The sequence below is a fragment of the Cervus elaphus genome, chromosome 9 (assembly GCF_910594005.1).
Source record: "Cervus elaphus chromosome 9, mCerEla1.1, whole genome shotgun sequence".
Classification (NCBI taxonomy): Eukaryota; Metazoa; Chordata; class Mammalia; order Artiodactyla; family Cervidae; genus Cervus; species Cervus elaphus.
This window is the reverse complement of record NC_057823.1, coordinates 21074123-21354196: the sequence shown is the minus strand read 5'-3', so window position 1 is coordinate 21354196 and position 280074 is coordinate 21074123. Positions and strand designations below refer to the sequence as shown.

The 280074-nt window shown below is 50.5% G+C and overlaps 12 protein-coding genes, 1 long non-coding RNA gene, 2 other non-coding genes and 2 pseudogenes across 36 annotated transcripts; 7 read left to right on the top strand and 10 right to left on the bottom strand.

Annotated features, from left to right (window-relative positions):
- Window positions 1-45943: 45943 nt before the first annotated feature.
- Window positions 45944-51109, bottom strand: LOC122699656 (ubiquitin domain-containing protein TINCR). The gene is made up of 3 exons (XM_043911869.1): window positions 50772-51109; window positions 47640-47750; window positions 45944-47113 (listed from the first exon to the last, which is right to left on the bottom strand). Exons 1-2 carry the CDS (start codon window positions 51029-51031, stop codon window positions 47747-47749), a joined length of 264 nt encoding a protein of 87 aa, XP_043767804.1. The 5' UTR covers window positions 51032-51109; the 3' UTR covers window positions 45944-47113; window positions 47640-47746.
- Window positions 51110-59703: 8594 nt separating this feature from the next.
- Window positions 59704-68510, top strand: LOC122700725 (annotated as a pseudogene).
- Window positions 68511-70589: 2079 nt separating this feature from the next.
- SAFB2 (scaffold attachment factor B2) lies at window positions 70590-100430 on the bottom strand. The gene is made up of 21 exons (XM_043911851.1): window positions 100149-100430; window positions 98957-99041; window positions 94938-95002; window positions 94646-94849; window positions 92322-92384; window positions 91587-91614; window positions 90148-90658; window positions 89673-89722; window positions 89079-89179; window positions 86318-86467; window positions 86117-86229; window positions 82481-82611; window positions 81101-81192; window positions 78304-78440; window positions 76999-77289; window positions 75114-75254; window positions 73965-74007; window positions 72955-73085; window positions 71426-71538; window positions 71222-71288; window positions 70590-70966 (listed from the first exon to the last, which is right to left on the bottom strand). Exons 1-21 carry the CDS (start codon window positions 100332-100334, stop codon window positions 70834-70836), a joined length of 2835 nt encoding a protein of 944 aa, XP_043767786.1. The 5' UTR covers window positions 100335-100430; the 3' UTR covers window positions 70590-70833.
- LOC122699653 lies at window positions 75266-76979 on the bottom strand (annotated as a pseudogene).
- A 270-nt stretch (window positions 100431-100700) lies between the features above and the next one.
- On the top strand, window positions 100701-160995 carry SAFB (scaffold attachment factor B). Of its 6 annotated transcripts, none has more exons than XM_043911845.1 (37): window positions 100701-101007; window positions 104149-104233; window positions 113532-113596; window positions 113677-113877; window positions 117518-117580; window positions 120366-120393; window positions 121341-121851; window positions 122276-122325; window positions 123102-123196; window positions 124932-125081; window positions 125160-125242; window positions 125546-125685; window positions 125842-125930; window positions 127750-127856; window positions 129550-129780; window positions 130864-131001; window positions 131437-131479; window positions 135853-135937; window positions 145042-145106; window positions 145187-145393; window positions 146222-146284; window positions 148739-148766; window positions 149713-150223; window positions 150648-150697; window positions 151474-151568; window positions 153206-153355; window positions 153434-153516; window positions 153820-153959; window positions 154116-154204; window positions 155771-155877; window positions 156414-156701; window positions 157477-157614; window positions 158150-158192; window positions 159603-159721; window positions 160025-160125; window positions 160472-160523; window positions 160705-160995. In XM_043911845.1, the coding sequence occupies exons 1-37, from the start codon at window positions 100819-100821 to the stop codon at window positions 160805-160807; spliced, it is 4785 nt and encodes a 1594-aa protein (XP_043767780.1). In that variant the 5' UTR covers window positions 100701-100818; the 3' UTR covers window positions 160808-160995. The 6 variants fall into 6 exon arrangements, with proteins under 6 accessions (XP_043767780.1, XP_043767777.1, XP_043767779.1 ...); XM_043911842.1 differs by having other exon boundaries at window positions 159956-160125; XM_043911843.1 differs by having other exon boundaries at window positions 100702-101007; window positions 160019-160125.
- Window positions 106636-106708, bottom strand: TRNAK-UUU. Its single transcript has one exon. It is a non-coding gene; the product is annotated as a tRNA-Lys (tRNA).
- On the bottom strand, window positions 131077-131985 carry LOC122699655. Its single transcript, XR_006342656.1, has 2 exons — window positions 131792-131985; window positions 131077-131428 (listed from the first exon to the last, which is right to left on the bottom strand). It is a non-coding gene; the product is annotated as an uncharacterized LOC122699655 (long non-coding RNA).
- Window positions 160996-164045: 3050 nt separating the features above from the next.
- MICOS13 (mitochondrial contact site and cristae organizing system subunit 13) lies at window positions 164046-165735 on the bottom strand. The gene is made up of 4 exons (XM_043911868.1): window positions 165601-165735; window positions 164772-164949; window positions 164531-164582; window positions 164046-164270 (listed from the first exon to the last, which is right to left on the bottom strand). The coding sequence occupies exons 1-4, from the start codon at window positions 165627-165629 to the stop codon at window positions 164173-164175; spliced, it is 357 nt and encodes a 118-aa protein (XP_043767803.1). The 5' UTR covers window positions 165630-165735; the 3' UTR covers window positions 164046-164172.
- A 397-nt stretch (window positions 165736-166132) lies between these two features.
- HSD11B1L (hydroxysteroid 11-beta dehydrogenase 1 like) lies at window positions 166133-171094 on the top strand. Of its 11 annotated transcripts, none has more exons than XM_043911853.1 (8): window positions 166133-166399; window positions 168025-168143; window positions 168227-168357; window positions 168963-169074; window positions 169475-169566; window positions 169848-169941; window positions 170052-170217; window positions 170320-171094. In XM_043911853.1, the coding sequence occupies exons 2-8, from the start codon at window positions 168071-168073 to the stop codon at window positions 170513-170515; spliced, it is 864 nt and encodes a 287-aa protein (XP_043767788.1). In that variant the 5' UTR covers window positions 166133-166399; window positions 168025-168070; the 3' UTR covers window positions 170516-171094. The 11 variants fall into 11 exon arrangements, with proteins under 11 accessions (XP_043767788.1, XP_043767796.1, XP_043767795.1 ...); XM_043911855.1 differs by having other exon boundaries at window positions 166164-166399; window positions 168057-168143; XM_043911854.1 differs by having other exon boundaries at window positions 166164-166583.
- Window positions 171095-172372: 1278 nt separating this feature from the next.
- Window positions 172373-173900, top strand: RPL36 (ribosomal protein L36). Of its 2 annotated transcripts, XM_043911867.1 has the most exons (4): window positions 172387-172528; window positions 172706-172800; window positions 173397-173531; window positions 173605-173736. In XM_043911867.1, the coding sequence occupies exons 2-4, from the start codon at window positions 172708-172710 to the stop codon at window positions 173692-173694; spliced, it is 318 nt and encodes a 105-aa protein (XP_043767802.1). In that variant the 5' UTR covers window positions 172387-172528; window positions 172706-172707; the 3' UTR covers window positions 173695-173736. The 2 variants fall into 2 exon arrangements, with proteins under 2 accessions (XP_043767800.1, XP_043767802.1); XM_043911865.1 differs by having other exon boundaries at window positions 172373-172528; window positions 173397-173900.
- On the bottom strand, window positions 173857-192978 carry LONP1 (lon peptidase 1, mitochondrial). 2 transcript variants are annotated; one of them, XM_043911850.1, is made up of 18 exons: window positions 192853-192978; window positions 188144-188232; window positions 187477-187596; window positions 185394-185625; window positions 185138-185199; window positions 184841-184970; window positions 184366-184449; window positions 183388-183608; window positions 181769-181907; window positions 181048-181226; window positions 179806-179893; window positions 179296-179418; window positions 179100-179216; window positions 176928-177068; window positions 176381-176546; window positions 175478-175704; window positions 175239-175403; window positions 173857-174203 (listed from the first exon to the last, which is right to left on the bottom strand). In XM_043911850.1, exons 3-18 carry the CDS (start codon window positions 187524-187526, stop codon window positions 174027-174029), a joined length of 2301 nt encoding a protein of 766 aa, XP_043767785.1. In that variant the 5' UTR covers window positions 187527-187596; window positions 188144-188232; window positions 192853-192978; the 3' UTR covers window positions 173857-174026. The 2 variants fall into 2 exon arrangements, with proteins under 2 accessions (XP_043767785.1, XP_043767784.1); XM_043911849.1 differs by lacking the exon at window positions 192853-192978 and adding an exon at window positions 191828-192282.
- CATSPERD (cation channel sperm associated auxiliary subunit delta) lies at window positions 192814-231844 on the top strand. Its single transcript, XM_043911852.1, has 22 exons — window positions 192814-193315; window positions 195354-195408; window positions 197320-197396; window positions 198211-198283; window positions 200212-200326; window positions 203269-203336; window positions 204872-204985; window positions 207572-207655; window positions 210042-210192; window positions 210917-211012; window positions 212929-213011; window positions 213414-213590; window positions 215886-215999; window positions 216830-216919; window positions 217598-217656; window positions 218364-218442; window positions 218916-218968; window positions 222004-222078; window positions 223820-223948; window positions 225227-225410; window positions 230066-230223; window positions 231532-231844. Exons 1-22 carry the CDS (start codon window positions 193242-193244, stop codon window positions 231767-231769), a joined length of 2346 nt encoding a protein of 781 aa, XP_043767787.1. The 5' UTR covers window positions 192814-193241; the 3' UTR covers window positions 231770-231844.
- On the top strand, window positions 205061-205167 carry LOC122701103. The gene has a single exon (XR_006342951.1). It is a non-coding gene; the product is annotated as a U6 spliceosomal RNA (small nuclear RNA).
- A 3401-nt stretch (window positions 231845-235245) lies between the features above and the next one.
- Window positions 235246-237407, bottom strand: PRR22 (proline rich 22). 3 transcript variants are annotated; one of them, XM_043911834.1, is made up of 3 exons: window positions 236918-237407; window positions 236754-236816; window positions 235246-236366 (listed from the first exon to the last, which is right to left on the bottom strand). In XM_043911834.1, the coding sequence occupies exons 1-3, from the start codon at window positions 237045-237047 to the stop codon at window positions 235264-235266; spliced, it is 1296 nt and encodes a 431-aa protein (XP_043767769.1). In that variant the 5' UTR covers window positions 237048-237407; the 3' UTR covers window positions 235246-235263. The 3 variants fall into 3 exon arrangements, with proteins under 3 accessions (XP_043767769.1, XP_043767771.1, XP_043767770.1); XM_043911836.1 differs by having other exon boundaries at window positions 236922-237012; XM_043911835.1 differs by having other exon boundaries at window positions 235246-236816; window positions 236922-237052.
- Window positions 237408-237557: 150 nt separating this feature from the next.
- On the bottom strand, window positions 237558-242544 carry DUS3L (dihydrouridine synthase 3 like). The gene is made up of 13 exons (XM_043911833.1): window positions 242358-242544; window positions 241382-241652; window positions 240613-241125; window positions 240212-240253; window positions 239917-240069; window positions 239588-239704; window positions 239356-239421; window positions 239169-239279; window positions 238826-238922; window positions 238601-238676; window positions 238056-238244; window positions 237836-237964; window positions 237558-237714 (listed from the first exon to the last, which is right to left on the bottom strand). Exons 1-13 carry the CDS (start codon window positions 242453-242455, stop codon window positions 237642-237644), a joined length of 1935 nt encoding a protein of 644 aa, XP_043767768.1. The 5' UTR covers window positions 242456-242544; the 3' UTR covers window positions 237558-237641.
- Window positions 242545-251290: 8746 nt separating this feature from the next.
- On the top strand, window positions 251291-265096 carry NRTN (neurturin). 2 transcript variants are annotated; one of them, XM_043911840.1, is made up of 3 exons: window positions 251291-251429; window positions 261391-261609; window positions 264507-265096. In XM_043911840.1, the coding sequence occupies exons 2-3, from the start codon at window positions 261441-261443 to the stop codon at window positions 264929-264931; spliced, it is 594 nt and encodes a 197-aa protein (XP_043767775.1). In that variant the 5' UTR covers window positions 251291-251429; window positions 261391-261440; the 3' UTR covers window positions 264932-265096. The 2 variants fall into 2 exon arrangements, with proteins under 2 accessions (XP_043767775.1, XP_043767776.1); XM_043911841.1 differs by lacking the exon at window positions 251291-251429 and adding an exon at window positions 260017-260762.
- A 2155-nt stretch (window positions 265097-267251) lies between these two features.
- LOC122699645 (3-galactosyl-N-acetylglucosaminide 4-alpha-L-fucosyltransferase FUT3) lies at window positions 267252-278817 on the bottom strand. Of its 2 annotated transcripts, XM_043911838.1 has the most exons (4): window positions 278799-278817; window positions 276653-276766; window positions 269833-269998; window positions 267252-268678 (listed from the first exon to the last, which is right to left on the bottom strand). In XM_043911838.1, exons 3-4 carry the CDS (start codon window positions 269854-269856, stop codon window positions 267575-267577), a joined length of 1128 nt encoding a protein of 375 aa, XP_043767773.1. In that variant the 5' UTR covers window positions 269857-269998; window positions 276653-276766; window positions 278799-278817; the 3' UTR covers window positions 267252-267574. The 2 variants fall into 2 exon arrangements, with proteins under 2 accessions (XP_043767773.1, XP_043767774.1); XM_043911839.1 differs by lacking the exons at window positions 269833-269998; window positions 278799-278817.
- Between the last annotated feature and the right edge of the window lie 1257 nt (window positions 278818-280074).

Genomic DNA, 280074 nt, shown 5'->3' with positions numbered 1-280074 from the left:
ATGAAAATTCAGAAGGCAAATTGCTTTTGTTGCTGCCACGATGCTATTTTAAACCCACGCGGCTCACGAGCTAATAACGGCCCGTCACTCGTCACTCGGGCTGTCGGCCTGCGCTGGACCCATTTGCATGGTTCTTGACGGCTGTTTACAGTCATCACCCACCCCACACCCTCACCAATCCTGGCACCCGAGCCTGGAGGGACTGTGTCTGAGCATCAGACCTAGTGGGATCTGGGCTACCCTTGATGTCACCCCCAAACCTGCCCCCCACTCAGGGGCACCCCTAGGTTTGCTGGTACCCCACCCCGCCCCCATCCACACTGGCCATCACAAGCCTAACCCTTTCCTTCCTGGACCCCAGCTTCTGCTCCTCCCTGGCCTCCCCACCTCCCATCCCAAGTCTTCCCACCCACACCCCCCACAAAGGGCTCCTAAAATCTGACCCAGCTCCTCACTCTCCATCTTCACCCCACTAGCCTCCCCAGACTCTTCCAGTCTCAGCTCAGAAGTCACCTTGAACTTCCGGCTGCCAGCTCAGGGAGGCTCTCTGGCTCTTTCAGATGCCTGCACACCCCCCATCAGGGCGCTCATCACCCAGGTGGTAACTGTCCGATCATACGTCCATCGCCTTGTCTGGACTGTGAGCTCTGGGAGGACAGACTGAGGTCCGTGTTGGTCACCACTGTGTCCCCAGCACTCAGGTCAGCCACTGAGGTTGTTGTTGTTCAGTCACTAGGTTGTGTCCAGCTCTTTGCGACCCCATGGACTGCCGCATTGAAGGCTTCCCTGTCCTTCACTATCTCCTGGAGTTTGCTCAAATTCATATCCACTGAGTCAGTGATGCTATCTAACCATCTCATGCTCTGTTGCCCCTCCTTCTTCTGCCCTCAATCTTTCCCAGCATCAGTGTTTTTTCCAGTGAGTCGGCTCTTCACATCAGGTGGCCAAAGTATTGGAGCTTCAGTTTCAGCATCAGTCTTTTCAATGAATATTCAGGGTTGATTTCTTTTAGGATTGACTGGTTTGATCTCCTTGCGGTCCAAGGGACTCTCAAGAGTCTTCTCCAGCACCACAGTTTGAAAGTACAATTCAAACGGCACTAAGGAGGGGGAGGTAAATACTGAAGGAATGAATGGGGCAAGAAGTGCTAGGTACCCCAAGGATCTCAAGACATCAGGCCCTCAAACAGCCCCCATCTCTGCTCTGAAGCTCACCATCTAGCAGCCTGGAGCCTTCACTCCTGTTGCTTTGACCCCTTCTTCCCCAACCAGGGATGTGAGCCCACAATCAGAGCCTAGGTAGAAGTCGACTCCTTCCCAGTTATTTCTCCGTCAAAGAAAGGGCCAGCCCCATAGTCTGACTCCCTTCCCAGGGGACAAAGGGTCTAGGTCACAGCAGATAGGAATTCCATCAACCCCCAGGGTAAGGGAGGGGTGTAAGCTCCCCCTCTTCAGAGGCTGATGTCAGAGGTGGGGGGAGGGAGGGTGCAGTTCCAACCAAGGAGGGGTGAGCGCTCCAATGGGAAGGCCCTCTTGCAGTCTCACCCTCGGTCAGGGGGCAAGCAGTCTCCTGAGTCACTTTGTGGCCAGCTACGGGGAGCGTCACAATTACAACTTGACAATACTGCCATAAGATTCAGAGGACCAGCAGACAACATCTGTCAATGTTTGAAACCATGGGCATGCGCTCTGGGAAAGTCACTTCTAAGAATGAATAAGGGAAAGAAAACAGGGACTTCCCTGGCGGTCCAGTGGTTAGGACTCGGCGCTTCCATCACAGGGGGCATTGGTTTGAGCTCTGGTCAGGGAACTAAGATCCTACAAGCCATACGTGTCCAGAAAAAAATAGTGGTAGAAAGCAGAGGTTTTCATCTGGGGGCAATCCTGTCCCCCAGGGGCATTTATCTGGCGACATCTGGGGATGTCACAAGTAAGGGTGCTCTTGGCATTGAGTGGGTGGGAGCCGGGGACCAGCCCAGAGACCCCTCTGCTGTCCCCCAGGTGTTCCTGCAGCTCCTGGGACAGCTGAGTCCCATGGGTTGGGTCCCTTGGGGATGCAGGAGGCTGTGGCTGAAGCTTAACTTCCCTATTGTGGCTGCTGAAAGGCGAGCAGGTGTTGGCAGCTTTGCTGAGGAGCCCCTCTCTGCCACCTTTGTGCCTCAAGCTGGTCGAATCCTCGCTCGAACTGGCCTCCATTCAACTCGCTGAATTCCACAATCCGCCTTCGCCCGGCCACGTTCTTCGCCTGAAAATCCCTCATTCTGCCCTCCCGGCCGGCCCAGAATGCAGCCGTCTTTGTTCATCTCTTCTCGGCCTCCTCTGCCGTTAATCGCTTCCTCCCGGAGCTGCTGCGACAGGGGGGAGAAGGGAGGGTGAGAATAAATAAATATAAAGGGAAAAAAATAAAAGAGATTCGCCGGGTGTTCGGCGGAGGTTTGCACTGAAGGAGATTCTCTCGCCTGGCACTTTGAGATACTGACAAAGACGGGCGGGGCCCTGGGCGGTGCGCGCTGGGTCCAGGCGGCTGCATTGAGATATTCACAAAAACAAATTCATCGGGACTGTCTTTGTGATGGTCTGGCTGCCAGACATTCATTAACTCGTGCCAGGGTGACCGCCTTCAAGGCTCCCTCATCAGGCCCAAAGAAGGAAGGAAGGCTGGGGGGCGGGGGGCTGGTATGAGCCCAAAGTTGAAGCAAAGGAGTGGGATGCAGAGACCACCTGGGAGCAGACCACCTCTCTCTCTCTGACTTGCTGTGTGACCTCAAGGAATCCGCTTGCTGTCTCTGGGCCTTGTCAGTAATTGGACTTTTATGGTCGCTCTGGGGAGGGATGTAGGATCTCAGGGTTACTCAGAGGATACAAGAAGCTCGCCAAAGATGATGCTAGCTATTCAGAAGTGAGCTCCTGATACAAGGCTCCTCATCAGAAGAAGGAAGAGATGAAAGGTCCCAGAGACTGGTCAGGGTGTCTAGATGGAGGATGAAAGCCATCATTCCAACATCAGCCTGGGGCTGAGCCCCAGAGGGCCTCGGGAGACTTGCCTCCCCTGGGCCTTTTCGATAACAATAATCCATCTTAGGTATGTTGACTAATTCAGTTATTCAGACTAAAATGTTGGCTGAGCTCCTTCTATATGCTGGTCTGTTCACGGAGTGCTGGGTATACTGCAGTGACCAAGGCAGATGCGTCCAGCCCTCCTGGGGCTCACAGATGGTCACATGACCAGGCAGTTGCAGTCCCAGGGTGATGAGGGCTTTGACTGAGGACACAGAAGTGCTGTCAGATATACACCCTGAGTAACCTGAGTAATCGGAGACCACTTCCTGGAGTGGGAGATGTCTGTCCTGTGGGGTCTTCTGAAGGCTAGCGGTGGTGGCCAGCCTTAAAGCCCGCGCAAGCTTCACTGCAGGATGTGTGGCCAAGCCTGGCCAAGGTTGTTTCTGCCTCTGAGGCTCTCCACTGCCCAGTGTGATGGGCGATCATTTCTCAGATGAGAAAACGCAGGCTGCTCAGTGGCAATGGCAGGGTCAAGGTCACACGGTGAGTGGGACGGGGCTGGGATCAGAGATCAGAAGACCGACACCACTGCCCTTCTATACACACACCTTTTACACTGAGACTTTTCGGAATAAAGAGAGCTTTCAGCGATGTTTCCAGGGGAAAGGGCTTGTATCTGTGGAAAGGCTGTTTGGAGTTGCCTGATGTATGAGTCTCCTTGACTGCTGTAACCAATGACCACCAACTTCGTGTGACACCTAGTAAAGCCCCACAGATTTATTATCTGATAGTCCTGAAAGTCCAGAGTCCTACGTGGATCTTGCTGGGCTAAAATCAAGGCGTAGGCAGGGCCAATTCCTTCTGGAGGCCCCATGGGAGAATCCGTTTCCTGCCTTTTTCATTTTCTGGAAGCACCCGCAGTTTTTGGCTCGTGGCCCCTTCCTCCATCTTCAAAGTGCTTCACTCCAGCCTCTGCTTCCATTGTCTCGTCTCCTGGCTCTGACCCTGACCCTCTGCCTCCCTCCTCTAAGGACCTTTAGGATGGCATGGGATCACTCAGATAATTCAGACTCATCCTCCACATCAGGGTCCTTACCTTAATCCCCTCTGCAGAGTCCCTTTTGCCACACAAGGTGTCAGTGCCACAGGTTTTGGAAATTAGAAGGTTGGCTTCCCTGGTGGTCCAGTGGCTAAGACTGAGGTCCCAATGCCAGGGCCCCAGGTTCAATCTGTGGTCAGCAAACTAGATCCCACATGTTGCAACTAAGAATGTGCATGCTGCAGCTAAAGATCCCACAGGCCACAATGAAGACCCAAGATCTCGAGTGCCGCAACTAAGACCCAGCACAGCCCAATGTATATTTTAAAAATAGAAATTAGGATGGGGATGTGTCTGGGGGACTGTGATTCTGCCTGTCATGCCCACCCTCCAGGGGGTCATAGCCCAGAGGGTTCAGAATGGAGGATCTGAGCAAAGTCTTGGCGTTGGGGGCCTTAGTTTACCCATCTGTCAACTGGGGATCATTCGCAGACCTTGACTCTGAGGGTGGTTGGAAAGTTTGGTTCAAGCATTTCACACTAAATATGGGCTTCCCTGGTGGCTCAGTGGTAAAGAATCTGCCTGCCAATGCAGAAGACATGGGTTCAATCCCTGCATCAGGAAAATCCCCTGGAGAAGGAAATGGCAACCCACTCCAGCATTCTTGCCTGGAGAACCCCATGGACAAAGGAGCCTTGTGGGCCACAGTCCATGGGGTCACAAAGAGTCGGACACAAGTGAGCAACTAAACAACAACAATTCAGCAGCAGCCAAGACTGAGCATGACCATTGGACCCATGGGCATGACACTGGATGTCAGACATGGAGGAAAAGTAGCAAAATGCTGATGGGATGGAGCACAGTGGAGCAAGGGGAAGCTTCTCTGAGGAGGGGCCCTGTGAGCAAAGAGCCATATAGAAACATAGGGAAAGAATATTTCAGGATGTAAAAACAGCAAGTGCAAAGGCCCTGAGGCAGGTGGGTACCTCGAGTCGTTGAGAATCAAAGAGGAGACAGGAGAGACTGGAGTGGGTTTCCTGGAAGATGTGGGGCTACAAAGTGGGTACAGACCAGGAGTCCAGGGCTTCCCTGGTGGCTCAGTGCTAAAGCATCCGCCTGCCGATGCAAGAGACACGGGTTCAATCCCTGATCCTGAAACATCCCACATGCCTCAGAGAAACTAAGCCCGTGTGTCACAACTACTGAGCCTGTGCCCTAGAGCCCGGGAACCACAGCTACTGAAGCCCACACACCCTAGAGCCTGTGCTCCACAACAAGAGAAGCCACCACAACAAGAAGCCCGCGGAACACAACCAAGAGCAGCCTCCTGCTCACTGCAATTAGAGAAAAGTCTGCACAGCAAACGAAGACCCAGTACCGCCAAAAATCAATATATAAAATTATTTTTTAAAAAAGATCAGGAGTCTGACCAGCCTAAAGGGAGGGAATGGAGCAGGTCAAGGGCAACTGATGGATAGAATGCCACCCAGCCTGACTGTGTTCAACTCCCAGCTCTGCCAGTCTCGTGCTGTGTGACCTTGGGCAAGTCACCTTCCCCTTCTGGGCCTCGTCTCCCCATCTGTCAAACAGGGATAATGGTAGTGGCAACAGCACAGACATGTCTGAGGATGAAGTAAATGTATCAGTGACATGCTCTGGGCTTGCAGCACGCAGAGGTCAAAGGCTCATTGACTTTGAGGAAAAACTCACCCCTTGAAGATCCCACAGCCACTTTTGTCCCAGCCTCAGGTTTTATGTTCTTCAATGACACATGTCCACGTCCCTAGGCAGAGTCTTGCTCTTGTCAGGAAATGACCATCACCAGAGCTTGACTGCACTCCCCTCCCATCCCCTCCCCAGGATCCACTCACATGGGGGTTTTGGGGGAGGGGGTGCGGAAGCCCCAGCGAGGGGGCAGAATTCATCACAGTGCCATTTGTGGGCGGCACCTTGGTTGTTGCAAGTGATGTAATAACAGGAAAAATTGTACTGCTTCCAAGAGAACAAGAGGGAGGCAATTCGCATCAAGATTTTGTTTCTTATTTTAAGAAAAAATACAGAGAGACTTCCCTGGTGGTCCAGTGGTTAAGACTCAGTGCTCCCAATGCAGGGGACCTGGGTTCCATCCCTGGTCAGGCAATTAGATAGTGGCTGCCCACTCCAGTATTCTTGGGGCTTCCCTGGTGATTCAGACAATGAAGAATCCACCTGCAATGCAGGAGACCTGGGTTTGATCCCTGGGTTGGGAAGATTCCCTGCAGAAGGAAATGGCAACCTACTCCGGTATTCTTGCCTGGGAAATCGCATGGATAGAGGAGCCTGGAGGGCTACAGTCCATGGGGTCGCAAAGAGTCGGTCAGGACTGAGCAACTAACACACACACAGCTGCAACAAAGACTAGGTGCCGCCAAATAAGAACATACACACATGATACTTTTTAAAACAAGGAAGAGTGCACAGTACAATCCCACTGTTCCTGGACCTTGGTCCCAGGTTTGAGCCAGAAACTTCATTTTAAGGAATGACGTCTCTTTGGGCAGGGTCTTCAACCCCCCACCCTCAACCCGCCAAGTCTCATAGGTTTTCTCTCTTTAAGGCACTTCCCACATCTTGTGTTCTGCCCTCACGCATGGGTCATCCTTCTGGTTTCACCTCTGGGTCTGCCTTGTACACAGAAGGGCCACAGAAATGCTGGTTCAATGGAACTGAGTTGCTGTGAGGGGGCATGCAGAGGTGGCAGGTGGGGAATCTGACTCCATGTTGTTCTTCGGGTATTTCTTCCTTCAGGAAATATTTAGTGAACTAGCCTGTGCTGGGTGCTGGGAACACGGAGGAGAGCAAAACATTTTTTTTAAGTTTGTCCTTGTGGAAGTATTTAGGCAAGCTGAAAAATAGGAACAGAGTGATGGGAGTTATTTGGGAGGTGCACAGGGCAATGGGACGTGACCCAGTGTGGGGAGGCATCATGGAAGACTTCCTGGAGGAGGTGACTCTGACCAAAGACCTGAAGGATGAGATGGGAGGAGTGAACAGAAGGGATGTGGGGTGTAGCAAAAGCCTTGGGGTGGGACAGGAAATGTGACTTCTTCAAGCAGTTGGAGGGTGCATGGGGGATTCGGCGGACCAGGAAGGAGGTAGAAGTGGGTGGTGGGTGGTGGGGGCTACAATCAAAGCACAGTTATGGGGCAGAAAGGAAAGGACAGAATGGAGAGAGGCTTTGGGGGGAGAAGAGGCAAGACCTAGGGACTCATGGGCTGTGGTAGGAGGGAAGGTGAGGCAACACAAGGCTGACACCTGGGTCTCCACCTTGGGGATGCAGGCACCGTGGGATGAGCTCAGAGATGAGGAAGCAAGAGGAAGGGCGGGTTTGCAGGGAAGATGCTGAAGCTAGACTGGCCCGAGGATGGAGGCACTGGGAGAGGTCCAGGGAAGCTCAGAGTAGAAGGCAGTCCTGCAGGGAGGGGTCTAGACCGGAGTCTGAACGGCTGGCATCAGTGGTGTGCTGCTGTTCCCCCTGCCAAGAAAGGGCCTGCTATGTCAGAAGAATATTCTATCCCTCCTGAGTTATCTGTTACCGTCACACGCACAGCCTCATATGAAAAGAAGACCCGTGAGGCTCTCTGGGAAAACAAGATCATTTTTGGCTCCTACATGGCCCTGGCCAGACCCTGGCAACTCCTTCTTGACAAGACCTCCATGCTGAGCCCCAGGATGGCACCCCCCCCCATCTTCTAAGGATCTGCACCCCCACGCTGTTCCACCCTTGTCCTGGCTTCCACCCCACACATTGAGAGCTCCAGCCAGAGCTACCCCACTTCCCTCCCAGCCCCACAGCTGTCTCCACCACCTGGGAGAGAAGCCACGTATCTGTTGTGCCCCCACTGAGTTTCTGGACACCCAGAGGGAGAACGGTCATGATCACAGCCAGTAAATATGCAAGGAGAACAACGGTGATTGTCACTGTGTCTGGACCCCAGCCCCCGCGAGCCTTGTAGATGTCCCCGGGCCTTCCTTTATTCATTCAACAGACACTGGCCTGGTGCCCCCTTTCACACAGGCTGTGCCCTGACTCACGACGAGACGCTAGATCCTGCCCCACTCCATCCCCAGAGGAGGCTGGGCTCCCCCCAGTCCTGATGCTAAATCCTAAACCCAACCGTAAAGTCCCAGAGCCTGGTTTTGCCGACCCTCACTGGTTGGGTCAGATCCATAGAGCGGGGTTTCTGCCCCACCTTCACTCCTCAGAGCCTGCAGGACTAGAAGTGTCCCGGGGCCCAGGGCAGCGAGTGAGCGGGCTACAGTTAAGGCCCTGGCAGTGGATGGGCCTCAAACCTCTCTGCTCTTGGAGGCCCTGCCGGGCGCTCCATCTTCTGCCCAGCGGGGGCCGCATTAGCCGCTCAAAACCCATTCGGAGAAATTAGAGCAGAGGCCTCTGTGACAATCACGGGTCATTCTCGTCTCCGGCTCCCAGGCTCTCCTGCAGTGATGATAGCCCAGCAGCGGGTCTGGGCGGGGGGACACAGAGGGATTGGGGGGTCCCAGCCGGCCGGCTCCAGCACAAGGCCTTTTCCAAGCCAGCCAGGGAAAGAAGAGTGCCAATCCTAGGAGTTATAAGGGAGTCACTTCTCTGCTCCAGCACCTTCGATGGCTCCCAGCTGTCAAAGACTTCAGCCCAAATAGTCCAACCCAATAAATAACAGCAAGTCTCAGCAGCACCAGGGGAGCAGCCCACTCAACCATTTCACCCTATTTCTGCCACACAGGGTTTGTGGTTCCCTTAAAGTCCTCCAGTCTCAGGGGCTGAAGAGGCAAAGTGAGGTCAGTTTATTCAGAAGGTGAACTTCATCAACTAAGTGGACATGAGTTTGAGCAAACTCTGGGAGATAGTGAAGGAGAGGGAAGCCTAGTGGGCTGCAGTCTATGGGGTTGCAAAGAGTCAGACATGACTGAGGGGGGACTGAATAACAAGAATGGGTGGGCTTCAAGAATGGTTCGATCCAGCACCTGAACTGGTCATCAAGAATCAAAGTTTACTCCGTCTTCTCACATCTGGTCCCAATATCTTCCCCAGACTCCTCAAGCTTTTCCACCCCCAGGTTTTTGCTCACACCTGGTTGGCCTGCTTCCCCCCTCCCCAAACCAATCTTCCACCCATTCCTTGGCCCAAATGTCATGCCCACAGTCAGCACAATAGTTCAGTCCCTGGAAAGGGCAGTCAGGAAGTCAGCTGCTATCCAAGCCAAGACTTCTTTGCCCTTCTCAAGGCCTCAGTTTCCCACCTGGAATATGAGAGCCTTGAATCCAAGAATCCTTAAAATCTCTTTGAGTTCTGAGGTTCATTGAGTCTGCAGCCCCCAAAGGAGATAGGAGTAATCACCAGGGATTAGTCCTCTCAGTGACTATTTGGGTCATGGTCATAACAGTCAAATTAGTACATGCTTCCTGTGAGTAAGGACCATACTAGGTCCTTTGGTCTGGGATGAGGTGAGGTTTTAATCCTCACCTCCTATATGAAGTAGGTGCTAGTGTTAGCTCCACTTTACAGATGAGAAAACTGAGGCCCAGAGAGATCAACCTCTTGCTGAAGGTCACAGAGCTGGCAGGTGATAGAGCCAAGACTTGACACCTACGGATCTCATTCCAGATTCTACAACCTCAGCCCCCATGCTACAGCACCTCTGGATATCCTGGCCAAAATTTCTAAGTTCATATCTTCAATTCAGGCAACCAGGAGGTGGGTAGAAAGTGGCCTTTTCTCTCACGAATCATCTCCAGGTTTGTAACAGAGTCAGGCTGGTCAGTGGAGTCAGTTTACCTCCCAGGAAGCCCCTCTTTCACCTTGGTGGCAGATACACTTCCCTCTCTTTCTGAACCTATGGAAACTCAAGTTCAGAAAACAGAAGTAATTCTTCTAAGGTCTCCCAGCCAGACAGTGCTATGGTGTCTTATATCAGGCGAGATGGGCCGGTAATGTGGTTACAGCAACCCCATGGAGCCAGCCTCCAAGGTGGTCCCCTGGTCCTGCTGGAGTCTCTCACACCCTGAATCAGGGCTGACACATGTGGTTAATGGGACTTCTGAGTCCGAACCATAAAAGACTCTCCAACTTCCTCTTTGCTCTCTCTGGGATCACTCACTATGGGAGAAGCCAGCCACCATGTTGTGAGGAGGCTCAAGTAGGGCCATGCAGAGGAACTGAGTCCTCCCACCACTGGCCACAAGAGGGAGCCAGCTTGGAAGTGGCTCCTCTAGCCTCAGTTGAGCCTTCAGATGATGCAGCCCCAGCTGACAACTAGACTGCAATCTTGTGAAAGATTCTGAAGGAAAAAAAAAAAAAAAATTGGCTAAGCTGTCCCCAGATTCCTGATCCACAAAACCACAAGCAGTAATTATTAGTTTTGAGGCACTAAATTTTCAAGGAATATACACAACCATAGCAACCAGAGCAAATCCCAAAATTGTAGTGGCTGTAAAACAACTAGGACTTATTTATCATTCACGCTATATGCCCAACACAGGTTGGCAAGGAGCCCCTGTGTCTACTGTATGCAGGCATCAAGGCAGGTGGGTGGAAGAAGGTGGTCTTGAAGGGAGAGGATATGCAGAACCGCACACTTGTTTTGTTTCTTTTTTGGCCATGCCATGCAGCATTAGTTCCCTGACTAGAGAACGAACCCATGCTTCCTGCATTGGGAGCTTGGAGTCTTAACCACTGAGCCACCAGGAAAGTCTTCTGCACACTTGCTTTTAAAAGGATCCCACCTGAACTTCCACAGTGGTCCAGCGGTTAAGACTCCTACTTCCAATGTAGGAGACATTCAGGGAACTAAGATGCTACATGCCACTCAGCAAAAAAATAAATTTAAAAAAAAAAGGGATTTCACCTGGAAGTTATGCACAACAATTCTGTTCACATTTTCTTAGCCAAAGCAATTCATGGTGCCACGCCTCACTTCAAAAGTCATGCATGTTAGGTTGCTAGGGCTACCATAATGAAGTACTACCAAATGAGTGACTCAAACAAGAGAAATTTATTATCTCATGGTTCTGAAGGCCAGAAGTTTGGGATCAAGGTCCTGGCAGGCCATGCTCCCTCTGAAGGCTATACGGAAAAGTCTGTTCCAGGCCCCCCTCCTAGCTTTCGGCAGTTTCTTTGCTTGTGGCAGCTGAACCCCAATCTTCACGTGGCATTTTCCCTGCGTGCATGTGTCTATGGGTCTAAATGACTCCTTTTTAGAAGTACATCATTTATATTAGATTAAGGACCCACCCTACTCCAGGATGACCTCATGTTAATTAATTACATCTGCAATGACCTTATTTCCAAATAAAATCACCTTTTGTGGTACCCTGGGGTTAGGACTTCAACATATGAATTTGAGGGCATGGAATCCAATCAGTAACAGCAGAGAAGAGCAGTCGCATCATGTCCCAAGCAGGAAGAGAACTGAAGTCCTGCAAACAGCCTTAGTAACCACAACACATCCATTTACTGAGCACCAACTATGTGCTAAATCCTTCGCCAGTCTCCCTACATATGCTTCCTTATCCATCTCTCAAACAACCCTGTCAAATAGAAATTCTCATCTCATTTTATGGTTGTGGGAACTGGGCTCAGAGATCCCAAGACACTTAACCTAATGTCACACAGCAAGGCAGAGGCAACACCAGAGAGAAGTCTGTTCCACCAGCTCATCACCCCTCTTCCCACAGAGTTTGTGGGCTCCCTGAATTTCCTCCAGCCTCACCAGTCTGCCAGGTAAAGTGGGGCCATGCATGGATTTAATGTGAAAGTAGAGTGGACTTCAGGGAGGGTTTAATCCAGTATTATAACAGGTAAGCAAGAATCCAGGTTTATTCCCTTTCTTCTGCCATATCCATCCTAAATCGTTTCTCTTGGGGTTAAAGGGAAGATGCCGACAGTGACACCTGTGATGGGGTAAGGGGAAATGAAGAGAGAATAGATTCATGAACCAGGTTGCATTTGAAGCCACCCTGCTCTACTATTTTCAACATCCTAATCATCTATGCCCAATAGTAATTTACTGGGCTCATTGTTTTACGTCTCTTTCTTCCCTCACTGGACAGTCAGCTCATAAGGAGAGTTTGACTATGTGGCTCTGTATTAAATCCTAAGTGCCCAAAACAGTACCCAGCACTTAACAGGTACTCAGTAAATTTCCAGTGAATGAATTAAAAATGCAGCATCATCACACATCCCTCCTGGGACTGAAAGCTGTTAGCCTCCCTGGAGGCATGGAGCACATGACCAAACAAAACTGGGGTTCTGCTAAGTAGCATTCAAAGGGCTAGGTGTGTATTTCCCTGACTTCTTTTCTGCAGGGCTGCTGGGTCCCTTTCCTAAAGACCCAGATCTTGACGGATGGCCCTCTCTACACAGCTCTCTGCAAGGTCATCCCCTTACTCCCTCAGATCTCAGGGTCGTGGAGGTTCCCCACTGTTACCAACCTGGATGTTGCACCAGGTTAAGGTTAGGAATTTCCCTTAAATTCACTGTATCTCCAAAAATAGTGCCTTTATTCAACTTACCAGACATTACCCAAATTTGGGATGGCCAGCTATGTCCTGCTGGGACCCTATATCTCTCCATTTTTCTCCTTGCTGTCAGTAAGGAGGTTCCTCCAAAAACTAAACATAGAGTTCCCATACGATCCACAATCCCACTCCTCGACATATATCTGGACAAAACTCTAATTAGAAATTGTACTTGCACCTCAGTGTTCATAGCAGCACAATAGCCAAGACATGGAAGCAACCTAAATGTCCATTGACAGATATATGGATAAAGAAGATGTGAGATATATGTATAAGGGGCTTCCCAGGTGACGCTAATAGTAAAGAACCCAGCTACCAGTGCAGGAGACATAGAGACGCAGTTTAATCCCTGGGTCAGGAAGATCCTCTGGAAGAAGGTATGGCAACCCACTCTAGTATTCTTGCCTGGAAAACCCCATGACAGAGGAGCCTGGTAGGCTACAGTCCATGCAGTTGCAGAGTTGGACATGACTGAAGCAACTTAGTGTGTTCACGTGCACACACACACACACACACACATGCGTGCGCACACAATGGAATACTACTCAGCCATTAAAAAGGAAAGAAATAATACTATTTGCAGCAACACAGATGGACCTACAGATTACCATACTAAATAAAGTGAGTCAGAAAGAGAAAAGACAGTCAGAAAGGAAGTCAGAAAGAGAAAGACAAAGATCGTATGGTATCACTTATATATGGAATCTAAAATATGACCTGAATGAACTTATGAATGGAACAGAGACTCACAGATATAGAGAACAGACTTGTGATTGCCAAGGAGGAGGGGGTGGAGGAGGATGGAGGAGGAGTTGGGGGTTAGCAGATGCAAACTATTATATAAAGAATGGATAAACAACAAGGTCCTACTGTATCCTGTGATAAACCACAACGGAAAAGGATTTTTAAATTAAAAAAAAAATTTTTGTGATGGGTGATGTCAGCCCCATTTTATAAATTCGAAGTTTGAGGACCTGAGGGGGGACTTGTCACAGGGCCCGTGGCTCTCATATGTGGTCTCATCCTTTTTTTGTCTGTCTGACTTCTAGTCTTTTCAGTAAATCCTGTCCCCTCTGCCTTCAAAACCCTTCAGAATATCTCTTCCTCTCTCCTCTGTCTTCACCTGGAGGATATCATCATCACCTGCCTCGACCACCTGATCACTTCCCCCTCAGCACCCCAGCCTGTCCTTCCTGAAGCAGCCATTAGAGGGCACCTGCTCCAATGTCCCCTCCTTGCTGAAGCCCCCTGCGGATAATCTTAAGTGTCAATTACACTGGGCCACAGGGGGTGCCCAGATCTTTGGTTAAACGTTATTTATTTTCAGGTGTGTCTGTGAGGATGTTTTTGGAAGAGAGAAGCATCTGAATCAGCAGACTGAGCATAGCACATGGCCCTCCCCATGGACGGCCTGAACAGAACAAAAAGACAGAAGCAGGGAGAACTCACTCTCTGCCTGACCACCGCAGGAGCTGGATTTCTGTCTTCTCCTGCCCTCAGACTGGGTCTCCAGCTTGTGGATGGCCCGTTACAGGACTTCTTGTTTCTATAATCACAGGAGCCAAATCCTTATAGTAATAAATCTCTTCCTAGATGTGTGATGTGTGTGTGCGCCTGTATATATATACATATATATATATGTATGTGTGTGTGTGTGTGTGTGTGTATATATATATATATATATATATCTCCTATTGGTTCTGTTTCTCTGGAGAAAGCAGCCTCTGAAACTGCCTTCTTCTTCCTTTTTTTAATTTACTCACCAAATCTTCCCCTTCCCCAGCTAGAAATGTTTTTTTCCGCACATGGGATCTTAGTTCCCTGACCAGGGATTGAATTTGCTCCCCCTTGCATTGGAAGTGCAAAGTCTTAACCTACTGGACTGCCAGGGGAAGCCCCCCCACCCCCAACTAGAATTTAAATCTCCGTCTTGGTGGCTGGATCCTCAATACCTACAACAGTGCTTGGCATACAGTAAGTACTCAATATATGCTGGCTGGGTTGAGTCACTGCCTCCAGGATCTCTACAGCCCTGCAGGGAGACAGGTGAGGAACCCAGAGACCCATGTGATGGTGGAAGAAACCAAACAGAACCACTTTTCCCTGGACTATTGTGCCATCAGCCACAGACCCGGAACTTGAACCAGGGCCTCTCTCTTACCACAGCAAGCCTGATCCCTCCGAGCTTTGGAACAACCGGGACACAGGGCTCAGAAGTGAAGACGGGGGAGAGGGAGGGGTCCTCCGTGCTGCCCTCCATGTGTTAACCCAAAGCAGGGTTTCTCTGCCTTGGCACTGCTGACTTTTGAGTCTGGGTTGTTCTCTGTGCGGGGGCCATCCTGGACACTGTGGGGGTGTGAAGCAGCCTCCCCAGGCCCCCACCCACTCAATGCCAGGAGCATCCCCCAATGTGACAAGTCCCGATGTCCCCAGACAACACCCAGTGTTCCCTGGAGGTGGGGCAGGATCATCCCTGGCTGGAACCACTGCCTTACAGAACTGGCTCCTTGCCCACCTGCCTGCCTCCCCCAGTGCTGTATATATGTTCCCGCAGTGCTCATAGGCTGGGTGGGAGACCACGCAGCCCAGGATGAGCTCTGCCTAGCAGGCGGGAGGCATCACCCAGCCCGCCCAGTCTCATCCAGACCCAGAGAAATTGGATTAACTTGCAGAAGCTCGCCAAGACGATCCGTCATGCCATCTGAAGGACAGCGTATTGATCTCCAGGTTGCAAAAAAATTAAATGATATCCCTTTTTGTTATTTAAAACGCTGCTTAAGCAATTCCGTAATGGAACAGCCCGGCCCAGGTCCAGGAACTCCCTGGCCGGCCGACCGCCTCTCCTGATTGGGTGGAGGACAGGAGAATGTGAACACCGTCCCGTCTTCCCCTGGGTAATTGATGACCCTTGGAGAACAGCTCCATTTTGCCGGCGACTTGCACGGCTTTGATTTATTAAAGACATAACAATTATGAAAATAGCTGATTTATAATCAACTCGCCCAGGGTCCTAATTGATTTCTGGGGCAAAATTAAGAATTGGAGGGATTGACACCTCAAGTTGAGGGCCACCAGCCTTGGGGATGGGCTGTGATGGGGGACTGGCGGGCCAAAAGGAAGATAGGACAGGAAGACAGTGGCCTGAGTTGGACTGCACTGTCATCTCATGAAGTTTGGGGCTTCTGCTCAGCTTTGCCCGAGATATTCAAGCCCCGATGGACACCACCATTTTCAAATGGCCGAAGCGGTCCCTGGCCCCAGCACAGGATGTGTGCCTTATTGCCCATTAATCTCTCAACCTGTCCTGTGTTTGAAGAGCCTGGCACTGTGTCTGTAAATGAATCTGCCCCAGAGTGTCCAGAACCTTCTCTTCCTCTAGACCCCTGTGCTAAGACTACCAAATTTGGCCAGGAAAACAACGGAGACCCAGTGAAATCTGAGTTTCAAAAGAGCAGCAGGTGAATTTTAGCATAAGCATACCCCATTCCATATTTAGGACATACTTATACTAGAGAGTTGTTCCTGATTCATCTGAAATTCAAACTTAACTGGGTGTTTTGTGTTTTATCTGACAAGCCTGCTGTGACATTCAAGACCCCAGTTCTCAAGATCCCTACAGGGTCAAAAAGATACATGCACCCCAATCAATGTTCATCGCAGCACTATTCACAACAGTCAAGGCATGGAAGCAACCTAAATGTCAATCAACAGATGAAAGGATAAAGATGATGTGGTACAGATATAAAATGGAATATTATTCAGCCATAAAATGAAATAACACCATTTGTGGTAGCATGGATGGACCTAGAGATTACCATACCAAGTGAAGTAAACCAGACAAATACCATAGCATATCACTTATATGTGGAATCTAAAAAAAAAAATGATAAAAGACTTCCCTGGTGACCCAGTGGTTAAGGATCTGCCTGCCAATACAGGCAACATGGGTTCAGTCCCTGATCTGGGAAGATTCCACATGCCGCAGGGCAACTAAGCCTGTGTTTCAAAACTACTGACCCTTCACTCCAGAGCCTGTGCTCTGCAACAAGAGAAGCTACTGCAGTGAGAAGGCCTCGCACCCCAACAGTGAGTAGAGCCTGCTCACCACAGTGAAGACCAAAAATAAATAAATAAATACATAATTTTAAAAAATGAGATAAATGAACTTCTACAAACTTATGGTTACCAAAGGGAAGGGGTGGGGGAGGGATAAATTAGGAGTATGAGATTAGCTGATATACACACACCACTGTACCTAAAATAGGTAAACAACAAGGTCTTCCTGTATAGCACCACAAACTATATTCAATATCAATATATATCAATGTATTTATTATCAATATAATAAATTATAATGAAAAAGAATATATATGTGTAACTGAATCACTTTGCCGTACACCAAAAACTAATACAACATTGTAAATCAACTAAACTTCAATTGAAAAACAAAGAATGTCTCCCCCAGGGGCCCATTCACCTAATGGGGAGATTGAGGCAAGAGGATATTTAATATCTGCCCAAGATCACATGATGTCTGACTCAAGATTCAAACCAAACCCTGAGGTCTGAGTCGTCCAAGGCCTCCAAGATCCCAACTTGCTTTTGGAGGGAAGGAAGAGCAGATATTCTTTCTATTCAGAGACAGGTTATCCTGGTAGCCAGTCTGCCTTGGTATTGCTGTGTGACCCTGAAAAAAGAGCTTGGCCTCTCTGGGCCTCAGTCTCCAGCACTGGAAAATGGGCATAATCATGGGGTCTCCACCACAGGGTGCTGGGGAGATGAAAATGATTTGTAGGTGACCACAGTGGGTGAGCACCTGATACGCAGGAGGGGTCACTTGGGTCTCCCCACGTACTAATAAAGACAGAAAGAGACAGAGACAGCAATAGACGGAGTCAGAGACAGAAAGGCAGAGAGACAGAGAGAGACAGTGAGAGAGAGAGGGACACACTCCACTTGGAGACGGGGTGGGCCCGGAGGGTGGGGACTAGGTCTGCAAATCAGAAGGCTCTAACAGTGTCTGCAGGGGGAGGAGAGCGCAGAGCAGGAGCCTGAGGGATGCACCATCCAGAGCCCAGGGGCCGGCAGCTGCCTGTGGCCAGTCTCCGTGACGGCCCTGCTGAGTAGTTTTAAGTGTCGTTAAAGATAAAATAATTTTTCCCTCTCTGAGCCATGTGATTGACATGGCGATGGGCCCCGCCGACAGGAAGAAGGTCAGGCTTGAATGTAATCAGTTTTTTCCAGAGTGATGCATAAACATGACAGCACGGCAGCTAGGAAAGAGGAAGGAACCTGAGGCTGTCCCCAGACCCTCTGGGCTCTAGCCACAGGGCACGATGGGGCCACAGGGAAGTGAGGGCCAGGGAGACTTCCTGGAGGAGGCACGGCTGCCGCTGGGATTAGAAAGGAAGGCATCCCAGGCAGGGAAGACTACAGAAACAGAGGTGTGGAGTTTGGACATGTCTCATCATGCATCTTCCTGCCCCCACCTGATCTCAATGCATTAATCCTAACTTCAAACTCCATGGCTCCCAGACACCCACTCCACCTCAGGGTTTAAATCCTGGCTCTTCACCTTATTTGCCGTGCGATCTCGGGCATGTCACCTCCTCCTCCCAGCCTCAATTTCCTAATCTGTAAAACAGAATCACTGTAGGGCTGCCTCACACAGTGGATATGACAAGAGCTCAAAGAAAGGAACAGCAGTATCAATGCTTTTGGCTGAAAGCAACAGGAAAACCCAACTTAACTTGGTCCAACATTAGGAAACATTTTTCATCTTATACCACAAATCATTAAGGTCTTTCCTCAAAAGGCACCTCTTCCAAGAGCCTTCACTCAACAATCCCTGTGCTGACTTTTAATATCTTCCTTTATTTTTCTCTCTAGTACTAATAATCTCCTGAAAGTAAGTATTTGTTCATTATCTGATCCTCCCTTCTCCAAATGTCAACTACCCAAGGACAAGAATTTTCATCTGTTTTGTTCACAGGTTCCCCACAGCACACAGAAGGTGCTCATTAAATGCTTGCTAAATAAATGAAGGGCCTCTTCATCCAAGGAGGATTTAGTTAAAGAACAGAGTCCTGTCTCTTCCTAAGGACATCTACCATGTTGTTCCTCATGGTCCAAACTCATTGCAAAGCACCAACCCTCACAACCTTGTTCTAGCAGCAGGAAGGAAGAAAGGTGGAAGGACAAAGGAGTCCTTCTCCAGTGGACTGTCTCCTATATGGAGCCTTCCATGAAGACCTTCCCCAAATCTCCTTGGCCAGGACTCATTCACATGACCACACCTAGCTAGCTAGCTGGGGGTGGGGGTGGGGGGGGGAAGAGGTTGGGAAATGGAGTCATTAACAGAGTGCTAGATGCTTTCAAATTGTGGTGTTGGAGAAGACTCTTGAGAGTCCCTGGGACTACAAGGAAATCAAACCAGTCAATGCTAAAGGAAATCAACCCTGAAGATTCATTGAAAGGACTGATATTGAAGCTCCAAAACTTTGGCTACCTGATGCCAAGGCCTGACTCATTGGAAAAGATCCTGATGCTGGGAAAGACTGAAGGCAAAAGGAGAAGAGGGCAGCAGAGAATGAAATGGTTAAATAACATCACCAACTCAACAGACATGAAACTGAGCAAACTCCGGGACACAGTGAAATAGAGGGGAGCCTGGCGTCCTGCAGTCCGTGGGGGTCACAAAGAGTTGGACATGACTTATCGACTTAACAACAAAAACAACATTCCTCTTCTACGGCAATCCAGGTGTGGAGGATGGACGTTAGGAGACAGGCAACGATGAACACACTCCTGACCCTCACGTCTGCTCATGCCAGTGAATACCTATGTTAGTTTTCTCTGGTTCCTGTATTTTAACCAATTACCACAAACTCAGGGAAACACAGTAAAACAAATGTATTATCTTACCGTGCTGAAGGTCAGAAGTCCCACTTGGGTCTCACCAAGCTAAAATCAAGATGTGGGCAGGGCTCATTCCCAAGAGCGGCTCTAGGGATCCATTTCTTGCCTCTTCCAGCTTCAGGACGCCTCTGGCATCCTCTGGACCCTGGTCCCTTCTGCCATCTTCACAGCCAGCAATGGCGGCTCAAGTCCTTCACACGCTGCTATCCCCCTACTTCTCCATGTCCCGTGCTGCCTCTTCCACGCTTAAGAACTGCACTGGCTCCACCTGGACTTGACTTCCTTGGTGGCTGAGATGCTAAGGAACCCACCTGCCTGTGCCGGAGACGCAGGTTCCATCCATGGGTGGGGAAGTTCCCCTGGAGGAGCGCATGGCAACCCACTCCAGTATCCTTGCCTGAAGAATCCCATGGACAGAGGCGCCTGGGGGGCTACAGTCCATGGCGTTGCAAAGACTCTGACGTGACTGAGCACGCACAGCACGCACGCATGGACGTACGCACGCACGCACACACAGATGCTCTCTCGTCCATGTGTGTTCATTTGCTCAGTCAAGCCCAACTGTTTGCGACCCCATGGACTGTAGCCCACCAGACTCCACTGTCCATGGAATCTTCCAGGCAAGAATACTGGAGTGGGGTGCCATTTCCTCCTCCACGCTCTCTCTCTTAAAGTCTCTTAAAGAAAGACTGGCAACCTTCATGCCATGGACAACCTTAATTCCCCTTTGTATGTATGTATGGAGGAGTCCCCTTGTGGCTCAGATGGTAAAGAATTCGCCTGCAGTGAGGGAGACCTGGGTTGGGAAGAGCCCCTGGAGAAGGGAAAGGCTACCCACTCCAGTATTCTGGCCTGGAGAGTTCCATGGACTGTATAGTCCATGGGGTCACAGAGTCGGACACAACTTGAGCGACTTTCACTTTCACTTTCTTTTCATGTACTACGGATTTGCCATGTTATGGAGATTACAACCTTCACCCTCCTGGACCTCCACCCTCCTAGTCCTCCCCAGCTTCTCCTCACAGCCTCCATGAAAGAGAAAATATCATTGTACTCACTGCCCAAATCAGAACATTCAGACCCCGGAAGACTGAACAGCTTGCTCAGGGTGCCTGTAAGTCTTGTAAATTCCAAAAGCTGGAATTCGGACCCAGGTGTGTGTGATTGCAAAGCCCGTGCTTCCTTCAGCCACGATATTGTTTGTAACCACAGCTGTGGCTTGTATTATTACTATCATTGTGGTTATCCTTAGGTGAGCTCGCCCAACACCAGCTCCAGCCTGCCGGGTCCATGCTGACCCTCTAGAGACGAGAGTTACAAACAGAGGCACAGGGAGGTTGAAGGGCATCCCAAGGTCACCCAGAGGGTGATAAAGCCAAAACTTAAGCTTAAGTCTACCTGGCTAAGAACTACTGTCCTCCTCACCTCTGGGTAGAAAGTTCCTGCTTAACCGAGGCCACAGAAACCGCAGCTCGGGTTTGGGGGCAGCACAAGGGGCTCATAAGCCCTTTTCTCTTTCTAATGGGAGGCTGGGGTGGCAGCAGTCATGGGGGATGCGGGCCAAGTGCTGAGTCTGCAACATGACATATCTCTGCGAAAGCCACCAGCCACGTGGCCATGGAGGCCCAGCATTCTGAGGACGATCAATCTCCCCCTGCCCCATCCCTCTCACTGGCTGCCACCCTCCCACCTCCATCCTGGCGCCCTCTGTCTCTCCCTCTCCCTGTCTCTGCCCAGCTTCCTTCATCCCGGAGGAGGCAAGGTTCCAAGGCCATCCAGGCGAGCAAAGTCAGCCCCCCATTATGGAAACACTCAGAGGCAGGAATCACCAGCCAAAGAACAGAGTGTAGGAGCCCAAATTGCGGGGTCCGTGGATCAGGTCCCCACCTCAGCTCCTCCTCTAAAGCTGGACCAGCTAATTCATCTTGCATGTGTGCTGTCGTATACTTCTCTTTGCAACCCCATGAACTGTAGCCCACCAGGCTCCTCTGTCCATGGAATTTCCCAGGCAAGATTACTGGAGCACTTTGCCACTTCCTCCTCCAAGTGATCTTCCTGACCCAGAGATCGAACCCACGTCTCCTGCACTGGCAAGCAGATTATTCACCACTAGTGCCACCTGGGAATCCCCAATTCATCTTGCTGTGCCTCAGTTTCTTTGTCTGCAAAATGGATTTGAGATAAAGACCGCATCGTAGAACTGACCTGAGGGTTATGTGAACTATGACAAGTATTTTGGTTATTGACAGTAGATAAATCCTATGAGGAGCTAGATGAAATTTCAAGGGAGTCTGGAAAGGCTTCCTGGAAGAGGCAACATTTGATCTGGGCCTTAAAATATGAGGAGATTTTGAAGGGACTGGTGGAAGGGAGAGGGAAGGCCTGGTGAGTGGGGGAAAGAGTTGAGACTTGCTACAGGTAATAGGGAGCCATAGAAAGTTCTCCAGCAGAAAGAGAGCAGCAATGCAGCTATGATTTTAGAAAGATGAACCCAGCAGCAGATCAGCGTGGATCTAAAGACCTAACCGTCAAGGCAGAGCCCATCAGTCACCACCCCCGCCACCACCACAGCCTCCCTGGTCAGGGTGCCTGGGGCTGAGTAGTGACTCAATGAGGCACCTGAGGTGGGGGGAAGAAGATAAAGATGAGGACGCTCACAGAGGCACAGAGAGGGTTACTGAAGTGCCCACAGGACAGGCAAGTTCCAGGGCTGTAATTTGAACCCAGGCAGTTTAGATCCAAGGCCCCCATCATTAAACCCTCTGCAGAAAGGGCTTCTACCTGCGGTACCAAGGCCCAGCCCTAAAGCAGCTTACTTGGCCGCTCTTGTCCCCATCACCTCCCAGATGCTAGAAGCGGATTCCCTCCTCTGGACCCCCAGCCTCCAGGCCTAACTAAAGCATTTCTGCAGTTGGAGAGGTTCTGCTGATCTCTCTCTCTCTCTCTCCCTCTCTCTGACACCACTTGCTCCATGCCCATTATGCACTGAATCGCATCTCCCCAAAATTCATATGTTGAAATCCTAACCCCTAGCACCTCAGAATGTGACTGTATTTGGAGATGGATCTTTAAAGAGGTAATTAAGTTAAAATGAGGTCATTAAGGTGGGTCCTAATCCAATAGGACTGGTGTCCTTATAAGAAGAGGAGATTAGGACACAGACATGTACAGAGGGAGGGCATGTGAGGACACTGGGAGAAGACAGCCGTCTGCCAGCCAAGGAGAAGAAACCAGTCCTGCTGACACCTTGTCTCAGACTTGTCTCCAGCATCCAGAACTGTGAGAAAATAAATTTCTGTTGTTTAAGCCACCCCCTCTGTAATGCTTTGTGATGGCAGCCCCAGCAAACTCATACAATGCACATGACACCAACTTCTCCAGCTCCAGGTCTTCAATAGTCAGGGCTCCTTGGTCTGCAAATGGCAAAACAAACACTTTGGTTTAAGCAAAAAGAGAGCTATTGTAACAAAATATATGGCTTCAGGCACAGTTTGATCCAGGTGCTCAAATTGTGATAAGATCATCTGCTTTCCTCTCTATTAGTTCCATTCACCTGGAGATGCTTCCTACATGGTGACTAGATAGCTTCCAAGAAGACCACCTTTCTACTAGCACAGCAATCCCTGAGGAAAAGAGCATCATTTCCCCCTTGAATTCCAGCACATGTTCAGGAGTTCACTCTGATTGGCTAACTTGGGTCATGGTGGGAGGCCTGAGCTGATCACTGAAGCCAGAGGTTCAGAAACCTGACTGGCCAGCCCTGAGTGCTGTTGTTGTTTGGATTTGGGCTTTCTGTTTGTTTTGGGGGGTGGGTGGGTGGGGTATTTGTTTTTCAGCTGTGCTGGATCTTAACTGTGGCATGTGGACGCCAATCCTCATTGAGGCTTGAAGCATCTTTAGTTTCATCATGCAAACGCTTAGCTGCAGCGTGAAAACTCTTAGTCATGGCATGCAGGATCTAGTTCCCTGACCGGGACTGGGCCCCCTGAATTGGGAGCCCAGAGTCTTAGTCACTGGACCACCAGGGAAGTCCCCAGTCCTGAGTGTTCTTGACTGGGCTCCCCCAGAAAGAGACCCTGAGGCAAGGGTAGGGGGTTATTGTGTGGGCAACTGGGAACCCCTGGGGGTCTTTAGGATACTGTGCAGAGGACCCCTTGGAGTTATCTCACCAGAAAGACAGGGAAGCTGCAGTATTTATCCACCAACTTCCTATCCATAAAGGCAGAGGGCTGCAATAACTCTCCTGTCTTCTGGCTTGACCTGCCTGTGACTAGGTGAGCTCCAACAGTCACAAAATACCTTCAGAGTAATGGTTTCAGGTGTTCACCGGAAGCAGGCTTTGCGTGAGCTCAAGAGGATACGGGTGGGCCTGCTGCACCGGCACCGCCTCCCTCCCTGGAGCCCTGCCTGAAACTCATGAGCCAAAAGCAAGAGAGGAGACGTCCCCCCAGGACAATCCAAGACACTGTTCCACAAGAAGGAAGGATGCAGAAGAGGCTGAAAAGACAAAAATGGTCTAAATGGGGCCAGTTTCCCTTCATTCTTCCCATGAATCTCCTATGTTCCCACTGCCTGCTTCTTGACATTTCCCTCAAATTTTCCAAGACCCTTGAGCTACTTATCAGTCCAAAGAGGATTCTCTCTCTCTCTCTCTCTCTGTCTCTGTCTGTCTCTCTGTGTCAAACATTAGAGAAAGGATCAGGGGATGGATGGCCATTCCTGCTGTTAGTCCTCTGACTGCCACAAGGGGGCGCTGCTGAACAATGGTCTTGCGCCGTCTTGTCCGCTTTTCCAGATCCCTGCTAAGCCATGTCCTTGCACTGGACCCAGCGGAACCCCAACTTGGTTCCCCAAGGTTAGAGCCAAGTAGCTTACACTCATGAATGAGTTCAGGCCTCCATCACCAAGCTAGACACTAGGACACCAGGACGGGGGGAATGAATGAAGCAGGACTTCCAGCCCTCATCACACTCTTTATTAGAACCAACCAGCTTCTTCCCCCAACTCCCTTCCCACTTCCTTTATAACAAAACCCCTACTGGGACACCACTGAGTGTTCCTTTCCTGCCTTTATATCTCCCTTGGGGCCACCTCAACCCATTAGAGAGAACCTCAGAAGGAAAGGAAAAGAAATATCAATTCGTTTCCTCCCATGAGTCCACCTCATCCCCACTGGCCCACTCTGCACATCAAAGAGTTTTGGAAGAGGTGTATTAGGCAGCTACTGCTGTGTAACAGGTTGCCACAAATGCAGCAGCTTAAACCAACAATTATTTATTACCTTACAGTTTCTGGGGGTCAAGAGCCCTGACATTGTTTAGCTGGTCCTGCACCCCAGGGTTTCCTGCAAGGCTACAATGGAGGTGCCGGCTGAGGCCATAGTCATCTCTAGATTTGACTGGAACAGGGTCTGTTTCCAAGTTCAACAGGACTTGCACGGTGCTGTTCACTCTCTTGAAGCCCAACTGCCATGCTCATAACCCCAGTTTGGTTTGCCAGAAGAGCATCCCTGGAAGAAAGCCCACTTGTCCCAGCCAACAGCCAGCTGATCCCCAAACGAAAAAGCCCAGCCAAGATCTGCAGAGCTGCCTGCAAGCCCGAGATGAGTGCAGAGGCAGGAATGAGCCTGGTTGCGATTAGAAGAATCACCGGGCTAATCTGCAGACTCGTGAACCAAAATAAACGCTTAGTGCTCTCAGCTGTCGGATTAGGGGCTGGTTTGACAGATCCTATCTGCTACAGCATCATCATCACCATTCCCCCACGACTGTGAGCATCCACTTAAATACGAACAAAACGAGGAGAAATCAGTCAACTGACTCTCTCTAAATAAAGAAGTTCTACTTCACGGAGTTTAGCTGTCTCGACTCTACAAAGGAAATGTGGCTGGCAGCTTTTCCTGATGGAAAAAAATGTGAAGTTCCACCTCATCAGGCATCCGGTACCCTCCTCTTCCATCCACCTTCCCAGGAAGGCTCAAGAGGGAGGGGAGGCTCTTCCAGGCTTGCAGGCTGGACCAGGGACTGGCCAGGGGCTCTCAGGACCCTTTGGCTGCCCTAATGGGACCCCTCCCAGCCATCCTACTCCTGGCTGCTTGCTACAGAGGTTTCCTAAGGATCTGTTAGCCTTTTCTTTCCAAAACCCAAGATCCTGTCAAGAAGAAGGAAGAATCTCTGCTGGATGAGGGTGGCAGAATTGGCTTTGGGAAGCCTCAGACCTCAGCAGCAGCAGTTAAGGAGAAACACTGTGTTCCAAACTTGGCCTTGACCTTGAGTTTGTCATTGTCCAGGAACACTTAGTAAATGGATAATATCTCCTGCCTACCCCCCTGACCTATCCCTAAGTCCTCTGGACCTCCTCCAAGATCCAGCCACTGACAGCACTGCTAAGACTGGCTCCAACACATCCATTCTCATTGGTCAATGCCGCAGACATACCTGGAGCTAAAATATGGTTGATATCATCCCAGAAAGAAAGGGTTCTCAGCTGAATAGCTCAGTGACCAGGAGCAAAAACTCTAGAATTAGGATTTCCCATGTGGTGCAGTGAATAAGAATCCACCTGCCAATACAGGGGATGTGGGTTCAATCCCAGTTCCAAGAAGATTCCACATGTCGTGGAGCAACAAAGAGTGGTTCTCTGCACCTAGAGAAAGCCTGTGTGCAGCAACAAAGACACAGTGCAACCAAAAATAAATAGAAAAAATTTAATAAAAAAAAACAACCTTAAGAATTAGAGCCATGTAGAAAGCTTAGAAAAAAGGATGGAGTGATGAACATTCCACATGGGAGTCCTATGCAACTGTATAAAAGACTGAGGTCTCCCATGACAGGATCACCAAAATACTTTGTGATGATAAAAAAAAAAACAAGAGTCATGGATACAGAGTTTCTGTTTAGGGTGATAAAAAAAAAAAAAACATTCTGTGGATGGATGGAAGGTGATGTTGGCTGCCCAGCAATGTGAATTACATAAAGCCACTCAGTGGCGCCCTTAACCATGATTCAGATGGTAAATTTTATGTCATGGATGTTTTGCCACAATTGAAAAGCGGGGTAGGGGAAGGAAAGGTTTTGTCTCTCAAGAGGTGATCCCCACTCTGTGCTTCCCACACTGCAGCCCTTCACAGTCAGCTTAGAAGCAGTGGCAGGAGCCAGTTTAGAGAAACCAAGACACAGAGAGGATGGGGAATTGCCCATAGCCACACAGCAATAAGGATGCTCAGACAGAACATAAGAGACTCCAACAGAGCCCGAATGAATGAAACAGTCCCCCAAGATCCCTCTCTAGGGAACAGCTGATTTTGCTTAAGCTTCTGGGGGGTGGCGGGGAAGCCAAATGAGAAGGAAGTTTTTTTTTTTTTTTTTTTCCTGGCGAGAGCCATGGGAATCCCTCCCTGGAGAGAAGTGCCGGCTGGTAAGTCTCCGATCACAAGATTAGGTGATTTCATTATTGTCTGCAAAGCTCTCGGGAGGGTTGGCGCTTACAGATAATCGCCCCTGATACAGGGCCCTGGAGTCGTCAAGGATCGCTGGCCAAGGTGTCAAGGCCAGGAGGGTGCTTGAAAATGGCCCCATCCATTACCTTCATACAGAGGAGGGGGCTCAGGAGTCAAAGGAGGGGGAACCTACCCTTCTTTCAGGAACTGAGCCCTGAAAGAGCTAGAGGTCTGCGTCCAGCCACCTCCCCTTATCTGCCCCCCACAACAAACAGAGTCTGCTCAATCCTCAGAGCCACTTGGCAGGGTTGGAATGGGGGGTTTTCACCAAGGTTCTGTGCCAGGGGCAGCCCACACCATTAATGTGACACAACCAGACGAGGTCAAGATACTCCCCCATAGCCACCCGTGGCAAAACCCGAGTCAAATCCTCTCTGCCCCCATCCCTGCAGGCCTCCCAGGTCCCTAGGGGTAAAAGCCCAAGTCCCCCCCACAACCCACACAGTCCTGCTCACCTACCCTCACCTCTTGCCTCTGTTACCTTCGCTCCCTCCAGCCCAGCCCCCTAGCATTTGGCAAATATTCAGAAAACACACACACAGACACACACACATACACAATGAAAGAACCCAATGCAGAATAAATGGGCACCTTGAATGCCTCTAGACTCTGAAAGGAACTTCTAGTCCAGAGCCTCCATTTGCATTCCTCTCTGAATAACAAGTTCACTACCTCCCAATGCTTCCTTTTCATTTCTGGTCATTAGCAAGGTCCTCTGCAAAACCCAGGCTGAGTTTTGTGCCCTGAAGTGTGTGTGTGTGCCTCTGTGTGTGTTGAGGGATGGAGGAGTGAAATGAGGTCGTGAGTGGGAAATCTGGAATTTTTACAGGATGATCACTGCTTTGAATACTTGGAAAGCCTCCCTGAGGCCCTGGGGGCGAGGTTGGTCCAGACCGACTTCTCTCTCTCGCTCTCTCTCACACACACAGTCTGTCTGTTTCTCTCTATTTCTTTCCCTCTCTCTCTCCTTTTCTCTTTGTGTCTCTGTTTCTGGGTCTCCGTGCTTTTCAAAGTCACACAGATACTGACGCAGCTTCTCAGTCCCGAAAGAAAATTGCCGGCCACCCCAGCAGCAGAATAATTGAATCAGTGGGCGGCCAGGATTGAATCAAGTGTGAGGGGGTGAAACGGGGAGGCTGGGGAAGGGGGATGCACTTAGCATTGAGCAGCAGGAGCACAGCCCTGGCGGGGAGAGGGGCCAGGAAATCTCAAGAGCAGTTTCCCCTACAACTACCTCCACACCCACTGCGTTCCACCCAAGACAATCTGAGCCCTGCAAGAGCTAGAGACCTGTGCCTAGCCACCTTCTGGCCCCCCAACACACAGAGTCTGCTGAATCCTCACAGCCACTTGGCAGGTTGGGATGGGGGTGGTGTCACCAAGGTTCAGTGCCAGGGGCAGCCCACACCATCAACATGGGATTCAATACCATTCATTCCTTCCTCCACATAATCCTTCATCCCCCACCCACCCACCCATAGCTCCACGCATCCTTCCATCCATCTCTTACCCTACCCAACCGCCCAGCCACCCTCCATCCCCCACCCTGCATGCCCCACTCACTCACCCACCCATTCATCCATCCATTCCCCCACCCACCCACTCATGGTCAACCATTCAACCAACACTTACTAAGCTTCTGCAGAGCCCTGCCTTTCTGTTCTGGGTCCTTTCTGTGCTGGATAAAAACGGCAGCTGAGGACTTCCCTGGAGATCCAGTGGTTAAGAATCCACTTGCCAGTTCAGGGGACACAGGTTCGATCCCTGGTTCGGGAGGATTGCACATGCCTCGGGGCAACTAAGCCCCTGAGCCACAACTACTGAGTCCGTAAGCCGCAACTACTGAAGCCCACATCCTCTACTGCCCGCACACAGCAATGAAGACCCAGCGCAGCCAAAGATAAATAAATGCTTTTTAAAAATGACAGCTGAGGCCCCTGCTCAATTGAGGAGCTTAGTGTCTAGCTGGGAAGATGGATGGTGAACAAACAATTGAACCACTCCATCATGGAAATTTTGACAGTTCCTGGAGACACCCTCAGGCTGCGATATAAGATAGAGGAGGTGGGGCTACTTAGGTTGGGGCTGTGGAAAGGCTCCCAGGGGGAAGAGTGTGACAGGCAGAGGGAACAGCATAAGCAAAGGAGAAGCCAGTGTCCAATGTCTCGTTCAAGGGCAGGGCACGTGAAGCCAGCCCAGGACAGAAAGTAAGGACCATGGATGAGATGTGGGTTGGAGGGGAAGTTACTGACCCCAGATTGAGTGCTGTTGGCACATGTCCTGGGCAGATGGACAGGAATCAAAAGCAGGGGACAGGAAGGCAGAGGAGATGAGCAGGTATAGCCAGAGAAGTGAGAGAGAAACCAGGGGTGGCGAGTGTCAAAGCTACTTTGCCCAGGGATGGTGGGGCCCTGCCCCCAGCCCAATCTCCACCAATGACCACTGTGTCCCTTCTTCACATGGGACAGTTGCAGAGGCTCTGAGGACCACTGACAGAGAACTTCAATAGCTGGTTTCTTATTTATTTATTTATCTGGCTGTGCCAGGTCTTTTATAGCACTCAGGATCTTTGATCTTCATTGCAACATGCAAACACTTAGTTGCAGCATGTGGGATCTAGTTCCCTGATCAGGGATTGAACCCAGGTCCCCTGAGTTGGGAGCATGGAGTCTTAGCCACTGGACCACCAGGGAATTTCTCAGTAGCTGGTTTCTGATCTCAGACCTGCCAGCCCTCACTGGTCAAGCCACACACCTAATCTAGCAGCCTCCACATTCTCAGCTGTAAAATGGGAACCTTTCAACCATTCCATGAGGCCTTGGAAAAACACTGAGGCCAAGGTGACCACAGCAAGAAGCTATTGTGTCCTCTCCAGGGGTCCCCAACCTCCAGGATCTAATACCTGATATTTGAGGTGGAGCTGATGTAATAATAATAGAAATAAACTGCACAATAAATGTAATACACCTGAAACATCCAGAACCATCCCCCCAACCCCATTCCCTGGTCCATGGAAAAACTGTCTTCCACGAAACCGGTCCCTGGTGCCAAAAAGTTGGGGACCACTGCTCTCCACCATAACTAGCATGGCCTCTTGGCCCCTGCATCAGTCATTCATTCATTCAACAAATGTTTATTGAGTACCCAGACACTGTTCTGGGTGCTGGGGATACAGCTGTGAACATAACAGACTCAGTTCCTCTCTCCTCAAGGAGCTGATGTCAAAGTAAAGTAAGACTTGGACTTCCCTGGTGGGTTAGTGGTTAGGACTCTCCACTTTCACTTCAGGGAGTAAGAATCCAATCCCTAGTTGGGGAACTAAGATCCCACATGCCATGAAGCTTGGTTAAAAAAAAAAAAAAAAAAAAAGTCATGTAAGACAGAGAATGAGATATCAATGCCAAATTCCAGGAGACAGTGAGCATTCTAAAGCAGAGAAAGAATGGGACAGAAATGGTCAGGGGGAATGCCTTATGTCTGGAGTAGTTAGGGAAGGCTTCCCGGAGGAGGTGACATGTTAGTTGAGACTGTGGGAGAAAGTGTCAGTCTGGCCAAGAGTTACCTTTTTCATACGTATTTATTTATTTGGCTGTGCCGGGTCTTAATTGCAGCATGTAGGATCTTCACTGTGGCAGTGGGATCTCGTGTCTTGCCCAGAATTGAACCCCAGGCCCCCTGCATTGGAAGCTCAGAGATTTAACCACTGGACCACCAGGGAAGTCCCTGGCCAAGGGTTTTTAGAAAAATGTTCCAGACAGCAGGAATAGCAAGTGCAAAGGCCCTGAGGCAGGACCAAGCATGACATTTTGAGAATCAGCTCCATTTTGTGCCTCGAGTGGAGGGAGAGAGAGAAAGGAGACATAAGCCCTGACCACCCACCCCTGGCTTGACTTGTTTCTCCTCTGTTGCAGTCCGTACCACGTGCCACGCTATATGTTTTTTTAAAAATCTTGCTTATTTTCTTTGTCTCCAATTGTCAGCTTTACAAGGATGGGGACTTCTTTCCTCTGGGCTTCCTGTTCCCTGCTCTGCTTCCAGAGGCTAAAACGGTGCCAGACACACAGTAGACAGTCAATGTGAGATGCTGAATGGTTGAGTGAATGAATGAACAAGCATCATTCCCATCAGAAGGGCCAGATGGGAAGACAATCAGAGCCTCCGTCCACTTCAAGAGGCCCCTTCAGGAGGTCGGAGCTGAGAGATGTGGGGTCAGGGCCTCCCTTGATTACTGAGATTCTAATTAACTCCAGGGCCGAGAGGGCTGCCCTGCTCAGAGGAATTAGAGATAAGTTAGCATCCAAGTGTTTGAGCAGCGGCTCTAACGGGTGCGGACAGGCAGCTCTTCCTCTCCCCCCACCAGCCAGCTGGCCGGGGAGGCGGGTGCTGAAAGAGGTCATTTGCATAGACAGGTAATTGGTTTTGCAAATAAATCTGGTTCTTGAAATTTGTAGATTAGCAATAATACGTCTCCAGATGAGAGAGAAAGGTCATGGATGAATAAAACAACAATTAAACTTTCGGGAGATTATTAAACTAAACAGAAGCCTGGCACGGGGCGGCCAAGGGAATAGGGAGTGAGGCTGGGAAGGTGGAAAGGGTCTGGAGTTGTGGGTCAGGGTGGGGTGGGGGCGTCTGCAGCCCCCAGGCAGCTAACGGATGCTCTTGACTTCCTGCCTCCTGGGAGCACATTCTATATGTCCGGCTCTGGGCACAGTGGAATATACCCAGGACAGTTATTAGGATCCCATTTCTCAGGAGAGAAAACTGAGGTCTGGGGAGGGAGAGGAGATGCCCAAGGCTGCACAAGGCAGGATTCGAACCCAAGACCAGCTTTGTAGTGTCGTGGGTGACAGTGAGCCTCATCTCACAGGGGAAAGGAAGAGAGAGGGTGGACCACCTCTCTCTGCTGCCTTTTGGCTGTATAACCAGTATCATCCCTTCCTCCTGTTGGGGCCTCAGTCTTTCCACACCTCTAAAACTGGGACTGAGAGCATTTTACATGATTTCAAATTTGCAAATGTTTTTGTACTTGCGTGGCAATTAAATGTGGCACAGCAGCTAATGGACTGGGCGCTGTGCCCGGTGTGATGGGGGTGTCCCTCTGGTCATCCTGGGTTCCTGGCTGCAAGCAACAGAGATGTGCTCCAGGAAACAGAAGCAGAACCAAAATTTACAGATAACTCTCAGTGTGGAGGGGAAAGCTGGAGAAAGAGGCTCAGCCAGAGAGAGAAGAAATGGGAGCTCAGCAGGTAATGCCACCGTATTTGGCCACCCACTAGTTTGTGACCTTGGGTGAATCCTTTCCTCCTCGAGACCTCAGTTTCCGTAGCTTTAAAAGAGGGAATCATTGTACCTGCTTTATTCATGCAATGTAGTCATTCAAAATGTTTCCCGAGCCCTGACTGAGCAACAAGCTCTGTCCTGGGCATCAGGAATGTAGCTGTGAGGACAAGAGGTAGAAATATCTGCTCTTAGAGTTCAAAGCCTAATGAAGGAGACAGACAATGAGCAAAGAAATGTGGAAAGGCTTTACAGAGTGCTAAGTGTTAGAGAGGAAACTAGGGCAGGAGAGGCATCCAGAAGGAACGAGAATTTGGGAGGGAGGGCAGGGTGCAATTTGGAACAGGATGTGCAAGGAAAGCCTCTGAGAAGGTGAGACTTGAGCAGAGAGCTGAATAGGGGAGAGGACAGGAGAAGTCTGAGGGAAGAGCATTCCAAGCAGGGGGAACAGTATGTGCAAAGGCCCTGTGGCAGGACTGTGCATGGTGTGCTGGAGGAACAGCAAGAGACCTGTGTATCTGGAGCAGAATGAGCCAGGGGGACAGAGGGAGGAAGTGAAGCAGAGAAGGGATGGGGGCAAGTCCCGACAGTCAAGGGCATCTCCCTGCTACGGTTGCCGCAACAATAACAGATGTTCACTCCTCCTTCTCAATCCATTTGGTCATGGGCTGGTCCCCACATTTCATGCTCTACTTTCTCCTTTAGAAATAGAACCCACCCAGGTTTAAAACTGCATTTCCCAGCCGCCCTTGAAACTCAAAGTGACCATTTGACTATGTGGTAGACAATAGGATGTGAGCATAAATGATGTGTGTACCTTCCAGATTGTAACTTCAAAAGATAAGGACAGACCTTCCTCTACCCCTATCCTCCTTCCTTGTCTGCCCTCATCTGGAAGGGGGCTGTGATGGCAGGGGCTAGAGCAGCCATTATGATCCACAAGATGGAAGTTTGGTTGAGGAGGTAGAACAATGGTAGAAGCCTGGATCCCCGATGATTGTAGAGACAGCACCGCAACCTAGGCTGATGCCCAAACTGTCAGGCTTCATTTAAACCATGGCTTTCTCTTTTAAGTCATGGTCATGGTTCCATAGATCTCAAATAATCAAGAGTTTTGAGCACTGTCACTACCCACATTGCATTCCCCAGACTTTCTCTCTTCTTGCTGACACTTCTTATTATGTTGCTCAGTCATGACCAACTATTTGCAACCCCATGGACTGTAGCCCTGCCAGGCTCCTCTATCCATGGGATTTTGCAAACAAGAATACTGGAGTGGATTGCCATTTTCTTCTTCAGGGGATCTTCCTGACCCAGGGATGAAACCCATGTCTTCTGCACTGGCAGATTCTTTACTGCTGAGGCACCAGGGAAGACATAAATTACCTATGCCAGGCACTGTGCTTAGAGATTTACAGACATTATTTCCAAACTTAATGTGTGCTCAGTCATGTCCAACTCTTCGTGGCCCCAAGAACTGTAGCCCACCAGGCTCCTCTGTCCATGGGATTCTCCACAGCAGGTATACTAAAGCCGGAAGCCATGCCCTCCTCCAGGGGATCTTCCAGACTCAGGGATCAAACCCACCTCTCTTATGTCTCCTGCATTGGCAGGCAGGTTCTTTACCACTAGCGCCACCTGGGAAGCCAGAAGCTGACACTGCTCTGCTGCAAACCACCCTTCACTCACGCTCCTCCTCCCAGTTTCCCTTTGACTCCAGCCTCCCACAACCAAGCTGTGCCATGACAAATGTGCCACCTTGTGGCCAGCCTGAGAACTGCCCTTCTTGGCTTCTCCGGAAATCCTGAGCACCTGACTGCCCGCTGGTTTTCCAACAGACTTAGTTTTATTCGAAGATATATTCGTGAATGTCCACCTTTCCCTACACCCTCTTCACCTTCATATTTTCACCTCTCTTCCAAATTATCACAGCTCCACCAAAACTTTTGGCCTCTAAGTCCTATGTCCATGGCATTTCTGTAGGGCAAAAGGAGACCAGAGGGTGATTAACATGGACAGGTCACACAGCTCAGATATCCTGTCCAAAGGGAGCAGAAGAAGAAACCTAGTTGAGAGAGGATGGACACTGACCTTCTGGCCTGGGGACACAGGACAATGGGAACCCACTGAGTGCCCACCTAGGAAAAGCCTCTATCAGAACTGGCTAATTTCATTCTTTCATTCATTCCACAAACATTTATCAGGCAACTGTTGTGTACCAGGTTCTATTTCAGATATCGGGACCAAAACCCATTCATTCTCTCCCTCTCAGCGCTCACGGGTTAGTGTCCGAGCTGTAAGGAAGGAGCCCAGAAGAGGCTCCAGAGCTGGGCTGGAGCCTCAGGCTTCCTGGAGGAGGTGACATGTAAGCTGAGATGGGGGAAAATGAGGAGGGAAAGGCAGGGGGATCTACATGAAGGGAACAGCAGGAGCAAAGGTTCAGAGGCCTGAGAACATCCAGACCAGGGGGAGATGAAGCCAGAGAGGCAATGAGGGTGAAATATCCGGGAAGTGGGAGCAAGGGCAAGGGGGAGCCATGGAGGATTTAGAGCAGGGGAGGAGTGTGACCAAATTTGCCTTTAATGAAGGTCCCGGAGAGGAGGGCCAGGAGGGGCCAAGCCTGGAGGCCCGTCCAGGCCCGAGGGGGTGCAGGACCGGGCTGCGCCTCCCTGTCACATTCCCCTGCAGCCTCGCGCTGCGAGCAGGAAGGAGGGCCGGGAGGGGGTACCTGGCAGTCAAAAGCCCAGCGGCTAATGAGCCCGGTGCGGTGAGACTATTTTTAGCAGCCGCTCCTCAGGACGCCTAATCGCTCCGGCCTGCTCCCGCCAGGCTGCCATGGAAACGCTCAGCGCCGCCGCCGGGAGCTGGGTCCCCGGCCCCGGCCTGCGCTGCCCGCCCCACCAGCCCCGGGCCAGGACGCGGGCGCCGCTGCGGCCACCGCGGCCGCCGCCGCCAGGAGGGAGCCGCCCTGCCCTCTCGCGCCGCCGCTGTGTGACCCAGGCAGACTTGGTGCCATCTCTAGGCCTTAGAGGGTGATGGGGGTCAGCGTTGGGACTGGAGGCTGAGCCCCAGGTTCGATCCCTGCTGAGCTCGCAGCTGCTGGTTGGGTCATGACCTCAGGCTTGTATTGGAGCCTCATCTTTAAAACGGGTACCCCCTCACATGACTGCAAGACCTGGAGGCCTGGATCTTGAAGCTCAGTACCTGGCCCCAGGGCCTTCGGCAAGGCCTGAGCACCTAGTGTATGCCAAGCATTGCCCTAAGCTTTCCAAGCATTGATTTTCTTTCTTTAATCCAGAGGCATTTCCCCAGATTGTGATTTTTACTGATGGAGCCGTTGCTACAGAAAGGTTAAGTGGTCAGACTCATGTCAAACAACAGGCACGTGGTGGAGTCAGGATTTGAACCTAGGCCAGCTGGCTCTGGAATTGCAGCACTAAACCTCTCATCAAACTACACATATATTCAAACTGGAATGTGGTGGGGGGTGTGCATATCCCTCAAGGAAGGCTTCATGCTTGGTGGCCTCTCAAGCAGGGGGAACCTGGTTTTCACCACCTACCTTGCCGGACGGGAAGCCAGAGATGAGAGGCTTCACTCCCTCGGGGGACAAATGGAGACACTGAGGCATGGGCAGAGGCAGCAGGTTGTCTGCTGCTGAGCCCTGGAGCACGGGTCTCTCCCACCCACTGGGAAGAGCGTTTATGGAGGACTGTGGGCATGTGGCCCAGGGCAGCCTGCCAGCGACTGACACCCAAAGCTATTCTGGGCCGTGTCACTCATTCCAGTTGATGGGGACAGGCTGGGTGTCAGGAAGGAGGGGTCCCCCTGACTTGGGCCAGGACATGGAGGTGGGGCAGAGCGGGGGAGGAGGAGAGTGGACAAGAGCATGCCGCCTGATCTTCCGTGCCTCAGTTTCCCCATCTGTAAAATGGGATGTTGACCATGACAGTCCCCACCTCCTAGGGGCTGTCAAGATGAAAAGAATATCCAGTGTAGGGTCCAATATCTGGATGTCTTGTTCTGTGTTTTTTTTTTTACACGGGCTTGGATTCTTTAAAATATGTTTAAAATGGTATTTACCTTGCTGGCTATGTCTGTGGTTGCCTCCTTCAGTTTTGCATCGGAGGTGAGCGAGATGCTCATCTCCATCTGGTAACAATCATGTAAGTTGCTCAGAACTGTTCTGCGTGCATGGTGAGCACCCAAGGACACCGCCAAAGAGTGTGGCTAACACTTACGGAGGGCTGAACGCTACAGTGAGGAATACCACGTGATCCCAGTGTCAGGTGCTGGCTGGCTCTGCCCTGGGACCTTAGGCTTTGATGGGCCCACCTGGAAGATGATGTAAGCACTTGTATCAACCCCAATACTATTGTCAAATCTGATCCAAGGGAGTGAGGGAGGAGGGAAGGAAAGAACCATCCTGAGGCATGCACACAATGGCCCTGAGCTAGAATCCCCATGCCTCCTTCCTGTCATCCTGCAGGGCCCGGTGCCTGCCATGGGCACTGCCTCCATCTTCCTCCGAGGATGCACACTAGGAGGAGGTGGCCCAGCAGCCCAGAGCTGGGGCCAACAGGAGGTCACAAGCCCCCATCCCCTCGTCCTTCCCCAGTCATTCTGGCTGGCTGGAAGGGCTGAAGAGGGGAGGCCAAGGTTACCACGCCCCTCTCCCAGCCTGGCTATAATTAGCCCCGAGATGAATTAAACATGAGGCCGGCCCATCTTGGGCGACATCACTGCTCTGACACTATAATTGTTCCTGGGCAAGAGGCAGAGGATAAGGCTGCTGTGTGAAGTGAGGGGAGGCGGGGAGACACATACCAGCCACAGGCACTGGCGTGGTCCACAGCGTGTGCCGTGTGCCCGCCTGTGTGTCCCGCATTCAACAGTCAGGGCAGCAGTGGCCCTTGGGCTTGAGAAGGCTGGTGACTCGGGGACCCAGCTGAAGGGGTGAAGCTGTCAGGTCTGACACCTGCCACCCGCCATCGCATCTTCCTGGGGACCCATCACTCCAGTTTCCTGTTACCATGCCTGAGTTTCCACCATGAAAATTTCTATCAGCCGCTCACACCTGCGTGAGCATGAACACCTCCCCAGGGCAGGGCTCTGGAAGGGGGGCAAGGAGAGGCACCCAGATGCGGGGGCTTATGGGGTTCAGAGTCTTCACGCCTGCTCCTTCCGCTCTGGACCTCAGTCTTCCCATCTGTTGTAATGGACCTCTGCTGGCCAGAGGAGGCCTTGGGGTAGGGGAATGGGCAGCAGGCTCTCACTCTGGGGGTCACCTCTCCTGGTCCCAGCCCTGTACCTGCCAAATTAATTCCCTAGACCCTGGACCCCAGGAAATGATGAAATGTCCACCAGATGAAGCCAGCCAGAAAGGGATGGGCTCCTTTAAATATCTCTTCAGCAGGAGAGGGAGGTGGGAGACGGGGGGTGAGACAAAGGAGGGTTTGGGAGCTGCAGTGTCCCCAGTCTGAGGGCACACCCTCCCTGTACCCCACTGGGCCCCCTCTCTCTGGCCCCCACCCCTCAACCACTCATTCTGGCCTCCCCACCTTTGCCCAGGCCAGTTCCCCACACCAGCCCTGCTGTGATCTTGCCTTTCTCACCTTCCATCCAGACTCATTTTCCTTAATATATATATAATTTCATCTATTTATTTATGGCTGTGCTGGGTCTTCATTGCTGGGCGGGCTTTTCTCTAGTTGCAGCAAGCAGGGGGCTACTCTCTAGTTGCAGTGTGAGAGCTTTTCGTTGTGATGGCTTCTCTTGTTGCAGAGCACCAGCCCTGGGGCTCATGGGCTTCAGCGGTTTCGTCACATGGGCTCAGTAGTTGCAGCTCCTGAGTTCCAGACTGCAGGCTCAATAGTTGTGGGCCCCCCGCCCCCGGGCTCAGTCGCTCCACAGCCTGTGGGATCTTCCCAGATGAGGGATGGAACCCATGTCTCCTGCACTGGCAGATGGAGTCTTTACCACTGAGCCACCAGGGAAGCCCTCATCTTCCATTCTGAGGAGGAACCCATCCCCGACTCCATTGCCAGGACCAACCATGTGACCTGGGGAAGGCCAGTTTGCCTGTTGGGGATGGTTTCCCTTCTGGCCAGTTCGGAACAGTGGACGTAGGAGGCAGTTCGTGACACAGTGTCAGAGTTTGTCCCTCCCTGGTATATGAGTCAGGTCACTGGCTCTCTCTCAGCCTCAGTTTCCTTCCCTCTAAAACGGAAGGATAAATGCTAGTGCTTAGGGGTGAGAGGAGGAACCAAAGAGCCCAGTGTCCCCCCATGACTGATATCTGACCTGAGCTCAGCTATGTGGGGTTCAAAGGAGGACAAAGAGAATTCCCAGATGGGCAGGGGATTGCAGAGGGCCATGGTAGAGTGGGTGAAGTCTTAGTTTGGGGGTTCACAAAGAAAGCCTCCTGCAGACAAGTGCCCTGTGGTTTTGTGGGTGGGGGTTGTTTTGGTTTGTTTGGTTTTTATTATTTTTATCTTTTGACTGCACAGGGTCTTTGTTGTAGGCACACAGCCTTCTCTAGCTGTGGCATGAGGGCTCTAGAGCTCACAGGCTCAGTAGTTGCTGCATGAAGCCTTAGTTGGGGTATGTGGGATCTAGTTCCCTGACCAGGGATTAAACCTGGGCCCCCTGTGTTGGGAGCTCAGAGTTTTAGCCACTGGACCTTCAAGGAAGTCCCCTGCCCTGAGTTTTGAAGATAAGGCAGATTCACACAAAGGAAGAAGGGGGCATTCCTGGTGTGGGGAGCAACTGAGGTGACTACTTAGAGGCAGAAAGCAAAAAGTAGCAAGAACTGGGCTCAAGTGGAACCCTGAAGTGGCTCACAGAACAGCCTGTCAGGGCTTTGCAGGACAAGATCTCAAGTCCCTCTCCGGGGTATTCCATGGAGCCCAGAGCACAGATCACAGAGTCAGAAAGCTCCAGCAAAATGAACTTCCGAGGTGGCTCAGTGGTAAAGAATCCACCTACAATGCAGGTAGATGCAGGTTCAATTCCTGGGTTGGGAAGAACCCCTGGAGAAGGAAATAGCAAATCCTGCACCATCTCCTCTCTGCCCTCCCCTCTCCTTCTAGCAACCCCCATACCAGAGCTATTGTGAGGAGAAGGTGAGCTAAGAAGAGTGTATAAGCTCTCAGCACAGCCTCAATGCTCACAGTGGTTGCCATGGTTCCAAACAGAACCATGTAGATCACTTTTTAACAGTTATATATTCACTTCAATGAATGTCCCCCCAAATTTATATACTATCTACTCTGCTCAAAAAATATATTATCTGTGTTTTCACGGTAAGATATAAAGGTGCATTTTTTAAACAAATATATTTTGTTGGAAAAGAATGAGAAGGAGGTGTAGAGAAAAAATGATGGAGCGAATGAGGGAAGCCTGGAGCCGGGAGCTGCTCGAGTAATAGATTTCTCGGCCTGTTCCTAGACCTAGTAATTAATCCTGAGGGGCTAATTAAGTTCCGGCTTCCACTCCAGCCACTCAGAGGCCTCCTTCCTGGCCTTCCCTCTCCCCTGGGGAGGCCCAGCCTGGCCCACCCCTGCCAGGGCCTCCCTCCTGCAGAACTGCCAGGCCCCCAGATCCCTAGGCTTAATCATCTGGAATTAAGGTTTAATCAGAGGCCTTTACTGCAGGGAGGGGAGGCTGGGTGGGAGGGAGGCCTCCTAGGTGCAGTAGCGCCTGGAATAGGGCGAGGTGAGTGTGAAGGCTGGACCCACTGCGGGCAGTCAGAGCCTGTCAATATTTAACACTTAGATACTTTGTTCATGGTAGATGTTTTTGCATTCATTTTGAGTTTTCTTCCCAATGTTACATTAAAATCATATTTATCTGAGTTTGACAGGGCCTCTGAAGTTTTTTTTCTCCACTTTTATTGAGAAATAATTGACATACATCAATGCATAAGTTTAAGGCCATGATGGTTCGATTTACACATATTGCAAAATGATCATCACAATAGGTTCAACTCACATCTGTCTTCTCATATAGATACAATAAAAAGAAAAGAAAGAGGAAAAGGATAAAGGGAAACATTTTTTTTCTCCTTGTGATGAGAACTCTTAGGATTTATTCTCTCTCTCTTTTTCTGTTTTCATGGCTTGTGGGATCTTAGTTTCCTGACCAGGGATCAAACCTGAACCCCCTGCAGTGGAAACATGGAGTCCCTATCACCAGACATCCAGGAAAGACCCTAGATTTACTTGCTCTCTTAACAAGTTTCTTATATATCATACAGCAGTGTTAGCTACAGTCATCAAGTACATTACATCATTGGTACTTGTTTCTCTTATAACCTGAAGTTCGTACCTTTTGTCTACCTTCCTCCAAGCCTCCTAAGTTTTCGCGTGGAGGCCAGTGCTTGCTGTCTTAACCCTAATCCCTGTCACAGCTGCTTCATGGCACCAGTAGCTCCTCCCTACCCCAAGCTCATTTCAGCCTCACCACTGTGAGAGGGTGTCCTACTACTGGACTGATTTTATGGATGAGAAACTGAGGCCCAGTAGGCAAGTCATTAGGCTCGTTGTTGTTGCTGTTTAGTCACTAAGTCGTGTCTGACTCTCTGCGACCCCGTGGACTGTAGCCCCCAGGCTCCTCTGTCCATGGGATTCTCCAGGCAAGAATACTAGAATGGGTTACCATTTCCTTCTCCAGGGGATCTTCCCCACCCAGGGATTGAACCTGCATCTCCTCCATTGGCAGGCGGATTCTTTACCTCTGAGCCACCTGGGAAGTCCATTAGCCTCAGGCACTCAGCTAAGGGGAGCCAGAAGAGGGATTCAAACCCTTGACTCCTGGATCAACCAGTCTTCCCCAGCCCCTTAGAGCTTTTGCTCTTGCTAAACCCACCACATCCCATCCATCTAGGAGGAAAAACCCACACCCTCCCCACCAGGTCCTGCCCTGTCTCCTCCCAGCCTGCCCCCCTCCTTCTCCCCTCCCCCTCACTCTGCTCCCGCCACATGGGCCTCATTACTGTTCCTCCAACACACCAGGCATGGCCCTGCCTCAGGGCCTTTGCACTGCATGTTCCCTCTGCCTGGAACGCTCTTCCCCGCCATCATCACTCCCCTGGACCAGCGCAGTTGCCTCCACCCTGGTGTCCTGGCTCCCAAACTCAGCCCCCACAGTCGGCCCTCCCAGCAGCAGCCACTGGAGGGCGCCTGTGAGCACCTGAGCCAGGCCCCGCCCCTCCTCTGCGCACAGCCCTCCAGGGTCCCGCCTCCCTCAGTGTAAAAGCCCAAGTTCTCCCCTCCGCCCCCGCAAGGTCCTATACGACCTGCCCCAAGGGCAATGAGATCCGCGGACCGCTGTGGCCTTCCGAAGTGGCCTGGCAAAGCCAGGCTTTGCAAACCAGCTCCATCTGGCTCCGGTGCCTTCTGGGCTTCTCCCCCTCGGCCAGCCGCCTCCCAACCTCTAATAAACTCCCGAGAAGTGCTGGGCAGCCGCGACAGTGAGGACACTCTTTATCTGTCCAGATCAGGCCGGCTCGGTGCAGCAGTCAATAATTAATTCTGAATTTCTCCCATTTATCAAAGTGGCAGGAGCCAGAGTGCCTGGAATCCCAATCCCCAGGCTCTGCCCTGCAGCCACCTGGAGCTAGACCCAGTGGTGGCAGAAACCAGGGTGGGGGGACCCTTACGGAGCCTGAGAAGGGAGGGTGTCCTTGGCTCCCACTCCCTTACTCTGGGTTATTAAATGCTGCACGATCCAGCAGTGACCAGACCAGACCTCATCCCAGCCTTCTTGGTGCCCAGAGGCTAGTGGGGAAAATAACACATTGAATGAATAATAATATAAATAATTAATGCTACAAAGGAAGAGAACAGGATACTTTTTGAATGCAAAACCAAGGGGACTTGGTTGTTCAGAGCCTACCCAAGGAAGTGACATTGAACCTTCAAAGCAGAGAGTAAAAGGTGAGAGGTGGGGAGAGGGTCTTCCAAATGCAGAAACAGCACATGCAAAGGTCCTGTGGCCAGAAAGAGTTTCTCCCCCTCAGAGGTCAGCAAGGTGGTTAAGTGGGAGTGGAGCTCACAGCACAAGCGTGAGGTCAGTGCCAGGTCAGAGCCATCATGATGAGGCCAACAGCCTTCAGTGGATAGCCAGGGGCCATCAGGGGAAGGGGCGGGAAGTTTCTCTGATGTTCCAGGGGATGGCAGTGAAGCTGCTTCCACCCCAGGTGAGTCAGAGAGCAGCCTGGGCAGGTGACTGTGACTTTTTTCTTTTTTCTTAGAACTGTTTTTCTATTAGAGGATTCTTTCAAACCCATTTTGGCTTAGGGATGAGTCAGGATCTCTCTGCCTACAGACAGCCCAGGCCGTGCAAGCAACTTCCGGTCAAGCCACCTTAAACACCTCCCTCCTTGGGCAGGTTTGGAAACAGGCCCACAGAGGAACAAGGACCACCCGAGGTCATTCAGAAGAGGACTGGGGGGAAGCTCAGAGAAGGGGTTTCCAGGATCCCAGGAGCACCGCCCCCACCCCTACCCCGCACCGCCCTGTGGCTTCTGTCTCCTCTGCCGGATCTATAACTCCAAGAGGGCCAACAGCTGGGTGTCCTGGTCACCATGCTGTCCTCAGTGCCCTGCAAATTGGAGGTGCTTCATCCATGATTACAGAATGGGCAGTCCCAGCAGCTTTTGGAAACACCCCAGAGGTTGTGCTCAGAGGATCGGCAGGAAAGGGTATCCTTTCTGAGAGTGGATACGAGAGACAGATACAGGAATATGGAGAGAGACAGAGACAGAGAAACTGCAAGAGACATGGAGAGAGGGAGAGACAGCAATGGAGACAGATAGACTCGGAATGAGACAGTGGAGAGGCAGAGATCAAGAGACACAGAGAGAAAGAAGTGATCAATGGGAGGCAGATACATGCAGAAGAGACTGAATGGATGAAGACACAGGTGGGGGGCAGGCAGGGAGCCAGCAGGGTCAGGACCACCACTCAGAGGTATGGGACACTTTGTGTGAATTTCAAACAGATTTGCTTTCTTGAGGCCCTCTCACCCCAGCTGGCTGTTTTTGTGCAGTGAACAACCTGTCCCACCATCTAAGGCAGCCAAAGCAAGGTCTGTCTTGGTATCTCCAGCAGACAGCACAAGGCCAGGCACACAGAGCATGCTCAACATGTGCCCACTGAACTAATGGGCAAAGTTAGATAATGCCAGGATCCAGCCTGGGGTCCCAGAGAGAGGGAGGGAGGAAGGAGGAAAGGAGGAAGGCAGAGCAAAACCGAAGTGGGAAGTCCGGGCACCTGCAGTTTCTGACTGAGCCACAGATGCCTCCTCTGGGAACCACCTGGGTTTACCTGCCACCCAGGAAAATTCCCCTCCAGCTTCTGGGAGCTCAAAGCGAGTGGGCAGCCAAGGCAGGAGGCGGCCCCTCCCCCGGACGCCGTGGGCCCCAGAGAGAGATGGTGACTGCCAAGTCTCACCCGAAACTCCTCACGGCCCAGACTTGCTCGTGGGGCGGAGCCAGGAACCTGAGAGGCCCTGAGGGGGGGCCGGGCTTCCCCTGTTTTCATAGCCCAGAGATGGGAGGGGGCTGGCGTGGGGTCACCCAGAATAGGAGTCAAGGGCAAAGCATTCCTGGAGATGAGTAAAGAGGGAAGAGAAAAGGACGTGCTTAGGGCTGAACTGTCTATGGAAGGTGAAACTCAAGGCCAAGTTAGGGAGGCTGAACTTGGCTGTGTGTCCAAACACTTAATCTTTTATTCTATACACACTCAATTCGGTCCCTCTGTACCTAGTCCCAACCTGAGTGATCCTGGGGCCTCAGAGGTGACTCCTAAGACTGGGAGGACACACAGACCTCCCCGTTTGTGGGTCAGGAAGGAGTGAGCCAGGCAGACTGGAGGCTATAGGACCCAGAGGCCAACTGGGAGAGGGCTGTTGAACCCAATGGAGGTTGGGCATTAGTGCCAGGACCTTGAAAATGTAGGAATACGTCAGGTGAAAAAGACCCAAAAGCACATCCTGGGCGGAAAATACAAAAGTCTGGAGGTGTGTATAAATCAGACAAGTCTTTGACTTCCCTGGTGGTACAGTGGATAAGAATCCACTTGCCAATGCAGGGGATATGGGTTCGATCCCTGGGCCAGGATGATTCCACATGCTGCAGAGCAACTAAGCCAATGTGCCACAGCTACTGAAACCTGTGTGCCTAGAGCCTGTGCTCCATGACAAGAGAAGCCACTGCAGTAAGAAGCCTGTGAACCACAACAAAGAGTAGTGTCCATTCACCACAACTGGAGAAAGCTTGAGCACAGCCATTAAGACCCAGTGCAACCAAATACAAAAAATAATAATCAGAAAAGTGCTGGGAACGATCCAGAGTGTACAATAATGCTTCTGTGCACAAAAGGGTCAGGGCTGGACCAGAGAGAAAGATCAGACCTCAGACGGATCAGAAATGGCTGCATAAAGAAGGGGGCATGGGAGCTGGGACTTTGAAGGATGAAGAGGAGTTTGCAAACAGAAACAGTAAGGCATGCAAACTGAGCAGAGAGGCTGTAGCCCGAATTCAAAGAACATGATGATGGCATAGCAAGAGAAATGACTTGAGGAGTAAGATCAGTAGATGTCCGATTTCTCCAGATCCAAGCAGACTGCCGTTCAAGCCCAAGAAACCCAAGGAGAATTCCTCCTGGCTCCTCCAAGCTTTATTAGGCCTGCTCCAACCACTGTTATCTCTCCTCTGTGGGTCACGGGTACTGTCCACTCTGGGCCATGACAGCACTTGGTGGGGATGCTTTCCACAAGTGGTGCTGGGATCTCAGGCCAGGCTTGGCCCTCTCTGTGCCTCAGTTTTCCCATCTGGAAAATGGGAATGTCGGAAGCCACTTTTGCAGTTTATGTTCATCTCAGGACTGGGAGGACTCCAACTAACACAGTGAAGGGAGTAAAGAGATAATAGGAAGAAAGGAAGAGAGAGAGCAATGGAAGAGAAAAGACTTGCACCCCTCCTCCAGGCCAATACCAAGTGACAGGTCCAACATTATTATATCAGAACACGGTGGAGCTGTCGAGGATTAAGAAATGAGTGATGATTTGCATGTGATTTGCATGTGATTTGCATACTGTTTGTTAAAATGTCAAAAAAGGCCTGAAAATGCTTTCTCCCACCCCCACCTCAGCCAAGAAGCAGGAAACTCTCCCCCTTCCTCTATCAGGGACCTGTGCATGGGCTGGGGACCCTTCAGTTCAAGGATGGCCAGGGCAGCAGACCCGAGGGGTATGGGGTGACCTTGGATGCTCCATCTGTAAAATGGGTCATAATCCTCACCACCACTGATGATCCTTTCAGTTGGCAGACTAGAATAAGTGGAGGCCAGGCACAGACCTAGGGACATAGTGAGAACCAAGGAACGGAGCTGGGGTGACTATTAAAAGCCCCACTTTCCTGCTGGGCCCTGGGGGTGGGGGGTGGGGGATGGGGAGTGGGCAGGTCCCTCAGCGTTTGCGTGACCCACCAAGGCCAAAACCAGGCAGAAGCAGGGGCCTGGGCTGCCTGGCCCCAGGAGGAGGAACGCCAACCCCAGACAGGCTTGTCTGAGGGGAGGCTAGCGGAGCCCCGCAGGCCTGGTGCTGTCCCCACCCAGTGGAAGACAAAGTCCAATCTGAGCGGTGTTCTCCCTGTGGCCACGATTTATTATCCATCTGTCCCTACTCTGGGCCCTGCAGCCAACAAAACTCTTAATTAAAACATTATTTCTTCCCAGACTCCTGAGTCTCTACCCTGTGATGCCAGCACCCAGGGCGTGAATGCAGCCCTCGAGAGTGCATGCGAATGGGCTACCCCGGGTGGTGGGTGGACTGCACAGAGGACCCGATGCCTTGCGGCCAAAGATCAGAAATACAACTGAGTACCCGCGTTCTACTTGGAGGGCCTTTTTTCTTTTTTCTGTCCCCACATCGCAGCTTGTGCGCTCTTAATTCCCCAACCAGGGATTGAACCCTGGCTGGAAGCACAGCGGAAGCAGAGTCCTAACCACTGGACCACAGGGAATTCCCCACCCAGAGGGTCTTATACCCAGAATTCCTACAACACACTGCCTGGAATAGTCCGGATCACCCCCATGATTATCATCAATGTCTCAGCGCTCTGCCAGGCACAGACCCCCACCCATTCAACCAGAAGACCCTGTGCTGCAAGTGAAGGACGCCGACAAGGAAGCAGGCATGGGTGCAACTTGTGGAGAGGTTTGGGGGAGGCGGAAAGTGCAACACTGGAGTGCTGAGAGAGGGCTGGCGTCCCCCAGTCTTCACCTTCAGTCATTTGAGAGTTCATGAGTAACCGGCCACACCCACCAGTTGAGGCTCTTCACAGTAGAGGGGGACTGTGGGGGCCCCAAAGAGGACAAGGTGCTCACTGGCTGGGAAGAAGGAAATCCAAGACTTCCTGGAGGAGGCTGCAATCCCCGGTGGACTGGAGCTGAAGACAGGGGTGTGAGAAGTGCTTCCAGCATGGGGCACAGCTTGGGCAGAGGAATGCCCGAGAGAACGTTCAAGGCAGGAGCTGGTGATGCCCACAAGCTCCCCTCGTCTCCGCTCTATGCTTCTCCACATGTGACATCCTCCAGCTGCCTCCCAAGATGACACTGTGGCTCCCCCTGGGCACTTGAAGCTCCAAGGTGGGAGCCATGGCCTCAGGATCACACAGCACAACTGGAAGGCTGGCTGGCCTGGAGCAGCAATGTCCTCAGTCAGTGTCAAGGACTAGGGCTCCATCAGAAAGGTCCCAGGCGGTGGGCAGCAGCTGGGCAGACCAGTGTTTCACCATCTATCCTGGGAGCCCAGAACCTTGGAACAGCAGGAGGGAGGGGATAAGACAATTTCAATCCAGGCCCCAATAAGAGGATGAAAGACCAGCTCTCTGACCAGTCTTCCTTCTTACCTTCCCCCTAATACCTGCCACCAGCTCCTCCCCTTCCATCACCCTGGTAGCCAGGGGAGCTTGGCACTTGGAGCCGCCTGGTGGCAGTAACAAGAATTGCAGGCAAAGAGTGCAATTACACCAAACATGCCAACCAAAGTCCACTCTTTCAATGGCAGGAGGGGGAGTAACAGAACCCAGAGCACATGAGCAATTTCCCCAAGGACACACAGCAAGTCAGGGCAGCATTACTCAGGGCCACGTATTAGTTCAAAGGGAAGGGAGAACATGAGGCCTGTGACCCTACCCCAGGGTCTAGAAGTGCAGGAATATGGAGAGGGGTGATGGTCATCAGAGATGAGTTCATTCTCATCTCTGCGTCTCAGTTTACCCGTCTGTGGTCTCCATAATCTCTAAGGTCCCTTCCATGTCCCAAGTACTAGAGAGACTTACCCTGAGTGAGGTCAAGGCTCCCAGGAGATTCGCCTCCCCATCCCAGCCGCTGCTTCAGCCAGCACCTTTGGTCCCCTCGGCCACGGCTCTGCATCCTCCAACCCAGGTTACCTGCAGGAGGGAGACAGAAAGACACGGGTTACAGGCCAACGCAGCCCTCACCTTGGCACTTACGGCCTCCTGGTTTGCCTGGTATCCAGCCAATGCATCTTTCTGTATCTGCCACGACTCGCTTCCACCCTAGAGATCCTCTCTCTTGCTTCCAGGAGCCATTAGGACTCCAGGAAGATGTTCTGAGCATCCTCCTCCTCACCTCCAGAGAGCATACAGTCAATGAACATTTGTTGAGCACCTACTGTGTGGCAGGCACTGAACTGGGGAGACAGCAGTGAATAGGATGGACAACAATGCCCTCATAGAGTTTACAGTCTAGTGGGGGAGATGGGGTGAAAAGAATTAGTAAAGTAGTAGCAAAAATAATCAGTGAAATATAGACAAGTCAGTTCCAGGGAGAAAGATAAAGCAGGTGTTGGTGGGATGCAGTTTTAAACAGGTGGTCAGGGAAAATTACACTGAGGAAAAGTGTATAGGATAAGATTACACTGAGGATAATCTACACTGAACTAAGGCCTGAAGGAGCTGAGGGAGGGAATTGGAAAGCATTCCAGGTAGAGGGAACAGCAGTGCAAAGGCCCTGAGGTAGGACCACGCCTAGAGAGTTGGAGGAACAGCAAGCTGACTCTGTCTTAGTTCAGCTGCCACCATCACTCACCATCACCAGACCGCCCCTCCACCACCAGTTTATCCTTCCTGCAGAGGGCGCCTGTGAGCACCTGAGTCAGGCCACACCCCTCCTCTGCCCATAGCCCTCCAGGGCTCCCATCTCCCTTGGGGATCAAAGCTCAAGTCCTCCTCATGGCCCACAAGGTCCTGCATGACCTGCCCCAGCCCCTCCTTGCCCTCCCCTCCTCCCTTTCTCCACCTCGCTTACTCTGCCCCAGACACAGGGGCCTCCTCACTGTTCCTCCAACACACCAGGTCGTGCCCCAGGGCCTTTGCATATGCTGTGCCCTCTGCCTGGAACACCCTCCTGCCTACTCTTGTTCTCTGTTTAATCAGCTCCTTCACATGGTACTCTGAAATGTCAGCTTCTCTGAGACACCTCTCCTGGCCACTGTTGATAAGGCAGCAACACCTCCATCACTCTTGACCTTTCTGCAACTTTCCACAGCACTTATTACAACCTGATGTTTTATCACATATTTATTTGGTTCCTTGTCTGTCTCTCCCACTAGACTGACTGTGGGCTCCATGAGGGCAAGCCTAGTCTGGGTCTCTGCTGAATGCCAGTGCCCAGCACATGACCTGGCATACACTAGGCGATTAATGAATGCTTATTGTATATTGAACACTAATTGTGTGGGTATTTGTGCATCATTCAGCTGCTAGGCTTTGTCTGGCCACTGCCAGAAACATCCTCTCCCAGCGCACCCCCATCTCCTCCTACTCCTGAGACCCTCCCTTGAGAGGTCCTGGAGAGACAAGCCCTCCTACTGCATCTTGAGCCTTCAGGAATGTCATCTGAGACTACTGCTCTCAAAATATCCCCCAGGGACTTTCCTGATGGTCCAGTGGCTAAGACTCTGCGCTCTAATACAGAGGGCCTGGGTTCAATCCTTGGTCAGGGAACTAGATCCCACATGCTGCAACTAAGAGTTTGCATGCTGCAACTGAAAGATCACACATGTCACAGTGAAAATCGAAGATCTCAAGTGCTGCAACCAGCATTTGAGACCCAGTGTGGTCAAACAAGTATTTTTAAAAAGCCACCCCGGGCTTGGTGGATCAAGCCTCTAGGGGCCCAGCAAGCATAATCCCCATAAACTCCAAGATTACACAGAAAGTTCCAGTTCCTCCCCCATCCAGCATGTTTATCTTGGGTTCTGGGACCAGCCACTGCCCATCTCATCCATCTCATTGTCCATCTAGCCAAGCATCAGCCTTCACCATTTCCCAAAGCTGCCCCAGGGCTCTGCGTTTGCTGTTCTCATGGCCCTTCTGCCCAACCCCCACCCTCCTTGAACTGGGAGACCCACTCATCTCAGGTCACCTTGGTCAGGGGACCTCTCTAGGTACCCCCAGATGGCCAGATCAGAGCATGGGCAGCAAGGGCAGCAGGAGTTTGTGGGGAAGGCAGGGGTAGTGGGGGAAATGAACAGAGAAGGAAGAGAGACATACATACATATATAGAGAAAAACAGCAGAGGCAGAAATGAATAGAGACACAGAGAAACAGAGAGAGAGATAGATAGACAGAGACAGGAAGAAGGAAAGGAAATGAAATTTAACAGGGACAGCATCCCCCAGAGAGGGACCGACGGAAAACAGAGAGATCAAGAGAAATGCAGGGGAGGCTTCAGAGAGGCAGACAGAGTGATAAAAGAAGAAAACCTGCAGGGGGAATCGAGCAGCCCTCCTGACCTTTCTTGGCACCTGGCTCCCTCCATCCTTCCTTCACAGCGGGTTCCCACAATAGCCAGTGCTTGGAGGGGAGAATGGGGGCGGCAAACACAGGGGCAAGAAGGGCCCCTAGTCCATCCCCGGCAACCATCCCACCCACTCCACCCCATCCCAACCAAGCTCTCTCCTCGCCTCCCCCCAGCCTGACCCACTTCCCAACTTCCCAGCCCACTGGCGATGCCAGCCAGGCCCTGGGGTGCCCTGCTGTCTTCCCCTAGCACCCCCAGCCAGGACCCCAGCCAGGCCCAGCAGTGCCCTCCAGGCCCCATCCATCCTGACCCACCTCCCACCCAGCCCGGGACGCCAGCCAGGCTCTCAGTTCCTTGCCATCTCCCCCATAGGCCTGACTCACCCCTCACCTGGGACCCAGCCAGGCCCCTGTTCTCTCCCCATCCCTGACCCACCACCATCCCCTCTTCCACCCCAACCAGGCCCACCAGTGCCCCCCAGGCCCCGTCAATCCTGACCCACCTCCCAACCCATCACTCCAGTTCCCCGTCGTCTCCCCGGAGCCCTGACTCACCCCTCACCCGGAACTCCAGCCGGGGCCACCTGACCCCCGCCCCCAGGCCCCAGCCCCAGTTCCCAGGTCGCCGGCCCAGCCCCCGGCCACCTGGGGTCGCTGACGAGCAGAAGCACCGAGCCGTCCTGTAGTCGCACGTCGCGCACCGTCTGGTGGTCGTCCAGCCGCCGCGCGTTGTAGTAGAAGGTGCGCTTCCAGGAGCTCACTCCCTGGCCCACGAGCTGGGCGCGCAGGTCGCTGAGCGTGTCCCGCGGCCGCACAGTGAGCGGCAGCAGCAGCGCCTCGTCCGCCAGGTGCACCTTGATGTGGTAGCGCTTCCAGCGAGATAGGCCCCGCCGCAGCCCCTCCATGGCTGGCACCGGGCGCTCGGACCCGGCTCGGGGCCCAGCGCGCGCGAGCCCGCCTTCGGCACCCACCCGACCGGCCCGGCCGCCCGCCCGCCCCCGCCGCGGCCGCGCCGCGCCCCGCCCCGCCCTCCCGGGCACGCCCGGCGCGCAGGCTGGAGGCCCCGCGAGGGCGGGGCGCGGCGGGAGACTCGCCGGCCCCGCGCCCCCACCCGCAGACGCCCCTCGGTTTACGCCGAGATGTATTAAGTGCCTACTGCGCGCCAGGCAGATGGAGGCGCCCAGGGAACCAGGGGATAAAACGTACAGAAAACAGCCGCATCATAAAGATAACTATGTAAATACACACTGCATCCTATCGTGGGAAATGCCAGGCAGGGACCAGAGCCCCAGACTGGCCGGCTATTTCAGAGATCAAGGTCAAGGGAGGCCCCTCTGTGGAGGTGGCATTTGAATGGAGATCTGATGGAGGAGTGAGCCAGCCACGCCAAAGGTCACAATCAAGAGTGCTTACTGCATGCTGAGCTGGGGAACAGCCCGTGCAAAGGCCCTGGGGCAAGACCCTGCCTAGTGTCTTGGAGGAACAGTGAGGAGGCCTATGGGGTTGGAGCAGAGTGAGCTAAGGGGAGGGGGGGGTTGGTGGGAAGGAATGCAGCAGGTAGTGCAGGGCCTTGAGGGTCCACAAGCAGGACTTGGGTTTTTACCCCAAGGGAGATGGGAGCCCTGGAGGGAAGTGACTGAGGTTTGTATTTGTCACTCACATATCTGACTCTCATTTAGCCCCTTATTTCCTTGATGATACATTCAACCAGTACTTATTCTGTGTCCAGGCTGAGTGAGTGATGCTGTGCGCCAGAGAAATCTCAATTTAGTGCTATGCCTTCAACGGTCACCCCACTGAAGGTCGGGGACGCAGAGCCAGACACACAGATTCCCAGTGCTATGTGGTCAGGGTTTGAGTGGTAGAAGAGACCCCAAGCTGGAAAAGGCCAGTAGGGATAGATGGCTTTCCAAATGGGTAAGCATGGAGCACTAGGGCTTTGGCATGTGAGTAGGAGTTCAGCACTCCCACCAAGGAGTTAACCTGTCCATGATCAACAACTGTTCAGCTGTGTGCCTAGCAGGGAGAAGCAAGAGTCAAGGCTTGTGGCCAATGACGGTCAGGGGAGCCTTGTAAGCAGGAAATCACCTACTCCCAGTTCCATACAGTCTTCCCCCAGCCTGGCAACCCCTTTCTCAGGCTCCACCAGCCTCTCCAGTCTTACTTATCCAAGCACCCTCTTCCTGAAAGCCTTCCTTGATTGCTGCTTGCCCCCATCCGTCGCCATACCTGCCAGGACAGGACTGGCCAGTTCTGGGTGTCCAGAATGTTGACTTGACCTCAGAGAGGCTGTCTGTACTTAGAAGCCAGTTACTGTGGAGCCCTCTGGGGGCTCCTCCTCCAGCAGTGACCAAAAGCTGGGGAGGAAGGCTGAAATCAGAACAGGGCAGTGGACAGATCGAGAGTTCTGAGCCCGACCCTGACCCTTGCATGTTTCTTAGGAAGGAACTTAACCTCTCTGGGCCTCAATGTTGCCATCTGTCCAATGGGATTGATACAAGGAATGAATTACCGCACGTAAGCACTTGGAAATACTCCTGAAGCGTAGTCACTGGCTAATTGGCTATGCTGAAAGAATCATCAAGTGCAATTAAACTACTCAAGGAAAGGCAAATAAAAACAAAAATAGCAAACAGGAAAGAGAGAGAGAGAGAAAAAAAAAACAAACCCTGCTCAGTGACAGATGGCCTTCTAAACATTTTAAAAGAGAAAAGAAAGCTTCCCTTAATTCTCACGTGGCACTATTATCTCCCATTGTACAGATTATAAGTAAAGTGAGACTTGGGCTTCCCAGGTGGAGGTAGTGGTAAAGAACCCGTCTGCTAATGCAGGAGATGTGGAAGACACGAGTTCAATCCCTGGGTCGGGAAGATCCCCTGAAGAAGGAAATGGCTACTGACTCCAGTATTCTTGCCTGGAAAACCCCATGGACAGGGGAGCCTGAGGTCTATAGTCCATGGGGTTGTAAAGAGTCAGACATGACTCAGTGACTGAACAACAACAACAAAAATGTGAGACTCAAAGAGAGTAATTTCCTTGAGGATACACAGTGAAAAATGGCAGAGCCAGGATCTGAGCCCTAGCCACCTGGCTTCAGCCATCATGCTATTGTCCACTTTCTATGCAGCTTCTTAGACAACCATCAGATTTCAGATGGAGATTTTAAAGGTGGCTAAGAGCAAACTTTATTGGATGGGGCAAGCAGCAGTGGCCATGGGACTGGAAAAGGTCAATCCTCATCCCAATTCCCAAGAAGAGTAGTACTAAAGAATGTGCTAACCATTGGACAATTGCACTCATCTCCCATGCTAGTAAGGACATGCTTAAAATCTTGCATGCTAGGCTTCAGCATTGTGTGAACCAAGAACTTCCAGATGTCCAAGCTGGGTTTAGAAAAAGAAGAGGAACCAGAGATAAAATTGCCAACATTCGCTGGATCATAGAGAAAGCTAGCAAATTCCAGGAAAACATCTACCTCTGTTTCATGGACTACGCTAAAGCCTTTGACTGTGTGTGTCATAACAAACTGTGGAAAGCTCTTAAAGAGATGGGACTACCAGACCGTCTTACCTGTCTCCTGAGGAACCTGTATGGGGGTCAAGAAGCTACAGTTAGAACCCTGTATGGAACAACTGATTGGTTCAAGATTGAGAAAGGAGTACAGCGGGGCTGCCTGCTGTCACCCTGTTTGTTTAACCTATACGCTGAACACATCATGAGAAATGCTGGGCTGGATGAGTGACAAGCTGGAATCATGATAGGCGGGAGAAACATCAACAACCTCAGATATGTGAATGATACCACTCTAATGGCAGAAGGTGAAAAGGAGCTAAAGAGCCTCTTGATGAGGGTGAAGGAGGAGAGTGAAAGAACTGGCTTAAAACTAAATATTAAAAAAACTAAGATCATGGCATCCAGCCCGTTACTTCATGGCAAATAGAAGGGGAAAAGGTGGAAGTAGTGACAGATTTCCTCTTCTTGGGCTCTAAAATCACTGTGGATGGTGACCACAGCCATGAAATCAGAAGACGATTGCTTCACGGCAGGAAAGCTATGACAAACCTAGACAGTGTGTTGAAAAGCAGAGACATTACTCTGCTGACAAAGGCGCGTATAATCAAGGCTACGGTTTTCCCAGTAGTCATGTATGGTTGTGAGAGCTGGACCGTAAAGAAGGCAGAATGCCAAAGAATTGATGCTTTTGAACTGTGGTGCTGGAGAAGACTCCTGAAAGTCCCTTGGACAGGAAGGAGATCAAACCAGTCAATCTTAAGGGAAATCAACCTTGAATACTCATTGGAAGGGCTGAAGCTGAAGCTCCAGTATTTTGGTCATCTGATGTGAACAGCCGACTCATTGGAAAAGTCCCTGATGCTGGGAAAGATTGAGGACAAGAGAAGAGGGTGTTAGAGGATGAGATGGGTGGATGGCATCACTGGGAGATAGGGAAGGACAGGGAAGCCTAGCGTGCTGCAGTCCATGGGGTCGCAAAGAGTTGGAAACAACTGGGCAACTGAACAACAAGAGGAAATTTAATTCCAGATGGATCATCCCCCACCAAGCAAAAAAATAGAGAGAAAAACAGAGACAGAGAAACTATTAAACTATTAGAAGAAAACATGGAAGTTTAATAATAATCCCAGTGTGTTGAAGCATGACATTACACCTTTAATGATTTAAAAGATTAATAACTGACTATATACAAATATAGAATTCCTATACACACAAATACTAGAAGGGTCAATAGATTAAGTCAGAGAAACTTTTCCAAGACATGGTAGACAATAGAATGATTTCCTTAATATGTAAAGAGCTTTTAGAAGTCAATGAGGACCAAAAATCCAATAGGAAGAGGCAAATGATATGAACAGTTTCTGAAAAGGGAATACAAATGTCTTCTAAGCATATAAAAGGGAGTTCATTCTCACTTGTCATAAGCTAAATATAAAATAAAACTACCACAAAATACTTAAAAAAAAATCTATCAAGTTACTAATGATGAAAAAGTTTGATAATTCACCATGTTGCTGGGGTTTGGGGAAAAGAGCAATCTCATGCACTGGGGGTGCATGTTCTAATCGCTCTGATTATATGTGTGAAATGTTCTAATCTCTCTGATAATAGCTATTAAAACGGAAACTGCTGTATCCCTTCTGGGAATCTATCCAGGTGCCCAAGGACAGATTATAGCACAGCACACAGGCTGAGCAATTTACATGTAATCCACAAGGAACTCTGAGGCTGGTCTCACTGAGCAAAGGAGGGAAACTGAGGCCCAGAGGAGGGAGACAATGAGGGTCCAGAATGCTGGTTGCGCTGTCTCAGGCAGGGGTGGGGTGGGGCTGACTTTGCCTGTGGCACTGGTCACCACAGTCCCAGCCTCCTCCCTTGTCAGGCTAACCTCCAAGTTTCAGGCAACACACCTGTCGGTGTGCAGAACAGGTCAGAGCAGAACCAGAGATGCTCAGTTTTAACATATGGAGGCCGAGCCGGCCACGCCGAGCCCTGCAAGTGCTGGGTGCCAGTTCCAATTAATTCTGACTTTCTCATTAAGCCGTTAGGAAAAGCCAGGTGGCCGCAGGCAGTAGGCCCTCTGCCTCGGCCGCTGGATCAGAGGGATCATGGTTTCTGCCTCGAGACACTGTATTATCTGTCACGGGCAATTATGGGAGACCCGGGCAGGCAGTACCAAACTTAAGAGAATCCCTGAGTTCTAGAACCTCGGAGGATCTGAATTGTGGAATCTCTGAAATCGTGGACACCCAGAATCTGAGAGTGCCTGGCATTCTAGGTCTTCAGGATAATCTCCCTTCTTCCCGAGCATTCTAGAATCCTAGAGGGAATTCTCTGTGGTCCAGTGGTTAGAACTGCACATTTTCACTGCCAGGGCCTGGGTTCTATTCCTGGTCAGGGAACGAAGATCTCCCAAACTGCACCATGTGGACAAAAAAATAGAATCCTAGAGCCAGAATCCTGAGTGGCAATCAACACATCACTCTGGCTGTCTTGGCAGGGAGAGGAATTCGTGGGCAGTCAGAGGCAGAAGGCCCGTGTGTAGGTGGAGGCCTGCACCCCACCAATACTGCAGGTAGATAGGGAGGGAGAATGCTGTGCTAGCTGGCCCCAACCTGTGACATAGTCACTGAACTTGGCATGGCCAACTTATGGGATCACAAATACTTAGCCTCTTGTGACACAGATTTCTTGGCAAAACTTATCCCCTTGGATCAGAGGGTCTCTCAAACTGGAAGCCCAGGGGCTGAATCTATTTTTTCTGTTGTTTCTGTTGTTCTTTGGTTATTTTGGCCCACATAATGTTTACAAGAACTGGTGAATGAATTTTTCCATAGAAGAGCTCCAGTGCATACAGTGGAATACCACTCAGCCATAAAAGGAGTGAAATGATGCCATTTTGCAGCAACAATGGACGGACCTAGAGATGATTATATACTAAGTGGTGATGTAAGTCAGACAAAGACTAATACCACATGGTATCACTTATATGTGGAATCTAAACTATTCCACAAGTGAACCTATCTACAAAATAGAAACAGACTCACAGACATAGAGCACAGATCTATGGCTGCCACGGGGGAGAGGGGATACAGGAGGGATGGAATGGGAGTTTGGGATTAGCAGATGCAAGTTATTATAGAGAATGGATAAATGACAAGGTTCTACTGAATAGCACAGGGAACCGTATTCGACTATATATGAACATGCTCAGTTGCTAAGTCACATCTGACTCTTTGGGACTCCATGGACTGTAACCTCCCAGGCTCCTCTGTCCATGGGACTTTCCAGGCAAGAATACTGGAGTGGATTGCCATTTCCTCCTCTAGGAGATCTTCCCACCCCAGGAAACAAACCCATGTGTCCTGCATCTCCTCGCATTGGGCAGGCAGATTCTTTACCTCTGAGCCACCTGGGAATCCCATATTCAACTATATCCTGGGATAGACCATAATGGAAAAGAATATTAAAAAGAAACATGTATAAACTGAGTCACTTCGCTGTACTGCAGAAATTAACACAACATTGTAAATCAACTATACCTTGATTAAAAAGTTAAAAAAAAAAAAAAAAAAGACACTCTAAGGACTCCCCAGGTGGTCCAGTGGCTGAGACTCCTTTCTCCCAATGCCAAGGGCTGGGGTTTGATCCCTGGTCAGGGAATTAGATCCCACATGCTGCAACGGAAGATTCAACATGATGCAACAAAGATTGAAGATCCCAAAGATCTTAATGTGCTGCAGTAAGAGCCAACGCAGCTTTATTTGAGTCTTTAAGACGACCCTCAGATCCCTAGTGGTGAGTGGAGAATTCTCAGGGGATTCCACTGACCCATGGGTTAATGTATGTACTTGTAGTTATAAGGATCAAAGAGATGGTTTCTGAAACTTCCTGAGTCCTTAGGCTGTGTGCCAGGCAGTGTTCAAAGAGCTTTACAAACCCTAACTCACTTAATCACTGGACAGCAAACCTATGAGGCTGCTAGCATATCAGACCCATTATACAGATGAGGAAACTGAGTCCACAGCATGAAAAGCAGCACCAAGTAAATGCTTGGGTTTAGCAGAACCTAAAATTTGCTCAGTCACCTCTGTGGACACCCGTTCCTGTCTCTCCAGAGAGCATTGCCTCTGGCATCCCAGGAAATTTTCCTGAATGTTTCGGTTCTCCAGTTTCTTGGGTGACTCCATGCAGAACTGCTGGGAAAGGTGAGGAGAGACGAGAGTGTGGCAAGTTTCTGGGTCCATGGAAATATCAGACACACAGAGACACCCCCCAGTCTCTGACACACACACATACACACACACATCACACACCTTGAGACAAAATGAGACCGAGACTGGCTAGATACACACTCCCAAGATAAAACCAGACACGCCCATTTCAAAACACTTGTGCGCACACACACCCAGACCAATGAAAACACACCCCAAGACAAGTAGTGCTGTGCACAGGAGATAGGCACAGGGCCATGGCTTGGGGGTGGCAAGTTACAGGGACTCTGGACATCCTTGATTCCTGCGAAACCCTACTCCAGCTTTCATCTTCATCTCCACCCTGGGGTCAGGCCTCCCTCTAACGCGGCATTGGACCAGTAAGGGAACCGCAAGTGGAGAGAAAGGCACTGGGGCTGGCCAAGAGGCCAGGTAGGAACAATCGCGGGGCAGAGTATGGCTCTCTGGCACCATCCAGTGGCCATGGGGTTGGGGTCAGGGGTCACAGCAGCCCCTGAATTTCAATATCTTTGCGTCTCCAGGTCCCTCTGCATCTGCTTTTGTCTCTATCTGGGTCCGTGTGTCTCTCTCTATGCGTCTCAGTCTGTCTTCTCTGTGCATTGCTGTCTCTTTTTCCTTCTGAGTCTATCTCTGTTTCTCTGTTCCTTCTTCATCTCTCCATCTTTTTTTCTCTCTCTCCCACTCTTCCTGCTCCCTACCCCCACCCTGACAACTCGTCTTCCATGAATTAGCCACCTCCCTCATTAGCCTGCAACTGTGACTCAGTCCAGATTGGGCATGAGGTACCAACCTTATCAGCTTTGCTAGCCAGCGTGCTCCTACGGCCTATATTCAGCTCTTTGGAGTGGGGGTGGGGGGACCTCATGCCTGGAGTCTGCAGGGGTTCCCCCTGCTGTTATCTTTGTCTAGATAACTTGGCCATGAGCCCACCTTGGCTTGCCCCTTCCCCAGGACTGGCTGCTGCTGGTTCCCTGGAGACAGAAAGTGCTGGTTGCCTTTCTGGGATAACAGACACCTTTATCCCTACTAGGAGCCTGAGGATCCCTTCAACTGCTGAAGCCTGCCATCCCCACCCCCAGGGCCCCCAAATCACCTGTGTCTGGTGGCCTGATCCCTGACCCCTCTGGGATCTCACAGGTCACTCTGAACCCAAGCCACCCACATTCCTGCTTGCTGGGTTCCTCCCAGATGGCTGCACCCATTCCTTCCCAGGGGCTCCTGCACATTCTGTTCCCTCTCTTGGGATGCCCTTCCAGTCAGCCCCTTCAGGAAGCCAGGCTCACTCCACCTCCTGCTTGAAACACCCGCCATGGGCTCCACAGAGCAGATCATGGTGTCCCGAGCACAGAGCCTGGCACACAGGAAATGTCCTGGAAGCTGCTGCTAAACAGAGGAACTCTCTCCGGCTTCCCTGGTGGCTCGGTGGTAAAGAATCCGCCTGCCAATGCCAGGAGACCTAGGTTCCATCCCTATGTCCAGAAGATCCCCTGGAGAAGGAAATGGCAAGCCACTCCAATATTTTTGCCTGGGAAATCCCACGGACAGAGGAGCCTGGCAGGCTGCAGTCCATGGGGTTGCAGAGAGTCGGACACAACTGAGCAGCTATGTCGAGCCCAGGTCACTCATCTTGTCTTGCTGGGCGTGTGGGCCTTGACCTAACAGACTGCATTTCACCCTGTGCCCTGTTTTCCCAGGGACAGGCGGCGAGGAGCCTTTTTCTGGACTGCCTGTGAAATTTGCCCTGCTGGGTCTCATCTCAGCCGAGTCTGTAAATATTCGGTCCGCTGGGGCCAGCAGGGGAAGATTCAGTGTGTTTTACGAGCCTCCCCATGGGGGCCCAGCGCGAAGTTTCTGTGGCTGGCTATGTGGGGCGCCCGGCAGTTTCACGGCTGGCTGGCTCGAGGTGGGTCTGACTGTGGGATTGGAGGCAGCCTCGAGGTATCATCAGCGGCTGCCGGCACTTAACCCCTCAGTGTGCGGCTTTCAGACACCCGAACAGGGCCCCTTGTTTGAAAAACTGCTAACGCAGGGTTATAGATCACAGCTGTGGTGGGCACGGGGGCAGATCCAACCCCCTCCCCAAGACTGCAAGGAGGCGGAAGGCCCCAATTTAGACCTGGCTCTTCTAGAAGAATGGACTGCAACCAATCACTGGCTAAGCACCCACAGATGCTGGGTCCTGTACAAAGCACTTGATTTTTGACTGTTTAAAAAAAATACTTTTATTTTAGAGACTTCCCTAGTGGTTCAGTCACTAAGACTCTGTGCTCCCAATGCAGGTGGCCCAGGTTCAATCCCTGGTCAGGGAATCAGATCCCACATGTCGCAGCTAAGAGTTTGCATATACCTACTAAGACCTGGTACAACCTAATAAAAGAAAATAATAATAATAACTTTATTTATTTTTTTACTGTGCTGGGCCTTTGTTGATGCACAGGCTTTTCGCTAGTTGCGGCGAGTGGGGGCTACTCTTTAGTTGAGGTGCACGGGCTTCTCGTTGCGGTGGCTTCTCTTGTGGAGCACAGGCTCTAGAGTGCTGGCTTCTGTAGTTTCTTCTCCTGGGCTCTCGAGCAGAGGCTCAATAGTTGTGGCACAAGGGCTTAATTGCTGCTTAGCATGTGGGATCTTTCCCAGGTCAAGGATCAAACCCATGTCTCCTATACCAGCAGGCAGATTCTTTATCACTGAGCCCCCAGGGAAGCCTTGCAAAGCACTTTAAATGCATCAGCTCTTTGCATCCTCAGAAATCCCCCAGCCCATTTTACAATGAGAAAACTCAGGGACTTCCCTGGAGATCCAGTAGTTAAGACTCTGTACTCCCAATGCAGGGGGCACAGGTTCAATCTCTGGTTGGGGAGGATCTTACATGCTGTGTGACATGGCCAAAAAAAAAAAAAAGACAGCGAGAAAAACTCAGGCGTTCTAGGTAACTGGTTCCAGGTCATCCAGGTGGCAAAGGGTAGAGCTGGGATAACATTCTGCAGCCTGGCTTGGTCTCGCATAAGCCACCCAGCCCTCACGGGGGCCTCCCTGACAGGACCATGGTGAGGAGCCCCTGGAAGCCACTTCTCAACAGTCAGCCTCCCAAGGGTGAATGGAGGGAGGGCTTGAATCAGATCAATGGGTCAGTTGGGCCTGGGAACCTGAATTTTAAATAAGCCCCTCCCTGGGAATTCCCCCAGAGGTCCAGTGGTTAGAACTCAGTGCTTTCGCTGCCGTGGCCCAGGTTCTCCCTAGTCAGGGAACTAAGATCCCACAAGCCACCATGGTGGTGTGACTACAAAATAAGTAAGCCCATCCCTCCACCCCCAGGTAACTCTTGCTAGAGGTGTTCCTTGGACCTTCCTCGGGAATAGCAGCAGCCTTACTACTGCATATGTCCAAACATTCGTGTTCCCGCTCAATCTCAGTGGAGACTGGAGATGGTCTGCCACCTGGTGTTCACTGAAGACACTACAAGGTTTGGCATCCCCATCAGACATTCTAAACTAGGGGAATTCTGCCAGGCCCCGGAAGACCGAAAAGGCCAGACCAGGAATGAAAACATGAAGATAGACGATTTAAAAATTTTTTTATGTGGACCATTTTTAAAGTCTTTATTGAATTTGTTACAATATTGCTTTATGTTTTGGTTTCTTGCCTGTGAGGCATATGGGAACTCAGCTCCCTAACCAGGGATCAAACCCACACACCCTTCATTGGAAGGCAGAGTCTTAACCACTGGACCACCAGGGAAGTCCATAAGATACAGGATTATTGTGTCCCTTCTCCTCTCCATAGATTCGATAAGGATTTACTCTGTGTCTACCATGCTGGCTCCTTGGAAGAAAAGCTATGACAAACCTAGACAACATATTAAAAAAGAGAGATATCACTCTGATGACAAAGGTCTATATAGTCAAAGTTATGGTTTTCCCAGTAGTCACATATGGATGTGAGAGTTCGACCATGAAGAAGGCTAAGGACCGAAGAACGAATACTTTCAAACTGTGGTGCTGGAGAAGACTCTTGAGAGTCCCTTAGACAGTAAGGAGATCAAACTAGTCAATCCTAAAGAAAATCAACCCTGATTATTCATTGGAAGGACCGATGCTGAAGCTGAAGCTCCAATACTTTGACCACCTGATGTGAAGAGCTGACTCATTTGAAAGGACCCTGAAGCTGGGGAAGATTGAAGGCAGGAGGAAAAGGGGATGACAGACAATGAGTTGGTTGGATGGCATCATCGACTCAATGAACATGAGTTCGAGCAAACTCTGGGAGACAGTGATGGACAGGGAAGCCTGGTATGCTGCAGTCCATGGGGTCACAGAGAGTTGGACACGACTTAGTGACTGAACAACCACGTTCTGGGTGTATTAGTTAGACATGGATGTATTAACCATGTCTTTATTTTCTTGTTTCTGATGCTTTGACATCTGGGGCTTCAGCCCCTCCCAGGGCCAGCTAATTCCCAGAGACAGCAAACAAGTAGCCCTAGGGTGCCTTTCACATGCAAACCAGCTGACTCAGAGCTCTCATCCCAACTCGCTCCTCACACTATCCCCCTGCGATTATCACCCCAGGGTCAGTGCCAGGCAGCTTTTCCTCACGTTCTGTCATGTCTCATGGCCATAGCCCACCAGGCTCTTCTCTCCACGGGGTCCTCCAGGCAAGAATACTGGAATGGGTTGCCGTTTCCTCTGCCAGGGGATCTTCCCGAAACAGGAATCAAACCTGGGTCTTCCACATCACCGGCAGATTCTTTACCATCTGAGCCATCAGGCCACAAGCCTGTGGCCACAGGTAGCCACTGTCTCCCTTCCTTGGTCAGTACTCATGCCTGTGAACCCCTGCTCCCAACACAGATTCGGTCACATCCCAGGGGCACAGGCAAAATAACACCCCCCTCCCCCGCAAAGAGGTCCACATCAGAGATCCCTTCCTGACTGTGATCATGTACCAGGGAGGGAGACCCTACCAGGGCCTGAGAGTGAGCTCTTGTCTAACATTCAGAAATGAATTGTCTGAGGAGACACATGGGCTGACAAAGCAGGAGACTTTGTTGGGAAGGGGGCGTCCGGGTGGAAAGCAGCAAACAAAGGGACCCAGGAGAACTGCTCTGCCACGTGGCTCAAAGGCTCAGGGTTTATGGTAATGAGGTTGGTTTCTGAGTTGCCTCTGGCCAGTCATCTTGCTTGGCCCACATTTAGTCTGAGTCACCAGGCTTAGGGCTTCTCTGATAGCTCGGTGGTAAAGAATCCACCTGCCAATGCAGGAGACGAAAGAGACTCAGGTTCGATCCCTGAATCAGGAAGATCTCCTGGAGGAGGAATTGGCAACTCACACCAGTATTCTTGCCTGGAAAATTCTCGTAACAGAGGGGCCTGGCGGGCTACAATCCAGGGGGTCAAAAGAGTTGGACACGACTGAGCGCACACACACACACACACACACACACACCCCTGGGTCAAAAGAGTTGGACACGACTGAGCACATACACACACACACACACACACACACACACACACACACACACACACACACACACACACACACACACACACACACACACCCCTGGGTCAAAAGAGTTGGACACGACTGAGCACATACACACACACACACACACACACACACACACACACACACACACACACACACACACACACACACACACACACACACACACACACACACACACACACACACACACACCCCTGGTTCTTTCAGGTGGTGTGTGCATCTCTTGTTCAAGATGGATTCAAGCATGAAGGATTCTGGGAGGTTGGTAGGACATATTATGGGCTGGCATCTCCTCCCTGCTTTTGGCCCCTCTCGAATTCTTCTGGTTAGTTTTCAGAGGCAGCACCACTTTGCTTTTCAGGACCTATTGTTGCAAGGCAATTTGGACAAGCAGGCCTAGCCAAGGCTCGTGATTTCGGAAACTGTCCCCTAATAGTCAGAGGGAGATGTGACTGTGGAAAAAGGATGAGAAATATGCTGCATTCCTGGCTCTGAAGCTGGAGGAAGGGGCCAGGAGGCAAGGAATGTGGGCAGCTTGGAGAAGTTGGAAAAGGCAGGGAATCAGATCGCTCTCCTAGTGCCTTGGAAAGAAACAGCTCTGCAGGCACCTTGAATTGGAGGACTTCAGGCCTCCAGACTTTGAGGTGAGAGGTTTGTGTGAATTTGTTATGACAGCCAGAGGAAACACACACCTAATTCTCTTGCAGGTATTGTGTGAAACTCTCAAACCATAAAATCAGTGCAATACTGGGAATTCCCTGGTAGAGTGTTTAGAACTCAGCACACTCATTGCTGAGGCCCCAGATTTGATCCCTGATCAGGGAACTAAGATTCCCACAAAGCTGCATGGCAAGCCCCCCTCCCCAAAAATCAACGCAGTACTCTGGGGAGAGGAGATGCTGAGAAACTCACATCCTGCTGAGCCAATGAGGCCTCTGGCTCATAAGGCTGGACCTGACAGTCACCCACCAGAATCTGCCCAGGGACCTGGCGTGGAGGCATCACGCCCATTTGAGAAATGACAACTCTGAGAGCTCCAGAGAGGGTAAGTCACTTTCCCAAGGGCACACAGTTGACAAAAGAAGAAGAGTCTGGGATGTGAACCCACTGGCCTCACCATCCTGTGATCTTGTGACCAACGAGGGAGGGATGGGCTAACCTCTGGAGGGTGGGGGAGGGGCAGCACTGGGAGGTCTCAGTGGAGACCCCGCCCCTTGATCTGCAAACCAGTGAAAAAGCACCATATCCCCAGGAACCCACATCTCTGTGCCTGTGTTTTTAAAAACTTCAAAAGTCCTTTTTAGAGCACTGCATGTGAAAATATTTAACTAAGAGGAATGCGTGCAATTTGAGACTGGCAATCATTGTGCAGGCTGGGGAATTCCTGCAAAGTGAGAAAATTTAACCTAGGAGCTGTTTTGAAATGTAATGAAATCTTTATGAATACAGAATTTAGCGGTTGATGGAGTTGACACATTTTTGTAAATGTGGAGACATGTGATAAGGTATTCATTCTGATTTTGCAGTTTTCTCTTTGCATTTCTGGAGCTGATCATTTCTGCCCTCTTTCTCTCTGGGCCTCAGAAAACATTTTATGGGTCTCCTGGAGAGCATGAGTACCTTAGGCCCTATTCCTGTAGGCCTCCCAGTGCCTGTTAACATTTATTGAGCACTTAACATTTTCCAGGAGCTTTTTACGTCTATTAACTAATTTAATCTTGGCAAAGACCCTCTATGGCAAATACTGTCCTATTCTCAGTTAATAAAGCCAAAACAGAGAGGAACTATTAACTTCTATGGGCAGACAGGTAGGATGGATTCCAAGTCTGTCTCCCAAGCCTACTGCAGTGGTTCTCATTCCTATGACACCCAACAGCCCCCACCCTGACCTTTAAAACATTTTTTAAAAATCATGGCAAAATACATGTAACACAAAAGTTTGCCTTCCATGGACAGGTGCACACTGCTATATTTAAAGTGGATAACCAACAAAGATACTGTATAGCACAGGGAACTCTGCTCAATGTTATATGGCAGCCTGAATAGGAGGGGAGTTTGGGGGAGAATGGAGCAGGGCATGGAAACCCACTCCAGTATTCTTGCCTGGAAAATCCCATGGACAGAGGGGCCCGGTGGGCAACGGTCCATAGGGTCGCAGAGTGGAACCCAATGAAGTGACTTAGCATGCATACATGGTTACCTTTATATATGTGGCTGAGTCCTTTTGGTGTTCACCTGGAACTATCAAAACGTTGTTAATCAGCTATACCCCAATAAAAAAATAGAAAGTTTAATTAAAAAATCTTGCCATCCTATACATGTACCTGTGTTCATAGCAACACCATCGTATATATGACATAGAATCAACCTAAATGTCCATCGACAGAGGAATGGATAAAGATGTGGTACAATGGAATGTTCTCATACAATGGAATATTACTCAGCCATAAAAAGAATGAAGTGAAAGAATGAAATAATGTCATTTGCAGCAATATAGGTGGACCTAGAGATTATTATACTAAGTCAGACAAAAACAAAAATATCATATGATATCACTTATATATGGATAAACTATGATACGAATGTATCTATATAACATAGATTCACGGACATGGAGAACAGACTTATGTTTGCCAAGGGGGAAGGGGATGAGGGAGGGAAGGATTGGGAATCTGGGATTAGCAGATGCAAATTGGTATATATAAGATGGATAAACTACAAGGTTCACTGTATAGCACAGGGAACTATACTCAATATCCAGTGACAAACCATAATGAAAAAGAATATAACTGAGTGATTAAACAACAACCAGCAACAACATTCCAACATTCCACTCTATGGCTGGACCACAGTTTGCTTATCCACACTACTAACTCACTCATTGGTGGTGGTGGTCAGTCACTTCAATTGTGTCCAACTCTTTGCTACCCACTCGACTGTAGCCCACCAGGGTCCTCTGTCCATGGAATTCTCCAGGCAATACTGGAGTGGGTTCCCATTTCCTTCTCCAGGGGATTTTCCCCACCCAGGGATTCAATTCCCGTCTTCTGTGGCTCCTGCATTGGCAGGCAGATACTTTACCACTAAGCCACCAAGGAAGCCCTAACACACCCATTAGAATGGCTATTATTTAAAACAAGAAACACACTCAGAAAACAAGTGGTGAAGATGGAGACACACTTGGAACTCTTATGCAGGGCTGGTGAGAACGTTAAGATGGGGCAGCCGCGATGGAAAACAGCCTGGCAGTTCCTCAAAAGTTAAATGTCCAGAATGACCATAGGAGCCAGGAATTCCACCCCCATGTATATTCAAGAGAGTAGAACACAGGTGTGCAGAGACATCCAGGCGCACACATCCTCACAGCAGCATGACTGACAGAAGCCAAGAGGTGGAAACCTAAGTGTCCCAGATTCTTTTTTTTTTTTTTTGCCACACTGCGCAGCAAGCTGGATCTTAGTTCCCCACCCAGGGTTAGAATGCGTACCCCCTGCATTTGAAGCATGGGATCTTAGCCACTGGACTGCCAGGGAAGTCCCTGCAGATTCTTTTTACAAGAAGACTTTTCTTCCACCTCCCTTTTGTCTCCAGAAATAAAAATCAGTGCTAATATGACTTGTGTGCTCTGTCGCTTCAGTGGTGGTTGACTCTTTGCGACCCCAGGGACTGTAGCCTGCCAGGCTTCTCTGTCCAAGGGATTTTCCAGGCAAGAACACCATGGGTTGCCATTTCCTTCTCCAGGGGCTCTTCCTGACCAGGAAATCGAACCCGTGTCTCTTGCGTCTCCTGCATTGGCAGGCAGGTTCTTTATCACTAGTGCCACCTGGGAAGCCCATTATGACTTAACCACATACAGTTAAAAAAACAACAAAACAGCAGCCCAATCATATGATGGTCTATCAGATACAAACAGAAGAAATAAAAAGGCCATAATGTCTGATAAATACTAATTCAGCCTGTGAACGCTGGGGCACCAGTCCTGGTTACACTGAGCACAGAATGAAGTGCTCAGATGCGTGTGCCTATTGAGACAGCTCATCTGAGGCAGAAGCAGCAGGGGGGATGTTTAGACCCTGCAGATCTGTTCACAGAAATGGTGAACAACTCTTTGTAAGGTTCTGGACTAAATGACAAGCCATTTTCCTCAATTTTCCCAGAAGTTGCATTCCTGAAAAATCTATATCTTGTGACCTCTTTTCCCCGCCAAATTCACATGTTGATGTCCTGGCCCCTAGGACCTCAGGATGTGACTGTACTTGAAGACAAGACCTGCAGAGAGGTGGTTGTTGTTGAGTTGCTCAGTCGTGTCTGACATCATGACTACAGCATGCCAGACTTTCCTGTCCTTCACTATCTCCTGGAGTTTGCTCAAATTCATGTCCACAGAGGTAATCAAGTTAAAATGAGGTCATTAGAGTGGGTGCTAATCCAACATGACTGTGATTTTATAAAAAGGGGAATTGGGACACACATGCACACACACACACAGAGAAGGCTGCGTGAAGGAGGCAGAGAGACATTTATAAGTCAAGAGATGCCAAAGATTAGAAACTTCCCTGGTGGTCCAGTGGTTAAGACTTTGCCTCTCAATGCAGAGGGTGTAGGTTCAATCCCTGGTTGGGGAGCTAAGATCCCGCATTCCTCTTTGGACAAAAAAAAAAAAAACCATTAAAAAAAAAGTATTGTTTTTTTTTTTCCTCCCTGGCTGCTTGAAGATCAGCTGCCATCGTGAATGACACAGTAACTATCTGGACCAGGAAGTTCATGACCAACTGACTACTTCAGCAGAAACAAATGGTCACAGGTGTTCTTCACCCTGGAAAGGCAACAGTACCTGAAACAGAAATTTGGGAAAAACTGGCCAAAATGTACCAGACCACACCAGATGTCATCTTTGGATTTGAACTGAGAACCCATTTTGGTGGTGGCAACTGGCTTTGGAATGATTTATGATTCCTTGGATTACGCAAAGAAAGAGCCCAAACACAGGCTTACAAGACATGGCCTAAATGAGAAGAAAAAAACCTAAAGAAAACAGCCAAAGGAACTCAAGAACAGAATGAAGAAAGTCAGGGGGACTGCAAAGGCCGATGTTGGTGCTGGCACAAAAAAAGGAGTAAAAATTCTGCAGTGACTGTATCTGTGGTGACAGTGCAGATTTTTCATGAAAGAATAAACTAAGACCTTTTACAAAAAAACACACCAAACAGTATTGTAATTAATTCAATAAAGACTTAAAAAAAAAAAGATGCCAAAGACTGCCAGCGACCACCAAAGTCTGGCGACCACCAGAGACGGAGGGCTTCCCAGGTGGCACTAATGGTGAAGAACCTGCCTGCCAATTCAGGAAACATGAGACACAGTTTTGATCCCTTGGTCAGGAAGATCCCGTAGAGAAGGGAATGGTTACCCACTCCAGTATTGCCTGGAGAATTCCAAGAACAGAGGAGCCTGGCGGGCTACAGTCGATGCAGACATGGTGTTGCAAAGACTCAGACATGACTGAGTGACTAAAGCTTTGACTTTGACTGGACTGGACTGGAGTCTGGGAAAGGGCCTTTAACAGAACCCCCTCAACAGCCTTAGAAGAAAACAGCTGTGCTGACACCTTGATTTTGGACTCCTGACCTCTACAACTGGAGGATAATAAATGTTTACAACACCTGTTCTGCAGTGTATCCAAGTAAAATGGAGCCTGGTCTTAGGCCTGGGTAATGAGGAAGGGGCTTGTCTCTCCTCACAGGCTGTGGGGTGATACTGGCCCACACTCTCCACACTTCCTGGGGCCCCCTCGGGAGCACTGAACTTTAGGAATTGCTCCTACCTTGTGACAAGATCTGAAAACAGGTGTCACCTCCAGATCCCAACCCCAATCTGGCTTCTCCTGGCCAACTCAGAACCCCCGGGACCCTAGTTTCCAGACTAGTTTGTGGGGTGAGACGAGGGTCTCTGTGCAGAAGGGAAGATGCCATGCTGGGCCCCAGTGCACCATGGAGATGGCGTCCTGTCAACTTGTCATTGGAAAATGACTCTAAAAGCCCCCGTGGTGAGGGAGGTGTTTATTTGGGCAATTCAGACAGACAGGGACTGCCAGACAGTGGAGGGCCAGAGCTGGCCTGCCTTTCATATGTGGGCTTCAAGGCAAGCTGGGTCGGGTTTTCAGATTGCTCTTTTAAACCCCCCCTTCACCGACCCAGCAGGAACACAGGGGACTCCAGGAGAACTGGCAATTGTTCTGGGGCCAGTGGGTGGCTGTCCTAGTTAGAGAGGAAGGGGAGGGAAAGGGGGGAATCATGTTCCCAGCAGGCCACACACAGGTTAACTCATCACTTGCCAGTCCAGACTACACGGGTCCAGGGCTGGGACTCAGGGAAGCAGCGCTCCCTCCCCCCCAGGGTCAGCCTGACAGCCACCAGGTCATCTCATTTCTGAGCAGGGCGGGGCCAGTGATCCTTCCAGAGACACGCCTCTCTGTGGTGTCACACTGCAGGGGCCTGGATGGAGCTGGGGGCAGCTCGTGAACAACCCCTTTGGCCAGTCAGGGGTTTTCAATGAAGGCTGCTGCTGTGAGTGTACAAAGTCATGTTCAATTCTTTGCGATCCCATGGACTGTAGCCTGCCAGACTCCTCTGTCCATGGGATTTCCCAGGCAAGAATACTGGAGTGGGTTGCCATTTCCCTCTCCAGGGGATCTTCCCGACCCAGAGATTCAACCCGTGTCTCCTGCATTACAGGCAGATGCTCTATCACTACGTTGCCAGGGAAACCCTTAATGAAGATCACTGCTATTTATAATCACAAATGAGATTTCACCTATGAACTTGCATTTCCAGGAAAAGGGGTGGATCTGGTACTGCTGGGCTCGTGCCAAGCAGGGGTTGCCCACCCCCGCCCCTCAGCCAGACCCACAAATTGCACAGAACCGTCAGGTAAAGTGACTGGTCCCAGGGCCCCCGGATGCACACACCCTTCCTGTTGGTGAAGAATTCTTAATTCCTTCTCAGCTCTGTCACTTAAGGGCTCTAGGACTCTTGTGAGCAATGTGACCCCTGAACCTGTTTCCTTCTCTATAAGGTGGGGACAGGGACGCCCCCCCTTTACCAGGAGCTGTGAGAATTCAGGAATGTGAGCCAGCCTCTGCTTTCCAAACAGACAGCAATGCTGCTGAGGGCTGACCCTGTTCTCTGCTCTGTAATCACCGATACACATACACTGGTGAGAACCATAAACTTTTATTAATGGAAAATGGAATGCCTCATTAACAGAAACCTTATCTTAAAAAGGCAGAACAAGAACACATTTATTAAAAAAAAAAAATGAATTCACATTGGATTGAGCTACAACACGGTGGCAGGATTTGCTTTTGCTTCTTAAAAGATTCCACAAGTTCAAGGTAACTCTGCTAAGAGTTCAACAGTACGTCTGTCCGCCTACCAGGACGCGTGGAGGGGTGGGGTCTAGTAGTGGCGGGTGAAGTGGGGGTACGGGTCTCTGTTGCCCCGGTCCTGGCCAGCCAGTCCGTCGCTGTCGAGGCCTCCAGCAGGCACCACGTCACCCTGGGTGTGCCCACCGTGTGCAAAGCCGCCTCGCCTAGGAACAAAGGCACGTGTGTGTTCTCATTGTGTCACTTCGCAGCAGCAGGCTCAGAGTCCCCTGGCTTTTTCCAGAGGAGAAAATTCATAACCACAGGTTGCCTTCTGGGGAGCACTGTTAGTTGCGTAAGTTGTCAAGGGTTGCTATGGGAGCATTCTCAAAACACTCAACCAGAAAGCTGATCAAGCATGCAGAAAGTGAGAGGAACTGAGGAGCAAGAAGAAATCAATTTTATGGGCAGACAAAACTTACCCCGATATTCCGCCCCGATCTGCCATGTGCCCAGGGCCTGAGGGTCCAGACAGGCCCCTCTCACCACCTGGAAGAGAAGGAAGAGTCTGCTAACACTCCCTTCTCGGAAGCCCTGGGAAAGCTGGGGGATTCCTGGCCGCCCCTGCCCAGAAGCCCTCCCAGACCTGCAGGCGGAGCGGGGGGAGAGGGGGTGTCAGCCCATACCTTGCCACCGTGAGTGTTCCCGGCCCGCTGTGTCCGCGTCCACTGTTCCCGGCCAGGTGCGCTCCTGATGTTCCTCCAGCCTCTGGCTGTGCTCCGACCAGTCACGGCCACCCCTTTGCCAAAACAAAAGGCAGACACACAAAGGTCCCACTATGCCTCCAGGAAGAGGTTGTGGCTATGGCTGGGGGATCATGCCCCCCTGTCAAGAGTTTCTGAGAAAAGTGGGCAAAGAATGGGAGGAGACATTTCCCCAGAGAAACACATGTGGCCAGTAAGCACATGAGTAGGTCTTCAGCACAGCTAACATCACATCACCCCTGTCAGGATGGCTACTATCAAAAAGACAGATGACAGTGGCAAGTGCAGGTGAGGACATGCAGACACACGGATCCTCAGGCCAGGCTGCTGTGAATGTGAAATGGCACAGCCTTGTTGGAAAATAGCACAGTGGTCCCTTGAAATGTTAAATGTAGAACGGCCATGTGACCCAGCGATTCCACTCCAAGGTGTCTGAGACTGGTAAACCTGCATTTACACAAAACCTTGTACACCAACCACCCCAAAGTGGAGACCACCAAAGTGTCCATCAACTAACTTGAACAGATACAAAAAATGTGGCTCCTCCATACACTGGGAGATTCATCAGCCTGGAAAAGGAGAAAAGCCCTGACATTCTCTCCAACACAGATGCACCTTGAGGACATGATGCTCACTGAGAGAAGCAGACACAGACAGACAGTGTGTGAATCTACTGATGGGAAACATCTGGAGCAGGCCAATCCAGAGAGAGAGAAAGTGGGTTAGTGGTTGCCAGGGAGCTGGGGAGGGTCTGCTGATGGGAGCTTCTTTTGGGGGTGATGTAAATGCTCTGAAATGGGTTCTAAGGATGGGTGCATGGCTCGATGGATCAACTGAAAGCCATCCAACTGTGCACTGTTGACAGCAAACTGCACAGCGATTCCTGAAATGGCTCTTTCAGACAGAAACCCCGGGAGCGGACAATCCAAGCCCAGTTCCCATGTGCAGGCGCAACCACCTGGTCCCAGGCCCTGTGTGACAGCCGCCTGGTCCCACGGTGACGCGGCTCCACACAGCCTGCTGCCAGAGCATGAGCTGGCCCCTTTACACTGAAGACAAAGTGGCTGAACAACCTGAGAGAACTCGGTGTCAAGCAGGTCCCTATCTATCCAACTGGCACCCTAGTCTTTGATCAACATCCGAAACACCCCTAGAGATGCGGCGGAGACTTCTGGTGACTGTGACACCAGCCTGACAAGACACCTAGACAACTCTGGAGCACAGGGCCGGGTGAAGCTTCTCTACTCCTGACAGGGGACAAGCCTTAGACAGCCTCAGGGCTACCTGCTTCAGCAGCTGGGGCCTGCAATATGGACCTTCACACCTAGGGATGACACTGTTCCAGGTGACCTGGCAGGTACATACACCTGGATCACTCTCACAGAAGCCAAGCTGGACCAAGTGAGGGCAATGACGCCCCCAGTGAGGCTTGGCATGGCCTGCCCGCTAACCTGGGTGGAGGTGGCGGCCCCCGGCCCTCGCTCATCCTCTTGTCGGAGCCGTAGCCGCCCCAGCCGTCTCGGGAGTCGCGGGCGTGGCGCTCTGGTGGTCCTCCATGGCTGTGGCGCTCGTCTGAGTAGTGCTGGAAGGCGCAAGAGGGACAGGGCGACTCCAGCCTCACTGTTCCTGGACAGCCCAGTGGCAGGCACACCCTCTAGGTCTGGTCAACCTGCAGACCCTGCCACCCAAGAGGACCTACCCAGGCCCCTTCTGACACTTTTTGATCCCTTCCTCACTTGAGAATCCCGAGCACCCCTAGAGCTCCATCACTGATGCACACGAAGGACCAGCAGAGGGCCCCCTGGCCCTGTGAGCATGGAGAGTCCCAGGCTCTGGGTCCACCAAGACATCACTCAGACCCATCTTCCCTGAAGAGGACAAACACCTGCTCCTTGCTGGTGACAGGACGCTCCCCCTACAGCGTCAGGGCAGGCCAGCGCCCTCAAACCCCCTAGCTCAGTACTGTGGAGGCCTGCAAGCCAGCAATGCTGGTGGGAATGGTTCAGTGCCCCTGGCCAACTAAGTCAGTGCCCTGGAAGCCAGCACATCTTGGGAGCAAGAGAGACTATGTATTCTTTCACCACCCCCGCCACTCCCCCACCCCATTTAAACAGCCATGACTCTGATGCTGCCCCCACCTTTCTTGTAGGGGTGGCATCCGCTCTCCTCTGAGCTGACACCCTAGGGCACCTGCAGGCCCTCAGACAGAGGTACCCACCCCAGTACCTGATAGGGATGCCCTAAAACATAGGCTAAATGACCCCCAGCAGGCTGCTAAGCCCCCGTTTGGGATATCCCACGTGTCTAGACTGGAAGATACTCTACATAAGCAGACAATCAATCCTCTTTATTCACTTCCTATTGAATAAGACGAAGGACAAGCCCTATGTATTTAATGTCCACATCTGCCCACTGCACAGAAGCAGCCACGCTCCCAGCCTGAGGTCTGGCTTTTACTCACCTGCCCATCTCGCTCTCCCATCACTGACCTTGAACCTTCCCTCCTGCAAAACAGAAGTATCTCATTCCAGTAGCAGCTGACGGCTCTCTCTGACACTGCTGCAGACCACACGGAAGAGTCCGACAATTGGGGTACTTATCCTCTTTCACCACATGAGAACAGTTAACTGATTGACAGGCCTGAAAAAAGAGCTGGCTGGCAGCTCCCTGGGGGTAGGAGTGAAGTCGGAGCCTAAGAAAGTGGGGAGGAAGGTTTTACTGAACTAAAATCTCTCACAGGGGTCTCAGAAATAGAGATCTACCTACGAAGCCAATGCCAAATTAATCTGTGGTCTGGTGACAAACTGGGTAATAAGAAAGCCTTGGCGGGTCTTAACCTCTGGTATGATATGACCCATGTGACTAACACATGGGAAACCAAGTCCAGCCACGATTAAATAAATGAGTGGCGTCTCAGCCTGTCTTCACCCCTATCTCCCTTCCCTCATGGAGGAGCTAACGAGCAATGAAATGGCTCAAGGATATGCAGCCTGGGGGAGCACAATGAGAAACCTAGAGAGAGAATGCTTAAACTTGAAAATCAAGGGCTCTCTTTCTAATAAATGAGATAGTCTTCATTAAAGAGGCACTGGCAAAAAAAAAACTACACCCCCAGACCCTTAAAACACAAAGCAAGCCTGACAGGGCGTCTGCCACGTCCTGCAGTCAGCCCCCTTGGTGCAGTCTGGCTCGGGCCCCATGCGGGTCAGTGACCCTGCAGATGGCTCCAGTGGGTCACGGCCTTTCTCTAAACCACTTCCTCATCTGTAAGAACAAGGAGGCTGGGCCATGCCCTCCCCTCCTCAAAGACCTGTGCTCCAGTGCAACTCCTGCCAGGGGAGGGACAAGAAGGAAGAGTGGCAATGGAGACCCCAGGGAGCTATGCAACCCAGAGCCTGGGGCCTGTCCTTCACAAGAGGCACCTTGTGTTTCACATGAAACACACACTGAGGCCTTCCCCATAGTCAAAGCGAAAATGCCCTAAGGGACCATTGATTCCCACATCCCGGTCAAGGTCTGTCTCTAAATCCCATGTGTGGCGGTCACTAGGAGCCTCCCAGCACGAGAAGAGGTGGAGACCCACCCTGCTGGAGAGGGGCGGGGCACTGACCTGTCAGCTACATGCTCCTGGTACCGGCCCCGGTCACGGTGGTCGAAGTGGTGGAAACGGTGATCAGGCCGAGGGAAGTCCGGGCGGTACCTGTCCTCCATGGCCATGCGCTTTCCTTCTGGCCAATAGGCGTCATCTCGCCTGTTTTTCATTTTTAAAAAGATGCAAATTTCACTTATGAGAGAGAATGAGGGGGAAAAAAGCAAGAGGGTGGAGGTGGAATGCTCTCTCCAGACACAGTATCATTTAAAATGTCCTGCAGGGCTAATCTCTAAACATTCAGTCATTATTGCTTTGATTTGATATATTAAAACCCCCAAACTACCAAAAGGCACCCTGGCATTCTCATTTGACAGTCCTGAAAGAAGAACCACTGTGAACTAACTGTATCACAAGGCTGTTAATACCTTGATCCCCACAAGAGCTCAAATGCAAGTGAAATGAAATACTTGATTTTCTGGAAAGAACGTTCCGAGTTATCACATTTTCAACTCATCGTCTATGGTAACCTGAACTTCCCTCTGTGCTTTTCAGAAGCAAAGGGAATTAGATCGGGTGACAGCAAACTACACACAACTTGGGATGGTCTCCAATTATCTTCTTCCTGATTTTCACCAGAAAATTAGGCTCACAGGTGGTGGGGTGATGGGAGACCATCAGTTAAGCAGCTTAGAGAAGGCAGAGAGAGATAAACCTACTTTCTTTTTTTTATTTTTATTTATTTATTTATTTATTTTTTTTGAGACCGCATTGATTTTTTTATTTTTGATTCTGTTTTTTGTTTTTTATAATGAGTTCTTTTTAAACCATGTCATACATTTCCCATACTGATATCGCATGATCCATTATAATATAGGCAGGGGGATTTACTAATGGTGGGGCGTGCCATACCCTCCGTCGCTTCAGCCAGACAGTTCGACCTGCAGCTCCTTGTTCCTGTGCACCTCCGCCGCATGCCTCTCCTTTTCCTGCAGACGTTCAATAATAGCAGCTAGATTCGCCTCACGGTTTTCCTTGATTTGTTCCATCTTCAGGATCAGCTTCTCCTCTGCCATCTTGCTGAAGTTGTTGTTCTCCTCCAAAGCCTTCTGGAGGACCTCTCGCTCATGTTCCCGCTTCTCCGCCAGTTGTTTCAGCACCTGAGCCTCCTGAGACTTTCTTCTTTCCTCTGCAGCCTCCAGTTTTTTCTGGATCTCCTCCAGGGACAGGTCTTTCTTCTTGGGAGAAGCTAAAGTTCGTGGAGCTTCTGAGATGGGAGATGGTGGTTTTAAGATCAGCTCAAAAGCCTGGCCGGAGGCACGCTTGTTGATTTACTTCACTTCCATATCATCGTAAGTATAGATGTTGATGTTGCGAGGTTCCGGGTAGAAGCAAGAGCAGATCAAGGACAGCATGGTTCCTTCATTTTTTCCTTGTAGGCCATTGCTGTTTTAGCCATTGTAGGGATGTGCAGATGCTGAGCGGTGGCGAAGGCGGAGGGTCCGGCTACAGCAGCGCAGAGAGCGAGAGAGAAGACTCTACTTTCTTTTTTTTAAACCTACTTTCTTAGAGGAAGGCAACCTGCTTATCCACAGCACTGACTCTGTGCCTCTCACTCCAGGAGGACATGTGAGCCCGAAGGAGATGACAGGGAACGCGGCCTAATGCATGCCTACCTGTCTCCTCCCCACTAGATAGCGTCAAACTTCCCCAGGAACCACAGCGCCAATGAAAGGACTGCCAAGGCGAGAGCATCACCAAGCCTCCAGCAAGTGGCAGCTCTGGAGATACTCTACTAGCTGCAGAGGCGGCAGCTACGAGCTCTGCCCAGGTGTCCATCTTCAGCACCCCCGACTCCCTACACCAACATGGATGCAGCCAGTCCCCGCTCTGGCTGCGGCCTTACCGCCCAATGTCGTAGGGCCTCCTGACCACCGACCGCCGTTCCTGCTCATAGCGTAGCTGCTCCTGCTGGTGCCGCAGCTCCTCACGCTCCCGCTGGATACGTTCCTGCTCACGCCGGCGCTCCCGCTCCACGCGCTCCCGCTCCCGCTCGAGCCGTTCGCGCTCCAGGCGCTCCCGCTCCAGGCGCTGCCACTGGCGGTCAAGCTGCTCGCGTTCCCGCTCCAGCCGTGCCTTCTCCTTGCCCTCGTGGAAGGCCTCCAGGCGCTGCTCTCGCTCCCGCTGCTCACGCTCTCTGTAGACACAGGAAGGCCACCCTGACTTTCCCACATGGTGGTGCCCAGGCACCAAGGTCCTTGGAGGGAGCCTGGACACATCAAGCTCCTGGATGTGACCTGGCTGCCCCCTCACAGGCTACATCCCGCCCCCTGAACTGCTCTGATCATCCAGAAACCCCAAACTCCATCCTTTCCCCTTCTCCAACTAGCAAAACCGGGGTGAGCTGGGAGGGAGGGATGATGGCAAGTGGACACAGAGTCTCAGGTCCAGACCAGGAGGACCTGCTCGAAGAGCGCCAGAATGAAACCACAGGTAAACAAGGGCAGAAAAGTAAAAAAAGCAAAGGATAACTGCTACTCTGAAGTTCCTGAGCAGATAAAACCCTGGAGACACGGATGACAGCCACTCTCCCTGAGAGACGACTCATGCTCTTTTTTGTCACTCCTTCCCTCTCCGAGGGTGTACATCTAACGTGGCATTTTGAAAGGGACCCAAGACGGTGTGGGGACAGGAGAAAGCCAGGCACCAGTGAAGGGATCACAGGTCTTGCCCCTCAGCCACCGCACACAGAAGCTGGCGAGGGAGTTGGGGATGCCCCCCTGCTCTCCTCACTCGCTCCCAGGGTGCCAGGGAAGGCTCTACACCAAGGGCAAGCCAGCTGGAAGTGGAACATCTTCAAATGGGTCAAGAAACTCTGACTTTCTAAAGCCCACATGCAGAAGCTAAAGTCACACTATTTTAGAAAAGCAAACTGGAGAAGCTGTTGATCCAGTTTGGTGGGGAAGACTGAGGTCTCAACCCCAGAGACCCTCCTGTCAAAGCCACAGGTGGCCTGGGTACGCGTGCTACCTGGGTCAGGGCACAACTTCAGCCAGAGGAGATGATGCTGAGCAGAAACAGGCTTGGATGACTATGCTGGGACGACTACGTCATGGGCTGGGTGGGTGCAGCACAGACACTAGGAGGCCAGCAAGCCCAGGGGACTGGTTTGGGAGGAAGGGCAATCCCCCCGAGAAGAGACCCCACTCACCGCCGCCTCTCTGTCTCTCGGATCTCCCGCTCCCGCTGCCTCTGGCGCTCTCGCTCCCTCTGCTCTTTGATTTTATCAAACGACAGGATGTCTCTCTTCTCCTTGCTTTCTGACTTGCGATCCTGACTCTTTGAGCTCTGTTAACCAAAACTGGCTTATTAATGTCAGGGAAATGATGACAAACATACGATTCAAGTGAAATTAGCAGGTTTGGACTAGACTAAGAACCTTGGGTCCCTTGGGGTTTACAGGGAGGTCCCCAGCACAGTTTGCCTCACACCATGTGAGTTTTGATGCTACAGCCTTGCTTTCGAATCTTGCAAAGGGCATTAATGAAACAGAAGAGGTAGGGTAAAACCTCAGCAAGTAGTTTCTCTGGAATGGCAGAGCCAAGCGCTCTGCATTATCTACAGCAAAACCAGGCTCCCCAGAGGCACAGGGCAGGCACACGCCACCACAGCAATCCCCCTGCTCGGTGGGGTCACCTGACTGCTGGTTCAGGCCTCAGGCAGGAGGCTTCAACACAGAGCAAGCCAAAGGCCCACAGGTGTAAACCAGCACTCTAGATAAAGCAGAGTACTGTGGGCACTTCTGTGCTCTTCCATTTCTGGGAGAAGGAAGGAAACACTGACAAATGACTTCCATTCTGAGGCTCTCCAAGGCTGGGGTTCCCACACTGGCCACAAGCCAGCCTCTCCTGGAGGGTTTCGTGAAACTCAGAACCCAGGGCCTCCTGTGGACCCACTGCCTCACAACTCCCAGGGAAGGAGCCTGGGACACATTTTTTAAAAAGCTCCTCAGCAGTCTTTTCTTAACTGGCTCACAGAGGGGCAAAATATCAATGAAAAACAAAGCAATCCAAAAGAAAGAAAATCAAAGGTCATAACCAAACATTTTACTGGAGGGAAAAAAAGGGAGGGGACACAGAGGAGACCTGTCCACACTCATTACAAGGACAGGTTCACAGCCCCAAACACCACAATGATCTGCAAGGATGGCAGAATTGGGAGTCTGAGCACACACTGCAGGCTGCAGAGGGGAACGACAGACGGCCTGCGTCCTGAGGTACCAGATGTCATCTGCTGGGGACGGTGGCGTGTGGGGCAGTGGAGGGGAAAAGGTGTGTGTCTCGCATCGGGTTCCCGGGTCAACAGCCTGTCCTCGTCACTTCTTAGTGGCCTGGCACATGTCAGTGTCCTCCATAACCTTTCTGAAGGGCACTCAGTGAACATCTACCACAACAAACAATGTGTCTGCAGCTCTGGACCTGCCCTGACAAGTGGCATACCCACAAATGCTGCATCCAGACGGGACGTGGAGACATTCAAGTGTCCGTCAACAGGGGACTTGGTCAGAATGACCGCAGTACATCCACAGCTCAGTAATAAAGCTTTACAAGGAAAAGGACAGCCCCCCACCCCCAAACACACACACCTGGATGGATTTCAGGGATACTATGCTGAGGGCAAAGACCAATCTCAAGGTCACGGTTGTATGATTTCATCTACATACATTCTCAAGACACCATGCTGGTGACAAAAAACCAGTTACAGGTTTCCAGCGTTGGGGATGGACTGGTGGGGTGGGGCAATGTTACAGGGGTGTCCAGGAGGAGATCTTTGTGCTGAGGGACCAGGTATGCACATGGACTGAAGTGGCAGGACTCAAGTCTACACTGGTGACAAAGTGTCCTGGTGCTGCCCCCACCTCCACACAGTTAACTAGGACATAACCACTGGGCAGGTTCCTAGGACCTCTGTACTATCTCTGACAACTTTCTATGAATCTGTAATCACTTCAAAATTTGAACTTTAAAGCCGACCTGTGTATGTCTCATGCATAAAGCTCCACAAGTCAGCACAGACGTGCACAGCAGCAAGTCCCAGGAGGCCCAGGCCCCACGGTGTTGTACGTGTAGACATGCAAGTGGCGGGTGCATCTGCCACTGAGAGGGGCCCATACAGAGTAGAGGCCTCCGCTTTGCTTACCTCATCTCTTTCTGTACTAGTTGTATTTCTCATCAAGTTTACATTTTTATTTAGCATCACAGTTATCTGGCTGGTGAGATTATTGGCCTTCCTTGGTTCTTCTCTGTATTTTATGATTCTCCTCAGGGGAACATAGCACTGGGAACTGCCGCTTTATGGACCCCAAGTGCTCATTTCAAAATTAAGCCTCAGCATCATAAAGTGCTCCTGGGTGAACGCTGCTAGCTCTGTACTCGCTAAGAGGGCACTGCTCTCCTCGCTGATGTTTTAGTTACAACCTTCAGCTGGGAAGCAAAGGGTTCAGTTTGCCAGAGTAGAAAGAGTAAAACAAGAAGCAATAAGCTTGTCCTGTGGTTCAGGCCACATAGGCAACAGGGCTCACTCTCTGATCACAGAAGAGAGGCAGGTGGGCCCAACTTGTCTTTTTGGTTAATTTAATAAAAAACTAGAAAAACAGCTGCAGAAAATGAACAGAACCTGCCTTCCAGCCTGACAAGCCTGAGGCCTTGCCCATTTTATCCAGTTCATGAATCATCTCTCCTGGAAGATGGTATAGAATAATAGGATTGGCAAAGGGTCAACACGTTTATGGGCTGCAAACACAGTTACGGATTGTTTTAGAGTAAGTTTCAGAACCTAATCCGTGTGTGTGCACAGTCTAGTTATTAATAGCAACATGTCTCCTTAGTACTTCAAAGAACCTTAACATTTCAAGGGTGAAACAACGTTCTTCTCGTAACACAAATCAATGTGGTCGTTAAACCATCATTGGAACCGGCCAGACTCGAGAGGGCAGGGGCAATACTCACTCTCTCTTTTGACCTGCTTGTGGTTTTCACACTGATGACAGGCTCCCCTTTGGATTTGTCCATTACAACAGTTCGTTCCATTCCTCTGCTTCCTTCAGGAAAAAACACACCATCTATGGACACATGTCGACACCCTCCCTCCCTGACCACAGGCAGGCCCCAGGCTGACTGGGGGCTCTGGACACGCCTTCCACGGACTGCTGCTAAGCTCTGGAGCCTTGGTGCCCTCACTTGCCTCTCCGATGCGAGAAAAAGCGCTGCTGACATGGCAACATTGGGTGTGAGGTGGCTGGTGTCCCCCGACTGGCCTTTACTCATCTGGGGCGATCTGTTCGAATCTTATGGCGTAAATGAGGATCAAAGTGCATTCTGCAATATGGGTGCAAACATTTGCCACCTGCAGGCTTCCCTCACCCCCACAATAAACCCCAGCAGCTTCAAGGAGAACCCACTTGGATATGTGTTCTGCCCACACATCTTGGGGAGCTCTGCACAACCCAAGGCCCCATATAGATGCTGCCTGCAGGCTCATGCGCCCTGCCAGATGGATGAGCTCCCCTCATTCATCTCCCAAAATGAAGGCTTCCAAACTGATTTTCCCTCAACGACACAATTAGCAGGCTCTAACCACCCCAACAATTACTGATTTAGGGACATTTACAATACTTGAGGAACATTTTAAAAAACATGCCTCTCTTGAAACTGCTGGCAAATTACCCCCAACACTTGAGATGTAACTTGTAATGTGCTGTACCAAATTCCCAGGCTCCAGATGGCTGGGTTTTGTTTGTTTTATTGGGTGGGGGGGAGGGGAGGGAAGGGGGAGGGTGCACATGTTGGTTTTACTTTAACAAAGTGCTCTGTGGACTCATGCAAACCCGGTCAGAGCACAATCAACTTTGATAAAATGACAACAGAGGTGGCGTGCCCCAAGTGTGGCTGCTGCCAATGGGTGTACATCCTCTGAGGTTTCCATTTTCTATTTTTTTCTTTTTTTTAAACTACATCTAGTTTTAACATAAATGCAGAAAAAATTTGGTGACAGAAGAGCAGAATCTCATGGAATCAGTCACAGGAACCCAGGACATCTGGCTCTTGCAAATCCCACACTTTATTCTGCCAGAGACTCAGGAAAAGCAAATACCCAGGTCACTGAGCCACCAATAAACACAGACCTTGACCAGGAAAGCTCTAGATCTCTGATGCTGCAGAGAAACTCCCTTCAGCCACTTCATCACCCAGGCTCTGGTGCTCTCAGCGCTTCCTGTACACAGCTCAGCTCAGCTCAGCAAAGGGCACTTACTGGGCCCTCGCTCCACATGCCTACTCGCCACCCTTGCCATCTCTTCCCGTCTTGTCAACACAAGACAGACTCATCACCTGATTTCGTGACTCTGGACCGATTTTCAGGTCCTAATTTCAGCTCATTTTCATCTTTCTCTTCCTTTTTAATGTCTTCAGGCTCTTTTTCCTCCTTTTTCTCCATCTTCTCTTCCTTCTTAATGATGGTTCTGTGCACACAGAAACAAAGTTACTACACCCGAGCTCCTGAGAGTCCCACAGGAGCAGGTCATACTTCCACACACAGCAAACCTGCCGGCTGGTAGTCAAAGGGGTAGAAATAATTGAAAACCATGGGAAAGATAATACCCTCTTCAGATATAGCCCCTTCCCAGTTAAGTTCCCTGCTACACCTAGAAACCTGTTGGATGACACTGAAGGCTCACAGGGTGTTTTTCCCAAATGCTAAATGCACCAGTACATCAACAGACCCACAAGCAGACATAAGAAACATTCCAACTGTATAGAAAAGCCTGTTAAAGACTAATTTCAAATGCTTCCTTCTGTATTTGTGGAATATTATTTTTAACTTTTGTAGGAAAAAACACTTTTCCCAGTAAGTAGAGTGTAAAACCGAATGGAGGTTCAGTGCAAGGATGGGTGGTGCCTGCCGCATGAAGCAGTGGCTCCCACCCGGACCACCAGCACCCCACTCTCGGGGAGGTACAGTGGCATGTGACGTGCCAGCAAACATGCAAACCATTAGTACTATTTCAACTGAAGGCAATTTCCTGCTAAGCAGTCAAATACATCACGGCTGCCATTCAAACATGTCTCCTATATCCTCTACTGGTGTTCGTCTCAGTCCATGCTTACTGAATGCCCACTGCATGCTAGGGTCCAGGCTGGGAAAACCAGGCCCCATGAGGTCTGCTAACAGGCACCCCCTGCCCTCCCTTCCCACCAACCAGGCAGTGTGGGAGGCCCGAGGAGCCCTCTCCCAGGTGCCCCTCAGTTCACCCTTCCTTCCTCCCAAACTTCACACACAAAGCTGTCATCTTTAATCAGAACCATTCACTGTAAATGCTTGTAACATACTACTTTCCCTTTAAAATACAAAACACTATAGATACAGCTCAAGTCTGCACCCGGAGACAGGCACCATGGATGCCTTTACTGTCAATCACGTGGCTCCGCCTCTCCTGGCTTTATATGCATGTTCCTATAACCATGACGCCCTTCAGTGATGCTCTAGGTTTCTTAAGACTGACACAGCAGGATGGTCCTTGTGCTGCTCTATCACACCTTCCAACCCATGCTCTGCCCGTCAAGCTGTCTAGACACACTGCACAGATGTGGGTCCTTTCGCCTGTTGGACCACAGTCCTCTGTTATTCACTTGGTTCTCCTCTGACAGACTAGAGATTGCTTCCTGGTCACTATGTGACTGCAAGAGAAGTCCCCAGGAAATGCCTTTGACATGCTTCTTCCACTCTTTGTGTGGGAATCCTCTCCCTCCCAGCAGACCTAAAAAACATCTTGAAAGGGAGATCCCTCCTACTTGTTCCAGACTCACATGCCACCTCCTAGACACAAAGGGACTTCTCAGTATCACAAAGTTAAGTGATTTCTTTTCTTCTTCTATTTTTTTTTTTTTTTTTGGTTGCACTGTGTGTCTTGTGGGATCTTAGTTCCCTGGCAAGGGACTGAACCTGGGCCACTGGCAGTAAAAACGTAAGAGTCCTAACCACTGGACCACCAAGGAATTTCCTAAAAAGCAATTTCTAAAACACTAGATGCATATATACACCAAAAGTGTCAGCCCTGGGTAGTGGGATTACACTTGACATCTGAGTGCACTTTCTAAATGGTAATTTCATAAAAACTCATCCAAGACCAGCCCCCTCTTCAGGAAACGCTTCTCTATGTCCCTTAGGATGATTACCAAACCTAGAAATTCTCAAAATGAAAGGTCAACAAGGGTGTCCACTGAAGAAAGAGTAAGATTAAAATCAAATTATAAAATGCTCTAGACCAACTATGTGAAACCAGTCTGGTTTCAAACAACTTAAGCTTGTCACCCAGTTCAGTGCCCCCATACGGGGGAAAGACCCCCTGCTTGCCACAGGCCCATACCACTCCTTTCCCAGCTGTGCCTCCTTCCACTCAGAGCACAGACCTCACAGCATCATTCCAGTGGCTGTGGAATCCGCCAGACAAGGGCTCACTAAGGGGGCTTGCACTCCCTTCCTTGCCCTCATGGCTTCCCCTGTTCTACCAGAATCGGTTTTCAGCACCACTGACAGGAAGTGTCTCTTCAAAGAAGCTGCCAATAAAATTACCATCTCACCCCTAATACAAAAAGGCTCACCTGACATGCATTTCTCCAGGGTTTATGAATTCCAATTTGGCTATTTCATTTCCAATGAAGATCAACAAGAATATCTTTAAAAACTAAGTTTAACTTATGAATATAATTTTGCCCCTAAGCATATTTACTTAACTATAAATTTTCTTACATGAAAAAAAAAGGAGAGAAGAATGAAATTACAGAAGACTGACATTCTCAGCAAAGGATTCAACTTTTATTAGAGTGTGAGTGGACCTAGAAATGAACATAAATTGTGCTGTCAATACAAACTCATGGCAGATACTCTACCTTCTGAGAGGGGCACCCTGTCAGGCACGTCAACAGTCTACCTCCTCAAAAGAGATAAACCTATTATTTTGATAAAAGTATCAACAGGGAACGCCTGCTTTGAAAGATCTGTCCTTGTTTTCATCTTGATTAAAGATGCAGATCACCTCCTTTATAAAAATAGTACCTCAGACCTGCAGTTCCCAAACTAAGGTCCAAGGTACACCAGGATGGGTCAACTCACAAGTGCCCTGGGATATTTTAAATTTTGGAAACAAAGAAAATTTGCTATATGTCAGATGCTAGGTGAACTAGGAGCTTTTGGTTACTCATCTCAGTATGAAATCAGGCTATACTCCTTTGGGTAACACTGGCTTTGCAAAGCTGGGCTTCTGCAGTTACTGTGATAAAATGTAAGAACTGCACAAAAATCAATGTGGATCAGTAAAGATTTCAAGGTTTGCAAGGCCATGCAACAGCTCAGAATGTCAAAAATGAAGTAAAAATACAGCTGATTCTTGAACAACGTGGGGGTTGGGGTGCTGATCCATCACATAGTCAAAAATCAACTTATAATTTCATAATCAGCCCTTCCTATCCACATGGTTCCACATCTGCAGTTTCAATCAACTCTGGTCCCACAGTGCTGTTGTTATTTACTCCTGAAAAAGCTCCCCGTGTAAGTGGACTCACTCAGTTCAAATCTGCCTTGCCAAAAGGCCTTTCAGTCTGTAATTTGTTTCAACAGATAACTAACCTGTTTGAACATAAATCTTTGTGCTGTGCTCAATCGTGTCTGACTCTTTGCAACCCCATGAACTGCACGCAGCCTGCCAGACTCCTCTGTCCATGAGAATTTCCAAGCAAGAATACTGGAGTGGCTTATTTCCTCCTCCAGGGCATCTTCCTGACCCAGTGATCGAACCCACATCTCCTGTATTGGCAGGTGGATTCTTTATAACAGCAAATCGCTGGCTGAGCGATTTGAACATGAATATTAAGATGCAAGAACCACCTGAGATTTAAATGAGGAGCTGGTGACCCTGCGGCTGCCACTTGCCATCCTCCCAAGAGAAACATTTTTTAAAAGCACCTTACTTTTCAACTTTGATCTCCACTGAATGATGTCTGTCAACACTAGACAATTTTTCCTTCTTCACTTCACACTCTTTTCTGTCAGACAGCTTTTTCCCAGAAGGTTCGTTTTTGGCCTAAAACACAGCATAGATAGAAATGGCTCAGGGATCAGGTCTTCTGGCCTGTGAATCCTGCAAGTTCCAGCAGCAAGGATGGCCTTACCTTCTCAACAGAGATCATCCTTCCGTGAAGCTCAGTTCTGTGGAGATGGCTGATACACTTTGTGGCCTCATCAGATGTTGACATGGTGACAAACCCATAGCACCGGGCCCCAGGACTTCGGGCATTGGTCACCACTTTGGCTCCAACAACCTTCATGAGAAAGGGTACTCTTACTTTCTCATAAAAATAACTACACTATGTGTCAAAAATTACCAGCAATTAATTGATTGTCAGAATTATTTCTACTTGTTTGCACTTTTCTGAAATTGTTGTTCCTTGCAAGGATTTATTAAAGTACTTCTAATTAATCCTGACCTATCAAAACACAATTGCTTTTGATACAAGATCAGCTCTCACAATGACAGTATAAATAAAAAAAGCTAAAGACAGACATCAGTAACCACAACTTCAGTAACCTCGAGACAAATGAAACTGGAAATACAAGATGCAGCAAAAGAAGTTCTAAGGGGCAAGTTCACTGTGATGAATGCCCACACCAAGCCACAAGAAAAAATTCTAACAGACAATGAAAGGAATCAGAATACAAACTAGCCACATATACCAGATACAGCTTATTAGCCATATATCATTAAAAATATGTAATGCAAAATCAAGCAGATAAAACAGGTACAAGCCACCCCCGTCCCAAAAAAAAAACAGAGCACAGAGCAAGATGACAGATTTAAAGCCCACCATACCAATGCTTGTGTCAAGTGTAAATATTCCCAAAGGACATTCAAAGCGAGGGTCGGGACACACAAAAAGCCTGAGACACGTGAGCCTGGGCTTCTGGCTCTGACCTCCTCTGACTCGGTTGGTCAACGAGAACAAGTCCACTCCTCTCTTTGGACCTCACTGTATCCAGCTACAAGATGGTGAGGAGACCCATGCTCCCTAGGGTTCCAGCAGACCTGACACTCATGGTTTTCCACATGGGGATAGAAAACCACTGCCCAGGCTGCAGAGGACAGCCCCGATATGTCCAAAGCACCCCATACAGGGCCTAAAGGGAAAGAGCCTCTGCTGAGAGGAACACAGATGTCAGTTCTCACATCAGAGATGAAGTTCTGCCTTCTCCCCTCTCCTCAAGGTGAGGGGCTGGGTCATTTGAGCATTCCATCCAACTAATTAGCCATGCCAAGGTTATCACTTCTGATGGCAGGTAAGCCCAAGTGAGAACAGACACCACAGAAAGCGCCCAGTTCCCTGTCGGCGCCCCTTCCCCAATTCCCTCCCCCAGCCATCAAGCTCCTTGCAGATCAAGCCTCTGTCTGCACACCCAGTTCCACTGCAGGGCCTTCCTGAGTCCTGCTGCCCAGGCCCAACGGCCAGGCATACTCAACGCTTGGGCCTTGGCCTAAACGTCACATCCTCAGTGATAATCACTGAGTCCACCTTCCAAGTCTAAATTAGATATTTCTACCATGCAAGGATGGCAGGCGGTAATCTTCAATATACTTAAAAATACATACATATGACATGTTGCAGTAAGTTATTTTCCACCAGATATAAGACTTACAACAATGCCTTGTTATCTGTTTCAGCTTTACAATCAGTTAAAGTCATTCAGTCATGTCTCCAGTTAAAGTCATTCAGTCATGTCTCTTTGGGACCCCATGGACTATACTGTCCATGCAATTTTCCAGACAGAATACTGGAGTAGGTAGCCTTTCCCTTCTCCAGGGCATCTTCCCAGCACAGGGATTGAACCCAGGTCTCCCTCATTGCAGACGGATTCTTTACCAGCTGAGACACAAAGGAAGCCGAAGAACACTGGAGTGGGTAGCCTATCCCTTCTCCAGCGGATCTTCCCAACCCAGGAATCAAACCAGAGTCTCCTGCATTGTAAGTGGATTCTTTACCAACTGAGTCATCAAGAGAAGCTCAGTGACTGATTGTAAATAAGTGAATAAATAGGTTTTGGCATAGTAGCGTTCTACATCCTTCCAAATGCTTCTTCAGGGTCTTGTCCGCTTCAGTCCCTAACTTCTCATCGAGGAACAAAGCCCTGAGTAAAGGAATGATAACCGGGCAGCCAGGATGGCACAGCGGCCTGGAACCCCTGCCACTTCCTGCCACTGAGTGGTACCCTGCTGACTTCTCCCACCCACCATGGACCCCTGGGAGAACAGGAGACTGCTTCATTAGCTAATTCTAAGACAACAGAATCGTTCTTGAATGTTACTCAGAAGTTTCTAAATTGTAATATTTTCCTCCTGCCCCATGACCAGGAGTTGATTTATTTTTAAGCCACCATCCTGTTCAAATTCTCCAACTATGTATCTAAGATGCTAGAAGATATATGGAGACCAACTCTTCACTTACTGTTAAGGGGAAAAAACTCAGCATGCCGGCTGCCAGTGTTTTTTTTCTAGCTGCTCCACGGCACATGGAATCTTCCCAGATCAGGGATTGAACCTGTGTCCCCTGCATTGGCAGGAAGATTCCTAACTACTAGACTACCAGGGAAGTCGCAGTTTCCAGTTCTGTATTGGCTAAAAGACAGTTTGTTCAAGAGAAGCTGGAAAGCACAGCAGGGACACAGAGACTGCAGTTTACACACCTTCTTTGAGCAGCACCTACAAGCTGTCTGCTCTGCCTGTCGTGCACTCTCAACCAGGAGACAAGGTTTACTACCCCACAACTGGTTAGGTTCCACTCACCTCCAAGTTTTTCTTCTTGTCTATTTCTTTTCCCCCAACCAGAAATGAGAACCAGTATGCCAAGCCCAGGTGAGTGGCAGCACATTAGGGGAGCATACCTTTCCATATTTGCTGAAGAGGTTCTTCAGATCTGTCGCCCGAGTTGTGGAAGACAGTCCACTGACCCATAGATTCCTTCCAGAGCTATTGCTGATTCGACCTGCAGGAGTGAGATGATTATGATTGGCCTCCTGAGACTGCAGCCCTCTCTTAAACCCTAATGCAATCCAACCTTGATTCCCCTGACTCAAGAATTTAATTACTGCCAACACATGGGACAGAAGACGAAAAATCTAGACCACAAAAACTGAGTTTTCTTACTTGAGGAATAATCACACCTATGTCAGTTACCAACTGATTAGCTCACAACCAAGATAGCAGTTCCTAAAATTCTATCATTTTACAGGTAGAAAAACACCTGTCCTATAGAAGGACTTTCACCATTCCATAAATGACAATCTCAACAAAGACATACATTCAGAAGCTCACCAACATTTAAAAACTAGTCTCTCAAGATACAATTAACTAGCTGATTAATTCCCATAATCCATTATAAAATCAAGTACTGGATCCAAATTGTGGATTCCTGCAGACCCCTCCCTCCCAAAATAAGGGATCGTTGGTGACTCCGTGACATGTAAGTTGAATCATACCTTTTTCATCTTTAACGATTGGCTTTATATCTTTTTCTTCCTTAAAAGAGCTAGAGATAAAAGTTAGTATTACTCGTACAGGAAAAAATAAAAGAGAACTAAATCAAAAGTGTGGTATGTGCTGACTGAATACCTACCAGAAAATTAGTCAGAAATAAAATTTTAACAGGCACCTTTGCAAGCTTATATTGGAAATCTCACCCCCCCAATACAATGTCAGATTCTTAAAAATCAATTCTATTTAGCTGAAGATAACACTTAACAATTTAAGAGCACAACCATAGCAGGTTGAGGAAAACAAAAGGAACTGAAATCACCCATTAAAAATACACAAAGAGAAATCAAACATTCTTTAGAAGTAAACTACAACTGCATCAGTCTGGCTGGCCAATTGCAGAAACAACAGCTTATGTGTGTCATTAAACGACCAATGAAAAGGAGATAGCGTCTGGTCTAAAACTGAGAAAAAACAAACCTCATTTTCTGATCAGCGCCCTCACTGGCTGAGGACTCTTTAGGAGCCGGAGGGACTTCATTACAAGCTTCAAAAGCAAACTTCTTCACGTCTTCTTTGCTATCCCCGGGGTCCGGGCTTGAGGCTTCCGGGGGCGCTTCCGCGGCCTCCTCGCTACAGGCTTCCGTGTGCTCTGAGGCTTTACTACTCTGCTCAATTGGCTTCTCTAGCCCTACAGGCTCACAGTCCGTCCTCTCGTCATCGCCTGTCTGCTCCACGGGCTCCCTTTTCACTACCGCTAACAGGGTGTCTGCCTTGCTCGACTGAGCGTGTGCTGTTGACTCGTTGGCCAAATCTAAATCACCCTCCTCCGGATGGGCGCTGTCAAAAAGGTCCTCTTCCTCCGCAAGTTTTCTGTCTGGCCCCACGCTACTTGTTTCCTGTGCAAATGGCTGCTCCAGCTCGGAACCTTCTTCTTTTACTGGCTCAGATTTACAAGTTTCCCCCAAAATGTCGAGTATTTTCTCATTTTCTACGGATTTAACAGGAATAGAATGGCACAAGGTTTAATTACCAGGGAAATAAAGCAATCACAAATGCGGAACTGGCACGGCGGCCACACTAACACGAAGAGAACTGCTAGCTACACAGAGATTGGAAAACCCGCGGGTACACAAACTTAACACTGGTTACACTACCTGCACTCTGACCGACTGCTAGAGTAAGCCTCTATGCTACATGGAAGAGAAAAGGCCCCCACAGATTTAAACACCTACAACCGTGTGGCAGCTTCTCGACAGTCTCGTTCGTGTTTTTGTTCAAGTATGGGTCTTCTCCTTATTTTTCCAGTGTCCAAGGTGCTGAATCGAACGCGATCACCATTCAAGGACAGCTCGACCTTCAAATTTCTTTGAATTTCTTTTAACAGGACAGTCCAATAGGAAAATCAGAAATTTCCGCCGGAGGAGACAAAGGCAGTCCAGAAGGGGAACAAACGCTGGGAATTTTCGTGGAGAAACTCTGGTTCCTCTTCTGGAATTCAGTCACTTCTCAGGCAATCAGTGCCCTGACCACCGCTTTGTCCTACCTTCACTGCATTAATCTAAACGACTGCAGCAAATAATACAAGATCTGCTTTATGTGTAGAAACACATGGAAGAATCACTGGGTGGGGGGGGAGGGAGGGCAGGGGAAGTACTTAAATGCCACTCTACATGGTTAGAGAGATGAAAGTCATCACTACATCTCACTTAACATATCTGACCTCCAGAAAGCAGAACAGCACTTCCATAGATCTGGTGAAACGAATGGGTTTCCAATCTCTGATCCTTGTACGATCTGGATTGTCCACCATTAAAATAATTCATAAGACCATAAAAAAGCTTAAAATATATAAACAGCTTTAAAAGAAAAGTGGGAAAACTTTCAAACCATAACTGTTGTGTTTCTCTTATCAGTACCTGGCTCCAACAGAGGTTCTTCAATATCCTATTGAGAAAAAGAAAAGACAAAACTCACAGAGCACTTTAATGTTAGCCCGTCCAGTCCCCCCTTGCAGTTAGGCCTCTGCAACTGGCAACAACTTTCAGTCCAGGCAGAGATCACACAGATGACTGCTCTAGACATCACACCAGATCTGAGAAAAATCTCTCCCAACATGGAACTTTATGTGTAACTGGAATGTGTCAACAAAACCATTTCTTCACCCTGCTGGACAGCTCTCCCTAACTCCACCCTGGACTGAAGACACTAGCTCCTGGGCTTTGGGAGTCCGCTCCACCTATTTCTGCAGCCCTCCACCTCGCTTCCACCTTGTTTTGTCCATCCCTGCAACAGGCCCCAAAGTCTTCTTTACCCTCTTCAACTGGCTAATTTGACTGGCTCGCCAGACCTCAACTCTGACAGAGAAACTCCTCTGGGAAGCCCTCTAGTGTTTATGTCACCCAATCACCTGCACTTCTCCCTTCTGGTTACATTCTCGTTGGTCATTAACACCATGCCCACTAAACTGCAAACCCTGACCCTGACAATTTAGCTTAACTGCTTATGCTCAGCATCCCACTTAGGACCAAAGTGCAATGGATTGTTTACACACACACACACACTCTCTCTCTCTCTCACTCATTCTTTTTCACTGTGGAAAATTCACCACTCATGTCAGGTTTCCATTCATGCAGAACCAGACAGTAACCTACCGGAGGTACTTTGAAGTCCAATGATGAAGCATCCAAAGTGTTCTCGAAGCCTTCGCCATCAACCTGAAAGAAAAAAACGCCAAGACCACTTTGCGGAGACAGAATTATGAGTGTCAAGGCCCACATCTCACCACTTTCCAGGCCACCTATAGAAGCTTTCTTCACAATGCCAAATGCCACCTGCAAGCCCACTGCTGGATCCCAGTGGCCACCCCTTAGCCACAGGGGATATGTCCCCAAAGTCCAGTGGCTATCTACCATTTCAGACAGCACCAGGCCTTAAACACCATGTTTTCCCACACCAAAGGATAGGGAGTACGTACACCATGGATACACTGGACAAAAGCATGCCTTCTGTCCCGGTGAGGGTGGCGCAAGGTCTCATCATGCTACTCCGAAGGGCGTGTAATTTAGAACACCAGAATTGTTTATTTCATCTAATATTTGTAGACCCCAGTTGACCACGGGTAACTGAAACCTCAGAAAGCAAAACCATAGGTAAGGGGGGGATGATGTTACTCTGTTGATCACCTGCCTCCCTGTTTCTAGGCCCGCTCCAGGATCAGGCAGCCCCAGCATCTCTGATAGTGGCTCACAGCAGCTGGCACTCTGTCAGCACCAACCAACTGAATGAACGAACGACTGAGCAGATTCATTCTCCAGGCAGTTTCCCCACACTGGTGGTCAGCATACACTATCCAGCCTCAGACTTCTGAAGCTGACTCAAAGGGAAAGTGAACTTCACACTCCTCCGATTTCACTTGGTAGCAATTATTTTAAAATAACAATAACCTGGCACTTTCCCCAAATGTACTTTAAAACAAATATTTAACTTGTTCTTTTTTTTATTATCTACTATACTAAACAAAGGGTTTCCCTGGTAGTGTCTATTCCCAGCTGGCATAGAATCCGCCTGCAATGCAGGAGACCCTGGTTCAATTCCCGGGTCAGGAAGATACCGTAGAGAAGAGATAGGCTACTCACTCCAGTATTCTTAGGCTTCTCTGGTGGCTTAGATGGTAAAGAATCTGCCTGCAATGTGGGTAGACCTGGGTTTGATCCCTGAGTTGAGAAGATCCCCTGGAGGAGGGCATGGCAACCTACTCCAGTATTCTTGTCTAGAGAATCCCCATGGACACGGAAGCCTGGCGGGCTGCAGTCCATGGGGTCACAAAGAGTCAGACACGACTGAGTGACTAAGCACAGCACAGCATACTAAAGGAAAACTAGTATCTTAAAGGTTATTAAATTTGAAAGCTTTCTAACTCTTTAAGTGAAATACAAAAATATCCCTAAAGATTTTTTTCTTAGGTTTGAAACTTTTTGGGGGGCGGGGTGGGAAGGGAAGGTCATGCAGCATGTGGGATCTTAGTTCCCCAATCACATACTGAACCCATGCCCCCTGCTCTAGGAGTACAGAGTCCTAACCAATGGACCGCCAGGAAAGTCCCAGGTTTGAAATTTATGACCAGGATGTTTCCATTAACCAAGAAGTCAAGTCTATGCTATGGAAATAATTAACACACAAAAGGATCACACACAGAGAATTAACCAAAGCTCCATGCTAGCCTATGTCAAGCTGTGCCAACGTGTGGAATCTGTGACTTTTGACTTAAAGGTTTAAAGCTCAGTCCTATAAGGGTACTTCTTTTCCAGTTTCAAGCTAGAATGCCTTAAATAAAACCAAACTAAGACAGCTGGGCATGCCAAAGTGGTGAGGTTAAACTGGCAACCAGTTCCAGGACCACCAGGAAATTTTATGCCAAAAAGACAAGTGAAAAGCTGGCACTATGATGTTGCTTAAGAGAATTAAAGTCTTCCCTCATACACAGGAAGTTTAACAGTGGATCCCTTTAATTGGAGGGATTCTTCTAGGAGACAAAGACTTTTCTTCACTGTATTTCACATCCTTTAATTAACAACTGTCAACTTATGCATGGAATACATATTTAAACTATCAAGAGGATTATCTGCATGGTAAGATTATGAACTGTTTCTGTCTTCTTATCTTTCTATAGTTTTTTTAAACCTCTTTTCTTTTCAAACAAAATACTTTTAACAGTGTCAGACTTTTGACTTATGCTAAGAACATGTCCCCTACCCAATTACAGAAATAAGCATTACAGAGAAGTTATCCATTAGTTAACATCTGATCTGTGTTGAGTTTAAATGGATGCAATTTACACCAAGATTTAGACACCAAATGGTGATTTAGCTGCGTGTTATTTAACCAACCATCAGCGTGTTCCGTCTTGGCTGAAGCGCACACAAACAGTGAGGAGCCCCAGGGCTGCAGCATGTTGCACCGCAACTGCGTTACCTACAGCGTGTCCTGTGAACTGAGCCGGGAGCTCCCTCAGCTGCGTGGACACGTAGACTTTGCTCTCACAAAGGGATTCAAGGATGCTGTCAGTGCCATCCTCCCCGAAGTCTGGAGCAGCGCTGTTCTCAACTTCGGTTTCTTCTAACACATTAACGTCCATCATGTCAATACTCGGCAAACCCTCCAAACTTGCTTCCATATCCTCCTGTAATGAGGGACGACGAAAGGCGTCAACAACCAGGTGGACTGGGACGCAGAGCTCCTGCCGCCCCCTCTGTTGTCATGGCATCTACCTGCCCGTCTCTGGAATCTTCTTCCAGGCCATTGTCTTCAGTGCCTTCCTCTTCTGCCTTTTGTTCTAATAACAGAAAAATTGTTCAGTCAGATAGCACTTGGGTTCTGGCCTTGTAATTAGCTTCTGCAGGACGACACAGCTCAAGTCTTGGTGAGAACATGATACAAGGAAGCTGAATGTGACTGTTCGTCTATCACATACAGTTCTGTCTCAACTGGAACATAAGATCTAGGATTTCTGTAATACCATCAAAGTATTTTGATTCAGCACAAAATATCCAAAGCTTCAAAAGGTTTCCAAACCACTTCAAACTAACACAAACATCCTCAAACAAAAATGAGCAAAGGATTAAAAACAGGCATTTACCAACGAGTAAATTTAAGAAGTCATGTCCATATAGCACCCAAAGAACTACACCCTAAGAGTGTGTGCTGGACAACAGACCTGTGAGTTCCCCTTCGCTCCACCCACTGCATCAAGCCTCTGGCTTTCTGTCATTCTTCAGCCCAGAAGCTTTTTTCTACTCAAGGTGAAAGGCAAAGGCTACCATAAAGTCTATTTTCACCCTGGGCTCTGTGAATGCAAAAGGACTATTGAGAGTGATACCAGGTATTCCCAATGGGGCTGGAAGGGAAGGAAAGTGGTAACTCTTTGAAGGAAAGTAAAATCTTTGGGCTCCCTATGTTATCAACAGCCTTAAAAATGTACATACCTTTATTCTAGAATTCCCCTTAGGACGTGCAAAACAAAGGTGACCTATTCTAAAGGGCATATACAGACTAATATCCCAAAGAAAAGCAAACCATGGCATGTATGTTTACATGTGGGAGGCGAGTATTGGGGATCAGTGGGGATGTGGGCTCTAACAGGGTGATGCCTGGAGACATTTTTGGTGTTACAACTGGCAGTGCTACAGACACGTCGTGGGCAGTGGCTGCCCACGTAACACAGAGGACAGCACCCTACCACAAAGTTCTCGGTTCAAACTATCAACACTGCTGAGTCTGCAAAATGCTATGGCATACCACAGTTTTGCAACTTAAGAAGCCTCAGTCTTTATTTTATAGATGTTTAGTTGGTTTACAATGTTTTGTTAATTTCTGCTGTACAATAATTCAGTTATACACACATATATATATATATATATTCTTTTTCACATCCTTTCCATTATGGCTTATTACAGGATACTGAATACAGTTGCCTGCACTATATAGTAGGACCTTGTTGTTGATCCAACTTATACATGGTAGTCTGCATCTGCTAATCCCAAACCACCACTCCATCACTCTCCCTACACACCCCACCCTCCACAACCGTAACTGTATGTTTTTGAGTCTGAAGAAACTTCAATCTTTGATTAAAGATGCCAACTGCAATATCCTAAGTATTTCATTTCTCATTATTATCAATGATTACTCAAGAAATGTAGTTTTATTATACACTGAGCTCTTCACATTATTTAATACCCCCTCACAATGCTAGCAGGTTTATTATCTGCATTTGACAGGAGAATTCGGTTCTGCTCCAAAGCAGGGACTCAAAAACTGAGCTGTCCCACCTCCCATTATATCTGAACTGGGCATATCCTTTTGAAACACACTGTTTAAAATGCTTTTTAATTGCACCCAATTTCTCAAGCCTCAAACAGTAGCTTGAAGTGCCCACGAAGAAGGTACACAGGAGAGAGGCAGACCAAAACACCTCACCAGAAAGCACCCTAAGTGGGAGTGAGAATGAGATAAACTCTGGGCACACAGACTACACCCCAATCTCAAGGGACGGGTCTTGACTAAAAACTGAAGGGTGGGGGAACAGAACAGGGTAATGGCAGAGACAATCCAATTTTAATCCCAAATGTAACCTAATTTAGAATGTTGATCTTTCAAAACACACCCAGTTTTCAGCAATTCTGCCCATTTAGATGAGTTGGGGGAAAGGACTCAAGTTCTGACCTGCAACGAAACTTTCAAAGTTCAGCTTCCTTTCACTTTTGAAAGGCAGTGGTTACTCACGAATTCCCAAAATCAGTCCAGCTTTGAGGCGGACTCTGGAAACCCACTGGCTGATGCCTACTAACCTTGAGGACCTAATTTCAACCAGGACACCATGAGGACCTACCACTTTGCATAACTAACCACATGTCCAGACGCCTCTGGAGAACACACTAGCTCTACAACCTGGAGGAGCTGTTCTCTGCCCCAGGATCTTGGGCTTTGGGGACTTCTGTGAAAAAGAAAGGTACCAGTGCCGTTCTAATCCCAACCTGTACTGATATACTCACTTTACACCATGAGTAATCATTATCAAGGGTTCCCTGACACAATGCTAACACCAAGTAGCTTTGAGCTGACCTATGCTTTAACCCACTCAGACATGTATTGGAAGTACTCAACTAAGTTTTTCTAATGATTCAAAGATTCCTTATAGGAACCAAAATCATTTTGCTAAGTAAACCTAACCTCACAGTTTAAAATGAGCACCTAAACACAAAAAAGTTTAAACTTTCAGCTGTTCAAAACCAAACTTTCAGATATGGGTAACTTAACAGCAAAGTACAAACAGGCTATCTCTATGTTTCCTGCTATAGACCCATCCCTCATGATTGATTTGTTTCAACGGTCCATGTCTACAGCTGAAATACGGACAGTTTCACAAGCAATGAAAAGATAACAGTGTTTTAAACGTAAACCCCTTTAAATATAACCTAACTCAAAAATTTAACCTTTCAAAATACATGCATAAGATTTAAACAGTTCACGGAGTTCTGGAAAAGTCATCCTGCTAGAAAGTCATTTCTTTTTACTTTCTGAGCAGCTGTATCCCACTGCCTGAAATTAGCACTTCTTTAGGTGAATGGGACATGGACAGCTGTAAAAACTTTTGTGCAGCACCCTTCAAGACAACAAGCCCTTCAAGACAAGTATGGGAGTTGCAAATTATACCGTTCTTATCACCAGTAAAGTCTGAAAATGAGAACCACTGTTAGCGAGGTTCCCACGCTTTTGCTGTCAACCATAAAAAGGAAAGGAGCACTGATACATGTTATACTATGGATAAACCTTAAAAACACAATGCTCTGTGAAGGATGCCAGACATGAAAGGACATACGCTGTATGATTCTACTTACATGAAATGTCTAGAATGTGCAAAATCTTTAGAGACAAAACCTCAATTAGATACTGCTGGGGGCAGGGGGATATGTGAACTGACTGCTAATGGGGGATAGGTGATTCTTCTTGAGATGATGAAAATGTTCTAGAACTAAGAGTAGTGATGACCTCATAATCTTGTGAATATACTAAAAAGCACAGCATTATACACTTTAAGCATGTGAATTTTACAGTACATGAATTATATTTAGATTTGAAAAAAAAATCACACTAGAAAAACAGGCAAATGTTCCAACAACCTATTTTGGACCCTAAAGAAGTTGGGTTCTATTGGGTCTCTGCCTGCTGTCATTTTCCTTGGTTTAAGTCCTATTTTTTGAACCAGGAAGACAAGTAGGTGCATGTGGTTGATCAGGTCAGCCGGGGCAGCTTTTAAGACTGTGCCTTACACTAGTTCTTTTTTAATCCTAGAAACAAAAGCTGTAATGTTTTTAACTGTTGCTCAGTCACGAAGTCAAGTTCGACTCTTGAGATCTCATAGAATGCAGCCTGCCAGGCTCCTCTGTCCATGGGATTTTCCAGACAAGAATACTGGAGTGGGTTGCCATTTCCCTCCTCCAAAGGATCTTCCTGAGTCAGGGGTCGAACCCACATCTCCTGCATGGGCAGGTGGGTTCTTTACCGACGAGCCACCAGTATTTTAATTTTACTTGGCACCTACAAATCCTCCCCAGCACCCTGACAGAGTGACACATTAGGTGGTAGAAAAGCAAGCTGTTAGATGGAGGACAGTGAGAGCTAAAGGAGCTCTCCTGACTTGAAGGGCTAGAAGAATGGTAAAAAAAAGTTTGCTATATAAGCTCTCTTGCTGTAGACACCCCAAGCAGCAATAAGTTAAAGTGGATACCTTTCACGCATCTCTTTGTCTTCTTGCTTGTGGCTTCCAAGGCAATACCAATTTCATCAGGATCCTGCCCTTCTTCCTTAACCGCCTGTTAGGAAGAGGCAAAGTTGACAACACTGTTAAGAGCTGTGGGGCACACACTGCTCTTCCTCTGTAACAATTTCCCAGCAACAAAGGCAACTCTTCCCTGCAAGAAGCAACTCTGTTTTTGCCACATGGGCTGCCAGGTCCCCAAGCAGTAGGTGAACCCAGTACCGCTTGGTTCTCTCTGGGCCCTTCACCCAAAAGAGGCTGGGGCTCCACAGTCAGGGATGATGGAGCTCCAAAATGGTCCCTAACCTCCACACTGTCTCAACTTTAAGTCAACAATGTAACAAACAGGCTACACTTGGTCTGGCAGTGGGCAAAGGGCTGAGCACTGCTCAACAGTACACCTTTGACCCAGGGCAGGGAAGAACACAGAACATCCTGGGTAGTGGGGGAGGCTGGTGGTTCAAGGCGACAGTGTGTTCTTACCCGTGCCTGCGGACTCCCCGGTGAATTCACCAGGTTCCTACTCTCAAGAGCCTGATTCCATGAGAGATGACCACCCGCCATACCCAATTTTGTGTTCAAGGCTGCGAAGTGGGACAATGAATGGTGCGATACAGGAAGTCATGGACTCGGAGCAAGTCTTCACTTGGGGTGGGGGGGGGGCGCAGAGACGACATCTCAAGACAGACCCCAAAATGACAACAAAGCACCAGCCAGATGGAGACCTGGGAGAGAAGCCGCCAGGTGCAGGGCACGGTGAACGCATACGTCCTGGGGGCAAAAACGGGCACATCTCCCCTTCCCGGGCAATGGCAAAGGTTCTTCAATCATCCGCTCCGTAGGGGAGGAAACTGAGGCGCTGAGAGGGGACAGCACCTGTCCAAGGTCACACAATCCTGGGAAAAGTCCAGGGGCTACCTTACGACTAAGACGGGCTTTCAGAATACTGAGATGACTGAATGGAAGCAGGCAACAAGGCGCAGAGAGGGGCGGTGTCGGGCCAAGGTCACACAGCCGACCCGTGGTTCCTGACAGTTCGGACCGGAGTTTACAACGAGAGATGCAGGCCGGGGGCGCCTCGCACTAGGGAGTCGCAGTGACAGGCCCGCAGGGGGGCGTTACTTGGTCTCTGGCGGCACCCCAGGGCCCCGGGTCGCCTCACCTTCTTGAGCCGCTCCATCAGGACGCTCTTGTTGCCGCCCGTGTCCAGGTTCCGCTTCTTCAGCTCCGCCCGCAGGTCGATCACCCTCAGGTCGCTGAGTCGCCGCGTCCCGACCTCTGAGACGCCCGAGACGACAGCGGCCGTGCCAGAACCCGAGTCGCTGGACCCTGCCAGAGTCTCCGCCATCCCGGGTGTGCTGTCCCCGCCAACTATTTCCCACACCGCCGGCGGCTGTAGCGGCTCTGAGCACAAAATGGCGCCGCCAGAGAGGAAAACGCACTCGCTTCCTCCCGCCCCCTTTTCCGGCTGCGCACGCGCGCCTCCCGAATAGGCATTCTTAGCCGCAGTCGGTCGCTCGCGCGTCGACCAACCGCAGGCCCTCGGCAACAGCGCGCAGGCGCTATAACTGCTATACGCATGCGTCTCGGCAGTTCGCGGCGGGAGGCCGGCGAGACGTAAAGCGCCCTGTACTTCACTCACAGGGCTCTCACTACGCATGAGCAGAAGCGGCACCGGGCGTTGAACCCCCGCCGGGTACGCCTGCGCAGAAGAGAGTAGCGCCGAAGCAGTCGGAACGGTTCCCTCACAGGCGGCGCAAGTTCGTCCTGGGAGCTGTGGTAAATCCGGCCCAGTTCTGTGCGAAGTGATCGGCAGAGCCAGGGCCCCTAGAATGGCGGAGTCTCTGTCCGGCTTAGGCGATTCTGGTGCGGTGGGCGCAGCGGTTCTGAGCTCCGCCTCGTCGGAGATCGGGACGCGGCGCCTCACCGACCTTAGGGTGATCGATCTGCGGGCGGAGCTGAAGAAACGGAACCTGGACTCGAGCGGCAACAAGAGCGCTTTGATGGAGCGACTTAGAAAGGTAGAGCTGGGACCCTGGGGGTGGGTAGGAGGTGGGCCGGGGAACCCTAGCGGCCGCGACAAGGGGCCTCCTGGCCTCGGGTCCCGCCCCCCCGGTCCCGTTTGCGGCCTGCCCAGGACCTCTTCCCGCTTCTCTCAGGCCCGAGCGGCATCGCCGATCCCCGGCGGGCCCAAGTTCAAAGCCCAGCGCTGCATCAAGGCAAGAACAAGAAAATCTCGACGCGAACGGGGGAAGTTTGAGGTGGCGGGTGACATCGGCCGAGAGCTTGTGTTATTCGCATCAGCCCCTGCTTTTTAGGGCTTCCCTCGGCTGCTTTCATCCCTCGGGTCGTATCCATCCCGAGAGTGGACGCGGAACCTGAAATCCTCGCTCCTCCCGAGTCAGGGGACTCGGCTGGGGAGGGGAGGTCGAGATTTGAACCCAGGCCGGGCGATTTTCTGATCGTGTGCTGGTTGCGGGGGCCTCCTCTGGGGAGAGAGATGCTGCTTGATCCGTTAGGGCCTAGAAGTCTAGAATAGGGGGGTAGTTTACGAAGTAACCTTATCAAGAAGGTATTGGGAGCGGGATTGAGGGGGAATGGCTCGGGGACTCAGCCTGGCAGGAAAAGTGATGGTTGTAATAAAGACCGGAAATGAAACTTACAGTTAGACTTCAGAACCTAAGGGCTCTGCCAGTCTCTTGACCCGATCTTGAGCGTGAAAGACATTTTAACCCTCTCTGGGTCTGTTTCTCCTTGTGACCAAAAGAGGAAAATATTAATTCTTAGTCGTTAAGAGTTAAGGAAGATGGCCCAAAATATGCTTGGCATGCTACCTGTAGCATATAAACATTCAAAGTGCAATTGCTGTCACAATGAACTTTTCTCTCTGTGCGCACTGTGTGGTATTTGCAATCTGGGTGTTCCTGATCCCTGCCTTGGGGGGTTCTGAGGGATGCGTTCCAAAAGCAGAGAGTTAAGTGTGCTTTTCTACTTTCCCTGTTCTGTGTGATTCTGGTGGCTTCTTTCACTGTCTTTGGACTTCTCTGTGATCTCTAACTAAGCCTTGTCACCTATCCTCCGCCCCCCACCCCACCCCCCAAGCAGTGCAGTCTGTGACTCATTCCACCCTCTCCTGCCTCCCAAACAACAGAGGATCGGTTTTTGTTTATTAATTGCTGTTTAGAGGAAGTGGGGATTATTTCCTATTATCCAGATAAGGAAACAGGCTGGAGAGTGGTGAGTTACTTGCTCTGAGTCAGTAGTGCCTTTGTAACTTGAGTGTGTGTGTCTTTCACTATAGACACTAACTCCCTCTAAGCAGACAGGGCAGGCAGTTCACCCACAGAAGTGTTTACATGAGGAAGATGCAAGGAGAGGAGAGTTGGTACCCAGGGACCTGTGATCCATGGTGTTACTAGCCTTAGGGCTTCCTGTCAGTAAAGGGAAATTGGTGGGGGTGGGAGGCTTTAGCCATTATTCCCAGATAGTCCACAAGCCTTTGATGTTGATAGGGTGGCATTGAACCTTCCTGTGAGGCTGTTGGTTGAAGCTGCTGTGATCTTCCACCAGCATCTCTGAGGGGAAAAATCTGTTCCTTCTTACTCTCCTCTTCAGTTTCTTAGGGATGTGCTCAAAATACACAAACACCATTGGCGTATATACCCATCTGCCACCTTACCCGAGCAAGTCTGGAAGTACTGGAGTTCTTCTCTTCTACTTCTGTCACCTATTGTTTTGTCCCTTCTTTGGTTTGTTTGTTAATTTATTCTTTTAGGAAGAACAAAAGAGGGGAAGGTGGAGGTGACAACACACAAAGTGTAATTTGGCAAGGCCTGTAAGGATGACTCATAGCCTATAGTCCCCCCAGGGACAACCCTGTAAACACTACACCTGGACGAGATGACGTGAGGAGCGGACTGGTCCACCTGTCTGGGGTAGTTGTTGTATTCTTCTGCTGGTGGTCCAGAATCTTTTGTCTCCAGAAAGAGGGTAGGGACTTTTTGTTTGAGCCCTCCTCCTGCAGAAGGAAATGACAACACACTCCAGTACCCTTGCCTGGAAAATCCCACGGATGGAGGAGCCTGGTAGGCTACAGTCCACAGGGTTGCAAAGAGTTGGACACGACTGAGCAACTTCACTCACTCAGGCCAGGACATAACTTCAAATCTTTCTGGCTCTAGCTTCAGAGAGAAGGGAGAGATTTTCTTTTTCTTGGTACAGGTTAGATGTGGAGCCCCCAAACCTCATTCTGAACTTAGACTTTACCAAGCTAGAATACTCCTGAGAATCTTTGAGACTTCTGAAACTATTTACAAATAGAACCACATTTGAAATGGATTTAAACAGAACGTGGGCTCCCAGGACTATGCAGTAGAGAAAGGGTTTTCAAAAACCTGATTGTGAAGCCTGGTGTCTGAGGATATCAGCATTGACAGGCTTGGTCCATGTTCTTTTGATTGATTGTTTTGTGGGTTTTTTTTTTTCCCCTCCTCTGAGTGCCTCCTTGGTGGCCTACACAGTGCTGAGCATAAGTGGGAGCTAGTCAAGTGAAGGACAGGCTCTTGGGATGACAGGCAGGACTTGTCAAGAGATCCTTATAATTCTCTGTTCAATGAAGCAGGTTCCCTGGTGGTTGAGAACTAGACCTTAGGAATCCGTCAGAGAGATGAGTGAGGGATGAAGTAGTCTGTGTCCCATCCCATGCCACGTCCTTATTCTGTCCAGATGGTGCTAGTGCAGGTGTTGAAAAGGGATCAGGGAGAGAGTTGAACAGTACAGTGTTGAGTAATGTCATAGGTAATTTGGCCCAGGAATAGGGTCAATCAGATTGTGGTGATAATTCTAAAAATAAGCTGACTGTTCGATGAGTGCTTGCTTTTCTTGGCTAATAGGAATTCTCCTGACAGCTTTCCAGGGTAAGAACTTTAATTAGTCCCTCATGCCAGAGTGAAAAACAAACTCGGAACAATTAAGTAAGCCTGCCTAAGACCAGGCAGCCAAGGTACGGTAGAATCAGTCTACCTCTGGGGCCCTTGCTGCAACAGAAAGAAGGGCTGAATGAGTGGGGAGAGGCCCTTTCCAGATCAGCCCCTGAAGCTTCTGTGAAAGTCAAGTCTGCATGCTGCCTTTTTGGGTGAACTTTTCTTTTGCCTTCCCTTTAGGCAATTGAAGATGAGGGAGGTAATCCTGATGAAATTGAAATTACCTCTGAAGGAAATAAGAAGACATCAAAGAGATCCAGCAAAGGTATGGAGGGTGATGTTAGGAACTTCTTTCAAACTGGCTTCCTCTGCTAATGTGCCTGTGGACTGCCCTGTGAATCTTTGATGGACCTTGAATGAAGGTGTGCATTTTTTTTTTTCAAGATCTCTCCATTGTATTTTTGTTTCCATGGGATTTGGGAAGTCTTGGCACAGAAGAGGTACTGACACCTTTACTTATTTTCTTCTGTAGGTTTCTCGGCAGCTGTTGCTTATCCAGAGTCTTAACCTTCTTGAGGTAGAGAGTGTTTAGGATTACTTGAGTCTCCTATTGCTCTGACTTGTGGAAAATAACTTCCCTTTTAAATACCACCTGGGCAAAAACAGAGTCATCACTTTTACAGATGCTGCTTTCAAAAACTGTCTACCGCATAAAAACCAGGTTCCACATGGCATTAAAGACCCTCACCATTGCCCCAGATGGTCCCTTCACGCTCCCCACCCCCCCCCCCACGTTCCTCTATTACATCCACCTGCAATTAGGTCCCAAACCTGTGGTTTACTCCATCCACTCCTCTTCCCCATCTGTCTGGATTCGAGTCCTAGTTCATCACGAGACAACTTCTGATCTCACCAGTAGCAAGTCTTCTCTCCTTAGGTCCTCTGCACTGCTCCGGCTTGAATTTCAGGTTGTTGAGGACAGAAGCTGCGTCTTCCTTGTTTTCCTACTTAGTATTTGCTCATGAATTACTTCCTAATTGAATTCAGTGACATCCAACTACTGTTTTAGGAAAGAATCAGCTAAAACTGGTCATTTGGGCTATCCTGAAAGTTCTCTTGGTAATTGGAGGTTTTGTTGCTCAGGCCCCAAAACAAAATAAAATACCTTCACCTGGCCAGCGGTGAAGACTGGGTGTGAAATGTCTGAGAGGCAGGCACCAGTGTCGACCAGGCTGTGTGGTGTATTAGCTCTGGTAGAAGAGCAGTCAGTGACCTCACTTTGAAATGAAGTCACTGTGTGGTCCACAGTTCATCATGCATTTTTCATTTTGCCCAAGTCAATGTTTTTTCCAAAGCAGAGTACTTAAAAAATCAATAGAGAACGCAATATTGTAATTATCCTTCAATTAAAAATAAATACATTAAGGGGAAAAATATCAACAGAGATAGACTATTATGGGGCAGGGGAGAAATAGAGCCTGTGGAGCTCCTTTTTTGCTTTCTTTTTCTCTTGAACAGAAAAAGAAATTCTTGTGTTAAAAGTTTTTAGGAACACAGGCATTAAATAAAGGAGGCAATCCATTATTAAGATTATGGGCATATTTTCCCAGACTTCCGTGTGTCTAAAGTCACCTAAAAACAAATACAGAAGGATGTTCACACACCTGTGTACCTTTGTCTTTCCTTAAAAAATTGTTCCTACCGCACACAGTGTTCTGTACTTTTTTTACTTAGCCTGTAAAGGGCATTTTCAATAGTGCTGAAAATAAAAACCTCATTTTTTTTAACAGTGAATAATCATTCTTCGTATGACTGTACCACAGTTGAGCTCCTCAGTCTTACTACTAGACTATTTGTTCCAGTTTTCAGCATGGCCGTGAACCAGAATTAACTCTGCTGAAGGAATATGTTTTTGTTAACTAGAGAAGTAGAATTCTTGGGTCAAAAAATATGTGCATTTTATTTTAAAAATAGTTCTTAACAAATAGTTCAACAGGCTGTACTGGTTAATAACTAGCAACATCAGGGAATTGCAGAGGGTGCCTGTTTCTTTAAATTCTCACTTAATGCTGAATGTTATGTCTTTTTAAAAATGTTGCCTGTATATAGAAGTATCTCATTGTATGAATTTCTCCACAGCTAAAGTTTTTATTTATATTTCTTCACAGGTTAAACAGTTTCTGATAACTGACTGCCTGTATCTTCTGAATTGCTTTTTCATGCCTGCTGCCCATTTTTCTGCTGGGTTGTTAGTCTTACTGACTTTTGATAGTGCTTTCTCTCTATAAAATGTCACAATTGTTTTTTCCCAGTTTGTTATTTGACTCAACTACTTTGTGGTGTTTTGGTCTTTAAAATTTTTATCTTTAATACAGGCAATACAATCAACCTATGTGGGTTCTAGATTTTATGAAAGTTGCTCAGTCGTGTCTGACTCTTTGCGACTCCATACAGTCCATGGAATTCTCTAGGCCAGAATACTGGAGTGGGTAGCCTTTCCCTTCTCCAGGGCATCTTCCCAACCCAGGGATCAAACCCAGGTCTCCCTCACTGCAGGTGATTCTTTACCAGTTGAGCCATAAGGGAAGCCCAAGAATACTGGAGTGTGTAGCCTATCCCTTCTCCAGTGAATCTTCCTGACCCAGGAGTTGAACTGGGGTCTCCTGCATTGCAGGTCAATTCTTTACCAACTGAGCTATCCGGGAAGCCCCAAAATAGAGGACAGCACGCCTGAACAGGAACTTGAACCCTGGACCCTCAGATTAAAAGTCTGATATTCTACCTACTGAGCTATCTAGGCTCCTATTTTAGGAGCTGTCCAGGCTCCTAGATTTTTTCTCGTATATTGAAAGACTGTCCTTTGCTTTAAAATTGCTTTTTAAAAAGTCTGCATTGTGGAGTAGTATTTATCGTTTTATTTTGAGTTCATTTGGAATTTATTTTTGCATATGATGTGAAGTAAGTAGGGATCAAAATGTGGATTTTTAAAAAATATATATTATTTATTTATTTGGCTGTACCGGTCTTAGTTGCAGCATGTAGGATCTAGTTATCTGGCCAACGATTGAACCTGCATTGGGAGCATGGCATGTTAGCCTCTGGACCACCAGAGAAGTTCCAATATGGGATTTCTATTAAATTTCTTGTGCCCTTCCTTGCCCAATCAATCATACTACCTACCTGTCCCTCAGGGGGAAAAAAAAGTGATGATTTTGACCATAGATGATTAGTTTTGCCTGTTTTAAAACTTCATCTAGAACCATTCAATATAAAGTTGGGCAGGTGCATGCCACTTGTGGGAATCTTAGTTCCCTGACCAGGGATTGAACCCAAGCCCTCAGTAGTGAGAACATGGAATTCTAACCACAGGACTGCCAGAGAATTTCCAATACAAACTCTTTTGTGTCTGGTGTCTTAGCTTGGAGTAATTATATTTTGCAGTTAAGATTTTAGCTGAAAATAGAGGTTTTTTTTTTTTCCCTGCCCTGTTTGAACAAATTCAAAATTGTTTGAAATCTGGTTGTTTTAATCAGAGTCCTGGAAAGCATGAAAACTGGAAGTGTTAGTTGATCAGTGCAACCCCATGGACCGTGACTGGCCAGGCTTCTCTGTCCATGGGATTTCCCAGGCAAGAATACTGGAGTGGGTAGTCATTCTCTTCTCCAGGGGATCTTCCCCACCCAGGGATCAAACCCCGGTCTCCTGCACTGGCAGGCAGACTAGAAAGAATACCTCAGGTAATTTCAGCATTTCTCCAAGGTAGTTTTACACCAGTACTTTGTTTAACTCTTTTAGACTCTTAAAATAATTAGTAGCAAAGTAATTTATCTAGAAGAGCAAAGTCAGCATGTTTACTTTTTAAACTATTGCCTGATTCTGTGTTGCAAGCATGCATGCTAAGTCGCTTCACTCGTGTTCGACTCTTTGTGACCTGTGGACTGCAGCCCGCCAAGCTCCTCTGTCCATGGGATTCTCCAGGCAGGATTACTGAAGTGGGTTGCCGTGCCCTCCTCCAGGGTGTATTCCTGACTCAGTGATCAAACCCTTATCTCTTACATCTCCTGCATTGCAGGCGGATTCTTTACCTCTAAGCCACTGGGTTATTGGGTTGTTTTTGTTTCTTTTGACATGATATCTCTTCTTTCTTTTTTAAAAATAACTATCAAATACATTTTAATAATTGGCAAAATTTTGAATAGATTCTTCACAAGAAAATATAAATAAATGGCCAATGACCACATCAAAAATTGCTTATCATTAGCTAACAAAGAAATGAAAATTAAAGTGATTTGAAATACTAGAAAACAAATGTTTAAAAGATATAGAAAAACAAACTTCCATACCTACTTCCACCTACTGCTGTAGAATATGTAAAATGATACAGCTATTTTGGGAGAAAAATTGGCACATACAAAATTAAAAATTCATCTAAAATGTTAATACAACTCATATTATTCAGCTCCTATATTATTAGCTAAAATAAATGAAAGTGTAGATCCATAAAAGAATTTGAACATGAATGTACAGTATATCTTTTTTTAAGAGACATAATTTCATGCTTAGAAATGATGCAAGAATAATACAAGAAATTCTCATAAATCCTCAACCAGATTCCCCAGATGTTGTCATTTTTACATTTGTTTTAACCTTTTCTTTCTCAACGGAGAGAGGGAGGACAGAGAGAGAGATGGAGAGAGAAAGAAAAGGATAAAATAAGTGTAATATATATCGTTTTCCTTTTCTGCTGAACTACTTGAGAATAAGTTACAAGTACGTGTGCCCCTTTGCCCCTACATTCTATAGTATTTTCTAAAGACAAGAACATTGCATAACTATATATGTAGTTATCAAAATCAAGAAATTGATATAATACTGTTTTCTAGTCTTATTTAGATTTGGTCATTTATTCCAATAATGTTCTTCATAACTCAAAAGAGAAAAAAAACTAGGGTCTTGCATTGTCTTCAGTTATCATGTCTTCTTGATGTCCTTTAATCTGCAACACTTCCCAAGACTTTGTGTTTGTGACAGTACCATTTTTTTTTTTTTTTTTGAAAAGTACAGACCATCTATTTTGAAACCTATTTTTCAATTCGGGTTTTATTGGGAGGTTTTGGGGGGGGGGGTTCCTCGCATGATTAGGTTCAAATTATACACTTTTCTCAGAAATACCACTGGAAGTATGATTTTTCTGTTTCCCTCCTAGGGGCACATCCTGACAGTTTGTGCAAGTGACTTAAGGGTATTGGTTGGGTTTCTCCACAGAAAAGTTTGTAATTGTGTCTGTGGGGAGGGTACCATATTCTGTGCAGTGCAGCCAAAATTTTTTTTAAAAGAAACTATGAAGAAAAATAAATTTAGCTACTTGAAAGTTTTAAAGTTTTAAGTGTTTCTTAATAAAACATACCATAAATAGATACAATTGGGAGAAAATACTGCAATACACTAATATCTAGAAAGCATTAAATAGTCCTACAAACTAATAAAGAAAAATAGACAATCCAGTAGAGAAAGGACAGAAATGATGAATAGGCAGGTCACAGATGAAAGGAAAACAAACAAGGCCTATATTCAAAATAAATTTCCTTGAAGGGAAGCAAATAAAAGAAAGAGATAATACTTTTTGCCTATTACACTGGTAAAAATTTACATAATTCTAAATATCCCACATTGGCCAGGGGGTGAGGAAATGGGAAGTCATTGGAAATGGTAAATTAACAAAGCTGCTTTCCGGGGCAGGGGTGACTAAACTAAGGAACGCTATAGCATGAAATAAATGATGGGGCTGAATCAATGTATAGGGCAAGGCTATTTTCCAAGGCCTTTATAGAGTAACAATGTATATACAATATGATTCCATACATAACAAGTTCATTTCCATTTGAATGGTATGTGTGTAAATCCGAAAGAAAGTGGTTTCAAGGACCACCAAACTGCTATCAATGGTTACCTCTTAGAAGTACAACGGAGACAAGGGAGAATAACTTTGTCATGTACTTATGAGGGTAGATCTTTTATTAGTAAACTAAAATTTACCATGAAGTGGTATGAATCTTTTAATGAGTTCAGTTCAGTTCAATTGCTCAGTCGTGTCTGACTCTTTGCGACCCCATGGACTGCAGCACGCCAGGCCTCCCTGTCCATCATCAACTCCTGGAGTTTACTCAAACTCATGTCCATGAGTCAGTGATGCCATCCAACCATCTCATCCTGTCATCCCCTTCTCCTGCCTTCAATCTTTCCCAGCATCAGGATCTTTTCAAATGAGTCAGCTCTTCACATCAGGTGGCCAACGTATTGGAGTTTCAGCTTCAACATCAGTCCTTCCAATGAATATTCAGGACTGATTTCCTTTAAATGGATTGGTTGGATCCCCTTGCAGTCCAAGGGACTCTCAAGAGTCTTCTCCAACACCACAGTTCAAAAGCATCAATTCTTTGGCGCTCAGCTTTCTTTATAGTCCAACTCTAACATCCATACATGACTACTGGAAAAACCATAGCCTTGACTAGATGGACCTTTGTTGGCAAAGTAATGTCTCTGCTTTTTAATATGCTGTCTAGGTTGGTCATAACTTTTTTTCCAAGGAGTAAGCATCTTTTTATTTCATGGCTGCAGTCACCATCTGCAGTGATTTTGGAGCCCAAAAAAATAAAGTCTGCCGCTGTTTCCACTGTTTCTCCATCTATTTGCCATGAAGTGACAGGACCAGATGCCATGATCTTAGCTTTCTGAATGTTGAGCTTTAAGCAAACTTTCTCACTCTCCTCTTTCACTTTGATCAAGATGCTCTTTAGTTCTTCACTTTCTGCCATAAGGGTGGTGTCATCTGCATATCTGAGGTTATTGGTATTTCTCCCAGCAGTCTTGATTCCAGCTTGTGCTTCCTCCAGCCCAGCATTTCTCACGATGTACTCTGCATATAAGTTAAATAAGCAGGGTGACAATATACAGCCTTGACGTACTCCTTTTCCTATTTGGAACCAGTCTGTTGTTCCATGTCCAGTTCTAACTGTTGCTTCCTGACCTGCATACAGATTTCTCAAAAGGCAGGTCAAGTAGTCTGGTATTCCCCATCTCTTGAAGAATTTTCCACAGTTTATTGTGATCCACACAGTCAAAGGCTTTCACATAGTTAATAAAACAGAAATAGATGTTTTCCTGGAATTCTCCTGCTTTTCTATGATCCAGCAGATGTTGGCAATTTGATCTCTGGTTCCTCTGCCTTTTTTAAAACCAGCTTGAACATCTGGAAGTTCACAGTTCACGTATTGTTGAAGCCTGACTTGGAGAATTTTGAACATTACTTTGCTAGTGTGTGAGATTAGTGCAATTGTGTGGTAGTTTGAGCATTCTTTGGCATTGCCTTTCTTAGGGATTGGAATGAAAACTGACCTTTTCCAGTCCTGTGGCCACTGCTGAGTTGTATGTATGAATGTATTTGTGTAATCAAACAAATTTTGAAAAATCACCTGCCCACATCCACCCAGCCACACAGGGTGCTGGTGGGTAATCCCAACAGAAGAGAAGGTTGTGGCTGAGAGAAGGTTATGAAGACAAAAACCATGCAGTCCTTTGGTTTGGAGATTGCAAATGTGGGAGGCCTTTTTACTCTTTGGAGGAAGAATTTGAGGGGTACCTTTTCTCTTAGTAGTACCAAAAACAGTTGCTTTAGTTTTTGCCACAGTGATATTTCTCATTCACATTAATTTCGGATTCATTGAGACACATTGTTTTTCATCTTTGGAAAGTAGGGTATCTTTCCCCAAATAGTGATTGTTTGTAAGCATCCCGATGGGGATGTGTTTTCCATATTGAAGACTGGATGTTCTTAGGACTGCACATTCTCTTGACATTGCTTGTTAGGGCATTTCTTACCTGGGAGAATTCTCCCCTGGAAGGGATTCAGGCTGCAGTGTACCTGTGCGTCCTGCTTATAGTGAGATCTGGATCTGCCTGATGAAAACCTGCTGCCTTCTTGTGAAAGGGAGAAAAACAGTAGAAAGGGTGGCAAGTTTCTGGTAGTCTGCTTAGATTTTTTCCTACTAACTCACTGGAACTGGGCAAAAGCCAATGTGCGTAATCTAGAATGGTACGAGTCTGTGGAAATCTTGGTGTATCTTCCTAGCATATTTATAAAGACCACTGGGTTGAGTTCCAGATATTTTTGAAAGTTTAAGGTGCGTTTTGCCATAGGAATATTATACAGTGGTACTGAGATTCCCAGCCAGCTACCAAGACTATTTGTACATAATGTATTGTATGCTAGTATTAGTGTCACAATTCTCTGTGTTCCTAAATAAAATATTTCTGAAAACATGAGTGAAATATAGAATATGGAAAAATCAAGTACATATAGTATAAGAAAATTCTCAAGTCTAAATTATGGTATAAATGATTAGGGTTGAGCTTTTTCACTCCCCCCCACACACATTTTACACATTCTATGTACATTTATAAGATTAATCATTAAATATAGGTGGATTAATGTCTAGTTCTTTTATATTACTTGAAAAATACTTAATGACCTTAAAAAATTGATCTTCACTTTGGGGGAAAATGATGATATCTCCATATAATGCTATGAAGGAATATATAAACCTGTTCACAAAATACTAAATGCAAAGATTATAAAATGGCAGTACCATTTTCAAAACCAGCGTATATGTCCGTACGTAGCACAATATGGGAGGATATCCATACCCCACTGTATGACAGCTCCATGGCTCACTCTAGATGGTAAATTCTGAAAGGCGTTTACTTTCTTTTTGTTTTTCTGTGTTTTCATTATTTGTAATTGTCTCTGGGAAAACACATTTCACATTCCTTAACTAAAAACAGCACTTTGTTGGTTTTTTTGTTTGTTTGTTTTGATTTTTGTGTGTTTTTTGTTTGTTTTGGTTTTGTTTGTTTTTTGCCATGCAGTTTGTGGGATCTTAGTTCCCTGACCAGGTTTTGAACCTGAGCCATAGGCAGTGAAAGCACAGAATGCTAACCACTGGAGTGCCGGGGAATTCCCCACAGCAGCATGTTTATATGAGATACTATGCTCCCCATAACCAAAGCCATTTAACAAGAAGGGCAGGCCTGGAAAAGGTCTGGTTGCCTCCACCTTATTAAGAATCCATTTCCAGCTCCTCAAACTTCCAGTTGATAAGAGCAGAACCACTTCTGAGCTCCAGAAGTGCCAGCTCCAGTGCCAGCTCTGATATTTTGGCCACCTGATGCACTGAGCTGACTCATTGGAAATGATTGATTTGGGAAAAATTGAGGTCAAGAGGAAAAGAGGATGGCAGAGGATGAGATGGTTAGATAGCATCACTGACTCAGTGGATGTGTTTGAACAAACTCCAGGAGATAGTGAAGGATGGGGGAGATTGGCGTGCTGTAGTCCATGGGGTGCCAAAGAGTCAGATACGACTTAGCAACTGAACAACAACAACAACTTCTACTAGGGGGTAGATTGGCCCTACCATTCCTGGATTACTGTGTTTCTAAATGGAGAAGTGCCATGGGTGTTTTAGGTTGTTATCTTTCTTCAGTGCTTAAGGCGTATAAAAATGAAAGTTGTCACTTCTGGAAAATGCACATCATTGATCTCATGCCATAAATTATTCCTTCAGGCCGCAAGCCAGAAGAAGAGAGTTTGGAAGATAATGGGCTAGAGGAAAATTCTGGGGATGGACAGGTATGTGAACCTCGTCACTGATCAGCTCCATGTATGGACCAGTGACCATCATCTGATGCTTGTATTTTTCTTTGTCACAGGAGGATGTTGAGACCAGTTTGGAGAACTTACAGGTCATCGACATGATGGATATCAGTGTGTTGGATGAAGCAGAGATTGATAATGGGAGCATTGCAGACTGTGTGGAAGATGACGATAACCTCCAGGAGTCCCTGTCTGACAGTAGAGAGCTAGTAGAAGAGGAGATGCAAGAGCTTCCGGAGCAACTTCAAGAACATGCTGTAGGTACCTTGGCAGGGTCTCGAGGATGTATCCTAGATGTAATAATTCCTCAAATAGCCTAACAAATGATAAGCTTTATATTTGGAATTATGTTCTTTTAATGCCATTTCAGTACATGTTTGACTCATCCATTCACATGTAAAAAATTAGATGAGTTTGAAAAGCACACTTTGCTTCATTGAAAATGGTGTCTTGTGAGGAGTAATTGTATCTGCTCTCCATTTGAATAGCATTAAGCATCTTGAGGACACTAGTCTAGCCTTCTTATTATAGGAGATTGCTCTGTGGTGTGACAACTGTGATTCCTTGAAAATACCAAAGCAGCTTGAAAGTTAGTTTTTTGCTGTCATCTCCTGCTAAGTCACCTCAGTCATGTCCGACTCTGTGTGAGCCCACGGACGGCAGCCCACCAGGCTCCCCCGTCCCTGGGATTCTCCAGGCAAGAACACTGAAGTGGGTTGCCATTTCCTCCTCCAATGCATGAAAGTGAAAACTGAAAGTGAAGTTGCTCAGTCGTGTCCGACTCTTAGCGACCCCATGGTCTGCAGCCTACCAGGCCCCTCCGTCCATGGGATTTTCCAGGGTGGAAAATTTCCAGTACTGGAGTGGGGTGCCATTGCCTTCTCTGGTACTCTCCTAGTCAATCTTTAATGCTAACTTTGACCTTGTTTTTATTTTTTATTTTTTTACTTTATTTTTTTTCATTTATTTTTATTAATTGGATGCTAATTACTTTACAATATTGTAGTGGGTTTTGTCATACATTGACATGAATCAGCCATGGATTTACATGTATTCCCCATCCCGATCCCCCCTCCTACCTCCCTCTCTACCCAATCCCTCTGAGTCTTCCCAGTGCACCAGGCCTGAGCACTTGTCTCATGCATCCAACCTGGGCTGGTGATCTGTTTCACTATAGATAATATACATGTTTCGATGCTGTTCTCTTGAAACATCCCACCCTAGCCTTTTCCCACAGAGTCCAAAAGTCTGTTCTGTACATCTGTGTCTCTTTTTCTGTTTTGCATATAGGGTTATCATTACCGTCTTTCTAAATTCCATATATATGTGTTAGTATACTGTAATAGTCTTTATCTTTCTGGCTTACTTCACTCTGTATAATAGGCTTCAGTTTCATCCATCTCATTAGAACTGATTCAAATGAATTCTTTTTAATGGCTGAGTAATATTCCATGGTGTATATGTACCACAGCTTCCTTATCCATTCGTCTGCTGATGGGCATCTAGGTTGCTTCCATGTCCTGGCTATTATAAACAGTGCTGTGATGAACATTGGGGTGCACGTGTAACTTTGACCTTGTTTTTAAATGCTTAGCTTTTTGTGTGTTAGGAAGGAATCCAGGGTATGATGCAATTGTGGTGAATATTATTTATTGAAGTCTGTCTGCCAGGAAACATTAATCATTATTTCCTTTCATCCTTTTAACCACAGTTTGATATATATATATAGATGCTATTATACCCATTTTCCAGTTGGGGAAATCAGCGAGTAAAAGGGTAAAAAAAAAATCTCCAGGCAGCACAAAGCTCATATGAGAATAAGAATGAAGGCCAGGGTAATTCCAGAGTTCATATACAACTCATACACCACATTGTGTCAGTCCTGTTAATTTAGTGGATTATGTTATTTCCGTGAGGATGAATATTTCTCAGATAGACAGAAAAGGCAATGAAAAATAGAAACCAGGAGACTTCTTTGTAGGAATTTCTAGGGGTTGGTCCTAGGTGGCACCTCATTTTCATAGCCTCCAGAGTTCTTTTACGGAACGTCTCCTGAGTGCTATGGGAGGAAGGAGACCATGTGCTCTGCCAGTCCATCCATCCACATATGAGATTCCTTGAAATGTGTTTGCATTTCTTTTGGAACTGATCCTCAGTACCCTTCACAGTAGCAGGTTGTCATCTTTGAATGGCTGTGCCAGGGGTTGGGGGGTGGTGGGGGTGGTGGTGGCGGGGGTTATTTGGACACAGATAGGGTATGCAGTTGTTTATCTTTTGATCAGTCTGTCACTAGCTTCCTAAGAAGGAACACCAAAAACATGAGACTGTGAAACCCTTCCTTAGTGGCTGCTTCTTTAAGGCTGTTTCATTCCCTGTGATTAGAAGATAATATATTCAGTAACAAAAGCCTGAAAACTCCTAAATGTCTGTCAGTAAAGGTTAAATAACTATGGTTTAGTGGAACCAGTTGTTTAAGCAGTAACAGCATTGACTAGAGGTTGGTCACTTAACTTGCTCTGTGACCTTGGATAATTCACTTAACCTCTCTGAGCCTCATTTGCAAAAATAGATTTGAGGAAGTCTAAGTAGATGAATGTTTATTGCTAACTTGAAGCAGAAGTCATCAAGCTGGCCAAAGAGTTTTTGGAACACAGCCACACTTATTTGTGACAATTGTCTGTGGCTGACTTCTGAGAACAATCACAGAGTAGGGTAGTTATGACAGACTGTCTGGCTTACAAAGCCTAAAATATTTACTATCTGGCCCTTGACCTCAGTTTAGAGCAGTGCCTAGTGTATAGCAAACACAGTAGGGTTCTTGCTACTAAGACTTTTATTATGACTTCAGTAATACAGTGACTACTCCTGTATACCATATCAGTGAACTAAGCTTCTTTGTGTGAACTAAAATGATAATCTCCAAGATGGATGCAAAAGTAAGGTAGGAACCAGGATAATGTGCTGTTAATTAGGTAGACAGAAGAAGGGGAGATGGTCTTTGACACGAGTGTGTGCCCATGCTCTTAGGAGCATGCATAGAATGTCCTGAGATGATTGTGTCAGGGGAAGGAAGGAGTGGTGCAAGGTTGTAGTCATGTAAAGGTAATAACAGTACATGCTGATAAAATATTTGAAAAATATCCTTCCCCCAAAAAATAAACTAACATTCTGGACTTGATAGCAAACAGTCTAATTTATTGGGCCACACAACAATGATTTTATGACCCCCCCTTTCTGTGTTGAGGAATCCCTTGCCTCACTGGACAGAGCCCAGCTCTAAGAATAGAAACTCGGCATACCAGTGATTCTTCCCCTGCAGGTAGGGCAGTGATGGGTCACCTGGGCTTTGCCAATCCTGTGCTTCTGTCCCCACATTCAGTTTGAAAGTTGATGATGCTAGGAGGGGGTGTCCCAGAGATGCCATTCCCACGCGGGCCATAGCCGCCCCAGAGGCAGCAGTCCCAGTGGTGGAGGCATCCAGGCTTCAGGAAGTCATGTTGGCCATGAAGTCTAAGAATCCCCTCTGCAACATGATTCTAGACATTGTTCCTGAAAGACAGCCCCAACCCTGGTGTTCTGGTCTACTGGGAGAACGTATATACTACCCAGCTGTACTTTTTTGCTTGACTTACACTATTGTTCTTTGTTTGATTTGTGTTTTGAGAACCCTCACTGATACCATTTAAGTGAGTCTCCTAGACTGTCTGCAGGTATATGTTTATGTACAACATTTCTCCAGTTGAGGTGGAGTCACAATGTAATGCTGTTTTGATTCGTGCTCTGTTTAGAATGTCACCTTATGTGACTTTTCACGGCTGTAACTTTTCATTGTATGGATGTACTGTTACATTACCTTATTATTAATGTCATGAGTTTTGTTCTCCATTTGTTTTACAGGTAGAGGACAAAGAAAGTATAAACAATTTAGACACTTTATCACCTGACTTCACTGTATTACAGGTAAATTGTATGTCTCAATAATTTTAGAATCAAAGGTTAGACTACAGTTTTTGGAGACTACTTCCGATATCATGTGGCAGTCCCAACTAAAAGTCACCGGAAGGTCTGTTTCCTTTTTTGGCCTCCGTAGAGGGGGCTTTGGTTTCATCTTTCCCCGAATAGAATGTGTTAGTGAAAAGGGCTTGTCTCGGCTCCCCCACCAGAACTGTGGATCCCTGCAACTAAGACCCAGGCCATTTGGGAGACTCTTGTTAATATGATGGCTAGGAGGACAGCCTGTGGGATCTGTCCTGGAGGGCCTCCTCTGCAGCAGAAATACTCAGGTGAGAAATGAGATGCAAGGGGGAGCAACCCCTCCCCAGGAGAGATGACTTGGGCTCAGATGAGGGTGCAGGAGGGTGAGGAAGGCCCAACACTGACATCACAGCTGGGAAAGGTGGATTCTCAGGGTTTCTGGTTCTCCATTTGGAAACTTCTCAGAAAGTACATAGATTTCTCTTGATGACTATAGCATCTTGGCTGTTTGACTGCCACCTATGTAAAAGTTAAATGTTAGATGAGAACAAATGAGATGTGCACTGACTTTCAGGTGTAGTTTGCATAAATGTGGATCTTGAGTTTCCTTTTACTTTTCCTGTCATCCTTTGAAGGTATAAACTTGGAATAAACCTGAGTATCTGATTTTCAGGAGAAAGTTTTGTGAGGAAATGAAAATACACTCAGCTTATTCCAGTCCTTGTTTTTTGTTTAAATAACGTCACCTGTGCTGATTAATTGGAAACTATCTTTCAGACAAGATCTTCGTTCACTTCTGCCAGGCAGGGGCTGGGTGTGTTATCAGTGACCCAGAAGCCAGCCTCCAGGAGGGTGTAAATACCAAGGAATCTTGGTGAAACCCAGCTGAGGTCTCTCCAGAGTTTATGTCTCCTCAGCTGAAGAGACACAACCTGTTCCTGACTCAGAAAGGAAAGGAGGAGTGGGGCCTGTCATCTTCTTGAGTGTCTCCTCAGTTCAGAGACTCCTGTGTATATTGTCTGGTCAGGACAGTACACATAGCCCCTCTCAGAGACAATGAGAATGTATACATTTCTGTCTAGGGAAAGTTAAGAGAACCATTCTGCCTAAAATGGTTGGTTCCTTCAGTGCAGAATCTTTAATTCCCAGCATGAAATGAAAAAAAAAATTGATTACAAATGAAACTGTCAATGAAAATGACCTGTTTCCTAGGGCTCCCAAGAATGGCAGGTCAGTGCCCAGTGGACTGTGCAAACCATTCATGTGCATATAACTTACACACTGAGCACTTACACATCTGAGCTGTCTCAGATGCATGAGGAGAGAGGCTGGTTGCCATCCTCCCTGTGTAAACAGAACGATCCGTAGAGACCTAACTGATACAGACACAATTCTCACACTCGTTGCTCAGATCTTGGCTCTGCTGTGTGTCCTTGAGCGAATTTGTCAACCACAGTGTGCCTGTCTCCTAATCTGGGAAAAGAAGGATGATACTAATAGAACCATCCTGCTAGGGCTGTGTCAGATGATTGGTTAATATATGTGTATGTAAGATAGAATTTCTGCCTGAAACCTAGACAGTGCTTAGCAATGTGTGCTAGAGTTCCAGAATATTGTCACTTGTGCAGAGGGAATGTAGGTTCTAGGAACCACATTCCACACTGAGAGAAAATCCCTTCCTATAGTTGGGCAGTCTCTCTGTGAGGAGGTGGTCCATGCACTAAATGCTGAGGCATGTGTAGGACTTGGCCTGCTTTGGAAAGAGGTGCAGATGAGCCTCTTTAGCAGGGAGGTTGGAATAGGGGTAGTAAAACCAAACTGTGTTGTTGGTGAGGAGTAGCGATGGTGTGTGGAGAAGGCAATGACACCCCACTCCAGTACTCTTGCCTGGAAAATCCCATGGATGGCGGAACCTGGTAGGCTGCGGTCCATGGGGTCGCTAAGAGTCAGACACAACTGAGCCACTTCACTTTCACTTTTCACTTTCACACATTGGAGAAGGAAATGGCAACCCACTCCAGTGTTCTTGCCTGGAGAATCCCAGGGATGGGGGAGCCTGGTGGGCTGCCATCTATGGGATCACATGGAGTCAGACATGACTGAAGTGACTTAGCAGCAGCAATGGGGGCTCCTAGGGGTTGTTGAGGAATTGAAGCTGGCCTGGTTGGTGGGTGGGTGGTTGGAAGAGATAAGGAGGCATGTGTTATACTGTAGGGCTTTGATTGACCAAGTGGGCGGGGACAGTAAGACCACTGTGCAAAGTAAGAACAGGGGTCAAGCCACCCGTGCCTTCTTTCCCTCCATCTTTTGAGTTTTTGGAAACTAATGCTATGTTAACTATGTGCAAAACAATTTCCTGATATGTGTTAGGCATTCTTTTAGAAACTCAATGTAGAAAAATGAAAGCACTGTTCTCCAGGCATATAAGACAATTTAGAAGGACAGACAGCAAGTGACAGGTTCATCACCATTAAACATGATACGGTTGCCACGCGCTGGGAGATGCAGAAACAGACGAGTGTAATGATGGACAGCAGTCCCCCTGGGATCAACCTGGGACGTGGGGCTTGGGACTAAGGTGGATTAAGTGGGGTGGCAGCTCTCCAGCAGGCTCTTGCCTGGTAAAATCAGGCTTCTCCACCTGTTGCATTTGTGAGACTCCTTGTCTGTGTTTTTAAAAATTCCCTTCTTAGTTACTACACTTTGGGGTGTGAATAAATTCTAGGTTTCATCCATCTGGCACAATTTTATTTTATGTTTTTTGTTGCAGGAAATCGAAGAGCCATCCATGGAGCCAGGTACTGTTAAATGAAAAACTTGGCATCAGGGTTTGGAGTCATTCTAATTTTCTTCCTTCTCTAATTTGGAATCTTTAATTTTAAAAAGTTACCTTACTCTAGTATACATTGTTTTAAAGGTTTACAATCCAGAACGTACCAGGATCATAGAGATTGGAAACCCAGCCATATCACCAGATCTGTGAAAGTGGCTGATTTCTCATTTTGTAAAGCATATTGGTGAGATGAGACTATCTCATGCCTTTTTAAATGAACATAGCACTTAAACAGATGTAAGAGAGTTTGGTTGCCTCTCAAAAGCCAATACCTCTGTACCCCACAAAGCAGATCTTGTGATATGGGGCAGTGTGTTAATTTTGTGGTTTTTAATTCAGGCAGTGCAGGCAGTGGTAGGGAGACACCTTTTAAAACATTGAGACATAACTGGATTCCAGAAGAAGAAAAGGTTTCTTCATAAGAATTCCAAACAAATACTATTCACTTTCTGGACTACAAATATCTCAGAGCACCGATGGAAGAGATTCTGGTTTTCATGTCGGACTGTTCTGTTAAAAGAAATTCAAAGAAATTTGGAAATTGAGCTCTGTTCAGTGAATGGTGATACACTGAGTTAAGCAACTTGGACTTTGGAAGCTAAATTTGGAAGAGTCATATATACACGCCGACAGAATGAAGACTGTCAAGAATCAGCCAGAAGGTGTTGGGGGTTAAATAAATCTCTGGGATGCTTTTCTCTTCCATGTAGCATAGAGGCTTACTCTAGCAGTCGGTCGGAGTGCAGGTAGTGTAACCAGTGTTAAGTTTGTGTACCCGCGGGTTTTCCAATCTCTGTGTAGCTAGCAGTTCTCTTCGTGTTAGTGTGGCCGCCGTGCCAGTTCCGCATTTGTGATTGCTTTATTTCCCTGGTAATTAAACCTTGTGCCATTCTATTCCTGTTAAATCCGTAGAAAATGAGAAAATACTCGACATTTTGGGGGAAACTTGTAAATCTGAGCCAGTAAAAGAAGAAGGTTCCGAGCTGGAGCAGCCATTTGCACAGGAAACAAGTAGCGTGGGGCCAGACAGAAAACTTGCGGAGGAAGAGGACCTTTTTGACAGCGCCCATCCGGAGGAGGGTGATTTAGATTTGGCCAACGAGTCAACAGCACACGCTCAGTCGAGCAAGGCAGACACCCTGTTAGCGGTAGTGAAAAGGGAGCCCGTGGAGCAGACAGGCGATGACGAGAGGACGGACTGTGAGCCTGTAGGGCTAGAGAAGCCAATTGAGCAGAGTAGTAAAGCCTCAGAGCACACGGAAGCCTGTAGCGAGGAGGCCGCGGAAGCGCCCCCGGAAGCCTCAAGCCCGGACCCCGGGGATAGCAAAGAAGACGTGAAGAAGTTTGCTTTTGAAGCTTGTAATGAAGTCCCTCCGGCTCCTAAAGAGTCCTCAGCCAGTGAGGGCGCTGATCAGAAAATGAGGTTTGTTTTTTCTCAGTTTTAGACCAGACGCTATCTCCTTTTCATTGGTCGTTTAATGACACACATGAGCTGTTTTTCTGCAATTGGCCAGCCAGACTGATGCAATTGTAGTTTATCTCTAAAGAATGTTTGATTTCTCTTTGTTTATTTTAAGCTGATTACATAATCTTTTTTTCTTTTCTCAACCTATCATGGTTGTTTTCTTTAATTCTTCCTAATTATCTTTAGCCCAGCAGAATTAATTAACTCCTGTGGGTCTGAAATCTTATGGTTAGGTCAGATTTCCAATACACGTTTGTAGGGGTATCACTTATTTCAGAACTAAATTTCGGGTAGGTATGCAACCTCAGCACATATTTTATAATTTTGAGTTAGTTTCCTCTCTGCTTCTTCCTTCTGGAGTGACATTGTCTTTTGTCTCTAGTTCTGTCGAAGATGACTCGGATACAAAAAAGCTTTCCAAAGAGGAGAAGGGTAAGTCAGCAGGGTGGCACCCCCCGGGAGCGATGGTTCTAGTTGGCTGTAGCCCAGCCACACACCCATTTATACCTCACAGGCCTGTGAGCCTGTCTCGAAGCCTTTCTCCACTCTGGCCACCTGCTTCCTCCCTCTGTGGGTTCTGGGTTGCAGGGCGGAATTGTCACTTTGAGTTGATTGGGACACTTGATTTTGTCAGAGTCCTGTGAGCTCCTCCATCTGACTTTCCCTCTGATTTGTGAACTTCTTGGAAACAGTGACACATGCAGATGGAGAAAATGCTTCGAGTTTCACATACTGGGGCTTGGTGGGTCCCTGGTATGGCAGATTTATCAACAGCCCTTTATTAATTTTCCGATTGAGAAGTAGTTTTGCTGGTTGTGCCAGACTCATCCTTAATTGGTGTTCAAAGAAGGCCAGAAACTGGGGACCGTTTGTATCTCAGGTTCCACCGTGACAGCTCCTGTCTTGCATTCCAGAGTCACCTCACTGGGATGGGTGATGCCATCTGGTAGCTGATGGCTACCCCAGCCACGGGCCCAATGGCCCCTGACCAGTCATAGTAAGGGACGTTGCCATCGGTTCTGTCCACCCCGTGGGCAACTCCAGAACCTGTGTCAGGACAGCAGGCTGGCCTCCAGCCCCAGCCGTGTCTGTACTGCTGGCCTCTAGAGCAAGTAGGGAGAGTGTCTGGTTTGGAATGACTCTAAGATACTTAAGACACAGGATTTTGTCTGTATCTTGTTTTTGACTGGAACTTTCTTTTGAAATAGGTCGCAGCAGTTGTGGAAGGAATTTCTGGGTTAGTGGACTTTCTTCTACCACCAGAGCTGCAGATTTGAAGAATCTTTTCAGCAAATACGGGAAGGTAAGACCAGGGAGGAGACTTGTGAGCTCATGCAGTATGGCCTCTATGTGGCAGATCATTGCCCCTGGCAGTGAGAACTTGGAACACCTTGCAGTTCTTTGAACTCGCAGGTGTATAGGCCTGTGGTGGGTCCACCCCCACTGAAAGAGATGTAGGCCAGCAGGAGTTCCCAGAGCCCACATCCACTTTGTATTTCTCGTGCTTCCCTGTCCCCCAAGCCACCAGGTCGTTTGATAGCTTCCTGAGTCTGTGTCTCTGGCTTCCAGCCTTAAACTCAGGAAGGGAAGACTGTGGTGTGGGGAGTTCCAGGTAAAAGTGCAGTCTGCATTCTTCTGAGATGGTGGTGATTACAGAACACCGTGAAGCTGTAGAGAAATTTTACGAACAATTTACGGCCTGTGGACCCGACCCCTATGGGCAGCCTTAGGCCCCAGCTCTGCCACACCTGGACAAGTTGCTGGTCCCATGGGAGCCTCATTTCCATATGTGGGGCTCACAGAGTTGCAGGAGCCCTGTCTTGCTCCCTGTTTTCGCCTCATCCTGGCTACTTCTGGCTGTGTCTACTCTGCCACACCTGCTTGTCTCCCTCTCTCCCTTGGCATGGAAAGGGTGAGCATGATGCCCAGGTGGGCAGCCCCCTCAATACACACACACACACACACACACACACATTGAGTGCTGCCTTTCCTTCCTCCTTTTTCCACCTCCCCCTTCCTCCCAGTGCTTCTTGGACTCTTCTCCAGATAAGCTGCCGCACCCTAACCTCAATCAGTTTTTGACAAGTCACACTTAGCACAGACCTTGGGCCTTCGTTCCCAGGATTAAAAAATGATAATGGAGAAAACCAATATCGTTTACCTTGGCTGTTGATGTTGAGGAACTAACAAGGAAAACTAAACTTGATTTAACTTAAAACTTAAAACTAACCTTGCTTCTCATAGAAACTCACAAAACCCTGGCCTCTGTAACTCAGGGTAGGGCCCTTCTCTTGATTCTGCAGTGGCCATCAGAGCAGACATCTGCTCTCTGCAGGGAGGTTTCCGTCTGGAACCTGCAGTGTCTTGGGTACACTGCAGACTTACTGCAGCTTGAATAGGGGACCAGGCCCCTTGGAAGCCTTCCTTTGCAGCTAAGACTCCATGTGGCAAAATGAAGACGAATACCAGCCACTGCTCCTGGCTTCAGTGGGACCACTTCTGAGCTGTGGGCCTTCTGCCATTAAAGGGTGTCCCCAGCATCGGCTTGCTGCTGTGGTTGGGCCAGTTAACTAGCATCTACCATGTACATCTAGCATCTAGGATATCTGTAGCACCTTAAACATCTCCTTAAATTTTGTTTTGTGAGTAGAGTGGGCTCTGCGTTCCAGAGTGCTCTTTGTAAACCTGTCCTATGTCCCTCTCCTTCTGTAGGTGTGTCTTCCTACTTCACTGCCCACCTGACTGACTGCATATTTAGAAACATACCTTTCAAGGCTTACATTATTAACGGAATTCTGACAGGGCACTACCTTCTGCTTCACTCCTCTCTCCACCTTGCTGTCATCCTAGTCCTCTAGAGAAACAGCCAGGATGGAGTAGGAGCAGTCAGGCCATAGCATTACCCTCCATAGCCTTTACCTGCCACTTGTCCACCTGTTCTCAGTGTCTCTGAGGGGTGGGGTAAACTAGCATGAACCACAGTTGGGGTCTGTGTGGGGTCTTCATATCTGAACTGTACTTGTGTGTTTTCCTTCAAGGTGGTGGGCGCCAAAGTTGTGACCAATGCCCGGAGTCCTGGAGCTCGCTGCTATGGCTTCGTTACCATGTCCACAGCAGAAGAGGCCACAAAATGCATTAACCACCTGCACAAAACAGAGCTCCATGGAAAGATGATCTCAGTGGAAAAAGTAAGGGGCCATTTTCCTCCTGGGATCTGACCACGTTAGGAAATAAGGTAATACTTCTACCTGATTCTCTTTTTTTAGGCGAAAAATGAACCTGCCGGGAAGAAAAGCTCTGAGAGAAGAGAAGGGGAGGGGAAAAAAGAAAAATCTAGCAATACTGACAGGTATGAGTCTTCTCGCGGGGATTATGGACAAGATAACCTTTCTCTTCATGTCTCGATCCTCACTTTTCCACGGGTGGGAAAGGCTGTGAGGCTTTTGCCCCCTTGCCTTCTGTGCACTTGTTGGAGGATTTTCCTGCCAGTCCTTAGAGATGTCAAGTTCCTCTCCTAGGCTACGTGTTCTGCAACCTGTGGATGCCTGTGAGGCAGCCCCATCCTCACTCGGTATTCATTGCAGGAGTCTTCGCTGGATTGGTCCCCCAGTGTTTCATCTCACACGTATCTGTATCTGCATGCCATTTATAGATCTGCCAACCTCAAGAGGGAAGAGAAGGCTGACAGAAAAGATGATGCTAAAAAGGGTGAAGACGGGAGTGGAGAGAAGAGTGAAGACCAGGATGATCAGAAACCTGGCTCTTCAGAGCGCTCTCGAGCCACAAAGTCAGGTAGCTGACCAGTGGGTATGAGAGATTGCACCCTGGCTTCTGTTCCTGGCTGGTGTGGTTAATGGGCAACACAAACTACATTTGTTTTCCTTGAAGTTGAGTACTTTTCTCTCAATAGGAGGTGTCCCTTCTCACCTGACTCCTCTCTTCCTATAGGAAGCCGAGGAACTGAGCGGACTGTGGTGATGGATAAATCTAAAGGTGTGCCTGTTATCAGTGTCAAAACGTTGGGATCCAAAGAGCGAGTGAGTATTCTCTTCCTGCCTGGCTTATTTCCTTTGACAGTTCTCTGTGTATTTTAGGGGATTCTTGAGCTTAATTTGAGGAAAGCTTGTCAGTCTGCTGAAAATGGAGGGTTTTTTGGAACTTTAAAATTGAGAAACTTTAAAGGCTTTCCTTCATAGTTTCGATAAGAATTACTGCCCCCGTTTTTTAAAAAAAGACACCATTTCAAAATTCATTTATGGACGTGATTGGCTTTATTTGCCTGCATCTGGGCACAGCAGTCCATGTTCATTGCCGGCCCCGGGTTTCAGCAGCTCTCCATTGTGCATTCGTAACCCACACTTGGCGGAGCCGGCCTTCCGGCTGCCTCTGTGCCCAATCTCCATCTTATTCATTCCGTGCATTGTCTCCGTGCAGACGCTCCATAGAGTCACAGAATCCACAGAGTGCCCACCTTAGGTTCTTACCACTTCACCCTGCCTGCTGTTTTAGGATCACGGGCAGCTCTGGATGTTCATAATTCAACTCTTGACAGCCTTACAACTAGGATGGATGTGGGCCCAGGTCCCCAAGACTACCCACATTTCCAGATCCACTCGGGGTCCCACTGGGCTCAGCAAGTAGTTGTAGTTACGCCTAAGGTTGGCTCCAGGGATGCAGGGAGGTGACAGAGTCTGGAGGGAACTCTGCTGGCTCCCTGTGGACTCCTTCCCGAGATGGCTCCCCAGGCAGGGATAGTGCAGCAGCACAAGGGTCATGCTTCTGCCCGGGGAGCCCCGTTACAGCTGCAGTCCCCAGGCCTTTCACTTGGGGCTGGTCACATAGGTACCCTCTCCTGACTCCCAGAAGGAAAGCAGGTGTTCAGCATAAACCATCGTTTGCATGGTCAGGGCACAGTGAGCCACCTTTGCCAGTTAACTGTTGACTAGGGTAAGGGTACTCTGAATGCGAAGGTTACCACGGCTAGCCTCAGGCCTGCCATGTTAACTTGTGCTGGCTAGATGACCAGTCATTTAAGCTCATGAATGTTGTGGACCAATTACAAGCTGAGAGTTCTGTTATGGCATTTCATTATTGCACTGTTTCTTCTACTGTTTTACTGTGTCTGAGTGTTTTACCCTTTGTTGTTGTTCTTTAGTTTCTAAGTCATGTCTGACTGTTTGGGACACCATGGGTTGTAATCCACCAGGCTCCTCCGTCCATGGGATTCTCCAGGCAAGAATACTGGAGTGGTTTGCCATTTCCTTTCCAGGGGATCTTCCCGACCCAGGGATGGAATCTGCATCTACTGCACTGGCAGGCAGTTTACCACTGAGACACCTGGGAAGCTGGATTTCCACCCAGGTCTCCCGCATTGCAGGCAAATTCTTTACCTACTTTATAATAAATGATGTAAAATGGCAAAGTGGAAATGTACATTGAAGGGCTAAGAAGGACCTCAAAAATAAATGCACTCAGCACAAATGAGGATTCCTCAGACATGACAGTAGTGGCCTCCTCAATTGGGCATCACTGTGTGTTTAATATTAAAGAATGTGTTTTGAATGGAAAAGACAAAGTGAAAGGAAGTTTGTTTTTAATTTATGGATTGCTTCAGAGAAAATCCTGTTTTGCGTGTTGACTACTGAAAGTACTCGATGGGTCCCACTTTAGAATTAAATGGTAATGAATCTGTGACTCTGGATTTTAGTGAGCCAAGGTGAGGTTCTCTGGAGAGAACACAGTGTTAACCTGATTGTTTCATTCACTCTTCAGCTTCATTTCTGATCTTGTATGCTTGGTCCAGGACACATTTGATTTCTTCCTACCTTAACTATTCAATGCTTCTTGGTAAACCAGGTGTCCAAGAGTCAGGATCGAAAATCGGGGAGCATAGAGAAGCAGTCTGTTGGTTCCTTTGATAAAGTCAAAGAATCGAAGAAGTCTAGAGAATCAGAGTCATGCAGGTGAGTCAGGATCTAGGAATGACGGCTGGTTTGGGTGTTGCTCTAGACTGGTGATAACTCTATCCTGGAAGGACTTTTTTCAAGTTCCAGAGGTCGGAATGTTGCTTTAAACCTTTGCTCCTTGGCTTTATCTTCACAGACATCCTGTGCACTGGCTTTCTTCCTGTGACTTTTTTTCAAACTATCTTCTCAGGTAGATATTCTCAAGATTCTGGGAGGTAGCAATGACAGGGAGATGGAATGCCTCCCTGGAGCTAGTTAACACAACATACCAAGTTTGCTGCAGAACCCGTCAATAGGGAAAAACAGTGGCACAGACCCAGTCAGAGAACTGAGAGTTCCCACCCTTCAATAAGCCCAATACAAGATCCTCATAATTTTTAAAAACTAAACAGAAATTATATCAATTATATTGAACAACAGTTAATGTTTTCTGTGAAAAAAAATTAAAACCATTAGTAAAAATTCTAGTAGAAGAGTGAGAAAGGGGGCATGATACAGAATTTTTTCCTGAACAGGCAAAGGCAACAAGCAAAGAAAAAGTGCTGTTTTGCTAAAGAAACTGGCAAATAGTTCACTAGAAATGATGTAATTGGCAAATAGCTCAGTGTGCATGTGGGGACTTAACATGATAAAAGTGACATTTCCCATAGTGAGACAAGGACAGTCTCTCCCCAGAATGGCTTCAGGTCATGTGGCTGGCTCATATCACTGACCCAGTGTCAACATAAACTGCTGGCTGCACACAAAATTAAAAATTAAAGCTATCCACATGATGCAAAAGTAAGTGAATTTATGAACCTGAGCTTCTGAAAGGACTGACAATTTATAATGGTGAAGTAGACTAAATTTAAATTTCACTTCAGTGCACTGAGAGACCAAAGAGAAGGTCCAGAGATGTGTGACAGATGGGAGTAAAGATGATTTGAAATAAATAAGCAAAAATTAATTTGATAGCAAGAATGACAGAAGGGGCTTTTCAGCCTTACCAGGGATCAGGGACATGCAGATGAAAAGTGCGGTGAGACTGGTTTTCCATCTGTGGGTTTGATGGGAATTACAGTGGGGGAGACGGTGCTTGTGGTGGTGGGAGAGGTGTGTCCAGGGGCATGTCAGCCTGGAGAGTGGTCCTGAGGTGTTCCAGACCCAGTAATACCACAGCCCCCCACCTGAACCTGTGTGGAAGATAATGGGGTGGGGCAGCCATGTCCCTGAGGCTGGGAACAGCCAGAAGGCTGACATCTGCAAAATGGTCATGTGGACCCCCACCTCCCCACTCAACGGGCTCCTTCCCAATAGCATAGTGCACCTGACCAGATGGTGATGTATGGGGTTCAGGACATGGTACCTGAAGCAAGGCAGCTACATAATAAAGCAAGGAAGGATTAGACATTCCTGCTGTTACAATTCTGTGTCTGTACACACAAAGAAGAGGCTGAACAGATCACCTGGAGCTGTGCAGAGTCAGGAGGAAACTGTGATGGGCACCATCAGTGTCACCTGCAAAAGGACTGTCAAGTGTCCCTCGCCTAAGGAGGCTCCTCCACAGCCTGCCTCCACCAGCGGCTGGCCCTTGCTTGTTGCTAAGTGTACCTGCAGGTCTAGGCTCCCCCCATCCCCATCCGACTCGGGGGGGCGCTGCCCGCACTGCTGCAGCTCATGGGCCCTTGCAGCCTCTACTCTTCGCCTGCAGGGTGCGAGAGCTTAGTGATCGAGAGCAGTACACGCAGGCAGAGCTGGAGCGGCAGGAGCATGAGGAACTGCTATTCGCCCGTGAGAGGCTGGCCTTCCAGAGACGCCTCCTGGAGAGGGAACGCATGGAGCGGGAGCGGCTGGAGCGCAAGCGCATGCGCGTGGAGCTCCTGCGGCGGCGCCAGCAAGAACTACACTATGAGCAGGAGCAGAGGCCCTATGACGACGGGCGGTAAGCCACACCGCGCCTCGCTGCCGCCTCTTAGGTGTCCTGTGGCATTTAGAACTGTGCCTTGCCCCCCAGAGCCTTGTTAACGGCTTCTTTTTATTTAAAAAGAAGCACAAGTATTTGCTACAGTTCAACTTGATACTCTGTACTTTATCTGGAAGCCTGAGATGGTTTGAGGTTGATGGAGAAATGGTGAAAGTTGTGCTTATTAAATCATTAGGTTCGAGTCCCAGTACAAGCTGTCCCCACAGCCCGCCGAGAAAGTTCAGACCCCCACAGCAGCACATAACACAGGGTGCCAGTCAGGTGATCAGGGACCAAAATGTACCTCCTGGGCACCTCCCATGCTTTGAAATCATTGCAGTGATTTGTGTTGGTTGATTTTAATTCCCCATATTGTTGTGACATACAAATACTAAAACACTAACCACCAGTGAAAGGCCTGTTTCAGACCTTGCTGTGAGGAGTCTGGGGCAATAATCCTAGGGTTGATCCTATGAGAGCTTTTCCATATGTATGATGACTGGAGGAGACTGCATGGTGTGTGTTCATTTTAATCCGTCCCTGTGTAATATAACATTGAAACTTCTGTAAAGGGTCTTTAAGATGTCTTAGGGGTTTTGTGCATTTTACAAAATATTGATGTGAGAGTTTGTTAAGATCATAAAATGTTTTTGAACAGGTACATCCCAAGTGCTACTAGTCCTCTGCACTGGGTGTTTCCTGGGTCAAGTCTGCATGGGGCAACTGTCCTAGTAGACTGGCCGACCCTTGTGGCCATAAGCGGTTCCCAGAGGGCATCTGACACCCACTTCTCTGATCCCCTTCTGTACGGAGACCTGAACTTCTCTGTGGGGAACTTGGGCATATTGGGTAAGAAAATAGAGCCCTTCAGTCACGTCCCATATCACCCCTCCAGGCACTCGCAGCTCAAGTGGCAGAGAATGGACTCTATGGATATAGTTAATTCTCAGTCTGTGAAGTGATGGGGCAGTTGGACAGTTGAGGATTTAGTTTACCAGCTTCCATAGAGGTCGTCCATTAGGAGGGGGAAACATACGTCCTCCTTTCTTGCTTCCCTCCTAGGCGAGATGATGTTTACTGGCCAGAAGCTAAGCGGGTAGCCTTGGATGAGCGCTACCATTCTGACTTGGACCACCAGGACCGCTTCCACAACTTTGATCACAGAGACCAGAGCTGCTACCTTGATCACTCGGTTGACAGGTCAGCCACTGACCCTGCCCACCTGATGCATGTCTTCTTTTTCCTGGTTCATTCTCTCTCTTTTTTAACGTGGACCATTTTCAAAGTCTTTATTGAATTTTTACAATATTTACCTTTTGGTTTTTCTGGTCTTGAGGTATGTGTTAGCTCCCCAACCAAGGAACCCCCACCCCCTTCATTAGAAAGCTAAGCCTTGACTACCCACCCCATTACAGGGACATTCCAATCCAGGCACATTCTTTTTTTGGTCCAAGCTCAATCTTAAGGACGAAGAACTCCAGCGGCCCTTCTGGGTTCTAAGCTTCTAGGTTGCTAGCCCACTCAAACTAGCAGTTTGTGTGTGAATTACCTGGGTTCAACTCGGGAAATGTCTTCCATTCGGGGATCTGACTCCCTGTCATTCTCCTTATGCTTCCATATGAATTCCCTTTTCAGGAGAGAAGGTTCAAGGTCAATCATGGAAGAAAGAGAAGAACAGGTAAGTTACGAGCTGTGATTGTAGCCAGTACAGTCAATTCTTCAATTCTGTGTATGCCTCCTGGAAACTGAGGCGCAGGGAGGGGACGGCATCTGTCGAAGGTCATACGGCCCTGGGAGCAGTCCTGGGGCCACCCTACGACTTCGATGGGCTTTCAGCGCTTTGAGGCCCCCGGCTGGAGAGGAGGCGCCAGGCACAGCGAGGGGCGGTGTCAGTCCTGGGTCTCACAGCCCGGCCCCGCGGTCCCTGACTGTTGGGGCCGGTAAAGTTCCTCAGCCTCTGGCGCCACCCCGGGGCCCCAGGCCGCCTCACCTTCTTACAGCCGTTCTATCAGGACACTTGTTGCCGCCCGTGTCCAGGCTCCGCTATTTCAGCTCCGCCCGCAGGTCGCTAAGCCGTCGCGTCCCGATTTCCGAGACGAAAGCGGCCATTCCCAAGTCGGCGGCCCCTACCAGAGTACCATCCTGGGTGTCTCGTCTCCACCAACTACCCCCCACCGCCGGCAGCTGTAGCGGCTCTGACCACAAAATGGCGCCGCCTGGGAGGAAAAGGCACTCCATTCCTCCCGCCCCCTTTTTCCGGCCGCGCCTGCGCAACGCCCTGATCAAGCTTAACAGCACTGGTGCCAGGCCACAGCCGACAGGCGGTGTGACCGCAGTACGCATGCGTCTCGGCAGTTCGCGGCGGGAGGCCGGCGAGAAGTAGTACGCCTGCGTACGTCCCTCCCAGGGTTCTCACCACGCATGGGCAGACGCGGCCGCGAGCGTCGAACCCGCGCCGGATACGCCTGCGCAGAAACGAGTCGCACAGGGGCGGCCGGAGCGGTTCCCTCGCAGGCGGCGCCATTTTGTGCTGAAAGCCGAGGTAAACCCGGCCCGGTTCTGTGTGAAGTAGTCGGCGGAGCCAGGGTCCCTGGAATGGCGGAGTCTCTGTCCGGCTTAGGCGATTCTGGTGCGGCGGGCGCAGCGGCTCTGAGCTCCGCCTCGTCGGAGACCGGGACGCGGCGCCTCACCGACCTTAGGGTGATCGATCTGCGGGCCGAGCTGAAAAAACGGAACCTGGATTCGAGCGGCAACAAGAGCGCTTTGATGGAGCGACTTAGAAAGGTAGAGCTGGGACCCTAGGGGTGGGTGGGAGGTGGGTCGGGGAACTCCGGCGACCGCTTCGGGGGGCCTCCTCGCCTGGGGGTCCGTTTGCGGCCTGCCCCGGGCCTGTCCCTACTTTTCCCAGGCCTGAGCGGGATCGCCGAGCCCCGGCTGGCCCAAGTTCAAAGCCCAGCGCTGCATCGGGGCAAGAACAAGAAAATCTCGACGCGAACGGGGGAAGTTTGAGGTGGCGGGTGACATCGGCCGAGAGCTTGTGTTATCCGCATCAGCCCCTGCTTTTTAGGGCTTCCTTCGGCTGCTTTCATCCCGATCTCAGAGAGTGGACGCGGAACCTGAAATCCTCGCTCCGCCCGGGGAGTCAGGGGACTCGGCCAAGGTCACTCGGCCGGGGAGGGGAGGTCGAAATTTGAACGCAGGCCGGGCGATTTTCGGAGCATGTGTTGGATGCGGGGGCCTCCTCTGGGGAGAGAGATGCTGCTTGATCCGTTAGGGCCTAGAAGCCGAGAATGGGGGGTGGTTTACGAAGTAACCTTATCAAAAGGGTATCGGGAGCTGGGTTGGGGGGAATGGCTTAGGGATTTGCCAGCACGGGCTCGGGGACTCAGCCTGGCAGGGAAAGTGCTGTTTGTAATAAAGAAATGAAACCTACCGTTAGACTTAAGAAATAAGGACTATGCCAGTCTCCGTGACTCGATTTTGAGAGCGGAAGACATTTTAACTCCCTCTAGGCCTGTTTCTCCTTGTGTCCAAAAGAATTCTCTCGCGTTCGGATTAAGTAAGATGGCACAAAATGGGCTTGGCGTGCTGCCTGATACATGTGAACGCTTGAGGGGCAATCGTTGTCACAATGGACTTTTCTCTGTGTACCACTGTTTGGTGGTGGTGGTTTAGTCGCTATATCGTGTCCGACTCTTGCGATCCCATGGACTGTGCCCGCCAGGCTCTTCTGTCCATGGGATTCTCCAGGCAAGAATACTGGAGTGGGTTGCCATTTGCTTCTCCAGGGGTATTTCCCGACCCGGGAATGGAACCTGGGACTCCTGCATTGCAGGCACATGATTTAACAGCTGAGCTATGAGGGAAGCCCTAAACTCTTGTAACAACTGGAGGTATTTGGTATTTGCAGACTGGAGGTTCTGACCCTTCTTGCCGGGTGGGATTCTGAGGGATACGTTTGAAAAGCAAGGGGTTAAGAAATTGTGCTCTTCCGCTTTCCTTGTGCTGTCTGATTCTGGTGAATTCTTTCTTTCACCATCTCTCTTGTTGCAGGACTTCTCTGTGATCTCTAAGCCTTGTCACTTATCCAACCCCCACTTTATTTCCCCAAGCTGTGCAGTTTGTGACTCATTCCACCCTCTCTTGCCTCACAAACAACAGAGGATCAGGGTTTTATTTATTAATTGCTGTTTAGAGGAAGTGAGGGTAATTTCCTATTATCCGGTTGAGGAAGTTCTGGCTTGAGAGGGATGAGTTATGCTCGGAGTCAGTGGGGCATTTGTAACTCGAGTGTGTGTTTCTTTCACTATGGATACTGACTCCCCTCTAAGACGACAGGGCAGGCAGTTCACCACTGAAGTGTTTACCTGGAGAGTATGCAAGAAGGGGAGGGTTGGCACCCAGGGACCTGTGATCCGTATTAGTAGCTTCAGGGCCTCTTGTCAACAAAGCTAAATTGGAGGGCTTTAGCCATTATTCCCCCAGATAATCCACAAGCCTTTGATGTTGATAGAGCATTGAACCTCCCTGTCAAGTTGGTGGTTGAGGCTGGTATCATCTTCCACTAGGGTCTCTGAGAGGAAAAATCCAGCGCTTCTTGCTCTTCTATTAGGGATGTGCTCAAAATACACAAACACCATCAGCATATACACCCATCTGCCACTCTGCCCGAGCAAGTCTGGAAGTAACTGGAGTTCTTCTCTTCTACTTTTGTCACAGAGTGTTTTGTCCCTTCTCTGGTTTATTTATTTTTGTAGAAAAGCAAAACAGGGAAAGGTGGAGGCAACAGAGTCTAATTTGGCAAGGCCTAAAAGGATGACTCATAGCCTACCGTCCCCCTGGGGACGACCCTGTAAACACTACACCTGGAGACCATCTGAGAGGCAGACTGGTCCACTTTCTTGTGAGGTAGTTGTTTTCTGCTGCTGGTGGTCCAGAATCTTTTGTCTCCAGGCAGAAGGTAAGGAAGGCACTTTTTGTTTGAGCCCTCCTTCATGCCAGGGCATAACTCCAAATCTTCCTTCTGGCTCTGGCTTCAGAGAAGAGGGAGAGGTTTCTTTGTTCCAAGTATAGGTTAGGTGCGGAGCCCCCAAGCCTCATTCTGAACTTGGACTTTACCAAGCTAGAATACTGGTGAGAATCTTTGAGACTTCTGAAACTGCTTACAAACAAAACAGCATTTGAAACTGATTTTAAAATAGAACATGGGTTCCCAAGACTATCCAGGAGAGAAAGGGTTTCCAAAAGTTAAAATCCGAGGCCTGGTGTCTGGGGATATCAGCATTGACAGGCTCAGTACATGTTCTTTTGTTTGTTTTGTGGGGGTGAGGGTTTCTTTGTTTCTTTTGCTCCTGGTTGCCTCCTTAGTGGCCTGCACTGTGCTGAGCGTTCCTGGGAGCTGCTTAACTGGAGCAACGTAGTCTTGGGATGGGAGGCGGCACTCACTCAAAAATCCTTAGGGTTCTGTGTCCAATGAAGCAGGTCCCCTAGTGGTTGAGAGAAAGACCTTAGGAGTCAGAGATTCATGAGGGATGAGGTAGTCGGTGTCCCATCCATTGCACATCCCTATTCTGTCCAGATGGTGCTAATTGAGGCGTGGAATCGAGAGGGGATCAGGGAGTGTCTAATAACACATCGCTGAGTGACGTCATAGGTAATTAGTGAGTTTGCTTCTCCCTTTTTGAGTTCTTTTGCACCCAGGATTAGGATCTGTCAGATTGTGGTGATAATGTTAAAAATAAGTCAAATGTCTGGTGTGTGCTTGCTTTACCTGACTAATAAGAATTTTCATGACAGTTTTCCAGGGTAAGAACTTTAATTAGTCCCTCATGCCAGAGTGAAAAACAAACTCGGAACAATTAAGTAAGCCTGCCTAAGACCAGGCAGCCAAGGTACGGTAGAATCAGTCTACCTCTGGGGCCCTTGCTGCAACAGAAAGAAGGGCTGAATGAGTGGGGAGAGGCCCTTTCCAGATCAGCCCCTGAAGCTTCTGTGAAAGTCAAGTCTGCGTGCTGCCTTTTTGGGTGAACTTTTCTTTTGCCTTCCCTTTAGGCAATTGAAGATGAGGGAGGTAATCCTGATGAAATTGAAATTACCTCTGAAGGAAATAAGAAGACATCAAAGAGATCCAGCAAAGGTATGGAGGGTGATGTTAGGAACTTCTTTCAAACTGGCTTCCTCTGCTAATGTGCCTGTGGACTGCCCTGTGAATCTTTGATGGACCTTGAATGAAGGTGTGCATTTTTTTTTTTCAAGATCTCTCCATTGTATTTTTGTTTCCATGGGATTTGGGAAGTCTTGGCACAGAAGAGGTACTGACACCTTTACTTATTTTCTTCTGTAGGTTTCTCGGCAGCTGTTGCTTATCCAGAGTCTTAACCTTCTTGAGGTAGAGAGTGTTTAGGATTACTTGAGTCTCCTATTGCTCTGACTTGTGGAAAATAACTTCCCTTTTAAATACCACCTGGGCAAAAACAGAGTCATCACTTTTACAGATGCTGCTTTCAAAAACTGTCTACCGCATAAAAACCAGGTTCCACATGGCATTAAAGACCCTCACCATTGCCCCAGATGGTCCCTTCACGCTCCCCACCCCCCCCCACGTTCCTCTATTACATCCACCTGCAATTAGGTCCCAAACCTGTGGTTTACTCCATCCACTCCTCTTCCCCATCTGTCTGGATTCGAGTCCTAGTTCATCACGAGACAACTTCTGATCTCACCAGTAGCAAGTCTTCTCTCCTTAGGTCCTCTGCACAGCCCTGGCCTGAGTTTCAATGCTGACATCATCCTGCCTTGTGTCGCAATTAGGTTGTTGAGGACAGGGTCTGCTTCTTCCTTGTCTTCCTTCCTGCTAGTATTTACTCAATAAATTGAATTCCTAATTGAATTCAGTGACATTCAACTACTGTTTAAGAAAGGATCAGCTAAAACCAGGCAGTTGGGCCGTCTTGAAAATTCTCTAGGTAATTGAAAGTTTTATTGCTCAGGCCCCGAAATGAAATGTTTTTACCTGGCCAGTGGTGAAGACCTGGGTGTGAAATGTCTGAGAGGCAGGCACCAATATGGACTACGCTGTGGTATATTAGCTCTGGGAGAATAGCAGTCAGTGTCATCACTTTGGAGTGACATCACTTGTGTGGTCTGCAGTTTGTTGTGCATTTTGACTTGCCTAAGTCGATGTTTTTGCCAAAGCAGAGTACTGAAAAATCAGAGAAAGACATTTTATGGGGGGGGCGGTGGGTGGGCAGGGGATATAGCCCATGGAGTTTGTTTTTGTTTTTAAGAAAAAGAAATCCTTGTGTTAGGGTTTTTAGGAACACAAATATGCATTAAATAAAGGAGACAATCCATTATTAAAAGTAGGCATATTTTCCCAGATTTTTCTGTGTGTCTACCATTACCTAACAACAAATGCAGAAAGATGTAACCAGAAACCCACTGTAGTTTTGTCTTTCCATTTAAAAAAAATCCATACTATGCACAAAATCCTTTAATTTACTTTTTTCACTTAGCATGTAAAGGACATTTTCAATAATGCAGAAAATAAAGACCTCATTCTTTTAATGGCTAAGTGTTCGTCCTTCTTACTGTAGTTGAGCTCCTCAGTTTGTTCTGGTTTTCAGCATGTCCATGTGCCAGAGTTATCTCTGCTGAAGGATTACTTTTTTGTTACCTGAGAGAAGTAGAATTCTGGGGTCAAAAGATATGTACATTTATTTTTGAAATAGTTATTAGCAAGTGGCTTTCCAACAGGCTCTACTGGTTAATAACTAGCAACATGGGCAGGTACCTGTTTGTTTAAATTCTTGCTTAATGCTAAATATTATTTTCCTTGTATTTGTCTGAATTTCTCCACAGGTAAAGTGTCCATTTACATTTCTTCACAGATTAGAAAATTTCTGATAATTGCCCATCTGTATTTTCTCAATTGCCTTTTCACGCCCTTTGCTCATTTTTCTGCTTGTCTTTTGAGAGTGCTCGCTCTGTAAAATGTCGATTGTTTTTTTCCTAGTCTTTCATTTGACTTAACTAGTTTGTTTTGACTTAACTAATTTGTGATGATTTTCTCTTTAAAGTTTTAATCTTTAATACAGGCAATGCAGTTAACCTGTTTTATTTGGTTTTAGATTTTATGTTGTATTTTAAGAGGCAGTCCTTTGCTTTAAAATTACTTTTTTAAAAAATCTGCATCGCAAAGTAGTATTTATAGTTTTATTTTGAGTTCATTTGGAATTTATTTTTGCATATGATGTGAAGTTAAATAGGGATCAAAATAATGTGATTTTAAAAATACTTATTGTTTATTTATTTGGCCATACCGGGTCTTCATTGCAGCATGTGGGATTTAGTTCCCTGAACAGGGATCGAACCTGGGTCCCCTGCATTGGGAGTGTGGAGTCTTAGCCACTGGACCACCAGGGAAGTCCCAGTGTGATACATTTCTACTAAATTCCTAGTGCTCTTGCCCAGTCATAATCCCTGCTTGTCCCTCTGTCCGGAGGCAGGGGGAGAATACTGTTACTTTGACCATAGATGATTAGCTTTGTCTGTTACGAAACTTCACGGGAAGTAGAACCATTCAAAGCAAAAAAACGGCATAGGTTTCTGTACTGTGTGGCTTGTGGAATCTTAGTTCTCTGACCAGGGATTGAGCCTAGGCCCTAGGCAGTGAGCTCATAGAGTCCTAACCACTGGACTGCCAGGAATTCCCAATACAAACTGTTTTCTGTCTGGTTTCTTAGATGCTTACAGTCATTCTATTCTGAAGTTTTACAGTACTTTTTCATATTCAGTAGGGCTACTTTATAAGTTCTCTTGATTTATTTTACAACTGCCTTATTAAATTTTAAGATTTTTACTGAAAATAAGAGTTTCTTCTTCTGTGCTATTTGAACAAACTCAAAATACTTTGAAATCTGATTATTTTAGTCAGAATCCTGGAAAGCTTCCAAACTAGTTTTGCACCAGTACTTTGTTTCATAGATCATTTAAAGTAATTTAACTAGAAAAGCAAAGTTAGCATGTTTTTAAGCAATCAAATACATTTTAATAATTGGCAATGTTTTGAATAGATACTTCACAAGAGAATATAAGTAAATGGCCAGTGACCACATCAAAAATTGTTATGTTTAGCTATCAAGGAAATGAAAATTAAAATGATTAGAAATACTAGAAAACAACTATTAAAATGGCAAAGATTTAGAAAAACAAACTTCCCCATACACTGCTGTGGAGTATATAAAATGATGCAACTTTTGGGAGAAAAATTGGCACATAAAATTTTTAAAAATTCAACTGAAATGTTAATACATCCCAAATTATTCTATTTCTGTGTCTTTAGCCAAAATAAATGAAAGCATAGGTCCACAAAAACTTTGAGCATGAATGTACAGTGTATCTTTTTTTGGGGGACATAATTTCATGCTTAGAAAAGATACAAGAAAAATACAAGAAATTTTCGTGAATTCTCACCTAGATTCCTGAAATGCTACCATTTTAATACATTTGTTTTATCCTTTTCATTCTGGAGAGAGGGAGGGTAGGAGGGGAGGGGAAGAGGGAGAAAGAAAAGGATAAAACAGATGTAATACATATGTATTTTTTCCTTTTCCCCTGAACTGTTTCAGAATAAGTTGCAAGTATGTGCCTCTTTGCTCCTACATACTACAGCATTTTCTAAAAGCAAGAACATTACATAACTATGTACGTAGTTCCCAAAATCAAGAAATTAATATTGGAATAATGCTGTTGTTTAAGCTTAGACCTTATTTAATCATTTATTCCAGTAATGTTCTTCATACACAGAAGAAGAAAATTCTAGGGTCTTTTGCCTTCAGTTGTCATGGCACATCTTTTTGGTCTCCTTTAATCTACAACAGTTCCCAAGCCTTTGTTTGTATTGGTGACATTACCATTTTCTGAAGAGCACAGACCACCTATTTTGAAGCCTGTTTTTCAATTTGGGTTTATTGGGGATATTTCTGGTGGTGTTTTTTTTTTTTCCCCTCATGTTTAGGTTCGAATCACACACTTTTGTCAGAAATACCACTGGAAGTGTTATTTTTCTCTGTTGTTACATGTCTTCCTTAGAGGCACATCCTGACAATTTGGGCAGGTAACTTGAGGTGGTATTGGTTGGGTTTCTCCACAGGAGAGTTTTTAATTGTATCTATGGGGAGGATACTCGGAGACTTAAAAATACCATCTTTCACCCTCCACTAGTGTCAGCATCCACTGATGGCTGTGGTTGTCCAGTGGTGATTTTCTAAATTCATCATTCCATCTATAGTGTTGGATTTCTTCCTTAAGAGTTAGTAGCTTGCACTTCTCCCCCACTTATCAGTGTGAACTTTAGAGATTCTTATTCATTAGATGATAAGCCTTTGTGATATTTATTTTGATGTTCAAATTCTCCCTGTTAGACTCCTGCAAGCTGGCCCCAGTATCTTCTTAACATGTTCACATCACTCTTTGGAACACTTACTTTCTGGCACAAGAGGGTGTTCCAGTGTCTGTTTGCTTTCCCTGCCCTGCTCTGGGAATCAGCCATCTCTTCCAGGTGCCCTTCTTCATTTTTGCAGAGTGCTAGTGTACTCTTTGCTGAAGTGAAAGTCTCTCAGTTGTGTTCAGCTCTTGGCGGTCCCATGGACTGTAGCCTGCCAGGCTTCTCCATCCATGGAATTCTCCAGGCCAGAATACTGGTCTGGGTGGCTGTTCCCTTCTCCAGGGATCTTCCCAACCCAGGGATGGAACCCAGGTCTCCTTTGTTGCAGGCAGATTCTTTACCATCTGAGCCACCAGGGAAGCCCATAGAAGAGAGCAGGTTGCCATGCCCTCCTCCAGGGGATCTTCCAACCCGGGGCTCAAACCCAGGTCTCCCGCATTGCAGGCAGATTTTTTAGCGACTGAGCCACCAGGGAACCCCAAGACTAAGGGAGTGGGTAGCCTATCCCTTCTCCAGGGGATCTTCCCAACCCAGGAATCCAGGGGTCTCCTGCATTGCAGGCAAATTCTTTACCATGGAAGCCCTACTCTTTGCTGCAGGTGTCAAATTCTTGGCCACTGCTGGGTCTCTGAGGTCCTTTAGTCTTCCTGTACCTCATGAAATTAAATACTAGTGAAGCAATCCAAAATGAGCCAATGAAGGCTTAAGAAATGGGGGGGGGGGGGGGAATGGCTAATATGAACAATGCACTTGCAAAACTTGCTAACTGGTTTTAATTGTTCTGCTTTGTTTTTGACTTGCCAATGAAACGTCATTTGCAAGTCAAAGACTTAAGCAAGGTATTGCCAGAGGACATTAAAAATAGATACAGTATTCTCAAGTAATAGGTAAAGCTACAAGGAAATATTTAAGTAGTATGACATAAGTAATTTTGAGAAAGTTTTCCTAGATATGATGACTTGATGGCATAATGTTCCCAATTCCCCTCAAAGTAACCTAAAAGACTCTTTGAGATTTGTCTGTTTTAATATTCATCAAAAAGAAAATACAGAAGAATAACTCAAATTGAAAAACTGTTGCGTTCTTGCTTTCATTTTAATGGTAGAATATAAGATTTTCTTAATGAAAGATACCAGAAATAGATATAATTGGGAGAAAATGTTACAGCATATAAACATCCAGAAAGCATTCAATATTCCTATGAACTAATAAGAAAATAACCAATTGAGTTCAGAAAAGAGACCTCCTTGGTGGCTCAGACGGTAATGAATCTGCCTGCAATGCAGGAGACCTGGGTTCAGTCCCTGGGTCGGGAAGATCTTGGAGAAGGAAATGGCAACCCACTCCAGTATTCTTTCCTGGGAAATCCCATGGACAGAGGAGCCTGGCAGGCTACAGTCCACGAGGTCACAAGAGTCAGACACAACTAAGCAACTAACACTTTGACTTCATTTTCATGAATAGACAAGTCACAGATAAAAGAAGAAACAAACAAGGCCTATATACAAAAAAGAAAAATTCTTAAAGGAAAGCAAATAAAAATAATGACAATATCATTTTTGCCAATTACACTGGTAAACTGGTACATAATTCTCAGTAATCCACATTGACAAGGGTGTGAGGAAGTGAGTAGTTATTGGAGATGGTAAATGAATAAAGCATCTTTCGTGGCAGGGGTGACCAAACTGTGAAACTAACCATGGAGGTGAGTCAGCGTATAGGGCAAGATAATTTTCCAAGGCCTTTATTAACAGAAGCAAGTTACAGAATATACATACAGTGTGATTCCTTTACATAGCAAGTTCATTTTCATTTGAATGGTACGTGTGTAAATCCACAAGATGTTTTCAAGGGCCACCAAGCTGACAACAATGGTTACCTCTTAGAAGTGCAACGGGGAGAAGGGAAAAGAACTTTTTCATGTATTTATGAAGGTGGATCTTTTATTAGTAAACTAAAATTTACTGTGAAGTGGTGAGAATCTTTTAATGAGTATACTTGTGAGAATGTATTTGTGTAATCAAACACATTTTTAAAAATACCTTCCCACGTGCAGCCAGCCACACTGGGTCCTGGGGGAATTTCCAGCAGGAGTCTGTGGAGGGGTCTAACTAACAGTTGAGTTGGACATTCTCCCTGAAGTAGAAGCTTAATGCGAGAAGAAATGGAAATCCCAGGCAGTGGGGCTGGGAGAAAGTTAGACAAGAACTGCGAAGCTGCATGGGCCTGTGGTTTGGAGATTGCGAATGTGGGAGGCCTTTTTACTCTTTGGAGGAAGAATTTGAAGGGTACCTTTTCTCTTAGTAGTACCAAAAACAGTTGCTTTAGTTTTTGCCACAGTGATATTTCTCATTCACATTAATTTCGGATTCATTGAGACACATTGTTTTTCATCTTTGGAAAGTAGGGTATCTTTCCCCAAATAGTGATTGTTTGTAAGCATCCCGATGGGGATGTGTTTTCCATATTGAAGACTGGATGTTCTTAGGACTGCACATTCTCTTGACATTGCTTGTTAGGGCATTTCTTACCTGGGAGAATTCTCCCCTGGAAGGGATTCAGGCTGCAGTGTACCTGTGCGTCCTGCTTATAGTGAGATCTGGATCTGCCTGATGAAAACCTGCTGCCTTCTTGTGAAAGGGAGAAAGACAGTAGAAAGGGTGGCAAGTTTCTGGTAGTCTGCTTAGATTTTTTCCTACTAACTCACTGGAACTGGGCAAAAGCCAATGTGTGTATTCTAGAATGGTACGAGTCTGTTGCTCGTATATCTTCCTAGCTTATTTATAAAGACCACTAGGTTGAGTTCCAGACATTTTTGAAGCTCGGGGCATGTTTTGCCATAGGATACCGAGGTTCCCAGCCAACTACCAAGGCTATTTGCCATTAAAATATTTCTGGGGGAAAAAAAAAATTCAGAAAACGTGAGTGAAGTTAGAATATGGAAAAATCAAGTAACACATGGTATAGGAAAATTCTAAAGTATGAATTATGGTACAAATGATTGTTGTTAATTGTTAAGTCATCCCGACTCTTTGCAACCCCATAGAATGCACCAAGTCAGACTTCCTTGTCCTTCACTATCTCCCAGAGTTTGCTCAAATCCATGTCCAGTGAGTCAGTGATGCTATCTAATGATCTCATGCTCTGCCGCCCTCTGCTCCTTTTGCCCTCAATCTTTACCAGCTTTTCTAATGAGTTGGCTCTTTGCATCAGGTAGCCAAGGTATTGGAGCTTCAGCTTTAGCATCAGTCCTTCTAGTGATTATTCAGGGCTGATTCCCTTTAGGCCTGACTGGTTTGATCTCCTTGCAGTCCAAGGACATCTCAAGAGTCTTCTCCAGCACCACAATTCGAAAGCATCATTTTTTTGGCCCTCAGTCTGCTTTATGGTGCAACTCTCAGTTCCGTACATGACTGCTGGAAAAACCGTAGCTTTTACTAATTGGACCTTCGTGTGCAAAGTGATGTCTTACTAGATGAATTTCTTATCTTTAATTTGGAGAATGATGGTGCTTCCCAGGTGGCTCAGTGGTAAAGAATCCACTTGCCAATAGATGCAGACATAGAGTGTCAAGAAGAGGAAAACAGTGGGGTGAATGGAGAGAGTAGCATGGAAGCTGCACTAACATATGTAAATAGAGCGCCACTGGGAGTTTGCTATATAACTCAGGGAACTCAAACTGAGACTGTGTAATAACCTAGATGGGAGAGGACATACGTACACCTGTGGTTAATTCATGTTAATGTGCGATAGAAATCAAAGCAATATTGTAAAGCAATCATCAATTAAAAGTAAGTATTTTTTTTAAAAAAAGAAGAATCCACCTGCCCAGTGTAGGAGATGCAGCAGGAAATCTTCTCAGTTGGGAAGATCCCCTGAAGTAGGAAATGGCAACCCACTCAAGTATCCTTCCCTGAAGATCACATGGACAGAGAGGCTTGGTGGCCTCAGTTCATAGGGTTGCACACGACTGTGCACATACTCACACAAACCATATAATGCTATGAAAGAATATAGAAAGCTATTCACAAGGTAGTAAGTGAAAGGATTATAAAATGGCAGCACAGTTTTTAAAAGAGTATGTGTATGTTCGTAGCACAGCATGGAAGGATATCCATGCCCCACTGTATGATAGCTTGAGGACTAACTCTTAGGTGGTAAAATTCTGAAAGGAATTATACTTTCTTTTTGCTTTTCTGTGTATTCCTTTTATGTGGTTGTCTCTGGGTAAACATGTTCCACATTCCTTAAGCAAAAAGCAGCACATATAATCTTTTTTGTTTGACTGATTATTCTGGTTTGTGTGGTTTTTTGTTAGTTTGGGTTTTGTTTGGTTTTTGCTATGCCAGGCTTGTGGGATTTTAGTTCACCTACCAAGTTTTGAACCTGAAACATCTGTAGTAAAACACAGAATGCTAACGACTGGAGTTCCAGGGAATTCCCCACAGCAGCACATTTGTATGCGATACTCTTCTCCCCATAACCAAAGCCACTTAACATGACGGGCAGGCCTGGAAAAGGTCTGGTTCCTTCCACCTTATTAAGAACCCATTTCTAGTGCCTCATACTTCCACAGCTAGTTGATAAGAAGAGAACCACTTCTACTAGGGGTAGTAGGGAACTCCCTTATCCAGATTGGATTTAACTATTCCTGGATTACTGTGTTCCTAAACAGAGAAGTCCCACAGGTGTTTTAGGTTGTCTTTCTGTACTGCTTAGGGTGTATAAAAGTGAAAGTTGTCACTTCTGAAAAATACATATCTTTGATCTCATGCTACAAATTATTTCTCCAGGGCGCAAACCAGAAGAAGAGGGTGTGGAAGATAATGGGCTAGAAGAAAATTCTGGGGATGGACAGGTATGTGAACCTCATCAGTGATCAGCTCCGTGCATGGACCAGGGCCTGTCATCTGATGCTTGTATTTTTCTTTATCACAGGAGGATGTTGAGACCAGTTTGGAGAACTTACAGGACATTGACATGATGGATATCAGTGTGTTGGATGAAGCAGAGATTGATAACGGGAGTGTTGCAGACTGTGTGGAAGATGATGATGCTGAAAACCTCCAGGAGTCCCTGTCTGACAGTAGAGAGCTTGTGGAGGGGGAGATGAAAGAACTTCCAGAGCAGCTTCAAGAACATGGTGTAGGTACCTCAGCAGGGTCTCTAGGGTGTACCCTAAATGTAAAAATTCCTCAAACAGTGTAACAGATAATAACTAAATTTGGAATTATGTTCTTTTAATGCCATTTCAGTACAATGTTTGGCTGGTCCATTCACATCACAGATGAGTCTGAAAGGCACACTTTGCTTCATTGAAAAATGGTGTCTTGTGAGGAATAATTGTATCTGCTCTCCATTTGAATAGTGCAGCATTAAGCATCTTGAGGACACTATTCTAGCCTTCTTGTTATAGGAGATTTCTCTGTAATGTAATAGCTGCGATGCCTCAAATACCAAAACAGGTGGAAAGTTGGTCTTTTGCTGTCATTGGATTGGTACTACCCTAGTCAGTCTTAGAATACTGTGACCTTGTTTTTAAAGCCTTAGCTTTTATTGTGTTAGGATGAAATCCAGGGTACAATACAATTATGGTGAGTATTACTTACTGAATTCTGTCTGCCAGACATTAGCTGTTAGTTCCTTTCATCCTGTTAACCACAGATACATAGATGCTATTATGCCAGTTTTTCAGTTGGGAAAATTGGAGGGTAAAAAGGTAAAGGTGAACATCTTCAGGCAGTAGCTCATATGAGAATAGGAATGAAGGCCAAGGTAATTCCAGATTCCATACACTTAACTCATACATTGCGTTTTTTCAGTGCCGTTAATTCAGTGGATTATGTTATTTCCAAAAGGATGAATGTTTCTCAGTTAGACAGAAAAGGCGATTAAAAAATAGAAGCCCTGAGACATCTTTGAAGGCATTTCTATTATTGGTATTGTAAATTTTATTCTCCGTTTATTTTACAGGTAGAGGATAAAGAAAGTATAAACAATTTAGATACTTCATCATCTGACTTCACTATATTGCAGGTAAATTATTGTATGGCTCAATAATTTTAAAATCAAAGGTTAGACTACAGTTTCTGGAATCCACTTCTGATACAGTCCCAACTAAAAGTCACTGCAAGATCTGTTTTGCTTTTTTGGCCTCCTAGAGGGAGTTTTGCTTTCAACTTTCCTGTGCCTATTGAGAAGGGCTCATTGTTTCAACTCCCCCACCAGCATTGAAGGTCTCTGCAGTTAAGACTCAGGTCTTTTGGGGGGCTCTTGTTAGTTTGATCAGTAACAGAACAAACCGTGGGGTCTGTCCTGGAGGGCCTCCTCTGCAGTAGAAGTACTTCTAGGTGAGACATGAGACTGCAAGGGCAGCACCCCCTCCCTCCCTCCCCAGGACAGAAGAATGGGGCTCAGACAAGGGTGCAGGAGGGTGGGGTGGGGTGGCCACAGCACTGACATCACAGCTGGGAAAGATGGGTTCTGATTTTCCCTTTGGGAAGATTGTCCTCAAAAAGTTGACAGTTTTCTTGATGACTGTAGCATCTTGGCTATCAAACACAGGTTAAACTAACACCTGTGTTAAAAGTTAAATGAGAACAAATAAGATGTAGACTGACTTTTAGGTATAGTTTGCATTAACATGGATCTTAAGTTTCCTTTTACTTTTTCTGTCAACCGATGTTGGTTTAAACTGTTGAAATAAACCTGAGTATCTGATTTTCAGAACGTTTTTGAGGAAATGAAAAAAAGGCTTATGCTAGTCCCTGTTTTTTCTTGTTTTAATAATGTAACTTATGCTGATTAGTTGGAAACCACCTTTCAGACAGGACCTTCATTTCTCTCTGCCAGACAGGGGCCGGGTGTATTATCAGTGAGCCACAAGCCAGCCAGCCTCCAGGAGGGTACAAGTCGGAAGAAAACTTGGTGAAACTTGGTTCACCATTCAGATTAATGTCTCTCTAGCTGCAGAGACAGCCTGTTCCTGACTCAGAAAGAAAAGGAGGAGCAGGCTTATTTTCTTGAGTGTCTCCTCAGGTTTAACAGTCGTGTGTACATTGTCCAGTCAGGACAGTACATATAGCCCGTTTTTGTCTAGGGAAAGTTAAGAGAGAATCATTTTGCCTAAAATGATTGTTTCCTTCTGTGTAGAATCTTTCATTCCCAGTGTGAAATGGAAAAAGAAAAAAAACTTGATTACCAATAAATGAAACTGTTATAAAAGTGACCCGTTTTCTAGGGCTCCCCAGGATAGCAGGTCACTGCCCGGTGGACTGTGCACACCATTCACGTGCATGTAACTTACACACTGAGCACCTGTGCTGTCTCAGATGCACAAGGAGGGAGGCTAGTTGCCATCCTGCCTGTGTGTAAACAGAACGGAGGGTAGAGACCTGGACTGATCAGTGGACTCAGGTCTCACAACCATTGCTCAGATCTCGGCTCTGCTGTGTGTCCTTGAGCAAGTTTGTCCACCACAGTGTACCTGACTCCTAATCTTCGAAAAGAAGGATGATACTAATAGAACCAACTTGCTAGGGCTGTGTGGTGATTGGTTAATATATGTATATGTAAAGTGCTTAAATTTCTGCCTGGAACCTAGACAATGCTTATCAGAATTGGCTGGAATTCTAGAATATTGTCCCTTGAGCAGAGGGAATGCAGGGGCCAGTGACCACGCGTTGAAAGTCCCTTCCTTTAGTTGGGCAGGCTCTTTGTGAGCACATGGTCCCTGCACTAAATGTGTAGGACTTGGCCTGATGTGGGATGAGGTACAGATGAGCCTGTGTGGAGGAGGTAGGAATGGGGGTAGTAAAACCAAGTGCTGGTGTTGGTAAGGAGTAACAGTGGTGTGACTTGACAATGGCTTCCTGGGAAGGACTTCAAGGATGTTGAAGAATTAGAGCTGGCTCACTGGGTTATTGATTGGAAGAGATGAGGAAGAAGGCACATGTGATACTGTAGGAACTCGATTGACCAGGTAGGTGGGCAGGTGTGTGTTGTGAGCCCACCGCGCACAGTTAAAATATGGGTCAAGTCACCTATGCCTTCTTTCCCTTGATCTTTGGAATTTTTGGAAACTATTACTGCATTAGTGAAAAATGATTATCTGGTATAATGTGTCTGGTATTCTGCTAGACAATAAAACTATAAAACTGAAAGTACAGCTATCCAGGCATTTAAGACAATTGAGACAGCCATGTGATGGGTTCATCACCATTAAAAGTGATAATGTTGCCAGGCGCTGGGAAATGCAGCAAAGCACAGGACAACAACAAACATGGATAGTCCCCTGGGGCCGAGGTAGATGAAGTGTGGCACCAACTCTCCTGCAGGCTCTTGCCTGGAACAAGCAGGTTCCTTCGCCTGTTGCATTTGTGAGGTTCCTTGTCTGTGTTTTAAAAATTCCCTTCTTAGTTGTTATACTTTGGGGTGTAAATTCTAAGTTTCATCCATCTGGCACAATTTTATTTATGTTTTTTGTTGCAGGAAATTGAAGAGCCGTCCTTGGAGCCAGGTACTGTTAAATGAAAAGCTTAGCAACGGGGTTTGGAATCATTCTAGTTTTCCACTTTCTCTGTTTGAATTCTTTAATATTAAAGTTATCTTACTATAGTATACATTGTTTTAAAGGTTTACGATCCAAAATATACCAGGATCATAGAGATTGGAAACCCAGCCATATCACCAGATCTGTGAAAGTGGCTGATTTCTCATTTTGTAAAACATATTGGTGAGATGAGACTATCTCATTCCTTTTTAAATGAACATGGCACTTAAACAGATACAGAGAGAGTTTGGATGCCTCTCAAAAGCTAATACTTTTGTATTCCACAAAACAGATCTTGTGATATTGGGCAGTGTGTTAATTTTGTGGTTTTTAATTCAGGCAGTGCAGGCAGTGGTAGGGAGATAACATTTTAAAGCATTGAGACATAACTGGATTCCAGAAGAAGAAAAAGTTTCTTCATAAGAATTCCAAACAAATACTATTCACTTTCTGGACTACAAATATCTCAGAGCACCGATGGAAGAGATTCTGGTTTTCATGTCGGACTGTTCTGTTAAAAGAAATTCAAAGAAATTTGGAAATTGAGCTCTGTTCAGTGAATGGTGATACACTGAGTTAAGCAACTTGGACTTTGGAAGCTAAATTTGGAAGAGTCATATATACACGCCGACAGAATGAAGACTGTCAAGAATCAGCCAGAAGGTGTTGGGGGTTAAATAAATCTCTGGGATGCTTTTCTCTTCCATGTAGCATAGAGGCTTACTCTAGCAGTCGGTCGGAGTGCAGGTAGTGTAACCAGTGTTAAGTTTGTGTACCCGCGGGTTTTCCAATCTCTGTGTAGCTAGCAGTTCTCTTCGTGTTAGTGTGGCCGCCGTGCCAGTTCCGCATTTGTGATTGCTTTATTTCCCTGGTAATTAAACCTTGTGCCATTCTATTCCTGTTAAATCCGTAGAAAATGAGAAAATACTCGACATTTTGGGGGAAACTTGTAAATCTGAGCCAGTAAAAGAAGAAGGTTCCGAGCTGGAGCAGCCATTTGCACAGGAAACAAGTAGCGTGGGGCCAGACAGAAAACTTGCGGAGGAAGAGGACCTTTTTGACAGCGCCCATCCGGAGGAGGGTGATTTAGATTTGGCCAACGAGTCAACAGCACACGCTCAGTCGAGCAAGGCAGACACCCTGTTAGCGGTAGTGAAAAGGGAGCCCGTGGAGCAGACAGGCGATGACGAGAGGACGGACTGTGAGCCTGTAGGGCTAGAGAAGCCAATTGAGCAGAGTAGTAAAGCCTCAGAGCACACGGAAGCCTGTAGCGAGGAGGCCGCGGAAGCGCCCCCGGAAGCCTCAAGCCCGGACCCCGGGGATAGCAAAGAAGACGTGAAGAAGTTTGCTTTTGAAGCTTGTAATGAAGTCCCTCCGGCTCCTAAAGAGTCCTCAGCCAGTGAGGGCGCTGATCAGAAAATGAGGTTTGTTTTTTCTCAGTTTTAGACCAGACGCTATCTCCTTTTCATTGGTCGTTTAATGACACACATGAGCTGTTTTTCTGCAATTGGCCAGCCAGACTGATGCAATTGTAGTTTATCTCTAAAGAATGTTTGATTTCTCTTTGTTTATTTTAAGCTGATTACATAATCTTTTTTTCTTTTCTCAACCTATCATGGTTGTTTTCTTTAATTCTTCCTAATTATCTTTAGCCCAGCAGAATTAATTAACTCCTGTGGGTCTGAAATCTTATGGTTAGGTCAGATTTCCAATACACGTTTGTAGGGGTATCACTTATTTCAGAACTAAATTTCGGGTAGGTATGCAACCTCAGCACATATTTTATAATTTTGAGTTAGTTTCCTCTCTGCTTCTTCCTTCTGGAGTGACATTGTCTTTTGTCTCTAGTTCTGTCGAAGATGACTCGGATACAAAAAAGCTTTCCAAAGAGGAGAAGGGTAAGTCAGCAGGGTGGCACCCCCCGGGAGCGATGGTTCTAGTTGGCTGTAGCCCAGCCACACACCCATTTATACCTCACAGGCCTGTGAGCCTGTCTCGAAGCCTTTCTCCACTCTGGCCACCTGCTTCCTCCCTCTGTGGGTTCTGGGTTGCAGGGCGGAATTGTCACTTTGAGTTGATTGGGACACTTGATTTTGTCAGAGTCCTGTGAGCTCCTCCATCTGACTTTCCCTCTGATTTGTGAACTTCTTGGAAACAGTGACACATGCAGATGGAGAAAATGCTTCGAGTTTCACATACTGGGGCTTGGTGGGTCCCTGGTATGGCAGATTTATCAACAGCCCTTTATTAATTTTCCGATTGAGAAGTAGTTTTGCTGGTTGTGCCAGACTCATCCTTAATTGGTGTTCAAAGAAGGCCAGAAACTGGGGACCGTTTGTATCTCAGGTTCCACCGTGACAGCTCCTGTCTTGCATTCCAGAGTCACCTCACTGGGATGGGTGATGCCATCTGGTAGCTGATGGCTACCCCAGCCACGGGCCCAATGGCCCCTGACCAGTCATAGTAAGGGACGTTGCCATCGGTTCTGTCCACCCCGTGGGCAACTCCAGAACCTGTGTCAGGACAGCAGGCTGGCCTCCAGCCCCAGCCGTGTCTGTACTGCTGGCCTCTAGAGCAAGTAGGGAGAGTGTCTGGTTTGGAATGACTCTAAGATACTTAAGACACAGGATTTTGTCTGTATCTTGTTTTTGACTGGAACTTTCTTTTGAAATAGGTCGCAGCAGTTGTGGAAGGAATTTCTGGGTTAGTGGACTTTCTTCTACCACCAGAGCTACAGATTTGAAGAATCTTTTCAGTAAATACGGGAAGGTAAGAACCGACAAAGCTACTTGTGAGCTCATGCAGTATGGCCTCTACGTGTAGATTTGTCCCCTGCAATGAGGACTTTGATACCATGTGGTTCTTTGAACTCATAGGTTTGCAGGCCTGTGGCCGGTCCACGCCACTGAAAGAGATGTGAGATCAGCGGGAGTTCCCAGAGCCCATGTCCACTTTGTAAATCTTGTGCTTCCCTGGCTCCAATCCACCATATTATTTGATAACTTAATGAGTCCATTTCTCTGGCCTTAAACCTATTGAGGGATTGCTGTTGGGTGGGGAGGACTGGGTGGCCCATTGTTGTGAGTCATAGTGATTAGAGAAGCTGTAGATAAGTTATGAACAAAAGATCTTTGATCTAGACTCCTATGAGCAGCTGTAGGCCTCAGCTCTGCAGCACAAAGTGGTGTGTCTGGGGCATGTTGCCGGTCCCATGTGAGTCTCCTCTCTACACCTGGGGCTCTCAGAGCTGTGGGAGCCCCGTCTCTGCTCCGTGTTTTCCCCCTAGGCTGAGTAACTCTAGCCGCCTGTGCCATACTTGCCTGTCTCCCTCTCTTCTTCCTCGGCCCACAAAAGGTGGACAGGTGGGGCCCCCACACATACACATTGAGTGCTGCCTCTTCTTCCTTTCTCCCCCTGCCCCTTCCTCCCAGTGCTTCCTGGACTCACCTCCAGATAAGCTGCCATGCATATGCCTCCTTGTCTTCAGTCTGCTTTGCCAAGTAAGATTTAGCACAGGCCCTCATTCACAGTTAGGATTCAGAAATGATAACAGAGAAAACCATCTTTGATCTTGGCTGTTGATGTTAAGGAACTAACAAGGAAAACAAAGCTTGACATGTTGCTCACAGTAACTCAAAACTCCCTGGACATCTGCATTACATAGTGGGACCCTTCTCTTGATTCTGCAGTGGCCCTCAAGGCGGATGTCTGCTCTCTGCAGAGAAGTGTCTGTCTGGAGCCTGCAGTGTCTTGGGTGCACTGCAGGCTTAACGTGGATTGAATCAGAACCAAACTTCTGGGAATCCTTATTTTGGGGCTCAGATTTCATGTGGCGCAATAAAGATGAATATCAGCCATGGCCACTGACATACTGGGACTTCTGAGCCATGGGCCTTCTCTCATAAATGGGCGTCCCCACCCTCAGTTTGCTGCTGCTGTTGGATCAGTTAACTACATCTAGCATGTGAGGATGTATCTGTAGCACCTGAAACATCTCTTTGAATTTTGTGAGTAATAGGGTGGGCTCTGCGTTCCATAGTGCTCTTTGTAAACCTGTCCTATGTCCCTCTCCTTCTGTAGGTGTGTCTTCTTACTTCACTGTCCACCTGGCTGACTGCATATTTAGAAACATTTCCCTTCCAGGCTTACATAGTATTAATGGAATTCTGGCAGGACGCTGCCTTCAGCTTCACTCTCCTCTCTCCACCTCACTGTCATCCTCGTCTCCTAGAAAAACAGCCAGGATGGAATAGGAGCAGCCAGGCTATAGCTTTGCCCTCCACAACCTTTACCTGCCACTTGTCGGCCACCTGTTCTTGGTGTCTCTTGGAAGTGGCATGAACCACAGTGTAGGGGTCTGTGTGGGGGCTTCATGTATGAGATGTACGTGTGTGTTTTCCTTCAAGGTGGTGGGCGCCAAAGTTGTGACCAATGCCCGGAGTCCTGGAGCTCGCTGCTATGGCTTCGTTACCATGTCCACAGCAGAAGAGGCCACAAAATGCATTAACCACCTGCACAAAACAGAGCTCCATGGAAAGATGATCTCAGTGGAAAAAGTAAGGGGCCATTTTCCTCCTGGGATCTGACCACGTTAGGAAATAAGGTAATACTTCTACCTGATTCTCTTTTTTTAGGCGAAAAATGAACCTGCCGGGAAGAAAAGCTCTGAGAGAAGAGAAGGGGAGGGGAAAAAAGAAAAATCTAGCAATACTGACAGGTATGAGTCTTCTCGCGGGGATTATGGACAAGATAACCTTTCTCTTCATGTCTCGATCCTCACTTTTCCACGGGTGGGAAAGGCTGTGAGGCTTTTGCCCCCTTGCCTTCTGTGCACTTGTTGGAGGATTTTCCTGCCAGTCCTTAGAGATGTCAAGTTCCTCTCCTAGGCTACGTGTTCTGCAACCTGTGGATGCCTGTGAGGCAGCCCCATCCTCACTCGGTATTCATTGCAGGAGTCTTCGCTGGATTGGTCCCCCAGTGTTTCATCTCACACATATCTGTATCTGCATGCCATTTATAGATCTGCCAACCTCAAGAGGGAAGAGAAGGCTGACAGAAAAGATGATGCTAAAAAGGGTGAAGACGGGAGTGGAGAGAAGAGTGAAGACCAGGATGATCAGAAACCTGGCTCTTCAGAGCGCTCTCGAGCCACAAAGTCAGGTAGCTGACCAGTGGGTATGAGAGATTGCACCCTGGCTTCTGTTCCTGGCTGGTGTGGTTAATGGGCAACACAAACTACATTTGTTTTCCTTGAAGTTGAGTACTTTTCTCTCAATAGGAGGTGTCCCTTCTCACCTGACTCCTCTCTTCCTATAGGAAGCCGAGGAACTGAGCGGACTGTGGTGATGGATAAATCTAAAGGTGTGCCTGTTATCAGTGTCAAAACGTTGGGATCCAAAGAGCGAGTGAGTATTCTCTTCCTGCCTGGCTTATTTCCTTTGACAGTTCTCTGTGTATTTTAGGGGATTCTTGAGCTTAATTTGAGGAAAGCTTGTCAGTCTGCTGAAAATGGAGGGTTTTTTGGAACTTTAAAATTGAGAAACTTTAAAGGCTTTCCTTCATAGTTTCGATAAGAATTACTGCCCCCGTTTTTTAAAAAAAGACACCATTTCAAAATTCATTTATGGACGTGATTGGCTTTATTTGCCTGCATCTGGGCACAGCAGTCCATGTTCATTGCCGGCCCCGGGTTTCAGCAGCTCTCCATTGTGCATTCGTAACCCACACTTGGCGGAGCCGGCCTTCCGGCTGCCTCTGTGCCCAATCTCCATCTTACTCATTCCGTGCATTGTCTCCGTGCAGACGCTCCATAGAGTCACAGAATCCACAGAGTGCCCACCTTAGGTTCTTACCACTTCACCCTGCCTGCTGTTTTAGGATCACGGGCAGCTCTGGATGTTCATAATTCAACTCTTGACAGCCTTACAACTAGGATGGATGTGGGCCCAGGTCCCCAAGACTACCCACATTTCCAGATCCACTCGGGGTCCCACTGGGCTCAGCAAGTAGTTGTAGTTACGCCTAAGGTTGGCTCCAGGGATGCAGGGAGATGACAGAGTCTGGAGGGAACTCTGCTGGCTCCCTGTGGACTCCTTCCCGAGATGGCTCCCCAGGCAGGGATAGTGCAGCAGCACAAGGGTCATGCTTCTGCCCGGGGAGCCCCGTTACAGCTGCAGTCCCCAGGCCTTTCACTTGGGGCTGGTCACATAGGTACCCTCTCCTGACTCCCAGAAGGAAAGCAGGTGTTCAGCATAAACCATCGTTTGCATGGTCAGGGCACAGTGAGCCACCTTTGCCAGTTAACTGTTGACTAGGGTAAGGGTACTCTGAATGCGAAGGTTACCACGGCTAGCCTCAGGCCTGCCATGTTAACTTGTGCTAGCTAGATGACCAGTCATTTAAGCTCATGAATGTTGTGGACCAATTACAAGCTGAGAGTTCTTTTAATGGCATTTCATATCTGTACTATGTTTGTGGAAATATTTTACTGTATCAGATCATTTCTTCCTTCTTTTTAACAAATGATGTCAAATGCAAAAATCGAAGTGTGGATTCAAGGGCTAAGATGAATAGATGTCAAAAATTAATGCCCTTGGCACAAATAAGGAATCCTCAGACATGGCAGAAGTGGGCTTGATTGGACACCATTGCGTGATTAATATTAAAGAATGTGTTTGGATGCACTTGACAAAATTGAAAAAAGTGTGGTTTTTTTAATGTCAAATGAAAAGTTTCTGAGAAAATTCTCTTTTCAATGTTGACTACTGAAAGTAGGCAATGGATCCCAGTTTAGCTTGGTAGTGAGTCTATGACTCAATTTTGGTGAGCCAAAGTGAGGTTTCTCTAGAGAGAATGCAATGTTACCTGATTGTTTCATTTGCTGTTCTGCTTCATTTCTGATCTGGGCTGCTTGGGCCTGGACACAGTTGATTGTTCCTGGTTTAACTTGTCAATGCTTCTTGGTGAACCAGGTGTCTAAGAGCCAGGATCGCAAATCGGCCAGCAGAGAGAAGCGGTCTGTTGTGTCCTTTGATGAAGTCAAAGAGTCGAGGAAGTCAAGAGACTCGGAGTCTCGCAGGTGAGTTGGGATCCATGGATGTTGACTGACTTGGGCAACACGCATATCAGCCAGATGTAGTTTTGGTGAAGTAACTGGCAAATAGATCAGTGAAACCGACCCTAATGGATGTTTACTTTAACATGATAGAAATATTTGTCATGACATTTCCCAGTATTGAGAGCAGGACAGGCTCTCCTCAGCGGCTTCAAGTCACTGGCCTCTGGCTCATATCACTGATGCCCATGTCAACATAAACTGCTGGCTGCACAGAAACATAAAAGTTAAATTCATTTGTTTGATGCAAAAGTAAATCTATTTAAGTTTGAGCTTTTGAAAGGACTAAAAATTTATAAAGGAGTCAACTAAATTAAAATTTCCCTTCTCAGCACTGAAAGACCAAAGATGTGTGACAGGAATAAAGTTGATTTGAAATAACAAAACAAAAATTAGCCTGATGTATCTGCAGTTCGAGGGCGCCCCCCCCCCCCCACATTGCCACCTGGGAGCACTGCTGCAGCTCAGGGGTCCTTGGAGCCTCTACTGTTTGCTTGCAGGTTGCGCGAGCATAGTGAGCGAGAGCAGTCCATGCAGGCAGAGTTGGAACGGCAGGAACGCAAGAAGCTGCTCATTGCCCGCGAGAGGCTGGCCTTCCACAGACACCGCCTAGAGAGGGAGCGCATGGAGCGGGAGCGGCTGGAGCGGGAGCGTCGGCGGGTGGAACATGAGCGCCGTCGTGAGCAGGAGCGCATCCACCATGAGCGCGAGGAGCTGCGGCGCCAGCAGGAGCTGCGTTATGAGCAGGAGCGGCGGCCCGCCGTCCGCAGACCCTATGACTATGGGCGGTAAGCCATGCCACAGCACGCTGCCACCCCTAAGGTGGCCCGTGGCATTTAGAACTGTGCCATGTTCCACAGAACCCTGTTAATGAGTGATTTTTGTCTAAAAAGAAGCACAAGGGGGAAAAAAGCATGAGTGTTTGCTACAGCTCAACTTGATATTTCTGTACTTTATATGGAAACCTGAGGTAGTTTGAGATTTTTGGAGAAACAGTGGGTGAAAGTGGTGCTTATTAGATCATGAGGTTTGAGTACCAGCACAGATAGACACACACACACTTTCCAGGCTTTGAAATCATTGCAGTGATATAAATGGTTTTGAACAGGTACATTGCAGGTGCTACTAATAGTCCTCTGCACTGGGTGTCTCCTGGGTCAAGTCTACATGGGGCAGGACAGTTAGTGCACTAACTGTCCTAATAGGCTTGCCTACCCTTGTGGCCATGAGCAGTTCCCAGAAGGGATCTGACACCCACTTCACTGATCCCCCTCCTTGGGGATCCCCTCCTTACCCCTCAGGTAAGGAGACCTGAGCTTTGTCTTTGGGGGACTCAGGTATGTTGGATGAGAGAATGGAGCTGTTCAGTCACATCCCATATCACCCCTCCAGGCGGTCTTAGCTCTAGTGGCAGAGAATGGACTCTGCATAAAGTTAGTTCTCGTTCTGTGAGGTGATGGGGCAGTTGGACTGTTGAGAGTTTATTTACCAGCTTCCAGAGGTCATCCATTAAGTAGGGTAAATGTATGCCCTACTTTCTTGCTTCCCACCCCTCCACCCCAGGCGAGATGATGCATACTGGCCGGAAGCTAAGCGGGCAGCCCTGGATGAGCGCTACCATTCTGACTTCAACCGTCAGGACCGCTTCCACGACTTTGACCACAGGGACCGGGGCCGCTACCCTGACCACTCCGTTGACAGGTCAGCCACTCACCCTGGCCACTTAATTCATGTGGTTTTTTGTTTTTTGTTTTTTTTTGCCCTGGTTCATTCCGGGGGGGGGGCGGGGGGTGGTGTGTGTGTGTGTGCGCGCGCACCATTTTTAAAGTCTATTGAATTTGTTATAATGTTGTATCTGTTTTATGTTTTGGGTTTTTTTGTTTGTTTGTTTGTTTTTTAATGTTTTGGTTTTATTTCTCCATGGCATGTGGGATCTTAGCTCCTCAACCAAGGATGGAACCCCCATCCTCTTCATTGAAAGGCTAAGTCTTAACCACTGGGCCACAGGGACATTCCCTGTCCTGTTTTTGGTTTGGTGTTTTTTGTTTGTTTGTTTGTTTTTCGGTCACTGTTCATTCATAATGAAGATCTCAAGCGGCAGTTCTAGATCTCAAGCCCAGTTGAACCAGCAGTGTGTGTGTGAATTATCTAAGTTCAACTTGGGAAATTTTTTCCATTTGGGGATCTGTCCAACCTATGTTTCTCCTCATGATTTCATTTGAATTGCCTTTTTCAGGAGAGAAGGTTCAAGGTCAATCATGGGAGAAAGAGAAGGACAGGTAAGTCAGAAGCTGTGATTTTAGCCAGTTTTCCCTGTACAGTTGATTCTCTTTTCTTTTGCATGCCTGCTTCCTCCTCCACCCAAGTTAGAGTAATAAGGAGTAAGGGAGTGTGGCACCTGCAACCTTTGTGGAACAACAGCGTGAATGAATAGCTTGTACTTTGTGCTGGCCTAGAATTCAAGCAGGTATTCTGAAGCCTTGTATAGCCTTGACCCTGACGTTGTACACATCTTTGTGACTACTTGGGTACTAAATGGCTGGAGAGCTTTGCGTGAGCCTGGTAGGGTCTGTTGGAACGTTCCGTGTGACCCACGGTGCTGGCCAGATGTGATGCCTCATGTCATGGGCTTCAGGTGCACCTGGAGTGTCAGTGGTTCCCCAAGCATTTTTTCTTTAGCAGCATTAACACATTAGAAAACAAGTTCAGTTTTATCCTTTTTTTTCTCTCTCTTATATTTAGCTTGAGAAACTTTCTCCAAAGAGCCTTGACTTTTTAGTGGGTTCCTTGGAGAATGGGAAAGATGAGGGAAGGTTGCAGTCAAGGCGTTACTCGGAAGACAGAGTCGCCATCCTGGGGGTTGGTGTTCTCCCTGACCACAGCACCTTGATATACTGTCCACCTCCCTCCAAGCTTGAGAACATGGCTGGGAGTGCCCAAGCTCCTGAGGCCTTTCCTGCCGCCTCAGGAGCAGTTCATGACCCTCATGCGATTCCTGTTTCTCTCATCCCAGAGGTGCGTCTCACACACAGCTGAATGTGCCCCTGGTGTCCTGGGTTTCCTGTGGTGGAGACGTTGAGCAGCAACGTGGTGGTTACATGTCCCACTCTGGGATCCAGAGCAGGGTCACATCCTGGTGCTCCCACTCCTCCTGAGCCTGTTTCTCCAGCTGTGTAAGGGAGCAGGAGGTGTTAAATAAGATGACTTGCGTGTGTCTATCCAGCCCTGCCATGCTGCTCTTGAACATGGATGGCTTCTGTCATCTGATTACACAGTGCCCTCTTGAAATCAAAAGGCTGTTTATCCCTGGTGACTCCATGATTATATTCTGCATGCAGGCACCTGGCACATCGTCATCTTTTCCTGCTGTGGGTCAACCACTTGACCCCACCACCCTTTGGTCCATGGGTGCCCAAACCTCTGCCTTCTGGTTAGGGAGCACCTAGTTCAGTCTTGGGCTCCACGAGCGCTTCTGCTGCCCAGGCTGTGAGCAGATTTCCAGGTACAGGTGTGTCGTGCCAGCTGAAGGCCTCCAGACCCCAGACTGTGTATGAGTGCTGTTGGCACTGTCTCAGACCTACAGGGGCTTCTGTCTGAGTTGTCATCCTTGTCATTATTAACTTGTTGCCCAGAGGCTGTGGGATTCAGTGTTATACTAAGATCTTTTATCTTGGCCCTTTCACATCCAGCATTACCCTGAACGCCACGGAGGACCAGAGCGCCATGGCCGCGACTCCCGTGATGGCTGGGGCGGCTACGGCTCTGACAAGAGGATGAGCGAGGGCCGGGGGCTCCCTCCTCCACCCAGGTTTGTGACCCATGTCCCATGGAGCCCACCAGGGCCTCACATTCAGCTGGCCTAATTGGTGTATCCAGCTGAGAACTCCTGGTCTTGGGAATAAGCTGAGTGCGGGCTCTGCAGCCCAGGCTGTTTCCAGTCTCTCTGAATAGCCTTGGACCAAGTGCCAGTTCCATTCCCCGCAGCCCTCCATTGCTCAGAGGGCTGAGATCACAAAATGCCAACCCACCTTCCCAAACCCAGTGTCGTTGCTGTCCTGGAAGGCCAAGATGGGGGCAATCCAAATCAGAGATGTCTTTCTCCAAGGGGCAGACGAGAGTGGGGGGACCACGGCCGCAGAATAGAGGAGGACCGTGCCTGGCAGGGCGCTGCTGACGGAGGCATGATGGACAGGGACCACAGGAGGTGGCAAGGTGAGGACTGGTCCTCAGCGGACCTGCAGTGTCTTTGTGGAGAAGCACCGGGCAGCTAGAGGTGCCCCTGTTCCTGAGGGTGGGAGAGGCATTCTGCTTTGCCCACCACTCGGCCTTGCTCTTTGTGCACTGGGTGGGTGGGAGGGGTGCTGTGGGTGCCATAGCTCCTCTCTCTCTGCCTTGACTTGGCGAGGACTGGGGGTGTGTGTTACCTATGTGCTCATATATCCACCAGGGACCTGAGTCTTAAAACAGGGACTGGAGCCCTGAGTCTGAGCCCTGTGTCCTCTGAACTCCTTGTCTTGTGCCCCAGGGCACTGTGTGAAGAGTGTTTCTTGTTTTGCAGGCGGTGAGAGGAGTATGTCTGGTCACATGATGAACCGGGGAGGCATGTCCGGGTAAGGACTGTCATCATTGGTCTCGTTTTTGCCTGTAGGCTCTGGCGGGTGTCAGTGCTGCTCACAGGGTGCACCTCTGACCCTTGGTGGTGCCGCCCCGGGAGGGAAGAAAGCCCCAGAGAGACTGGGCACAGGGCAGAGCCCACTGAGGGGAAACAAACACAATCTGCCTTTGTTCCAGGCGCGGCAGCTTTGCCCCTGGGGGGGCCTCTCGGGGCCATGTGATCCCGCGAGGTGGCTTTGGGAGCAGACCCACCGACGCCCACTTCACTCGCCGCTATTAAGTGCTTGGGCTCCTGTGTTACACGTCACGTGGCAACAAGAATATGTTCTGTTAAGAGTTCCCTTAAACTGTGTACAATAATTTTTTTTTAATCTGCTGCCATATTGTAGCTCAATACAATGTGAAATTGTTTTTGGTTTTTTTTTTTTTTTTTTGGTTTTTTGTAATAAATGTGTTTCTGTTCCAGTACCCTTTATTTAAAGTGTTGTGTCTTTTTACCTCAAGTAAAATGAAATTACACTCATCGATGTTAAGCCACAGCTCTTCCTTCAGGGAAGGAGGATGGAATGGGGGGCAGCTTTCAGGGACTGTTGGTTTTTCCAGAAGCACCTTGCCAGCAGCACGCCCAACATGAGCCCAGGCCTGGAGTTCAGAGGAGAGGACTGTCTGGGTTGTGCATCTCAGCCATCCGTCTCGCCTTGGGGGCCTAGTGTTTGTTCCCATCGCCCACATTCTGCCTCCATATATGAGATGCTTGCTGCATGGGATGTTCTGTGGGTTTTGTGTGGTAAAAATACACATAACATGAAATTTACTATTTTAATTATTTAAGGGTGTAATTCAGTGGTATTGTGTATATTCTCTGCATAATACATCTATTCCCACCATCCATCTCTAGAACTTCCTCTTATCAAACTACAACTCTTTCCCCATCAAGCACTGACTCCCCCCAGCACCCTGGCTCCCACCATCTACTTTTTGTCTCTGAAATCTGACTCCTCTAGGGACCTCATGAGTGGGATTGTGTCCTACTGTGAACGGCAGACGACCACATGTGCTGTGACAGGAGCAGAAGGGCTCTTGGACACCAGATGATAAAGTAGGCCTGGGTGGGGTGGGCAGGGCCCAAGTGGAAGGGGAGTTACCAGGATGGAGGAGTGGGGAGGGGGTCTCACTCCACGCAAGGTACAGGTGTGTTCAGGGATCAAGGGCTGCCTGGACTCCAGGGGTGGCCAGGTTTACTGCAGAAGGCAGTGTGTAATGGGGCAGTGCCACCTCCCTAGGTCAGCTATGTGCCTTGTCTCCGGTGGCCCTGGGTCTGTGTGGATGGGCCTGGGGGCACCCCACTCCACTATTAGGGGAGTAGTGATCAGAGGCCTGCTTCTTGGCTCCATCTCTCACACTCAGGTAGGGTCTGGCCTGGCCTTCTCTGGAGGCTGAGATGTACCAACAACCAAGGCTGCCTGGGCCCGTTCCCCAGTGCCCACAGTCAAGGGAAGACAGACATAGGACAGGCCTTTTCACCTGTCGGCTGGATACACCTCCACCAGGCCAGGCACATCCCTGTCATCATTCCTCCATACTGCCTGGGCAAGAAGGACCTGGCAGACAGGACTCAGTTAAGAACCTTCACACACGAGAGCGCCTGGAGTCCCCCAGGAGGGTCCTGTTATTGGAAGTGTCCTTAAAAGGGAAACGGAGGCAGACGGGCAAGATGGAGACATGACAGAGAAAGACAACCCTGCTGGCTGTGAGGGTGGAGTAAGGGGCAGTGGCCTCTAGAAGTTGGAAAAGACAGAAAACAGATCCCCACGCCCCACAGTCTGCCAAAGGAAGCATTATATACCTGGATTCCAGCCTGCTAAGACCCACGTTGGACTTCCACCCACATAGGGCAGTTGTGTCTCCTGAAGATAGCTGGCAACACCAGAAGACATTGGTGGTTGTCATGAGTCGGGGGTAAGGTGCCAGTGGTGTTTTGGGGGTTGGAGGCAGGGACACTGCTGGACACCGTGCCTGGGGTGACCCCCAACTCAAATTCATCCTTCCTGGATGTCAGTGATGCTGAGCTGAGGAAATGTGCTCTGAGGTGGTGGGTGCTGCGATGGGGCACTGAGGAGCACTGGAGAAAGCGGGCAGGGGAGGCTTCCTGGAGAGGCGTCTAAGCCAGAGGCAGATGAACAGGAGTCAGCCAGGAGGAAAGATGGCCTAGTTGAGGGGCCGCACAACAGGGGAAAGGCAGCTGTGTTCTGGGAACTGAGGGCTTCTGGTGTGTCCCAGAAGGACAGAGGGGAGGTGGGGCCCCTCTGAGGAGTCTTTCAGGGGTGGGCAAGCCAAAGGTGTGTGAGCAAGGTCCATGATGTCATCAGACGTGGTCTATGGGGAACAGATGGAGAGGGTGGTCCCAGAGGTGGGGCCAGCAGGGAGCTGGTCACTGGCAACAAATACAAGTCGAAGGAGAGGAATCTGGGTCGTGACGAGGGCACAGAGAGGTCAAGAGCAGCGCCAGTCTCCAGGCTGTCAGATCATGACCAGGGTGGCACAGGTCATGCAGGGATCCCCTTTCCCAAGCACACAGCCCTCCCCACCCCTTCCTGGCTGAATGCACTGGACAGATGTGTGCAGTCTTCTATGCTCAGGTAAGTCTAGGAGACACCCTGGCCTCTGATCTCTGCCTCCCTCATCTGTAACACTGCTCTCCCCTCCTGGCTCACAGTCCTGAGTGAGCTCCATCCCCTAGAGTGACATGAACCCAAGAACTCTTGGGGACAGACAATCCTGTGCCAGCTCAGGGCACCAGTCGTTACCCAGGCCTGCTCCCTGCTCCCAGGGTAGGCTCTGGCTCCCATCCACATCCACCTCCTACCCTGTCAGCGGCAGAGGTCTTCTCCTGCGGTCACCATGGTGGGATGCCCTCTGCGGCTGGGTGCTGGGGACCTCACAGGGAGCATCTCAAGGGTCCACCCTCCCCGCTGGATCGAGAGACGTGGGTCACCAGGCAGCTGACCCAGAGTAGGCATGGGGTGTCAGAGAAGGCTTCCCAGGGGAGCAGGATGTCTGGAAGTCAGGGCCCTTGTGGGCCAGGGAGACCATGACCACCAGGTCTGTGCTCCCCAGCAATCCTCAGGTTGGAGAGGGTGGAATGAGAGTGGAAACCAGGTGAGGCAGGGACTTGACCAGGCATGAAGATTAGTGAGCTGAGCAGGAAGGAGAATCAGCAGCTGCGGGGGCTTCCTCGCTGGCTCGAGATCTACAGGCCGTGTAGATCAGCCCTTGCCCCCAGACTGTGCCACCCTGTGCTCAGCCCTCCAAAAACCAAGGAGACCCCAGACCCAGATGGGCCCTCAGCATGTTCTGAACCCTGAGCCCAAGGGCTATGGTCTGTTCCCAGTCCCCATTACCAGGTTGAGGGCCCACCGGTGGGCAGGGTCCAGATACAAAGGAGTGGACCTTGGCCTTCGATCAAGGTCAGGCCCCCAGGAGCCAGAAGCCCATTTCCCGGGGGTCCAGCACATGGATTGAGGAACACTTCCAAGTCCTTTATTGGGCCAGCAAGGCCAGGAGCTGCCCAGTTGGGTCCCAGTCTGGTGTTTGTGGCACCCCTGCCCCTGTTCCTGCCTGAGGCAGACAGCTTCCTCTGACAGGCTACTTGGTTCGCTCCTTCAGGTAGTCCCAGCCCTCCTTGGAGTACTCCCAGGCCTTAGAGGGGGCCACGGACAGAGCTGACATCATGGTGATGATGCCTGTGGGGAGGAAGGGCCAGGCACTTTGAGCAGAGACTTTTAGAGGTACCACTACCAGCTATCAGTTCCATGCAGGGAAACAGATGGAGGTCACACATTGCTCCCCACTCCCTGGAATCTCCACCCCCTTGTCTCTTTTAGCTCTAGGGGAGGGGGGTTGTACAAAGAACAGGAAAGCTAGTAATGGAAAGGAATGGCCAGGAAAGGATATGGGGGGTATCTGGGGCTCCTCCCCTGCATGCAGATGGACCAGGGCCTACCTGAATTCCAAGAGTCGCGGATGTGAAAGTTAAACTTTGGAGGGGCTGGGAGCTGGGGAGAGAAGGGGAGAAGGGGCTGGTGAAAGAAGACCTGGCAGGCCCAGCCTCCCTCACTGGCCAGGAGAGCAGCATCCAGTGCCAAGGATGCCAAGCAGGGCTGAAGGACCCGGGATCAAAGGCCATCACAGAGCTGTCACCCCTGCTCCCTCCCAGGCACAGCCTCAATACCAGCTCAGGGTACCTGTGGTAACTTCAGGCCTGTCTGCTCGCACACGTACTGGCTGAACTGGTACACGGCAGTGGGGACCACCTCCTCGGCTTTCTGAAGGACCGCCTGACTCTTGTCACTGGGCCCCAGCAGCTCCTGGTCGTACACCAGGTAGATAGCACCCCCAGCCACACTGCCCTTGATGAGGAACCTGCCGGCAGAGAAAGGAACCACAGTAGCTCAACAGACACTGCTGGCCACCTCCCAGGTCCAGGTCTGCAGGGGTGGGGGTGGGGGTTAGAATCCTAGGGGAAGGATGCCCACAGTCTAAAGAGGGACACACCTGAAGCCAGGCAGCTAAAGGGGGAAGCGCGGGGCATCTTGGGAGCCCAGAGGCGGGCCTGACACACAGCACTTAATTTAGAGCGTGCAGGAATATCCAGCGCCATTTAACTGGTACACTGAAGCATGCAGAGGGACGGTGTCACTCGAGATCCCGCAGAGGCCAGGGAAAAGTTAAGGCTTTAGACGTCTGACCATCTTCTACCTTCCAGTTCCCATGGAATGCTCCGAGAGGAACCCGCGGGAGGTTTCTAAGTGTCCCTTTACCTCGCAACAAATGCGTGCGGCACTCCCATATTACAGAGCCGGCAACTGAGACACGGAGGGGTCTAGTATACAGAGTGCGAAAGCAAGGACTCGCTAGGAAGCGGGAAGTGGAGAAGCTCCACCCTGTCTGAACAGACACGGGAGATCTGACACTACGGGCAGCAAAGAGGCGATCGGGAGCAAACCAGATGCCGGGTGCCCGCAGAAGGGAACATCTTCGGTGGCTTGAGGCCCGCCCGGTAACCCCACGAACCTCATTAGAGACCAAACTCGGGGTACCATGATCGCTCGGCTCCGCGCGCAAGGACACTCGGCTCGCCCGCCGCTTCCGGTTGCGGCGCCGCAGGGGCCTCTGGGACGCGTAGTCTCTTGTCAGCCGCAAAGGCTTCCGGGAGTCGGAGTCTCGGCTCCGAGAAACCAAAGATGGGCTGCGGTCCGACTGCAAAAGATGTCTCCTCGAAGATTAGTCCTCAAGGACCGGCCACCGCAAAGCTGTCTGGGAAAAATAGTCATCACTTCCCGTGAGGCGCCGGACGGTTCGTCTAGCTGCCAAGCCTCCTGGGAAATCCAGTCGGGCGCGGCACGGCCCTGGTGACGTGAAGGAAATAGAACTTAGGTGTCTTGAGTGAGGCCTGAGGGAGATCCACAAAATGCCAGCGCCCAGGAGATCCACCCACGCCCGCGCGACATACTATGGGCCCAGGCTTAGAAAGAGTCTGCCTGCCGGTTGTCACGGCAACACGAGGGCGGAATTGTCTGATAGGCGGGGCGTTGGTCACGTGATCGAGTCAGGGTTGGGGCTTTCCTAAGGGGTGAGGTCAGGGGAAGAGCTAGGCAGGAGGCTGTTGCCTGGCAACGCCTGGAACTGAGTCCCCCCACAGTCTAGCCCCTCCCCGCGAGGAGGGGGGTTCGGAATCACGTGACTCAGACCCTACGCGGGGGGCGCGGTTCGAGCCCCGGGGACACGGCCGTGAAGTGAGGGTGGAGGGGCGCGTGCGTGGCTCCTAAGCCCGGATCCCGGCCCCTCTGGACGTTGGGAGAAACAAACCTGAGTGAGTGAATGCGCGGTTGGGAACGTGCAAGTGGGTCGCACGCCCACTTTGTCTAGAGGAAAAACTCAGGCCCAGCGATGTCAGGAGGCCAGTGGTTCTGCGAGGATCTGGGTTCCCCCTTTTCAGCCCCCTTCACAACCTAGCTATTTCATCCATTCGGCCCCCCGCCCACCTAGCTTGCCAGGTAACCGCTGCGGGGCTGCTGTGATCAGGACCGGGTTGAGGAGAAGGTTGGACTGAGGGGCTTCAAGGCTTTCTCTGGAAATGGGGAGAGGTGGGAGAGCGTTCTTTGCTGAGGGGATGCTGGCGTAACTGGGTTAAGGCGAGGAGTTCATTTCTCTGAGAATTGGTAGATTTATGGATGGGAAGTGGGGGAGATAAGGATGGACAGGGAGGCAGGGGCCAGACCTGTTGGGTCTCCATTCGGGGAAGTGGTGAACCCTGGAAGGGTTTGGAGCAGCAGGAGACATGCCAATTTTTTTTTGGACAGAGATCCCTATGGCCTCTAATCTTTGCCCCTGCAGTTCAGAGGATAGAAACCCCAAGATGGAATGGGCCTGTGCCCTTTTCATGGGGAAACCCATGACCACGTGAACTTTAATTAGCTGGCTTTTCTCTCTTATGCCTTCTCCCTGAGATACAAGTAAATCAACTCCCACAGCTGAAGTCACATCTTGACCCTGATGACATGGACACCTCCATCTCCAAGTTAGTCCTGAGTGTCCAGTTCCTTCTGGGTGTCTCCAGATAGAGTTGTCTTTCTGGGCTCCCCCATTTCTCACCTCCCACATTCCTCATATCGCTCTGGATCAGTCTATTGAGCACCTGCTACAAGTGGTTTGGGGCATTGAAGATCCAAAAGTGAGCAAAACAGGGACTTCCCTAGTGGTATAGGGTTTAAGACTCTGCGCTTCCACTGCAGGGGGCTTGGATTCTATCCCTGGTCGGGGAGCTAAGATCCCACATGCTGCATGAAGCATGGCCAAAACATTAAAAAAAAAAGTGAGCAAAACAGAAGCAGGTTTCTTTTTCCTTTCCGCCCTCATGGAAGTGAGTCTAAGGGGAGAGAAGGAGCCTGGACAGGTAATAAATCATCAAGATCATTTCAGGGGATGACAAGTGCTGAGAAGGAGATGAATGTTCCACAGGTAAGGAACAGAGGAGGATCAGGAAGAGAGGTGCTGTAGAGAAGGAGGCCAGGCAAGCGCCCTCTGAGGAGGTGGTGGTTGCCGCAAGACTTGAAAGAGAGAGCAATTGGGTTGTACTTGGGAAGAGCATCCTCGAAGACGGAACAGCTGGTGCAGAGGCCCTGAGGCAGGATGGTGACTGGCTGGTTCCTATGATCAGTGACGAGGCTAGTGTGGCCAAGCAGAGTGAACGAGAGGGGCTGATTGAGGCAGGGTCTTCTTGGTCACCTGCCTTTTGTCCTAAGTGAAACAGGCAGGGTTTTCAGCAGGTAAGATTGCTGCAGTGGCTCAGGTGAGCTGGATGATGACCTGGACCAGGTGGTAGCTATGGAGACATTAAAAAGGGGCCAGGGCCAGGGCTGGGGACATCATCACTTGCTGTTCGAACAAAGACACTGTTGGGAAAATGGGTGTGACTGGGGTTTAACTCTGGGCCAGGCCTCTGTGGGCTGCCCTCTCTCCCACTGCAGACCCAGGGAGGGCCATGAAGGTCCTGCTTCTCACGGGGCTGGGAGCCCTGTTCTTTGCCTATTACTGGGATGACAACTTTGACCCAGGTAAGTTCCCGGGTGTGGAGGAGGGAGGGATGGTCTGGCTATCCTGTCCATCCCCCGAGCTGACCACCCCTGCTCACTGCCAGCCAGCCTCCAGGGAGCCCGTGTGCTACTGACCGGAGTCAGTGCCGGCGTAGGGGAAGAGCTGGCGTATCACTACGCGCGCCTGGGCTCCCACCTAGTGCTCACTGCCCACACCGAAGCTTTCCTGCAGCAGGTGAGACACTCCATCTCAAGTTGGGGTGGGGAGTGGGGAACAGGGATTGAGTTTGAACCCCTGCAAGCATTCGGGCTTCCTATGTCATGTTGGGCAAGTCACCTAATCTCTCTGAGCCGTAGTTTCCTTATTTGCGAGTCAGAGACAAGAAAAGTACCTTCTCCTGGGTTCTGGTGTGGGACTGAAGCAGTAAGATAGTTGTAAAGCGAATTTTTCTCACTGAAGGAGAGTAATGATAGTGAACAAAGGCTGTGCTGATAGCTCGGGTTCTCAAGGGCAAAAGTGAGGTGGGTAAACATTTCTCCTCACATAAATACATCTCCTGGGGACAAACCTTCCAAAAACTTCAAGAGGCCAGCAATCTCAAGATTTATTTGAAATCTCCTGAATTTTAAATTTTGATGGTTGAACAAGCAAAAATGTCCCCCACCCCCGTGAGCTGCCAGATTGCCATCCCAGTGGTAAAACTTTGGGGATGATGTTAAATGGAATCCGAGGCTCATTGAAGGGGAGGAGAGGCTTCAGGCTGGGGCCCTCATGGAGCCGACAGGTGGAGGGGGATCAGTTGGGGTGGAGGGGCCCACGGGCAGCTCTGGCCCCCCCAGGTGGTAGGGAACTGCCGGAAGCTGGGCGCTCCCAAGGTCTTCTACATCGCTGCGGACATGGCCTCCCCTGAGGTGCCAGAGCGCGTGGTGCAGTTTGCGCTGGACAAGCTGGGTGAGGGGCGGGGCCTGGAGTCTGGGACCTTGGTCTAGGCTTTAGGGGCAAGACCCAAATTGGGGCGGGGGTGTGATAGTAACAGCCGTCTGAGGGCGGAGATTTATGGCTCCGGGGGCGTGACTAGGGGGTGGAGCCTCATGGCATCCAGTGGGTGGAACCCATCCAGTGGGTGGAACTCTGGACCCGGCCCATTGGATGAGGTTGAAGCCTGGTTAGGGAGTAGAACGGGTTCTCTTTGATCTTAGTTGTGGCAGTGCCTGGGTCAGAACTCACTGAGTCTGTGCGCTGGCCGGAGCTTCGCTAGTTCAGGGGTCAGGGCTCGGGGCGGTGTCTCATAGGGCCGGGGGATACGGAGTCTCAAGGACTAGCTCCAGGCTAACGGGCCTCTCCGGGCCAGGAGGGCTGGACTACCTGGTGCTGAACCACCTCGGCGCTGCCCCAGCAGGCACGCGGGTCCGCAGCTCCCAGTCGACACGCTGGCTCATGCAGGTACTCCGCCCCCTCGTGGCCCTGGCCCTGCACTCCCACCGGACTCCGCCGTCTCCCCGTTCCCATCAGACCCTGCCCCTCGGGGCTCCGGACCCCGCCTTTCCTGGTTCTAGGCTCCGCCCCCTTGGCTCTCAGTCCCCGGGCCAATGCTCCCACTCTCCCACTCATTCGGAACGCTGTCCCAGTCCTCAAGCCCTGCCCCTGCCTACCAAGGCCTTCGCCCCTCCCCTTCTGGGCTTGGATTCCTCCTCCCCCCGGTGACTCATAGTCGCCGCCTCCAGGTGAACTTCCTAAGTTACGTGCAGTTGACGTCTTCGGCGCTGCCAAGCCTGACTGACAGCAAGGGCTCCCTGGTGGTGGTGTCCTCATTGCTCGGTGCGTGTCCGTGGGGCAGGGCGTGGGGAAGCCACAAGGGCTGATGCAGGCGAACCCGGAGGGGGCCCAAAGGCTTCAGCCGCTAAGCCACTGCCCTCCTGCGCCCCCAGGCCGGGTGCCCACTTCCTTCTCCAGCCCCTACTCAGCAGCCAAGTTCGCACTGGACAGCTTCTTCAGTTCTCTCCGGCGGGAGCTGGACGTGCAGGAAGTGAATGTGGCCATTACCATGTGCGTTCTGGGTCTCCGAGACCGTGCCTCAGCCGCCGAGGGAGTCAGGTGAGGCCCAGGACGCGAGGCAGGGCCAGGCTGGCCTGGGAAGGGCTGTGGCTAGGCTGCTCAGCCCCAGCTGCAGTCCCCAGCATACCCTCCCGTCCCCAGGGGCATCACGAGGGTCAAGGCGGCTCAAGGGCCCAAGGCAGCCCTGGCCGTGATCCGCGGAGGCGCCACGCGTGCCTCCGGCGTCTTCTACCCGTGGCGCTTCCACCTGCTCTGCCTGCTCCGCAGCTGGATGCCACACGCAAGGGCCTGGTTCGTCCGCCAGGAGCTCAACATAACGACTCCCCCTGCTGCCTGAGCCGCTGGGCTTGAGGCCCCTTCGTCTTCCCAGAAGATGACCCTCCAGCCAACCGTCCTGGAGCCGGGACACACACTGAAGACACTTGCGAGCGGGTGGTCAAGGACCAAGAGAAAGTCATCAAGACACAAAAGTAAACCCGAGAAAAACTACCAGCACTTGAAAACAAGCAGAATTCGGAGTGTACCAGGCATCTTGTCAGGAAGTCGGAAGTAAATTACCTCAGTCGTCTTAGCTGTTACTGATGATATGAGAGCTGCTTCCATTTTGCAGATGAACAAACTGAGGCTCAGAGAGGCGATGTGACTTGCCCCAGAGCCCCGGCCACATCCAACAGGTCATACCACCACTGAGCCACCCTTGGAGCCCTCTCTATCTGTGACCTGAACCCACTGCCTCCCGCTTTGTTCCTTCCACTCAGTCAGCCTCGGAGCATCCTCCAACCCTTTCCCCCCAAGCAAGGGAGACCTCAAAGCTCTCGAGTTGCTCTTGGGGTCTGAGGAGAGGGAGGAGGAAAAGAACATGTTCTAGGCTAGGTCCAACCTCCCATTTGATAATAAAAACCCTTCTTCCCTTGCACACCCGCTGTTCAGGTTCCTTCCAGTTTGCTTGTGGCAGGAGGTGAAGAGGGATGTCTATGATACATTTATGTCAGAATGCTCAACTTCATTTCACAGATGGAGAAACGGAGGTTTTGAGACAGGTGGACCTCATCCAGGAAATCAGGGATGGAAGGGAAGGGAACCGCTTGTGGGCCAAAGGCGTTATTTGCAGCACGTGATTTATGCCCCAATAATGATCACCTGTATCAAGCACTATGCACTTGACATTCGTGACCTCATGGCATTTTTGCAACCAGAAGTCAGTGTTATCATTATTATCATTTTATGGATGAGGAAACAGAGCGGGGAAGTTGGTGGCAGAAGCTGAGATTCCTACAATAGACTATCCCTCTTTAAGGCAATGTGTGCATCTGCACACCACTGATATTTACGTTAATAAATTTAAAATGGAGACTTTCCTTAGAATGGTAAACCAGCACTGCTTGCATAAAGGAAAAGTAACTATAAAGATTAAAACTGTAGCATGAAAACAAGGTTATAAAATGCAAGCTACCGTTGGTTCTCCAAGGCACCAAGATCAGCGGATGTTCGAAGGGGTAACCCCCAAACAGATCAGCCCCAAACTGATACTGACTGTTGGAGATAAACAGGATTGAAAGATAAAAACAAGGGGGGTGGGGGGAAGGTTTTGTTCCCCCTATGCCTCCTGTCTCTGCCCCTAAAATTACACCAGGTGGCGCTAGTGGTAAAGAGCCACCTGCCAGTGCAGGCGGACATGAGCCGAGGGTTCGATCCCTGGGAAGATCCCCCGGAGGAGGAAATGGCAACCCATTCCAGTATTCTTGCCTGGAGAATTCCATGGACAGAGGAGCCTGGCGGGCTACAGTCCTTAGGGTCCCACAGAATCGAACACGACTGAAGCGACCTAGCACACACGCACATATCAAGTGCCACCCGGGGCACTATATCACAACACTTAGAGCTAGTCCAGAACTTGGCTTCATTTATCGTAAAACCAATTCCTCCGTTAGTGAAAGTTTTATTTTGTGCCAGGTGTCATTATATCTTGCTCAGTTCGGAACTGGTACTATTTTTGTCCTCCTTCTATAAATGGAGAAATTTTGGTAGTGGGAGGTGGAGTCCCTGGCGCTGGGCCAATCAGGTGGCGGCAGAGGTAGGATTCCAGCTCTCAACCCACCGGAGGAGGGAAGCACCGCCGCCATAGTCACGACCACCCGGTCCGACTAAAGATGAAGGCTCGCTGGAGTAAATTAGCTCGCTTTGGGTGTCTGTTCGCGCATGCTCAGAGAGCCCCCAGGGACTCCACGCCGCGAGGGGGAGCCCGAGCCATTCTTGCCTCTCTGGCCCGCACCGCCCGCGAGCTGGTAGATATCCCAGAGTTCCGCTCGTCGGAGGTCCTTCCGCCGCGGCAGCCATTGTAGAACAACAGGTTTGTGAACTCTCTCGCGAGTAGCATCCGTTGCCATCCGGACCCTGGGTGTCCCAGGCAACTCGAGGGATGGCTGAGTGCAGCGAGCAAACCCGTGGGAGCCGAAGCGCGGGGTTCCAGGCAGTTGGCACCCAGCCGGAGCTCACCCACATCCCTTCTCCCCTTTTCTGTCCGCAGCCATGGCTCTGCGCTACCCCATGGCCGTGGGCCTCAACAAGGGTCACAAGGTGACCAAGAACGTGGGCAAGCCGAGGCACAGCCGCCGCCGCGGGGTGAGTACCAGGGCGCGCGGTTAGTGGGTAGGAACCCTTCCAGTCGGAGGGCAGGGCCTGGGCAGAGGCTCCCGCAGCACCGTCGGGGCATCGAGGGCCGCGGCAACTGGTGTTTTAAGCAGGGGGAAAAAGAATGTGAGGTTGGCCAGAGGAGAGAGCGGAAAGGCTGGTTACCCTCCTGTGTGTTCCCCTTTTCTGCGGACGCCCACCGGGGCCACGTACCAGGACCCTCCCCCGCGCCGTGGATTCGGAAGCTGGGGCGGGAGCGACTTGGGAGCCGGTTTTGACGCATGAGCAGGAGTTTGCCGAGTAGGATGGTGCATGGATCCGGGTTAAAACGTGGAGGGAAAGTGGATTCCTTGATTTTCGTGTTGAGGAATCGTGGCATCGAGGGGAGGGCGTGTGTTTTTGTTTCTTGGTTAAGCGGCGCCAACTCCACGGTGCCGTTTGTGTGTAGGACGACAGTGTTCGGGGTCCCGGGACAGGCCGTGCAAAGGGCCGGGCGTGATGCGCCGCTTTGGTGCTGATGAGATTGGGGGGTGGGGGGGTCTGGGCTTCCGTCGGCGGCAGACTGCTGACGCCCCGGCTTCGCGCAGCGTCTCACCAAACACACCAAGTTCGTGCGGGACATGATCCGGGAGGTGTGTGGCTTCGCCCCTTACGAGCGACGCGCCATGGAGCTGCTCAAGGTCTCCAAGGACAAGCGGGCCCTCAAGTTCATCAAGAAAAGGGTAGGTGGGGTTCCCGTGCGGGGACCCGGTGTGGGACGCGGGGCTCAGGCTCACGGCCCTCCTTGCCCGGCAGGTGGGAACACACATCCGCGCGAAGAGGAAGAGAGAGGAGCTGAGCAACGTCTTGGCCGCCATGAGGAAAGCGGCAGCCAAGAAGGACTGAGCCCTTCCCCTCTGTTCACAATAAATCTTGCCAAAAACTCGGTGTTTCTGTGCTGCCATTGGAAATGGGACGGTAGTTCACCGTTGAGAATGAGGGGGATCCCACCCCTGGAGCACCCTGGTGAGGAGGTGGTAGGCAACGAGAGAGGCCACAGCCAAGCAGTACTGGAAACGGTTTTTAATCATAATTAAATACACTGATTCAGCCATAATTAAGATCGGGCTTCCAGTCTCCCCCAAGCTTCCTGGGGCTCAGCTGCCCAGAGCCCCCTCCCGGGGTGCAGTTCTGGCCTGGACCAGGCCCAGCAGTGACAAGGGTACCAAGGGCTGCTGTCACCGCTCCACCGCCAGGGCCTCAGCCCTCTCCTCAGGAAAGGCGATGTCAAAGATCTCGCGGTAGTGCTCCACGAAGTGCACCTCCAGGCCCTCGGTGATGAAGGCAGCCAGGTCATAGAAGTCCTTCTTGTTCTCAGCTGGCAGGACGATGCAGGTCACCCCAGCACGCTTGGCCTGGGAGGGAGGGGGTGGCGGGTCAGTGGGGAGGAAGGAGAGGGTTGGGCAGGGAGCCACACTCCCGGTGCCCGCCCTGCCTTGCACAGATGAGGAACCAGGCCCCAGGGACCATCGCCAGCCTCCACTCTAGCAGCCTGGGGAGCAGGGCCCAGACTTCTGCTCAGGTGCTCTCAGCCCAGATGCTCCCTTACCCCAGGTGGGCCTGGAAATACATGCAGTGTGGTGTACATGGTTTCTTAGGTCAATCACAGCACTCACTGCTTTACATTTTTGAGGTTTGGCACCTAAAAGTGCACAGGAGCTGAAGGTTCCCACACTGCATTACCTGTTCCTCAGCCCAACTGGTCCTTGGGGGGTGGGGGTTCCCATGAGCTGCTTGAGGGATAGTGGCCCATGGAAGCTCCCAGTCTACAGGTGAGGAAAGCAAGGCCCACACACCCTGCCTGGGGTGTCTCCCTCACCGGAGCCCCTGGGGGCCACAGTCCCTTTGAGATAGCAGGGTGGAGCATGAGGGCCAGAACCAGGGTGCCGCAGTGAGGTGTGTGGGGGCTCAGAGACAGTGGGGCTCTGTTAGGAACCCCTCAGCCCAACACAGGAGAATCCCAGGACAAAGGGCTGCCTCCACAGTCCAGCCTACAGCACACCTGGGGAGACTCCGGCTCTGGGCCCTTGTCCACCTGCACTGCCTGAGCCTAGCCCCCTGCCGCTGTCTCCTGCGGCCATGTGCTCAGTGCTCAGCCACTGTGGGCAGATGGAGACCCCAATCTCAACCTCAGAAAGGAGCTGAGACGGGCTGGAAAGGCTTTGAGAGCCACTGGGGGGCAAAGGGTGAGTAGTCACGCTGTCAGCTCAATAGAGGCTCCAGGCCAGGCAACCCTGGGTCCAACCTGAAGCCCATAGAGCCTCACTTTTCTCGTCTGTAAACAGCCTGTCACCCCGCCTTTTCCCCTGGAGGTGGGGTCAGCCCTGAGTGCTGGCTGTGATGGCCACGTGTTGTCTGGGTCTCTGTTGCTGAGCCAGTGCAGCACTCACCGCGATGGTCTTCTCTTTGATGCCGCCCACAGGCAGCACTTTGCCTGTGAGGGAGACCTCGCCCGTCATGGCCAGGTTCTGCCGCACTGGCCGGTCCAGAGCCAGGGAGAGCAGGGCCGTGACGATGGTGCAGCCGGCGCTCGGGCCGTCCTTGGGGGTGGCACCCTGCGGGGAGACGGGCAGGTGGGCAGGCAGCCTGGTGGGCATGTGACAAAGGGCGGGATCAGGGCGGGCCTCACCTCAGGCACATGCAGGTGGATGTGTGATGTCACCAGGAACTTGTTGGAGGGGTCGTGCTGCATCAGGAAGGCCCTGGCGAAAGTGTAGGCGATGCGGGCGCTCTCCTTCATCACCTCCCCTAGCTGGCCCGTTACCTCTAGGCTCCCATCCTTGTCCCCCTTGTCGCTGTCGCTGTCTCTGTCTCTCGGCCGTCTCAAGGACGTCTCAACAAATAGCGTGGAGCCTCCTGGGGACCCGAGGGCAGAGCCATGAACCGGGGCAGCCCCAGACTCCAGGACAGTGGCCCCCACCACCTGCTCAGCACTTCCCAGTAAAGTTCCTTACGCAGCTCATCCCGACCTAGAACCTCCTCAGCCCTCAGTGCTCTCACTGTCCTGCAGCCACCTCCTCGGGGCGGCAGGTGGAGCTGCCAGGGACGGACCGGGTTAGACGAAAACCCTCTGTGCTGGGCTTCCCCGTGCACCTGCCTCCAGAACAGAGCCTGCAGGCTCAGGAGCACAGTTCTCTTCAGTACAGCCCAAATCAGCAGACTCCATGCCCTCAGCCCACTTCCTTTGACACCCACCCCCTGCCTGCCTGCAGACATGTTTCTCAGCTACACAAGCCCCTGAGCTGCTCTCCCACCACCTTGCAGCTCCCAGACCCCAGGGCCAGTGGGCCCAGCGAGGTCACTTGGACAGGAAGCCCTTCCCCGAACCCTTTACCCAGAGCGACCTCTCCTGCTGTGAGGGGCTCTCTTTCAGGCAAGCCTGAAAACCAGGAACTCAAAACTCACAGGGCGCTGCCGCCGCCGCCTCAGGGTCCCCAAATCAGCCCTGTGCATTCCTACCAGCAGGGAAGGGCATTCAGAGCACCCCACGGTGAGCGCGCCCACCTCTCCTGGGGGTACAGAGGCCACTCACCCATGGCTGTCCAGGCCAGGCCCATGACCACGCCAGGCGGTGTCACATCATACATGCGCTCCACTGTGAACACTGGCTTCCCCACGAAGTCCTGCAGGTTCTCGGGTGTCACCTCCACAAACTCAGCCTCACCACTGACAATCTTGTAGGCAGACTTCCGTAACACCTACATGGGCACGGTGGGCTAGGGGTGGCCAGGCCACAGGACCGTCCTGGCCCCAACCTGACCCCAGCTCACCTCCACTAGCTTTTTAACTTTTTACAGTTGTGGTGACACACACATGACCTAAAACCATCTTAGCCATTAGTAAGCATACAGCTCTGGCAAAAGTGCACGAGGGCTCGTGTCCAACCATCCTTCTAGAACCCTCTGATCATTAAGCAGTCACTCCCCGTTCCCTGTCCCCAGCCCTGACCCTACCATCTACTTCCTGTCTGTGGCTGTGACTCCTCTGGGCACCCACCGTGGTGTGTGTCCCCCGACTGGCTGGGCCCACTTTAGCCATCATGGCCCCAGGCTCCATCCGCCACTGGGCAGGCGGCTCACCTTCTCCACCTGCTTCTGCAGGTTGCGGACACCGCTCTCCCGGCAGTACTGCTTGATGAGGAGGGTCAGCACATCGGACGACAGCTTGGCCTTGCTCTCGTCCAGGCCACAGAGGGCACGGGCCTGAGGAACCAGGTACCGCTACAGGCAGGAGGAGAGCCGCCGTCAGGACCCCCAGGGCCTCTCTGGGACCCCCACCCAGCCTTCCGAGACCCCTGGCTGGGCTGGGTAGATGAGGTCACTGAGGTAGACCCTGGGCCTGCCCTGAGGAGCCCCAGTCCACTCGGGATCATCCAGCAAGGACAGGGTGTCAGGGAGGCTGCTCCAGGAGGCCATGCCTAAAGCCAAGACCCAAAGGGTGAGGAGTCAGTGAGGCCAGGACGTGAGGTGCACATAGTAAGCCCGGCAGGTGCCAGGCTTGGGACCTGCAGACACCAGCCTGCCACCTACATGCTCCCAAGGCTCCAGCCTCTGCTCCTGCTGCATCCTGTTGGGATCTGACTCCTGCCCTCCCTCCAGATGTCATCGTAGGTGCCTCTTCCTCCAGGAAGGCCTCCTTGATCCCCTAGACTTGCTCCTCATACAGAGACTGGTTAGTGGCTGCTGCCCAGTACAGGCGGGGACGGGGAGCAGGTCACAGGCTCCAAGGTCACTCCTGCCACACAGCAGTGGCCAGACAGTCAGTCCTGAGCACTGACCACAGGCCCGATGCATCCCACAGTCCTCATCTTCCTCCTCCTCCAGGGGCTTGAAGGAAGCCCTCCACCCACTCCGCCAAGCCTGCCCCTCTTCTGTGCCGTCAAGTCTCCAGGCTCGGGGGGAGTCCAGCACCCCTGCCACCACCTCAGCCAAGAGCTCTTTCTCTCGCTGCCCATCCCCCCCAGGGGACACACAGACTGGGAGCCAGCTCCAGTCACAGCTGCAGAAGGCTCAAGAGGACGAGTTCACTCAAGCCCCTGCTAGAAAGAGAACACCACGTGAGGAATACAGTCCCCTGGAAAGGAAGCCCGGCTTTCCTGACTGCAGGCTAGCAAAGCTGCCGCACCCCCGGGCACCAGAAGGGAAGGTCCCCCCACCCAGGAAAAGCTTCTTACACAGAGGTGCAGGCAGAGGCCCAAACCTTGGGTGAGCCTGGGACCAGGAAAAGGCCAGGCAGGCGGTCACAGAACTGGGAACCACGGCCTCCCTCTAAAGCCCACAGCTGCGAGTGACCAGGCCTGGACACCAGCCACATGTGAGACATTAAAGGTGGGGGCTTCGTAGGAAGCTGAACTCAGGACCCCAAGACGGGTGGGGCCCCGAGGTCATGTATGTAGGGCTGTGCTACGTCAGCACTGTGCTCGCAGAGGTGTCTCCTGCTCTTGTTCTACAGCCTGTGGTGTTGGGACATGAGGAGAATTCCTGCACAAGTGCTTCCAAGACCCGTGGGGCTTCCCAAGTGACAGGGACAAGAGCAGCCCTTCTTATTCAGGAAAAGCTCCTCCCAGAACGCTAAGAATAACAAGGTGATTATTAGCATAGCTGGCTGGGGGCCAGAAGAACCAACTGGAGGGACAGGAAGTTTCTGCCCCCAGAGAGGACAGGGGGCTGGGGAGCTAATCACACACAGCCAAGGATCTGATCAATAACCCGAGACATGGGCCCTTCCCCACACCTTGCCCCAGTGTCTGTTTTGGCTGTTCCCTGGTTGAATCCTTTATAATAAACTGGTAACAGTGAATAAACCCATTTCCTGAGTTCTGTAGGCTGTTCCAGCAAATTATCAAACCTAGGAGAGGATGGGGGGAACCCCTGACTGACATCTGGTCAGTCTGAAGTAAGACAGGCCAGGGACTTGGGGCCTGCATCCAAGGTGGGGGCTGTGCTCTGCTCTGAGTGCTGACCCTGGGTCTCACGCTATTCCTAGATGCCGTGTCTAGACCACACTGACTCACAGGACCCTCTGAGGGAACCAGCAGGCGCAGGGACCCCCACCGCCGCCTCAGGGTCAGAGGTGTGCCTGGCAGGAACGGTTCACACCAGTCTCATCCGCTTCTTGTCCTCCCGCCCCATCCCCTCTGTCCCTCTGGCAGGAGAGCCCCCGAGCAGTACCCTGAGCTCTAGCTAAGGGCCTGGCCCCGAGGGAGCACCTGGCTATTTCCTGCGCTCAGGGCCGGGCTGTGGGTGTCTCACCTCAGCGATGGCGAGCTTCTCCTGGGCCACGTAGCCAGACACGTTGATCATCTCCATGCGGTCCCGCAGTGGCTCGGGGATGGTCTCGGTGATGTTGGCCGTGCAGATGAACAGCACCTGGGGGTGGGGCCGTGAGGTGCAGGGGGCCAGGGCGCCCACCCCGCCCCGCTGGCCCAGCCCCGGGCACGACACGTACCTTGGACAAGTCCACGGGCACGTCCAGGTAGTGGTCCAGGAAGTTTGCATTCTGCTCGGGGTCCAGCAGCTCAAGCAGCGCAGACGAGGGGTCGCCCTGGTAGCCCCGGCCGATCTTGTCCACCTGAAAGGGGCGGGAGTGGGCAGGGGTAGTGGCCCCTGTCCTGCCCCAGCACCTGCTCACCAGACACCCCAGTGGGAGACAGACCCAGGGGTCGGGGCTGGGGAAGACCGGAGCAGAAGGAAGAGCAGGGGGGCCAGCAGGACCATGAGGCTGTGGCAGGGACGGCGCCCTCCAGGGCAGGGGCGCCAGTGTCAGGAGACAGCCTGGGAGCAGCAAGGCCACCCCGTGACTCTGGCGCCATGGAAACCGCAGGGGCCATGCTTTCACCTTGAACACAGACTCCGCATCTCAGGGCCACCTGGAGTGGGGGCCAGGAAGGCCCAGGGCCCACGTCCAGCCTCGGGGAGGGGTGTGCGCCCAGCCAGGCCTGCCCCCAGCCCCACGCACCTCGTCTATCAGGACCAGGGGGTTCTCCGTCTTGGTCTTCTTCAGACACTGGATGATCTTGCCTGGCATGGCACCCACGTACGTCCGCCTGGGGAAGAGGGCAGGGTGGGGCGGTGGGTGCCCAGCACCTGGGCTAGCCACACCAGTGCCTGAGGCCCAGCTCCCTGGAGCTCCCGGACGCCCACATGCCCCCAAGAGCTGCCCAGAGGAGACATAGGGAGACACAAACAGCGTGGGGGCCCCGACAGAAGATAAATGCTTCCGTGCTGTGCAGGTGGGCAGGGCAGTAGATCGCCCCAATGCTGGAGTGTCCCTCCCCCAGCTCAGGCAGGAAGGGCAGGGAACAGGTTCACAGCAAGTCTCACTCAGACTCATCCCCCTAGATAGCAAAACCCAGCCTGCATGGCCTGGCTCAGCAGAAGGAGAGAGTGGGGAGCAGCTGGGGCCTATGGCAGCAATATCTTCGATGCCTGGGTCACCAGGCCCAGGGCCCAGCCCCAGCCGGCACATGCTTTCAGGAGGACTGCTGCCAAGGAGACCTGCAGGTCCCAGTGTCCAGGACTGTTCGTGTTTTTAGAAAAACCAGAAAAGTAATTTAGACACAGATTTAACCCTTCTTTGACTACCACCGGATAAAGGTATGCTCCAAGTCAGCTCAGAGCAGACACTCATGTATCTGTTGTGCTTGTGTCTCACTGAGCCAGGCTTTTCAGAGACCCACCCTCTGCAGAGGCCAACAGGGCGGGGAGCCCTGGAACACAACACCCTGAACGTCCCACTGAAGGGTGCCATGCACGGCCCACGTGGCTCTAAGAGCCTGCACACGGGGGACACCATCCCCCGCTCTGCACCTGACAAGGGGGAAAGAACCAAGACAGGCCCCGAGTCTTCACCAGGGAGACCCCCCACTCTAGTGCCCAGGCCTGCGGCCACAACACACTTCCTGAACTTCGGCCAGTGTTGTGAGGAGCTAAGCTGGTGAGATGCCAGCTGGAGCCATGCAGCTATCTACTGACAGCCCGGCCGAGAGACTCTCCCAGTGATTGAGAAGCTGAGATTTTGAGCAAATGTTTGAGCACCTTGATCGAGCTGGACCTGAAGTCAATAAACACCTTTTCAGTTACCTACTCCTGTGTGCAGTTTGCTGCTTGTCCCCATCATGATACCAGAGCAGGAACAGACCCAGGAAAAGGAAGGCTGACAGGAGGAGAGGTGAGCTCTGGGGATTGGGGGCGGGCCTACCTGTGCCCCTTGATCTCGGCCACATCTGTCATGCCTCCAACACTGAAGCGGAAGTACTCCCGGTTCAGGGCACGGGCGATGGACCGGGCGATGCTGGTCTTGCCCACGCCCGGAGGGCCGTAGAAGCAGAGGATCTTGCCTTGGGTGGAGCCCCGGAGCTGGCTGACGGCGATGAACTCCTGCGTGCAGAGGCGACTGTATGAGACAGTGGTGGACTTTCTGAAGGGCAAGGGGCCCCACCTGGCCTGAAGCTCCCTATGGCCAGGCACGTGGGGCTGCGGGAAGGGACAGCGCCTGGCCTGGAGGGGCCAAGCTGACCAGACTGTGATTTGTCATAGGGAGGGGCAGCCTGTGGCACCAACAGGATGAGCAGGCGCCAGGGGATGTGGGGACCGACTGGGGGGGTGACCCCGATGCCAGGCCCACCTGCCCTCGGCCAGATGCCCTTGCCCCGTTTCCTCCTCTCATGAGCACGATTTTTATCCCCCTGGTGGACTGTGAGCCCTGGGCGGCCCCTGGCACCTCTGAGCTCCTCCAACACTGGTCCCTCAGGTCCCTGCTGACACCACTCCAGCCTTGCCACAGCCAGGCCCCTCCCAGACCCCAGACTCACAGGGGGCTCCTCTGGGCCTCCCCAACTACACGGGGAGTCCTGGATCCCAGGCCCCCCATGCATGTATGAGGATGTGGGCCGGGGCGGGGTGGGGGTGAGGTCCCTCACCAGGATGCGCTTCTTGACGTCCTCCATGCCGTAGTGGTCCTCCTCCAGCACTGCCTGGGCCCGCGCCAGGTCTAGGTTCTCGTCGCTGTACTTGCCCCACGGGATGGACGTCAGCCAGTCCAGGTAGTTGCGGGTGACGCTACCATGGGACAGATGAGAGCTGATGAGCGGGCCCTGCGAGCCGCCTGACTCCCCAGCTGCACACCCACGGCGCTGGGACCCAGGCACCCAACACTGGAACTACACGGAGTACGCTCGACAGGCCAGCCCTCTGGGGTGCAGGCATGCCTCGCCTACTGCTCCAGGCAGACACTGTGTGTTTTATACTATGAAGGTCTGTACTAACCCTGTCTCAGCAAGTGATAAAGCACTTCTTAATTAAAGCATGTAACATGCTTTTTTCTTTTTTTAAACAGAACACAAGTGCATACTTAAACTACAGTATGGGGTAAACATAACTTTTACACGCAACAGGGAAACCAAGAAAATTCACATGGCTCACTTTCCTGCTGTGCACCAAGCCTGCAGTGTCCCGAGGTCTGCCTGTGTGGGTGCGGCTCCTGGCCCAGAGGCTCAGTGAGCATGGGGACGGCTCAGAGTCCCACAGCTCAGGAGTGCAAGTGGGGAAACTGAGGCCTGGAGCTGTGACCCGGGGACAGAGGAACCCCCTCTCAAGGGGCCTGAGGAGGAGCAGGCAGGAAGGGCAGAGTCAGAGGAGGAGCCAGACAACAGAGCGGAGGTGGGAGAGGCGCTCTGAAGAAGGATGGGCTGGGAGCTGAGGAATGTTTCTGAGAAGCTGGAAGAGGCTAGAAATGATTCCCCCCAGGCCTCCAGAAGGAACCCATCCTTCTCATCACACCAGAAATGAGGGTCTCTGCCTCCAGACCGGAAGAGAAGTCTGTGCTGTCTGGGGCACTACGTGTGTGGTCCACCCTGATGTGAACATGGGGAATGTACTGCTGCCCCAGGGAGAGGAGCTGGGAGTGTCTCTGGTGTACAGGCCTGTGGCATCTGGAGAAACCAGGGAGCCCCAGGGTCCCTGAGCAAGAGACCAGACCCCACCAGACACCCTGATCAGACAGGGGCCTAACACAGCAGCCCGGGAAGCCCGCCCCTCTGAGTAGCTGTCCGGGAGCAGCACCCAGGCAGAGTCAGAAGCATCACATGGTGCCCTGACCCCTTAGCAGCCACCCTGACCCCCAGCGAGCACACGCAGGAGAACGACAGCAAGACCAGGCCCCCAGGAAGACACTCGTTTCGTAACTCTCAAAGCCGCCAGAGGAGACCAGGGGACAGAAGGTCAGGGGAGGAGCTGGCCTTGGGGCACTGGCCCTGGGGACTCCTGGTCCTGACTGGTGGCACGGGCTTGCAGCCCAACGTCTCTGACTTCAAATCCGTCCCCATCTACCAGCCCAGGGGCAGGGGCACTGATTTAACTTCTCCAAGCCGCAATTCCTTCATCTGTGCAACAAGGGCGACAGAGACCCAACCCCCACAGGGACCACACGAGAGGACTGAACATGTGTGGTGACAAGAACATGCCCGAGGGCCCCCCACCGTCCTGGCCTTCCAGGGTCAAATCCTGGCCCCCCGCGCCAGGCCCCTTGGCACTTGCTCACTTGAACTCGGAGGAATGGTTGTCCAGCAGGCCCAGCTTGCTCAGCTCCTCGTCCACCACGTCCATGACGTGCTTGGGGACCACGAGCTCCTTAAGCCGCTCACGGAACTTCTCCTCGATGGCGTCCTTGTCATCCTTCTCCAGGCCCAGCTCCTTCTTGATGATCTTCAGCTGCTCCTGCAGCAGGTACTTGCGGTGTGTCTGCTTGATCTTCTCCTCCACCTATGGGGCCCAGGCCACTGTCAGACCAGAGTGGGGTGGGCCTGCCACATCCTCGGGACCCAGGAGACAAACCGGGGGCACCCAGCCTCCAATGCCCCTCACCTTCAACCTGGAGTGCCCCGCACACAGGTCTCGCCATAAGTGACCCCACCTTCCAGGAGAGGAAGGGATCTGCCCTTTAATCCTGGTTACAACCAGGGAAAGCCAGACTTGATGCCAGCATGTCCCCCACGCTCATCAAGGCGGCGTCACCCTCTCTCTAAAAGCTGACACAGCAGGACACAGGCTTGACACTGGCGCCTGCCCTGGGTCATGCTGCCCTGCATCTTGCAGTGACAGCTGCCTCGTGGCTTTTCCAATGAAAGATGTAATACGACTTTTTTCCTAACGTAGAATCAAGTAATATGACAGCCTATGTTGGAAATGAATGTAGAATGAGAGTATTTGTATAACTAATTCACTTTCGTGTACAGCAGAAACTAATACATCACTGTAAGTCAACTATACTCCAGTAAAAAATTTTTTTAAAAACTAAATGATAAAAGTGACCTAAATCTGGAAAAGGTAAACGGACAGTCCGAGCAGCAAAGGTAGGCCTCCACCAGCCGAGTGTGGGGAAAGTCCCTTCAACCTTTCCCAGGCTGCCTCCCAATTTCTAGCTTTCCCCCAGAGCTCCCTGGACAGTCAGGGGCCCTCTCCCTCTGCGCACAGCCCCTGGCCCGTGTGACGTTGCCATGGGTTCGCAGCCTCTGCTCACCTCTCGGCCCAGGCGCTGCTGCAGCTTGCTCAGTTCAAACTCCTTTTTGAGAAGGGACAGGGCCTTATACAGCCGCTTTGGAATCTGCCGGGAAAGGGAAGATCATGTGTGCGGGCCGAGGGTCAGGGGGCAGGGGAAGCAGGGCACAAGAAGTATGAACCCTGGCGGCGGACAGGCCAAGCCTCTCCAAATCCGAGAGGCCTGCCCCCTCGGACCCAGGGCTCCAGCCACACCCTGCAGGCCAGCAGGCTGTGGGGACCAGGACGTTGGCAGAGGTACTGCTTCTAATGTTGAGTCTGGACAACCCATACATGCCACCCACTGAATGATGGGCGCTGCCCAGTAGGACACCACACGGCCACTATCAAGAACCAGGGGTCGGAGGCAGACGGAAGAAGGCAGGCTAATGTGAAACTGCCCCACAGCAGGGCCCAGGAGCAGCAGCCGGTGGGGGGGGGCCTGCGGGCGCACTCACGTTGGTCTCCTCCAGGACTTCCTGCAGCTCGTGGGACTCGGCCCCCGTCAGCGCCGCGCCCATGTCGCTCAGGTAGATGGGGTTGTCCACCACCCTGTGGCCAGCCTGCATCATCTGCAGCACTGACTCCCTGCAAGGGATGCGGGCGCTGCACCAGGGCACCGACCACCCCGGGGGCCCCCCTCCTGACACACCCTCCCACCTGCCGACAACTCCCCTGACCTGAGCTGCGTCAGGAGCCCCTTGAGGAGGACACGCCCAGGCCAGCCCCACCCCCAGGAGAGTGCCGAAACCAACCTGTAGAGTGGGTTCAAGGCGATGATGTCCCTGATGGTCTTCACGATCTCCGCAGTCAGCGCCTGGTGGGCAGGGGAGCCCCGAGCGTGGGTCACCGGACCAGAGGGTCTGCGGCCCCGAGCCCTTCCCCTCCGGCCTGGACCCGGTTCCTCCACAGCAGCTGAGGCCCAAGCCCACCTCCCCCCTGCCAGCCACTGGCTCCTCCCAGGACTCCTGGGAGAACATGGCCCTCTGCCCCTCACACCCTTGCACTCACCTTCACCTCCTCCGTGACCTGGAAATCCTCGTGGGCCACGTTCTCCACCTCCACCATGAGCACCTCGCCGGCAGGGCTGGGACCAGGCCCCACCACCACCTCCAGCGGCCGCTTGGTGGCCCCGTCCTCTTCTGCCTCTTTCTTGCCCCGCTTGGGCTTCTTGCGCAGCTTCTGCTTGTTCTCGCCCTCGGGGTCCTCGGGGTCTACCTCCAACTGTCGGTTGATGTGAACCCTGAAGACGGGAGGAGGAGCTAAAGCCACCACTGAGGTGGGGGGCGGGGGGGGCGGGGTCCTGCCTGCACGCTACTCTGCAGTGTCCATGACTGAAGGGCCCGCTGGGTCCAGACCCCTGCAGCCACCAGGCCTGAGGCTCGCTGCCATCTCAGAGCCCAAGAACCTGCACCCTCAGATTCCAGCCGACTCATCCATTCCAACACCTATTGCCCTCCGGGAGAGAGGAAGCCAGTGGCAGCCCGCCTCCAGGGTTCATCCGAGACTCTGTCTGCCCCTCCCCCAGCCTCCAGCGCACCCCACCGTGGCTCCTGCACACCGTTCAGGTTCAAGGGAGCTTCCACCAAGAGGCTCTCCCTGACCACTCCACGTGAAGTCCAGCCCCACCTGCACAAACACCCAGCACCGCCCTCCATCTTTGTTTCCCCCACAAAGCACTTGCCACCATCAGAATTCACCTTCTGACCTGTTCTCCCCACTCGGGGTGAGCTCCCCAAGGTGGGTCCCTCACCTGCTGCTCCACTGACACCCAAGGGCCTGGCAGACAACAGGCCAGGTCACTGACTTTCTGGCTCCTTTACCATACAGGGTAACTGACGAGAGCACCCTCCTAGAGAGCAGGCCTGGGAACTGCCAGGGGTGCGGACTCGTGCCCAGCAGACACCACCAGGGTGCACAGAGCAAAGGCAGTGGGGATTCGGGGAGCCCTGGGGTGACCCAGCCTCAGAGGTCAGCAGGACTCACTCTACAAGGCACCCTGCAGGTGAGCAGGGCAGTGAGGAGCTGCCCCTATCTTTATTAATTCTGGTTGCATCTTATTCTATTTCTCCTGAGCCATGACTCCTCCCAGGAGACAAAGGAGCAGCCTCTTCCCTAAAACAGACTCGAACAGACTCTAACATGAAGACGGGCATGGGAATCAGTGCAGCCACCGGGACAGTCCACAGGGGTGCTGCTGGCCCAGACTGTTTCCTGGGTGCGCTCTGCAGGGTGAAAGAGAAAAAGGCTCCATGGGACTTCCCTGGTGGTCCAGTGGCTAAGACTCCATGCTCCCAGTGCAGGGGGCTTGGGTTTGATCCCTGGTCAGGGAACTAGATCCCACATGCTACCACTTAGACCCAACAAAGGCAAATATTTTTTTTTAAAGACTGTGAGAAAAAGGACAGGGGCTCTCAAGTCAACAAACCCCCACCAGCATCTTCAGTGAGAGGCTTTTCTGAGCACTTACAGCCTTAATGGCTAGTGACTCTGAAAGGTCTCCCACATGCACAGGATCACAGGACACCTTTGACAAGAGTCTCATCTTGGGAGACCTGGAACACGTTCCCTGGAACACGTGAAAAACTAGTCTGTTTCTTCCAGCTTCAGTCCAGCTCATCTTATAGGTTTTTTCTTGATGCCATAATAATCCAGGGGGTTAGACTGGGCCTACAGACGAATGCAGCCCTTTGGCAGAGTGGAGGCAGAGGTACTCTGGGGAGTGAAAAGCCACAACCTGGGGCTTCCCTGGCTAACAGTGGTTAACTCTGCTTCCTCTGCAGAGGGCCTGGGTTCCATCCCTGGTTGGGGAACTAGATCTCGAATACCATGCGGCACAGTCAAGAAAAACCCTGCAACCTGCCAAGTTGAATGGAGTTGCAGACATGGGTGCCAGGGGGATGGCGGGCCAACACTTAGACGTGGGAGACATGACAACGTGCCATCTTCTGTTTCGTGGTGCTTTGTGGACTAATAAGCATGAGAGATGGCTTCTCCCTGACCACCCAGAGTACTGCTTTAAGAGAAGGGCCCTGAGACTGGGGATGGGGGCCCACCTCCAGCTGTGGCCGCTCCTCCCGTCCCACCCCGGCACCTCCGGTGTCCCATGACGATCATGCGCAGCTTGTCCCCCAGGTCCTGCATTTCGTGGATCTGCACGAACGTCCCCGTGTGGTAGATCTCATCCAGGCTCTCGACCACGTCAGACTCATTGCTGAGGGAAAGGGACACGGGGCACATGGGCACAGGTGCTCTGGCTCTCTCAGGAGCAGAGAAACACCCATCCTGGCCTTGACCTCCTGGCTCCCTGGCACTCCGGGATGCAGGGTCACTGCGCACAGGCAGGCAGGGCCATAGGGAACCTGGCCTTCCGTTCCATACCGCCTCTTTCCGAGCCGGCCTAGAACGTGTCTTCTGACTCTGAAGTGGAACTAATTCCTACCCAGAAGTGAGATGGACGAGTCCTAAGCCCCCACACCTGCCCACCTAGCTCTGCTCTGAAGTGGTCTCGCTCTGGTCTGACAGCAGGGGTCCCCAAGGTTAATTTCCCCCCACCTGAACTACACACAAGGCCCAGGGCTCGAGGCGGAATCTTCAGTCCCACCTAAAAAGGGACGCTCAGCTCTTGGTCTTGTCCCCCGTAGGTTTTGCTAGGTTTGTTTCAGGACAAGTGCCAGAGGTCTAGGCTACTGATCAGGCTCTGTAGGGAGCTACACTCCAGGGTGGTCTCAACAAAAGGGTGAGGGGGAAATTACACTTACTTGTCATCTTTCTTTAGAAAGACGCCGGCATACGGCTGGGCAAGGCGGACTTTCCTTCTTAGCAGCTCAACCAGCTTCTTATTTTTAACCTAGTATGACAACAACCCCAAAATGAAACACAGGGTAGGTTTTTCTGGCTGATGTTCTGACAGCAGCTCTAGCATTTTCAGTGTCACACTCTGGAGATGCACTAATCTGATCCAGGACTAGCCCGCATGGTCCAAGAGTTCTTGAACCAGAAGAGAGGACGGGTGTGGGGAATGGAGCGGGGCAGTGCTGGCGAGCCACACTCCTTAGTTTTTTTCCCTCTTGCTAAAAGGAAAACTCAAAGGAGATGAACAGCCAGAGCCAAGAAACTGATTTCACATCCCCTTTCCAGAGTTGATTCTGGGGGGAAATGCCTTGGCTTGAAAGTCTAAGCCCTCTGCTCTTGTCAGGAGGAGGATGGTAAATGCGTAACTCAACTGCGGCACACTCCACAGGCTAATTTACTCAATTTTCACGGACAGTTATCCCAATCCCATCTATATCCCATATATTGATCATCCGACCCCACCCCCCTCAATCACAGAGCAATCTCATGTCATTTTCTTAGCAGGTAGAGGGCTCATGTTTCCCAGGAAACAGCTGCTGGGGAGGAGCAGCACAGGTGTCCTTAGGGCTCAAACTATTTCCTTCAAGCCCCTGTTCATTCCCAGGCCAGACCTGAACTCAACTTAATGTTCAGTTCAACCTGAACTCAAACTTTGGCATGAATCAGAATCACCTGGAGGGTGGTTTTTGTTTAAGAACAGATAGCTGGGCCCCAACCTCTAAAGTATCTGATCTGCTGGGGGCTGGAATGGGCCTGGGAGTCTGCATTTCAAGCGAGCTCCCAGGGGATGCTGCCATTTCAGGGACCAGACTAAGAAGCAGTGCTAGCTCACTCCATGACCACGTGGTATGGGGATTCCTGACACTCTAAAGGCATTCTTTCCAGGATAAAGGCCCATGACATCCATCAGGAGGGTACCTGACCCACCCAAACTTAAGAGTCACTAGCCTGCACTCAGAGGCCACTGATAAGGAGATGCTACTGGGGCAAGTTAGCCACAGACAGGGTCAACTTAAACATCAAGGGTAATCCCAACTTTGCTAACAAGTTCAGAAATACTTATTGAGTACTCTGGAAGCTCCCAATTTCTCCCCTGTTAACAGCTGACTGCTGCATCTTTATTTTGACCACACTTCACAGGATTATAGTTTGCTGACCAGGGATCAAACCTGTCCCCCCTGCATTGAAAGCACCCAGTCTTAACCAGTGGACCACCAGGGAAGTCCACTGACCCTTGCATCTTAACACCTGTCCCCTCCCTTTGGCAGGACTCCTTTTCCTTATCTGCAAGGTAACAGCAATAGAATTGGAGGAGAAAATGGCAACCCACTCTCAGTATTCTTGCCTGGAAAATCCCATGGACAGAGGAGCCTGGCAGGGTACAGTCCAGGGGGCAGCAGAGGATACAACACAACTGAGTGACTGAGTACACCAAGAGACACACTCCATGTGAGTCCAAAGGCAGCCTCATACCATCCCCATCAACTCCTATAACCTTCTTGGCTAGCCCTAGGTGGGCAGACAGTGTCTCTTGAAAGAATCTTATCCCTGCTTGGGCACTGAGGACAGGAGGCAGGTGCCACTTTGCAAGGCTGAGGGGACCACACCTGCCAAACAGTCCTGGCCCCAGAGGCCTGGAGGGTAGAGGACAGCTGGCAGTGGGAGACAAGGATGAAAAAAAAAGACCCACAAGGGTCATCTCTGAGGTGTCAGAAGCACACCATAGAGAAAACAGCAGCCACTTCTTATGAAGGTGTATGAAGCACCAGGCATGGTTCTAAGTCCCCTACACGTGACCTCATTTACCTCCCACCACACCTCTAAGAAATGAGGGATTGCCCATTTCACAGACGAGACAATGCAGGTCCAGAGAACAGCTTGCCCAAGGCTATCAAGCTGGGGACAGAGGGACCAGGATAGGAACCCCCAAGGTCTGGCCTTAGGGCCTGCCAGTAATCACTATTTAACATCAGAGAACGCCCTTGGAAGGGCAGCTCAGACACACGCAATCAGCAGTTCCGGGGTGGGGATGTTTTTCTGTCCCCCGCTTGCTGACTGAATGCTGTCCCTCTGCTTTCCAAGGGATCCCTGAGATTTATGCAGCAAAGATGGGAGTGTGAGGGGAGGAGGGTGAATGCAAACAAGGCTGACTCATTGTATGACCTTGCTTAGACAGTTAACAGATAACCTCCTCCACAGACTCGTTTCCACATCATTAAAGAAAAGATGGGGGTGGGTGGGCAAGAAAGCAGCCATTCAGGTTCTTCCTACTCTAAAAACTCAAGGTATGGACTTCCCAGATGGTCCAGTGGTTAAATATCCACCTGCCGATGCAGGAGACACAGGTTCAATCCCTGGTTCGGGAAGATCCCACATGCTGTGGGGCAACTAAGCCTGAGAGCAACTACTGAGCCCACACTCTAGAGCCCGCGCTGTCCAACAAGAGAAGCCACTGCAGTAAGAAGCCCTCCAAACGCAACAAAGGGTAGCCCCTACTTGCCACAACTAGAGAAAACCTTAGTGCAAGGAAGACCAAGCACAGCCAAAAGAAAATTAAAAAAAAAAAAAGCTTAAGTTCCTTGCACTCCTGCTTTCTGTTACATCACCCTGGTCCACTCGCCCCACCCCCTAAGCCATGGCTCTTACTGTCTATTCCTCCAGAATGTAAGTTCCTAAGGCAGAGGTCTGTGTCTAACTTGTTCTGCTGAATCCTCAGCCTGCTACATGATAACAACTCAAGAACACTCTGCATGCCTGCTTCCTCAGTCCAGGCATGTCCAATTCTTTGCAACCCTATGGACTGTAGCCCAACAGGCTCCTCTGTTCATGGGATTCTCCAGGCAAGAATACTGGAGTGGGCTGCCATTTCTTCCTCCAAGGGGACCTTTCCCACCCAGAGATCCAACTCACGTCTCCTACAGTGTAGGCGAATTCTTTACTGCTTCGAGGCACCCTGGAAGCCCCAAGAACACTCTACTGAATGAATAAATCCCTGAGAACATCCTCCTGTCACCTTCCTCCTAAAATTCCTCTACAATCTCTCGCTCATTCTCTGTACTACTTATGGCCTCCCGATACAGAATTAACTTACTACTCTTATATACGCTTCTCAAATCCCCACTGGAACCTAAGCTCCAAAGGCAGGAATGTGTGTCCGTTTTGTTCACTGCTATATCCCTTAGACTTACAACCGCAACTGGCCCGTGACCTCAACGAACATATAATGAAGGTATGAGGACAGATCGCCCTGGGGGAGAGTGTCACAAAACAGCTACAGAGACTCGCAGAAAAGTAACTGAGCGACAAGACTATTCTGATACTTCAGGGCACCAAATTTCTATGCCTGGGAGTCTATCGGACAATCCTAAACTCACTGGATTCAACTCTCCTAAAGGGATCTGAAAGGGGAAGGAATCTAGCTCAAGTTCATGGAGCTAGTGCTGAGAAGACTAGTACTCGAACTCCAGGCCTTGGAGAAGCTTCGCTCCTGGAAAAAGCTGCTGGGGTACGGAGGTAGTAAATGATCCCTCGGTCCAACCCGCTGCTTGCAGATGTGGGGAAACCGAGGCCTAGGGCAGGGCGCTCATTACCTCAACAATCTTGATAAAGCGCGGGAACACTGGGTTGCGAGTAACGGCGATGAGTGGCAGGTGCGGGAATACGTCCGGGATCATCATCGGCGTCAGCGCCGTTATGACAGGGCCCTCCCCGCCGCCCGCGCTGCTTCCCACGCCCGAGGCCCCGTCCTCCGCGCCGCCCTCGGAGGCATCCTCGCCTCCCGAGAAGGCGCCGCCGCCGCTGCGGTTGTTCGCCTCCCAAAGTCCCCGCCAGTGGCCCGCGGCCGCGGGGCTTTGGCCCCACAGCGCCCACGGAGGCGAGGCGTCGCAGGCCCTCCGGCCTCTGGGCAACCAAGCTCTAGCCGCAGTCGGGATCCGCCCCCCGGCGGCGGCCAGTAGCGGCCGCCGAAGCGCCCAACACCTTGCAGCTCCCCACAGCCGCACACAGCCTGTGCCCCCCGCCATGGCCCGTCCATCCTGGCGGCGCGTAACACTTGCGTCATTTCCGCGGGCCCGACTGGGGCGCACGTGACGGCCGGCGCGTGTCTGGGTGCCCGCGGGAGGGGTGGCCGGAAATGGACGGCTGCGGGAGCGGGACAGGGAAGGATGGAGGCGGGGCCTACACCGAGCGGAGCTAGAAACTTTCAAGCTACCTCGTCGCATCCACCTTTTCCGATCTCCTAGCCAGCGTGTTTGAACTGTGGTGTTGGAGAAGACTCTTGAGAGTCCCTTGGACTGCAAAGGAGATCAAACCAATCAGTCCTAAAGGACATCAGTCCTGAATATTCATCGGAAGGACTGATGCTGAAGCTGAAGCTCCAGTACTTTGGCCACCTGATGCGAAGAACTGACTCATTGGAAAAGACCCTGATGCTGGGAACGATTGAAGGCAGGAGGAGAAGGGGACGACAGAAGATGAGATGGTTGGACGGCATCACTGAATCGATGCACATGAGTTTAGGCAAGCTCCGGGAGTTGGTGATGGACAGGGAAGCCTGGCGTGCTGCAGTCCATGGGGACTCGCAAAGAGTCGGACACGACTGAGCGACTGAACTGACCTGAGCGAGCGTGTTCAAGGCTCCTTCGAATCGCGGGGAGGGCTGTGGACACGCATGATGGCCCTTAGAAAAAGAAAACCGTGGCTGCAAGCGCAGCTTTGGGAACGAGTGGGCAGCCCAGTCCAAACAGGTTTAGGAACTTGGGTGACATGCGCATGCTCAGACTTTGGACGCGTCACGATTGGTGGATTCGGGTTTCCCGGGAGACGCTAAGTGCTTGCAGAAACTCTAGACTGCCTATGGGCGGCCTTGTGCTCATGCCCAACCGCTGGGGGGGCTTGTTGAGGTCTGCTTCGGGCTTCCTGGGGAGCAAAGTGCGCATGCCCAGACTGTGAAACGACTCCCCGCGGCAGTTGAGTCTACGTATTGGCAGCAACGGCCAGAGCGACATGCTGGTGTTAATGCTGGTGGCGGCGACCACCTTTTGGCTCTGCCCGCTGGTCAAAGCTCAGCCACTGTGCCGGTGGGGCTGCCCTTCCGGGCCTGGAGTACTACCAGGGGTCGGGGAGAGGGCAGACTCATCCCTGGGCGCAAACTAGGAAAGATACTCCACTCCCCAACCTCATTGAGGTTTCCCAGTTTACTTGATACCCACTCTTCTCTCCCACCTCATGCCTTCCAGCCCATCACCAAGTCCTCCCACTGCCACTTAAAGACTATAGCCTGATTCCGATGCCTTCAAGCCACCTCAGCCACCTCCGCCACCACGACCCTGGGCTGTGCCTGGCAGCCCATAGAGGTTGTTTGTAAACGAATCTGACCTCGTAATTCCCCTTCCCTGTGGCACCCAGCATAAAAACCAATTTCCTTGCGCAGCCTTCGTTTCCTCGCATGGTCTGGCCCAGGGTTCCTCAACAGCGCTGCTGACATCTAAGGCCAGATCACTCTCTGGGATGGGACCGTCCTGTACATGGTAGGATGTTGGGCAGTGTCCCTGTCCTCCATCCACTCAATGCCAAAGGTACCTCGTTCCCCAGACTTGACAGTCAAATGTATTTGGGCATCACCAAGGGTCCCCTGGGGATGTGACAGCCACTGATGTCTCCCCTACCCACCCCTGAATCACTGTTCCCAGCCACAGGTCCCTTGAGGAACAGGGGAGACTCCGTGCCTACTTCTCTCTCTGCCTGGGACGCTTTGCTTCCAGATTTTCTCCGTGACTTCTTCATTCAGATACCGACTTAAATAGTACACTCCTTTATTTAAAGACCCCCTCTCCCCTATAGTTGCTGCTTCCTATAAATCACTAACTTCTGTTACACTTATTTTTTCTTGTTTGTTGCTGTCACTAAGATATTAACTCCATGGGGTATTGACTGTTTCTCTTATACACTCCTGCCCAAAATGTTTTCAATTTCAGTAAATGTTAGATTAGTAAATATCGTACGTGAGGTGCCACGGGCACTGGATAGATGCTAAAGCCCAGTTCCAACCCTCAGGGAACTCCTGCCAGTAATAAGCTGTACATTCAGAGGACCCTGTTTGCCATGAAGTAGAGAATGTGTATTTCTGGTACATGCTCCCTTATGATCATTGCAACAAATTTCATAGCAGAGTGATTCCTTAACCTTACTTTATAGAAGTGAAAACATACGCAGTGAAATTAAAGACACTTGCTTGTAATAGGGCAGTGGGAAGTAGGACTTTCAGGTAAGACTTGCTAGCCAGATGTGTCTCAAAGTCTGCAAAGATTAGGTCCATCCAATCCTCCCATCCCCACAGTGGTTCTCAAAGTGCAGTCTTGAGACAGTAATATCAGCGTTACCTGGGGATTTGTTAGAACTGCAGATCCCTGAATCTGCTGAGACTCAGCAGTGGAACCCAGCAATCTACAGTTGATCAGGACCTCCATGTGCTTCTAACTCACATGCAAGACTGAGAACCTGCTGTAGATGGCAGAATCTTTTTTTTTTTTTTAATTTATTTAATTTTTGGCTGTGCTGGATCTTCGTCGTTGCACGTGGGTTTTCTCTAGTTACTGAGAGTGGGGGCTCTTCTTCATTGATGTGTACAGACTCCAGGGCGTGGGCTCAGCAGCTGTGGCGCATGGGCTTAGTTGCTCCCCGGCATGTGGAATCTTCCCAGCCCAGTGATCAAACCCACATCCTCTGCATTGGCAGGCAGACTTCTAACCATTGAACCACCAGGGAAGTCCCAAGAACCTGCTGTAAACTGGACCAACATTCTCCCAGTCACCAACAACCTCCCGTCCCCCTAGCCAAAAACCACCCCCTCAAAATCCAGGAGTAAGTATTCCTAATCTGGAGTCAGTCTGCAAATGACCCTTGATGAACTCTGAGGAATTATGTCTCCATTCTTGCCTATACATAAGTCTCTTTCCAGGCGAGGAAGGCTCACTGTTTCATCAGATTCTCCAGGGACTCCCATAATCCTACAAGCTGCAAGAACTGGTACTGCACCATTAACCCAGAGGAAAACTGGTAGGAGTCACGCTGAATACTGAATAAATACTGACAGGTATTTTCTTGTCTCACCTCTAGTATTCGTACGTTGAGGACAGGAAAGGTGTTTCCCGTCAAAGAGAAAATACAAGGGGTATGTGTCTGGCAACCCACTCCAGTATTCTTCGCTGGAGAATTCCGTGGACAGAGGAGCTTGGCAGGCTACGTTCCATGGGTTGCAAACAGTCAGACATGACTAAGCAACTAACACCTTATGTGGCTCCATGGGCTTCCCAGGTGGCTAAGTGGGTAAAGAATCTGCCTGCAATGCAGGTGACTTGGGTTCGATCCCTGGGTGGGGAAGCTCCCCTGGAAGAGAGCATGGCAACCCACTCCTGTATTCTTGCCTGGAGAATCCCCATGGACAGAGGAGCTTGGTGGGCCACAGTCCATGTTGCAAAGTCCAGTTGCAAAGAGTCTAGACATTATTGAAGCAACTGACCAAGCACACACATGGCTCCATAGTTAACATTCATTCTTTATTTTTATTGCTGGATCAGAACGAGTATTTCCTAGTATTTCTTGGGTGTCAGTGTTGTGGCCAGCATAGAATATTACTTTATCTAATCCTTACCATTGCCTTTTGAAGTAGGCAGTAACCTCTCCCATGTCACTAAAAAGCTATTAATAATTGAGAGGAAGTAAACAGAACACAGTAAACTGAGCAACTTTCACTTTCTTTCACTTTCAGACAGAACAAGGGCTTTTTAAGTGGTGCTAGTGGTAAAGAACCTACCTGCAAATGCAGGAGATAAAAGAGACATTGTTCAATCTCTAGGTCAGAAAGATCCCCTGGAGGAGGGTATGACAACCTACTCCAGTATTCTTGCCTGGAGAATCCCATGGACAGAGGAGGTACAGTCCGTAGGGTGGCAAACAGTTGGACATGGCTGAAGTGTCTTAGCACAACAGTACAAGACAGAACAAAGCCAGAAGCTGGAGTTGGGTTTAAAACTCAGATCATCTGAGTTTTTATTCAGTGTTCTATCTGATTGGAGGGTTAGTTTTTGTTTTTTGTTTTTTTTTTTTTATCTATTTGACTGCACTAGGTCTTATTTGCAGCATGTGGAATCTTTTTTAGTTGAGGCATTAGGGATCGAGTTCCCTTACCAGGGACTGATTCCCAGCCCCCCTGCATTGGGAGCACAGTCTTAGCCATAGACCACCTGACAGGAGGTTTTAAATGCAGACTAGCATAGTAGGCAAATTACTTTGTTTACATGACATAAACCAAGCAGGAAACTTCCTTTCACCCACATGTGCCTAAAATGCATGAAGAAAAAAATACTTTGTCAGCTCAAATGTGTTTCCCATTGACATCATGTTATCTCAGAAGTGACGTCAGCACTTGCTAAATAACCAAGTGATTATTTATTAGCAGATTTCTAACTTTTTTGGTCCTCTAGCTTCTCAAATGAGTAATCTGTAAACAAATAACATATACAAGGTGAAGTGATATGCATTATTGTCCTGTGAAACTTTTTAAAGTTCTAATTTAAAAAATAAAATAAAATAAAATAAAATAAAGTTCTAATTTTTTAAAAAAAGATTTCATTGTGGTTCTTGTGGGCCATTTGTAAAGTCTTTATTGAATTTGTTGTAATATTGCTTCTATTGTATGTTCTGGGTATTTGGCCAAGAGGCATGTGGGAGCTTAGCTCCCCAACCTGGGACTGAACCTGCATCCCCTGCTTGGGAAGGCAGAGTCTTAACCACTGGACCTCCTTGGAAGTCCCTAAAGTTTTTGTTTTTGACATAATTATAGATTCACAGCAAGGTACAAAACAATGCCGAGACACCCCAGGTCCCTTTCACCCAGCTTCTCCCATTGGTGACCTCTAACAAAATCAGATGATAACATCAAATCAGGAAAATGACATAGATGCCATCTACCTGCCCAACTCAGATTCTACCTTTACAAGTTCCATGTTACCCACTAGGGAACTGTTTTCATCAGGTGTTTATTAGGATTGATAGGATTAAAATTTTGTGACTCTCTTTCTAGGACCGCCTGTATTTTTCATCTGGGAAAACTCACTTGATTAAACATCCTTGTAAGAAAAACCTAGCCCTGTATCTAGGGTAAGATATCGTTCCCTTCTTTTTATCAAACCATTACATTCACCCTTGTTCTTTGATTGCACAAACATTAGGAAAAAAGACAGCTCAGTCCTCTGTTGCTAGATGCTAGCCTATAGGGAGTCCACAGCTGGGGTCCAACTGGAGAGGAAGAGGTGAAAAGATAACTAAAATAATTACAGTACAGCTTGTCACAGAGGCTTAATATAAGGCAGTTATGAGGAGTGCCATTCACAGTAGAACCAGAACCTTTAAAGTACATAGGAATTAGCTCAGTAACTCCTCTCTGTTTAAAACCATAAAATTCTTCCAGAGGAGCAAGAGAAAGAGATCTGGATAAGGAAACAATTTACCATGTTCATGAATGGCCTTTGGCCCCTTAGAAGTTACCTGCATAAGAGAACATACTGTCTCTTTTTTTCTGTCACATTCCTGATGTGAAAGCCTTTGCTTTAGTGGGATGAGAGTGAAATAAAAGACAAACCTGAAGTTCACCCGCAGCAAAACAAGCTGGGACTTAATGTACATTTTATATAATTCTATTTTTGATGCAGTCACCCTTTTCAACTAATGTCATTTCAAATAGTCAAATAGCCATGCTATAGAGGTTTACTCATGCAAAAATAAATAGATGAGCAATAGCTAAATAGACAATGATAGATAATGATAGGTAGACAGATAGATAAATAAATCTCTGGTTCCTTGTTAAGAAAGGAATTTTATTTGAATGGAACATTTTTTTAAATGCCTGACATTGTCTTTTTTTCTTTGCTTGGGTGAATTTTTCCTAACTGAAACCTTTTATTGTTTATTTCAGAAGACAAATTTTTCTCACAAAGGACAAGTTTGAGAGTAGTCTCATTCCGTTTTCCATCCCTACGTCAATGCAGGTAGTTATGTTGAACAATCTGAGAGGTGCTTGAAATAGTAATTCTTAGGGTTAGATATAGGGGCATCCCTGGTGACACAATGGTAAAGAATCTGCCTGCTAATGCAAGAGACACAGGTTCGATCCCTGGGTGGAAAACATCCCCTGAAGGAGAAAATGGAATCCCACTCCAGTATTCTTGCCTGGGACATCCCATGGACAAGAGGAGCCTGGCGGATTTCAGTCCATGGAGTTGCAAAGAGTCCAACACAACTGAAGTGACAGCAGGCATGCAGGGTTAGATCTAGTTGGGAAACACCGTGTGCATACTACTCTGTTTTTGTTAGTTTGGGGGTTTAAAGGCATTGAGAGTAATTTCTAATCTGGAAGGAGTGTTGATTCTATTCTGCCCTTACTACCAAAACAGATACTTCTTTTTCCCTTGAAAAAGAATCAGATGTCTTGCAAGAGCTCTTTATAATTGGTTTTGTGATACATGACATGCACTGATTTTAGGACCTCCCCAAATTACTGTCAACCAAAACAGAAAAACCTGTACCCTCTCAGTAACTATCCTGAGAAATCTGATGGTTGGCACTTACACTCCAGAAGGTTCTACCATCTGTTAAAATATTAATACCAGCTTTTCTGATAGCTAAGTGAAAGTCGCTCAGTTGTGTCCAACTCTTTGTGATCCCATGGACTATACAGTCCACGGAATTCTCCAGGCCAGAATACTGGAGTGGGTTGCTGTTCCCTTCTCCAGGGGATCTTCCCAACCCAGGGATTGAACCCATGTCTCTACCAGCTGAGCCACCAGGGAAGCCCAAGATTACTGGAGTGGGTAGCCTATCCCTTCTCCAGCGGATCTTCCCGACCCAGAAATCGAACCAGGCAGAACCATCTGCATTGCAGGCAGATTCTTTACGAGCTGAGTTACATGGGAAGTCCCAGTTTTTCTGAGAAGTGACACATTGATCAGTTATGTTCATCATTCATTATTGATGCATTAGGCTTTATCCTCAGAAAAGGTCTTTTAAAAAATATTTATTTATATACCATAATTTCTGTATCCATTCATCTGTCAATGGACATCTAGGATGCTTCCATGTCCTAAGCTATTGTAAAAAGTGTTGCAACAAACATTGGGGTGCATGTGTCTCTTTCAATTGTGCTTTTCTCAGGGAATATGCCCACTAGTGGGATTGTTGGGTCATATGGTAGTTCTATTCCTAGTTTGTAAAGGAACTGCCATTGTGGTACATATATACAATGGAATATTATTCAGTTATATAAAAAAAGAACACATTCAAGTCAGTCCTAATGAGGTGGACAAACCTAAACCCCCATTATACAAAGTGAACTAAGTCAGAAAAAGAAAGACAAATATTGTATATTAACACATGCTTATGGAATTTAGAAAGATAGTACTGATGAACCTACTTACAAGGCAGCAATGGAGATACAGACATAGAAAAATATTTATTGGGTTGTGTCAAGTCTTACTTGCAGCAGGTGGGATCTTTCATTGAAGCACATGGGCTTCTCTCTAGTTGCAGCAAACAAGTTCTCTAATTGTGGCCCACAGGCTTAGTTGCCCCATGGCATGTGGGATCTTAGCTTCCCCAACGAGGGATCAAACCTGGGTCCCCTGCACTGGAAGGCAGATTCTTAGCCATTGGACCAGCAGGAAAGTCCCCTCAGAGAAGGTTTTGATATGGGAGGAGATGGAGTGAATTTAGGTATTCGCGGGGACACCCAACACTAATGTCAACCTCCCAGTTCTGCTTTTAGCTGATCCTCAGGATGCATAGTTCCCAATATCTAGGACCCCAAACAACTCTTGCTGATCTAAACATTCCTGGGATGCCTGTCTAGAAGTACTGCTTTCTGAATTTGATGTTTGAAAAGCTGCACATACTGATATCATGGTATATATCGTATTCTTAGGTTGGTACACCGGAAGTGACGTCAGCACATTTTGCTGGTTCGGTATTACTGTTAGTAGTGAATCAAAAAGTCTATGTTTATGATTATGAAGCTAACTTCTGGACTGCATCTACAGGTATGTGTATTTTATAATTTTTTAAATATTTATTTAGCTGCATTGGGTCTCAGTGGCCAAACTTGGGATATTTGTTGCGGTGCCCAGGCTTCTCTGTAGTTATGGCACACAGGCTTAGTTGCTCTGCAGCAAGTGGAATCTAGTCCCCCAGTCCGGGATCAAACCCACGTCCTCTGCATTGGAAGGCAGATTCTCAACCATGGACCACCAGAGTAGTCCCTATATTTTGTATTTTTTTAAAATCTTGTTTGCCTTTGGCCAACATCAAAGTTTCGGAAGTTACAGACAATGCTGCTACTTGGACATCAGTCCCTGGACATTACACTGTCTTTTTTTTTTTTTTTGCCGTGCTGCACAGCTTGAGGGATCTTAGTTCCCAGAACAGGGATTGAACTGAGCCCCAGGCAGTGAAAGTGGCCAGTGCTAACCACTGGACTGCCAGGGAATTCCCTACGTGACCCTCTGTAATTCAGTGAGAGTTGGTCTAAGCCCCGATCCCACAGGTTGGGGACTGAGTGTTTCCTTTGGGGATTGTGGTGACAAGCCACAAAAATCTGCTCTCACTGATTGGAACAGTAAGAGGATTCAGCAGGAACTGTGATGGCGAGGAAGTCAGGGAGGACCGGAGAGGGCAGAGGATGGGTCCGAGATGCCTGAGTGGGGTGCATATACAGTCCCGCAAATGCCACCCTCAGGGCAGGCAACAGTGGAGAAGGCTAAGCTTTAAGGACAGAGAAAGTGAGAACCCTGGTGGAGGAGGCAAGGAGATGGGGTCCAGTGAAGAAAAGGGAGATAGTATTTTCTAGAGAAGAGGAAGGACAGATGGGGATGGCCCATCCCTTCCAGAGAACGAGGACAGGTGCCCTCGTTGGTGAGAAACGGGTCAGTATGAGGTTTCTCAGCTCTGGCCCTGCTGACACCGGGGATGCATCATTCTCTGGGTGGGGGGCATTCTGGGTGCTATGGGGTGTGAAGCAGCAACTATGCCCCCACCCACTGGATGCCAGGACCCCCCCCCAACTGAGTCCTGACAACAAGCACGTCCCCAGACATCACCCAGTGTCTCCTGGGGGTTGAAATTCCCTTAGTGGAGAACCACTGGGTTGGTACACCACCATCTTGCAATCTGTTATCCTTCTGCTCCACTTGTATTCCTGGTGGTGAAACATTGTGGTCCCCACTCCCTCCAACAAGATGGAGCCCCGCAGTCCATCACCACAGCGCCTGTGGCAGGGAGCTTGCTAAGCTCTGGATGGAGAGTCGATCACAGGACCCCCCTCCCCCTGGAGGGAAAGAGAAACACAGGAAAAGAGCCGCGCCTTGCCCTGGTCTCTGGCTTACATGTCTCATCACTGTGTTCCAGGCTGTCACTCCAGGAAGTGACTGATTGATGATGGGTAGTGATTGACAGCTGGGAGGTCTCGATCCCAGTGGCTGAGGTGCCATGTAAACACGGTGTGAATGGCCCAAAGAGAATGTATAACCCAAGTGAAGCCAGGCGGCCTGGGGGCCAGGCTTAGGCTCATCTCATCAAAGGGTCACATTCAACACAAACACTCATCTGCCTCCAAGACATCAGCTGACCCGCTCTTTTTTTAAAGAACATTTATTTATTTGGCTGCACCAGGCCTTAGTTGCAGCATGTGGGATCGAACCTGGGCCCCCTGGATTGGGAGAGCAGAGTCTTAGCCACTGGACCACCAGGGAAGTCCTTAGGCTCATTTTTTTTCATCCATTTTTCTGTCAACAAACACTCAAGCTGCGTCCATGTGTTAGTTACTGTGAATAATGCTGGTTTGAACATGTATATACTGCTTTTAATTTGGGGGAAGGTATGTACCTGAAAGTGGACTTGCTGGCTCACATTTTCCCATTTTTGAGGCCCCTCCACAGTGGCCACACCATTTTGCATTCCCACCAGGAGTGCACAAGGGAATTTGTGCACTTTGCATTTGTCACTGACACTTGTCTTCCAATTCTGTCATGGTAGCCGTCCTAATGGGGGAGTGAAGTTGGGGTCTCACTGTGGTTTTGCCTTGCATTTCCCTAAGGACTGGTGATGCTGAGCATCTTTTCATATGCTTTTGGCCACATGTGTGTTTCCTTTGGAGCTGAAGCTTCTCCTTCAGAAACCTAAAGAATGCCTTGCTCAGAGAAAGGTGCCCTTCCTGCTATTTTGGGGACAGTTTACCCCTCACCCCCAGATGACACTTGGCAATGTCAGGAGACATTTTTAATTGTCTAGACTGGAGGAAAGAGACTTCCCTAGTGGTCTAGTGGTTAAGACTTCGATTTCCAATGGAGGGGATGGGGATTTGATCCCTGGTTGGGAAGCTAAGATCTCACATGCTGCATGGCCAAAAAACATAAAACAGAAGACTATTGTAACAAATTCAATCCAGACTTTAAAAAATGATCCACATTAAAAAAAAAAGATCTTAAGAAAAAAGACTAGAGGAGAGTGACACTGGTCAAATAAGTCACTATATAAGTGATTTAGTAAGCTAAGTAAGTCAGTAGAAGCAGGAAGCTGAAGCTCCAATATGTTGGTCATCTGATGTGAAGAGCTGACTCATTGGAAAAGACCCTGATGCTGGGAAAGATTGAAGGCAAAAGGAGAAAGGGGCAGCAGAGGATGAGATGGTTAGACAGCATCACTGACTCAATGGACATGACTTTGAGCAAACTCCAGGAAATCATGGAAGACAAAGGAGCCTGGTGTGCTGCAGTCCATGGAGTCACAAAGAGTTGGACACAACTTAGCAACTGAACAACAACAATAGAAGCAGGATGCTGCAAAACATCCTGCAATGTCCAAGAGCCCCCTAACTGAGAAGTCTGGCCACAGATGTCAGTGGGGAGGGTGGGAAGCCCTGCTCTAACCTTCTCTCTCGGAACCTTCAGGGAACTCAGAGAACATCTCAGTTCCCGTTTACTTTCAGGCATAGAACACCCTGTTTCACATGTATCTGGTGACAACTGTTGTTACAGTGGAAATTCATTCTGCATGGTGAGTACCATGTGTCATTATCTCCTTTTGTACTCTACTGTGAGCAGAGATAATTACGAATGGAAATAAGGACAGTGTAAGCCTTGCGGGCTGGGAGCGTGATGGACTCAGGCTGTGTTATCTCACTGGGTGCAGAAGAGGACCTGAGCTGTGGGAGGGGCTCATCTGGCTGACACCCTGAATATATCCATCTGTCTTTTTTTTTTTAATGTGTTATTTTGAAATCATTATAGGTGTACAGGAAGTTGAAGAAATTTATACAGAGTCCCATGTATCCCTCAGCTAGTTTCCCCGAGTGGTTACATCTTACATAACTACAGGGATACAAACAGGAAATTGATATGGGAACAATTGTGTCAAGTCAGAGAACTGCTACTGCCATCAAAATACTGAACTGGGGACTTCCCTGGTGGTCCAGTGGTCAAGACTGTGTGCTTCCACTGCAGGGGGCAAAGGTCAATCCCTGGTTGGGAAATTAAAGTGCCGAAAGCTGCATGGCACAGCCGAAAAGTAAAAATAGTAACAGTAATAATAAAATAAAATATTGAACTGCTCCCTGGCCGCAAAGCTCTCCATACCTCCCTACCCTGCCCTAGCCCCTGGCAAATGCTAATGTTCTCCGTCTCTCTAATTGTAACATTTCAAGAATGTTCTGTAAATGGGGTCATACAATATGAAACCTTTGGAGACTAGCTTTTCTCAGCAAAATTCTCGGGAGACTCCTCCAATTTGCTGCATATATGTCACTAGTCTGTTCCTTTCTATTGCCAAGTAATTTTCCATGGCGTGGATGTACCAGAATTGGGTTGTTTCTACTTTTCGGCTTTTATAAATAAAATCACTAGAAACGTTCATGTAGCTTTTTGGTGTGGACACCAAGTTTTCATTTCTCTGGGAGAAATGCACAGGAGTATGATCACTGGCATCTGTCTCCCCACTCCCTTTTAATTTTTTTAAAAAATGTTTTTATTTTTCTTGCTTACATGATCTTAGTTCCCCAACCAGGAAGCAAACCCCACCCCCTGCAGGGGAAGAGCGGTATCTTAACTGCTGGACTGCCCAGGAAGTCCTTTTTTTTTCCCCTTAATTTTTTCTCTCCACCCACCCCCTTTTTAAATTGGGATGCAATTGGCATACCACACTGTGTAAATTTAAGGTATACAATGTGTTGGTTTGCTACATTTACATATTGCAGTATGATTACCACCATATCAATGTGCTGGTTTGCTACATTTACATATTGCAGTATGATTACCACCATATCAATGTGTTGGTTTGCTGCATTTACATATTGCAGTATGATTACCACCATATCATGTCATGAAATTATCATTTCTTTTTTATGGTGGGAATAACCAAGATCTGGTTTCTTAGCAACTTTGGTTTCTAATCTAGTATTGTTGTCTGTGATCACTATACTGTGCATTAGACCTCCAGAACTTATCTACCTATTTAAAGAACATCTCCCCAGCTGCCGCCCCATTCCACCTTCTATCTCCTTTTAAAGAAACTGTTTTATGTGTGTGTTCTTCCAGGATATAAGTAACTCGGTTTTTGCTTATTTGCATGGAGATCAGATATCTCAGGCCAACATCTATTTCTCAAACTCCCGAGGATACAGATTTCAGAAGTACGCTCTGGAAAGACGTGTACGTTCAATGTGGTAAGAAAATGAATAAACAGGGGCTTCCCTGGTGGCTCAGTGGTAAAGAGTCCACCTGGCAGTGCTCGCTTCGGCGGCACATATACTGAAACTGGAATGATGCAGAGAAGATTAGCATGGCCCCTGCGCAAGGATGATGTGCAAATTTGTGAAGCGTTCCATATTTTTAACTCATCAACGCAGCCACGGGCTCCTCCAGCTCCTATGCCATCAAGAAGAAGGATGAGCTGGAGCGTGTGGCCAAGTCTAACCGCTCATCACCGGCTGCAGCTGCAATAAATCTGTTTGCCCTGTGGGGCATCCCCTTCTAAATCAACAAACAAAAAAAGAATCCACCTGGCAATGTAGAAGACGTGGGTTCCTTGCAGTCCAAGGGACTCTCAGGAGTCTTCTCCAGCACCAGTTTGAAAGCATCAATTCTTCGGTGCTCAGCCATCTTTACTGTCCAACTCTCACATCTAGACATGACCACTGGAAAAACCATAGCTTTGACTATATGGACCTTTGTCAGCAAAGTGATGTCTCTGCTTTTTAGTATGCTGTCTAGGTTTGTCATAGCTTTCCTTCCAAGGAGCAAGCATCTTTTAATTTCATGGTGTCTTTTCTTATCAGGGCACTAATCCCACCCTGACCTCATCTAGATTTAATCACTACCAAAGACCCTACCTCCAAATACTATCATTTTGGAGGTTCTATGAATGTTTGTGCGCCCCTCCCCCCCCCCCCCCCCCCAATTCATAGGTTGAAATCCTAACACCTGATGTGATCTGTATTAGGGGCCTTTGGGAGGCGCTTAGGTCATGAGAGTGGAGCCCTCATGAATGGAATTAGTGCCCTTATGAAAGAGACTCCAGAAGGGCTTCCCTGTGGCCCAGTGGTTAGGGATCCACCTTCCAGTGCAGGGAACGCAGGTTCAATCCTTGGTTGGGGAACTAAGCCTGTATGCTGCAACTACTGAACCTTTGAGCTCTATAGCCAGTGCTCTGCAACTAGAGAAAGCCTGTGTGCTGTAAGGAAGACCCCAATCAGCCAAAATATAAAAAATTTTAAAAAGAGGCCCCAGAGAGCCAGCTCACCCCATTCCTCCATATAAAGACACACCAAGAAGTCTGCAACCCAGGAAAAGGCCCTCACTTGACCACGCTGGTCCCTTGATCTTGGACTTCCAGCCTTTCTGTTGTTATAAGCCACCCAGTCTCTGATATTTTGTTGTAGCAGCCTGAACAGACTAAGACAGGGGGTTGGGGTTTTAAGCTATGAACTGGAGGAGGACACCATTTGGTCCATAATACTGTATATAATAGAAATACCACCCCACCCCCCTACACACACACCCAAACACAACCAAGTAACAGACTTAAATAAGATGGCAGTCTTTCTCTTTTACCTGAAAGATGTCCAGGGAGGGGTGGGGGAGCCAGGTGGGTTGCCATGGCAACTTGTCCCACTGTCCATAGGTTGGGGTCCTTGGCCCCATGCTCCAACATGCCTGCCGATGGGCACTTTGCTGCCCAGCCAAAGATCAGGAATGAGGAGCCGAAGCAGGAGTGAGGGATATAGGCAGGCATCTCAGAGTCTGGGTCACCCCACTTCCTCGAGCACCCCACACCAAGCTGTCTTCATTCAAAGTTCTGCCCGAGATGCTGAAAGGTTGTTGCTGAACCACAAAAGACGCTGGGATTCTTGGCCTCTGGAAGAGAAGAATTCAATCCGGGGCCAGAGACGAGGACTGATCGCTCACAGCTTTTGTGTAATAGAGTTTTATTAAAGTATAAAAGGGATAGAGAAAGCTTCTGACATAGACATCAGAAGGAGGCAGAAAGAGTACCCTTTGCTAGTGTTAGCAATGGAGTTATATACCTTTTAATTAGTTATTACAGTGAATCAAAAGAATGTCTCAAGTTTGTGAAAATTTTACCAGACCCACTCCCACAATTTACATTTTAGGATAACAAGATTAGAATTTAACAATAGAAAGATCCTACCAGACCCACTCCCATGATATACCTTCTAAGATATCAGGATTAGTCAGAAGGTTTTCAGGAAGGAGAAACTGTCCTCCAGCCAGATACATTGTTGTATAATCCCTAGTACCGAGTTTAAACTGAGTTGTGTAATTGACTTAAGACTATGCGGGAGACCTGGGTTTGATCCCTGGGTCCAGAAGATCCCCTGGAGAAGGAAATGGCAACCTACTCCAGTACTCTTGCCTGGAAAATTCCATGGATGGAGGAGCCTGGTAGGCTACAGTCCATGGGATTGCAAAGAGTCGGACACGATTGAGCGACTTCACTGGTGGTGGACTGAAGGAATGTAGAGGGATAAAAATGTTTGTCCTTTTCTCCTCCTTGAGAATTCCAGACCCCTTTCTCCTCCTTGGGGACCCTGGACTTCATCAATCTGCCTAGGAATTGACTCTTTCAATGCTACAGAGGGGAAACAGATCATAATAAAAAATATCATAATAAAAAAGACTTTCTTTCCTTTTAGCTTACTAGCTAACCTAGAGTTAAGTTATAAAGGAAGCACATTGATGACCTTATTTACATGCGGTATTCTGTTTGTTTCACAGGCAGAGCTGGTTGGGACCTTGGGGGGGATCTTCTCCTTTCACTCCCTGTCACAGGTCGGGCTGCTTCTTGTTGACCAACAGATGGTAAGTGCCATTTGGACTGGGAAAAACCACTTCGGTGACCTTTACACCAGGACAGGTTTTTGTCAAAACTCATACACTTAGATTTTCATATCTGAAATCCATCTAGCTTTTGACTCACCTGTCCATCCATGTATCCATCCACCCACTCTTCCACCCATCTACACATCCTTCCACCTTTCTATCCTGCCGGGAGCCAACACACGAGACGACCCTTCCCATGACAAGGTCATGAGGGATAAAACCTGATGGGCAAGGCGGAGCAGGTTTTCAGGGATTTCGAAAAGCTGCCCCTGGTGCTCACCTTAAAGATGATAACTGTCTTTCTGATGCCTGCCTCAATAGACTACTCCCTAATTTCTGTGACACAGGCAGAAGGCCTTCCCCGATCTCTTCCCAAATAAGAATCAATTTAGAACTTTAATCAATAAGTTTCCCAGGTGGTGGTATTTTATGAGATTATCCAGGGTGATAGGAGTGTTTTAATTTAAACTCCTTTGCTGGTAGTTTGTTAGCCAAATGCATTTATGCCCTTGGTACTAATATGCATGATTGCTTATAATATCCTAATCATAAAATAGCATAAAGAACCTGATTATATAAAAGCCCTAATAGAAATAGAGCATTTTTGAGGGGTGAAGGAGTCCTGTTAGAAAACATAAGAAAAATTATTCTAAAGGTGGTTATTGGGTTGATATTTGCTTGCTGTGTTTTTGCTTTTAATATGCTAAGGTTGTGTTATAGAAACCATTGTTAATATAGTTAAAGATCTAGAGAAATAAGAACTTAACCCTAGTGTGGTAACAATGAGATGGTTGCTAATTGTCAGCCAGGAGTGCTAGGCAGAGGCTGCCTCACTGAAGCCGCAGAGTCAGTGTGGGGTAAACTTCTTAGATAAACGCAACTGACAACTTCTGCAGAAGGATTAATTTTTATGTTACCAAGGTTATACTTCTACTCTGTACTGTTGCCCTGTGAGACTGCTACCTTTCAGTTACGGTCACCATAGAAACAGGAAATAGGTTTACATTCACCTGACTTGCATAAAATGTTAATAGGCCCCAAGGCCAGAAGATAATGTACAAGACCCTCATAAACAAAGAAGTAGGCAGAAAACACCCTGGTTTTGTGAAGAACAAGCTGATGTAATGTTAAACTATCTTCCCCTTAGAAATGTACTAATTTAGGGTATAAAAGCCACAGTAAAAAATAAAGCATTGCCAGACTCTGCCAGACTCTGCACCCCCCGTCTGGTCTCTCTCTCTCTCTCCCTCGCAGACTTGGCCCTATCAAGGCTGGTCTCAAGTGTCTTCTCTCTCTCTCTCGCCGACGCCGTTCATCCTGAGGGTACCCCCTGGATCCTGCTGAGGCTGGACCCCGGCACTATCCATTCTCCCATTTACCTATTAATCCATCCCCCTACCCATCCACCCATCTACCCACCTACTCTTCCATCCATTCATCCATCTCCATTCATCCTTCCATTTATCTATTTATCCATCCACCTATCTCCCCACCCACTCACCATCCAAAAAATACTTATCTGTCCCTCCATCCATCCATTAACCTGCTTATCCATCCATCCATGCACCCATCCATTCATCTATGCACCCATCCATTCATCCATCCACTCTCCTATTCATCCATCCACTCTCTCATTCATCCATCCACTCATCCATCCATCCATCTACTCATCCATCTACCCTTCTACCCACCCACACACCCACCACCCACCTTCATTATCTCATTCAGCCATGCACTCAGCAATACTTTAGTAGGGTCTAGGAGGTGCTGGGCACTAGGGATAAAATATGAAATATGGTGCATGTGTCACTGGTGGCACCCGAGACCATTTACATGCCTCGTGTCACCCCTTTTTTTAATGATTATTTTCACGTGGATTCAGAAAATAGGGACATGGAAACCATGACGTCATAGGTATCATTTAGGATAAAACTAAAAAGAGGAATCAGTTCATGCAAAGTGCACTTGAAGAAAAACGATGAAGTCAGGCAAAGATTAAAGTAGAGTTGGTACTCCTGCTGCAAAATTCCTGAACAAAGTGTGCGGCTCTGAAATCTGGGGGAGACCCAGGGATCGGGAAGCTCCCAGAGGCTGGGCTGCTGCCTGGTGGCTAAAAGGCCCTCCCTCTAATCACACAGTGGGGCCACCCCCCATCCAGAGTCCCCTCAAGCACCTGCACACACTGCCAAGGTCCCGTCATGAATAACAGACACTCCCAGACTCTGGAAATCCTAAGAATGTAATGGTGGCTGAGGAATCAGGCTCTGGATACAACCTGTGGGCACAGGGTCTTAACCACTGGACCGCCAGGGGGGTCCCCTTGGTGATTTCTTTTCTTGCTCAAGATTGAGTATTTTTCTTTCAGGCCATGTTCAGCTACTCTGACCATCCCTTGAACCGCAGCTTTGGGCTGCCTTTTGACTATGACAGGACCCTTGACATCCTTATCGTCCCAGGCCAGAAAGGCATCCTTATCTTTTGGTTTCAGAAGAACCTCCTGGTTTCCCGAAACTCAGGTGAGCAAGGACCAGGCTCAGGGCGTGGCCAGTGCAAGCGGCTGTTTTTTCCTCTCCCTTGACTTTAGTGGACCATGACAAGCTGATTCTTACCTTGCCATCTTCATTGCAACCCCCAACTCCCACTTTCCGCCTCCTGGGACATTTAGGCCCTGTAGGCAGGTTCTGAAAGTCACCAGACCCCAAGGGCAGAGGGGCCACATCCAAGAACTGCAGATCTTATTTTGAGCCCTATGACACATGAGTCCCAGGAGAGAAACAAAAGGCAGCCCCCTAGGAGAAGGTGCTGTCAGGGACCTCTGGGCACAACTGTGGCTGCCAGAGTACCTTTGATCACAGCATGCTCCCCAGTACCAGTTAGGCCACCTGAATATGGCTGTTTCCTTCCAATGCAAGAAAAGGGCTTAGGGCTGGCCTGGCCATGCAGGGGGTACCCACTCCAGGAAGAAAGTTCTGCCTAATTACATGTTACCCATACAGTAGGAGGCATCCTAAAGTTCATCTGGTATCCAGTCCATCCCTAAGAGCTCTCACATCGAGATTTAGGTGGGGTGGGGAGGTCACATTTTCTTAAACCTAATGTCTTCCATGCAATATTTTACAGCATTGCATCTCGTGGCTGCATTTTCCTTTGAGTCAAGAATCGAGGGGCTGTGTGGGTGGCAGGGGACCCTCTTGCCAACATGTGCATAGGTCTCTCTGGATTTATCCTGTTGTCTCCTAGGTCAGCTGGTCGAATCTGTCCAGGTGCGAGAAGGACAACGCATCTTGTATAATTCCATTCTCAAAGCCAACATCACCATCCACAGCGTTGCTGCCAGTATGTGCCCGACCTCTGGGTAGCTTTCTAGAAGTGCTTCAGACCTGACTTATTCACTCTTGACACACACCGCCCCACCCCCACCACCAGATCCCACCTGGCCAAAACAAACAAAACATGATTATTACATATTCTAGAACAACTCGGGGCAGAAACTTCTGTGCGCTTTCGCAATGAAATGGAATGTCAGTTGGATGTCGTTTGTTGGGGCTGCTCTAACAAACCTCCACCAAGTGGGTGAATTACTATTATTGTTTTGACCACATCTCAGGGCATGTGGGATCTTAGTTCCAAGACCAAGGATCGAACCCGAGCTCCCTGCAGTGGGAGCGCAGAGTCTTCACCGCAGTACCATCAGGGAAGTCCAAAACTGGGTGAATCAGAACAGAAGACAGGTACTGTTTCCCAGGGCTGGAGGTTCTTCGTTCAAGATCAAGGTGTTGGCAGGGCCGGTTTCTTCAGAGGCCTCTCTTCTTGGCTTGCAGGTGGCCTTTTCCCCCTCTGTCTTCTACCATCTCCTTCTGTGTTGTGTCTATGTCCAAATCTCCCTTTCCTTAAAATACTTATTTATTTACTTGTGGCTCTGCTGGGTCTTCATTGCCGCGCAGGCTTTTCTCCAGTTGTGGCAACTGGGGGCTACTCTGTAGTTGTGGGGCTCAGGCCTCTCATCGCAGAGGCTTCTCTTGTTGTGGAGCATGGGCTTAGCTGCTCCATGGCACGTGGGATCTTCCAGGCCAGGGATTGAAACCATGTCCTCTGCACTGGCAGGTGAATTCTTAACCTCCGGACAAGCAGGAAACGCCCTTGTCTTTTTTAAGCAAAATAAGAACACACATTGGATCTTGCCACCCCTTCTCATGAAAACTTTTAATGGGACTTCCCTTGTTGTTCAGTGGTTAAGACTGTGCTCCCAGTGCATGGCAGGCACGGGTTTTGATCCTTGGTTGGGGAGCTAAGATCCTGCATGTCACACAGTGCAACAACAACAACAACAAAAAGCCTTTTAAGAATATCTTGTGTTCCTCAGAACTCTATATCTGCCAGAGATCAGAAGCAACCTGTGCTCATCAGTGGAGCATTGGTTAAATAAAGTTATGATTCATCTAAGTAACAGAATGCCAAAGGGTCAACTACACTGATGTGTATGGAAGGAAATAAACATACATTTCAACTCTGCTGCTGCTGCTAAGTCACTTCAGTCGTGTCCGACTCTATGCGACCCCATCCCTGGGATTCTCCAGGCAAGAACACTGGAGTGGGTTGCCATTTCCTTCTCCAGTGCATAAAAGTGAAAAGTGAAAAAAAAAAAAAAGTGAAAAGTGAAAGTGAAGTCGCTCAGCCATGTCTGACTCTACAGACCCCATGGACTGCAGCCTACCAGGCTCCTCCGTCCATGGGATTTTCCAGGCAAGAGTACTGGAGTGGGGTGCCATTGCCTTCTCTGAAAAATAAGTACATAGAGTGAAAAATACTCAACTTGTACTATTAAAAAAAAAGTAAAAATTACAAAGCAGCTTAAAGGGTCCCAGAATATGATCCCCAAGTATATAAAGCTACTGGAAAGCATGTTTACTAAAAGGCTAACAGTGGTACCTATGTCAGGGGTCAGCATACCATGGTCCATGACCCATCATGGGTTTTAAATAAAGTTTTATTGGCACATAGTCCTGCCTATCCACTTACAAAGTGTCCGTAAGCTGCTTTCCCAGGGCCAATTACTTGTAACAGACATCACATGACCAGTAAAGCAGAGCATTCTTACCATCTGGTCCTTTACAGAAGAAACTTGCTGACCCCTGGTCTGCATGATGGGACTTGGGGTAACTTTTTAAACTTTAATATTTATTATGTTTATATTTCTGTCCATGGAAACAACCCGTTTCAATTTTTGTTCTGTCTTGTTTGGCTTTCCCTAGATGAAAATGAACTGGCAGTTTTAACTCGAGAGAATAATTTATATTATGGCAGCCTGGGAATCCAGTCGAGTTCTCTAATCAAAGTGGGTAAACTCCCGATGTTATTCAGTTGTTAAGGACTAACAGTCTTGTTCTCAACCATCTGATCCTTTTTTATAAAGAAATTGCTCTAGTTATTATAATAGCAGTTAATCATTTAATAGCAATAGTGATAATATAACATGAATTTTAATTAATTTGACACCTGAAAAGTAGGTGTCTCAACAAAGGGTACCTAAGACTTTGCTTGGCCTTTTTGGTTTCTTGCTCAGTCGCTCAGTCGTGTCTGACTCTTTATGACCCCATGGACTGCAGCAGAGACCATGGGGTTTCTTAGAGTTTTGTTTTTTTTGGCCTACCTTCTGTAAATATGAATCATAAGGAAAAAGTTAAATCCTCAAAAAAGAATGAGAATGAGCTGATCTCAGAAGTCACTCTTCTCTTAGTTTGCAGGCCAAACCATCTGGTCCCAAGAGGCGGTCCTGACGTTCACTGACGTGGGGATGCTGGAAATACTGACCCCGCTTCCTGACATGATCTTTCCAGCTTTCGATTTCCAGAAGTGCCTCCTGAATATCCAGGCCCTTCTCATGGATCCCCAACTCCAAGCTGGCATCTGCAAAGTATGTGGTCATGACTTGGGGTGGGGAGAATGTCAGTTTCCAGAAAGATATTAGACCGTCCATTTCCAAAGAGCCTTTGGATCCACAGCAATCAGTGGAATGAGAAAAAAAAAAAAAAAGTGCCATTTAAAAAAAATTATTCATTTATTTTTGGCTGTGCTGGGTCTTCCTAACTGCTCGGGCTTTTCTCTAGTTACGGCAAGCGGGGCTGTCACTCCAGTTGCAGTGCTCAGGCTTATCGTTGCAGTGGCTTCTCTTGCTGCGGAGCACAGGCTCTAGGGCCCTCGGGCTTCAGTAGCTGTAGCACGTGGGCTCAGTAGTTGCAGCTTCCGGGCTTTAGCACACAGGCTCAATAATTGTGGTGCGCGGGCTTAGTTGTTCAGCAGCATGTGGGATCTTCCTGGATCAGGGATCACACCCATGTTTCCTGCATTGGCAGGCAGATTCTTTACCGCTGAAGCCACCAGGGAAGCCCAATCAAGCACCTTTTGTCCAAAATATCCTTTTATGAGATGATGGTGCTACTGGGGCTACTCTCTAGCTGCTCTCTTACCGCAGGTGCCTGTCTTGTTGAGCACGGACTCTATCCACAGCACGGGCTTCGGTAATCATGCCGCACAGTCTTAGTTGCTCCCTCAGCAGGTGGGATCTTCCTGAACCAGGGATAGAACCCATGTTCCTTGCAGTTGGCAGGTGGATTCTTTACCACTGGACCACCAGGGAAGTCCTTGATTCACTTTTAAAGAACAGAGTCTGGATGGGGAGATAGCCACTCAGCGTTGGAGGCACCTCCACCCTCACCAGGAGACCAGGATGCCCATGGGCAGCGATGAGTCCTGTTGCCAGGACAGAACATTTCAGTTAACCATGTCATCCCTTATCAACCCGAGGTCTGGAACCAGAAGCAACTTGTTGGTTCTCTTCCTAGGACACCAGGCAGCCAACACACAATCTCAAAAACCAGATTAAAAAAAGGCAAGATGCAATTTCTCCACCTCTCCTCCACACCTTCTCCTGAGTCAGCAAATAGCATAGGGAGCGGGTCTCCTCATAAAATTATTCTGGTGAATATATGAAAACAAAATGATAGGATATTGCCCTGTGCCGATGCTCAACATTGGAAAAGAGAGACAATCGGCCATTAGGTGCCACCGACAGAAGGTGGATCACCATTGGGTCTCCCGTCTCAATTCTGCCCTAATCTGATGGATCCAGCTGCCAATCTGCCAGAAAAGGCAGAGCACGAAGGAATGGGTGTCCAACCTCACCAGGGAAAATCCAGATGATGGGAAATCTACAGGTTCGATGGCATAGAGGGACTTTCATGGTGGTCCTGTGGCTAAGACCGCACCCTCCCAATGCAGGGGCTCTGGGTTCAATCCCTGGTCAGGGAACTAGATCCCACATGCTACAACTAAAGATCCCCTGTGCAGCAAGTTAGATCGAAGATCACATGTGCCACAACTAAGACCCGGCGCTGCTAGATAAACAGTTCTTTTCTTTTTTAAAGATGCCTAGGAAAGAAACAAAAAAGAAAGGAAGGGAGGGAAAACTGTAGGTTGAAAGAGACTGAAAAAGACAATGTTTGCAAACAGAAAAACTAAGTTACATCATCTGGGAATGCATTGTGCTGTGCTGTGGTGTCTGACTCTTTGCCATCACCTAAACTGTAGCCCACCAGGCTCTTCTGGCCATGGGGTTCTCCAGGCAACTTACTCCACGGGATCTTCCCAACCCTAGGATCGAACCCGAGTCTCATGTCTCCTGCATTAGCAGGTGGCTTCTTTACCACTGAGCACCTAGGGAAGCCCTAGGGATGTGCACTCGGCAATCATTCTAGGAAATGGGGAGGGAGGTGGGAAGGAGGTTCAGGATGGAGGGGACACATGTATACCTATGGCCGATACATACTGATGTGTGGCAAAAACCATCACAATATTGTAATTATCCTCAGTTAAAATAAAGACATAAAAATCATTCTAGGAAGGAAGCAAGTAAGCGATTACTGTAGAAGTCAGGTGGGGAGAGGGGCAGGCTACTTCTGGAAAGAAAAAGGGCTGTGACTAGGGAGACCTCCAGGGTCTTCTGGGGGTGCAGGGTCTAGTGGGGAGTGGCTTGAGTGACAGCCCGGGCTGCTGCACCTACCAGACTGAGAGGGTCCATCCCCAGGGACCCCCCACCTGCCACTGGTCACTTGCTCTGTATTTTGGGGAACAGAGGCTTGATTTAATTGATCCGAAGATTGATGGATTCTTTTTTTCTTTTTCTCTTTTAACATAATTTATTTCTAACTAGGTGGAACTTCTGCAAGGAGAATTTGAAAACAAAATGTACACCATTGACATGAACAGCCAGTTGGAGTTGACGGCCCTAATGATACCCCGGCCAGGCACGTTACCTGTCCCACTAGTAAGGACACTTTATCTGTTTGACAACTGTCTCTTAACACCTGACATCCTTGGCCTCATATCTCGCGCCCACAGTTCCCAGGCTCTGGGAATTCCCTAGCATCCTCCCAGAGAGACACTGGCTCATGAAGCCCCCAGAGACTTCTCGTCTTCTTCCAGACACCAGCATCCCGGTGTCTGGCCATATCTGTCCCTCTGCTCACCCTGTCTCCTTTCTCTATACCTCTATGCCAGTCCTCCAACCCCCTTCTGAGCTGCCCCGGACCCTTTCCAAAAAACGCCCTTTCCTCCCAGCTCAGCCAGCGCTGGCTTTCCCGCCTGCAGGGCATGCCTGAGAAAAAAAGCAGGCATCCCTGGACCTGAAACCCAGGTGTCCAAACCTGGACCCTTGGGTATAAGCAATCAAGCTGAAAACAGGGGAGTGGACCAATGTAAGATTCCAGGGGATGTCCAGCCAGCTGGGACTAGGGCCCTGAGAGAGGAGCCTGGCCGCCGGATTTTGCCCCGCACTCTCACCGGTACCCCTCAAGCCCCCTCCCTGCACAGGACGAGCCTCTCCGCGCACGAGGGGCCAGTCTGGGTCTTGCGGCCCTTCAGCCCCGGGCTGTCCTCACACAGGGCCTCAGAGCCACAGTTAGGGTGTGTGATAAGGGGGCATATTTGGGGATGGAACCTGCGGTAGTGTTTGCGGAGCAAGCTGGGTCTTCAGTCCAGTGGGGCACTGGGGTCACCGGTGGTTGCGCCCCCAAGCGGCTCCCTTTGGCTCCTGCGAGCGCTTGTACAGCGCATGCGTCTCCCTTCCCGTTACCGCCCCCCCCACCCCGCCCCCAGGTAATGGTGAGCAACCCCCACTCCCTGGGGCTGCAGGCGGTCATCTATGAGGACGGCTACACCTACGACGGCAACACGAAGCACAGACTGGTGAGCTCGTTGTCCCGCACCCGTCCCGCGTACCCTTCCCCCCACCCCCACCAAACCCGGATCTTCAGGCTGAGGGGCTCGGCCTTGACCTGCAGATGTCAAGGGTCACCTGATGATGTCCCTCAAGGTCTGACCTCCGTCCCTTACAAACACTCAGATCAGGTGCCGCAGAGTATGAAGAAGCCCCTGCCCCTTCCCCACCTAGGCAGGTGACAGTCCCCCAGAGGAGGGATGGGAGGAGGCATCAGGAGGCAAACCGGGCCGCAGGGAGGGGCTTGGCTTAAATGTGGGTCTGGGTGACCTGCAGGCCACAGCCAGGGTCACACCAGGAAGTCTGGACTTGACCCCAGACCACAACAAACTCTTTGCACCAGACCTTGTCCCATCACAGTTAAATAGGAGGGGCTGATTCATACCCCACTGTGGGTCCCCAGGACAGAGACAGCGAGGGAATGAAGGAGCTTGGGAAGAGGGGGCATTTCCATGAGCTTTTAGAAGGAAATTAGAACCAGAGATGGGCTGGATGCCTCCCAGTCTCCTCCTCCCAGCTCCCCCACACCCCTCCAACCCCCACCCCCACCCCTGCTCCTGCCCTCCTCCTGAACCCCATTCCAGGACCACCCTGGAGCTGTCCCGCAGTGGTAGCTGCATTTTGCATTTTCCCTCTTGGTTCCACAGAACATCTCGCTGAAGCAGCAGCACCACTGGGGCAGGGCCAACCCCAACTTCACCTCCAGGTATGTCGTCACCCGGATGGTAGTGGCAGGTGGCCCCAGGGTCTCTGGAGGCTTCCCTTAGCAGGAGCTGGGGAAAGCAGGACCAAGATCCAGGCTCCCCTAGTCCAAGGGCGGTCAAGCAAGAATGATGAAAAACTCTTTAGAGAAAGACAAATAGCATATGATATGACTTGTGGAATCTAAAATATGACACAGATGAACCTATCTACAAAAGAGAAACAGACTCACAGACACAGAGAAAAGACTTGTTGCTGAGTGCGGGAGGGTGGTCGGGAAGGAGGGATGGATTAGGAGTTTGGGGTTTTAAAAAAAAAGTGTGGATACAGAAGCTGTTAAAAGAATGATGTTAAAACATTATATGCAGCTAGGTGATAATAAAATTGGGGCTCAGGTGTTCTTTTCAAAGCTATTATATATCAATTTAAAAAACTGACTCAAGAAGAGGTAGAAGCTAGAGGGAGGGTGGGGCCACCATGTCTGAGCCCATGGTTCTTGGTCAATATTCTGGACTGAATGGATGAAAAGATGAGTGAATGAATGGAGAAATGAATGGATGGATGGGTGGATGGATGGATGAATGGGTGGATGAATGAATGGATGAATGGATAGATAAATGGGTGGACGGATGGATAGATGGATGAATAGAAAAATGAATGGATGGGTCAGTGATGCTTTTTACAATTACACACACTTCCATTGCCTTGTAGCATAAAGAGACCCACAATATCTACCATCACTCTGGACATCGCCAACAAAGAAATTTCATGTGTGGACCTTAAGCCACTGGTATGACCCAAACTTCTGCCATCTCATATTCTTTGTCTTTAGTGTTCAGACTAATGGCAGCAGGCCTTCACTAGCTTTCCCCAAGGTGCTAGCTGAGCTCACACTCAGGATCTGGAAATGGATGCGATCCTGTCCCAGATGCCAAGGTGGCTGCCCCTCCCCTTCATCTTCCCCAGGGCTGTGCCTTAGGACTCACCATCCGCAGAGCAGGTGTACCAGCTGGGAGTTATCAAATGGGGGGAATCTTAGTGGCACCCCATACCTAGCGCAGGTTCTTATGGATTGACTCTGTGAGTCCCAGGCACCTGGTCACCGCATTTCCATCCAAGCTCAGGGTCTCCAGTCCCTGTTGGGTTGAGTGCAACCCTTTGTGGGCTTTCACCGGGGCCAGGCTATGGGCGCCCTCACTGACTTGGGTCAGCATCCCCATTTACCCCTTTCCCCTCCCCCGATCTGTGTCTCCCCACCTGCAGACAGCGCTCATTTCAGTGGGGTGCGACCTGGAGAAGAAGATCGTCATTCAGAAGTGAGTGTGTCGGGAGGGTGAAAGTGAGGGGCGGGGAGAGGAAAGTGGGGCTTAGGGACGGTATGAGACATTCACCATTGCTTCACAATTGCTAAAGGTGGGTGACACTACTGTCTACTTTTGTATATGTTATATGTTTAATGTTTCCATAAGGAACAGCTGCTCAATAATTAATCCTAATAGATTAACTTTGAGTTTCCTGCAGGTGGCTGCCCCGCCCCCCACTGACTTGGTGATATTCACCTGTTCTTTCTGCTCCCTCAGCCTTTGCTCATTCTCTTTCTCCCTTTTAATCCCTGAGTTCTTCATTTTGATTACAATTGCTGAGTTTTTGTGTTTAATAACCTGCTGAACATTTGGAGGAACTTTGCCCCTGGTTACTGCAGGGAATGCAGCCATGAGACACAAGGAAAGTATTAATGCTTTTATGTTTTTCAGAAATTTCACATGTTAAATGGAGATTATTTTAAAAGTGTAAATATTTGAGTTTACGTAAGGATGTGCTAAAAGTCACTTATGTCTCTGTGTGTAATATTAATATGCAACTTTGGGGTTAAAGTTTTTTCTTAAGAAATTAGTGGTTTACATTTTTTAAAAAAAGAAGAATCACCAGCATGAAATTGCCAAAAAAAAAAAAAGAAGAAGAAGAAGAAGAAAAGGGGGCTTCCGTGGTGGCTAAGTGGTAAAGAATCCTCCTGCCAGTGTAGGAAATAGGTTCGATCCCTGATCCAGGAACATCCCACATGCCAAGGAGCAACTAACCCGTGCAGCACAGCTACTGAGCCTGTGATCTAGAACCCGGGAGCCACAACTACTGAAGCCTGCGAGCTCTAGAACCCCCACTCCGCAACAAGAGAAGCCACTGTGATGACCAGCCCATGTGCTGTAACCAGAGGGTAGTCCCTGCCCACCACAACTAGAGAGAGTCCACTCGCAGCTAGGCATAGGAAAATCCAAGGCAGCCAAAAATAAATAACACGTAAAATTAGTGGCTTACATTTCAAAAAAGAAAAATCACCAGTGTGAAATTTTAAAAAGAAAGAAAGAACCCTGAAGATTGGTCAGATAGGTCGCCATAGTTTTCCCTTCAGGCAGTGGTGTGCTGGTAAACGGGCAACAGCCAGTTCCGGGTAGCCGGGGAGCCTGGTTTGGTAGCTTTTGCAATTCTTATAGTATAAATGCTCCCACTGAGCCCACTGATTGCTACCGACATGTCTCTGCTGCTGCTGCTGCTGTTGCTAAGTCGCTTCAGTCGTGTCCGACTCTGTGCGACCCCATAGACGGCAGCCCACCAGGCTCCCCTGTCCCTGGGATTCTCCAGGCAAGAATACTGGAGTGGGTTGCCATTTCCTTCTCCAATGCATGAAAGTGAAAAGTGAAAGTGAAGTCGCTCAGTCATGTCCGACTCCTAGCGACCCCATGGACTGCAGTCTACCAGGCTCCTCCATCCATGGGATTTTCCAGGCAAGAGTAGTGGAGTGGGTCTCTACTGCCCCACAAAATTCCTGAGGATTTAATGGCTTGCAAGAGCCGGCCTCAGCACTTCACCGCAGAAGGGCACTAATAAACTCAAGGGACGATTTTACCACATTTCCCCCCCCAAAATGGAAATGCTTTATTGAATCAATCAATGATGTATTTAGAACATATGTGCAGGAAAGTGTTTTAAAACAATCTTTTCAAAGCTTCTGCCCTAAAGAGGGTGGGAACAGTATTTGCCACACATGTAATGAACAAAAGACTTGTATCCAGGATTTATAAAGAATTCCTATGAACCAAAAAAAGAAAGAAAGAAAGAAAGAAAAAGGAAATGACAAATGAAGAGAAAAATATGAGCAAAAGGCTTCAGTAGGCACTTCCAAATAAAGGGTGGGGGAAAGGCTGATCAATACATAAAAAGTGCAGGAAAGGCTGTCAACTTCAATAAGAAAATGAAAACAAAAGTGATAGAGAGGGTTATTCACCAGCAGAGCAGCAAAACTGACAAAGCCTGGACGGTAGCAGTAGAACTTCAGGGTGGGAACCCCCTGGCAGCTTCGGGAACTTCCAGACATGGCCGGTGATATTTTTTCAGCTGCTTTAGAATGTATATCTTTCCACCAGCAATTCCACTCATGCACATTTGCACTGACCCAGGTTCCAGAATGTTCTCAGCAGCATTATTCTTAATAGCTCCAAGCTGGAAGCAAGCCAACTCAAATGGCCATTGACAGCAGGATGGATAAATCAAGTGCAAAGGTTTTGATACAATGGAATGTCACAGCGGTGAAAAGGCATGAGACAGGGTTACCTGTATGGATCATACAAACATAGGTGTGGAATCAAAAGACAGAAAAGAACACATAGCATGATTCTGTTCTTTAAAAAAAAAAAAATCCAGAATCAGGGGAATTCCCTGGTGGTCCTGTGGTTAGGACTCTGCACCACTGTGGAGAACGAGGGTTCGATCCCTGGTTGGGGAACTAAGATCCCACAAGGCGCACAGCATTGGAAAAAGAAAAAAAATCTGGCAAAAATAAACTACAGTTGAGCCCTGTATCTGTGGGTCCCTCATCCACAGATTTAACCAACCGTGGATGGATCGTGTTTACCTTCTAGGTTAACTGAATCTTCGACTGTGGAACTGGCGAATGTAGAACTCTCACATACAGAGGCCCCCCACTATGGGACTTGAGCATCCTGGGATTTTGTTATTTTCAGCAGATCCTAGAACCAGTCCCCTTGCTGATACCATGTTGCTTAAGGATATATGCGCCAATGGTAACAGTACAAAGATAAAAAGGGAAAGGATCATCTCAAAAGTCAGGACACCCAGCTCCCAGATTTCCGAGTGTATACATCATTCTCCAACCCAAGGAATTAGGGCTCCTTGGTGAAATGGCTGAGTCTAGGCCGGGCAGGGAAGATGTGAGATGAGCCTGGAGCATCTTAGAGAGCCCCATCCAACCAATGGGAGCCATCTGTGTGTCAAAGGGAACAATTCACTGGTCTTGCACGGGGTCAGGTGGCATCTCACCATCTTTTGTTGCCCACAGTGAACTTTCAGCATGTCACCACGGAGTCCTCGACCCTGTGGCCCTTCAGGACAACTATAGCTACATCATTGAGAGGTGAGCCCCGCCCCCCAACACACAGTCACACGTGCACGCTCATACCCATGACCATTTGGCATGCATGTGCCAAAGGCCAATCAATAACTTTTTTTTAATTAATTAAATTTTTGGCCATTCGGAGCAGCATGCAGGATCTTAGTTCCCCAGTCAAGGATCAAATCCGTGCCCCTGCAGTGGAAGCTCAGAGTCTTTATCTCTGGACCACCAGGGAAGTCCCAAGAATCATTCTTTTTTTTTTTTTCCCAAGAATCATTCTTAAATCACAATGGAAAAGAAAAAATAAATTTAAAGAAAAGGGAAAAAGAATCATTTAAAATTGATACCATGCCAACTGATCTGGCCAGCAAGGAATCCGAGGGGGTGAGGAGACAGGCAGGGGAGGGGGCCGGGCCTGCAGGGGAACCAGTGTGATGTGGCAGGGTCCCTGGCCCAGGTCTGCCACCTGCTGAGCCAGCCTCAGGCCCCTCCGCAGCCTGCCACCAGCTCATGGAGCCCAGCCACTTGCTCGCCCCAACTAGTGGAGTTGGTCAGTCAGCCAAGGTGGGGAATGGGGGTGTCTGGCCATGGTGAACCCTCTCTGCGGGGTGGCACAGAGAGCCGATTCCACAGTGGTGCACACCGCCCATCCCCCTGGCATAGGAGGATACTGGTGTGTCTTATATGACCTGGCTCTCCCCACTGCAATACAAGCCAAGAGTCCATCCCCCATCCAAAGTCTCAAAGTTGAAGGCAAAACTGGTGCTGCCAGGGCTTCCCTTGTTGCTCAGTGGTAGAGAAACTGCCTGCTAACGTAGGAGACACAGATTCAATCCCTGATCCCGGAAGATCCCACATGCCTCGGAGCAGTTAAGCCCATGCGCCACAGCTCCTGAGCCTGTGCTCCAGAGTCCGGGAACCACAACCACTGAGCCCACGGGCCATAACCCCTGAAGCCCGTGTGCTAGAGCCCGTGCTCCACAATAAGAGAGGCCGCCGCAATGAGCAGCCTGTGCACCGCAACTAGCAAGCAGCCCCCGCTCGCTGCAACTAGAGAAGAGCCCAAGCAGCAACAAAGACCCAGCACAGCCAAAAATAAATTAATAAAAATAATCAACTCCCCCCCCGCCCCCGCTATGAACAAACAAAAAAAGCTATGAACAAACTGACGTTCCTGGGCTTACTGACCAATGAGGCTGCAGCCAGACCTCCTGGGGGCACGAGCGTGTATGAATCAAGGTCTCCAGAGAGAGAGAAGCCACAGGATGTGTGTGTGAGATAGACACACAAGAGTGACAGGCAGAGATTCACTTTAAGGACCTGGTTCCCTGACTGTGGAGGTTCGGGGGAGGCTGAGGGCCTGGCAGCTCTGCCACAAGTTGCCGTTCTAGTTCAAGGCCATCCGCGGGCAGACTTCCTTCTCGCTGGGGGAGGCCCTTCTTTGTTGCACTCAGGCCTCCGGCTGCACCCACGTTAGGGCAAGCACTGCTTTCTCAGCCCCAGAGAACAACCTCACAGAAACATCCAGAAGTGTGTCTGGTCACAGTCAAGTGCCACAGCAGAGCTCAGAGGACCTAGAAGGTCAACCACCACCCACAGGGGCATCCCAGGGCTCATGCTGACAATGGCTGTGAGTCCCCTGCTCAGACACCCCTCCACGGCCGTGACCGGCCCCATCTGCAGGGAGGAAGCGGGGTGGTGGGCGGGTGGATGTCTGGGCGCCCGGGGGAGCTCGCCCGTGTCTGTGCCCTGTTTCCCACAGGGAAGCCTATGACCCGAACTTCCAGGGGCAGCAGGCTGAGGAAGACCTGGAGGTGTATTACCCCTATGAGAAGCTGGGCTGCCCCCTCCTCGCCTACTATGACACCCCGTGGAAGCCAGTGGTGGAGCTGTGAGACACCCCCCAGACGCCCCAAATCGCCCCCGTCCTCCCCACCCCTCTGCCCAGGCTGCATCCTCACCCTGTCTTTTTCCTCCGCAGCTCCCAGCTTGCACACCTTTCCCCTTCCCCGTCTTAACTCGATGGCTTTAACAAAACACACCAGGGACTGGGCTGGGCGGTGGGCGTGCAATTGGCGGGGCACACGGGCACTGACTTTCTCACAGTCCCGGAGGCTGGAAGTCCAAGATCAAGGTGTCTTGCGGTGTCTCGACCTCTTCCCATGGCACCAGGGCCCACCCTTAGGACCTTGCTCCATCTCGATCGCCTCATTAAAGCTTCCAGCTCCAAATATAGTCTCATTGGGGGGTTAGGACTTCACATAGGAATTTGCAGGGGTGGGGGCACCTTTCAGGTTATTGCACTCACTCTGGCCCCTTCCATGGATTCTGTCTTCTTTCATCTGATCCCGCCCTCAACATGCCCCCAACCCGCCCCCACTGAGGATCATTGGACTAAATTGTTGACAACTGAATGATGGTGGGAACCTCAAACACGTGGAAACATTTAGGTTCATTAGAGCATCTCCGGTGGGGCTTCTTTGGTGGTCCAGGGGTTAAGACTGCATACTTCCAGCACTTCCACCGCACAGGCATGGGTTCGATCCCTGGGTCAGGAAGATGATCTGGAGGAGGGCATGGCAACCCACTCCAGGATTCTTGCCTGGAGAATCCCTTGGATAGAGGAGCCTGGCGGGCTACAGTACATAGGTTCTCAAAAAGTTGGACATGATTGAGGCAATTAACACTCATACTTTCCCATCAGAGAAGGGTGTAAGCCCCAGCCTGGCAGGAGACAGATGTGCATTCAAAAATAAGAATTAGGGGGTGGGGGGTGGGGCACGGGGCTTGGCTGCACAGGTTGCAGGATCTTAGTTCCCCAACCAGGACTCAAACCTGGGTCCCCAGCAGTGGAAGCTCAGAGCCCTGACCACTGGACCATCAGGGAATTCCCTCAAAATTAAGGATTTAGAACAACTCTAGTTCATCACCCTAGAACATCTGCAGGTGTCAGAATTAAATCGACGCCCGCTCCCCCACCCTACCCTCACCTGGTCAGCGCCCGCTGTCCCTACCTGCCACTGGGAATCAGGGTTGAATGTCCCAGAGGCGTCAGCTTGGGGGTGGTGGTGAGAGAAGGCGTCCACCCCCAGACGAGACGGTTTCACCAGCCCGGCATAGCTGGGCCTCCTGGCCTCCCGCAGCCTCGCCTGTACGTGCCTTGTCCCAGGTGGCGCGAAGGCAAGTTCCAGGAGGTGGTGGAGGCCGAGTATGTCCTGCTGGAGATGAACGGGCTGTTCACCTACACGTACTCCCTGACGGCCGGCATGGCAGGCTGCAGTGCCCAGCCGCAGAACTGGACCACCGTCACCGAGATGGCCGGCAACGCAGCGTCCTTCTCCTGGGACCGCGAGGTAAGGCCTGCGCTCTTGAGTCGTCCCAGTGCAGGCCTGGGAAGGCGCCATCCGGTCATGCGCAGTGTGTGCTGGGGGCCTCTCGACCTGTGCGGGCTGCTGCTAACCGAACACCAGAGACCCCAGGGGCTTTTACCAGCCGCATGGGTTTCTCACGGGTCCTGGAGGCTGAAGTTCAACCTCAAGGCGCCAGCAGATTTGGGGTCTGGTTCATGGGTGACACCTCCTGTGTCCTCACAGAGCAGAAGGGGTGGGGGAGCTCATCCAGATGCCTTTGTGCCCAGGTGCATGTTCAGTCCTGTCCGACTCTGCAACCACGTGGACTGTGCCCCCCCCCTACTGCCCCCTCTGTCCCCTCCCTCCCCCACAGGGCTCCTCTGTACCTGGGATTCTCCAGGAAAGAATACTGGAGTGGGTTGCCATTTCCTACTCCAGACCCGGGTCCCTTTATAAGGACACTAATCTCCTAATGACACAGAACAACTGGTTCAAAATTGGGAAAGGAATAGGACAAGGCTGTGTATTGTCACCCCACCTATTTAACTTAAATGCAGAGTACATCATATGAAATGTCAGGCTGGATGAATCACAAGCCGGAATCAAAATTGCTGGGAGAAGTATCAACAACATCAGATAGGCAGATGATACCACTCTGATGGCAGAAAGTGAAGAGAAACTAAAGAGCCTCTTGAGGAGAGTGAAAGAGGAGAGTGAAAAAGCTGGCTTGAAACTCAACATTCAAAACACTAAGATCATGGCATCCCGTCCCATCAGTTCATGGCAAATAGAAGGGGAAGAAGTGAAAGCAGTGACAGATCTTATTTTCTTGGGCTGCAAAATCACTAAGGACAGTGATTGCAGTGGTGAAATTAAAAAGACACTTGCTCACTGGAAGTAAAGCTGTGAGAAACTTAGTGTTTTAAAAAGCAGAGACATAACTTTGCCGACAAAGGTCAGTATAGTCAAAGCTATGGTCTTTCCAGTAGTCATGTACAAATGTGACAGTTGGACCATATGGAAGGCTGAGTGCCAAAGAATTGGTGCTTTCGAACTGTGGTGTTGAAGAAGACTCTTGAGAGTCCCTTGGACAGCAAGGCGATCAAACCAGTCAATCCCAAAGGAAATTAACCCTGAATATTCATTGGAAGGACTGTTGCTGAAGCTCCAATCCTTTGGCCACCTGATGCGAACAGCCAACTCATTGGAAAAGACCCTGATGCTGGGAAAGATTGAAGGCAAAAGGAGAAGGGGTGACAGAGGATGAGATGGTTAGATAGTATCACCACTCAATGGATATGCATTTGCACAAAGTCCGGAAGATAATGAAGGACAGAGGAACCTGGCGTGCTGCAGTCCATGGGGTCCCAAAGAATGGGACACGACTTAGCGACTGAACGACAAACAAAATCTCCTTCAGGAGTACTCCACCCCTATGACCTACTGCCTCCCAAAGGCCCCGCCTCCTAATTCATCACCTTTGGGGGTATGGTTCAACATATGACCTCTAGTTGGTTGACACAGGCATTTAGTCCCTGAATAGCTGGGGTGCTGGATGCTGGTAATGTAAGATGCACAAACCCTTTGGGAATCTCTACCAAGGGAATGACCAGACGATCAGAGATGTCAGGACCAAGGCGTTCATGGAGCACACTGCTGATGATGAACAAAACTCTGGAACTATCCAAATGCCCATTATGTAAGGGGCTGATTATATTTACGGCTCTGCTCAGCGAGCGTTTCTGTTACGCGCGTTGCTTGGTACACGATTGACAAATAGAGGTCCGGTGACAGTGAAAGGAACACGGGTGCGGAAGGGAAGCTTGTGGTGCGCAGTAGTTTCCAGCCGCCAGCCGCCTCTCAACGCCAAGGGCGCGAACACAGCGCAATGCTTCCACATCACCAGCAGGGCGCGCGCGCTACCCGCGTCCGAAGCCGGTTCCAGCACCGACTCCAGGCTCCTTAATTTTGTATTTGTTTTCAGAGCCAGCAGCCTCACCCTTCTTCACACCCCATTCCGTCCAGTGAGTTTGAGAATTTATTTGGTTGGTGACATTGTGTTCGTTGTTGTTTTTTTTTAATCAAGGTAAAATTCACATAACCTATAACGAATTTTTTTTTTAGTGTAAAAAGTACAACTCACAACTTGGGTGTTTTGTGCATTCACGATGTTACCCAAGCACCACCTCTCTGACCATTTCTTTAAAAAGTACAAGCCACACACATATAACTTTATTTATTATTTTCTGACTGTGCTGGTGTTTGCATTATTTTTTATTAGCCCTCTCCTTCAAAATGGCACACATTCATTTAAGAGACTGTCCTGTTGCTTTTTTCCCATCAGCCCTGGTGGGCGATTTTGTAGAACCCCGAGGGTTTTTCTATCAAGATAGAGCCGCAATGCCTGCATTTCCAGCATGATCATTAGATGGGCAGTTATGTAGCTACTTAGCCAAGCCATGGGGTGCAGCTAGCTATAAAAAATAATAATAACAATAATGAGTCTTTAAGCTAAGCAGCTGTCCCCCTTATTAAATTTCACATAGTTTTTATGTGGTCCAACTCCCCCCCGCTTTTACTCTCAAAAGATTTTTAAAATTTTTTCTTAATTGTTGGGCACTTCCCTGGTGGTCCAGTCGTTAAGATTACAAGTTCTCAATGCAACGGGCTGGGTTCAATCCCTGGTCATGTCACCAGATCCTTTGTACCTTAGTGGAGTGGGTTGCCATGCCGTCCTCCAGGGGATCTTCCCCATACAGGAATCAACCCATGTTTCTAGCGTCTCCTGCATTGGCAGCTGGGTTCTTTACCACTGGCACCACCTGGGAAGCCCCAAATAACAGCAGGCACAGCCAAATAAATTTTAAAAATAATTAAAAAAAATTTTTTTAGATTGTGGTCAAACATTCATGGACAGATGGAGAAGGCAATGGCACCCCACTCCAGTACTCTTGCCTGGAAAATCCCACAGATGGAGGAGCCTGGTAGGCTGCGGCTGCGGTCCATTTGGTCGCGAAGAGTCAGACACGACTGAGCGACTTCACTTTCACTTTTCACTTTCACACATTGGAGAAGGAAATGGCAACCCACTCCAGTGTTCTTGCCTGGAGAATCCCAGGGGCAGGGGAGCCTGGTGGGCTGCCGTCTATGGGGTCGCACAGAGTCGGACACGACTGAAGTGACTTAGCAGCAGCAGCATACATGGACAGAGGAGCCAGGTGAGCTGCAGTCCATGGGGTCGCAAAGAGACGGTACGACTGAGCGACTAACACTTACTTATACATAACATAAAATTGACCATTTTAAATATTTCTAAGTGCACAGCTCAGTGGCATTAAGCACATTCACATTGTCCTGCAACCATCCCCACCATCATCTCCAGAACTTTCTCTTCTTCCCAAACTGAAACTCTGTCCCCATGAAACACTGACTCCCGTCCCCTTCCCCTGGCACCTGACCCCCACTATCTACTTCCTGTCTCTAAGGATCTGACTCCTCTAGGGGGTCTCACTTGGGTGGGATCAGATGGTATTTGTCCTTTTGTGTCTGGCTTACTTCCCTGAGCATCACATCCTCACAGTTCATCCATGTCGTAGAGGGTGTCAGAAACCCCTGTAATGTCCTGTTAGTGTGTATGAACCTCACTTTCTTTATCCATCATCTGTCAGTGGACGTTTGGGTTGCTTCCACCTTTTGGCTACTGTGAATGGTGCTGCTGTGAACTCAGGGGTGCAAGTATCTCTTCGAGACCTTGCTTTAGTTCTCTGGTGTCACTTCTTACAAAAGAAATAATCCCTTTATAGGGGCCTTACCCTCAGGACCTCATCAAATCTCTTTCCAATGCCCCACCTCCAAATACTATCCCACTGGGGGATGTTGCATTAACGTATGAATGGGGTTGGGGATTCAGACATTCAGTGCATGGGCTTCTCCTGACAGTGGCTTCTTTTGTTACAGAGCTCGGGCTTTAGGACACATGGACTTCAGTAGTTGCTACGTGCGGGTTTAGTTGCTCTGCCCATGTGTTCCACAGCTACTAAAGCTGTGCTCCAAAGCCCAGGAGCTGCAGCTACTGAGCCCACGTGCTAAAACTACTGAAGCCTGTGTGCTCTAGAGCCCAAGTTTCACAACAAGAGAAGCCACTGCATTGAGAAGCCCTTGTACCGCAACTAAAGAGTAGCCCCTGCTCTCCGCAACTAGAGAAAAGCCCAAGCAGCAAGGAAGACCCAGCACAGCCAACAATTAATATATAAATAACTTAATTTTTAAAAAGACCTCATCTCCAAATAAGGACACTGCCCAAGGCCCTGAGGGTTAGGACTTCCCCATCTGATTTGGGGAGGAATTCAAGCCAGCTCATAACAAACACCAAGAGCGCATGTATCAGACTCACACCCAGACTCAGAGCTGCCAGGGACCCTGAGGAGTGGAGTTGTTTTGCCTGCAGCCCGCCTCAAGCTTGGGCAGGCCAGGAAGGATGAGGGCAGGAAGAAGGAGCCCCACTCACAAATTGGCTGGCCTGCCCGGCGGGCACCTGGCCCCGGACTCACTGCCACGGATGCTGGCAGACGGTGGGGCACCATGGGGTGTGTCGGAGGGCTCCCACAGCCCTCCCCGACCCCCAGGGCCAGCGGACACGCCTTTGTCGTCCTCCCCAGAATTACATGAGCTGCCATGACCCCGACTACCACGAACCCTTGAGATGGCCTGACGTCCCGTATCAGATCTTGGGAGGCCCAACAGAGAACAAGGTTGTTTTCGACCAAAGAAACGGCATCTACATCTTCTTCATTTCTATCGTGGATCCATCCTACAGGTGAGTGGATGAGGGGAGTCGCCGTGCACCAGGGGCCCCTGGGGAGACAGCTGGTGCTTCTAGGGCAGGTCCCGCACGTGTGTGGGACCCACTGTCTGCCACCCTTAGGCAGGTCCTGGATAAACCTGAATCCCCCAACAGCTCAGACCATCCCCGGGAAAAGTGATACTTTAAGCCGTGGATGGCATTTGTTCACTCGCTAAGTAAATCTTTATTCAGAGGCCACGCCAGGCCCTGGGGGAAATAACAATGCCCAGCAGCACCCCATCCCTACCCTGGGGACTCAGAGTCACCCCATGGCTATGTCTCACTGGTGGGCACAGACAGGCTCCAAAGCTCCCAGGATATTCAGGGGGTCTGCAATCCGTCTGACTTCCCATTGGTAATTTGAAATCAGCACGGGCCAGAGTGTTAACGCCACAGAAACTGACACAGGTTATGGGCCTGGCCTCCCAGGCACCCCACCCCTGCCCTAAGAGCTGGGTATTAATATTCACCACCCACTTGTGCTGGATCAAATTGTGAGCATCTCCCACTGGGAGGGGGAACGTGGGCAGCATTCTTTCCCCCATCATGTTTCCCCTCCAGGTGGACACAAAAGCCACCCTCAAAAACTTGGGGGGACCCTGCCTTCCCTAGGGGCCCAAGACCAGACCACCTCTGGGACATCAGGGGTGGAAGGCTGGGGAGACCCTGGGGACACCCAGGGGTGGCGGGGAAGGGGCCTGCCTGGGAGCCTCAGCCCATCCCCTCCCCCCACCTGCCTCCTGCAGTTTCCCTGACTACTCGCCCTCTGGGTCTTCTTACCTGGGTGACCTTCCCCCCATCCTGCTCCCCCCATTTCAGGGATGCTGTGTCCCCTGTCACACCCCCACTGTGTGATGAACAGTTTCTTGGCCTCTTCTGCCCCACCCCCAAGATAGCCTGGGCATGGAGGGGAGACCCCTTGTCCCCAGAGCAGGGGACCACCGGGGCCCTGGGGAAAAACATGACCTCTGCGAAATACAAAGAGGATGACAGATCAGAGGGGAGAGAAGTGGGTATGAATGGAACTCAGTGTCCCGAGTCACCACTCCAGGCCCAGCTGTCATTCCCATGGGTCTTAAAATGTTTGCTGGGGGAATTCCCTGGCAGTCCAGTGGTTAGGGTTCCTTGCTTTCATGGCCGTGAGCCCTGGTTCAATCCCTGGTCGGAGAACTAAGATCCCACAAGCAGAGCAGAGTGGCCAAAACGAAAAAGCTTGCTGGGGTGAAGGGCGGGGCCCCTGAAGGCGGGGCCCCACAGACTCGGCCCGCCCACCCCTCGCAGCTACTGCCACCTGGAGACCACCTTCAGCGTCTATGTCTACGGGGCCTTCCCGCTGTCCATCTTCCCGCCGGAGATCACCATTGTCCTGCTCACGGTGGCCACCCTGCTGTCCGTGTGGCTGGCTTACATGATCCCCCAGCTGCTGCACATGGAGCAGGGCCTCGAGGTCAGCGGCTTCTGGGCCAGACTGTACCAGAGATGCAGGAGGTCTTGTGCGTGTCTCTGGGGCAGTTGCTGACCACCCATGGCGGGAGGGAATGCCAGGGAGAGGGCAGAGTTGCTGTAGAGGGTTTGTGAAAATAGCCAGTGGCAGTGTGAATCGCTCATGTTTTGTGGTTTTTCTACACCCATCAGCTTCCCTGGACATCCTGGCATCAGAGTCCCTCTTAACTCTAGCACCTGCATGTGTAAGGATATAAGGATAAGGAGGACAGCCCAAGTCCTAATGAACAGGAGCTTGGTGGGGACTTCCCTGCTGGCCCAGTGGTTGGGACTTCACGTTGCAGGGGTTCAATCCCTGGTTGGGGAACTAAGATCCCACAAGCCATTCAGCATGGCCAAAAAAAAGAAAAACACTGAACAGGAGCTTGGAGAAATGAGCTCACCCACGCATGTGGTGTGCTCACCTGCAAGCCCCTGAGATTTATCAGACACATGATGTGTTCTGTTAGATAAGGATGAGATCCGAGGAAGGGGGTGTGGGTCCATCTCTGTTGATAAACCCTGATGTATATACAAATGAACACACGTAGACTTGTGTGGGATGTCCGTGAATAAGATTTGTAAGCATAGTACATATTTTATATGTACATGTGTTAGGCATACACATAGATACAGATGGTGGGCATATATATATGCAGATGTACAAACATGTATATAGCACAGGTAAGGCATACACATACATATGTGTAGATAATGTGCATGTGTGTGCATGCATATTGTATATGTGTGGGTATGTGTGGGTATTTGTGTGGATATTGCACACGTGTATATCTGCAATCGACATACATGTGTGTACATGTCTATGATACACATTCATGTAAACATGTGCGTGTATGTGTGGGTGATGTGTCACACAAGTGTCTATGTATAATGTGCATACAACTGCACACATACATGTATGGGTAAATGTGTGCACACGTAACATGCATGCCTGTCTACAAGGACACATGCAGACATATAAATATACACGTGAATACATAGATAGGTATGTATACACTGTATATGCAATGTACACATAGATGGATATGTATGTTGGATCAGTCTGTCCCTGTGTTTAGCGGGCTTCCCTCTCCCACACATCCTTCAAATTCCAGGTGGTGCGGGACACTGTCTCATTCTAGTGAAAACTTGCTCTGTAACTTTTCTGATCACTCTTAGGTTAAAAGAACACATCCCGTGGTCATTTACTTGCTCTGTTTGTTTTTGGCCGTGGCTGGAGGCATGTGGGATCTTATTAACAGTTCCCCGTGGTGTGTGCTATGCTTAGTCACTCAGTCGTGGCCGACTCTTTGCCACCCCATAGACTGTAGCCTGCCAGGCTCCTCTGTCCATGGGATTCTCCAGGCAAGAATACTGGAGTGGGTTGCCATGGCCTCCTCCAGGGGGTCTTCTCAACCCAGGGATCGACCCCAGGTCTCCAGCACTGCAGGCAGATTCTTTACTGCCTGAACCACCAGGGAAGCCCATGAATACTGGGTAGCCTATTCTTTCTCCAGGTCATTTTCCTGACCCAGGAATCAAACCGCGGTCTCCTGCATCGCAGGCGCATTCTTTACCAGCTGACCTACCAGGGAAGCCCTAATAGTCACCCAACCAGGGATCAAACCCAAGCCTCCTGCAGTGGAAGCTTAGAGTCTTAACCACTGGACCCCCAGGAAAGTACCCCCTCCACGCCATGGTCATTTAAATGGCCTAATACAGGGGCTTCCCTTGCAGTCCAGTGGTTAGGACTCGGCATTTTCACTGACATGGGCCCAGGTTCAAGCCAGTCATTTTGTCCCACCATCGGGGGCTGAGTTGCTCTGCCCCATCCACCTTCCAGGCCTGATGGGGGGTCACGAGATGGGATGCCATGCTTCACGATCCTCAGTCCACATTAATCTTACAGAAAAGCAAGTGCCTCCCCTCACATCCACCTTGCTTGCCAGGGGCTCCCCGTCACTGGGGGCACTTCATATGTCTCAAAAACACCCGTGAACACGGCTGCAGAGAGGGCTCCAAGGGAGGTGAGGGCAGTGAGCTGCTGGCTTCTCGAGGCCCCTGTCCCGTTCAGAGAAGAGTCAGGTAAGTGCAGGTGCAGACTTGGGGCTGCCCCCGCCTCCCTGAGCCTTGGAACAGGCTTCAGGGAGACGAGCCCTGCAGGCTCGAGGTGTGGTGACAGCACATGGGATCCCCCCCTGACCCAACATCTCCTGGACCCCAGTCAAGCCCCCCAGGTTCCCAGCAGAGTCCAAGAGTGAAAGCCCCTGAGACCCAGCCCTGAATCTGGGGCAAGAGGGCCCTTACTCCCGCAGGGGAGGGAAGCAGGCGGGGCTGGCCTACTCCAGAGGTGAGCTCCATCTCTCCTTGTTGTTTTCTTGCTAAGTCGTGTCTGAGTCTTTTGGAACCCCATGGACTGTAGCCCGCCACCCTCCTCTGTCCATGGGATTCTCCAGACAAGAACACAGGAGTGGGTTGTCATTTCCGTCTCTAGGGGATCTTGCCGACCCAGGGTCAAACGCTTGTTTCCTGCATTGACAGGTAGACTCGTGACCACTGAGCCACCAAGGAAGCCCCCAAGTCGCCTTACCTCCTTGCACGTCACCCCCTTCAGGGTCACCTTGAGTATTTCAGGGGAGGGTACAAACAGCAGCTGCTCCAGACTCTCCAGTGGGAAGGGCTGAAGAGAGCCTGGCCTGGGACCCACAGGGGTGGGAGCCATGTGGATGCAGTGGGAGGAGCCCAGGCAGGAGGGAACAGGGGTGAGAACTGAAATCCCAGGCTTCCTGTGCCTGCCACGCGCGGCCGGGTCCAATGAGGGGACGCGGCCCCCTGCCCATCTTAGGACAGGCACGCCCACCCAGGCCTCGGGCTTCACCTGGGCTGCAGATGCACTCTGCATGCCCCATCACATGCGGGCCTGTTCCCGACCACCCATGTACCAGGCGGGCAACATCTCCCGCATCCCTGCCCAGCCCCCACCCTCAGACCTCAGGTGCCTCCACCTCCAACCAGCACCTGCCTCCACACCCCAGCTCTCTGCATGAACATGGGTGGAGGTCCGCCCCTTCACCATTGGTGACAACACCTGCCCTGCCAGGCGGGTGGAGGCTGAGCGCAGCCTGCAGACCTCTCTAAGGCCTTCCCCCCTCCCACCAGTAGTGGCTTCAGAGGGATGGTCGGGGATATGCAGGCCACTCCCCAACTCCTGCATTTGCTGTGTGTCTCCAGGCCAGTCCCTACTCATCTCTGGGCAGCCCTGACTTTCCCGGTCAAACACAGAAGTGAAATTCTTGCAGTGTAGGAGTCAGGCGGTTCCCACCTCTCCAAAGTGCTGGCTGACTTGGATTCTCTCTGGATAGATTTAGAATCCCAAATCCGAATCTAGGGCTCCCCCACTCTGCTCCATAAGTCCAGCACCCTCGGGGTCCTGCAGGGCCTCACCCCGTGGCCTGGGGCCCATTGCACAACAGGGCATGGGGACACCCTGACGCCACTAGGCGGACACAGCACTGAGAGATCAAATCCGCTTTAATGGGGGGTGGCCCCCAGGTCCTGCCGGGGCCCTGAGGAGGCAGCGCTCGTGGGACCCGTGGCCTGCTTGCCCTTGCTGCCCTGCCGCCCCTTCTTGGTGGTGGAACTGCCTGCCTTCCTCTTGCCAGGGGGCTCGGCCCGGGGGGCAACGGCTGTGGTGTTGGCGGCAGGGGGCCCCGGACGGGGCAGCGGCTCCTCATCCAGTGCCTTAAAGTTGAAGAAGTAGTCCACGTTGGAGACAGTGTCCAGGATCTCAGGCACGCTGTAGTCGAAGGACAGCAGCTCATCGGGCAGGTGCAGCGAGCGGATGTCACCGGAGGAGGAGTCGTCGCCGCCGCCCCCACTGTCGGGCAGGGCTGGCCCAGGCCCCAGGGGCTTGTGAGGGGCCCCTTCGGGCTCAGCACCGCCTGGCAGGCAGTCGAAGAGCTTCATCGCATCCTCCAGCAGCACCTTCTCGGGCAGCGCAAAGGCCCGGGCCACCTCGGGGGTTCTGGCCTCCCCTGCCCCCAGTGGGGCCACCTCGGCATCGGCTGCCTTGGGTTCGGCAGGGCCCGGTGGGTACAGCGGGCCTGGGGGTGGCTCCTTGACTGGGAAGGTCAAGGGCTCCCCGGGCTCTTGCAGGTGGCTCAGGCGGCCCTTGAGTTGGCTATAGGCGCCCGGGGGCAGTGTGGCCTCGGTGGGTAGCGTGATGAGCAGCGAGGGCAGCTTGCTCTCCTTGGGGGGTGGTGGGGGCGCCAGGCCCTCCTTGATCAAGGGCAGGGGCAGCTCTACGAAGGCGGGCGGCCCCCCATCCCCCATGAAGCCCATGGTCTCGGGCCCCGGCCCCTCAGGCGGGAAGTATGGCAGGAGGTACTGGGGGCCCCCCGGAGGCGGTGGCTGGTAGTGGGGGTATGGTGGGAGCGGTGGGGGCGGAACCGGGGCCTTGAGGTAGTGCTGGGGCTCCAGGAGGTAAGTGCCTTGCGAGGTGGGGGCCCCAGCTGGCCCCACATCGCCCACGGCCACCAGCTTGTACAGGGACGACTGGCCGAAGTCGGTGGCGGCCCACTCGATTCGGTAGATGCGGGGGTCAAAGAAGCACCCACAGGGTGCCATCTGGAAACCTGTGGCCAGGAGGGTGGCCCTCAGAGGGGCGGTCCTGGGACCCGCCTGGGGGGCACATCAGGGGGACACAGGACACGGACCAGCCCTGGGGTCCATTTGGGGGACGAGGACATAGGCTTTGCCTCTGGGGGTTTATCTACCGATCTGGGGACCCAGGATGTGCTTTGGGGGCTCATCGGGGTTGGGGGGTGGCTGGAGACACAGACCTGGCTTTGGGGAACCTGACTGGGGGACAAGAGTCATGGGGCTGCCTTACTGTCAGGGCCCCATTGAGGGGATGAGGGACACTGGCCTTGCTTTGGAGTCGGAAGCCCTCTAGGGTTAGGGTGGGGACGAGATGGCCCCGCCCACTCCCCAGTCCTCAAGGGTTGGCGGGAGGCCAGTACCTGCTGGAGGGGTTGGGAACACCTCCTTCTCCGGGGCTGGGGGGTGGTACAGGTTGGAGGAACCTGTGGACAAGAGCAGGCAGGCGGGTGGGGTCCTGAGGCTGGCGGACAGAGAGCCCCGGGCCCTGCCCCCATGGCTGCACCCCCCCCCCACCGACTCATACCCACAGAGGACAGAGGCTCTGTGCAGGCGGGAGTGGGCTGGCTGCCCAGCCCATCAGTGGCATCCAGGCCCCGGGAACTGAAGCCTTCTTGGGGAGCTGTGGGTGCGTAGAAGGGCTTGGGGTGCTGCATAGGGAGGCGGGGGCCCGGCCCAGGCGGGCCAGGAGGGCAGCAGATGGGGAGCACAGGTGGCCCACCCAGAGAACAGGCTCAGAGTCCTGTGGAGTTCTGTTTGTCTGGTTACTCCCGGCAGCGGGTTCCAGGCTGTGGCCCGCCCACTGGTCGGGGTTCCGGGTAATGGCGGAGTGGGGAGTGGGCAGGGGTGGACCAGGAAACCAAGGGAACCAGAGACGGGCATCACAGAGGGTATGGTGGACCTTGGATGTGGTCTGCTGCTTTCCGCCCCTGCGAGCATGGCTTGCCAGTCAGCTCTGAGGCCCCTTCCTCCAAGCAGCCTACCCTGATCCACACTCAGGTAGGCGGAAGCCCCATCTCATGGGCTCTGATGGCTTCTTTGTTGTCAAGGCCTTTTGGGCACTAGCAGTGGCCAGCACAGGGCTGGCGAATGAGTGAAGGGGTGAGGGGGATGTGTGGGTGGGGATGGCAGGGGGCCAAGGGCAGCCTCAGGGTCACAGAAAGGCCTGGGTTTTAGAAGAATAAAATTTATTGTCTTCTCACGCTTTAGGGGGCCCTCTGGATACTCAGATGCCCCTCCTGCCCCTGTGGCTACTTGTAGGCATTGGCCTTGTGCTTGGGCAGGAAGACGAAGTTGGGCGGGACGGGTCCCAGCAGCATCTCACTGTGGGGAGGGAGGCAGGTGGCCGGGGTCAGGCCTGGCACAGGGCGGCCCCCAATCCAGCTCACCCCAGACCCACCAGGTCCTTGATCATCCTGCCCCCCGGGCCTCAGTTCCCAGGCACCTGATGCGAATCCAGTCGGCTGCCTTCTGGCTGGCCATGAGCGTCTCCAGGTAGTCGCGGCCCAGGTAGTAGGGTGGCCGCTCATTGATCCGCTGCGGGAGCCGCTCCAGCAGGCCCACGGGCACGTACCTGTGGGCGGGGGCAGCGGGAAAGGGGCTGGGCTGGGGCTCCCCACAACACTGCACCTGGCCTGCCCCACTGCCCCGCCGCCCCATCCCACCTGCACAGGAAGGAGAGCCACTCGAGGAGGAAGCGGCGCGTCTTCTCCACGCCCTGCGTGTCCGAGCCCCAGTGCTCCAGGCCGTAGTGTGTGAAGTCCCGCAGGATGTCCAGGCGCTCGGACGACGAGATGTCCCAGTGCCTCTGCTCCTTGATCTCCGTGAACAGCCACGGCTTGAGCAGGGCGCCACTGGGGGTGGGCAGTGGGCGATGGTCAGTGGGCCAGTGGGGAAACCCCGGCCCCCAAAACCACAGTCCCCAGCCTCCCAGCCACACGCTCACATGACTCTCAAAGCCAGAAAATTCTGGGACTTCGCTGGGGCCCAGTGGCTAAGACTCCACGCTCCCAATGCAAGGGGTCTGGGTTTCATCTCTAGTCAGGGAACTACACCCCACATGCCCCAACTAAAAATCCCACACCCCATAATAAAGATCAAAGTTCCCACATGCTGCAACTAAGACCCGACACAGCCAAATTAAAAAAAAAGTATGAGAGTTCCAAGCTATGGCTCTAAGGCCACAGCTGCAGCCCCAAGGCACACGCACCGCGCGATCATGACCCCTGAGACACCGGTCTGCAGGGCTCGGTTGGCATCCTCGTAGGACAAGACGTCTCCATTCCCTGAAGGACAGAGGCCAGGGTCTCAGGGAGCCACGTCAGGCGGCGGTGCCAGGGCATGAGGAGTTCTCGCCAGCCCGGGAGCCCCTCATCGGGGAAGGGAGGGGCCCAGGCGAGGGGTGGGCCTGGGCGTGTGGCCTGTGGGCACCCACCGAAAAGGGGCATGGGGCGGGCCGCCGCCACGCACTGTTCGATGTACTGCCAGTCAGCCAACTTGGTGTAGCGCTGCTCCCGTGAGCGGCCGTGGAGCTGGAGGAGAGGCGGCCGCGTGGGGAGGGGTGGAGGGGCCGGGGAAGTGGAGGATCAGAGAGAGAGAGAGAGAGACCCAGAGAGCCCAGCAGAGACGGACTGAGAGAGAGAGAGACAGAGAGATGGACAGACGGAGACAAGAGATGGAGGGCGAGCCAGAGACCAGGAGAGAGGAGACGGGAGGGAGGGATGGTTAGAAAGGGAAGTGCCTTGTGGCCCCGCCGCCCGCCGCACCCCGAGACCCACCGTGACCAGAGCCGCCCCCCAGGCCCGCAGATCGGGCAGCAGTCGGTGGGCCAGATTCACACGCTCCTGGACACCCGTGCGCAGCTTCACAGTCAGCGGCACGTCCAGCACCTGTGGGAACGGGGTAATCTGCAGCAGGGCCTCGGGTTGGGCGGTGAGAGCTGTGGGCGGTCATCTTGGGCAGTACCTGGTTCATGCCGCGGACGATCTGCTGGAACTTGGCCAAGCGGTTCATGAGGGCACAGCCCCCACCCTGGGAGAGACAGGCGGCTGAAGCTCGGGAAGGCAGGACCCAGGCTGGGCCTGATGCCAGCTCCCAGCCCACCGCTGCCTTCCTTGTCTAGATGCAGAAAGCAAGGCCCAGAGGCCCCCACAGATTCCTAGGGACTCCACCCTCAGCCACTCTGAATGTTGGGTACCTTCTTGAACACGAGATCAATGGGGCAGCCGACATTGATGTCCACGAAATCCACCTCAATGGTGCGGTTCAGCAGCTCGGCACATTTGGTCATGGTGTCAGGAAAGGCGCCTTCAAGCTGTGGCCAAATGGGTGGGCAGGGGTGAGGGGCCGTCCTGCCTGGCCCCGTGCCGAGCTATCAGCTCCTCCAGGTGCGTCAGGCTGGCACGTGACCAGCAGCTGAGGCAGGGGGTCTGGGAGGTGATCCGGGAGAGCCTGACCCTGCAGCTGGCTCTGACAGGTTAACAGCCAAGAGTCCCTCCTCCTTCCCTTCCTCGGGGCGGCACCAACCTGGACGCCAAAGATATCCTCGCAGGGGTGGCGTTTGAGCAGGGCCCACTCGGACGTCTGGCCCTGTAGCAGGTTGGTGCACACAGCCATCTCCCCGCAGGTCACATCTGCCCCGAAGCGCTTACAGATCCGGCGGAAGGGCAGGTTGCCACACTGGGAACAGTGGAATGCACACATAAGGGCATGGCAGGCTAGGACCCCAGACACGCACCCAAGCCCCCCGGGCAGGGGGACCAGTGGGTACTGCTGTGATGAGCACATTGCCAGCACCTGCCCACACCGCTGTGGACCCTACCGTGGTGAGTGGGGCCAGGTACAGCTTGCCACTGATGTCCAGCTGAAAGGGAAAAAAAGCACACTGAATCTCCACCCACGAATCTGGCTTTGGAGGCCTCTCAAGCCTCAAGCCTTCCCATAGGCTTTGTCCTGCCCCAGTGAGTCTGGCTCCTTTTCACCTCCACACCTCTGCACAGGTCACCTAATCCCTCCATGAGGAAAGTTCCTTTCTCCATGCTTTTCTCTGCTAGAGAGCTTCTACTCAACCATCGAAGCCCCAGTCCCAACGCCCTCCCTTCTAGGAAGCCTTTTCCACTGCCCCCTTGTTATCGCCTGGACCCTCTGGAGCTGGGAGTGAGTGTCCAGCTCTGTCCGCTCCCGGCACTGCTAGTGTCCTCAGAGGGGGCCCATGACACATACCCGCCGCTTCTCATGGGGCCTCAACCTGACTACATCCTCATCTGTCAGGGGTCCGCAGGTCCTTAAAGGGCCACTGGGAGGGCCAACGGTGTCCGGTTCCTGGGGGGCCAGCTGGATGTCACAGTTATCCTGCCCTGGGGCACCCTCGGCCTCCCTGCCCTCAGGGACAGTGGCTTCGGAGGTGGGGCCTGGCAGCGGGCCCCTGCTCAGCTGGCGCAGAGCCTGCTCTGCACGCTTGAAGTGGATCTTCCTTTTTCGCAGCTGCTGCTGCAGGGCCTTGTCCAGGCCGTTGCGGACGGGCGGCGCCTGGACCAACCCCTCCCTCACCAGATTCTGGCCCTCGGGCCCCAGATGGGCCCCGGCAAAGCGGCAGGTTACACCATAGGGGCACCTGCCGAAGGTCTCGAAGAGCACACAGCTGGGGCCAAGGTCAGCAGGCTTGGTCTCCAGGTAGTGGCCCACGTCATGCAGGAAGCGGCAGCGGTCACCATAGAAACACCTAGCAGCTGATTCCTGCAAGGAAACAGGGAGGCAATGAGGGAGGACAGAGAGAGCTGACGAAGCCAGTCAGGCAGCCTAGGTCTGAAACTCAGATCCCTCCCCTCCTGGCTGTGTGTCCTCAGACAAGTCAGAAACCTCACCAAGCCTCAGTTTCTTCACCTGGAAGATGGGAACAATAATTATACACCATAACGTCATGAAGATTGAACAGGGGGCAGACAGGCTCACACTCAAGGCATCTGGGACTTTCGGTGACAGTGACACACACCTGGACCAGAGAGGGGCAGAGCTTGTTCTTATCATAGTGGGTGGGCTTCACGTGAGGCCGGCACTTGTTCTGGCCCCGGGCCCTCTTCTGAGCCTGAAGCTGCTCCCCAGTTTCAGCTGCCTCCTCTGCCTGCCCGTCCTCCAGTCGGATCCGCTTGGCCTCAGGCTCAGTCAGGTCATTGCCAGCAGGGTCTACAGCCTCGGATTCCTGGCTGGGCTTCTGCCCTTTGGCTTCCAGGAATTCGTGGAACTGCTCCTTGGTGGTGAGGTATCTGCCAGCAGAGAGGCAGGAGAAAGGAGGGCTTGTGAAAGAAGTATCCTGCCTTGAGCTCAGATTCATGAACGCTAGGGAAAGGGGCTAAGAACACTTGCCCCTGTTTACATGCCTCTGTTTATGGGGTACTCCCTACTTAGAACTAGCCAGCTGCCAGCCTAGGAACACTTCAAGGCCGCAGGGAGGACCTATTTTGTTCCTGGGTCCCCAGTGCCCAGACTGGAGAACTGAAGTACAAGTATCAGATGTGAACATCCCTGGCTACCTTAGGCTACAAGATACTACAAGTCCCAGCGTGCTCTGCAACGAGTCCGCTGCCGCTACATTTCCTAGCGTTCCTTTCAGCCACCCCACCCCCCACCCCAAGCCCCAGCATGCCCTGCGGCACTCGCTTCAGACACGAGTCAAGTCCCTACCTGTAAGTGCGGCGGCTGACCAGAAGTGCACTTGCGCCATTCCCGCTATACGCTAGGCCTACAGTCCCCAGCATGCACTGCGGCCTCCGCCCCAGACCCCGCCCACCCCAGCATGCACCGTGGTGTCCGCGCATGTGACAGTTCCCAACGTGCGTGATCTCAGGTGCTCGCTGACCCTGCGAGCGGACGGAAGGCCGAAACAGAAGAGCCGGCGAGCTTCCAATGCTGGGCCGCTGCCCCAGCTCCCGGCAAGCACTGCTCGGGCCGCGCCTGACCCAGCGACTCACTGAGGTTTGATGGGCGCCACTCCCCGTTCCGGCTCGACGGCTCCTGGGTCGCCACCACCACCACTCTGTGCTGAGACTTCTGCCGCTCCCTCCGCCATCGGCCCCCCTCACGCCCGCTTTGGAGTGCCGCGGAAAGGCCTTCCGGGTCGCGTGTGTGTCTTCCCCGGTCTTGCTGGTGAAGTGCGCATGCCCAGGTCGCTCCAAGTGACGCAATTGTACGCGCCTGGACGTAATGGGGCGGAACCTAGGAGGGGGTGGGGCCTCGGTTCCCTTTTCTACCTACGATCCATTTGCGGGAAACGGAAATGTGCAATGAGTCTCTTGGGGCTCTCAAACTGGCTTCCCGCGGGCCACAATCGGCTTACAGAACTATTTTGTTTTCCTGATGGAATTTTAAAACACTGCTACTTTTATATGGGCGTTCATTAAACGAGTAACTCGTTGAATGCCTATGTGTTACATGCTATCCTAGACGCCGGCGAAACAGCAGTGAATAAAACAGACCAAAAAATCGTTACGCTTAGGAGCTTAGATAGGAGTGGTGAAGATAATCAACATAAAATACATAAGTAAGGTATACTGTATATTGGACGGTAATGAAGCAGGGGAGAGGAAGTGGGAAAGCCATTCCTGGTGGTTGCGGTTCTTAATAGAATGGTCGGGGAAAGCTTTTTCACTGAGGGGACATTTGAGTGTTTTTGCAAAGATGAATGAGAGAGACAGGAATATCAGAAGGAAAAGTGCTCCAGGTTGAGAGAACAGCCAGTACAAAGGCCCTGAGGCAGGACCCTGCCTGGTGTGTTGGACAGTGAGCCCTCTGTGGTTGGAGCTCCCGTGAGCAAGGGAGAGAGAGGGAGGAGGTGAGAACAGGGAGGTGAAGGTCATGCAGGGCCCTCTAGGCTTTGGGGAGGACTTGGGGATTTTATCCCAGGGAAGTGGGAGAACAAACAGCCCAAGGAGAGCAGAATCTAGTCCCCATTTTCCACAGTCCCCACCATTCCCTGTTGCACTCTTCTAAAGCCCCCTGTTCCTGGAAGAGCCTTGGTGCAGCACAGGCACCTCTGGGCTGTCGACTCAGCCGGCCAGTTTGGAATCCCAGCACTTCTACTTACCAACTGGGAACATTTTCCTTAACTTTGTGCCTCAGTCTCCTCATCAGAAAAATGGGGCTGGTAGAAATAGCTGTTTTAGAAAGTATAGATTCAATAAATTGCAGTCAATAAACATTAAAGAGTACTACTGTTGCTACTGTGTGCTACTTCAGTTGTGTCCAGCACTTTGTGACCCTATGGACTGTAGCCTGCCAGGCTCCTCTGTCCATGGGATTTGCCAGGCAAGAATACTGGAGTGGGTTGCCATGTCCTCCTCCAGGGGATCTTCCTGACTTGGATCCAACGTTGCTATTTCTTTATCACTATTATTTGCCTTGAATTATGTGAACACAGTGCAGGATGTCAATAACCAATTCCTTGGCCGCCCGTGCATTTTACCGCTAACCTTGACAAAGCTTTCTTTGAGCAGGGGAATGAGACAGAGACTGTATTCCTTGAGTGACAAAGGGACAAACTGAGGCCAGAGGAGGGAAAGAATTTGCCTGAGGCCGCAACAGGCTCAACACCAGCTTTTCTAAGACCTGGGAGAAAAGGGAATGGGGGCGGGGAGCAGCTTGTCTTCCATCTCTGGCCTCTGCTGCCCTCTATAGGTCAAACTGGAAATAAAACTTGGAATCAGAGACTGGAAGAAACCACAGCAGTCCTTGGGAGACTCTGTCCCACTTACCCACCTCCAGGGACAGGAACTCACTTCTTCCTGAGGTGCCCGCCCCATTGCCCTCTGAGTTTCTACCATCATCTCCCCGGACATCATCTCATAGGCATCCAGATCTCTCTGGGGAGACAGTTGTTCAGGTGGAGAACTGAGGCCCACAGATGGTGACCTCAGGAATGGGACTCCCCTCCCTGGGCCTCAGCCTTCAAGAAGACCTTTCTTAGGGCTTTCTGGCTTTGCCCTGTGACAACAAGCCTTCTCTGTGTAAGGCGATCCAGAAAGCCTTCCCGTAGGGAGAGAAAGGGAGATTGTGGACTGGCAATTAATAACAATGTGCTGTGCTCTGCGCAGTCACTCAGTCATGTCCAACTCTTTGTGACCCCGTGGACTGTAGCCTGCCAGGCACTCCTGTTCATGGGGATTCTCCAGGCAAGAATACTGGGGTGGGTTGCCATTTCCTTCTCGAGGGGATCTTCCTGACCCAGGGATCAAACCTGGGTCTCCCGCATTGCAGGTGAATTCTTTACTGTCTGATCCACTCAGGAAGCCCAAGAATACTGGGGTGGGTAGCCTATCCCTATCTTCCTGACCCAGGAATTGAACCAGGGTCTCCTGCATCGCAGGCAGATTCTTTACCAGCTGAGCTGCCAGGGAATCCGTAGTAACCATAATACGGATATTAATATAAGTGACACATTATTAATTACTTGTTATTATTTTGTTATAATATTGCATTATTTTAATGGCATAGTACAAATCATTACCAGTAGCTGCACAATTATTGAGCACTTACTGTATATTGGGCTCTGTTCTAAGCTCTTTTCATGTATTAGCTCCTTTATTCCTCTCTCTGACCTTGTGTGGAGGAAACAGACATTCATCCCAACTCTACCTGAATCAATGGCTTGCAGAGGTCCCGGGTCCAGGGGCTGACCCATTGCCTAGCCAGAGACCTGGGCATCAGCCTCTCCTCCTGCCACAGCCTGCCAGTCCCCATGTCCAGTCTGCTTTCTCTCCAGTCTCTTTCTAGACTGTCCCCTTTTCTGGCACCTCCCCTTCCAGGCCTCGATCTCCCAACCTACCCCCAATAGCCCAGCCTCCCACAGCTCTTTCTAAAACTCAGATCTGACCATGACCCTCTCCTGCTCCCAATCCTGCCATGGCTCCCTACTTCCCTAGTCCTAGACTATAACCCCAAAGTTTCTGCATAATCCAGCCCCTGCTGCCTTCTGTAGCTTCATCCCTCTTCACCTCCTCACTCCCTGAACTCAAGTACCAAGGTCATGCCAGAAGTCCCGTGAGCTGGTCTTACCTCCCAGGCTTCAAATATGCGGTTCTTTCTCCCAGTAACAGTTCCCTGCACCCAGTCACCTTGGTCACCCCACTCACTCTTCTGTTCTCAGGGTCATCATCTGTAGAAAAGGGAGGCATTGAGGATCCTCCCCCCACCCAATAAACTAAGTCCAGAACTGGTGGGAGTCGGCTCTGCTTCGGCTCCTCTGTGTCTTCAGCATGCATGTACCAGGCCTGGCACACAGTAGGGGCTCCCTGAACACTTGTTGAGTGAATGTATCTTGTCATAGCTAGGGAAACGGAGGCACTGGGGGCATACCTCCTCTGGGCCCGGTGGGGTGTCTCACCCTCACTGAGGCTGTGGCAAGGAGCTGAGGACTTCCCAGGTGCCAGCCTGGAGAGTGTGGGGACACCGAGAAAGATGTCCCCGCAACACTGAACTGGGCCCGAGTCATACAAATGCCTGACCTTGGCTGATCTGAGGAAGCAGGAGGGCGGCAGGTCGCCCTGGGGCCCCCAAGCAGGTGGGGAGACTGAGGCACTCAGGAGGGGGTGGAGCTGGGCCTGGGAAGGTGCCGCTGGCACTCTGCCCAGACACTGGGGCTCTCCCTGCCTCCGTCCCTTTTATTCTTCCTGTTTCTGGCTTAGCCTTTTTTGCTTCTCTTTCTGTATTTCCTTCTCTCTGTATGTCTGTCTCATGTATGTCTACCTTCCTTTGCCTCGCTCTTTTCCCCACATATTGGCTCTCCATCTTTCTCTCTCTCTCTTCCTCTTTCACTTCATCTGTCTCCATTTCTCTGCTGTTGTTGCCAGCCCCCCATGGTTGCCCTGCCTCCGCTCTGTCTCTCTCTCCCTCCACCGTCTCCCCTGTCCTCTGTCTGTCCCTCTCGGCTGGTCGGATGGGGGAGGAAGCGCAGGGCAGGTGTGGCCCGGGCTCTTTGCCCGCTGCTGCCGGGCCGCCCCGGATTTGCGGCTTTCGGCTTTCGCCTCCTTTATCTGGGGCTGCAGCTGCCCCTTATCTTCTGGCTTCAGGACACGAGACCAGGATTAGGGCAGCCTGGGCCAAGGACGCAAGGAGGCAGGGCCAGGCTGGCGGGTGGCGAGGGCCAGGGTGCTGGGAGGTGTGTGCTGTGGGGCACCTGTGAGCCTTAGAATCTGGGGCTGCCGTGCACATCTGAGTGTGTGTGTATGCATTAGTGAGTGTGTGTGGTGGTATACACATATGCAGAGTGTGACTGACTTTGGGGGGTGTCTGTGTTTTGATGTGCATATTTATGAATCTGTGAGCATGTGTATCTATTGTATGTGTGTGTGTGTGGGTAAACAGTATCCACACATTCGTGGCTTTTGTGTGTGGAGGGGGTTGTCTGTGATCTCCCATAAGGTTCTCAGCCCTGGCTCCACCTCTCAGGTGTCCCCCAACCCCAGGCCCAGCCCCCTTTGCCTCCCCAGCCCTCTGCCCACCCCCACCCCCGCCGCCTGATGGCTTTCCTGCATTGCTGACCTGGGACCCCCAGGGACAGGGCCTTCGACCTGTGACCTGGGGCTGCAAATGGCCCTGCAGGGACAGCTGGCGGCCCTGCTTTTTCCATCATCCTCTCCTGGAATCAGCCTGCTCCTTCCTGCCGCCCACAGGCCTCATGGGTCCCCATCCTGGCCAGTCCGACCGGCTCCTTCCCTGGTCCCTGGGGCCCTTGTTCTGACCCCCGGCCAGGAGTGGGTGTTCAGCTGTGTTCTCAGTAGGAGCTGAGGCCTCGCTCTGCCCTCAGCATCTTCCAGCTCAGGGTGAGGATAATTTTGATGAATCCAGAGCCCCAGAGCCTGGTTTAAAGGAGCTTCTTGACTGGGCATCAGCAACCCTGTGCTGAAGAAACATGGAACCATTTCACAAATGGGAAAGCTGAGGCACAGCGAGCTCAGGACCAGCATACTGGGGGGGGATGGAGTAACACTCAGTGTGTGAGGGTGCTCTGACTGGAGGGGTGGCTGGAGGGGCAGAGAACACAGAAGGCACCAGGCCACCTCACCCCCCATGGGCTGGTCCCCAGAGGGGTCCCCGAAATGCAGCCGTGGGCCTGCAGGGCCTGGACCAGCTCCTGGAGTTAAGATGGAAACTTCTCCACCAGCCAAGTCTCTGAGTCTTGGCCAATGGCCACCAGCTTCCCTAACCCTCTGCCTCAGCCTCTACCCATGAACAGAACACTCCCCTGGGAAGCAGTGACCATCGGGCGGGGGTGGGGGCTGAAGAGGGCCCTCTGACCAGAGAGGACAGGTTGGAGGAGCAGTGGGGGACAGTGGTTACATGTTTCATAGTCATCCAGCCCCAGAGTTGAGCTGCTGTCTTACTGTGTGACCTGGGGCTGATGTCTTGACCTCTCTGATCCTCAGGTTTCACAACTGCACCATGGGCTTATAGCACACTGGGGAATGGGAGGCCTCTCCTGGAGCTACCTGGTGAGATGTGCTGTGGAGGAGTCAGTGAAGGAGCAGAACTAATTTCCCAGTAAACATGGGAGAGGGGGTGGCGATGGGCAGGTGGCTGGGCCTGGCTGCCCCTGCTATGTCCTACCCCTGCCTCAGCCTTGACCTTGGGGCCAGCCAGCTCAAATCAGTCACAGAAGTTACATGCCTTTGAGTGCCCCCTGCTCTTCACTGAGCTTCACCACCCTGCCCCCACCCCCAATCCGTGCGCTGAGAGACCACAGTCCCTAGCCACGGGCTGACTTTTAGCGTGGGAGGCTCAAGGCTGGGTTCCACCCACCCCGCCCCACAGTAGCCCAGTCTGGAACAAGCAAGGTTTAAAAATAAAACATTGTAAATACCCGTGTTTCCTGCAAATAGAACCAACCCCTGAATCCCCTCGGCCTCCCAGGCAGCCAGGCGCAGACAGCTCCCTTGACGGAGGTGGGGGGGCGTGTCATATGTGTACCAGTTCCCGCTGCTGTGTGAGTCAGCCAGTGTGACAGGGTGTCTGTCTGTCACCACCTGTCCAGGGGGTGACAAAGCCTGTGGTTGGCGACAGAGAGTGGCCAGCGTGCTGGGTTGTATGAGGTGACATGCATTGATGTCAGAGGGTGTCACACCTGTGTCTGATGTGATCACGTGGGGCCGGCCTTGAGGAGGGTCGGGGCTCTGGGGGCCTGAGTGTGACAGGGGCTGCCTCCTCCGTGTGTGTTTGGGTCAATGTGTGTGTCCCTGAGTGTGCAGGCGTCTCCTTCCAAGTGGGGAGCGTGACCGAATCTCTCCACGGTGGGGGAAGGTGCGCATGAGTCCTACACCCCCGGGGCCCCGCCCTCAGCCCCGCCCCTCGACTCCGCCCCTGCCCCCCTGCACACCCCAGAGGAAGAACCGGGTCTTTCAAGTCGCTGTTACCAGGGCAACCATTTTACGAGCGTCCACATGGTGGGCACGTGTGTATGTCCCGCACCCCATGTGTCTGTACGCCCCTGCCCCCATGGCCCCCAGCCCAGGCGGGGAGGGGGCGGTGTTCAGGCGTTGTGCGGTTAGCACAGGCGGCCAAGGGGCCGCTGATAACAGCTTAATGATGGCTGGCGGGGTGGGGGTGGGCTCCTGGTCTGGATACGGGTGTGCAGAGGGGCTGCGCTTCCCGGACCTGCACGGTGTGTGCGTGTGCGCCTGAGCATGCATGACACAGGGTCTCCTCGACTCCTGTGCGTTCATGGCTGTGCAGTGGGCACACGATGCTCGGCCTTGCGTGTGACTGTCAGAGGGTTTTGTGTGAAGGCGTGTGTGTATGTGTAACAATCCGCCAAGTGGACACGTGTGTGCAGGAGCAATCCTGCTCCGAGCCGTGGAGTCCCCCTGGGGTTGCTCTGAGGGCCAGTGGGCTGCTAAGCGCGTGAATAGCACGTGTGTCTGTGTGTGTAGGGATGGTGCTGTTCTAGAAGGGTGTGCGGGTATGCGTGAAAACGAGCATGGCTCTGGGTGTGACCCTGCCTGGAATAAGGTTTGGGAGTCAGTGCCTCACCCTTCCCTCCCGGCCAGGGTGTGTGTGTGTCTCGCTGAGAATGAGTTCTTAACGACACCAATAGTGGCAGACGCGTGGCCATTGCTCAGCAAGTGGCATACTTACTCATACTTAATAATTCGATCCTTACTGAGACCCTTACAGGATCTACTGCTAACACCCCGTGTTATAGACGGGGAAACCGAGGCACGGAGAGGCAAGCACAGACCCTTGGTCTTTGCATCCTGGACTGGAATCGGGCAGCTGCGGGGCTCCGGCTCTAACGCACACTCACCCTTTTTCCTTCCCCGACAAATTCAGAATCCAGGCTGCACCCCGCTCGCTCGTCCAGTGCGCCCCACACCCCCATGACTGGGGTGCCTGTGTGGTGCGGGACCTAGTAGCCATACAAACCCCAGGCAGCTGGGATCAGGAGAATGCAGGCGGCCTGAGTCAGAGTGAGGAGGCCCCAAGAAATCAGGCAGCGGGAGTGAGAACCAGAGCACTTGGCTGCTGGAACACCGGCGGCGGCGGGGACCCAGAGGGCAGGAGCAGAGCGCTGGGGCAGGGGGCGGGACTATGAGGCAGGGGGCGGGACTATGAGGCAGGGGGCGGGACTCTGGGGAGGGCGTTTCACCGTAACTAGGCCGGGGTGGAGCGGGGCCATGGCGGATCAGCCCCGCCCCCTCCCAGCCCCGCCCCCTGAGCCATTTGGAGCCGCTAGGGGGCGCATTGGGAACGCGGAGCCGTCGGGGAGGGTGCCGGGTGGGTTTGGGCTCTCTGGGCCGCGGTGGGCCTTGGTGCCCAGGAGAGCGCCGCTGGGAGCCAGGGGTGGGAAGGTATCCCCGCGCAGGATCTGGCTCGGAGGCCAGACTAGGGAGAACTGCCACTTGATGAGAGGTGCTGTGGACAGCGGGTATCGTCCGTCGTCGGTCTTAGGGTCTCATTTGCTATCTTACAGGGAAACTAGGTCCCAGAGGGGAATTTCTTTAGTTTTCTGGAATGAGGACCTGGGAAGGGACTGGGGGCCCCGCAATACCCAGTGAAGTGAGGGGGGAAATTGTGGGCCATGATTACCGCGTCGGGGGAGTGTTGCGGCTCTTAATTCCACGGAGGCGGATCTTTGGGGGGTCTGGAGAAGTCTCGGATTTATGGAAGATGCGCCGTCGGGGTTCTTGAAGTGGGAGTGGGATATAGCTAACCTGGAGGGACGCTGTCCCGGGGGGATCCCCCGAGGGGCTCCCTTGGCGAGAAGACTTCTTGAGGCCTTGCGTTCCGGAAGGGGACCGAGCAGGATGGGGGGGAGGGGCCTGGCAGTAAGACCGGTTCTCTGTGGAGTGGGGAAAGCTGAAGGTCGAGGGACTGGCATGGGGGGCGCTGTGGCTCTTATCTCAGCAAGAGGCCCTTGGAGGGGGGGCATTACAAAGGTGAGCCGCCCGGGCCTATGGGGCCAGGGGATATCGCCGTCTAGGGGGGTGCTGCTGTCCTTGCACCCTTGCCACCTGCGTTTTACAGGTCCCCCTCTGGCTGGGAGGGACTGGGCGGGGGCGTCTCCCAGTCCCTGGAAATCCGAGCCACCGCCCCTGGCCCCGCCCCCGGCCCCGCCCCCCGGCCCCGAGCCGGCGGAGCCGTCCGCGGCGGGAGCGGCGGAGGCGGCGGGAGAGCGCGCCGTGGAGCCGCTCGGAGCTCCTGGGCCCCTCGCGCCGCCGCCTCGGAGCCCAGCGCCACGCACCGAGGCCGCCCGCGCCGTCTGTGCGCCCCTGCGCCCCGCGCCCTCCGAGCCGCAGGCCGTCCAGGGCACCCCCTCAGCCCCAGCCTCCGCCGGGCTGGGATGGCCGCAGCCCGCGGCTGAGCGAGCCCGGGGGGGCCCCATGGGCCGGCCCGCGCCGCGCCCCCCCCGCGGCCGCCCCCTCCGGCCCGGGCCCCCCCGGGCGCCGCGGGCCCAAGCGGCCCGGATGGCGGTCGCGGTGGCAGGGGCAGGGGCTGGGGCCGGCGCGGGCGGCAGGCGCGGCCGCCACTGACGGCTAGTAGGGCGCCCGGAGCAGGTAAGCAAGGGCAGAAGCGGGGCCCGCAGAGGACTGGCGCGGGGGAAGGAATGGCCCCCATGGACGGAGGTTGCGGGGGCGTCCAGGGACTCCCGGTAGACCAGTAGCTTCCCGCCTTGAGCCAAGAACAAGCGTGTGTATGAGGGTGGGGTCAAGAGGCGACAGGTCCGTGCGTGGCAGGGGGTCGGGAGGGCGATGTAAGCGCCTCTCTAAGCTAGGGTCTGGCCAGGGGAGGGGGTGGTCCCTGTCCGACGGGGCGGGCGCGCTTCTGCCTCCTCGGACCCTCTTGTATGCTTCTGGAGAGGGGATGGAAACAGGAGCAGCCGGACACCACTCCCCAGCCTTTAGGTGGGCGAGACCCAGACACCCCTTCGGTCTTGTGGTCTACAAGGGGGCCGCGGGGGACAACCGGATCCCGCGGACCCTGAGTGGGGGGCTGCCGTCGCGGCCCAGCTGCCCGCAGAAGTAAACATCTGTCAGTGGCGCGTTCCAGCCGCGTTCCCTGCGCGCCGCCGCCGCTGCCGCCGGGGACACGGTGTCCTCCGGTAAGGGCCCAGCTCTCTCGGCTCCTGGAGCCTTAATGCAGCCGCAAGAGGGCGCGAAACCATTTGGGGGGGGGGTCCCTTAAGGGCAAAGACCAAATTTGAAGAAGAAAGGGCGGTCGTCCTTCCTCTTTTTAGTAAAGGCATCTCTTACTCAGGATGATCCCAAAATTCTCCCAGAAAATGTGGTTTGTCAGTTTACAGTCTTTAAGCGGAGGGGCCTGCAGACAGTGGGCAGATGTGGGCTGGGACAGAGACAGAAGTGGCTTCTCTCCTGGGGTGGGTGTCACCACAGTCCTCTCCCCAGGAAGCACCAGCATACATATATCACGGTGCGACTGGCCTGGGTCAGTGGGCCTTTGGTTACCTGCAAGGCTGAGGCCAGCAGCCCAGATCTGGGGAGTAGAACTAGGGCCTATGTGGGGGGCATGGAACACCAGACCCCTGATTTTCCTCACTCCTGCCTGCCCACCGTGTCCAACATCCTTTTCTGTCTGTTCCATGACACTCTTTGTCTGTCTTTAAAAGAGCCCCGGGCTGAGGAAGCCCTAAAAAGGCATGACTGATCTAGGCAGACACCCCTCCCCACACCCTTCATTCTAGGACTGCTTAGGTTTGAGGTTCCACAGCCACTCCCAGGCCTTACAGCCCACTCCCACACAGCTGCGAAGAGCTAGTTCCAAAGGTGCAGGGGAGAAACCGAATCACGCCTCCCGACAGTTGGGCACAGTGTCTGGAGTTCTACCATCACGGCTTGTCCCTCAGGTGATAGGCCTCAGTTTTCAGGGGGTGAGAAATGGATACAGCTTTCAAGAGTCTGGGACAAGAGAGGGAACCAAACAGTTTGCAGCCAGGCAAAGAATACAACCAAGAAATCATTTCCACCAACACGTATTGGACTGCCACGGTGCAGCTGACTCTGTTTGGGGTCAGGCTCCTGGGCTTTGTCCTTCCAGGAAGACAAACTTAAATCCAAGGTGGAGGCCAGAGTGGGGAGCAAAGGCACTCCCTCCGGGTAGGAGGGTCAGGGGAGACTTCCTAGAGGAGAGACATTGGGGTTGGGGCTGTACAGGAGGAGTAGGAGTTTTCTAAGTGGGACCAGTCAAAACATCCAGGTAGTAGAAACTGTATATGCAAAGATCTGGAGGCAGGAAAGTGCATGAGTGGTTTTGGAAAATCCAGGCGGCCTGAGTGTGGGAGGGAGAGATTGTTCTGAAAGGCTGACAGAGAACTGGGCTGGGGCCTTCAAGGACAGATTCCTGGAGATGGGAGCTGGAGACACAGAGAGAACAGGTCCTTTAATGCATCTGGCATCATTGGGTGCATCCATCTTTGCTGAGAGGTTCTGGGATTCTTCTGCAGATGCAGCTTTCCTGGTCCCCCAAGGTGGGGTAGGGGAGTCTAGATCTCAAGGCCCACGAGGGGAGACAGGATCTTCCCTCTGCCCAATGAGCATCAACTGAGCAGGCACAGTGGGAGGCTGGTTCTCCCCATTTCATATCTGAGAAAACTGAGGCTGGGCAAGCTGGAGAGATCTTTCCTTATGTGCCATGTAATTAATTCTGAGCCCTAAGCTACCATGTGCCAAGCTATGCACCAGGATGAAGCAGAAAATAAGACAGGCCTGGTGCTTGCTGCACTCATGAGGGGGAGGGTGGGGGGCAGACCTGAGGCTCTCAAAACATCCATCCAGCCTCCTGGACTTTCAGGGTGTGTAAGGGCCACCAAGGAAGCCTGAGTAGGGTCTGGGACACTTTGGCATCAGTGTTCAGGAGCAGAAAGATCTTCCCTTCCAATCCCAGAGGACTCAGGCTTTGTCTGGCCCTGGAAGAAATCCAGCAGTGGCCCTCACTTCCCAGCGGGGGAAACAGAGCCCAGAGCAAGGGCCCCACCATCCGTGCCTAAAGAGCTCAGTATGTGAGGATCCCAAGGCAGAATTTGAACTTGGGGACATGGAAAAGGTGACTCGGGTCCCCTGGTTCCCAGGACACCTGTGTTAGAGTTTGCGACACGTCAGAGGTCTGTGCCTTGGTTTCCCTTTCTGTCACAAGGCCAGGTTTGTGTGGCATCCCCCTGGCTACTCCTGGAGGACCCACATCCCTCGCGCCACCCACTGGGCCCCATGCCAGCTGCTCAGCCGTGCCAGTGCCAGGCCTCATTAGGTTGATCCTGTTATTCTCCCCCAGGGAGGTCCCCCCGCAACGCCTGCCCCAGATGCCTGTAAGGCCTGTCCCAGGCCAGCTTGGCTAAGCCAGACCAGCCTGGTATGGTCGAGGTGGGAATTTTATGGGCCAGCCGCAGAGGACCAGGACAGAAACAGCGGGTCTGAAAAGCAGGCGGCCCCACCACACACACGCTCCCTGGCCCAGTCTCCCCAAGAAAACGCCTGCACAGTGGCTGGTATAAGAAGTGGGCACTGATGGGGAATAGGACACCCCCCATCTCTCCTCATCTCCTTGTGCTGTTCCCTGGCTAAGTTTGCTCTGGTCGCCCCGGTCCCTTAGAAAAGCTATCATCCTATCTCTGAGCCTTTGCTCATGCAGGTCTCTCTGCCTAGAACACTGTTCCTACATCTTCACATGGGCTCAGCACAAATCCTGCCTCCTCCGAGAAGCCCTCCTTGACCACTCAGCCTAAAAGCAACCCTGGTTACTATTGCTTCACCTTGTTTTATTTGGGGGCTGTTGTTGCACTGACAACCTCTAAATTACCCTATCTTTCTTTTTTTTTATTGGGCTTTAATTTTATTTTTTTCTTTTATTTTTTAACTGGAGTATAATTGCTTTATGATGTCATTGTGTTAGTTTCTACTGTTTTCTTCTTTCTCTCTCTCTCCCTCCTTTCCTCCTTTCTCTCTTACTTTTCTAGCCACACAGCTTGTGAGATCTTGGTTCCCCAACCAGGGATCAAACCTGGGGCCCCAGCAGTAAAAGCGCAAAGTCCTAAGCACTGGACTGCCAGGGAATTCCCTAAAATACCTTTCTGTCTTTTTTATTATCCATTTCCCTTAATGGGTGGTCTGAGCTTGGCAAGGGTGGAGTCCCAGGTTGGCCGTGGCTGTCCTATGTTCCCTGGCTGGCCCAGCACCTAGTAGACACTCCGTAAATGTTGAGTGAATGTGTTGGGGGCAGAACCGCCTGGCACACGGGCTTCCTGCCATGTGGGTCTTCTGTTTACTTGCTAGTTCTGCTCTGCTGTGTGTCTTTGAGAAAATTTTCTCCTTCCCTGGACCTCAGCCCCTCATAAACAGCAAGACCTTGCTTCTCTCCGTCCACCCCCGGCATCACCCTTGTTACAGGGGTTGTGGAGACATTGAGAGAACAAGTTTAGAGTCAGACCCCGGTTCAACTGCAGCTCAGCCACTTAATTTCTGTGTGATCTTGGGCAAGTCACTTTACCTCTCCAAGCCTCAGTTTCCACGTGGTAAATGGTGCTAATAATAAGAACAACATCTTTTCCAGGGACTGTGGAGGGAGAAATAAACTTGTGGAAAGCACTCAGCAGAGGGCTCGGCACTAAATAAATGGAATAGCCAACACTGCCAGGTGTTAATGTTATTATTCTTGCTCTTGCGGTTATGAGGAAGGCCATATGGTACAGTGTTCAAGAATGTGGAACAGAGGGCACTGAGACTGGGGCTTTGAAGGATGAGTAGGAGTTTGCCCAACCGCCTGAGTTCACATTCTAGCTTGGCCATTCATTCATGCTCTGTTTGACCCTGAGGAAGACACTTCAGTCTTTTGGACTTCTTTTTCTGTATACAGAAATAGATAATGGGGATAAAATGGTCCACACCATTCTGCGAGTCACTAGAGGTAAAGCGCTTAGAACAGCAGCGATGGTGTTGTTCACTAGTGTTAGTATGAGCTATTTTTCTTTAATACTATTATCACAAAGCAACAACACAGAAGTCCTCCCCAGAAGTCGACTCCTCAGCCTCACTTTGGTGAAGACAGACCCAGAGCCCCTTAAGATACGCTCAGGACCCAAGACTTGATTCTCAGAGTAGCAGGGAGCCAGCGATGGTTCTAGCAATCGGGCAGCAGGCAGCTTCTGGGTTGGAGGAAAAAGAGGAGAGGTGGGGCTCCCACCTCTGGCCAGGCCTGGAAGGTTCTGCAGGGGGCGTCTGTGCCTGCATCCTCCCAGGAGGCCGCCCCACAGGCTGGCCCCTGACCCCCACAGACGCGACATCGGAACCAGCTGTGCTAGCCAGATGTTCCTGGTTTACCCGCAGATGTGCGACGCTGGCTTGCGCCTGCCCCGGCCTCCCCATCCCCACCACAGGGTGGAGCTGGGCCCTGGGGCCCTCCGAGGGAGGGGGCACATTTTTGTGGGCTGTGGAATTTGTTTCTCGTTTTGCAGAACCATTGAATCTTGTCTTGAGAGAGGCCCAAGTCCCACCCGTTTCCCCATCATGAAATGGGGCCTCAGTTTCCCCATCAGTGGTTCCCTAGGGAACCCCCAGGGGCCATCTGGGGTAAACGAAATGAGCAAGGCTGCCCGGGGAATGGGCCCAGCTGCCAGCCCCAGAGCTGGAGGATTGATGGAGGAGACAGAGAAGGGCATGCAAGCACCCGTGTCTGACACCCGGGCCCTGCTGCTGCCGTCAGCCAGACCTGCAGGACTTCACTGAACAAAAATGGCCCTCCAGATGAGGAGGTGTCCTGGGCAGCCCATTGTACAGATGGGAAACTGGGGCTCAGAGAGGGGGAGGAGCTTGCCAGGGGAGGAGCTGTGTGCTTGCCACACAGCTTCCTTGCCATGTGATCCAGCCAGGAAGAGGCAGAACATGGATGCGAGTTCAGCTGTCTGGACCCCAGGTGCCGCAGCATCCAGACACACCCTTCTCCAGGGGCTGGCCAGCAGGTGTGGCCACCCCTACTACTGCCCACATGGCTTCCCAGCCTGGCTTGTTCTGCCCGTGGGTGGCAATGACAGCCCCACGTGCAACCCGGTCATTCCTATAGTGTGGGACGGACCTCCTCAGACCCTTTCTGAAGTTGGGGAAACAGGGATACAGGAGGACCAGAGGCAGATCTAGGAGTGAGGTGCAAAGGGAGAACAGTGTTAGTGGAGGGAGGCACCCCATGGGCAAAAGCCTGGTGAGTGTGGATGGAATTCTCAATGTCCGTCTTTGCTTTGAGGGGACCCAGCCCAGGCTGTCCCTCCAGAAACTCCACCTGTCCCGCAAAGACAGATAAGGATCCACATACTATGCTGGCAGAGCTGGGCAAGAGGGAGGACCCTGCAGCTGTGGGGGGACGGTCAAGATAGGGAGCAGGCATGGCTTTCGGGAGGAGGGGGCTATAGGAGCTGGGACTTTGAAGGATGAGTAGGAGTTTGCTTGATGGAGACAGGCATGCCTCTCCCAGACTGGAGAGATGAGTGGGTGGGCGGAGGGTTCCCCTCCCCTCCAACCTCTCCCTGGGAACAAGCATGAAGCAGGTTCCTCCCTGATGCCAGCGGCTCCGCAGGCTGAAGGCTGGTGACCCTGGGAACAGGTATGCCTGGTGGGTGTTCCCTGGGAAGCTCTGTGGAAAGGTGGAAACTTGGAGCGTTGCCGGGACATCAAGATAACGAACAGTGTTTCCTGGCACCATCAAAGAAGCTGCCAGGAATACCCCCACACCCTCACCCTAATTGTCTGCTCCTTGGATAACTGGAAAGATCCAGCTGGCTGTGTGTCTACGGGCTGTTCATCACCCCCTCTGAGCCTCAGTTTCCCCTCCCTCCCAGTGCTGGGGACTCTGTGGCCTCCAGCTAGAAGTTGAGGTCATTCCAGAGGTCATCCTTGCTGTAGTTCAGACTGACCTGACCCCCATGAAGGGAGGTGCCCCCTTCCTTAGGCAATGAGGATTCTCCAGGGTCTGGACATTGTTGGCTTGAGAGGGGACCCTGGACCAGGTCCTGTCTGGCAGATGGGTGACACTTGAAATGCCAGCAGGTGTGGGCAGAGCAGGCCCTTTCCTCTGGGGCATTCTGCTCCCACACTCCCCTCTTCCCACTCGCAGCCTCCTGTGGCTCCACCGCTCGGTGCCGCCTGCAATCTGCAGACAAGGGCCCCCAGCGCTGGCAGGATGTTTGTGTCTGCACGCCTGCTTGCACGAGTGTGGCTGGAGTGTAGGATGCAGGTGATAACAGGCATGCCTGTGCACGCACAAGTCCTCAAGGGATGGCTTGGAGGCGGCACGTGTGTGGCGTGCCCATTCTCTGTGTCAGCGTGCAAGAGACAGTATGTGAGTGTGCAGATGCTTGATTTGTGTGGGAGTGTGAGTCTCAAGGGTGTGTGAGAGCTCCCATGGGCATGAGAGAGTGTAAGGGGTGTGATCAGGGGAGCTCCCAAGGGCAAATCAGGATGTGTGTACATGTGTGCAAATACTAGTGAGTGGTAGCGCTTGAATGCTATGTTTGTGAGTAAAATGCGTACATGTGAGAGTACGGAACACACTAGCATGTGAGTGCAGTGATGTTCAGGTGTGAGGGTGTGATGATGTTTGAGTGCGTGGTCATGTTCTAGGTGGGAAAACACCTGAGTGTGTGGCTGTGTTCAAGCATGTGAGTGGAATTCTGTTTGAGGGTGAGTGAGACCACTGAGTGTGTCAGCAGGAGCTGACAGGCATCTGAGCATGTCGGAATGTGTGAGCTGGGCAGTGTCTGAAAGTGTGCGTGCAACAGTGATTGGGCACACATGAGAGAGAGTGTGTGTGTGTGTGTGCGCACACACGTGTGCTGAGTGAGTCAGTGTGTGTGAGTCTGGGAAGGCTGGGTGTGAATATGAACCCCCAAGTGTGCTGTGTGAGTGCCCACCTTCCCCATGACACATGCACACAGATCATGCACACCTGGTCTCCTCCATGCCCTCCGCCACACCCGCTCCCCATCAGGTCCATGCCAGAGACAAACCAGTTGGGTGACCCCCGTACAGAAAGCCCATTGTTGCAGATGCTTATCAGCTGTGCCTGCCAGGTCCCCTCCACCAGCGGTCCCCTGCCTTCCCATCCCCCTCAGAGCTCCAGGAGGTCTGCAGCTCCAAGGCCACCAGGAGCTCCTGTGGCTGGGCCATCTCGGGGCTGGAGACCCATCTATCCTTTCAGCGCCCCGTTTTATACTAGTGCTGTACAGGGACCTTGTTCCAATCTAACAGGGAAACTGAGGCACGCCACTCCAAGACGGGTGTGACGACCAGAGGTCTTGCACCTGGGGGGTTTCCCTGTCTCCTCCCTGCCAGGGTGGGTGAGGCCACCAGAGTTCTCCTCTTAGCTCTGTGGCCCCAGGCAGGTCACTTTGCCACTCGGGGCCTCAGTTTTTGCATCTGTAAAATGGGAATAAGGACTCTTGTGAAGTTAAAATGACTTAATAATATGCATTAAATTTGTACAGTGGGATCTGGCATCAAGTAGGGGCTCATTAAGAGTAAAGGCGGTGGGTTTGGGCACTTGACAAATGCCAAGACTGACCTGTTTGCTGCACAACGTTGAGAATGAAGTCTCCTCCCAACCCCCAGGGCTGCATGACCCGCACGACCTGTGCTCCTCACCTCCCTGCCTTCCCCTCCCCTTGCTCACTTTGCTCCAGCGACATGGGGTTGTCTTGATGATTCCTTCAATCAGCCAAGCATGGCCCTGCCCTAGGGCCTTCGCCCTTGCTGTGTCCACAGCACTCCAGGCTGGCCCAGGGTTTGTTTACATGGCCCCAGGTTGGGGCCCTCATTATCCATCACCCCACTGACAGTAATAACATTATCACCACAGTAATAATAACAGCAGTATCAAATACCACCACGGACTTCCCTAGGAGTCCAGTGGTTAAGACTCTGCGCTCCCAATGCCGGGGGCACCTGTTCCATCACTTGGCTGGAGAAGATCCTGCATGCCTCATGCAAAAAAAAAAAAAAAAAAAAATCCAATACCACCAACAGTGGCAGGTCCTCAGAATAACTCCAGAGCATTTGCTCCGCCCACTTGGAGCACTGTGACAAAGAATCCGGGTATGAGTCTCTAGATCCTTTCCGAGCTGTGCCCTTGACCAAGCCTCTCTTTCGTGCCTGTTTCTTCATTTATAAAATGGAGGTTACAATGCCTCCTTCCTGAGCTCAGCACCGGTTCTGGTACACAACAGGGGGTTAACAAGCGTTCTCCGTTACTTACTGTCTGGTGCCGGTCCTGTGCGGGTGCATCCTTGGGGCGGGGGGTGAGGCGGTTCCAAACTTACTGCTCTTAACCACGCCCCGCCCCCCTCCGCCGACACAGGCACATCACACGCAAATAAAATGCAAATAGCACGCAATGAACTGCTCTGGGCAGCGCGCAGGTCAGCCTGTGCGGCCCGAGGCGCGCCCAGCACCCCGTCGCTGAGCCGGGGCGCTGACCGTCGTCCAGCCCGGCTTTCATCGCTCCGTGTAAATGTTTACACCGGGCCGGCCGCCAGGCCCCGCGCCGGGCGGCCGGCGGGGTAATGTAAACGCGGGCTGGAGGCCGCTCAGTGGCGGGGAGCTTCTCAGACAGGGTGGGGGTGTAGGGGTACGCAGGAGTTATTAAACATCTACTGTGAGCATGACGCGACTAGGCAACCACAACACTGAGTAATCGGTGCCCCAGTAGGGGAAGCTTAGACGTTGTGGGGACCCAGACAGTGCCCTTGCACGGGCCTGGGGCTGGGGAGGAGGAGCAATCAGGGCGAGCTTCCTGGGGGAGGCACCGTCTAAGCTAGGACCGAAAGTGGAATGGGAGTGGGCGGCAGTGGAGAAGAGAATGTTCTGGATGGAAGGACTCACTTGTACAAAGGCCTGGAGGTGGGTTGAGGGCAGTTTTGGTCCATTGCTGCCCACTTCTGGGCATCTATTTGTCTGGGGGGCGGGGGCAGGGAATCTAGGCCCAGAGCAGGGCGGAAAGTCACTTCCAGGGACATTAATATGGCTCAACGGGAGGGCTCCAGCCTCCCAGACTGTACCTATTCTAAGCACCACCTCTCCTCACTACCCTTGTCCCACAGTGCCCCCTGCTGGGGATGTCCTCACCTTCCACTCTTCCCCAGACTCCCTGGGTTCCAGCCACGGCAGCCTCCTGGCTGGATTGGCCACCCCGGGTCACGCCTCAGGACCTTTGCACCGGCTGTTGCCCCTGCCTGAGATGCCATTCTCTTCTGCCTGGCTAGCTCCTACCTTTGCTCAAGTCTCAACTTTCCTCAATCCTCAGGAAAGCACCCTGGGACGCCCAGATGGGGGCGGTTCCCAGGTTACCCCTGGCACAGTGCCCACCTCCTCCTTGGCAGCATTTCCCACAACCTTGTTCAGTGGTTCCTAGATGAATCACTTCTATATTATTATTGGTCATTAAACGGGAGTGGTTCAAATTCAGGGGCCCCACTGTACCCCACTAGCTGGTCCAGCACCCTGTGCCCGTTCGTTTGTTGCCTGACAGACAGACGACGGAGGCCGTGTGGCTGACCATCCCGTGGACGCAGGCTGAGGATGCAGCGCTGGAAGGCAGCGGCCCTGGCCTCGGTGCTCTGCAGCTCCGTGCTCTCCATCTGGATGTGTCGGGAGGGCCTGCTCCTCGGCCACCGCCTCGGACCTGCGCTGGCCCCCTTGCGCCGGCCGCCTCGCACCCTGGACGCCCGAATCGCCCGTCTGGCCCAGTGTAAGCCCTCCCCCGCCCCCTGTCTTGAGTCAGATACCCCCAACATCGCAGCGACCATAATGGTGGAATGTTGTACACAGTGGAGCGGGGCCACAGAGGCTTATTTTATGGGGTGGAGGGAGGGTGCAAATCCCCTCAACGGCCTGGCAGGGGTGTCAGAGGGGATGGTTGCTGAGAACTGGGGTCCCTTGGCTCAGCTGTCACAAGGAATTAGGCTCTAGCCCTGAGGGGCCCGGGGGCCAGATGGAGATTAGACCTGGGCATTCGGCCCGGGCGGCCCCTGCAGCGCAGTGGGGGGTGGAGGAAGAGGGAGGCTGGACCCGAGGCCCTAGTGACCTGCCGGGGGTGGGGACAGGGGAGGCAGAGACCTAGAAATAGGACAAGTCCTAGAAACGGGGAGAAAGACAGACATAGAGGAACAGAGGATGGGCGAGAACGATGTGGGAAAAGGTCAGGAGGTAGAAAAGTGGAAATGCCAACCATGTGGCTGTATGGTCCAGCTCCCCACTCGCCCCTGATGCCTGCCGGGCAGGTTCTGTGGGGCCGGAGCCATGCATGGGCCCTGACTTAGTGCGTGCATGGGTGTGTCCACACGTGCATCCATGTGGGTGGATGGGGGTTAGGTGTAGGCAGGGGAGTGTGCGTGGACCCCCGTGGGTAGGGGGTGCGTGCACGCCTGTGTGCAAGTCTGCACCCGCCCTGCCGGCCCACACAATCCTTCTTTCTTGTCTTCACAATGGACAAGGGTGGCCTCCGGCGCAAGCTCCACTTCCGCCCCCACCACTCCACCCTTCAGGCTGCTAAATCCTTCCCAGGACACTGGGTCCCAGAGACCCAGGCTCCCCAAAGCTAGTGCTCCAGGCCCTGGGGGCAAAGGCCCAGTGGTGGAATTTCAGGCACCAGGGAGGATCTCGGCCTACTGGCGGGTCCTGCCTGCCCTGCATCCTGTCCCTGGATCCAGCCCTACTGGAGGAAGGACATGGATTTCCATACCCCAGAGTCCCAGTGTTCTAGGTTCTGGGATTAATGCACTGATGGAGGAATCTCAGGCTTGGGCCAGGGAGGTGTGGGCATCATCTCCTTGTATTCCAGACCCTGTGCACGTGGCCAGGCCTGCTGGAAGGACAGATATACTAGAAGATTATTGTTTATCTGAAATTCACACTGAACCGGGGATCTGTATCTTAACCTGACAATCCCATGAATTAACTCTAGACACACATCTTTGGGGTGGGCACACTGGTGGAATTTTAGGCATCGTTAGTGAGCTAGGCTCACCCTGATCCCAGAGCAAGCAGTGCTTGCCACCCTACTCCGACCCATCTCCCAGAAGATGCTGTTGGGTGGCCCCCCATTTCTACCCTCCCAGCCCCAGCCAAAGTAGGGACTCTGCAAGTCTCACTGAGCAAACAATGAAAGTAGGGTACAGCAGGGTACAACGGGTGCAACGAAAGTAGGGCTGTCATCTGCCTGAAACTACAAGGCTCCGAGTGGGCAGAGCAAGGCTCAGAACCGGGGCTTGTCTGCTCTTGAGACCCCCTATGGGAATAGACAGCTCCCAGGGTGACAGACAGCCCTTCCCCCTTGGGCCTCCCAGGAAGCTTTCTTTTGACAGCCAGGTGCGCCAGCCTTGGGGGCAGGTGGGAGCTTAAACTCAGGATTTCCTCTCTCAACCACAAGAGTGACTGCCACCTGCTCAGGGGCTGGGAGCCCCGTCTGCAGACCCAGTGTCAGTTCAGCGCTGCCTGCCATTCCGATGTCTACACTTCTCTCCTGGGGCTGAGGAGCACTGGGGCAGGACCAGCCGCTTGGGAAATAAATTTAGGCCGTGGAGCCCTGGGAATCTGTGGCTCAGGGCGCCTCCAGGCAGTTGTGGGAGAAGAGGGTTGGATGTGCACCAAACTTGGGCACGGAATGGAAGTGGGAAGACTGTTTGGTTTTCTCTCTGCCACCTGCCAGTGGTGTGGTCTTAGGCACCTCTTTGCCCCTCTGGATGCCCCGTTCCCTCACTGGTAACATGGGGGAGCCCCTGACAGCAGCTGCGGTCACCCCATGTGGTAGGGCCAACACACAGTTCTCAGTGGCTGCTGCTCCCCTGTGCATTTTGAGAAGCTCACACACCTGATCTGGTGTGGTGAAAGGGGAAACTGAGTACACGGTGGAGCAGGAGGGATGCGGGGAGGGGAGGCGTTGTGAACAGGCCAGAGGTTCAGAGAATATGCAGAGGTTTGGGTGGGGATCCCAGAGACGGAGTGAGAGACCCATGAAAGCTCAACCAGAGTGGGGGGTTGGGGTGTGGGAAGCAGGCCCCCAACACTGCTCAGAGAGGATGTGCCAGTGTCCTGGGGCAAACAGCATGGGGTGGGGACAGCTGGGGCCCAGGAGGGACAGGGATTTGGTTCACTACACCCCCTGCTGAGCGACCACCCCCCCCCCCCTCCTTTTTTTTCTCCAGTGAGGTGAGAGCAGCTCAGTGAACAAGGGAGGAATTTCCAGTGCTGCCCTGCATAGGGATGGGGTCCACAGAGAGTGGTGGAGGGGTGTGCCCACAGGGAGACAGACACCGGGTCGGCTCAGCTCAAGTTGGGGCAGACTGGTATGTGGTACAGGAAATGGTTCTGGGCAGTCCATCTTAGGTGTAGGCTCCAGAGAAGAGTGCTGGTAGCCTTAGGGACCCAGCCTGGGGGCCTGGATATGCAACCCTCTCCTTACACACACGCCCCCCAGAAAGGGTGCATGAGCCGGAATCAGGGAGCAAGATAAGATGTGGTCAGGAGAGGGTGCACTAGCACCTGAGTCACCACCAGGTCCCTTTTCGCAGAGGAACAGCGTAGATATGGCGCTCCTTCCCATGCATCCACCCACTGACTCCCCGGCCCTTCTCTATCCCCTCGCAGACCGTGCACTGCTGCAGGGCGCCCCGGATGCGGTGGAGCTTCGAGAACTGACGCCTTGGGCCGGGCGGTCCCCTGGTCCGCGCCGTCGGGCTGGGCCCCGGCGGCGACGCGCGCGTGCGCGATCGGGGACACGGCCGTGCGGGCTGCGCGAGCTCGAGGTGCGCGTGAGCGAGCTGGGCCTGGGCTACGCGTCCGAAGAGACAGTGCTGTTCCGCTACTGCGCAGGCGCGTGCGAGGCGGCCGCGCGCGTCTACGACCTGGGGCTGCGACGCCTGCGCCAGCGGCGGCGAGTGCGGCGCGAGCGGGTGCGCGCTCAGCCCTGCTGCCGCCCGACGGCCTACGAGGACGAAGTGTCGTTTCTGGACACGCACAGTCGCTACCACACGGTCCACGAGCTGTCGGCGCGCGAGTGCGCCTGCGTGTGACCCTACCTCAGCCGGCCCGGAGAGACGGCGGCCACGGCCCCCGCTCCGACGGCACCCACGGTCCCTCCTGGCAAGCCCTGCGACAGACTACCCACGCGCAGGAGATGCCGTCCAGGGCTCAGGACTCTCGCGTTAACTGTACCAAGATAAAGTGTGGAAAATCCAGCCGGGGTTGTGATTCGGCTCTTCGGCATGAGGGCCTACGGGGAGGAGACACCATCTCCATTGGGAAGAGGGGGACGGTACCACCTGCTCTATGGTGGGAGGATCCCATTTGCTTTGGCCCCGGGGAAAGAAAGACGGCTTTTTTCAGGCGTACAGAAAGGAAAGAGGGGCTGAGTGGGGGGATGACCACAGGGATCTTCTTTCGCATCTCTCTACAGGCTCTCTTGCCTCTTCCAGGTGAGTCCTAGCCTACTCCCCGGCAAGGTGTCCTTCTGGGTAGGAATGATTGAGCCACAGTGCAGATGGAAAAACTGAGGTCCAAGTGGTCCAAATCTCCCTCACCCAACAGACCTCTTCAGGCCTGGTCAGCTCCCACCAGGGTGAACTCGGAGCCACTATCTCCTTTCACTAGCTAAGAATATCCACGCTGCCCATCTCCCAGCGGGGGATAGGTCTGGGGCAGGTGCCAACCCCATCTAGCCCAAAACTGGCGCCTGCTGGGGCACAGCTGGGTCCCCAGGGACCTAGGTCCTGGGGCCGTAAAGCCTTTGGCCAGAGCTCGAGGGAGAATTTTCCAGGAGCCCCCGTGGAGGATGGAAAAAGCGTGATGCGGTGTTTAGGTTTGCCCACGGTGTCACCTTGATGCTTGGCACGCCCAGAATGGGCACAGGGTGTTGGGTTCCTAGCAGGCAGAGAGGGGTCTGCTGGTCACATGGGCTGAGGAGGGCGGGCAAGAGAGTGGCTGCTGCAAGCCCAGGCCTGGCTCACGGGAGACCAGATGGAGTGGACTCCTACCCTTCTTCCCTTCAGACTGGGTGGCAGGGGAATGTCTCTAAGGCACAATTGCCCCTTTGCCCAGTTTGTCTAAGGCCCAGTCCCATCTCTTCCATCCTCCCACTCTAGACTGGGGTTCTCAAAATAATAGCCCCACTCTCTCCTTTCTGTGTGTCTCCTAGACTGGCCGCCTCCCTGCTGCACTAAGGACCACCTTCTAGAACCTAAACATGGCGTCCTTCGCAGACCCAATCCCCATTCCGATGCTGGGAGACTCAGATCAGATGCTCCACCCAGAGAGGCTCACCTGGCTGGGCAGGGACATCCCCAGCTCCCTGCTTTCCAGTCTTTTTTTTTGCCGTTGTGGCAGCTGGACCCACTGGAGTCAGCTAATAGGCAGGACTTCCAGGAAAGCCCAAGAGCAGCGCTTGAAGGCCAGGCCCCAGACCGTGGGTGGTCAGCTTGGAAGGCAGTTTCAGAGCATGCTGGCTGGCTGGGGTCCCCACCCACCCCCGCAGTCTTTTGACTCTGAGGTTTGGGGTGGTGGATTCCTACATCATTCAGGCTGACTCAGCCTGGCGGCTGTGGCAGAGAGGCCAGAGTTCCCAGCAGCCGAGGAAGCTGAGCCTCAGTTTCCCCATCCTAGAAGGCCCTGAGCCTCAGAGAGGGAAGTTGCTCAGCCCAGGACACACAGCAGGAAAATCAGCTTTGGTGCTTGGGCCTGTGGTCCCTGAAGCTTGGCTGCCTTGTGTGTGTGTGGAGGGGGGACCTCCTGGGACCACAGCCTCCCTGTCTCCCACCCAGATCCAACCACAAGGCACTGGCCCACCAGAGAACGGAACATAAACAAGAGCTGCCCTCGTAGAACCCAGGGCTGGGGTTTTCAGCAGTGCATGCCACACACACACACACACACACACACACACACACACACTCTCTCTCTCTCTCTCTCTCTCTCACTCACAGGACACAGAGACTGCCACTCACATGGGCTTAGAACCATGCACAGACCTCCTTTGGGGGCATGCCCTGCCCCTCCTGTTTCCTTGCAGTGGGTTTAGAAGATTCACTTGTCTCAACCTTGCCCTACGTGACCTCTCAGATGGCCCCACCCCCACTCTCACCTGCTCCGGTGGTCTTCCCACCCTGCCTGAGGGTTTTTCCTGCCTCTGAACACTTGGGGCCGGTCCGTTCTTCCAAGTTCAGGGCTTCTGGGTGCCGTAGACTTTTCGGCAGGATGTCTGGCTCCCCATCCACTGGATGCTATCAGCCCACCCCATTTGTGACAAGTACAGATGTTGCCAGACCCTGTGAGTGACCCCTGGGAGCAGAGTTGCCCTGGAGGGAGAATGCTGGTGTGGAATAAGGGAGGACATGCCAGTTTTCCTCAGAGCATTCCCATCTGGAAAATGGCGTCAGTATTGCCAACCTCAATACCCCAGAGGCGGTTCATCAACAGCAGCAGTAATCACAAACCAGTCCACCAGAGCCATCACCAGATGCCAAGGCCAGTTCCCCAGGGGCAGCCATAGCCCCTGGCAACTCACCCCTGCCCCCACCAGGTAAATTTCCTAGCAAGCGAGCTCCCAGGGAGGAAAGACCCCTGGCAGCAGAGGTGCCCAGTAGGTGAAGCCCCAGGTAAGGGAGAGCTCCAGCCACCAAGGTCCCCAGATCCTCAGCAGTGCAGGCACCAGGCTGGCCAGCTCACTGGAACCAAGACGCGATACTGGGCACCGTCTGGTACCTGGACTCCTGCTGCAGCTTCCAGCAGGCCTTACAGAACATCAGGGCCCAGGAGAAGGACCGAGGCCGCAGTGTCTCCCGCCAGCGGAAGTACTTGAGGTAGCTGGCGTGGTCCTTGTCCAGTGCTAGCAAGTACTGCGCCAGGTCTTTGGGGCTCCGGAAGTCTTCGACATGGATGAAAGCTTTGGGTGGCAGGAACTGTTCATAGTTGACCCGGCTGGGCCCCAGGACCACTGGCACGGCCCATGCCTGCAGGGCGTTCTTCCACAGTTTCTCTGTGATGTAGTCGGGGTGCAGGGAGTTCTCAAAAGCCAGGTAGAACTTGTACTGGGACAGCTGCTTGGCCATGAGCTTGTAGGGCAGTGGCGTGTGGGAGCGCCCATACACATCCACTTGGAGGTGTGGCTTCAGCAGCTCGTAGTACTGCACCCTGGTAGAGTCTTTCCTCCAGTTGGACACCACCCAGGCCACCAGCTTGGTCTTGGCCGAGATGTTGAGCAGCGTCTCCACCGGCTGGCCGGACCACGGCTCGAGCCAGCCGTAGGGCATGAAGATATCTGAATCCCGGCGGTAGGACATGGTGAGGTTGAAGTAGCCATCTAGGTCCTTCAGTTTCAAGCAGTTGCTGGGCGATTCCATGCTGAACCAAACCCAGCGCTGGCCAGGGGGCCGCGGGGAAGGCGGGAGCTGCATCTGGGGCCGGTTGCTGACCTCCCGGTGGTGCACAAGGACCGCGTCCGCCTGAGGGTACTCGCTTCGGTTGACAGTCAGCTGGCAGTCAGCTGTGCCAGGCCACAACTCCGAACAGCGGGACAGAGCCACTGGCTGATTGAACGGCCACGTCCACAGCAGGACACGCAGGGGTGGGCGGGCGGAGGACCCCTCAGTGGCCTGGGAAGGGGCCCCCAGTTCAGAGACCCATGTGGGCTTGGGCTTGTCTTGAGACACACGCAGATAAGAGAAGAAGCACAGAGCCAAGAGCAGCTGCAGCAGCAGCCCGGGAAGACAGTGGTGCCAGGAGCACTTCACCTTGGCGCAGCCGGGTGGATACATGCTTTGGAGCAGCTGGGAGGAGGGGAGAGTGAACATGGCATCTTTGACAAGAAGGATAATAACACATGCCCAGGGACATCCCTGGTGGTCCAGCGGCTAAAGATGCTGAGCTCCCAATGCAGGGGCCTGGGGTTTGATCCCTGATCAGGGAACTAGATCCCGCATGCCACAACTAAAGATCCTGGCATGCCGCAATGAAGATTGACGATGCCTTGTCTCACAACTAAGACCTGGTACAGCCAAATAAAGAAATAAATCTTAAAAAAAAAACAACCCCAATAACACACAGGCCTAGTGGGCAGATGTGGGTTATTTCTATTTTACAGGTGAGAAAACGGAGGCTAAGGGACTCAGAGAAAACAGCAGAGCTGGCCCCAGAGTCCACGCTCTCCTACCCACCAGGTCACACAACCTCTTGACCTAGGGTACGTTCCAGTGGTTCTCAGGTCCCACCCTGACCTTGACTTTGCCCTTGCCCTTGCCCTTTCTTAGCTTCCCCAGAGTCTTCCCCAGCCTAGGGAGAAGACAGGGCTGGTTACGTGATGCTCCCCAGAACCCTGGAGTTGAGGCTTGGAGCCAAGGCTCTGTCTGGGAGGAGTACAATGGAATTATGTTAGAGGGCTCACCAGGCAGTATACGAGCTGGGGGAAAGGACATTCCTGGTGGACTAAACAGCCAATGCCGAGGCCCGAAGGTGACAGTGAACCTGAACAGTTTGCGGGGAGAAGACAGGAAGTGCTCAGGGAATAAGCACTCAAGACACCTCCCATCCCTGGTCACGCACTAGGGGATCCTGGGTGTCTCTTGGTCCACTCCATGGTCCTTTCTGTTCCTGCAAGCTGTCATAAAGCCCTCCCAGACTCCAGATCCCAACCGCGGGAGCAGAAATCTAGGACCTTAGCCCTGTGCCCCTCCACTTCCTGCGGCCATGGAGTCGCCCTTTTTACAGATGAGAAAACAGAGGTTCAGAGCAATAGGTATGTCTCTTGCCCCAAAACACAAAGCTGGAGCACTTATGATCCAGAATCCGAACTTTCCTCTTTTAATGTAATTGCAAACTCCTTTCCCGTGTTCAGATTGGCTAGTTGTCCGTGACTGTAGTTTCAGTCTGTCTGCCTCCTGACCCCCTCTCTCAGTGCCTGCCGTCTTACCTGGGTTTCTCTTACCTTGGACTCGGGGTCTCTCTTCATGGCTGTTCCAGCAAAGCGCAGCCGCTGCTCCTTACCCCAGACACGGGGTAGCTCCTCTCGGCCACCTCCCCTGACCTCGGGCGCAGGGTAGCTCCTCTTGGCTGTGCTTGTGCACCGTCGCAGCCGCCGCCGCACTCAAATTCTGAAAGAGATGGGCATACCAGACCACCTGACCTGCCTCTTGAGAAACCTACATGCAGGTCAGAAAGCAACAGTTAGAACTGGACATGGAACTGGCTCCAAATAGGAAAAGGAGTACGTCAAGGCTGTATATTGTCACCCTGCTTATTTAACTTATATGCAGAGTACATCGTGAGAAACGCTGGGCTGGAGGAAGCACAAGCTGGAATCAAGATTGCCGGGAGAAATATCAATAACCTCAGATATGCAGATGACACCACCCTTATGGCAGAAAGTGAAGAGGAACTAAAGAGCCTCTTGATGAAAGTGAAAGAGGAGAGTGAAAAAGTTGGCTTAAAGCTCAACATTCAGAAAACTAAGATCATGGCATCTGGTCCCATCACTTCATGGGAAATAGATGGGGAAACAGTGGAAACAGTGTCAGACTTTATTTTTCTGGGCTCCAAAATCACTGCAGATGGTGATTGCAGCAATGAAATTAAAAGACGCTTACTCCTTGGAAGGAAAGTTATGACCAACCTAGATAGTATATTAAAAAGCAGAGACATTACTTTGCCAACAAAGGTCTGTCTAGTTAAGGCTATGGTTTTTTCAGTGGTCCTGTATGGATGTGAGAGTTGGACTGTGAAGAAAGCTGAGTGCCGAAGAATTGATGCTTTTGAACTGTGGTGTTGGAGAAGACTCTCGAGAGTCCCTTGGACTGCAAGGAGATCCAACCAGTCCATCCTAAAGGAGATCAGTCCTGGGTGTTCACTGGAAGGACTGATGTTGAAGCTGAAACTCCAATACGTTGGCCACCTCATGCGAAAAGCTGACTCACTGGAAAAGACCCTGATGCTGGGAGGAATTGGGGGCAGGAGGAGAAGGGGACGACAGCGGATGAGATGTTTGGATGGCATCACCGACTCAATGGACATGGGTTTGGGTGGACTCCAGGAGTTGGTGATGGACAGGGAGGCCTGGCGTGCTGCGGTTCATGGGATTGCAAAGAGTCGGACACGACTGAGCGACTGAACTGAACTGAACTGAACTCCCGTGTTGCACGTGGAGCTCCAGTCTACAGCCTGGTGCTGTCTGCAAGAATGTTCTGCTATCGTGGAAATATTTGTCTGCCCCATAGGGTGCACCCCTCTGGCTCTCGAGCCCTTGAAATATAGCAGTTGTGTTGCATGAACTGTTAGCATTAAGCTAAATTAAATTAAGAAAAGCTTCCCTATTCTGTACATTGAAGACAATTTCAAGATAAAAAGTAAAAACATTGGTGGGTCCAATAGTTTAAAACTGTACTTCCACTGCAGGGAGCATGGGTTCAAACCCTGGTCAGGGAACTAGATCCCACATGCCCAAGATGAGGCAAAAAAAAAAAAAAAAAAAACCAACCCAAATGTCCACCTGCCCCCTGCAACAAAACTCCACCAAAATCAGCCTCTGATAGCCAATTCAACAACTGGAAATCCTGACAGAATATTTGGGACATCTTGGAGGGGCAAATCTGCTCCCACAGGACATTTTTACAAAGTCTAATTAAAGATCAAGGATCTACAATGAAAAGTGAGTGTCCGGATTAGGTGTGCTATTGGTGTAAGATACACTCCAGTTTCTAAGACTTGGGCTTCCCCAGTGGCTTAGCGGTATAGAATCTGCCTACAGTGCAGGAGACACAGGAGACGTGGGTTCGATCCCTGGGTCAGGAAGATCCCCTGGAGGAGGAAATGGCAATGCACTCCAGTATTCTTGCCAGGAAAATCCCACAGACTGGTGGGCTACAGTCCATAGGGTTGCAAAAAGTTGGACACAACTGAGTGACTGAGCACACATTCCAAGACTTGGGATGCAAATGGGACTAAAATTATCTCAGTACTTCTGTCGATTTCACATTGGAATAATACTAGCTTGGAACTGCCCTGGTGGGCCAGTGGTTAGTACTCTGCACTCTCACTGCTGAGGGCAAGGGTTCCATCCCTGGTCGGGGAACTAAGATGCCACATGCTGTGCAGTACGGTTCAATTCAGTTCAGTCGCTCAGTCGTGTCCGACTCTGCGATCCCATGAATCACAGCACACCAGGCCTCCCTGTCCATCACCAACTCCCGGAGTCCACCCAAACCCATGTCCATCGACTCAGTGATGCCGTCCAGCCATCTCATCCTTTGTTGTCCCCTTCTCCTCCTGCCCCCAATCCTTCCCAGCATCAGGGTCTTTTCCAATGAGTCAGCTTTTCGCATGAGGTGGCCAACGTATTGGAGTTTCAGCTTCAACATCAGTCCTTCCAGTGAACACCCAGGACTGATCTCCTTTAGGATGGACTGGTTGGATCTCCTTGCAGTCCAAGGGACTCTCAAGAGTCTTCTCCAACACCACAGTTCAAAAGCATCAATTCTTCGGCACTCAGCTTTCTTCACAGTCCAACTCTCACATCCATACAGGACCACTGAAAAAACCATAGCCTTAACTAGACAGACCTTTGTTGGCAAAGTAATGTCTCTGCTTTTAAATATACTATCTAGGTTGGTCATAACTTTCCTTCCAAGGAGTAAGCGTCTTTTAATTTCATTGCTGCAATCACCATCTGCAGTGATTTTGGAGCCCAGAAAAATAAAGTCTGACACTGTTTCCACTGTTTCCCCATCTATTTCCCATGAAGTGATGGGACCAGATGCCATGATCTTAGTTTTCTGAATGTTGAGCTTTAAGCCAACTTTTTCACTCTCCTCTTTCACTTTCATCAAGAGGCTCTTTAGTTCCTCTTCACTTTCTGCCATAAGGGTGGTGTCATCTGCATATCTGAGGTTATTGATATTTCTCCCGGCAATCTTGATTCCAGCTTGTGCTTCCTCCAGCCCAGCGTTTCTCATGATGTACTCTGCATATAAGTTAAATAAGCAGGGTGACAATATACAGCCTTGACGTACTCCTTTTCTATTTGGAACCAGCCTGTTGTTCCATGTCCAGTTCTAACTGTTGCTTTCTGACCTACATATAGGTTTCTCAAGAGGCAGGTCAGGTGGTCTGGAATTCCCATCTCTTTAAGAATTTTCCACAGTTTATTGTCATCCACACAGCCGAAGGCTTTGGCGTAGTCAATAAAGCAGAAATAGATGTTTTTCTGGAACTCTCTTACTTTTTTGATGATCCAGCAGATGTTGGCAATTTGATCTCTGGTTCCTCTGCCTTTTCTAAAACCAGCTTGAACATCTGGAAGTTCACGGTTCACGTATTGCTGAAGCCTGGCTTGGAGAATTTTGAGCATTACTTTACTAGCGTGTGAGATGAGTGCAATTGTGTGGTAGTTTGAGCATTCTTTGACATTGCCTTTCTTTGGGATTGGAATGAAAACTGACTTTTCCAGTCCTGTGGCCACTGCTGAGTTTTCCAAATCTGCTGGCATATTGAGTGCAGCACTTTCATAGCATCATCTTTCAGGATTTGAAATAGCTCAACGATCACCTCCACTAGCTTTGTTTGTAGTGATGCTTTGTAAGGCCCACTTAACTTCCAGGCCCACATCCATTCCAGGATGTCTGACTCTAGGTGAGTGATCACACCATCATAATTATCTGGGTCGTGAAGATCTTTTTTGTACATTTCTTCTGTGTATTCTTGCCACCTGTTCTTATTATCTTCTGCTTCTGTTAGATCCATACCATTTCTGTCCTTTATCGAGCCCATCTTGGCATGAAATATTCCCTTGGTATCTCCAATTTTCTTGAAGAGATCTCCAGTCCTTCCCATTCTGTTGTTTCCCTCTATTTCTTTGCATTGATCACCGAGGAAGGCTTTTTTATCTCTCCTTGCTATTCTTTGGAACTCTGCATTCAGACGGGAATATCTTTCCTTTTCTCTTTTGCTTTTCACTTCTCTTCTTTTCACAGCTATTTGTAAGGCCTCCTCAGACAGCCATTTTGAGTTTTTGCATTTCTTTTCCATGGGGATGGTCTTAATCCCTGTCTCCTATACAGTGTCACGAACCTCCGTCCATAGTTCATCAGGTACTCTGTCTATCAGATCTAGTCTCTTAAATCTATTTCTCACTTCCACTGTATAATCATAAGGGATTTGATTTAGGTCATACCTGAATGGTCTAGTGGTTTTCCCTACTTTCTTCAATTTAAGTCTGAATTTGGCAATAAGGAGTTCATGATCTGAGCCACAGGTAGCTCCTGGTCTTGTTTTTGCTGACTGTATAGAGCTTCTCCATCTTTGGCTGCAAAGAATATAATCAATCTGATTTTGGTGTTACCATCTGGTGATGTTCATGTGTAGTCTTCTCTTGTGTTGTTGGAAGAGGGTGTTTGCTATGACCAGTGTGTTTTCTTGGCAAAACTCTATTAGCCTTTGCCCTGCTTCATTCTGGACTTCAAGGCCAAATTTGCCTGTAACTCCAGGTGTTTCCTGACTACCTGCCTTTGCATTCCAGTCCCCTGTAATGAAAAGGACATCTTTTTTGGGTGTTAGTTCTAAGAGGTCTTGTAGGTCTTCATAGAACCGTTCAACTTCAGCTTCTTCAGTGTTACTGGTTGGGGCATAGGCTTGGATTACCATGATATTGAATGGTTTGTCTTGAAAACGAACAGAGATCATTCTGTCATTTTTGAGACTGCATCCAAGTACTGCATTTTGGACTCTTTTGTTGACCATGATGGCTATTCCATTTCTTCTAAGGGGTTCCTGCCCACAATAGTAGATATAATGGTCATCTGAGTTAAATTCACCCATTCCAGTCCATCTTAGTTCGCTGATTCCTAGAATGTCAACGTTCACTCTTGCCATCTCCTATTTGACCACTTCCAATTTGCCTTGATTCATGGACCTAACATTCCAGGTTCCTATGCAATATTGCTCTTTACAGCATCAGACCTTGTGTCTATGACCAGTCACCTCCACAACTGGGTATTGTTTTTGCTTTGGTTCCATCCCTTCATTCTTTCTGGAGTTATTTCTCCACTGATCTCCAGTAGCATATTGGGCACCTACCGACCTGGGGAATTGATCTTTCAGTGTCCTATCTTTTTGCCTTTTCATACTGCTGCACGGGCGCAAGAGGGCTGAGAGGAGCTACTCCACGTTCAAGGTCAGGAGGGGCGGCCGTGAGGAGATACCTCATCCAAGATAAGGAGCATCGGCTGCGCTTTGCTGGAGCAGCCGTGAAGAGATACTCCACGTCCAAGGTAAGAGAAACCCAAGTAAGACCGTAAGTATTGCAAGAGGGCGTCAGAGGGCAGACACGCTGAAATCATAATCACAGAAAACTAGCCAATCTAGTTTTGGCTAACTGGCTAAACTAACCAACCTAGTTTTGGCTAGACCGGCTAAACGAGCAGGCCACAGCCTCGTCTAACTCAATGAAACTAAGCCATGCTGTGTGGGGCCACCCAAGATGGACGGGTCATGGTGGAGAGTTCTGACAGAATGTGGTCCACTGGAGAAGGGAATGGCAAACCACTTCAGTATTCTTGCCTTGAGAACGCCATGAACAGTATGAAAAGGCAAAAATATAGGACATGCTGTGCAGTGCAGCCAAAAAAATTAAAGAAGACTCTGATGGCTGGTGGGCTACTTCTGTTGGGAATAGCCGGTATAACCCTCCAAGTGTGGGATGGAGGAGCTGGCAGGTGGCCTCAGGTGATGAAAAGGGAGTGGGATCTAGAATTACGTGTTCACACCAGAGTTTCTGGAAAGAGACCCAAAAGACAAACCTTTGGGGAAAGAACCCCGGGCAGGAGCAGGAAGGAGGCTGAACTCTGACCACAACCTACTTTGTGCAGCTGGGGTTTGGGGCCATGCACAGAAGGTTAGTGTGTGGAAATGCACTTAAAATGAATATAGTCGTTTGTCCTGGGTTTATAGCAGCTCCTCCTAGGAGGCACAGAGGCCCTTGTCAGGGAGGAGGAGCCTGGATCGGGGGGTGGGGGTTGGGGAGGCCAGGGCTGAGATTCCACCCAACTGGAACCTGGGATATTTTTTTCCCCGAAAGGAATTGAAAAATGCCATGATGCCGGGACACCATAAAGATCAGATAAACAGAACAAAATCCACCCCCTTCTCCCCGCAACTCAGGTCCTCTCCCCACGGGATGGGGTGGGAAAGAGGAAGGGCTCTAGGGTGCTGATGGGGGCCAAGAAGCAGTGGGGGTTCTAAGCCAGAGCTTTGCCAGCAAGAGACAGATTGACAGAAACAGAGAGAAACGCAGCTCCTCCCGGTTTGGCAAATCAATCAGAACTGCCCACACCCGCTCCACCTCTGGTGCACCTGGTACCCAGAAAGACCCCTGGGAGGGACTTCCCTGGTGGTCCAGTACCATGGATAGGACTCTCCCTGCCAGTGCAAGGGGCACAGGTTCAATCAAGAGCCCACGTGAAGCAACTAAACCTGGGGCACCACAACTGCAGAGCCCGAGCTCTAGAGCCCTCGAGCAGCGACTGCTGAAGTCCTGTGCCTAGAGCCCGTGTTCTGCAACAAAACACCACAATGAGAAGCCCGCACACCACATCTAGCGAGGAGACCCTGCTCACCGCAACTAGAGAAAGCCCATGCACAGCACCAAAGACCCAGCACAGCCAAAACACCAAAAATGTCTGGGAGTACAGCCTGCAAGCCCTTCCCAGGGGCGATCAGTGCCTCCAGGGAGAGGGGACGTGTTCCTCAGTGGGCCTTACCTGGAGGGGCAGCGTGCAGGGCAGACAGCAGCCGACCAGGAGGCTTAGGGCCGAGGAACAGCTGGTCACCTTGGGAGGGGATGAGGTGGCTCCAGGGAGGAGAAGGAAGTGGACCTAAGGAGCAACATAAATCAGCCCAGTTCCACCACACCTGCAGTCAGATGACGCAGGGTATCCTGTCCCATGAACCAGGCCATCGTTTAGTAGCAAAGGAGGGACTTGGCTAATCTCTCCCATATGGCCTGATGATATGGCCACCTCTTCATTCCGTCTCAGTCAGCAAATGTTTCTTGAGCACCTGCCATGTCAGGCCCCAGGAATATGGCAGGAAGCAAGTGGGTGAAAGAGATAACCCATAAGGAAACTTGTAAAAACACAAATTACAGATTTCAAGAGCTTTCTTAGTGGTTCAGTACTTAAGAATCCACCCTGCAATGCAGGGGACGCAGGTTCAAGCCCTGGTTGGGGAACTAAGATCCCACATGCTGTGGAGCAAATAAGTCCTTGTGCCAGACTCCTGAGCCCATGAGCCACAACTAGAGAGTCCAGGAATCACAACAAAAGGTCCTGCATGATGCAGCAAAGCTCCTGTGTGCCACAGCTAAGACCCGACACAGCCAAATAAATAAATACTCTTTTAAAATGTCTACTGGATCAATACTAAAAATAAATAAATTGAGAAAAAGAGGCTGCAGCCTGGTCTGGACTTCTCCCAGATGTGTGAGTTGGGGGCTAAAGCCCCATTAGAATTCTCTAGCTAGGGCTTCCCTGGTGGCTCAGTGGTAAAGAATCTGCCTACCAGTGCTATGCACCCTCGAGCCCATGCCTCACGACAGAAGCCACTGTGATGAGAAGCCAGTATACCGCAGCGAGAGAGTAGCCGCCGCTCGCCACAACTAGAAAAAAGCTTGCACAGCAAGGAAGAGCCGGCACAGCCAAAAACAAATAATAATACAATTAAAAAAAAAAAGAAATTTCTAACTAAAAAGCAGTATGGGAGAGCTTTCCAGGAAGAAGGGACAGCCTGTGCAAAGGCCCTGAGACAGCAAGGAACGGCAGCATTGGAGGGGATCCAGGAAGCCTGGGTGCTCAGGAGCAGGAAGTGAGGTCGGCCACATTGAGCTGCACCTGGCTGTGGTCAGAAATGGGCATTTAACACAGGGGCGACAGAGGGGCCATGGGGAGCTTCCAGTGGGGCTGCCACCACCACAGAGACTCCTGTTTGAGATGCTCTTTCAGGCTGTCACGGTGGGGACAGACTATTGCGAGGGGAGGGAAGCAGGGCAGAGGCAGGGATGCTGGGAGGAGGAGGCTGTGGCAGGTGGGTGAAAGCGCAAGGGACAGCTCCCATGTGCTATAACTCCTCTGTTCACAGATGAGAAATCGTTTCCGTGAGGCTGCTTCATGCTGCCTGGACATCCACCATCGGAGTGTCCCGGAGGCTCCAGGAGGCTGAACATCCACCAGGGCAGGGCATTTGTAACAGGGAAGAGTAAGTGTTAAATTTTTTTGGCTGCACCATGTGATATGTGGGATCTTGGTTCCTATACTAGAGCTCAAACCCGCATCCCTTGCAGTGGAAATGTGGAGTCTTAACCACTGGACCATAAAGGAAGCCCTGGGAAGAACAAACCTGACTCTGTATTAAGGCATAATCCTCCTAGACTTCAGACAATACTACAAAGCTACAGTAATCAAAATAGCATGGTACTGGCACAGAAATAGACATATGGATCAATGGAAGAGAATAGTAAGCCCAGAAATAGGCCCACACCCATATGGTCAATCAATCTTCAACTAAAGAGGCAAAAAATATACAATGGAAAAAGACAGTCTCTTCAGTAAGTGGTGCTGGGAAAGTTGGACAGCCACACATAAATCAATGAAGTTAGAACATTCCCTAACACCATATACAAAAATAAACTAAAAATGGCTTAAAGACCTAAATATAAGACATGACATCATAAAACGCCTAGAAGGGAGCATAGACAAAACATTTTCTGACATAAGTTGCACCAGTGTTTTCTTAGGTCAGGCTCCCAAGGCAATAGAAATAAAAAACAAAAATAAACAAATGGGGCCTAATCAAACGTACAAGCTTTTGCACAGCAAAGGAAACCATAAACAAAATGAAAAGACAACTTACAGAATGGGAGAAAATATTTGCGAATGACGCAACTGACATGTGTTCTGCCCATAGTCCAAGTCCCCAGTCGGGAAAGAAGACTCCTCGAAACAATGCAACTCGCAATAGGGGAATTTATTACTGACTGGAGCCAGGGCCCCCCGCCCTCACCAAGTGTGTGAGGACGAAAGGCCCCGAGCCCCAGTTCTCTCCGGTATTTATTAGGTCAAAACAAGCAGCAGGTAGTTGGCACAGTTGGATTGGTTACACAGTGTGTAGTTGGCGCAAGCTGATCGGTTACACAGTTGCAAGGTAATTTTTGTTGGCCCTACTTGGGGCTTTCAGCTTTCCCCTGATAGGTTCCCTTTCTTCTGGCTAGGCATATGTTGATTGGCTGGCTCCAGGAGGCCTGATAATTATGTTACCTGGGGAAACCAGGCCTACTCCTAATCTAGGCTGCCTGCCATGGCGTTAGCCATGACAGCCTCACACATGGACCTAATCTCCAAAATATACAAACAGCTTATACAGCTCAACAACAAAAATACAACCCAATCAAAAAACAGGCAGAAGACCTAACTAAACATTTCTCCAAAGAAGAAATAGAGATGGTCAGTAGGCACATGAAAAGATGCTCAACACCGCTAATTATTAGAGAAATGCAAATCAAAACTACCATGAGCTGCCACCTCACACTGGTCAGAATGTTACCGAAAATGGAAGTCTGTGTGCCCGACACACAGTGAGGTCCATCAATACTAAACCATTGAAGTCTGGAACAGAGAAAGGTTTATCATAGGGCCGTGGAAGGAGATGGCCATGCCCTAAGAACCCCCAAAGTCACTGAAAGCCTTCAGCAAGCCCCTTTAAAGCAAAATGTGAGGGAGGGGCTTGGTGAGTTGTTGCAAACTTCTTGGTGTCAGATCCTTTGTTCATGAAGTCAGGTCATGGTCAGGTAATGATGTTCCTGTAAATCTCTACCAAACGAATGTCATTCTCTGTCCTAACAAAAAAGGGCCAGGTCCCAAGACAGCTGACACCTTCCAAAGTCCCTGTCCTGGCTAAGAGGAGGCAGAGCTCAGCTGGCGGCTCCCTCAGGGCCGAGTCCCCAGACCCTGCCCAGCTGTCATCGCTGAGGGAGCCAGGCACCCAACCCAACTGGCCCTCAGGCTCCTCAGGTCGCCAGACGGGGAGACCAGGTCCCACAGACCGTGACCCAGGCAGATGGTCACTGCTATTAGGTTGAAGGGACAGGGGTGGAGGAGAGGTTCACCACTGCCTCAAGGCCTGGGGGTGG

Excerpts from the sequence above, each read along its gene's own strand:
- NRTN (XM_043911840.1), top strand. The coding sequence starts at position 261,441 with ATGCAGCGCTGGAAGGCAGCGGCCCTGGCCTCGGTGCTCTGCAGCTCC. Across the intron at positions 261,610-264,506 it reads AATCGCCCGTCTGGCCCAGT|ACCGTGCACTGCTGCAGGGC; the intron begins GTAAGCCCTCCC and ends ATCCCCTCGCAG.
- CATSPERD (XM_043911852.1), top strand. The coding sequence starts at position 193,242 with ATGCTGGTGTTAATGCTGGTGGCGGCGACCACCTTTTGGCTCTGCCCG. Across the intron at positions 195,409-197,319 it reads TCAAAGAGAAAATACAAGGG|GACCGCCTGTATTTTTCATC; the intron begins GTATGTGTCTGG and ends CTCTCTTTCTAG. Across the intron at positions 230,224-231,531 it reads ATCGTGGATCCATCCTACAG|CTACTGCCACCTGGAGACCA; the intron begins GTGAGTGGATGA and ends CACCCCTCGCAG.
- PRR22 (XM_043911834.1), bottom strand. The coding sequence starts at position 237,047 with ATGCAGCACCCCAAGCCCTTCTACGCACCCACAGCTCCCCAAGAAGGC. Across the intron at positions 236,817-236,917 it reads AGAGCCTCTGTCCTCTGTGG|GTTCCTCCAACCTGTACCAC; the intron begins GTATGAGTCGGT and ends TCTTGTCCACAG. Across the intron at positions 236,367-236,753 it reads GTTCCCAACCCCTCCAGCAG|GTTTCCAGATGGCACCCTGT; the intron begins GTACTGGCCTCC and ends TCCTGGCCACAG.
- SAFB (XM_043911842.1), top strand. The coding sequence starts at position 100,819 with ATGGCGGAGTCTCTGTCCGGCTTAGGCGATTCTGGTGCGGTGGGCGCA. Across the intron at positions 148,767-149,712 it reads AGAGCCGTCCTTGGAGCCAG|AAAATGAGAAAATACTCGAC; the intron begins GTACTGTTAAAT and ends TTAAATCCGTAG. Across the intron at positions 159,722-159,955 it reads GGGCTCCCTCCTCCACCCAG|TGTCGTTGCTGTCCTGGAAG; the intron begins GTTTGTGACCCA and ends TCCCAAACCCAG.
- LOC122699645 (XM_043911838.1), bottom strand. The coding sequence starts at position 269,856 with ATGAAGAGAGACCCCGAGTCCAAG. Across the intron at positions 268,679-269,832 it reads AGAGAGACCCCGAGTCCAAG|CTGCTCCAAAGCATGTATCC; the intron begins GTAAGAGAAACC and ends CCCTCCTCCCAG.
- DUS3L (XM_043911833.1), bottom strand. The coding sequence starts at position 242,455 with ATGGCGGAGGGAGCGGCAGAAGTCTCAGCACAGAGTGGTGGTGGTGGC. Across the intron at positions 241,653-242,357 it reads GTGGCGCCCATCAAACCTCA|ATACCTCACCACCAAGGAGC; the intron begins GTGAGTCGCTGG and ends CTCTGCTGGCAG. Across the intron at positions 239,705-239,916 it reads AGGATATCTTTGGCGTCCAG|CTTGAAGGCGCCTTTCCTGA; the intron begins GTTGGTGCCGCC and ends ATTTGGCCACAG.
- RPL36 (XM_043911865.1), top strand. The coding sequence starts at position 172,708 with ATGGCTCTGCGCTACCCCATGGCCGTGGGCCTCAACAAGGGTCACAAG. Across the intron at positions 172,801-173,396 it reads GGCACAGCCGCCGCCGCGGG|CGTCTCACCAAACACACCAA; the intron begins GTGAGTACCAGG and ends GGCTTCGCGCAG.
- LOC122699656 (XM_043911869.1), bottom strand. The coding sequence starts at position 51,031 with ATGGAGGGGCTGCGGCGGGGCCTATCTCGCTGGAAGCGCTACCACATC.
- LONP1 (XM_043911849.1), bottom strand. The coding sequence starts at position 192,259 with ATGGCGGGGGGCACAGGCTGTGTGCGGCTGTGGGGAGCTGCAAGGTGT. Across the intron at positions 185,200-185,393 it reads AGGTCACGGAGGAGGTGAAG|GCGCTGACTGCGGAGATCGT; the intron begins GTGAGTGCAAGG and ends CCTGCCCACCAG. Across the intron at positions 183,609-184,365 it reads AGCAGCGCCTGGGCCGAGAG|GTGGAGGAGAAGATCAAGCA; the intron begins GTGAGCAGAGGC and ends TGGGCCCCATAG.
- HSD11B1L (XM_043911853.1), top strand. The coding sequence starts at position 168,071 with ATGAAGGTCCTGCTTCTCACGGGGCTGGGAGCCCTGTTCTTTGCCTAT. Across the intron at positions 168,144-168,226 it reads GGATGACAACTTTGACCCAG|CCAGCCTCCAGGGAGCCCGT; the intron begins GTAAGTTCCCGG and ends GCTCACTGCCAG. Across the intron at positions 169,942-170,051 it reads GGTGGTGTCCTCATTGCTCG|GCCGGGTGCCCACTTCCTTC; the intron begins GTGCGTGTCCGT and ends CTGCGCCCCCAG.
- MICOS13 (XM_043911868.1), bottom strand. The coding sequence starts at position 165,629 with ATGGTACCCCGAGTTTGGTCTCTAATGAG. Across the intron at positions 164,583-164,771 it reads CAGGCCTGAAGTTACCACAG|CTCCCAGCCCCTCCAAAGTT; the intron begins GTACCCTGAGCT and ends TTCTCTCCCCAG. Across the intron at positions 164,271-164,530 it reads CCGCGACTCTTGGAATTCAG|GCATCATCACCATGATGTCA; the intron begins GTAGGCCCTGGT and ends TCCTCCCCACAG.
- SAFB2 (XM_043911851.1), bottom strand. The coding sequence starts at position 100,334 with ATGGCGGAGACTCTGGCAGGGTCCAGCGACTCGGGTTCTGGCACGGCC. Across the intron at positions 95,003-98,956 it reads GACAAAGAGATGCGTGAAAG|AACAAAAGGCAGAAGAGGAA; the intron begins GTATCCACTTTA and ends TTCTGTTATTAG. Across the intron at positions 82,612-86,116 it reads GTGGAGATCAAAGTTGAAAA|AACCATCATTAAGAAGGAAG; the intron begins GTAAGGTGCTTT and ends CTGTGTGCACAG.